Source organism: Anarhichas minor, unplaced genomic scaffold (assembly GCF_050575085.1).
Source record: "Anarhichas minor isolate MPS153535 unplaced genomic scaffold, ASM5057508v1 ptg000033l, whole genome shotgun sequence".
In the NCBI taxonomy this organism is placed as follows: domain Eukaryota; kingdom Metazoa; phylum Chordata; class Actinopteri; order Perciformes; family Anarhichadidae; genus Anarhichas; species Anarhichas minor.
The window spans coordinates 3687475-3951460 of NW_027466479.1; the positions used below are offsets into that span (position 1 = coordinate 3687475).

The 263986-nt window shown below is 41.4% G+C and overlaps 7 protein-coding genes, 1 long non-coding RNA gene and 1 pseudogene across 13 annotated transcripts; 5 read left to right on the forward strand and 4 right to left on the reverse strand.

The window, feature by feature from the left end:
• The first annotated feature begins 26224 nt into the window (after positions 1 to 26224).
• On the forward strand, positions 26225 to 65044 carry LOC142965036 (semaphorin-4A-like; annotated as a pseudogene).
• Positions 65045 to 69017: 3973 nt separating this feature from the next.
• LOC142965025 (uncharacterized) lies at positions 69018 to 82728 on the forward strand. The gene is made up of 9 exons (XM_076105705.1): positions 69018 to 69123; positions 70756 to 70855; positions 71410 to 71523; positions 71606 to 71662; positions 72322 to 72459; positions 75742 to 75789; positions 76026 to 76139; positions 79519 to 79608; positions 81931 to 82728. Exons 2-9 carry the CDS (start codon positions 70760 to 70762, stop codon positions 82036 to 82038), a joined length of 765 nt encoding a protein of 254 aa, XP_075961820.1. The 5' UTR covers positions 69018 to 69123; positions 70756 to 70759; the 3' UTR covers positions 82039 to 82728.
• A 7385-nt stretch (positions 82729 to 90113) lies between these two features.
• Positions 90114 to 111309, reverse strand: glcci1a (glucocorticoid induced 1a). Of its 5 annotated transcripts, none has more exons than XM_076105700.1 (8): positions 110602 to 111303; positions 103358 to 103494; positions 99835 to 99924; positions 94838 to 94990; positions 94415 to 94564; positions 94086 to 94296; positions 92527 to 92647; positions 91989 to 92436 (listed from the first exon to the last, which is right to left on the reverse strand). In XM_076105700.1, exons 1-8 carry the CDS (start codon positions 110945 to 110947, stop codon positions 92130 to 92132), a joined length of 1515 nt encoding a protein of 504 aa, XP_075961815.1. In that variant the 5' UTR covers positions 110948 to 111303; the 3' UTR covers positions 91989 to 92129. The 5 variants fall into 5 exon arrangements, with proteins under 5 accessions (XP_075961812.1, XP_075961810.1, XP_075961811.1 ...); XM_076105699.1 differs by having other exon boundaries at positions 94415 to 94567; positions 94838 to 94993; positions 110602 to 111302; XM_076105697.1 differs by lacking the exon at positions 92527 to 92647 and having other exon boundaries at positions 90114 to 92436; positions 94838 to 94993; positions 110602 to 111309.
• A 3330-nt stretch (positions 111310 to 114639) lies between these two features.
• Positions 114640 to 124887, reverse strand: umad1 (UBAP1-MVB12-associated (UMA) domain containing 1). Its single transcript, XM_076105714.1, has 4 exons — positions 124563 to 124887; positions 124123 to 124209; positions 119461 to 119546; positions 114640 to 116194 (listed from the first exon to the last, which is right to left on the reverse strand). Exons 2-4 carry the CDS (start codon positions 124199 to 124201, stop codon positions 115943 to 115945), a joined length of 417 nt encoding a protein of 138 aa, XP_075961829.1. The 5' UTR covers positions 124202 to 124209; positions 124563 to 124887; the 3' UTR covers positions 114640 to 115942.
• A 1-nt stretch (position 124888) lies between these two features.
• On the forward strand, positions 124889 to 126521 carry rpa3 (replication protein A3). The gene is made up of 4 exons (XM_076105716.1): positions 124889 to 125198; positions 125305 to 125379; positions 126095 to 126206; positions 126299 to 126521. The coding sequence occupies exons 1-4, from the start codon at positions 125100 to 125102 to the stop codon at positions 126379 to 126381; spliced, it is 369 nt and encodes a 122-aa protein (XP_075961831.1). The 5' UTR covers positions 124889 to 125099; the 3' UTR covers positions 126382 to 126521.
• A 10740-nt stretch (positions 126522 to 137261) lies between these two features.
• On the forward strand, positions 137262 to 174110 carry col28a1a (collagen, type XXVIII, alpha 1a). The gene is made up of 33 exons (XM_076105693.1): positions 137262 to 137388; positions 147384 to 147949; positions 149668 to 149688; positions 149972 to 150031; positions 151855 to 151908; positions 152007 to 152051; positions 152688 to 152714; positions 153064 to 153108; positions 153196 to 153240; positions 156592 to 156645; positions 156747 to 156815; positions 156911 to 156979; positions 158128 to 158196; positions 158472 to 158540; positions 158647 to 158715; positions 158804 to 158872; positions 159940 to 160008; positions 160099 to 160170; positions 161854 to 161922; positions 162302 to 162373; positions 163559 to 163627; positions 165102 to 165170; positions 165393 to 165461; positions 165876 to 165944; positions 166389 to 166457; positions 166594 to 166662; positions 166949 to 167017; positions 167185 to 167265; positions 168770 to 168805; positions 168899 to 168935; positions 170703 to 170851; positions 172256 to 172535; positions 173938 to 174110. Exons 1-33 carry the CDS (start codon positions 137262 to 137264, stop codon positions 174108 to 174110), a joined length of 2979 nt encoding a protein of 992 aa, XP_075961808.1.
• A 4486-nt stretch (positions 174111 to 178596) lies between these two features.
• Positions 178597 to 188599, reverse strand: c1galt1a (core 1 synthase, glycoprotein-N-acetylgalactosamine 3-beta-galactosyltransferase 1a). Its single transcript, XM_076106290.1, has 3 exons — positions 188449 to 188599; positions 183896 to 184560; positions 178597 to 178770 (listed from the first exon to the last, which is right to left on the reverse strand). Exons 1-3 carry the CDS (start codon positions 188597 to 188599, stop codon positions 178606 to 178608), a joined length of 981 nt encoding a protein of 326 aa, XP_075962405.1. The 3' UTR covers positions 178597 to 178605.
• A 364-nt stretch (positions 188600 to 188963) lies between these two features.
• Positions 188964 to 200296, reverse strand: LOC142965492 (uncharacterized). 2 transcript variants are annotated; one of them, XR_012957679.1, is made up of 5 exons: positions 199951 to 200296; positions 193436 to 193552; positions 190863 to 191456; positions 190667 to 190761; positions 188964 to 190338 (listed from the first exon to the last, which is right to left on the reverse strand). It is a non-coding gene; the product is annotated as an uncharacterized LOC142965492 (long non-coding RNA). The 2 variants fall into 2 exon arrangements; XR_012957680.1 differs by lacking the exons at positions 193436 to 193552; positions 199951 to 200296 and adding an exon at positions 198571 to 198934.
• A 7192-nt stretch (positions 200297 to 207488) lies between these two features.
• Positions 207489 to 217510, forward strand: sdhaf3 (succinate dehydrogenase complex assembly factor 3). Its single transcript, XM_076105770.1, has 2 exons — positions 207489 to 207817; positions 215809 to 217510. Exons 1-2 carry the CDS (start codon positions 207641 to 207643, stop codon positions 216001 to 216003), a joined length of 372 nt encoding a protein of 123 aa, XP_075961885.1. The 5' UTR covers positions 207489 to 207640; the 3' UTR covers positions 216004 to 217510.
• Positions 217511 to 263986: the final 46476 nt, after the last annotated feature.

Sequence of the window (263986 nt, forward strand, 5' to 3'; positions counted from 1 at the left end):
TCAAATGTGTCATGACCGAAAGTTAAACTGTCTGCCTGAGTCGAATAAACTGGGAAAGCCTCCTTAATGAGACAAGTACTTCCAACACAAGCAGGTACTGTCTGATTACTGGAACACAGTACATGAAAAACAGGATTCCAGCAGTCAGTGATAATTTGACACAATTGAGACAAAATCAGAGATTCTCTAAACCACAAATCTACTCTTGTGTTGATTATACTCGTTAGTTTTGACTTGGTATTTCTGTCACTATAAGTTGGCCACTTTCCAGGGTCTCCAGGATCAGGGTGTAGTAGGTCAGACCTTGGTGGAATTCTCCAAAGATATGCCCTGGAAATAGATAAATGATATAGGTGTATTACAAGCCAGTGGATCAAATCAATGCATTCGCTTAAATTAGTAGGAATTGTAATATGTCCTCTGATAAGCACATTTGTGCAGTTTGATAGTGGTGATTTTTCAGAGACAATGATTTTGGAGTTTATAGTGTTAATGAGACAATTTGTAGAACTTCACGGTGAGGGTTTGTTGGCATTAGGCCTGTAAAAAAGAGCTTCTTCCAGGTCCCATCACAGCTTTTCCTTCCCCCCAATGCAATGTTCACATTATGAGCGTCAAAGCAACAGGCTACACCTACAAGGAGTGTTCAATGGAAGCCATGGACATGTAGCTACAAATTGACACTTGTCGCTGCTTGATGGTTACAAATTAATGTTGAGCTGGCCTCAACCTTTTTCAGCATCATGTTTTTGTTTCACCATTTGTCGTTACCTTCTCTCGCCCCACAATTCCTGTTCTGTTACCTTTAAAAATAGAAGAAAACGTATTCTTGCAGTGAGCTAGTGCCAGTGCTATTTAACAAAATAACTACGATAACGAGCGCTTCAGCAATACTTTGATGGAAACTTGGTGACAATGTAGCTGGCCACTTTGCCTTTGCTTTGTCGCTCGTAATTGATACACATCAATCAATGATATGAGTCACTGATTCTACCTGTTCACATGTAATCCTTTTCATTTAGTTGTAGTTCATCCTTATTCATTGAACTGTTTATCATATTCATTAATGCACTCATTTTGTTTATTTTATCGTTTATTCATTTATTTTCTGTTTTAGTTATGTAGTTAGTCAAATAAATATTTAATTTATAAAGAACTTGATCATTTGATTTGTGTGTATATGAAATAATAGGTCCCTGTATACCTTGAGAAGAACTCCGTATCAACCCTGAGATTAAGATTTAATTGGTTAATATCAAATCTTGAAGTTTTCCCTATTTTCCCAAGATTGGATGGCGTCCAAAATGGAATCTTCCGTTAAATTCTGTTAGTTAAACTAATGGTGGATTATGGCATAAGCTGTGTGCCATCATTCTTTTGTACTACTCATAATTGAATTAGTTATAATTGTTACATATCTTGATAATAATTAGATTATTATTTATTAAATCTGCTACCAGCAAGAACGCTACATTCACTATCTTGCCATTCTGTTTTCAAAAGTAGTTTTATTGAACAAATGTAAGTCATAGTATCATCAAAAGCTGTGGGGGACATGAATGTACCAAATTTCATGGCAATAGTTGGTGAGATATTTTTATCAGCATACTACTCTGGAACAGTTAAATAATATACAAAGGACAGAGCCCTGATATGTGCCTGATATGATTTTAGAAAGGTATATCGTCCGTCCCTGTAACTCTGATGTTGACTGATAGAATAGTTTTAGTACAGATATGTATTAGTACAAATAGTACTGTAGAGTAGAGCAAAGACATTAACTCAATGTTATATTATGCAGCTGTTTCCCCTCAGAGATAATGTGAATAGTCATGTCAGGTCTATCACAAAAAAGCAGCAGTCTGCTGCATCATGTGATGTCTCACCTGTTTCCTAGATTAGAGCCGAATGGAGTCCTCTGAACACTCCAATCTGTAATGACAAAAAAGCTAATAGATAAAAGCTATTGTCTGATTCTCGTTCCACTGGTTTTCAGGCAGTTAGTGTAAAATGCTGCTTGGTGATGATAAGAGTAATCAATAGTTCTGCCCGAATATGCTCATGCATTGTAGGTCAAAACAGCCCAATGAAAAACTTGGTATGTCGATAGCTCACTAAATATGGACATTATAAATGTGAGTCATTTGGTTTTCCTGAGACTTCACCAAAATGCCACATACAAGGACAGGAATTAAAACAGCAACACTTCATTATCTACTTTCAAACTAAAGCTTATGAAAAAGTGTAATTATCTTACCAACATTCATTCCTGCTGCCAAAGAAAGCTGAACGATAATAACACTAAATCCACAGGGCTTCAGCATGGTTTCTCTGCAGAGCAGCTGAAGTGAAGATCACTGAATTCACCAGGCAGAGGAGCTTCAGGTCTAACCTTCAGGTCTTATCTAACCAAATCCACATTTGGTTAGATAAAAATGAAAATGAGAAGATAATGTTTACAACTGTACACTTCATCAGTTAAACATTACAAAACTGCATGATGTGAACATCTTTGTCTGACTGCTCCACTTACGGTTTACTTCACTGTGTAAAACATGTACATTAGCATGGTTTATTTCTATTTTGATTGTGAATTATTATTGTTAACAGTTTAACTGAATATGTAGCTTAAAGAAAATTGTGCAGATGTGTCACTGAATACTAAAATGACAGATCCAGCTAACTGCTCCAATTTGCAGAACGGTTAACTAAGTGCATTCGTACAGGCTAATACAATTTAATATACAGTATGTATAAGAAGGACTGATACTGACCTCAGACATCCACATAATTGAATCAAGACTGCTCTGACAGAATCAACAAAAAGTTAACATTATGAGCTTCATAAGAGGAGAATATATTTCATGAGGTTTTGATATGGGGTCAGAGCAGTCTCAATATTAATGAATGCACACAGAGACAACATGTATTTTGTGATTTATATATAAATAACTCTCTCCACAAAAATATTTTTTAATGCTCACAAAAATAGTTATCATTCTATATAAATTAGTGCTGGGCAAGTTAACGCGCTATTATCGCGTTAACGCATTAATTAATTAACGCCGACAATTATATTATCGCGCGTTAACGCAGTATTTTTTATTTATTATTAAGCTGACATTTTTAACACAAAAACGGGCAGCGAGCGGTGACCAGCTGCGTTTGTGTGGTGTCACTTCCTTCTGCTGCCGCTCTCCCCCCCACCGGGTAACATGCCAGATCCGGAACCGTCGGTCCCTCCAGTCGTTTCGTCACAGGATCAAACGTGACAATATCAAAACACATATTCTCGTGTTTTTAAATGAACATATAAGCACGTGAGAACAAACTGCTCTTTACTGCAACTCTTTATTAGCATAACTTCCACATGATGCAGGTTACTGCCACGGTACAGACTACAGGTCTGCTTCACCTACATTCCCCTGGGTCCTAAGTCCCTCCATGTACAGCTTCTTATCACCCTGTATGTACCAACGTACATTTATAACAAATAAATGTAACAAATAAATGATTACGGTAATCAGCGTTGCATATGTGTCTGACCAAAATACCAAAAATACCAAAAAAGAAATGATTCATTTAAATTATTTTTTTCGAGTTTTTAAAGTTTTTAAATGTTTTGTTTGGAATATGTATAATAAGCATATCATTTAGTTATCGCTACTGAGAATTTAACAAACAAACACATGACGTAGATAGGTTTGCAGTTTTCAAAGTGTATATTTCAAATTGCATCTATTACACACACGAAAATAAAGTTGTGAACACCGGCTGAACATCTATTATCAGAATCATAACTACATTCTAACTGCTACTGTGTAAAGGGAATACTGCTGTTAAAAAGCACCTTATTTGTTTAAAGTGTTTGCAAACCAAATGTTATTGCACTTTTGTTCATATAGCAGTACTTTTAAAATAAAAGTGCACAATACACTACTTTTGAATTCATTATTGAACTTTGCACATAACATTGCGATTAATTGCAATTAATCGCAAAAAAATCATGCGATTAATCGCGATTAAACATTGTAATTGTTGCCCAGCCCTAATATAAATGTACATTCTAATAGAATGTAAAGAAGCTACATTGTATCAGAATGTAACTTCTTTACATTCTAATAGAATGTAAAGAAGCTACAGTGTATAGAATGATTCTATTGAAGTTATTCCTTTTTAAAATGTTTTAGACGAGTCACTAATCACTTTAAAATAGTGATTATAGCTGATTTAACTTACAGACATGAGATTGATCTTCTCATGTCACTCTTTATACAATGATATAAATTCATCCCCGTTTTATCTACAAGGCTACTTGTATTGTTTAAAATAATGTCAGCAGGGACTGATGGCCCTTGGGCATTTTCACATTTTCACATTATCAAATCTTTGAAAAAAGTTTGGACACCCCTGCTCTAAGGGGAGATAGCTCAGCCCCTGCAGTAAGCTGCAGCACGCTCACACCACGGCACATGCCATCTCACCCACACACAGTCACATGCATTCTTAAAGTAGGAGAGACCAGGGGACACCTCACTCCGAGCCGGTCACAAATGACCGTGAGTTGGAAAGAGATTTAAACCTGTGGATCTCAGAGCAGGGATATAAAAACTATCCTTTTTAAACAAATTGCTATACTATACTAGAATGTAGGTATAGACCAGGGGTCGGCAACCTTTACTATCCAAAGAGCCATTTTGCTCTATTTTCCACCAAATAAAATTTGTCTGGAGTTGCAAAAGCTATTTGATATCAGTTTATAAAGTTTTAAATATAGTTATATTATATATACAAAAACTATAGTTTGTTGTATTTATGAAATTATAGAACAAGAATAAAGACAATTCTTGACATTTTATTGCTATTTTCAGTGACAGTATCACCTCAAACTCCAAGATAAGAGGTGTTCCCTTTGAAAGATTGTCCACTGTGCAAAAAAATAACCGTCATTATTTCCATGTTATTTTTTGTCAAAGCCTCAGGCCATGTCCACACTACTACGTTTCCGTTTGAAAATGCATACTACGCTGGAGTTTTCAAAAAAACGAAAACGGATACGTTTGAAAACGCTCCCGAGGATAGATTTTGAAAACTCTGGAGTTGCTTTGTCGTGTGGACGGCGTAAACGCATACATTTGGAAACGATCACGTGTTCACAACTTGATTGGTTCTTAGCAGTCATGACGTGTCCTTCCCTGATTCGTCACGCCCCTATCACGTGACCCTTACCCGGAAGATCACAAACAACGACATTGATTACCGATCGACTACCAGGTTAATTTAACATGGACAACTGATTACAGCTGTTGCTGACCTTGTTGTCTTTACTAGCAGCTGTTGTCCAGTTAAAGTCTGCATTATTACGGAGGAAGCAGCTGTTATTGGAGCGATTAGTGAGCGGCGTGACCAGCGGCGTCATCAGACCTACGGAGTGGACGTCTGAAGTCATGGTTTTTAGTGACTTTCCTTTTCTTATTATTGTTTATTCTTATTATTTCTTAACTATTGTGAAGTCCTCACATAAACTATAAAGGAACAAAACATGGATTGCTCTCCAGTAGACAGAGACTTCAGACACCAGCAGAGCTACGAGTGAGAACAGAAACAATGAAAATGATGGAACGCGTGAGAGATGTGTGTTGACCACATTTATGGACCCATAATCTAGTAAACCTTTATGTGTAAGTGTTGTTTTTAAAGTAAATTTGATGTGTGAGAGAGATAGAGCAAGACCCGCAGCGCTGTAACTAAGTCTGAAAAATAAAACTTCTAAAACTTTCCAGGAAATGTGTCTGTTTGAGTTTATAGAGGAAGATTTTAGAGAAGATCTTAAGTATCAAACATGACCGTTCATTCTTAAAGACTACTTTATTACTCGTATTTTTTTAACTAAGCAACCAATCTACTTCCTGTTTACACCGGCACCGACCTGATGTACCGGCCAGCAAAAAAAAGTATTTTCTTTGGGAAAGTGTACGTGAATAGTCACGTGATATTCGTTTTAGTCTGGACGGAGATCATCTCGAAAACTATGCTGAAACGCCGTGTGGACGGAGATCGTTTTTGTTTGTTAAAACGAAAACGTATTAGTGTTGATGTAGACTCAGGGAGCCGCAACAGAGGGGCTGAAGAGCCGCATGCGGTTGCCGACCCCTGGTATAGGGAGTGAAGGGAAAATTAAGATAAAATGAAGATCCATTTTTGCGGTCAAGAAAATTTAAATGAATGAACGACTGATCGTGTTGTTGTTAGTCATATATTACTGTTTGGTATCAGTGGCGGGCCGTCAGGGCCTGCAAGGCCTTCTCTGCTGGCCTAAACAGAATCACAAAGCTATATCTATTTTATAATTTAATATTTTTTCTTAAATACACTACATGTATTATAATTTATAAAAATATTTTTCCCATCATCTTATTTTCTCATTGCACAGCTACTGTCTTCCTCAGTTGCTCTGCTTCCAGTGCAGCTTGTTTTAAGTAGAGCTTTTATCCAATCAGATCTCACCTCTGTGTCTCTAGGTAAGAAGAGAGGCCCGAGGCCTGCAGAGTCTCACCTGCAGCCAGTGCAGATTAAAGTAAATGGAGACGATATTGTTGATTGTCATAGTGTTCAACCAATCAGATCTTTAGTTTGACATGTTGGGCGTATTCTTTGACTATCAGAGCCTGCGCGCCGGCCTATAATGACGTCAGCATTACATGCCGCTCAGTGTCCGTGTGTAGCTTTGCCGCGAGGTGCAGAGTGTGCTGTGATTGGTCAGTGGGCGAGCACGTGACTATCGTGAAACGAAACTTAACAGCCAGCAGAGGCTGTTGGGTAGTGAATCACATCACGTGATGCAGCTCAGCCAATCAAATATGGGCATTCTGACTGAGTGAGATGCACCATGACAGGAGACTGAGAAGAGGAAAGACATTGCAGAGCACTATGTTCAACGTTCAAGTTGTGAAAGTAAAATCCTATGATCTCTTCGGGTCGCGGCTTGTCATTAAGGAATGACGGTGGATCCCACAGCCAGACCAGCTGAGAACATTATATTTTCCTGAATTTGGGCTTTTGCATTTTCTAAATGCTCTAGCATTATTCAAACGACTCGTACCGAACGGTTTAATACGAAGATGTACATAGTTACAGCCTTAAAAATGAATAATAGCTGTGGCACCATCATGTGGTTATAAGGTGGTGTTTCAGCTGCAGGACAGCAGTGAAGGCCCAGATATAAAATGCACGTCCCGCCACTGTTTGGTATAAATGACCACCAGTACAAGTTTCTCTCTTTAAAAGTTTTTTTTAGAACGTGCAGGAGCACTGCGCGTGACAGGTGAACTGGAAACACAATCTGTCTGTAAACTTTCTATGAAACTGACACAAAAGGCAATAATGGATAAACTGGACAAGCTACAAAAGGCTAGGAAGGCCAAACTAAACAAAGCATCGAACCTTAAAAGGACAATTCAAGGCCTAATGTATGACAGAGAATATGAAACAGAGGTGCAATGCACTTTTGATATATACTCTTTGCATTGAAGCAAAGGAACAACATCAATCTCTGTCACAAATCTTATCTCATGAAGAAAGGGAGAAACATGAGATATGGTTCAAAGCAAAAATGTTGAGTGTTAATTTATTTAGGAGTGGTTGACTAATGCAGACATTTCCAAACCTGGGGGAAATGGTGATGCTAATGAGAGTGAATTTAAACACAGTGACAGCATTTCCAATGTGGAAATAAATGTTTCTAGTGAGAAATCGAGCAGGAAAAGTCACACCAGCTCAACAACCAGCAAATCTTCTTCTTCATCTGCACGGATTCAGATAGAGGCAGAGAGAGCAGCACTCAAAGCTCACACTGCAACCTTAATGGAGAAGCACGAGCTGGAGGAGCAAGCTGAGTTGCTGAGAAAGGAAAGGCTGGAGGTTTATACAGAAATGGCAGCCTTTGCTGCTAAATTAGCAGTATTTAAGGCCTCCAGTCACCACTCTCAGCCAACATGCTAAAGCATATCAACCGACACCTGTGGACTCACAACAACAACAACCATCTATAAAACAACAATATGCATAGGAATGCAACACAAGACAACAGTCAGGTCTGTCAACTGAATAAAACACTAAAACAGAAAAATACGTCAAGCAAACCTCTCTTGGATCACCCTCACGTGCAGCTAACAAATCCAGACGTCATCCAGTCTCAACTCTCTCGCAAAGGAAATGATGAAACATCAGCTCTCTGCAACCTACTGCAAAGGCAAAATTAAATAACAATGCTTATCCAACAACAAGCCTCTCATTTACTACAAGAGAAATTCAATTTTTTGATGGGGATCCTCTGCAGTACAGAACATTTATCAGCGCCTTTGAACATTGTGTGTAGAGTAAAGCAAGCAACAGAGGAGACATTCTGTATTTTTGGGATAAATACACAAGAGGTCAACCAAAAGAGCTAGTGCGATACTGTCAGCATATGGCTCCAGACACAGACTATGCTACGGCTAAGGATCTGCTACAGGAACACTTTGGGAATGAATATAAAGTTACTGCAGCATATATGGAGAAAGCCCTCTGCTGGCCAGTAGTAAAGCCTGAGGATGTCAAATCTCTCCATGCCTATACCCTCTTTTTGCGTGAGTGTTGTAATGCAATGGAGGACATAGGGTACATCCCAAGTCTCTTAATTGCATCCCCGTTTCCCTCACTTGCGTCCTTTCCTTGCGTCTTAGTCCCACCCACCAGGGATGCATGGAGGAAACCTAGCGAGGAGAGAGGAAACGAGGAATTATGTTTTAAGAGACATGAGACGTCCTTTTCTCAGTTGCGTCACGTGAAGCGACGTCTCTTTCTGATGACGGCGGCACAGCTGGAGCTACTGACAGCAGGCTATCTGCCAGAAAGGGTGTTATTTCAGCTCAAAGCAAGCAGGTTTGTAGCTCTAACCCGTGGAGACTTCTAGCAGAAATCCCTGAATGACTGACTGCTACATTCACACACAAGCAATAGCCTCCACCACCTGCCAAAGTTACTTTGATTATATTTCCATAATTTATTACAGACCGAAATAAAGTGTATAGATGAATAGTTCATTAGCACAAACAGTAAAAAGCCATCCTTAAAATGAACAATGCAACACCCGTTTGAATAATATTGCCATATTAATAATAAAGTAATATGAAATAAATAAAGACAAAAAAACGTTATTTCTTGAACAAAAGTGACCTTATATCAACTGGCCAAGACGACATTAATAAATATTTCCTGGATTGCAGACGATAAACTCTTTACGAAAAGCAATACTAACAGATATGTGTTCATGCTAGTTAACCCTTCACATGTAATACAGTTCACTCACTGCCATTCTGCAGCTGGATGTAAGACATCATTAGGTGTGTTGATACACCAGCTGTAACTCATGAAGTTAATGAAAGAAGAAGGTACGAGGCCTATGTAAGTGTCAGACAAAAGATTTTCACCATACAGCAAAGATGTCTCTGAACTTGGTGCTATGTGCGACAGCCACATTCAATATGCTCCTGGAAGAGCAGGAGCGTTCACGGCGCAGAAGAGCCCAAATACAGCGTGCCATCATGCATTTAATGGTAAGCATCATACTTGCTTCAATTGTAATGCTTTATGAGTGGTTGCACAAATAAGAATAATTAAATGTAAACTAACTTCATATCACATTTTAGAAAAGCTAGGTGTGGGAAGTAACTATTTCCTGTATTTTGTAGATGGAGATGGACCAAGAGCCCGTACGTGCTCTTTTAAATCCTCATGTGCCAGCCCTTGCTGTGTTCTTTGATGGTCAGACAGACCTCATACGTGATTGTAGGCTGGGGCGCCAGTCCATGGAGGCCCTTTTGACAATTCTGCCATCAAAGAACACTCAGGGCTGGTCACATGAGGTACATGTACTGATCACTGTTTACTGGTTGGCACACGGCCTATCATACAGTGTGGTGTCCCGGGCCTTTAATGTCCCCAAGTCTACAGTCTGCAGACTGGTGCACAGTGGAGTGGAGCAAATAGCTGCTGAGGATTACCTCAACAGAAAGCTCTTCCCATCCATACAATTGCAAGCAGTATGTGATGGGAAGGGCCTCTTCATTAACACCTTTGTGGGGTATCCTGGCTCTGTCCATGACACCAGAGTCTTGAAGAACAGCAGTATCTACCGAGAGGCTCTGTATCCTCCCTCAGGTAAGTCAAATTCAAGTTTTTAATACATCAATACCATCAATTACTGAAAGAAATAGTAATTACTTTCACATTCTCTACAGGATACTTTATTTTGGGTGATGGTGGCTACCCCTGCATGAATAGACCTGTCGCCATCATCACCCCATATAAAGAACCGCTGCAAGGGAGGGTGCAGAGCCGCTTCAACCAGCATCATGTAAAGGCCCGTTGCATCATAGAGCGGGCCTTTGGGATGTTGAAGACTCGGTGGAGGTCGCTGTTCTTCAGGTCGACCACACCTTTGTCCCCCAAGTCATCACTGCCTGTGCAGTGGCAGTGCTACACAACATCTGCCTCACAGCGGGGGGACATCCTTGAGCCAACTGAGGATGTCGGGGACATTGGTGTGGTTCCACCACGTCCAGTGAGGGGGGAACGAGGCGGACATGGCCAGCGAGACCAACTGGCAGGGCAGCTCTCTGCACCACTTGTGCAGCGTGTGGAGTTGCAGGACCACGATTATTTGTAGACTTGGGGAAATGAAGGCCTGGGACACCACACTTTATGATAAGCCGTGTGCCTTTGAAGCACCTCTTTTAGTTAGTTATGGATATTTCTAAGTTGCCTTTAAGTTTGTGTTGTGTTGTGCATTTGTCTTCTAAAATATATTAAAGTAATTTGTGTACTGTATACAAATTCTCATTATTGCTGTTTGTTCCCAACATCTCCTTACCTGTTTAGGAAAGTCTGCATTTTTATTACAATTTCACTCAACACATCTTTTACAGTTTGTGCTGATAAATGTAAAGGTGTATAAATATATACATGAAATGATAAACTGTCCTTTTGAGAACTCTGGAAAAGGAATGTTTAAAGACACCTTTGACTTATGGAACTACCATCATTGACCCGGGACTTGACACCAAAGCGAAATGTTTTTACACAACTCAAAATTTATTTAGAAGTCTTAAAAAAAAAATTAAACACAAAACTGGCCACCACATGACAAAATAAATAAATCCTCAATATAAAAAGTTAATTTTTTTTAACCAACTCCTCAAATAAATTTAAAACTCTTGCAGTGTTTGCCTGAGTCGCTTGGAAACGCTCCTTCTGGGCCTCCTCTTTCAAAAAGGCCATCAGGTCCCCCCGAGTGGCCCCGTCTTTTTCTGGCAGGGAGAGGTGGATGGCTCATCGCCCTGCTCGGTGGTGGTACAGCTACTTGTGCCAGGCTGTGCAGAATCCTCTTCCTCACATGCCTGGCCAGAAGTAGCTGCCCCAGCTCCAGAGGATGATGAGCCACGACCACTGGGGGCCACATCAGCCACAGGTTCTTGTTTTCCCCCCACACATGAGTCCATCAGGACTGGGGGCACCATAGAGGGCCGCCTCCCGATGGCCTCATGCATGATGGAAAACCATGTCCAAGTAGCTGCCGTGGCCTCCCCTCCATCTGTCCCCGTCCCAGTGGGAGGATTCTTCAGCTCCTGTAAAATATAAAAGGGGATTTATCAGTGTCAAAGCACTGGGAAGGGATGCATTACGTCACTAGTGCTTTACATGGAAGTGAACTGAACTCTACAATATCTTACCTTATATTTCCTTTTTAAATTGTCCCACTTTTTTGACACTTGTGTGGCAGTCAGTTGACCCTCAACTTCAAGCATCTTTATGATCTCTCTGTAGAGTACAACAAAACATGTAAAGTTACGGCATTCCTAGTATGATCCCAGACACATCATATTGCTGTTTCATAGAAGGGCATCTGTTAATTGGCTGACAGATACAAGATCTTATTCACCTGTGAAACTGTAATTCAAAGTCTATGTTATGAGCAATATGTTTATTATCACATACAGTATACCATTTGATTCAGGCCAGTCTCACATGCAAAGTGAGAGGAAGAGCCTGAGTGTGGTGACTAACAATAAGTTACATACATGATTACAGCACACAGAGTAGGCCCGTGGACAATGGTGAAAGCCTGACATTGCATTGTTTATTGATGCAGACACCGCATAGTCTAAACTAATGTAGGTTTGTTATCTCACCCCCAGGCCTTCTTGGCTGTATGCCTCTTCCCCGTGAAGAGGTGATCATTTTCGGATCTGCATTGGATCAGTCATTTTGTAGATTCTTCTGTCCCTGTTGAATGGCAGACATTTCATGTCAGTACACAGGCACACATTATTTCACTCACATATACAGAACTACGAATACATTAGTATGAATTCTGATACATACGTTTTGCTGTAAAACGCACTCGTCAAGAAAGTGCTGTTATGACACAATTGAACGGGTTGCGGATAAAATAAACGTAAGTCCGTGCTGCATTATATTTGAAAACCACATCAGATAACTGGTACTTACACTTGTGTTGCTTCTCCGCCATCTCGTTTGAATTTCCCAGATGTCAATAGGAGGCGGCGTCAGCGGACCACGCCGGCTTTTTAAGCTTCACGACTTCCGGGAAGTCTGTTCTCGTGGGTCCTCGGTCATGGCTCCTCCGAGGTCCCTCCTCGATCCTCCGAGCTACTTTAGAGCTTTGGGACGGCCGTCAATATGGCGGCGCAGAAACAACTTCCGGTTCAAGCGAGGAAATGACAATTAAGAGACTTGGGATGTACCCATAGAGTACATGAAAGAACTGGATATGCCAGCGAATATGAGAATGGTGATTCTGAAGCTTCCATACAAGATAAGACAAAAATGGAGAATCTCTGCATGAGCTACTGGAAAAACTCAATAGCAGAGCACAGTTCATTGATATTGTCACATTCATCAAGCGTGAAGTCAAAATAGTGTCTGACCCAATCTTTGGGGACATTCAGAATACACAACTTTGTACAGTAAACAAAAATGTGAACAGGATGAAATCAGAATTGACACCAAGTTTCAAAAGAAACAGTTTTGCAACTTCTGTCACCGTTGAAACCCGGGCCATTGAAGAATCAAGAAGGTTTAATCATGATAAACAACAAAGTAGTTAATCTGCAAAGAACTCCAGCTTTTGTTTGTGTTGCTCTCGAGCTCACACACTGGAGATGTGTCCACGACGTGGAGTTGTCGATAGGTACCAACGCCTCCAAAATGCTTGAGCCCTGGGGAGGCGTTGAGCCTTGGGGAGTGGTCAACAGCCACTCCCCAAACGGACCGTATGCCATTAAGTGTCAGGGTTTAGGCAAAAAAAATAAAAAATTACGGAGACTGGGATTCTGGATTGGCGGCAGCAGGGACCAGAGAAAGCTGGGGCCCAGCGGGAACGGGAACAGGAACAGGAGATCTCTCCAGCCCAGCAGGAACAGGAACAGCAGTTGGATGGACCGCCGACAGTACACGTGGAGCTGGAGTCGGCCGGACCGCCGGCAGGACACGTGGAGCTGGAGTCGGCCGGACCGCCGGCAGGACACGTGGAGCTGGAGTCGGCCGGACCGCCGGCAGGACACGTGGAGCTGGAGTCGGCCGGACCGCCGGCAGGACACGTGGAGCTGGAGTCGGCCGGACCGCCGGCAGGACACGTGGAGCTCGAGTCGGCCGGACCGCCGGCAGGACACGTGGAGCTCGAGTCGGCCGGACACAGGAACCGGAGGTTACTGCTTCTCTGCGGCAGTCAGCGGTGTTCAGGAATTCCCTAGCCCAGTCAGACAAAGAACCCACCAGCCATGGCATTGATGATGCCTCCCTACGTGTCAACCTCAGCGCAGCCTCTTCTATTTCCCTAAAAGGAGCTCTCCACTCCCCATAAAAACATAGGAGGGTATGACTTAAATGTTTAATGCTCCTCTTTAAATAATCCATCTGCTGGGTCCATTTTGAGGTCAGTTCATCTGTCAGGGTTTAGGCAAAAATGGTAGCAGGGAATCGACCGAAACTTAGAGAAACAGAGGGATGTTTGACGGTGATTTTAATTATCAAGAAAATGTTATAAACAAAACTTGCAGAGCAGGGGAATAAAAAAAATGTGCAACGAAAAACATACAAGGAAAACCACAACAGGTAAAACACAAAAACAGGATAAGGTAATTTAGACAAAAAACATGAGGGTAACATACATGATACAGGGAACACAGCAGGGAACATGCAGGGAACATACCGGGAAGCATAGCAGGACAGAGCAGGTAACAAAACAGACGAACCGACACTGAGACAGGGGACACACAGGGTTTAAATACACTGGGGAGGTGCAGGTGATTAGACACAAGAGGATTCAATCAGGGGTGGGGCAGACAATCACACAGGCGGGAAAACATATAAAGGCAGGAAGTGAAGTGAACAAGGGACACAAGTGGCAGAGGAATTCAAAATAAAACAGGAAACCAACTAAACTAAAACCCAAGACCGTGAGATTAAGACCCTATTGGGGTGGGTTATTAATGGTCGCCTTCAAGGATGCAGTGATAAGCGGTGTGAGAGTCGCTACCCTGCTGCTACTGTTAACAGGATTTCCATACACAACTTGGAGGAGTTGCAGAATAATCAGTACAACCGTTATTTTGGCTTCTAATGAAAGGACATTAGAAGACAAAATAGAGATGTCAAGAGATGATGTGAAATTCATGGAAATTATGAAATATTTACTCAAGCTTTATGATGGGCACTTGAACCTTCCCTTCAAGAAAGAAGAGGTCTCTCAGCCAAACAATTAACGTGTTGCCAAGCAGCACATTCTTGGATTAAAGAGAAGATTTGAGAGAAAGGATAAGTTCTAAATGGAATACATCAACTTTCTTAATGATGTCATTAGTAAGGGGAATGCTGAACGTTAGCCTGAACATCTGTCCAGATGGGCCCAGGCTTGATGAGGAGCTGTTCAAGGCAGGCGTCTATCTTCAGTCCCATCCTCAGTTTAAAAAGGCAGAAGTATTTGTTCCGATCTAATGGAAAGGTATGGTACATTTCACTCCATGGAGTGTACCATCCTAAGAAAGGAACCAACTTTATTGGTGCTGAAAGGAAGCTTAGAACATGTGTCCGAACAAGTTTTCCAGTTCGCCCCCCGGTGGCTTAGATATAAAATTAGATATTTGTTAAAGTCACTACATCCATTATGCATTTGCATTGTTCACAGCTGATGATATGTCACAGAAAGTGCTGTTGTAGTAGTTGTGCAATACTTGATTGTATTGGTATCAGTGGAGGGCCGTGCATTTTATACCTGGGCCTTCTGTGCAGATACATGAATCCGTGCATGACGGGACGCTGCGTCATTAACGGACAATGCATAGTCAAATCAACGTAATTAACACAATGACAACCACAAAGTCATAAGAACCAGCCACATATATTCATATGACAACAAAGCATGACACATCAATCCAGCAAACCTGCAGCGGATCCACACATTCCACCACACAAGAGCACGAGCCATTCAAATATTATTCATAAAAACGACACGATAGAGAAATGAACAGTAGTAACGTTACTGCAGATGTAAAAAAACAAAAAAACAAGTTTGTCACTTACCGAATGCTGTTCAAACCTCTTTCTACCAAGATCCCCCTTTAAAGGGGCCTAGAGGGGGGCTAGAGGGGGGCGACAGAGTACACACATGTAGTACAATTCACTTTTGCGAAACGAATAAAATTATATTTTATGACATATCATATACCTATGTAACGAAGATATTCTGGGCGAAACAACCATGGGAGCCATTTTACTCACTCAAAACAGTTATACACAAACTAATTCAATAAACTAGAAGATTTACCACAATATCACGTATTTTTCGCCAGGACATGGCGAACTACGCATTCCGTTTGCAGATCCCAACACAAAGCTGGCCGCTATCATGGCCGATGCATAGATCAGAAAGCACGAGGATTCGACCGCGAATCCACCCATATCTTCCACATTCCTCTCCGTGAAACCATTAAAAAGTTACAGCCAGAAAGCCAACGAACAACAAACCTCTCCACAGCAAACAAATTTAAACGCATCGTACCTTGAGGTGAATTTCTTGAAGAAAAACACTGGAAATTGATGGTAATCCGTTTCAGACGTGTTCTCCCCGTTTCTTTGTGTGTCTGTGAGAAAATGGCGCTTCTGGGTGCAAGTATGACGAAATGGTCGTCGTTTTACTGTTGGGCGAATCATTTTACGCTCGGGGGTGGCACGGCACGGTTTTGAATTTTTAGTGGCTAAAAAGTCTGTCAATCTACTCAAGAACCCGCCTACTGCTTTCCTGAGTCTCTTCCGCATTGAACAAGGTGTCACATGCTGAAATCCGCCAATCATAGGCTTAGAAAGGGCTCCATAGACACAGACAGAGACGAGAAACTTCCATGGAGAGATATGAGCACCCCCAGAGAGCTCAAAATGGCTCAAAATGATGCCAAACTGCTGTATTAGATGTATTGAACACTAATAGTGATAAAACAAGTGAAATATATAGTTATATAGTATATAAAATTAGAATAGCACAGCGCAACAGCTGGTTCCAAAAATGAGAATTTGGCTTGACCCTGCCTGACCTCTCCATACTCAAACCTCTATAACCTTGGCCTGCTTCACTCAATCTAAGTAGTTGTGGAGACTTCAGACATCTTGTGGCATATTTTTAGGCTTGGATCTGCATTATTTCAAATAAATAATATCAATAAAATTGTTTTTTTTGTTTCAGGCGAACCTGAAAATGTTCAATTTGAGCTGTGTTCCATCTTCATTTAGTATTAACCAGTAACATATAATAATGGTAACACTTGTGAGATTTGCTCAGATGTGTAAATATCAGTGTATAACATCAAAATTATTCAAATAGACCTTGTAGTTAGAGATCTACACTCACTTTAGTATGGGTATGCAATTTTTGAGCAGAGGCCTAAAATTAGGGCTAGGTTTTATTAAAGACAAAGTCCATCCTCCTTTCTTTGTTGACAAAGAGTTTACCTCGTTTCAGTTCCAGTAAGAAGTCCTTCTCGATTCATGGACGCCAGTGACAGTCGAGCCTCCCCAGTTGTATTTCGCCGGTCTGCGGCGGCCGGTTCACAGCGGGGCCCGGATCCCACCTCCGCTGGCGGTTGTGGAGCTCCGTTTCCCTGCGAACGTGTTCGTTGATCTGTAGATCCACTCGGGTTTCTCCAAAAGTTTTCAAAATCACCATAGTGTCCTGCCGTGCTATGGCGTCCTCAGGTTAGTATAGCATAGCTCCAAACACCAAGACGCTCAGTTAAAATGAAACACATTCCCAGCCATAAAATGTTTGGGCTGTCAGCCAGGAACACCGTTCATAAAAATAAATAAACTACACCAAGCAAAACCCTAACATTTTTATAATTTCTTCCATATCTTTCAATTTTAACTCTTACTACTCCAACTAACTTCTGCCAGCTTCCTTAAATTTCACATTACTCACGTGCTGGCCCACTGACCAATCACGGCGCACGTTAATGCAGACGTACTTAGAAGGCTACCTCGGTGCCACTGGCACATCAAAGAATACGCCCAACATGTCAAACTAAAGATCTGATTGGTTGAAGACTATGACAATCAACAATATCGTCCACATTTACTTTAATCTGCAAAGTCTACCTAGAGGGCATCGGGCCTCTCTCTTTACCTAGAGACATAGAGGTGAAATCTGATTGGATGAAAGCTCTCCTTAAAACAAGCTGCACTGGAAGCAGCGCTGCAGGCTGGAAGCAGAGCAACAGAGGAAGACAGTAGCTGTGCAATGAGAAAATAAGCTAATGGGAAAAAAGTTATAATACATGTAGTGTATTTGTGAAAAATTCTTAAATTATAAAATAGCTATAACTTTGTGATTCTGTTTAGGCCAGCAGAGAAGGCTTAGCTGGCCCTGACGGCCCACCACTGATTGGTATTGTGTTTGGTTGGTTCAGCTTTCTTGTTGACCATTTTCGTATGTTGTCACTTTTTTCCCCAAAAGACTACAGAGCCAACTGATATTCGGACTTGTGCTCAGAGGGCTTCCTATTATGCTCGGTGACAATCCCACAGACTTCTACAAACCGGCCTTTGTAAGTAACCTCTTACTTTCTCAAAGAGTATTTAAAAGGACAATGACGGTATTGTTTAGAACTGTGACCATTATTTGATGACCCCTGCGAGCATAGTTTTTTTACAATTAAAAAATACCACTTTGTTCCTTATAACTAGTACAATCTGTCCATTCAGTCAGTTTCTATGTGATCTGGTGAGGTTTCATGTCAACCAGGATCTCCCCTGTCTCTTACTACCCCAATAGAATGATGCTGGATGGGTGCTCTTTTGTGGAGCTCAAACCATTTAAGAATTACACTAGGAAACTTTATAGCAAGCAACAGCTCTTTCCAACCGCTTTGGGTGATCTGTCAGCAGTCATAACCAGTTCAAACCGTCCCTCATGTGTCCGATTCTCCTGTAACTAAGCTACAATGCTTAACATTATTGACAGTTATTTAATGAGAAATGTCATAATTGTGTTCTTATGTTGTTATAATTTTTTAAGGACTCGGATGATGATGACTCATTCCGCCACATTGACATTGGGATCCACCTCATTGAGAATAAAGGTGCTGTGCTCTCATCTTCCCTACATCCCAGTCCGGCCTGAGATCATTGTTAAAGGACAAGTTGTGATGGACAACATTAAAGACCTGCCAAAAGCTATGTGCCTTCTGTTTGGACTTGCATATGCACTGCATCTGATCTAACCTAGTCTATGAAGCTCACGTTCCAGTTCATTCAACAGGTACTTCTCATGTTGGGTCGCAGTGGAACCAGCGGAACCTTGAGGAACCAGCTTGCAATGTAAAGAACTTATATCAAGTCTACTGTGAAGAGCCATGGCTGCTTGCAGCCATGCAGTTGCAGCCAGGAAGTAGGTGGTGTCAAAGGAAGCCACACACACACACACACTCAAAATACATAAGATGCTGCCATTTAAAAATGATTGAGCAGTGCCTCTTTTTTTCTACCTGTCTGAGTGCAAATATTTACATTCCAGTGCGTGTGTATTATGAGGATTGTAGTTCGGTAGCGTACATATGTTATTTTTGTACTAATGTTTAGGTCTTACTTGCAGAGACACCTCAACCTTATATGGGTATTATTGAAAGACAAACGCTCACATGGGCACTTGTGACGGCTCTACTGCTGTCAGCTATCTACATAGCTATGATGACATGTCAACATCTCACCGGTCAACACTGAGGCAGGGAACATTATATTATTGTCCCCACGTTGACCCTAATAGCCCCTCCAAAACTTAACGAGTCTTAAAATACAACAAAAAAGCCTCACATGGTTTCATTCCCCTTTGTTTGACATGTCTGGTTTAGATGGTCCCAAGAGACTTTTTTAAAACTCTACATGTGCCTACCAAATTTCATACATCTAAGTGAAACATAGCGCTCGGGCTGCTTTTTTGAATATTTGTAGGGGGCGCTATTGAGGCAATTTTTGACGGCAAAGGCCAAAACCTATATTAAACATTTCTTTTCATCACCTTCCATGAGGGCCATGAGTTTTTGAGCATCCCAAGCCACAGAAAAAGCAGCTTCCTTTTTCATGGTGAATACTGCTTTGCCACGGCAACAGCGTTAAATGAAAACTCACAATATTCATGATGAAGTATCGGAAATGTCTTCAGGCTTCCCTTACAAAATTTGAGGTTGATCTGGTCAACTGGCTAGCAAGAGTACAACAAAGTACAAAACGTGTTATTTCCTTATGCCAGTAGTTGGCGCTTTGACTATGTAACATTTTTGGCATGGAAATGTGCTCAGGCCTGGACCAACATCATGCGTAAGAATTTTTGGGCAGATTGCATAAAATACCTTGGAGTTACAACAACTTCCTGTTTCATGACAAATGGCGCAAAATGGGCGCCACGCCACGTAAAGCTCCTTCCATGAAAACTCACCATTTTTATAACTTTTCATCATAAAGGTCTTTTGATCATCCTGACCAAATTTGAAGTTGATCGCATAAATTGTAGGAGAAGTTCGTTAAAGTTTATAATACATAATTCCGACACCCGTATCAGACTTCAATGGTCTAGTACAGCCACCATTTAGCAGATGATAGACAGCTATTTGTAATGACGTACTCCTTGCCCAGCAGCTTCATGTTTGACACTGGGAGGTGTACAGACTGTTACCACATGGTTGTTTCCAGGTCACTGCTAATCCTCTCCAATCTTCTTTTCTCCTCATTAGCCATCTTAACCACTCCTTTTCCTGCTGCGCTCACAATGAAGCCTATCTTTGACCAATTCTGTAGAAGTCAAATTTTACACGCCGTAGTTTGAACCTAAATTTGGTACAGGAATTACTGCTGAATTCTAATATGTAGTGGTGTGACACATAAAACAGCCATTTTGATCAACAGAGGAACTCGAAGCTGAAGCTGGATGCAGAATAAATAGAAGTGGCTTTGAGAACAGCCAAGAATGGACCATTTCAAGGAGCAAAATCCTCAGTGTGCAAGTTACTGTGCATGGCAATATGGTTTCCTAATTCTGCAGCAATAGCGTTTTTCTATGTGACGGAGACTGAGCAGGTGAGATAACCTGGTTGGAGACTGTGGAGCCAAACATCAGAAGATTCTTCAGCAAAATATCAAGACGGAAATCAAGTAAACAACATCTCTGACAGGTACATACACAGATTACTCACTGAAGACTTGCAACTACCCTTTTCTCTTTAAAAGCATTTTCTTTGCTGCATGATAGTATTACATATACAAAATATACCTCATTGTAGCTATTTTTAGAGTGAGTGAAAAATTCAATCTAATTTTTTTGATGTTTTGTTCAGCTGACATGAAATCTTGTGAAGTCGGGTTTGTGCTCACTCAAAATGTATTTGTAATAACGTGGGGTTGAAGAGATATATATTAGAGAACAAAACTGCAGGGTTTTTTTGTACTACAGAATGGTCAAAATCAGGGCAGTGATTTAATAAAGGTGTGTATGGCCTTAGTGGAAGGTGCAGGAGTCATGAAGCAGACCGAGAGTCCAAAGATCAGGTTCAAAACTGGCAGGTACCAAATAACAGATATCAGTTATCAGGCAGCACATAACTGAATACAGAAGCTAGAAAGCAAAAGCAAAAAGCACATTGCAACTTTTATGACCTGGCAGGAAATTATTAGAACTGGCTCAGTATATGAACTGGAGTGGGGACAGGTCGGTGGAGCAGTCAGGTGATGGGGGACATCTGAGGGATCTGGTGGAAAATGGCTGAAGGATTGTGTGGAATAGGGAATGTGGCTGAAGAGGAACAAGAGAGAGAGAGAGACACTTTCATTAGACCCCTCACGCGCACCAAACTCCATTTTGCCAGAATGTAATGCAGGCTTTCTGTTGTGAAAAAACACTATGTATTTGTATATATACATATATATATATATATATATATACATATATATATATATATATATATATATATATACATATATATATATATATATATACATATATATATATGTATATATATATATATATATATATGTGTATATATATGTGTATACATATGTGTATACATATATATATATATATATATATACATATATATATATATATATATACATATATACATATATATATATATATACATATATATATATATATATATGTGTATATATATGTGTATATATATATATGTGTATATATATATATGTATATATATATGTATGTATATATATGTGTATGTATATATATATATATATATATGTATATATGTATATATATATGTATATGTATGTGTATATATGTATATGTATATATGTATATGTATATGTATATATATGTATATGTATATATGTATGTATATACACAGTAGGTATGGTGTTCTTTGGATGCAACTCGGCATTCTTTCTCCTCCAACACGACGAGTTGAGTTTTTACCAAAAAGTTCTATTTTGGTTTCATCTGACCATATGACATTCTCCCAATCCTCTTCTGGATCATCCAAATGCTCTCTAGCAAACTTCAGACGGGCCTGGACATGTACTGGCTTAAGCAGGGGGACACGTCTGGCACTGCAGGATTTGAGTCCCTGGCGGCGTAGTGTGTTACTGATGGTAGCCTTTGTTACTTTGGTCCCAGCTCTCTGCAGGTCATTCACTAGGTCCCCCCGTGTGGTTCTGGGATTTTTGTTCACCGTTCTTGTGATAATTTTGACCCCACGGGGTGAGATCTTGCGTGGAGCCCCAGATCGAGGGAGACTATCAGTGGTCTTGTATGTCTTCCATTTTCTAATAATTGCTCCCACAGTTGATTTCTTCACACCAAGCTGCTTACCTATTGCAGATTCAGTCTTCCCAGCCTGGTGCAGGTCTACAATTTTGTTTCTGGTGTCCTTTGACAGCTCTTTGGTCTTGGCCATAGTGGAGTTTGGAGTGTGACTGTTTGAGGTTGTGGACAGGTGTCTTTTATACTGATAACGAGTTCAAACAGGTGCCATTAATACAGGTAACGAGTGGAGGACAGAGGAGCCTCTTAAAGAAGAAGTTACAGGTCTGTGAGAGCCAGAAATCTTGCTTGTTTGTAGCTGACCAAATACTTATTTTACCGAGGAATTTACCAATTAATTCATTAAAAATCCTACAATGTGATTTCCTGGATTCTTTCCCCCCATTCTGTCTCTCATAGTTGAAGTGTACCTATGATGAAAATTACAGGCATCTCTCATCTTTTTAAGTGGGAGAACTTGCACAATTGGTGGCTGACTAAATACTTTTTTCCCCCACTGTATGTATATATATATATATATATATATGTATACAGTGTATATATATCAGTGGTGGGTTGTCAGGGCCTGCAAGGTCTTCTCTGCTGGCCTAAACAGAATCACAAAGTTATAGCTATTTTATAATTTAAGAATTTTTCACAAATACACTACATGTATTATAATCCCATTCCCCATTATCTTATTTTCTCATTGCACAGCTCCTGTCTTCCTCTGTTGCTCTGCTTCCAGCCTGCAGCGCTGTTTCCAGTGCAGCTTGTTATAAGGAGAGCTTTCATCCAATCAGATTCAGCCTCTATGTCTCTATGTAAGGAGAGGCCCGATGCCCTCTAGAGAGCCTTTGCAGTTTAAGTAAATGGGGACGATATTGTTGATTGTCATAGTCTTCAACCAATCAGATCTTTAGTTTGACAATATGGGTGTATTCTTTGACGTGCCAGTGGTACCCAGGTAGCCTCCTAAGTACGTCTGCATTAACGTGCACCGTGATTGGTCAGTGGGCCAGCGTGACTTTTGTCAAACAGAAAGCTAGCTAACAGATGTTAGTATTTAGTAAGAGTTCAGGTTGAAACATATGTAAGAGAAGTTATGACATTTTTAGCATTTTGCTTGGTGTAGATTATTTTATTTTTTTACCTTGCTTTGTTTTTTTAACACTCAATGGCTGAAGGAGGAGAAACGGATTTCTCCTTTCTTGTTAACAAAGAAAGGAGGATGGACTTTGTCTTTAAGTGAACAGCAGCTTTGGTAAGTGAACTGCTTTTGTTTTTTTACATCTGCAGTAGCGTTACTACTGTGTTCATTTGTCTATCGTGTCGTTTTTATGAATAATATGAATGGCTCGTGCTCTACGCTGCAGTGTTGCTGGATTGATTTGTCATGCTTTGTTGTCTTATAAATATATGTGACTGGTTCTTGTGAGTTTGTTCTTGTCATTGTGTTAATTACATTGATTCTGACTTGTCCGTAAATGACGAAGCGTCCCGTCATCGCAGGGTTATTTCGGACATTTGATTCTCTGTTTGAATCAGTAGGGAACAGCTAACTGCTGTTGTTTCCCCGTTTAGCTTAGCCTCCCTGAACACACGCGGGGCCTCAGCTGTTTTTTGTTATTGTTCCGGGTTCAAAAGGTTTCACACCCGTTGTCTGTTACATGAGCGCAGTCCACTGAAAACATTATATTTCCCACAATTTAAGCTTCTGCATTTTCCAAATGTACTAGTATTATTGAAACGTATTGTTCGGTTCGTAAGCCTCGTACCGAACGGTTTAATATGAATACGTGTATTGTTACACCCAGCGGCGGGCCGTGCATTTTATACCTGGGCCTTCACTTCTGTCCTGCAGCTGAAACATCTCCTAATAACCTCATGATAGCGCTACAGCTTAAATTGTAGGAAATATAATGTTTTCTGTGCTCACGTAGGAGACCGGTCTGTGTGACCTCTAAACCGAAACAAAAAAAACAAAAACAAAAAACAGCTGAGGGACCGTACGAGGCTACGCTAAACTAGCTTAACGGGAAAACAGCAGCAGCAACACGCATTCTGCTACACACTCGAGGGCCATTCAGATATTAGATGTAAAAAAACAAATGCAGTCTTCAGTGGCAGAATCCTATAGCTGCCAGGAGAGGGCACTAATAGACCAAATACTTAACTCACAGCACAGCATAGTTTAAGATATAGTATTTAATAATAAATGCACATACATGTACCAATATATGCATGGACCAACCACCGTGCGCTTGACATTTATTATTATTTCAGATGAGTCTGCAAAATATTAAACTGACGGTGCTGAACACTTGGACCTTCACGCAATCCCAAGTTTTTTAACAAATACACTATTGGTTAACAGATTTCCCACTGACAGATTGTTGTATATCTTTAAATCTGTACATATTAGTTTTAATTGTTACCTTGTCCAGCTATGTTGTTCATGTTTGAAGCTGTCAGGGTATGTCTATTTCTGTGCATATTGAGAGTAACAAAAATGTGTATGTGCATACACTTACTTGGCCAAACTGTTATAGTTTTGATGGAGCTAATGACTACATTTAATGTGTCAAAATTATGCACTGTCATCGTCTTTTAAGAGGACGAACTATGTAGGCTAAACTAACAATCATAGCTGCACAGAGTGGTATGCCATTCATATCAGTGGTATATGCCGTTGTATATCAGAGTGGTATGCTGTCCGTATCAGTTTCTTATACTGCTGGATCAGAGTGGTGTGCCATATAGCTATAAATAAGTAGATAGGGGCCAGGGGCCCATTTTCTCATAATCCGCCCATGGACATGCAGAGAACAGACTGAATGATCAGTGTAGAACAGTGCTGTACAGTATGGTGATAGGAGACAGTGTTGGGGGGCCCATTCTGAAGTCTACTGTTATCTCCGCAGCCTTGAGAGTTCAGCTGGTTGTTCTGACCACCTGTTCAACCCGCCTTACATTACATTACATTACAGTCATTTAGCAGACGCTTTTATCCAAAGTGACTTACAATAAGTGTATTCAACATCGGTATTCAAGAGAACAACTAGTCACCAGAAGTCAGAAGTGCATCTCCTTTTTTAAACAAGCATCTAAGAGCATAAACCAGAGCCACTGCACAGTGCAGAAACAAACTAATGTAATAAGTGCAACAAACTAATACGAATACAATAAGTGCATCAAACTAATACGAATACAATAAGTGCTGAGTGGAAGGCTCAGGGTAGGCCTTCTTGAAGAGGTGAGTCTTCAGCCTGATGAAAGATGGGCAGCGACTCTGCCGTCCTGACGTCAGTGGGGAGTTCATTCCACCACTGTGGGGCCAGGACAGAAAACAGCCACGACCGGGTCGATCGGCCGTAGGGACCTCTGAGCGACGGGGCAACCGATCGCCCCGAGGCAGCAGAGCGGAGAGGTCGGGGGGGGGTAGGGCTTGACCATGGCCTGGAGATAGGAAGGAGCTGTTCCTTTCACTGCCCTGTAGGCTAGCACCAGAGTCTTAAACTGGATGCGAGATGTTACAGGGAGCCAGTGTAGAGAACGGAGAAGGGAAGTTGTGTGGGAGAACTTGGGGCGATTGAACACCAGGCGAGCTGCAGCTTTCTGGACAAGCTCCAGAGGTCTGATGGCCGGGGCTCTGGCAAGTAGTGAGTTGCAGTAGTCCTGGTGGGAGATGACAAGAGATTGTCTCTCAGTGAGGAAGGGGCGAATCCTCCTGATGTAGAGCAGGAATCTTGCTGTTTAGATGGCTGTAATGTGTGTGGCTGCCCTGTAGGTGGAGACTGGAGCCTGCTGGACCTTGAGATGGGAGGAGGCTCTGAGGCTTTGTTGTTAAAGGCTCAACCGCGGTCAGCGTATTCCCTGACCGGGTCACGCTTCTTCGGTTCAGCTTTCAGCGGTGCAAAGACAGTTAGTTGGGCAGAAAATTGCGGATTTTCTTTTTAGAGTTTCAAGAAAAGAACGGAGAGAAGGCGACGGAAACCAACCACAGAGAAGTAAGATCACCTATAACTCTGTTACATTTTCTACATCAGTTAGATGAGTGCAGTGGTTTAGTTGTACGGCGTCCTGTTGCACAAAGGATATAGGACTCCTTCCATCAAGGTGAAGCAACGGCAGCGAACATTTACAGCACGAAGCATCACCCCAATAACGGAGGGGATTGTGTTGTGATAGTGTTCGCAGCCTGACTTGACTGAGCTGAACTTTGGCCGGGGACTTTACCACAGGTCATTGCTAACTGCCTCTGTGTTTAGCCGAAATGAAACTATCTTAGTTGCGGTCTGCTACGCACGTATGTAGACTGGCTCCATTGTAGCCTCACAGTGTGCCTGCACACATATAAATGACAGCTAAGTCAACAAAGCCGAAGCTAAGATGGATAACATGATTACACCACCCACACGTCTGTTTTGTTGCTGATGTGGTAGTGGAGCTGGTTTACTGGACTGTAATTGAAAGGTGTTTCAAATATCTACCTCCCTCATGTACGTAAGTAACGTTAGTGTGGACAACACATGGGACTAGTGGCAGATGTTGTCCCTTTTTAAATTGTACCTGTGTCTGTCAACATCCGTGACTTATTGCTTATAAGCATGCATGTGAAGTTGACATTTGCCATACAGAGTTCCTGCAGCAGAAGAGCTGCATACCAATAGTCAGCTGTTAAACATGACAGTGAAAAAGTGTGTGTGAAGAAACATACTCAAGTTAGTTTAATTATGTTTAGAATGTAGTGCACGGGAAGAACTGATTGATAAGGCAAATGAAAAGTCTGAGTGCATTCCAGTACCCATACTACCATAGTATTTAGTTTGGTCGCATTTTGCAGAATGCAAGCCAACATGCTTTTCTGGCCATTCTGACCCACAATCCTCTGTGCAGCGGAATATATCACAAGAGAGCACAAACGCATGACAGTTCATTGACAGCTCACTGATGGACTGCAACAGATATGTGAGCAAGAGGGTCAACCTTCAAGGTACAATGTTATGGAAAATTAGTATACCAAATTGTATGTATTCTGCATGAAATAGTAGGTACTTTGTAAGGGCATTCAGTGTACTTAAGGTAAAAAGAGAAAGTATGCAATTTGGAACACAAACAAAGAAAATTGAATCCATTTGGGGCGTCCTGGTAGCTGAAGGGTGAAAGCACACCAGCCTGGGACCTTAAACCTTTCGCATTTCCCAGTTTGTACATTATTGAATCCTTTCCTCGCATCTTAGTCCTGTCCACAAGAGACCAGAGCTGAGGAGGCAAGGAAGAGACGCAAGGAGAGAGGAGACGAGGCAACAAGCAATTAACAAATGCTTGTAACAAATGAGACATTGTTGCCTCGGAGCTGTCCTTTTACAGCAATCTCAATTGAATATGACGTGTGTCACAGCTGCATCAGCTGTCCTTTGTTTTGTCACATCGCAGTATTTTATGATCTCTGTCAGATGAGCATAACAGTGTTCATGACAAGTTATACATTTACTATTAATTCATGTCATAAAGTGGCATGATGTGACAAGAATGTACGGATGTCACACATACAACAAACAGCGATGTTTCAGCCAGGAGACCGCTGTTCGTTCCCCGTGTGAAACGAGAAGTCAATGTTGATGTTTTTGTCATATAACTTGCGTATTTCAGTAAAGGCACTTCCGAGGTTATTTGAACCCAAACGACAATATTTTCCTAAACCTAACCAAGTCACTTTGTTGCCTAAACCTAATTGAGTTGCTTCCTGGGAAAAGACATGAAAAATGCTGAGTCATTTTTCGTAAGATATCATATGCACCGTTGTATGAGGATACATTGCACGATTATAGTATAGCGTTCCGTCAAAATTTTATAATTCTCCATTATCAATGGGTTGTAGGTCCAGGGTCCAGTTACAACGGCGGCTGGGCCCGGGGCCTATTAGTGAGCCCTGTAGTGCCTCGTAAGGGACTGTTCTAACCTTGTTATCCCTTATGTTTTTATTGTGTACTTCAATTCAGCCATTATAATCGAGCAATGTATCCTCATACAACGTTGCATATGACAGGACCCTACTTGTATGAATTCATGTCCCATTAATGCTCATTACTAACTGCTTCTTCCCCGGAGTCTTTGTGCTTTCTCTCCTCACAGGTTTCCATAGATCGTGGGTTTACCTGGACCCTGGTCCTGCCTGACACCCACTGCTATTAGTAGTAGTCATATTGCTATTACTATTACCGATACCATTACTGCTTTTGCTATCATTGTTATTCTACTATATCCACTTCTGCTGTTTTTATTAGTAGTCGTAATTTCTCCATCATTATTCTCCTTATTACTCTCACTATATGAATCATGTATGTCATATGCATTGAATGAGTTGTAACTGTTATGTTGTTCATTCTGTACACGTGACATCTATCACACCTGATAGAGGATCCTCCTCTGTTGCTCTCTCTAAGGTCTCTTCCCTTTTTTTCTCCCCGTTAAAGGGTTTTTTGGGGGAGTTTTTCCTGCTCCGATGTGAGGGTCCTGGGACTGAGGATGTCTCATGTGTACAACCTGTAAAGCCCTCTGAGGCTAATTTGTAATTTGTGATGTTAGGCTATACAAACTAAATTCAATTCAATTCAATTAGTCTACAAGATGCGCTAGAGCAATGCACAGCAGTAGGATCAGGAATAAGAATCCACAAAAGAAGCACATGAAATATACAGAATCTATGCTGTATATAATGAATTCTAAGTTCCACTATTTAAACATGTCTACTACAAATCATTATGCAGAGTGTGAGAATTGAAACAGTCTGTCTGTTGAACACCTATGTGCTCTCAAATCATCGGCTTTAATGCTTCATTTTATCAACATCAATGACATCATAAGTGATTTAGGCTCTGAATAGTAAGGTAAGTATATGTGTGTACAAATGTGGCTCAGTGGAGAGCAGGGTCCTTCAATCAAAGGATCGTCGGATCCCGGGCATGTCGATGTGTCCTTGGGCAAGACACTTAACCCCAAAAATTGCTGACTAGGTGTGTGTGTGAATGTTAGTTAGTCCTGATGGGACTAACTATCAGTACAGTCCATTTAATCACCACTGAGCAGTTGATGCAGTTATGATGGTAACACTGGGAACACTGTAACATGTGACAATATTCTTGCATACATAACTCACCTGAGGGTCTGTCTGTCTCTCTCTCTGTGTGCTTATCTTAGATCCAGTGATGATCAGCTTTAGAAAGCAAAGTTTGTGGCTTCAGCTACAATCTACACCCCTCCTAACAAGTCTTTGACACTGGATGAACATTAGACCCCGTGCTTGCTCTCTGACCTTAGATGTAATTAAGATCAGACTCAGATCCTCATTCCTGCTGTAATGGAGAATCCCAGCCTGCTGTCCCTCACTGTGGCCTTGCTGGGTTTTCTGAGCCCATGTCTGACAAAACTGACACCCAGAGTCTCCTTTCCTATGGGTGAGTAAAGTTTATCCTGTTTAACCTACTTAAAAGTAGTATTGTTAACAGTGCAGGTTTAGACAATTGAACAGGGCAGTGCAAATGTTTTATTAAGTAGTACATTGTGTTTTGTCATTTTTAGACTGATAGCACCATGTTGGTGTGGCCATGGTAGTTAGGGTACAGGTGAGAAGATGAAAAACAAATCAGCAAGTCCAGTTAGAAGGCTTATGAGACATGGATACACTGCACAACAGTTTTTACACCTATGAAGAAATATTTCTTAACTCTGGAATTGGTGCTAGCAATAATCAAAATCATAACACTTGACAGTTAAAGAGCAGAATCACTACGCTGTCATGATGTGCATACAAGGTATTACACCTAGTAAATGCACTTGCATATATTTTATTTAAAAAGATAATACTGTGTCAGTGTTATTGATCATTGACTGATAATGATTCACCAGAGTATATGAACAAACATTACTTAAATTAGATATTCAGGGATGTTTGACATGTGGACAATGGATTTTCTGTGCAAATATGTCACGATTTATGTTTTGATTTAGTTATTTATTCTGTTTTATTGAGATGTTCTGTGTCTTGCACTTTATTTCCTGCCTTTGTCTGTCTTACCCCTGTGAGGGTCTGCACTTCCCCTAATTAGACACTGCTGCGTTCAATCACCTGCACCTCCTCAGTCTGCTTCACTTCACTTTCTGCCCCTGTCTGTTCCTCTCGTGATCGTCTGCCCCGCCCTTAATTGAAACCTGCTGTGTCTAATCACCTGCACCTTCCCTGTGTATTTAAACCCTGTGTGTCCCTTGGCTCAGTGTTCGTTCGTCTTTGGTGTAACCTGGTCCGTCTTTCATCTGCCTGCCATTTCCTCCCGGTACGTTTAGTGTCTGCTCCCCGTTGCCGTGTTCCCTGTTTCTTTGGATGTTTTATTTTCATGGACTTGTGATTCACACGTTTTTGTGTTGAATACTTTTTTGTTACAATTAAACCCACAATTGTCCAATCCTCCGTTTCCAGAGTCTCCCTGCATTTGGGTCCAGCCCTTTATTTTCTGCTAAAACCTTACAAAATAAGCAGATTGCTTACAGCCTGCTTACATGTGGATTATTCTAATTGTCTGGGGTTTTGAATTGAATGAAATGACCTAATTTCAGTGTTAACTGCTGTGAAACAATAGGTATGCCTGGGAGACATCTCACCCGCTTCAGTAGCCATGACGTCGGCAACACCACCACACTGCTGCTCAGTGAAGATGGAGACATGCTGTATGTAGGAGCCCGGGATGCTGTGTTAGCACTGGATGTTAGCTACAAGGACGCCATCATACTGAGGAGTAAGGTGGGGAGCGACCACTGATAAGCTAAATTTAGAAAGTCATCAGTGCTTGCGTTACTAATCACTTTTCCAAAATCTTGGAATTTATGGAGCCCAATGCTATATTATTTGACACAAAGAAAGAAGATGAAAGCAGCTGAACTGTCAGCTAAAGAGTACAGCACTGAAAGGGAAGAAGTGAAAGCAGTTATAGGTCATTTAAAGAGAAGGAGAAGTGGAAGTGCTGTAGAGTGTAATACTGTGTTCCTACCAAATGCGTATTCAATTTTTGACTTAAATCTTTGACTATTTTTTCCGTGGGATCATTTGTGTAACAGTTCAGAGCAGTTTTGATACCAACGTTTCTTTCTACCATTTCTTTCTGTCATCAGCCATGGCTGAAATAAACACTATTGCTGCTTTGTACCTGTTGGGGAAGTCCTAGATACATCGGAAAACTAAACAAAGTTATGTCTGGTTTCATAACATCATCTGGAGGCTTTTCACCGAACCTGTATTCACTGTATCTAGCTTGTAAATCACATGTCGGCTGAGTTAATCTGGTTTATCACAGCGATATACAACCAATGATTGTATGTTTTAATTGCATTGAACGGATCAAAACGACGACATCATGACACTGATTTGAAAGTCTGAATTCAAGCTTTGTCAGGTCTGTCTGCAAGACGACATGCTAAAACAAATATTAAATGCTGCTTTTCTGAATGGAGTTTGCGTCCTTCAGTGCTAGGCTATGCTAACATTGCAACTTCTCCATCAACACCCAAAATAATGTCATCTAGGCATTAATACCGCAGCGACAATATTGTTTGTACCATACAGTCTGTGGTTTATACGTAGAAATTTATACACAGTATAATATATTATAGAGTTTCATCCGATTTACAAATTATTGTAGTCATCTCTGGGTGCCCACAGATGACTACAATAATATTTTCCTTCATTTCTGATTCACCAATGTCAACTGTTCTATCAGTGACAACAGGAGAATCTCAACGCCGATAGACTTTCGTGACACAGCGTCACAGGAATTTCTCGCTCGTTTTGAAAAATTGTCCATTAGTGTCTTTGCATCGGTTTTGTATGTAATAATGTAGTGTGACACTGGCGGTGGTACCCACACGGAGTGCAGATGAATAGAAAGAGACAGATTCTTATCCTGGTTGCTCTTAGTGGTTGTAAATTGAATTTGCGGTCCTAATTCCATTTCCCGATCGTAATAAATCCACAGACAGAAGGGAAAGAACAGGGAAGCGAAGGGACAGTCAATGGGAGAAAGAGACGCAAGCCTCAAACGGCTGTTATAGTGCCTCAAACATCTGTTTCTACGTGCCTCCACAAGCTGATTTTAGCTAATTGTTCATACATTTAAAATACATCTCTGATAGTGTTATGCATTTATGTGAGTGCTCTGATTAATAACGGTAGGTCTGGTCTTTGATTTTGAAATAGCCATGTTATTTATGAATGATTGCTCCTTTGTTTCATTACCCTATTTTCTTGTCACTTCGACAACTCAACTGTAAGATTGGCAGTCAAATCAGGCTTCTTAGATCGAATTCTCGAATATTCTACATTTCGTGGTCACCCATAGTAGTTTGACTTGACTTTGACTTGACTTGAAAAAGTTCACGTGTCTGTTTATATGTAATAGTTGAAAGCAGTTGAAGTGTAATTTAATGAGGCTGTTGAATAGCTCTCCTGTTACTGAGGAAACATTTGTATTCCCAAGCACTAATTGTGTATGAAGTTTGAAAATTCTGGACAAAAATGTGTTTGCTCATTCTACACAATACACACTGTTAAAAACTGAAAAAGAGCACTCTTTAACTGCAAACTATATTCCCAAGTGTAGTTGGATAATTCTACCAGTTGTATTAGTTAGGATTACGCATCACTTTTGTTTGAGTCACTGCAGTTTTAGAAGAAACACTTTTCTCAAACATGTATGTTAGTTGCCAAAATCAGAATCAGATAAGAAGATGGATATCAAATTCTCTGCTTGTCACAATTCAATTTGTTTTCCATGTTTGGTGTTTAGCTTTACTTCAGCAGTCTTCATGAGGAGCAGAGCAGAATGTGTCGATTTTTTTTTAACTGAAATTATTCTGAAACATGTTTCAAATGACTTCTGCCTCGAAAAGAAATTATGTAAATGATAAGAAAAAGTGTGTAGCATCCGTTTCGATATTCACAGCTATTTCAAAAATAGACTAACAAAATCCAGACCTGCCACATGTATATGTATGTTCTACTACCCCCACCCCTGAATAATAACTATAGCTTTGTAATGGAAAATGTGATGTAATGTGTCATTGTTGGTTAAGATGGATGTAAATCTCAGCTGCTCTTCATCTTTCAGCTGGACTGGAGCCCTTCAGAGAAAGACATTGAGCAATGTTCCATGAAAGGCAAGAAAATGGCAAGTAGTTGCTTTGTAGTGATCCTATGCACTAATTACACTCCAAGGATCAAAATATCTCCTATTAACTTAGGGTACCAACCTAACAAGTCAAGGCTGTCAGTAACATACAGCTACAAATTGCATTTCCTTTAATGAGCAGAGTAAGCACAGGGAGTTGCTGTTTATATTTGATGAGCAACATGTCATCATTTTTTTCTTAGTACGAAGCATACTTTGACAAGAGATTTACTCAATCCAATCATTGCTGTACTTTCCAAAACATCTAAATTGATGTCCTTGTGTTTTTTTTCTAGATCGACTGCCCCAATTTCATTCGTGTGCTGCAGTTCTTGAACACCACCCACATCTATGCCTGTGGAACATTTGCCTTCAGTCCGCGCTGCACCTACATTGTAAGTTTGTTTCCACAGACATTTATACCGGTTGATGTGTTTAACAGTGACAGTATGACAATGCTCGCTGTTTCAGGATTTCAACAATTTACATAGCAAAATACCCCATTTTCTGTAAAAGCAGTGGGTTGCATTTGATGTGATTTGATTTGTAAGTACATCTTTGTTAAGTACAATATCAGCTTGACTTCTTCCTCTTTTCTGTCCAGAACTCAGAGACGTTGACAATGAGCCTCAAGGCTGATGAAGGAAGAGGTCGCTGCCCCTATGACCCCTACCAACGCAACACTGCTATCATCGTCGGTAGGTAATGCAGTGGTGCCACATCTGCTAGAATACAATGTTAACTTTGGCAAGTTGGAAGGAAAATGTAGCGGTGTTAGCACGTATATGCAGGTTTTCTAAACGTGGGAAAACACACTAAAATAGGCAATAGACTCCTTTCGCATATCCAGCAGACTAGTATGCCTTTGGGTTTTTTTTTCTGGTGTGTCAGGTTCAATGCCAAAAGCGCACAATAATATAAGTACCCACTGTAACAAAATGTTACAGTGGGTACTTCTTTTTTTTATATACGTATGTTACTTCTTCAGTCTCTCTCTCTTTCAAACACTCAATCCAGAGTTGATGGTTTTGGAACAGTGGAAAGACTAACAAAGGTGGTTTTGATGAGTTTTATTTAGTTTCTGTGAAGTTTGAATGAAAAGAGTTTGACAATGATCAGCGAGGTAAAATCACTGTTTCTGTCAGTGGAGGCTGTGGGATTTGAGGAGTGCATATAACGACAAATAATTTGGATATGATTTTCTTTTCGTAGCTTTGTCGATAGTGTATTAATTGTTTGTTTTGCACTTTGATCAGTTATAGTGAGTTTTCAAATTCCTGTTTTTATTCTTATATAAAACTAATGGTTATAATTCACAGCAAGATCAAATAAGAATTAGCAGATAAAATAATTAAGAAAAAAACTAACTAAAAGTGAGTCTTGAGAGATGATTTAAAAGACGGCATTGAGTTTTCTAGCCTTAGTTCCGAAAGTAGGCTATTCGAAGGGGTTGTGGCACTTCAAATCCCCTTTCACCCTTGGTCTTCAGCCTTGACCGTGGAATAGGTAACAGTGCCTTGTCAAAGGACCTCAGGCTACGGGTTGTTGAGTAATAATTCAGAAGGTCAGCCAGGTAGCTCGATGCCATACTACGCAGGGCCTTAAAAGTCAACATTAAAATTTTTAAATCAATTCTAAAATGGACAGGAAGCCAGTGAAGGGAAGCTAAAATTGGGGTGAAATGATCACGTGAGTGTGGCAGCTGCGTTTTGGACAGCCTGAAGACTTGTAATCATGTTTAAGGCATGTAAACACAGCATAACAATAATCAAGATGTAATGAAATCATGAATAAATTACATTATGAATGAATTTGAAGATCATTAAATGTAAGAAACGTCACCTCGCTAGCGGGGAAAGAGCCAGTGGAGTTCTCCCCGGAGAGCGAGAGGGTCGCCTCCATGCGCCTACGGGTTGCGGGGAGCAAGGCTCTGACTGTGGTTCGTGCTTATGCACCAAACAGCAGTTCGGAGTATCCGGCCTTCTTGGAGTCGGTGGGAGGGGTCCTGGAAAGGGCGGCGCCTACCGACTCCATAGTTCTCCTGGGGGACTTCAACGCTCACGTGGGCAATGACGGAGAAACCTGGCGGGGGGTGATTGGGAGGAACGGCTTGCCCGATCTGAACCCGAATGGTGTTTCGTTATTGGATTTCTGTGCTTGCCACGGTTTGGCCATAATGAACACTATGTTCGAACATAAGGTGGCTCATAAGTGTACCTGGTACCAGAACACCTTAGGTCGGAGATCAATGATCGACTTTGTAATCGTATCATCTGATTTGCGGCCATATGTCTTGGACACTCGGGTGAAGAGAGGAGCAGAGCTGTCAACTGATCACCACCTGGTGGTGAGTTGGATCAGATGGCAGGGGAACCGGTTGGAAAGACCCGGCAAACCCAAACGTGTAGTGAGGGTAAACTGGGAACGTCTGGCAGAGGACCCTGTCCGGGAGGTCTTTAACTCCCACCTCCAGAAGAACTTCTCACACATCCCGAGGGAGGTTGGGGACACGGAATCCGAGTGGACCATGTTCAAAGCCTCTATTGTGGACGCGGCCGCTAGGAGCTGTGGCCAGAAGGTCATCGGTGCCTGTCGTGGCGGCAACCCGAGAACCCGGTGGTGGACACCGGAGGTGAGGGAAGCCGTCAAGCTATGGCTAAGGCCATGGAGAAGAACTTTCGGTTGGCCTCAAGGAGGTTCTGGCAAACCATCCGACGGCTCAGGAAGGGAAAGCAGGGCTTACCCCAGGCTGTTCTCAGCAGGGGGGGGGGGGGGGGGAAACTGCTAACCCGTACGGAGGACATCGTCGGGCGGAAAGAGCACTTTGAGGAACTCCTAAACCCGACCAACATGTCCTCTGCAGAGGAGGCAGTGCCTGAGGACCTAGGGGGAGGCTCACCCATATCCCTGGCAGAGGTCGCTGAGGTAGTTAAAAAGCTCCTTGGTGGCAAGGCGCCGGGGGTGGATGAGATCCGCCCTGAGATGCTGAAGGCGCTGGACATAGTTGGGCTGTCCTGGCTGACACGCCTCTTCAATATCGCATGGGAGTCGGGATCAGTGCCCATGGAATGGCAGACCGGGGTGGTGGTTCCCATCTTCAAAAGGGGGGACCGGAGAGTGTGCTCGAATTACCGGGGTATCACACTACTCAGCCTCCCGGGGAAGGCTTATGCCAGGGTGCTGGAAAGGAGGCTCCGACCGCTTGTCGAACCTCAGATTCAAGAGGAGCAGTGCGGATTCCGTCCCGGCCGTGGAACAGTGGACCAGCTCTTTACCCTCGCAAGACTACTGGAGGGGCTCTGGGAGTTTGCCCAACCAGTCTACATGTGCTTTGTGGACTTGGAGAAGGCTTTCGACCGGGTCCCTCGGGGGGTCTTGTGGGGGGTGCTGCGGGAGTATGGGGTCCCGGACCCGTTACAACGGGCGATCCGGTCTCTGTACGACTGCAGTAGGAGCTGTGTCCGCATTCTCGGCAATAAGTCAGACATGTTCCCGGTGGGTGTTGGCCTCCGCCAGGGCTGCCCTTTGTCACCGGTCCTGTTCATGATTTTCATGGTCAGGATATCTAGGCGCAGCCTGGGGGCGGAGAACGTCAGTTTCGGGGGTCTCGGGATCGCCTCTCTGCTATTTGCAGATGATGTGGTCCTGTTGGCCTCCTCGGATCATGACCTCCAGTATTCACTGGGGCGGTTTGCAGCCGAGTGTGAAGCGGCGGGGATGAGAGTTAGCACCTCCAAATCTGAGGCCATGGTGCTCTGCCGGAAACCGGTGGATTGCTCCCTCCAGGTGGGGACGGAGTGCCTACCTCAAGCGAAGGAGTTCAAGTATCTCGGGGTCTTGTTCACGAGTGAGGGTAAGATGGAGCGGGAGATCGACAGGCGGATCGGTGCGGCTGCAGCAGTAAAGCAGGCGCTGCACCGGACCGTCTTGGTGAAGAGGGAGCTGAGCCGGAAGGCAAAGCTCTCAATTTACCACTCGGTCTACGTTCCTACCCTCACCTATGGTCACGAACTCTGGGTCGTGACCGAAAGGACAAGGTCGCGGCTACAAGCGGCCGAAATGAGATTCCTCCGTAGGGTGGCCGGGCTCAGCCTTAGAGATAGGGTAAGGAGCTCGGTCATCAGGAGGGAACTTGGAGTCGAGCCGCTACTCCTTCGCGTCGAAAGGAGTCAGCTGAGGTGGTTCGGGCATCTAATTAGGATGCCTGCTGGACGCCTCCCACTGGAGGTTTTCCAGGCACGTCCAACTGGGAAGAGACCCCGGGGAAGACCCAGAACACGCTGGAGAGATTACATCTCCCAGCTGGCCTGGGAACGCCTCGGGATCCCCCAGAATGAGCTGGAACATGTTGCCGGTGAGAGGGAGGTCTGGGTCGGCCTGCTTGGCCTGCTGCCACCGCGACCCGATCCCGGATAAGCGGAGGAAAATGGATGGATGGATAAATGTAAGAAATGCCAAGAAAAGAAAAGGCAGCCCGGTACTGTTAGTCAGCCACCAGGCTGTCTGAGAGTATAACATCATGGACATGACATCATGGACCACCTGCCTGTTTTAGAATGCAGCACTTGTAATATTATTTCCTGCAGGAAACCAATAATTGTTCATGTTAAAGGGGCATGGCTTATACTTTGTTGTCATACTCAGTGTTTCTCTTCAGTATTGTGCCAAGTGATCTTCTGTTTCTCAGATGGAGAGCTTTATACGGGGACGGTGGCAGACTACAGGGGGAACCGGCCAGTCATCTCCCGGCACCTCAGTGAGGGCCGGCGTGTTGACCTGAAGTTGGATGATACATTAGGATGGCTGGAGGGTGAGTGTGTTGTTGGTCAAAATAAAATGTATGGTAGTCATAGCAGTTGGGAAGAGAATTGTATTGATGTATTAATGAACGTGTTTGGACTGCAGTTATTTTGACAGTTGCTGAGTACTTGATAATTGCTTAGTTCTTCATTTGAGGTAGCATGTGAGGGATATGAACTTTCAAAACTGAGAATAAAAAGATAGAAACTAAAACAACAAAAGAGCACAAGACTTGTGTGGGCCATGGTTAGAGACCTGAATATACCCAGTTGGCCAAGTCAACACCCCAGCACTTGTCAATCCTGTCAATGTTTTGAAATGGCTTAAACATTGACCACAGTTGTTTATGAAAGTAGTATCATGATTTAAATTATGGACGACTCAATTATTGTGCCCTTGTTCCCAATCAGTCATTTAATATTGAATATCTTCTAATACCAAGTCCCGATCAGATACTTCAAGTCCATTTAAGCTATTGAAATCAATCTAATTGCAGTATGAAAAGTTACCTGTATCCAAGCTGGTCCCGAATGTTTTTATTTAATTAATAATTTATACAAAATCAAAAGTATGATAAAACAAACCCTCTCTGTAATTGTTTTGGCCTTGTCGCTGTCTCGAAGGAATTCTCTCTCCCTTAAAAGTGTTTCTCTGAGTTACTTGAATGAACTGGATTCTGTTGAGTGTTTATTTTCGTTGTCTGCAGATCTTTTGCACATATTACAGTAATGAATTACTCTTTTTGGCTTTTTGCTCGCAGTGCTTTTGTTGAACCAATAGTGGCGTGGGGAGTTTGGTGGTCATCGGCTCTCCACCGATCTGTGTCTGTGCTGTCTGCGGTGAAACACCATGCACCATAGATTAGTCACTCCAGACTATCTGAAATCAAGTGCACAGAAATTAGGTAAATAACATCACTAAATGGTCTCGTACTGCATTTTGCAGTTTATGGTGTGTAGTGTTTCGTCGCTGGTCAGGGCGGAGTGCAGCGCAGTGGAGGAGAGATGGACAAGGGAGAGTTGACGATTTGACGACAGCTACACTTGTTGCGTTGCTGTGCATAAAGGCTTCAGAAGTAAAAACAACTGTGTGACAGCTGACGTAAAAAGGAGGATCGGATCGGGCTCAATAGAGCAGATACCGATCATTAAAAAATGCCTTGAATACATTCCCTATTTACTGTAGGTGTTATGGCAACTTTGAAATGTCCTCTACATCATTAAAAAGACTGTTGGCCAACAGGGGGGTTTATGCATGGACTCAATGTATCCCAGACACAAATTTAGGGATAAGCTGTAACATATTGTTTTATATGAATGATTTGACATATTTCCACAAACTTACATCTTGGGAATACTTTTCCATCTATTTGCTGTAGATCCAACCTTCATCAGATCCAGTTTCATTCCTGATGAGGAGAAAATCTACTTCTTCTTCAGTGAAGTGGGCAGAGAATATGACTTCATCGACAAATTTATTGTTTCTCGTGTCTCTCAGATCTGCATGGTAAGGGTAAAAGAATGGGCCTCATGCAAGAACCACTCGTACATGCACATTTGTTTTTAAGTGGCACATACAAGTGACATTTTTCTTGTAATTAAAATGACTAAATTCAGGAGTGGTCCAGACCTGTCCTACAGGTAGTCTGTGAGCCAAAGTACATGAATACGTTCTATTCTCATGTCCCAATGTTTTCATTCTTATATGTATTCACTCTTACTTGTTCATGCTCATACACTTAACTCACACAATCATACATTCTTCAAATGCATTCATGCATATAATGTATTAATTTAATATTATAAAGTATATACACTCTGTCAGGGTTCAACACTAATGTTTTTTTTTACACTTGCCCAATCGGGCAAAAGAAAGTGAAAAAAAGGCTAGTTTGTCAGAGGTATCCAGGTGGGGGGGGGAGACCAAACTCTGACATACTGCTGTGTCTGAAATGCAGTGTAGGTTACAACAACAGCAGGTTGCAGTGCTGTGGTGCACTTGATGCCTTCTTCTCTTCTCGTGTGTCAGAGTGATGTTGGAGGTCAGCGGACCCTGCAGCGACGCTGGACCACATTTGCCAAAGCTCAGCTGTTGTGCCAGGCTGACAATGAGCTGCCCTACAATGTGATCCAGGACATAGACACCCTCCCACCAGCAGAGGGGGCCCCTGCAGATGACACACTCTTTTATGGCATCTTCACTTCCCAGTGGTCAGTTAACTAAAGGGCAATAACCCATACAGCAACTAATGTACAATCCCTGAAGCTATGGTGGCCTGTATCAGCTGTGACTTGTGAAAGTCCTGGGGTCTCATTTATAACACTCAAAACGGGGCCTTTAAGGGGTGTACGCCACTTCCCAAGCAAAAGTTGTGATCTACAAAATACAACTTGACAGGAGAATGTGCGCACCTGTACGCAAAATCTGACCCATGTGTACAAACATTTTGGAGACACTGGGAAATTGGCAACGCAGATGGCGAGGTGGTGAATTGAAGCCAGAAATGTGAGAGGCATCATTACAGGTATAATGATGCCTCTCACATTTAATTTCACTTCATAGCACACGTTACTTTGCACTTATTGATCCTCTTCATCATGAACAGTCAAACCAGCAGTGTTATTTGTGTTTGTACTAGTGAGCCATAACTGTAAGCACATTTCAATTAAAAAATATATGAACCAACTCAAACCTCACATTCAATATCGACGGCTGTCGTACGATCACTCCATATCACATTATCAGCAGCTCATTTCTATGCATCAACATTGATAAGGTGCTTTGCATTGACCATTTATGGTTGAATGTGGGCGTGTAGAGGGCGGGATATGAGGCTGAACCAGCTGTGCACATTTACAGGTTGATTTGGGATCTATAAAAGGAACTTGCGCACTGGCAGGCGTAAAAGGTTTTAAAAATCTGAATTTTTTTTTTGGCGTAGGTGCATATACTCTTTTCAACATACGCAAACATTAAGTGTGGATCCCACGCACTGATTTATAAATGAGACCCCTGTTCATGCCGAGTGCTGCTTAAAGCAATGGTTCCCAAAGTGGCAAAACTTTAAATAGTTTGTCATCACATAAAAAAACGAGGCCACTTTTACATTAACTACATTTTTACAAAACGTTATTAAACATATAAGTGAAGAATACACTGGATTTATCATTTGGAAAATCCTTGTTAAATATGCTGTTATGGTTAAGACTTTTCATAGTAAAACAACACGGCACCCAAGATTGTTTTATGAGCACAGCTGTAAGAAAGATTTGTCACTGTTTATGGAGATGGTGAAACAAGGTAGGAAAAACAATGGTGCCAAATAAGGGTAGGAGACATTGAATGGTGGAGGGGTGCGTGGAGCAAAAAAGAACCTCGAAATGATGTGGTCTGAAAAGAATAGTTCAGCATGTTAAATATGCTCTCACATACAGGATCTTGTGTGTGGTAGAAACTCTGGGAGAACACACTATAGGAAGATACAGGGGTGCTCTTGCACTACTACTAACAGAGAATATTCTATTGAGGACAACGTACAAGTCAAGTTGGAGCAGGTAGTGCATCAACAGGAGGCTTTGTCACTGTATCTTCTGACTGAGCTGTCGTTCTTATTTATCGACACATGTATTACTCTGTGTGCACCATTAGCTCTCATTCATATCGTCTTTTCTTTCCATTAACTAGGTCTGTCAATTCTGGACGGTCAGCAGTGTGTTCATTTCGCCTGACTGACATCAAATCAGTTTTCTCTGGTAACTACAAAGTCCTAAACCGGGACACATTACAATGGAGCACACGGGTTCAAGAAAAGGTTGCAAATCCAGGAGAGGTAAATGGTCCCCTCAAATTGATATGGGAATGGAACTCTAAGATGAGATTGGACTTTATCCTGAGTGAAGTTGACGTGCAACAGTTATAGCAATATAAAGCTAAAAAGTGTTGAACAAATGCAAAAGCCACAATACAAATGCAAAAGCCGGAAGTGAGCAACAATGGATGTTGATAATGAAACAGGCCTACAATTACACTCGTTGTAGGTTGTATGAGCCAGGCCTGAATCGATCGCAGAATTGATCACCGGCAATAGGTACATAATGCATGCCGGTCAGATGTGTGACTGACTTGATCCCAACTTACTCTAACGTCATGCACACTATGGGCAATGATAACTTCATGAGGTCGCTGCAGTTCTTAGCGCCAGGCACTTCAGCTGCTTTCCACCAACTTTGCAGTGGGTGTACTGATAGTTCCGTTAGCTATTAAACAGAAACAATGGTGCTCACTTGCTCATTCACACAACTGAACACATACTCTCCCTGGGTTTATGCCTGTAGTCGGTTAATTGCAACAAGACTGCTCGTTTTTATTAAGTTAAACGTGCAGTCTTTAGGATTGTATTACTACAAGGAGCTACTCTTATCAATTCTTTGCTTTTCTACATGACTAAATAATTGCTCTTAAAAACATATATAGAATTTTAAAAACAAATTCTGAACAGTATTAGAATTTATATTTAACATATATCTAAATATTGTTTATAGAACAGCAACAGTAATATTTACAATAAAGTCACTACATAAAGTCAATAATATCTCACTAGAAACAAATGTACAATTTTAACAAAATGAATTTGACATTTCTGAGTGAAATTGATAAAGAATCAAGAACACAGACATCAGTCACTATCAGTCATTCCTCCTGTCCTCTGTCATTCTCTCCTCTGTCCTCTGGTCCTCCTGCCCTCCTGTCCTCTGTCCTCCTGCCCTCCTGTCCTTCTGTCCTCTGTTCTCCTCTGTCCTCTGCCCTCCTGTCCTTTGTCCTCTGCCCTCCTGTCCTCTGCCCTCCTCTCCTCTGTCCTCATGTCCTTTACATGTTCACAGATGTATTGATAAAGTATTGGTGTTTTACTCACAAATATTTTATTGCAGGTCCAGTAACAAGTGTAGTTGCCGTCAACTTGAGTATCCTTCACTTCACCTGTTTCTCTTCACCACCAGCAGAGAAAATGCGTGCTGCGGTGTGAAAATAAATGACACCAAAACATAAAAAAATACTAATAAAAACACCAGTGACGTAGGGGCTTATAAATACTACGGTCTTTAATTATTTAGCACCGGTGACCGAAAGCGACCGTACCTTCAGATAACGTAAAACGCAAAAGTCTAGAGCCTGTGTCCGTTCTGAGCTGCTGGATGTTGGACTCCGTGGAAGACGACCAGCTCGCTATGTAGATATAAATGGCTTTTAAGTTAAGGAAAACATAACGATTCTTAGTGTCAGGTGATTAGACAGTGATTAAAACATAGTTATGAATATTGTATTCCATTGCTGCCAATTAATCCCCCTAATTGTTACACTGTAAGACCGTAAATCAATGAGACACAGGCTTACTGGCTTTATCTCCAACAAGCTCAGTTCACATTCCAATGAATTTGAGGAAGTTTTGATTTGAGATAGTTAATTAGCCTAAGACCTGAGCTTATTATAACAATACAGTAACTCTGTGAATAGCTTAGATCTAGGAAAATGGTGACGTCACTGAAAGAATTCAGATGCGTCAAGAGGGAAACAAACCTCCAGTTCGGATAACCTATTTAGAAAAATACGGTGGAATGTAAAATGATTATCCAAACTGTCTGTTGTAAACATTCATCACAGTTTACAGAACAACTTCCTGCCTGCTTTTTGGCCTCCTGTATAATTATTGAAGAATCGATGGCTAACTGCTGATTTGCTTGCAGATTTTTGGACGTTTCATTTATTGTGGAATACGTCAAAATATTTATTTAAAACTACTACTAGTCAATTTGCAGTGGTAAATACTTTAAAACGGCTTAATAAATATGTATTTATATTTAGAACTAGCTGTCACTCAGCTCTGTTAGCTTGATGTTTGTGAAGGGAATGAAATATGAAAATTCACTTCTTGATCTATTTTAGTTGAATGAATGAATGTAGGTGCCTTATATGTAATATTAGTCTGATCCAAGATCTAAGTTGTATTGAATGATGTAATCAAATTGGTTCAATTAACCTTAAGGTATCATTTTGATCCAATATAATTGTGTTCAAATTACTGTGTTACTGTCAAACTACTTTTTTGTGTGGTAGTGTGGACTGCACAACGCATCTGACAACGCCCTGCGCTTTGTCAAAGAAAACTTCCTAGCAGATGACAGTGTGCGACCAGTTGGAAGAAGTCTGACTATGTTATCTGCTGAGCACAACTACAGCCATCTGACTGTCCAGAGAGTCCTGGCTGCCAACAACAGAGACTACACTGTCCTGTTTCTGCTTACAGGTAGGACATGTGGGAAGCATTTCAAAATGTTTATTGTCACTTCGTTTATACAAGTATAATCTTGTAAAATGCTTTTGCTGGGAGGCTCCGTAAAAGGTAGAAAATAAATAATAAATATATAAAGATGTATAATATATAATATAATACAATACATTTAATAACAATATAGAAGCAATACAAATATCCAGCTAAGAATACAACAATAAAAAGGCTGCATGTTGCGCAGAGTTTTGGGTGCACTCTGTGTGTATGTAAGTTTGTGTGTGTGTTATTTATTTAGTTGTCTTATGGCCTGTGGAAAAGCTGTTCCTCAGTACGATACGATATACGTAATTGTATCCATCGGGAAATTAGTCTTGGACTCAAATGCTGCACGCATGATTTGACAGGTGAAGTAAATAAAGAAACAGAAAAATAAAGCAATATGTACATTATGACACGTTACACACATTGCACATATTACACAACCACTGATAAGAACAAGCAACGTATTGCATGACCCCTCGTCATACCACCAAGCTATTTCACAACCCCTGCAGCCTCAAGCAACATTTATTTAAATTCTTATTGAGGTAGGCATACTTTTTTTTTTTTTTTTAAACGGTTAAGTTTACATCAGGGTACTCTATACCTCCTATCAGAGTGTAAGAGCTTGCACTCGATGTGGCAAATAAGGGATGGATCAGACAAGTGCTTGTCTGAGAACAGACTGCTCATACATTGACTGGAGACTGTTGTTCATTCTTCACCATAACCTTCATGGCAGTCTATGCCAGACAAGCAAACTTCGATTTTAACTGCACAGAGATTGCCATTCCATTATGACATATCGACTATGCTTTCTGGTACAGCCTGGTAGAATAAGAACATAATCCTCTGATACACCCCTTACACCCAGAGTCTGCGTAAAATGTATAGTCTCTGCTGTATAGAAGAACACAAGCTTTCAACATGGCCCTACTAGCTAACTGTTGTCCAAGTGAATGCCAAAGCACTTATAGGAGCAGACCTGATTGATTGGTTTGTCATGTATGACCACTGGACTATGATCCCCCACTGACCTAGGGTCCAGTACCATCTCCTCATTTATAATGAGATAGAAATTCTCTTTTTCAGTGCAATAAACTGAAAGACTTGTCTCTTTGTGCAATAGGCTGAGGATAGCAATGTCGTCTGAAAATTTGAATATGTAGTTCAGGTAGCTCAGATGGGGCTGAGGTGTATTAAAAGCAGAGCTAAAATCAACAAAGGCCTTGGGATCTTCCAAGCGCTTAGTGGTCAAATAGGAGATACTATCCATCCATCATTCGTAACCGCTTATCCTTTACAGGGTCGTAGGGGGCTGGAGATGATCCCAGCTGATATTTGCCAAAGTCTGGGTGTACCCAAAAAACATGACTATAAAAAATTTGTTACCATAATTACTATGAAAATTAGTATTTTCTCCCAATAACAGTCAGATCCGCTGGGCTGAGACCACACTACTCCGCTACGTTTACACTGAGCGTTCGCCGGAGTATTCGAGCACCGAAAACGGATACGGTTGAAAACGCTCCCGAGGACGGATACGAAAGTTGCCTCTTTGTGTGGATGGTCGAAAACGGATACGTTTGGAAACGATGAGGCCCACACCTGTGTTCGCTACTTGATTGGTTCTCATCAGTCACGACATGTCCTTCCCTGATTCGTCACGCCCCTATCACATGACCATTTCCCGGAAAATCTTAAACAGTCTTGATTACCGATCGACTACCAGGTTAATTTAACATGGACAACTGATTACAGGCGTTGCTGACCTTGTTGTCTTTACTAGCAGCTGTTCAGTTAAATTCTGCAATTTTGCGGAGGAAGCAGCTGTTATTGGAGCGATTAGTGAGCGGCGTTGTCAGCGCTACGGACGACGGACACAAAACAGAGGACTTTGTTTCTTATTAATGCTTATTTTGTTCTACACAACTATTGTGAAGTCCAGACACAAACTATAAAGGAACAAAACATGAATTGCTCTCCAGTAGACAGAGACAGACAACAACGAAACAGAGGAAACGAGTGAGAGACGTGTGTTGACCACATTTATGGACCCATAATCTAGTAAACCTTTATGTGTAAGTGTTGATTTAAAGTCAATTTGATGTGAGAGAGAGAGAGAGCAAGACCCGCAGCGCTGTAACTAAATCGGAAAAATAAACTTCTAAAACTTTCCACGAAATGTGTCTGTTTGAGTTTATAGAGGAAGATTTTAGAGAAGATCTTAAGTATCAAGCACGACCTTTCAATATTAAAGACTACTTTATTACTCTGTTGTATTTCTTTTAACTAAGCAACCAATCTGCTGCCTGTTTACATCGGCACCCACCCACGTGCACAGTGTACGTGAATAGTCACGCGATACTCGTTTTCAGGCGTTTTATTCTGGACGGAGATCATTTCAAAAACAATGCTGAAACGCCGTGTGGACGGAGATCGTTTTTGTTTTAGAACGAAAACGTATTAGTGTGGATGTAGCCTGGAGACGTAGAGACAGATAACACTCACATTCACACCTACGGGCAATTTAGAGTCAGCAATTATCATAAGTTGCATGTTTTTGGACACCAGAGAACCCGGAGGGAACCCACACTGACACTGGGAGAACATTCAAACTCCACACAGAAGGGCCATGCAGCCCGGGATCGAACCCAGGTCCCTCTTTTTGTATATTATATATAGCTATACTAACTTACAGGTGTCATGTGTACCCCGCCCTTACCTGTAAGTAAATTGGAAAAGATCCAGACCAGAACTGACATCTGCTTTGTGTACAGACATCATGTAATTTTCAAAGCATTTCATCACAATCAAAGTCTGAGCCACAAGTCTACAATCATTAGTCTCAAATGGACAATTTTTTGGGGAACTGGAATAGTGATGGATTTTTTCCAAAGGGTAGGGTAAGAGCCTACAGGCCGCTGGAAAACAGAGCACCATGCTCTGGTGAGCTCTACTGCGCAGGTCTTTCAGAGAAGAGCAGAAATGCCATCTGGGCCTGTGGATTTCTTTGTGCATACATGTCTAAAAAGTAACTGAATCTTGTGTGGGTCAACCAACAGCCTGAAGCTTGAATCAGTAGTGAGAATAGTCTCCAGCACATTATTACAATCCAAAGAGAAGTCCTGCGTTTCAACCCTCAAATATAATACTGGCTATATTGGCTTTGAGCAGATCATCATTAGTGATGATGCACTTCCTATTTGTGTTCATAATGGTTATAATCATGGAGTCCCATACTTCAATCTGCTCTATCCTCATTTCTGAAAGCTTTTTTCTGGTTGAAGCAGTCCTTTACCTTCTCAGTTGTATAAGGCTTCTTGTTGGGGTACACTATAATGTCTTTTTTGATGACACCATCCACACAAAATTGTATGTAGTCCATTATTATTTCAATTGCATTGAAGTCTAATAATTTGGAGTCTCTGCCATAAATTTCTTCTTGGTCAGACAGTTCAGGGATTGCAGTTTAAGAGTTAGGACTCCTTGGTGAACACATTATGTGAAATGTGTGTGTGTAGTGTCGAAAACGTGAGCATAGGTGCAGGTTAGAAAACTGGTACTGTTTGCTGTCCTCCAGAAATGTTTGCTCTCAATTAACATGAGTGCCTATGGGGCAGTTACTTGAATTTCTGGTAAATTATTAAAGTACAGCATTGATTGATGAGAGTGAATAACCTCTTTGTATGTACAACTCACTCATTGATTAGTGTCCATTGCAGTAAAAATAATAATAATAATAAATAATAAAGTGTTGTCCTGAAAGCTTCGGGGTCTAAGACCTGTGACTGCAAGGTTACTTGAGTTAATCATATAGTCTATAATTTGAATCCAGTTCAGGAACCCTAGTATGTGTGCAACCTCATCTTTCTACTCTGTTGTGAACTCTGTTCTCACACATGATGACTTGTATTTCAAAAGTAGCTTAATGCATATATGTCAAACAATGTGCTTTGGCCCCTGCTTATTTCAGTTTGCAGCTACATTTGTTGTTACATTGATATTGTGTTGGTATCAGTGGTGGGCCGTCAGGGCCTGCAAGGCCTTCTCTGCTGGCCTAAACAGAATCACAAAGTTATATCTATTTTATAATTTAATAATTTTTCTTAAATACACTACATGTATTATAATTTATAAAAATATTTTCCCCATTATCTTATTTTCTCATTGCACAGCTACTGTCTTCCTCAGTTGCTCTGCTTCCAGTGCAGCTTGTTTTAAGTAGAGCTTTTATCCAATCAGATTTCACCTCTGTGTCTCTAGGTAAGAAGAGAGGCCCGAGGCCTTTTTTGTTATGGTTAAGGTTAGTTTTTCTCAAATCAGAGCTGTGTTAGAACGCAGAATTTATTTCTATTTACTGATACCACAACTGTGGAAGGGGTTGTCTTGGTTGTTTACTTATCAGACTGTGGCTCAGTGGTAGAGCTCAATCAAAGGATCGGTGGTTCGATCCCCGGCTCCGCTAGTCCATGTTGATGTGTCCTTGGATGGTTGAATGATTAAAAAGTCAGGTGGGCAGGTGGTACCTTGCATGGTGGCCCCTGTCATCAGTGTATGAATGATTGTGAATGGGTGAATCACATGTTCCTTGGTTAAATTTGTAGGAGTTTAAATCCCAGAGTCCAGTTTGAATTTGTCACTAATCTGTTGGAATGAGCCGAGCTGTAGGTTTGGGGATTTGGGCTGAATAATTGGACTGGACTGAAAAACCACCCACAGATACTGAACCGCCATCTGTTCACACACCTAATCATAGCTAATGTTTGAGAAGCTGTTTTGCTTTGATGTTGTTTTAAAGGATCTCGATGGAGTCTTCTTGTAAACAACCATTAAGTGCTTCTCACCAAAACACATTTGCCCCAAAAGAAGAAGAATGAAATTATCAAATTTCCATTTAGTCGATACCCCTACAGTGTTACATTGCAGTGGAGAATACTGTTGAACTTAGATGTTGAATTTGTTTTCCAGTCCAGAAAAGCATCAGTGACCCTTGATCTGTATTAGATCACAAGTTAGTCCGTTTTTCTTTGCACTCACTGCAGTCTACTCACATAGAAGCTTGAAGAGGTTTACACTGTGAATTGTTCAGCTGATATTACAAGTTTGCAAACTCTAGACTAATCTTATATTTCTATTGTGAAGTTTGAAGTATAGCTTTGCTTAAACAACACATTGCATGATAATTCCTGCTTGTTATAGTCTGCATTATTGTGAAACACTTGACACTTAAACAGGAAGCTGTTCCTATTTAAATCTGCACACATTTTGATGATATACTTCGATTGTCTTTGACCATTGACTGGTGATTTCTTCTATTCTTATTCAACGGTTCTTGAGAGGTATCTTTGTCTTTCTGTCCTTTCATTTGTCAGTCTGGTTGAACCAATATACAGCATTTTGTTCTCTATGTACAAAACAAAGCTTTATGTAAAGAGGAATTTATTACAACCTAAAAGTACACTGCTCAAAAAAATAAAGGGAACACTTAAAAAACACAATGTAACTCCAAGTCAATCACACTTCTGTGAAATCAAACTGCCCACTTAGGAAGCAACACTGACAATCAATTTCACATGCTGTTGTGCAAATGGAATAGACAACAGGTTAAATGGAATAGACAACAGGTTATAGACAAATTATAGGCAATTAGTAAGACAGACACCCCCAATAAAGGAGTGGTTCTGCAGGTGGTGACCACAGACCACTTCTCAGTTCCTATGCTTTCTGGCTGAAGTTTTGGTCACTTTTGAATGCTGGCGGTGCTTTCACTCTAGTGGTAGCATGAGACGGAGTCTACAACCCACACAAGTGGCTCAGGTAGTGCAGCTCATCCAGGATGGCACATCAATGCGAGCTGTGGCAAGAAGGTTTGCGGTGTCTGTCAGCGTAGTGTCCAGAGCATGGAGGCGCTACCAGGAGACAGGCCAGTACATCAGGAGACGTGGAGGAGGCCGTAGGAGGGCAACAACCCAGCAGCAGGACCGCTACCTCCACCTTTGTGCAAGGAGGAACAGCAGGAGCACTGCCAGAGCCCTGCAAAATGACCTCCAGCAGGCCACAAATGTGCATGTGTCTGCTCAAACGGTCAGAAACAGACTCCATGAGGGTGGTATGAGGGCCCGACGTCCACAGGTGGGGGTTGTGCTTACAGCCCAACACCGGGCAGGACGTTTGGCATTTGCCAGAGAACACCAAGATTGGCAACTTCGCCACTGGCGCCCTGTGCACTTCACAGATGAAAGCAGGTTCACACTGAGCACATGTGACAGACGTGACAGAGTCTGGAGACGCCGTGGAGAACGTTCTGCTGCCTGCAACATCCTCCAGCATGACCGGTTTGGCGGTGGGTCAGTAATGGTGTGGGGTGGCATTTCTTTGGAGGGCCGCACAGCTAAATGTGCTCGCCAGAGGTAGCCTGACTGCCATTAGGTACCGAGATGAGATCCTCAGACCCCTTGTGAGACCATATGCCGGTGCGGTTGGCCCTGGGTTCCTCCTAATGCAAGACAATGCTAGACCTCATGTGGCTGGAGTGTGTCAGCAGTTCCTGCAAGACGAAGGCATTGATGCTATGGACTGGCCCGCCCGTTCCCCAGACCTGAATCCAATTGAGCACATCTGGGACATCATGTCTCACTCCATCCACCAACGCCACGTTGCACCACAGACTGTCCAGGAGTTGGCGGATGTTTTAGTCCAGGTCTGGGAGGAGATCCCTCAGGAGACCATCCGCCACCTCATCAGGAGCATACCCAGGCGTTGTAGGGAGGTCATACAGGCACGTGGAGGCCACACACACTACTGAGCCTCATTTGGACTTGTTTTAAGGACATTACATCAAAGTTGGATCAGCCTGTAGTGTGTTTTTCCACTTCAATTTTGAGTGTGACTCCAAATCCAGACCTCCATGGGTTAATAAATTTCATTTTCATTGATCATTTTTGTGTGATTTTGTTGTCAGCACATTCAACTATGTAAAGAACAAAGTATTTAATAAGACTATTTCATTCATTCAGATCTAGGATGTGTTGCTTAAGTGTTAAGCAATTCCATGAGTGCTGGTCATTAAGGAAGTCTATCTGTTGTAAAAATGTGACCTGTGTTTTCTCACTAACTTTGTTTCAGAGTCTGGTTACCTACACAAAGCTGTCCTGCTACAGAGTGGGGCCCACATCATAGAGGAGGTCCAGGTTTTTGAGCAGCCTCAACCTGTCAAGAGCCTGAAGCTCTCCATACCAAAGGTACACATTTCATTATGACATTTTGGACTAGATATCTTGAAGATACCAATCCAAAGCATGATGTTGTTAAGGCAGAAGCCACCACTGAGGCAAGCACTCAAAAGCACAACTCAATACCAGGACAGTTCCAAAAAACCCTGGCAGAGGTTTGGTACACAGGTAGGCAGTCAGTAAACAAATCCAAAACGAGTGAGGCGATCAGCTGGTGATCCAGCAGCCACTGTAGGACCTAACGGCCATGCTGGATGTGAGATTCCTCATCCAGGTAGAAGATGAGTATATCATCCAGGTTTACAAACACAAACTGAGGGCCTGAAATACAGCTGGGGCATTGGACAGTCCAAAAGGCATGATCAGATATTCATAGTATCCACTGGGAGTGTTAAAAGGCTGTGCTCAGCAAGGAATGAGTCTATGTATTTCTGCATTGCCTCCCTCTCTGGAGCTGACAGCGAAGTAGAGTGTTCCCTTGGGAGGGAAATGCCAGGAAGAAGGTCAATGCAGCAGTCGTATGGTTGGTGCAGAGGGATAGAAGTGGCTCTGGCTTTATTGAAAACGTCTTTTAAGTCCATGTAGCAGGAAGGGACTCCAGACAGGTCGGGGAACTCGCCCTGGGCACCAGGTTCAGGTTACTTTTATTTCTACACGTATGTAGACTTGGTTTGCAATAGAAGGCGAGGCATCCATCTCGACACACATTACAATCAACACAGACAACAAGACAAACATGATAAAAGTACACAAGGCTACGCATCAGTCAATCACTAAATAAAATAAATAAACAAGACATTTAGCTGCCTGTTGAAGACAGACAGCAGTTGTTTTGTCTATGCACTGGTATGATGGTGTGTGAAGAATCCATATCATACGGGATTCATACAGGTCTCAACAGACCTGCAGCTTTCTGGGACTTATATAAAGTGTTTAGTCTCTCCAGCTCTCTCTGACTTTAATTGTATCCATAATAAAAGTTATTGAGGGAAATATCAGATCATGGAAAGACAAATCTTTCTAACAAATGAAGAAAGTTGTTTGTGGTCCTTTTGTTGTTCAGTCTACAATGAACATTTATTTAAACTAGATGGTGAATCAGAAAACTAATCAAATATAAAGCTTGAGTTTAATCTGCGATCTGTCTTCACTGTTTACATGTTGAAAAAAATCGTATCAGTCCGATCGGCTGCAGCGTCCAATCAGATATCTGATGAACAATGAGGGGGCGTGTCGGCCGTAAAACACTTCCTGGAAGGCTGTTCTCGTGGGTCCTCGCTCATGGTTCCTTGGAGATCCCTCCTCTCTCCTCGCTCCTCCGAGCTAAATGAGAGCTTTGGGACGGCCTTCAATATGGCGGTGGAGAACAACTTCCGGTTCAAGCGAGGAGCGACAATTAAGAGACTTGGGATGTACCCTCTATGTCGGAGCCAGGTATGGCCTGTGCCATTTTGTACATCCTTTTTTGTCACTTCCGGTAATTGAGTCACATGATGTTGGGGAAAGCAATGGGGATATCAGCTGTTCAGTAGTTAGTTGAATGAATGGAAGGGGAGGGGGTGAGAGAGGGAGCCTTATTTTTTGTTGACCGATATTTACACGCTATTCACACAACTATTGTCAGTGTTTGACGCTTTGCACACCAACGAGAAAGCGAGTTTGAACACTTATGACTGCTATCCAGCCCCAAAGTTTGTTTGTTGTCCACAAAATAAACTCACAAAAATAATTTACTGACAGCGCGTCTGCAGGGTAGTCTCCCCTTCTTAGCCTCTCGGTGACTAATTTTAAGTTGCTGATAGTCGCCTACATTTGTCAACCAAAAACGGGTACAAGGAAGCCTACGGAGCCACGCCACTTTCGGCGTTGACGAGCCAGACGCGGAGGATTGCGATCCCCGTGTTGAGCCTTCACGTTGCTCCCGACAAGATCGCGAGCCGAACGGCGGTATGTAACCTGTGTTTTCTACTGTGTGTGGCTTGTTTAGAACACAGTTTGAATTGGTTACTGCAGCACGTCGAAGTGGTGTGTTGTTGTCCTTGCGACGTGGTTTTGCCACTTCGTGGATTGCGTTTGGAGCCTTGAAACAGACTGTTTTGTGGTGTGGACTCGGTGTGTTGGAGGTTAATATGGCGCCTTCATTCCAGTGTTACAGCTGTTGAGGTTGCTGGCTTTAAATTTAAATTTCCTTCTTCGTTTGAAATGAGTGCCTCAAGGACTGGTTCAATGGTTGGCACATCGGAAATGGAGAAAGGGACAACATCTTTAACTGAAAAGGCTCTGGCAAGCAACATTGAGACAATACAGAAGAAACGTAAAAAGGAAGTTGACAGAATAAAAGGCCAGATAGTCTCTCAAGGAGCTCATGAGAGATGATGAAAATGCTTCACAAGTTAAATCACAAGTTGATGTTCTGACGCAATCATTTCAAAATGCCACTGCCTTGCACACATCTCTGATGCCTTTAATTCCATCTGATGAACAAGAAAAACAAAATGCATGGTTCACAAGCATGAATGCAACCACATGTGTTTTTTTACAGTGTATTGGCATTAGTCATTTTTTATTGTGTGATAAGCCGCTCAGAGCTAGTGTTAAATGGGTCATCATTCCCTCTCTAATATCTTTTTTTATATTGCTGTGAAAAAATCCCTGTATTTATTCAAATGTATTGCCAAAAAAATGTTGAACAAAGCCTTGATGCAAAGAATTTGCAGTGGTGTTCAGGAGGCGGTTCGTGTAAAAATCATCTTCGGATACTCTTCTAATTGTTTTGATCTCATTTTGTCCCAATGCAGGGTATGATATATGTTGGCACGTCAGAGGGTGTGGTGAGTGTTCCAACAGCCAACTGCTCCTTCTACTGGACCTGTCCTCAGTGTGTTCTTGCCCGAGATCCCTTCTGTGGTTGGGACCCTGCCAGCAGGGCCTGTGTGGAGGCCTCCAACACCCATGCCAGTCTGTGAGTACCACAAGATCATGTTAAAAATGACTCGTGTTATGTTTGCAGTTTAGGGGGTTATGATGATATATGATACTACTGTTAAAATAAAAAGCATCATTAGGCTACAAAATAAAACACATTAAAGGTCAATGTACACGCTCGTGAAACAACCCCACACCACAGAGCCGTTATGTTCAAACCAATCATTAAATCCCTTTCTAATGACTGCACTTGGCAGCCTGTGCACAATTAGGACTCGAGCAGTATTTTAATTCTAATGATTATTATTATGAAGGCCCGAGCACCAACCAGCGGTTGGGCCAGCAAGCAAGAGATGACAACCGGCATCCCTCCACTACCCCCGACGTCTCCATTCTTGGGCGTACTTCTCAGATCACCTTCAACTTCGGTCATTAAAATAGTAAGACCTTCACAATGCCTAAAACCAAAGCTCTTGTGGTTTTATCCAAACAAATGAAAATGTGGTATATCATATGGTTTTTGTGCGTGGCTATGGAAAGAGTGCAACAAGGCAGCTCTCCCAGTACATTTCATCGAGATGACCGACATTTGGTAGGCATATATATCGCATGTGGACGTTAAAAAACGCAACAGTAAGTGGGCCATTTTGAATTCTGTGTGAATTTTTTGTGATTTCCAGGCTCTGTACTTGAACCTCCTGGAGATGTAACCCGATAGACTTTAAATTTGGTCACTATAATCTTTGGACCTTTGCAATTAAAATGTATCAAAAATTTTAGCTTTAATGAAACTGCATTGCCGTGGTGTGGTGGATAATTTATATGATTCTCAAACAAAATACTGTTGTTACTCAAGTGTACTTGATCAATTCTTCCCCAAACTTGACATGCTTCATAAGAGTGGTGGCCTGAAGAGCTGTGGCCTGAGGACATACACATGCCAATATTAAGTCACCTGAAGCTCATCAGCAGTTGGCAAGTGGAAGTAGGCTTTGTGATACACAACATTCAATTTTCAATTTATGTTGTGTGGTCCACCCTTACATACAGCAACACAATGCATGTTTAGTGCATGTTCTCCAGTGCCTGTTGTGGTCATAGAAAGTCATACAAAAGTTGCAATACATAATTTCAAGCACCACGCACTTCATACAGAAAATAATGTCTAATTGTGCAGGCAGTGTTCGATACCCAGTACCCTGAGGTGCACGAAAGTGCAAGGGCCTTTAATCATCAATTATAATACTAGAACAAACCGTAAAAGAGAGTCAGTCAATCAAACTAAATTGAGAGGTTGGATGGCACATAGAAGCACACCAGCCAGAAGTGAGTTTTCATAGTGGCACGAGATGACAAGAGCCGGGACCAGAACCTGCGCTGCCTCCTGGAAGGAAGAGCAGCTCAGTCTTGGTTGAGCTTCAGGTGGCATGCGGACATAGCCTGTAATGGCCAGACCAAATCACAAGTACAACTTTGTCTGGAACCTCTCAGTTCATTTTCAATTTCCAACGGTCGTTAACAGGCATAAACCAAAATGCCTCTGGTTGCATTTAGATAGACTTACAACCATTAGAGTAACAAAATATATGACATAGAGCCGAGCAAGGGAAAAATATAAACCGATTACGGTGTAGAGATGAGCTGTGTTGGAGCAGCAATATAGCTGTGGACGAGTGATACCGTGTTACCGTAAGTTGTTTTACTTTGCCAGGGAACCAGACAAATATGTGGGCTTGGTTGTTGTGGAAAGGAAAAACTGACAAACTTGGTACATCAGGTGGCCTGTGCTCCCTAGAGAAGCCAAAGTCTAGTTATTGTTAATTCTCCTGTTCACCGTACCCAATTAGGCTAATGTGATTTATGGGTATGTGTGTGCTTTACCAGTTTTTTATCCCAGCTGTCGCCATTACAGCACCAACTAATTTGACCTCTTCACCAACAGGTGAAGTGGATGTTTTCTGAAGTAGGGGGCGACCGATTAAGGGGTTTAGCAGATTAATTGGCGACGAAAGGACGTTTTACAAAATGAACGCTATTGGCAGACATGATCAAAACAACTATTAAAGACCCCATGAAATGGCAATCGTGCTTCGAGGCCGTGCGAGGTGGGGGAACTACAAATGCGCTCCAGCCACAAATGCATGATTTATTATTTAGATTCTTTGAGATATTTTTTCAGAACGTAAATCTCCACTCCATGAAAAAACCTCCACGGCACTATTATCAATGCAATGCGGTTAGAAAATGTGGGCTGAAACGTAGCCGTCCAAAGACATATCTGACCCGTTACCAGTTTATTTCTCCCACAAAAGTTCTCCCTCAACACTATCACCTCTTGATATGTCAATCAGACGATTAATCGGCTTTTTCTAGATCTAACGGCAAATCATTTACCAGTACTACCTCTGCCGGGATGTCATATTGTCATTACACCACATGTTAATATAGGCCATTAGGCTTATACTCTCGATAAAGTCTGTTGTAATCTTTAAACCTTTTGAATTATTAAGCTTTTTGCAATTTTTTTTAATTGGATATCTATTTTCAGCAATGTTTTTGCAATTCATTTCAACTTTCAGCATTCCAACGCATTTTCTAGTTGTCTTTGCTATTTTCTTTAATAGTTTGATCTTTGATAGAGTAATGTGGGTTTCTTAACCCTAAATTAAAAGGATTTAAGTTATAACAGAAATGTGCTTATATATTTTTACATTTATATAACTGCATGTCCAATATTTTCACACTTGAATAAACAATAATCAAATGCAGAGAGTTATTTACCAATATGTTAGGAGTAGTTACATTTACACCTTCTTACATTAACAACCGGCCCTTTGTGGGCGACCGTGATGCTGATGTGGCCCAGAGTGAAAATGAGTTTGAGACCCCTGAATTAGACAGTTGTACCAGCCTTCTCTGCTGACTGTAGTTCTCCCTCCTCAGATGCCAGGACATAGACGGAGGAAATGTTGAAGAGGCATGCAACACTGTTTCATTTACACACAGAGCCAGATTTGGTCCAAACAAACTGCCTGCAGGTAAGCGTCACTTATCTCAGTTGCTGGTTACATACTTGCATACATACATAAAATACATTTTGACATTTACAGGATTAAAGCTATATTTTCTTCATAGCAAAATTTATCTCATGATGAACTTGTTTTTTAAACAATCACAACAGCTGGCCTGAATACTTTGTGTATACAAATTTTGGTTCAGAATCCCTTGATTATTTATTATTGTTAAGAGTTTGACTAAGTGGAACATTTTAAAGTGTAAAATAAACTTGTCAGTGGACAAACTGACTGAGTTTGGAAAGGATCTCAAATCGAACATTGACATTTCTCTTCTGACATGGTGATTTATCAGCGAAAATCTGCGCTTATACGATGTATGCGATAAGCCTATATTGGCCGATTTATCAGTTGGGCTCTAGTTACTGTATTATTAAACTCACAGCAGAAATAGCAACTGCAAGTTTCTCCAAGAATGGAGGGATGGACAGAGCGGCAGCAAATTTTTGCCATTGCAGCGGCTAACTTCCGTGTAAACCAAGTTGCGGCAAATCGCGGACTCATTCATGCCATAACATGAGCGTCTGCGTCTAGTGTGTCTGTGTGTAGTCCCATCGAGCTGGCTGTCCTTTTTATATCCATGTAAGAAAGTATGATGGCCATAACATATATCGATGCTTTTGGACAGGAGCAACACACTTAACGGCCCAGTGACGTGCATTGACAATATTGATAAGCATATCATTTAGTTATTGCTACTGAGAATTTATCAAACATAAAAAAAAGAAGTAGATAGGTTTGGTGTATATTTCAAATTGCATCTATTACACACATGGAAATAAAGTTGTGAACACCGGCTGAATATCTATTATCAGAATCATAACTGTATAACTGCTACTGTGTAAAGGGAATACTGCTGTTAAAAAGAACCGTATCTGTTAAAAGTGTTTGCAAACCAAATGTTATTGCCCTTTTGTTCATATAGCAGCACTTTAAAATAAAAGTGCGCAATACACTACTTTTGAATTAATTATTGAACTTTGCGCATAACAATGCGATTAATCGCAAAAAAATCATGCGATTAAATATTTTAATCGTTGCCCAGCACTAAAATGTAATACATGGAATAAAATAGTTATTCATGTCATAGTTATCAACCATTTGGTCACTTTAACCTATTATTGATTGCACAAAATGAATGTTTTACTTGGTTCCACCACCTGACATTTAGCAGTTCTGCCACCTGATAACATTAAAAATAACACGATTTATGCTGAATAATTCAAACATCTAATCATGTTCAGTAAATGGCAACTAGAAGTGGCTACAGTGCAATATATTGATTAGATGGACATGTAATGGATTGTGATTGAGCAACAATGAAGTCTTATTTTGATATATTCATAAAGTAACACCAGCTCAAGACAATTGAAAAAACTAATTTAAAAATATCCAAATGCATTCATCAAATATATTAATGTTACATTAAATTAAATGCATAGCAACTGAAATGCAATACTACTACATACTAAATACAAATGGATTGTGATTCAAAAATATGTTTGAATATGATTTAAAAAACATTTGAATTACTTCGGAACTTGTGACAAAATATTTGAAAACATTTCAGGTGTATTAAAGCAGTCCCAGTGTGCATGAGTGAGCCGTGTGTCGTGAATTAAAAGGCTCTGAGATCACATGGAACACCTCAGTTGTGTCATACGAAATTCATTATTTACAAACCTGAAAGGTCTGACAACTGTATAAAAGTAAGAACTGAAAAAAACCTATAAATAAATAACTTAAGAGAAAATGTAGTTTATCAAGATGTATTATTCAATTAAATTAAATTTATTTTTGTATAGCCCAAAATCACAAATTTGCCTCAGAGGGCTTTACAATCTGTCCCGGAACCCTCACATCATCTCTCTTATCTCTCTTTTCTTTTGGCAAGATATGCTTCTCTTGAAGCCAAATCATTGTTAATGCGCTCCCTGTGTCATGTTGTTTCGCTTTACTTAACAATGGCGTCTAAAATAATTATAAAATATTATCATGAAAAACGTTTGAAAGTATATTGTAACTTTAAAGGCAGGGTTGGTTATCATCTTCAAAAACATTATACATTTTTTTTTTATTCTCTTTACATCCTCACAATTAACGCGCTGACAAAAAAAAGAATAATCTGTTATCTGTGTCTGTCTCAGGACTGTAAGAAGCTCGTTCGATCATTTCATTCAGCTCGTATATATTATAATGATTAGACGGCTACCTGACCTGTTCCTGCCTGCCTCCGTGTACTCATTGATCGTCACTCAGTCTTCCACAAGCTGCTAGCTTGACAGCTGTGAGTACGAATAGCAGCCATGTTGGTTGCAGTGGTGGGCCGTCAGGGCCTGCTAAGCCTTCTCTGCTGGCCTAAACAGAATCACAAAGTTATAGCTATTTTATAATTTAATAGTTTTTCACAAATACACTACATGTATTATAATTTATTTTCCCATTAGCTTATTTTCTCATTGCACAGCTCCTGTCTTCCTCTGTTGCTCTGCTTCCAGCTGCTACCAGCTTGTTTTAAGGAGAGATTTTATTCAATCAGATACAGCCTTTGCAGTTTAAGTAAATGGGGACGATATTGTTGATTGTCATAGTCTTCAACCAATCAGATCTTTAGTTTGACATGTTGGGTGTATTCTTTGACGTGCCAGTGGTACCCAGGTAGCCTGCTAAGTACGTCTGCATTAACGTGCACCGTGATTGGTCAGTGGGTGATTGGTCAGTGCTTTTGTTTTTTTTACATCTGCAGTAGCGTTACTACTGTGTTCATTTGTCTATCGTGTCGTTTTTATGAATACGAATGGCTCGTGCTCTAGCGCTGCAGCATTGCTGGATTGATTTGTCATGCTTTGTTGTCTTATAAATATATGTGACTGGTTCTTGTGAGTTTGTTCTTGTCATTGTTAATTACATTGATTTGGACTATATGCATTGTCCGTTAATTACAAAGCATCCCGTCATGCGCGGGGTTATTGTCCGGACAATTGAATCCGTTCGGGCTGTTTTCTTTTTACAAAGCAAGAATTATGGTCTGGAGAAATGGGGATTATGTGGCGATTGCTTTAGCCCTGTCTGAATCAGTAGGGAACAGCTAAACGCTGCGGGGAGAGTTCGTAGATTGCGTGCTGCTGTTGTTCTCCCGCTAAGCTAGTTTAGCTTAGCCTCCCTGAAGACACGTGCGGGGCCTCAGCTGTTTTTTGTTATTGTTCCGGGTTCAAAAGGTCACACAGCCCGTTGTCTATTACGTGAGCACAGTCCACCGAAAACATTATATTTCCCACAATTTAAGCTTCTGCATTTTCCAAACGCACTAGTATTATTCAAACGTATTGTTCGGTTCGTAAGCCTCGTACCGAACGGTTTAATATGAATACGTGTATTGTTACACCCCTAGAAACAAATAACCGTAGCTGTGGCGTCATAATGAGGTTATTAGGAGCTGGCTCAAGTGTAGTAGGACAGCACAGAAGGCCCAGGTATAAAATGCACGGCCCACCACTGGTTGGTTGGTTATGTTTATAATGATAGTTTTGGGGGAGTGGCTTTGGAGGGAGGCCTGAAGGGACAGACTGTCAGTGTTGAAGACTTGGAGACTTTCTTGCTCAATTTAGCATCTTTTGGATCTAGTGCTGCTAGCTAGTTTTACTGGAGAAGAGTTAGCAACACTGGGCCATTTTTTTGGTTGGATAACTTTTCAAATCTAGCATACTATTGCTAGTTTCTCATCATCACCTAGCCTGCCTTTAACTTAAAACTATTAAACGATTAAAACATTTTGTAAATATTTTTAGAGCGTTAAATAAAATATCATAAAGTGACATTCCTTGCAGTTGCGCCAGACTTAGTGGTTGCACCACCTTACTTTTGCAAATAATTTCAAATTAATCAGGCATCTTCTTGGACTCCTGTATTATTTTTTTGTTCTTGTTTGCAAATTCATACACATCATATTTAAATACAATATAGACTTATATGATGAAAAAAAATGTTCTAGTTTTACATTGGTTGTACCGCCTGACAATGGAAAGTGTACCAGCCTACCTATGAGTTAAAAGTAGCTATTTTTATCAATATTTAAAAAACATCTAAAAATATTTTCCCTCTGCCATAAAGGTCAGTAGGGGTCCTCTTAATGATGCAATATCCTGTTTACTGTTCTGCACTTTAATTTTATAATAAAAGTCCCATCTTTACAGTTGTGCCACCCTGACATTTGAGAACACTCAAATTACTGGACAAAAGATTTACAATGATCTCAATTGCTTTAAACTATAGGTATTTGTAAAATTGTGTTTATTTAATATCATGCCATTGTATTAATCTTGAATTTATTATCATTAAAATAAAAATATTTGATAGTTTTCTTAGTCTGTTCATTTGCTCAGATGGTGGCACCGCCAGACATTTACAGGGTTTGAGATGCTAAAACATAAAATAATTAATATTATTTGAATGTATTCAAACTCAATAGCTTTTATTGAATGAAATGATATATGTCATGAATTGATAAAATTATACACACACACACACACACACACACACATAAGTGTTTTCTACCGTAAGATTAGTAGTAAGGAATAACTTGTCACTTACCTGTCTCAGGAGATGATTTGAGTTACCTGCAGTCATGGTACGGACTAGACATGGTGCACCCTGTTCCACATTAGCCTCACTTCCCCTGCCTGCATTAATGGGTTGTAATCCCACATTGGGCTCAAGGACTGGTGTATGCTTTGTTATGTAAACTCAGAATTAGCACATCCCACATACCTGTGTTAGAGTAGGTACACTTTGGCGTGGAGTATGCAATGAGCAAGTGGAGATAATAAGGTTGCTTGCAGTTTTTTGCTTTAATAATGTCAGACATGCTCATGTAACATCTATGCATTTATTTCCTGGTCAGCACATTCTTTGGCAGGTTTCGATTGCTGTCTGCAGCTTTCTTGATATTTCATGATGCTGGGTAGAGGGGTATGGAGGGTTTTGGTGAGTAATCTGTATTTCAGCCTCATGTCCTGCAGGAGAACTGGTGTCAGTGTCTCTGAATGAAGTGGTGCGGCTGCAGTGTCCCGCAGCGTCGCAGCTCTCCCAGCAGCTGTGGGAGCGTCCAAACAGCCGGCTGTCTTCAGACTTGTACCTACACCTGAAGGATGGGAGTTTGAGCTTTGTGGCATCCCCCGCCACACTGGGTCACTACCTTTGCCTGTCCACTGAGAATGGCTACCAACAAACTATGGCCATCTTTCATGTCAAACAGAAGAGCAGCACCATGACTCAAATTCCAACCAGGTACACCTGGCCTGAGGCACACCACATACCGACAACAAAGAGTGTGGCCAGGCCTTTGCCTGGACTGCATACCTCTTTGGGGACTTGGCCTAAAACAACAGAAACAAGACAAGGAGAGACACTGTCCAACAGGGACACTGAAGTCACCACCAGACAGCGGGGCAGAAACGTGACCCTGTGGACAGAGGAATCTGGGCAGAAAGAGGCAGAGTTCCGGGATGGGGAGCCCCTGCTGTCGGCCCGAGCCCGCTGCTACCTTAAGGAGCTGGTGGTTGTGTCAGTTCTGCTGGTGCTCTGCCTCAGTCTGCTAATCACCATGCTTCTGTACGTCATCAGACAGCGCTGTCGCAGCCGAACGGCCCCGCAGGCAGTAACTCCAACTAGAGAATCTGACAGAAGGACCCCTGTGGAGCAGGAGGCTCTCAAGGGGAACAGGTTTCTGAGCAAATGCAATGAACAGGCTAGTGGGCTAGTTTGTAATGGGGCACTCACAGGCTCTAATGGGCATTTGCCTAACACCCCCATCTGAACAGTCTCTGAGATCAGAGGGGAGGAAAGGCCATTCCAGGTACCAGAATTACCATGGTGACAGTCAGTCAGCTCAGTGGGAGGTTCTGTTTGCACAGCCAATGAGACAGTACAAACACTGTGGACTCTGATCCTGATGGGTAAGATTTGGATCTAATAGGATGAAAGACAATCTTTCCATCGTACTTAAATGCAGACACAACTGATGGGATGAGACTTTTTGTTGTTGCTAGACACTGAAACATGTCCACTGTCCTAAATGTTTTCACTTACTAGACAGTAACACTTGAGACCAAAAGGTACAAGCTGATCCAATACAGCTGGTTCTTTAAACATTTTTATAGACTAACGAGTGTTTGATGCAAAGCCAGTGACCGCCAAAGATATGCATCTTTTTTTATTGGACCATTGCATTTTCAAGAGTTCATTCAAAACATACATGAACAAAATGTTGGCTTTTGAAGGGATTGTTCAGATGTTTTCAACTGGGGTTGTATTAGTTACCTCTCCATAGTCAGTATATGGAGTTTGAAGAAACAGACGGCAGTACCAGCAAGGGAGCAAAGCAATGCACTGCTGCAAGGGGGCAGCAGCAAAACATATTTTAGACACCTAAAAATAATATGTTGTGACGGGGAACTGAACTGAAAGAGAAACGTGTATATATATATATATACTATCTTGGTCTTGTGGCTTTGAAGAAAGTATAGATTTCTCTTCAGTTCCCCTCCAACAATATTCTGAATATAGCATACACTGAAACTGATATTACATTTTTTGGTGTCTAAAATATGTTTCGCTGTTGCCCCTGTCCACAACAGTACATTGCTTTGTACTCCTGTCTGTTTCTCCAAATTCCATCTACTTGAAGGTAATACACTGACTATGGAGAAGTAGCTCATACAACCTCCCTTCAAAACATCACAACTATCGCTTTAAATTGTCCTCTCGTTCCAAACAGGGAGGTGGGTCCCTGCTCATCATTTGCTTTGGCAATTAATATACATTTTATACAAACTGATTTTGCAGGAAAGATAATTAACTGGTCGGAAAGGGCCACAGAGCTCAGACCAGTAGGCTTGTTTATCTTTTGTTTGTGCGATGGTATTACACACATAATGGGAACATGCTTTGGCTATAGTTGACATGATGCTTATCACTTATTTCCTGTGCATCATACACAATGGGCCATTTGGACACATCAGTAAACCTGTAGCCATAACCTCTTTTGTGATGACACAGTGCTGTCACTCAGTGTTTTTACATGCACTTCAATAAAGAGGTTACTGTCAGCTTTCTGCCGTTACTGTCAGCTTTCTGGGGCGTTTCTCATCTGCCTTATTTCATGTCTCTTCACTCCTCGGGTGACCTAGAAATTGGTCTGGTTTGCCATCCTGAAGTACATCTCAAATCCCCCTTCACTCCGATCAGCTGCAGCTCTGATACCACAGCTTTATACTGGTGCATATAAAATTCCACCACCAAGTTCAGATTTTATTTGTGTTCTGAAGCCTAAAACAACTTAATTTTCTCATTTAAACCTGTATGATGGATGCAATTATAGTCAGGGAAAAGGAGTATGTTATCTTTCAGCAGTAAACGCATCTGCATTAAATATTGGTTCATATGAGGCTGAACATCCCTGTGTGTTGGGCAGAATATAAATTTGATGTGAGATATATTTACATAATGTCCACTCACTTTAAAACACATGCACTTCTAAATTATTTCTTCAAATTTAAAGACATTCTCATTATAACCTTGATTATTACATGATGATTCATCAGCACCTGCATTTATTGATATTCATTAAATGTTGCTGGTAGCCCCTGTCATCAGTGTGTGAATGGGTGAATGACATGTAGTGTTAAAGCGCTTTGAGTGGCCGGAAGACTAGAAAGGCGCTATACAATACAAGTCCATTTACCATTACCACGTGCAGAACTACATGTAGAGATGTATCCTCATCTTCATAATGATAAGATAAAGTCTGTTCGTCAGAGTGACTGCCTGCTGGAAGGAACTATCCGTGTGTCCGGTTATTTTGGCGTATAGTGTTCTGTAGCTCCTACGAGTCGGAACAGGATGTGTCCAGAGTGTGATAGGTCTTCAGTGATGTTGCAACCCCCAAGATTTTGGACTGATATTTTTCTTTTGCTGAAATATTTCTGTGTATCTTTAACAATTTACTATCCATGTAAAGATTTATATTTCACCTGGGCAGCTCTATTATTTCATTGAGAAATGGATGCAAGAGTACTGTAAAAGAGGTACAAGGATATGAAGTGATGATATCTCCAAAATGGGGTTGTTGGGACTTCACCATGTGGTTGGAACAAAGGGAGTTGGGCCTAGTTGGGCCTACATGGTTCAACAGCCTGATTTGGGTTAAAATCACACCAAGCCCCACGAGACGTTAAATCTCACCTACGTGTGATTTTTGGTCCAAACTCAATACTAAGGTCTCATTGGACGAGTGCCATAGGCACCACAGGGGGCTCCCTGTGTTACGACCCATCTCCCAACAGGGTGGAGAATGCCACATCTATCTAGTGTTGGCCTTATTGGAATGTGATATTATTAAACGTGGACAGACTCCCACCAGCTGCAGCTTCAAAGTTGTGAACTGTGAAAAAAGCATTTCCTTGTTCTACAACATGACACTGAACACAGCTGTCACAACAAGACAAAAGAAGCGCCGGCTGCTGGGTTAATAAGAGAGGTTAACGTAAATGTTTCCAAACACTTTTTGTGCCACATCGACACATACATGTAAGGAATTAGGAATACCCTTAACAATGACTTCGACCAAGGCACTGCAGCTTCCCATAGTGTTTAGTGAAGTGATGAAGACTTGAAATGTTTCAATATTCTGTTAAAATGTTAGTTTGCACTAGCAGCTCCCCACGTAGTTTAATGTTAGAGAGAGTAGTAGTAGCCTGATCTGCCAGATAGTTCTTTCCATAGAACCTTTCTCTTGCACGATCCTGTAACATTGTGAGAATACAGCTGCCGTAAGGTATTATTTGTGTATGTAGGTCAGGCGGAATGCTCCGGGTCTGAGTGAAGTGAAGCCAATGCGGAAGTTACTTAAACTCTTGTTACAGGATACAACGTTCAGTACCTGCAGACAGCTAAAATGTTATAGTATATCCACAGTATATATAAGTATTTAAGGTATTCCATTGTATGTCTTCGTTTAGCGTTCTGAGTTGTGAAGCTACTGGTACTGAGTCTAGCACTCCACACTACTGCTAGACCCATGCTGTGGCTTCACACACCAACTAAAGACAAGCAGGGTTTCTGTGGTTATGTAATCATAGCCATAGAAAACCTGCTTGTCTTTTGGCGCCACCTCATGGCTTAAATCTATTTCATCTTGAATCCGAAACTTAAGTTAAGGTTTAATAACCCTTAACTGTCATGGGGTGCCATACAGATCTGCGCTGGCCACTGTTAAATATAGTGACCACACATGAGCTATTGGTCGGATGATGTCTCGGGATGAATGGCATTGAACTACTAGCAGTCCACTCGTAAAATATCCTAGTTACCTGAAGCACCCTTCGCATGGTTTCAGCAGCCTGTCAGGTTCCCTCAAGCGGTTGACATGATTGACATGAAGCACCATGTTAAGTAAAGATTTTGTAGTAACAAGATCATTCACTTCATCACGTCACCGCCCACAAACATTCACACAAGCAATCATGGCGTTCAGATGAGCAAGTCGGTAATCTTGGCATATCTTTGTCGCCCCAAAGCTGAGTACTTTTAGTCAGAAAATATTGAGGTCCGGTCAGTGATGTCAATGGGGGACAACCATGGTGAGGATGGAGGAGCCAAAGCGTCCAAATGAGAAATCCTTGGTTCGATAGAGTCAGTCTTAAGAGAAGTCGGTTGCTTCGAACTGTGTGCTACATGTAGTAGCACACAGTAGTAGCTCTCTAGTAGTGAGATGTATGATATACCCACCCATTTTGAATGTTATCTGTCGAATAAATTTGTGTTATCAGTGGTTACCCTACCATTACACTACCATTCTAATGCTTCAAACGGGCAGAGCTGCAAGTGAAACCTAACAATGTGAATTGAAATGAAACAACTTTAAGTTTAGCTAACAAAAGTAGGTTTAGGAAAAGTATGTTTGAGTTAAAATAAGGATGTTTGTTATGTAACTTATGTAGACTATATATGGTTACAAAAAAGTAATTGTAAAATAAGTCAGTAATATTGATTTTTGGTTTGACACAGGACACAAATAGGAGTCTCCTTTGTGAAAGTCCTGTCTTTCCACCACCACCCCATGCAGACTTTGTCACTCTACCAAGTTACCTAACTTCCAACTTTACTCCTGGCGTAATTACTAGAAGTTGAATGTGTCTTCTTGTATTCATATCTGTGATCTAACCCATTTCTATGAGGATGATAACTGCTGATAACTCTCACTCAATCAGCTGATAACAGAATTCTTATTGTGAGTTTTTAGTTCCATCTAGCTAATTGATTTAATCGTCTTTGAACTGTGGGAGTACGCTGGAGTATCTGGAGGAAACTCACGCTGACACAGGGATGGCGTCACATTTTTGTTCCCCCACTTGCAGGTGTTTTGGTAATAAAGTATTAACGTCTAAGCCAGGTATTACGGTAATGGATCGTTGGCGATAATGTCGAAGATGTTGACCTTTATCCAATCATACAACCATTTTGTCCTCAAGGGTCTGCGGTGACGAAGGCAAGACCTGTCTTAAACACCAACACTACCATGCTCTGTGGGTGTGACTTTGTGTGTCATCTCTATACAACCTCTGTTCAGAATGAAATTGTTCACTAGATCTTAAAGTTCTTAATAGATGTAGCCTCTTAATTTCGTTGTGAAAGTGCAGCAGATCGATGCATTTAATTCAAAACGTCCACAATGTCATTCCAGGGAGCAGACCCTCAGACCCTCCACCCACCACAGTCATTTGTAACACACACAATTCATAAGTCATTATGGCACCGCTGCAGTATTAAGGTCCCAAAAACCGCCCCGCCATTTCCTGCTGTGTCCTCTTACTGTACTGAGACTCTTCTAGAAAGAAAATTGTATTGATAGAGCATCATCTCAACATTAGTAAGTGTTAGCGTGTTATACTTTTTTGGAAGGTTTGCGTAATATAGAAGCACAGCCTGCTGGCTCCTGTCTGCAGTCGTGCATGTGAACTGCAGCACGTCTGCAGAAGTCGCAGCATCATCGTTACTGCAGTGAAATCCAGCTCCTGAACACACCCTGCTGCAGCCTGCAGAGCAGCCAACAACACGGACAGCACCACGGCTGTAGGCTGCACGTTTACCGCGCAGATACGAAGAGACGGCGAGCTGCTGGAACACAGCTGAGGTAAGATCGTCTGCTCACTGCTTTTTGTCCTGCAGGAGAAACTAGGACATGTAACGTTAACGTGGGACAGGTAACGTTAACGTGGGACAGGTAACGTTAACGTGGGACAGGTAACGTTAACGTGGGACAGGAAGAAGTGTCATTGACAACAACGCCGAGGAAGCGAAACGTCAGCTTTCATGTGTCATTCATCACAGTAGTTTGCATAGACACAGTTCTAAGGAAAGCATGGCGTTAGTCTTCTAAGGAGGTCCTGTACAGATACATATCCAGGACTTCTGCACAGAACGGCTCGACCTGCGTTAGGGCTGCTCCTCCTGGAGCTGTGCCAAGTCCCACTGCGATCCCGCCAGCGCCCTGGTGTCTACTGCGGACCACCGGAATGTTCTCTATGTTGGCGTTCGTGTTCGGCCACATGAAGCACTGAATGTCATTCTCTATTTGGTTGCACAGAGTTCGTTAAAATGGCTGTTCAAAAACATAGTGTTTTAGCCGTCACATCTACATGCGCCGCCATTCCAATGGAGATGAGATGAATTGTCTATGGAGCAGTTCCAGGCTTTATATTTGACCTCACAGATGAGAGTTTTGGCATTCTAGTTTTTCGATTTGGGAGAGAGTCATGTTTATAAATATTTTGGACTGTCTATTCCCCTTTAGTGTTCAACCTTTGGTCTGGACATCCCATTTGTTCAGTGGACTGTATCAGCACATGAATGTCTACCTGGAGCGATAGTAGGGGCCAGTGGGGCATCTGGTCACAATGTTTGTCACTCACAGTGAAGATTGCTGTTAGTTAATCCATGAACACAAAATATTAATTAGTTTACTATGGATTTATACACATTTTTGACAAGTCAGCAGATTGGATGCGACTATATGGTGAAATTGTCATTGCACTTTTGAACACATCAGAACATTTTGACAAGGTAATCTCAACTCAACGATTAACTTTTTATTTTTCCTGAGCTTTCAACTGCATGTCACAGTCTTCATCAGTGAATGAAGCTCTGAGTGCCCAGTCTGAAAACATGTAAAAGTCACTCACAGTGAAGATGGTGGATGACATTTTGAAAACATTTTGAGTCTTCAGCATCACTTGGTGTCAGAAAATTTTAAAAGAGCATTAACATAATTGTCGAACATAAGTCTAAATCAAATAAAGAAATGCTTATATCAGAAAAGTTAATTAATAAAAAAAACATGTTAATAGATTCTTCAGACTGTAGGGTGACTTCATCACAGTGGCCCTGTGGATTCCCTGTCGCTATACAGTATTGTTTTAAAGAGCATGGACACAAGTACGCCGTGAGCTCATCACATATTCTAATGATGCTAGGGAATGCACCAGGAACAGGAACATTTTGGAGCCTGCATTGTTTAGCAGTTTTCATCTTCTCTGCCTGTTGGTGGCGTATGCTGTCTTAACAGATCGGATAGATAGAATGAAGGTAAACCACGGGACATCATCAGATATACATAGACAGTCTCTGAGGTAAATCGTGTCACCAACATCCTTGTGCATATTTTACAGTATATTAACTTCATTTCTTTCAACAATCCTCTCCATTCTTTAGCTGTACTCCCTTTCTTTGACTGAATCATTTTGTAAATACTGTTTTCTTTCTCCAGCAGGATGGCTCTTAATGACAAAGATCCAATGGCTGCAGTGGGGACCCTCTCCCCGGGCCAACTGCAGTCCCACCTCAAGATGGAGCCAAAGACTCTAGGGGTGAGCGCACATGACAAACGACTGACGTTTACTTTTAGTTTCGTACTGGACACAGAACAGCGGTAATCTGGACGAAAGTCTGGTGTTTGTTTGACCCAACCACCCCCACTCCCATCTGCTCCATCTCGCACTTTGTACTACATCAGTTGCTCTGAGCATACGCTCATTATACAATGAGGACTAGATATCAATTTTTAAAGGCCGATATAATAATGATAGTGATGTGAATGGACAATCTTTGACTCTATTACAGACTGTACTAACTGGATCACTGTTGAAATGAACATCAATCTTAAAGTAAAAATACCCAAATAAATAAATCAAAATGAATGAGCATCAAACAGAAACTAATAACTACCTAAATAAATAGCCAAAATACATCTGATAAATCTGGAACACCTTGTTGGGACACTCAAAAAGCGGGACAATCCCAGACAAACCGTCTGGTCACTGTACAATAGAGAGCTCTGAAATTCTGACAAATATTGCCATATTTTGCTGGTCACCTAGGCTAACTGCTCCTAACCCCCCCCCCCCCCCCCCCTCTCTCTCAGGCAATCCAGATCGTTATTGGGGCTTTGATTCTCTGTCTGAGTGCCTCTGTGCTCCAGATCCATGAGGTCCACTTTACAGGAGATGTGGCCCTCTTCCTGGTTGTTGTCATACAGGTTAGTTTTGTCATGTTGTCAGACTTTCATGTTTCCCGCAGCAGAAAATACTGTCTAAGTAAGTTGTATTGTAACCCACCAGGTGACCTTGTCTGGTTCAGTGTTGGTCCACAGTGGGAGGAAACCTACTCTGTTTTGGGTGAGTATCATGATACAGGTCGCTTTTGTACACACACAATCAGCTAGATTCATTCAGTAAAAGCCATTCACCCTACAAAACACGAGTACACTTAGGCCTCTAGTTTCAAAATGCTAAACTATTATACTGATGCCAGACAATTAAATAACTCACTGTTAAATGGCTACAACTAAAGTTCATTTCTATGACAAAAATGCACCATCATTTATTGTAAGAATATTTGAACATTTTATAGTGTTCAGTGGTGCCATTTGGGAACACTAAGAGCTCAAATGGCCCCTTCAGCCCCCTTGCCATTTTCAAACTCGACCTTCATTTTGATCTCAACTACACAATTGCACGCTTGTGAAGCTGTCGTGGTGAAAAAACCTGTCCACAGACAAACATACATAAACACTTGGCACTGTGGTATTTCCTGCAGTAGATGACTCAAGGACCAAATTGTACCATTATGACACAGACACAGACTCACAAGGTGAAAACAATACCAGCGTCACAGACGTAACTGGTAACAAAAGGCCAATGAAAGCCTTTTCACAGGCAAATGTGAAGGATGCTGCAGAGTAGTGCATACATTGTAAAACACTGCTTTTCTATGCTGGGGTTAGGTTTTGAGTAATTACCTTATTGTAAATGAGCACTTCTGTTGTCATTTGCAGGTGAAATGTGTCCTGGTGCTGCACCTCATCAGTGCTGCATTTGCCACTGCTGCTTTGGGTCTGATGTCCAAACACCTGCCTTACCGTCAGGACTCTTACCACTGTGAACACTGCCGCAGACTGGAGCTACATGCCGTGGTATTGTCTTGAAGACCTGCACACAGAGGCCAGAGCACTATATGAAATTCAATAGATTTAAGGTTTTATTGATCATAAAACAATCTGTGGCAAAAAAGAATAGCAACTACTGAAACAAAGCTGTGAACATGTAGTCAAGCCATGTTATAGTCTGATTAAGACTAACACCCACAGCACACGACTGAATGATGAATATTGTTATTAAAATGAAGTAGCCTGTGATCTGTTTAGGGCTGCTCTCTGCGTCTATCTTTGGAAGACGTGAGTCTTGCCTGGTGCAAGACTGAAACAATGTTTGCAGGACAGACTTATATTCCTGAACAAAAGTACCCCTCTCAGGTTATACTGTCATACTTTGTTTCAATCATATTCAAACATATTCCACAGTTACAACAGTCACTTTGTAAATATAGAAAATACATTTACAGTCCAGAAGTAGCTACGGTTGAGTCCTCGGTGTGTCAGTCCTTACTTATATTATACAGTGGGTACGGAAAGTATTCAGACCCCTTTACATTTTTCACTCTTTGTTTCATTGCAGCCATTTGCTAAAATCAAAAAAGTTCATTTTATTTCTCATTAATCATTAATTAAACTCAGCACCCCATCTTGACAGAAAAAACAGAAATGTAGAAATCTTTGCAAATTTATTAAAAAAGAAAAACTGAAATATCACATGGTCATAAGTATTCAGACCCTTTGCTGTGACACTCATATTTAACTCACATGCTGTCCATTTCTTCTGATCCTTGAGATGGTGCTACTCCTTCATTGGAGTCCAGCTGTGTTTAATTAAACTGATTGGACTTGATTAGGAAAGGCACACACCTGTCTATATAAGACCTTACAGCTCACAGTGCATGTCAGAGCAAATGAGAATCATGAGGTCGAAGGAACTGCCCAAGGAGCTCAGAGACAGAATTGTGGCAAGGCACAGATCTGGCCAAGGTTACAAAAGAATTTCTGCAGCACTCAAGGTTCCTAAGAGCACAGTGGCCTCCATAATCCTTAAACGGAAGAAGTTTGGGACGACCAGAACTCTTCCTAGACCTGGCCGTCCAGCCAAACTGAGCAATCGTGGAAGAAGAGCCTTGGTGAGAGAGGTAAAGAAGAACCCAAAGATCACTGTGGCTGAGCTCCAGAGATGCAGTAGGGAGATGGGAGAAAGTTCCACAAAGTCAACTATCACTGCAGCCCTCCACCAGTCGGGGCTTTATGGCAGAGTGGCCCGACGGAAGCCTCTCCTCAGTGCAAGACATATGAAAGCCCGCATAGAGTTTGCCAAAAAACACATGAAGGACTCCCAGACTATGAGAAATAAGATTCTCTGGTCTGATGAGACCAAGATTGAACTTTTTGGCGTTAATTCTAAGCGGTATGTGTGGAGAAAACCAGGCACTGCTCATCACCTGCCCAATACAATCCCAACAGTGAAACATGGTGGTGGCAGCATCATGCTATGGGGGTGTTTTTCAGCTGCAGGGACAGGACGACTGGTTGCAATTGAAGGAAAGATGAATGCGGCCAAGTACAGAGATATCCTGGAAGAAAACCTCTTCCACAGTGCTCTGGACCTCAGACTGGGCCGAAGGTTCACCTTCCAACAAGACAATGACCCTAAGCACACAGCTAAAACAACAAAGGAGTGGCTTCGGAACAACTCTGTGACCATTCTTGACTGGCCCAGCCAGAGCCCTGATCTAAACCCAATTGAGCATCTCTGGAGAGACCTGCAAATGGCTGTCCACCAACGTTCACCATCCAACCTGACGGAACTGGAGAGGATCTGCAAGGAAGAATGGCAGAGGATCCCCAAATCCAGGTGTGAAAAACTTGTTGCATCATTCCCAAGAAGACTCATGGCTGTACTAGCTCAAAAGGGTGTTTCTACTCAATACTGAGCAAAGGGTCTGAATACTTATGACCATGTGATATTTCAGTTTTTCTTTTTTAATAAATTTGCAAAAATTTCTACATTTCTGTTTTTTTCTGTCAAGATGGGGTGCTGAGTGTACATTAATGAGAAATAAAATGAACTTTTTTTGATTTTAGCAAATGGCTGCAATGAAACAAAGAGTGAAAAATTTAAAGGGGTCTGACTACTTTCCGTACCCACTGTATATATATATATATATATATATATAATATATGCAGTCACCAGATGTGAAAAGCTAAAGTTAGGCTATAAATGAACTACAACACAGTTGCATGACTTCACGTCACCACCACTGAGCAAAAGGCGGATAAGTGTTCGGCGTGGTGATGTTTAGTAGTCCCACATAGGCACTATTTAGCAAAGCTTCAAAATTCACAAGTGGGATTATTTACCGACATATTTTATATTGCAGAACCAAACGTTAAAATGTCTTAACCTTGTGTTAACTTAATTCAGGCATCTAACCAAAAAGTATTCACAAAACCCATTGACTTTGAGACAGAGTAACCAGAAGTGCAAAAATGCTTAGTCATTTCTGGGTTTCACGTCTCATTCCTTCAGCTTTCTATAGAATATATAATGAGGTATGGCCTGTATGTAGCCTGAGAGATGAAAACCAGGGCAATAGAGTCCACTAATGAGTCCCTACCAGACAATCTATGGTCCCCACAGCAGCCGCTGCTCTGCCATTTCTTATCTTTCCCCTGCTGTTGCTTGTGTCACTCAGCGCTGATTTGGAACACTCTAATTAACAAAGACATGCTCAGGATCAGTCAGCTGATTGGAAATGGCTCCATTTTGGTAACGTTTGACAGTGAAGGAATTAAGAAGTGATCCAATAACACCAGAAACGCTCTGCTACTTCTCCACTGAGGAAAACTCATTCATGCAGCTCAGTCAGAGACACTTGTATGAAGGAATCCACTCTCCAGAAGAATCAGAGGACTCTGCTTGGAGGACTAATCCACCCTGAACAAACGCATACATGAGCATTAATTCCTCAGTTAAATCAAGGGAAACAAGTTGCCCATAAGGAGGTGGGGAGTGTGATAGAGGGAGCTGCAGCAGCATGAAGATATGATATGATGGCCGCCGTGTAAACTTGCATGATTGGACGTGAATGAATGAGCTACCGAACTAATATAAACTACAACGAATAAATACATATAGCTGAATTCATGGCCATGTGGGGGATCCCACATGCATGATTTTTTTGTCAATCAGTAGATGAGGCAATCCACAGAGCAATCACTGATCCCTTCCTAGAATCACATGAATTCATAGTTAACACTACATGTTGTGGAAAAAAAGACTCCATGTTTCTTTGTCTTTACTGTCCACTGCAGCAACATTGTTTCAGGAAATGCACCGGGCTGATCGAGCAAAAGTGTAAAGTAAGTGATTGAATACTGTTACAACTAATACTTAGGTCAGATAGGCTATGCAGTCTTGTCTTGTAGAGTGCATGGAGTTGACACATATGTCTTTAAGTGATAGACAAGATATTCTGAGTGTTTTACACTTCTATTTGTTTATGTTATCATCAGTGTCACAGTAGGAAAAACTTTGTTTTATTATACATACTCTTCCTGTTTTCTCACCTTATATGCTATTGGGTTTCTCTGGCTAGCTGTTGATTGACGGGATCCTGGGGACGCTGGTGATTTTCCTGGTGCTGGAACTGTTGATTTGCATCACAGCCATGCTGTTTGGACTCACTGTCCTAGCTGCTGGTGGAACCCAGGTGAACTCTCATAAAAAGTATCCAAATAATGCAGGGCTAAAGAGATGATGTAAGATAGTGGTAAATGGGGTGGCTCAGCAGATATTTAGTTGTAACATGACAGGTAAATTCAATAAGGGGTTTGGATACATGGTAAACTAGATTAAACAGTTTGCAATAAGTAAAATGTGGTTGAATGGAAAGGACTGTATAATTCTACTGGTTCATAAAACGTGTGGCCACCAGGGGGCATTGATTAGAATGCACTCCAGACAGCATGTTCCTTTGAGAGGTTTATTGACAGTAGAAAATACTGGAACACACTGGAACAGATATGAATGAAAATAATTAGTAAAATCTATATATAAATATTGTAACAGGTTGTTTTACTTTACAGGTCTACAGTGCAACATATACTTTACATTTCAGCATAGTGTTATTGTAGATAACTAAGCTACAGAATGGCATGAACTAACTAGCAAACACCAGATTCTGCACTCTATGCATCCATAAATATTGGCAATCTTACACAGATTTAAACATTGCCTACATTTTGCAGAGAACAAGGAACTAATAATTGCCTAAATTAGGCACTTACGGCTTGAAGGCAAAACCACCATACAGCGGTAGTTTTATATTAAAACATACAGGGACAGAATAGAGGTAGTAATAAACGTTTTTGGGGAATACTACACTCACCATAAAACAACACCGAACGAGTGGCAATATATTGGACTAAATTGCCGTGCAGACTAACAACAATTTGATGAAATATAACAAACAAGCGATATCAGGCTTACTTACTGCATGTTTGCATGCACACAGTCTTGGAAAGGAAAGCCCAGAACAGGGCACATATAACAATATTAATATATTTACAGACACAGTAGTCCTTTTGCGCGAGCACTCTCTTCAAAACCTATTCACCAACCTCAATGACAAAACCACCATTAATATACAGCTGTCCTATTCTGTAAGTGGATGTCTGCTGTCCTTCACGAGCAAGGGAGCATTGTGCGGTTCCTGCTCGGCTGCTTCTCACAAAAGGTGAACCTCAGAACCAGGAGGAGCAATGCTGATTCTGTCCTGGCTGTGGAATAGTGGACCAGCTCTTTACCCATGCAGGTCTGTTGCAGGGGTCATGGGAGTTTGCCCATCCAGTCAACATGTGTTTTTTGGACTTCTACCATGTCCTTTGGGGAGTCCTGTTGGGGGTTCAGAGGAAATACGATGCAACAAGCCATCCGGTCCTTGGGAGAGCCTTGTCCGTATACATGGCATTAAGTTTAACACGTTTCTAGTTCATGTTGGCCTCTGCCAGGGTTGTCCCTTGTCACCATTCCTGTTAGGAGGACCTCAGAATAGCATCTCTGCTCTTTGCAGATGATGTGGTCCGGTTGGCTCCTTCAGAATGTGACCTTCAGCACGTACTGGGTGGTTTGCAACCAAGTGTGAAGTGGTTGGGATGAAAGTCAGTCCACGGCCATGGTTCTTTGCCAGAAAACGGTTGATTGCATCATCCGGGTTGGGAGTGAGTCACTGCCCCAAGCGAAGGAGTTCAAGTATCTTGGGGTCTTGCTCACTAGTGAGGGTAAAATGATGCGTGAGATGGACAGGAGGTTCAGTGCGGTCTCTGCAGTGCTGCGGCCGTTGTACTGGTCCGTTGTGGTGAAGAGGGAGCTGAGCCAAAGGCAAAGCTCTCGATTTACCAGTCCATCTACGTTTCGACCCTCACCTTTTCTCATGAGCTTTGGGTAGTGACCGAAATACGAAGTGAGATTCCTTCTTAGGGTGGCTGGGCTGAAGTGGTTCGGGCATCTGACTGAACGATGGAAAGATTAGATTGTCCTGATGGGCGGGTGGCACCTTGCATAGCCCCTGCCATCAGTGTATGAATGGGTGTGAATAGGTAAATGACATATAATGTAAAAAGCGCTTTGAGTCTAAAAAGACTAGAAAAGCACTATACCATTTACCATTAGGATGCCTCCTGGAAGGCTCTCTTTAGAGATTTTCATGACTAGTTAGAGGTAGATCCACAACACGCTTGAGAGATTATATATCTTGTCTGGCCTGGGAATGCCTCAGGGCTCCCCAGGAAGAGCTGGAAAGAGTTGCTGGGGAGAGTGAAATTATGGAGATAGAGATATATAGATAGAGATAGATTCATATGCATTCATTAATTGATGCCGACAATTATTTTATAGCACGTTAACGCATTTTTTTATTTTGAAAGTCCATGGAGGAAGTATAGATAAACAAAAGCAAGACAAGCTAACAAATCCACAGAGAAGTGGATACAAACTGCAGCCGGTTAGAATACACGGCGTTACAACGTGCACCAGCTGTTGCTCCCTGGAGACGACTGGACATCTCTGCGGTCAACTCAGCAGACACTTACATGTTAGTGCACCTATATGCTGAAATTCACGGTAAACGCATTCAAATGGCACAGGTCGGGAAAGTTAGCAGAAAGATTAACGTGAGACAGCATCCGGTTTCTTCAGATGAACATCCGGTTTTCAGAATAAGATGCCAACAAAGTATGAATTATATTCACATTAAGTATAAAACATGCTGCATCTCGTGAGTTAAAGGGAAAATACACCTAAATTGTGGGTAAAGTGTCTTTATTCTTTGATCGCTGGGTAACCATAATTACTTTGGAGTTACAGCATTATATTAATGAACAGTAGAGCTGCATTCACATGCTCTGACTGTCATGAAGAGACATTTTCGCTGAAACGTGCTGAAACATTTTATTCCTGTTGCACAGCAGTGGAACGTTTCACACACTGAGCACAGATAGAACTGCTACTGTGTAAAGGGAATACTGCTGTTAAAAAGAACCTTATCTGTTTAAAGTGTTTGCAAACCAAATGTTATTGCCCTTTTAGTCATATAGCAGTACTTTTAAAATAAAAGTGCGCAATACACTACTTTTGAATTAATTATTGAACTTTTCCATAACAATGCAAAAAATCCATGCGATTAATCGCGATTAAATATTTTAATGGCGATTAAATATTCTAATGGCGATTAAATATTCTAATGGCGATTAAATATTTTAATGGCCATTAAATATTTTAATGGCCATTAAATATTTTAATGGCCATTAAATATTTTAATGGCCATTAAATATTTTAATGGCCATTAAATATTTTAATCGTTGCCCAGCACTAATATATAAATAATACTTGACCGTAGAAGTTATTATAAAATGCTTTATAATGTATCATGATTATTTTTATAAAGAATTATGAATAATTGTTAGTGCTTGTAACTATAATAATACAGTTCATTATAAATGTTTATAATGCATTATAAACATTATTATATGACATATACGAAACTACAGTACTTCGAAGAGCTGTAAAATATGTTTGCGTGTGTCCTGCAGGCTGCCACCCAGAGACCTGTCTATCCACAGACGCGCCCCCCACCTGTTCCAGCTACGCAGGCTGCTCCAGCTGCAGCCGAGTCATCTCAGGTAACAAACACTTTAAGATCCTATTTTTGTTATGTGTGTGTGTGTGCGTCTATATACAATTTTGTTTAATGTCACGGGGCATGGTGGTGGACTCAAACGCAGACCAGAAGTTGAGTGAAATAGAATTTAATAAACACTTAACTTAGAACGTGAACACTACAAGAACACACAGGGAATCCAGGGGCGAGACAAGAGACGAGGGGGCAAATCCAGCAGGACGAGACAGGGCAGGCAGACATGGTAAAACCGGGAGCAGGACAAACAGGCGGGTAACACAAACAATGATGACTGGGAGGCAGGGGTTTAAATAGTGGCTAGAACAGGTGAGGAGAGTTGTGCTGATGAGGGAGTGTTTGATTAGTGATCAGGGGCAGGTGAAGGGAGTTAGACTGGTGCTGAGGGAGTGGCTGATAGGTAGAGTGAGGAGCTACAGAAAGAAACACACAAAGACACAGAAGGCAAAGCCTGATCGTGACATTTAATTAAATTAAAATATTTAATATTAAATGACACCTACTCTGTCATATGTTTATGAAGTGTCCTCCACGCCATACTGCACATAGTTCCATAGCCAAGGCTGCTGTCAATGGCTTGCTAGAAAAGTATGGTGCACCTTTTCGAAAGTAGTTCTAAAGCCATAGATTGTATATTTTAACAAACCTGCGTTTGACATAAGAAGGGGTGCAAAATCTGAATTAAATCACATGTTTTCTGATCTAGGCAGCACACAAAAAACTAACTGGGTTGTCTTATTTCACAGTTTGTGGATTGGTAGGCACCAGTGGCGGCTGGTGACTGGACTAATTGGGGAGGACAGGAGAAAATAAACAACCCACAGTGTCATGTTATTTTACACTATTTGGCTAATTGTCTCTACTACATTGTAGGTGACTATGAGCAACTTTCCAGTAGTCACCGAGAGGCTAAGCAGGAGGCTGTAACGTAAATGACTTCCGGAATCCACTGGATGACTTTCGAGTGTTTATTTGTGGGCAACAAATAAACGTTGATTATAGATGGCATACAATCATAACTCAATAATTTGTCGATAAGAATGTGAATAACGTGTAAAAATAGCGTGAAATAGCAGTCAACAAAAAATAAGGCTCCCTCTCTCACCCCCTCTCCTTCCAATCCTTCCCCTCGTCTAACTCTACTGACAGCTGATAAACCCATTGTGGCCATTCCCAGCACCACGTGACTCAATCACCAGAAGTGACGAAAAAGAGCATACAAAATGACACAGGCCACACCTGGCTCCTACATACATTTTACCAACATCATTATCGAATCTATAATTCTAAAAAGGTTTTTGAGAGTTGATAATTGAGAACAATTTATTTCAACAAATTACTGTTTTATATTTTTTATTTGCCTCTCAAAAATATATATTTTCTATTCTGATACCAGATACCCGAAAAATACACTTTTTCGGGTATCTGAAAAAATGAGCATGGAATCAGGGGTATCTGCTATTTTGCGTTTTCTTGTCCTGCTGTTAGTTATATGTTTTGATTGTCTTTTTTTATATATGATGTAGTAGAGGTGAAATGCTGCCCGGCATCTTTTTAGGGCTTGTGGCTGATGTGGTGGAAAAAAACTATTCAATAGTACCGAGTGAGTCCTATAATACTGAATACTGAAACAAGAAACATTGAGGAAAGAAGTTTGTCTTTAAAGTATTTATTCTCTGGCCAGAAAAGGCTTTCATCGTCATACAGACTGCAGAGGAATCAGCAAAGAACCCAGTGTCTCTCTTGCTTATAAGCATCTCAGCACACAGGGTGGGGGGAATATCAGGTATTTACATTATCACAATTGATCAGCAGTTTCAAGCTCCTCCAGTCATCCTCTTCTGAACCTTGTCACACAAAGACATCTGTCTTTATTACCCTTGATTACCCCTGGCAACATTCTCTGGTTAAACTGCACCCCCATTTGAGTTACTCCCTCTTATCAAAGCAAAGGCCCGAGATAACCCATATGGTCCTGTTACCACTCTCCACAATCATATGTCACATATATAGTTTTGTTAGTGAGTAAGGCACATAAACTAAGTCACAGTAGAAATGTACTAGCGCAGGGAAAATTCTCTATCACACTGGACATTATAGTACCTTTAAGAGTGGTTGGGCCATTTTATGTTGAACCACAGCAGAGTTTGCATGGACTCTGAGGTATCCACAGTAGGATTTGACCAGCAGTGTTTTCACACAGCAAACACAATGCCGCACCAATGACCACACCCTTAAATTACCATTCAACATTTTTATATAATCTGCAAGTCATGTTTACATTTTACTGCTATCTGTGTGTCAACAGGTGGCTGTAGTTGTGACTGAACCAGATTCAGAGCAGATGGAGGACATCTCCACCCCACCTACTGAACCCCAGGTGGAGCCGATAGAATCTCTGACAACACAGCCGTGAACTCAGCACACACTGCTCCCTGTGGTGTTATGTCATGTCAGAGTGTAAATACGGATGTCACCTGAGAAAAACTATTCCTGTCAGACTGATGCAGGTCATTAACATTTGGACCATTATAACATGACAACACATCTGCTGGTGGTAGTAGTCAGAGGCAAGAATATAATAACAATTATGGAAACAATAAATGTGAGTGTCCCAACAAGTTGTCAAAGGTAGTCATCCTGTCCTTTTACTTCTGGCAAGACATGAACACAGAATTAGTATAAGCACTGCACCTACAGTACAGTATGTTGTGTATATGATATGGATCAGTGTCACAATGTTAATGTATTCTTCAAATACTAAATATCAATAAAATAAGTATAGCGAAATATAAGTGTAGAGAAATAAAAATAACAGACAGCCAGACTTTCAGCTTGGAAAGCAGGGGGAAGGCTAAGATCTTGGTCAGCAAGAGTATGTAGTAGGATATATTCACAAATCTAAGAGTCTATGCACATTTTGTGTTAATTTGAGTGAAGGCAGATTTACTTTGAAGGCAGATTTAACTTTGAACTATTTAGCTTTTCTTGCTTCAAACATATTTGACTGTTGAAATATGATTGTTATAAAACTAACCTTGTATTGTGTTTATGCTATTAAAACTGGTCTTAATGCCATTCCAAAATGAATGGATGTATTACAGCAGCCAATCTACTGTATAATGTCTATTTATGTTCTAATATTTTAGAGCTATTCTGATTCAAACTCAAAGGAGTATTCCATTGATTTAGTACTTTCTACAAGTGGGGGACTCAAAAGAGGCAGTAAGGGATGAAATATTAGGAGTTTTAGTTCCTAGTAGAGTTGTCCTCCATAAACACTGTATCCTACATTTCCCATAATGCTAATAAACCTTCCCAGCCCTGTAATTAACCACTTTTTTAACTTCAATCACCCTCTTTGTGGCATAATACACATTTTGTGGAAACAATAAAATGCATCTCTCTATCTGTCATACGTTTCTAGTCTTCAAGCCCAAACCACAATAACCCTGATGACATCACAATCTATTCCAGTGCTCACATATGTTTATGAGAGTTTGGTAACAACTGAGAGAATAAAAACAGTGGAAAAGTTGTCCTTCACATTGAAGAGATGTGGGTTAGGGTGAAATCATATTCCCATAGGGTTATTGTTAATTGAATGCCACGAGGGGACACATGCACACAGGGACCATATGTCTAAAATACTCTTAACCTGTAAAACCCTATCCCTATTTTTAGGCCTCTGCTTGAAAATTGCATACCCATACTAAAAAGAGTGTATTTCTCTAATTACAAGGTCTACTTTAATATGAAGATGGCACACAGCTCAAATTGAAAAGTTTCAGGTTCGCCTGAAAAAAAAGCCCTTTTATTGTTATTCTTTCTTTGAAATGAGGCAGTGGTAAGCCTAAAACATCTCCCAAATCATAGCACAACATGTGAACAGTCTCTGCAAATTTTGACTTTGATTAAGTGAAGCGAACAAAGGTTTTAGTACAGAGAGGTAAGGCGAGGTCAAGCTAAATTGTCATTTTGGAACCAGCTGTTCCATTGTAATTTTATATACTATATAACTATATATTTCACTTGTTTTATCACTAATAGTGTTCAATCTATCCAAATACAGCAGTTTGGCATCATTTTGAGAGCCTGAATCCTCTCTGAGCCTGTGAACCATGGACATGAGTGGGTGTAACGTGGGCTTGACACTTGAATACCCCTGTGCTAGAGCATAAAACGCTGAGAATGTACCTTAAACCAGTAAAAGTGTGTAAGCATCAGATTATAATGAAAACACCATGAAACTGAAATCAACTGTCCTGAGCTACTTTTTTTGAAGAAAGTCTTTGAAACTATGTTTACTTTCACAAAATTCACTTTTTTGAAGAAAATCTTTGAAACTGTTTACTTTAACAAAATCCACTTTTTTGAAGAAAATCTTTGAAACTATGTTCATTTTCACAAAATCCACTTTTGGCCTCTTCCAGGCCTGAAACGTCTTTTGAGAACATAAAAGGCAGAGAATGTACCTTAAACCAGTAAAAGTGTGTAAGCATCAGATTCTAATGAAAACATCATGAAACGGTGAAATCAACTGTCCTGAGCCACTTTTTTGAAGAAAATCTATGAAACTATGTTTACTTTCACAAAATCCACTTTTGGCCTCTTCCCAGCCTGAAACTTATTTTAAGAGCATAAAAAGTGAAAAGTGCTGAAAGCTGCAGATATTCATGAAAAAGACATAAAAGACATACAACTGTGAAATCAACTGTCCTGAGGCACATGTAGTGTGTGCAGTCCAGCAGTGCCCGGCCAAACTCTTCGCCCCGTGCTGCAGCGCTCGGAGCTCCCCGCACACTTGCCGGCTGATGGGTGGGGAGCTGCGGTGCGGAGCGAACGTCTGCACACACTGTGATGACGCAGAGCTGGTTGGATATCGGCAAAGATTAATTTAAGTGAGTTAGATCTCTTAAAATAGTTTGCCAACTGTCTAACATTAGCGGACCCAAAAGAATGAAAAGTCGCGTCGTGACTCTGACAAAGGACCACGACGAAGCTCTCAAATCATTGGCGCATCGTCAAAGTGTGCTGATGAGTCAGAAATCTATGAAGGTACGAGACGTTACAGACTCACCACAGAAAGAAAACAGAACAGATGAGCAGAAACACAGAGAGGAGAACAGATTGAAATAAAACAAATGAAAACTTACAAGAAGTTTTTCAACAGGACCTAAATGTGACATGGTTGATGTAGTTTCACTTCATTTAGAGGCAACAGTGTTTGTACTCTAGATGGCTTACAGACAATGTTAAATGTTCACAGAAGACACATTTTCAAAACTACATATAGATAATAAAATGAACAAATGTGATTCATATCTTTTATATATATGTGTATATATATATATATATATATTCCAAATAACTTTTTCACATTTTTTGCCCTTACAGTGAAGGTTTCCTGAGCTAAAGAAAAATTCAAATTCACTGATATAATTATTTCGTATTGTTTCATGAAGATATTTTAGCATCATCCAGACTAAATTCAATTATTTTTATTTACTTGATAATTCATGAGACATTTTCTGAGAGATAGGTGAGATTATGTTACAAAAACATATTTTTTACCAGCCAACCAGGGCTTTAAGACATTTTTCTCCACCGTCAACAATCACAGTTAATAAATAGTTATTATGCCCTCAAAGAAAAATTCCCTGGCTCTACAATCAAATTCACAAATATTCTTTATTTTATTTGGTTGGTATTTTTGTGTCACTTGAAAAAATCAAATCGAATTTGATCACATTTATTTAAGAATTGTTTAGTTGTACTAATCGAGACTCATAAACTACTTCTACATGTAGTGAAGATACTTGAGTACAGCACAGCTCTCTTCAGGTGACTCTTGTGTTATGTGCCTCGTTTGTTGCTTGGTAGGGTGAACATGCAGAGAATCTTCTGGACAGAAATATTTCAGCAGCTCAGCAGGAGAACAAACGTCTGAGAGAGTCTCTGCAGGAAGCCCAAGAGAAGCGTCTGGAGTTACAAAAACAGCGGCAAGACATGTCTCAGGCCAAGGTCAAGCATAGGGTGCGTTCACTTCACACCCGTTCAAAAAGCATCAATACACATTGAACATCACTATCCTAACTTGGGTACAAATATACTGAATGAAAAGCTCACGTTGGTATTTTAAGTTGATGAAATCGTCTGGGATATTTGTTTATTTTCTGAGATTTTCAGGGTTTTTTTGTGCATTAGTGTTCATTACTACCTGAGCTTAAAGGCAAAAAACTACATTATTTTAAGTTTATTTTAATACATTTGTCAATCTTTCACATTAGTTTCAACTAACAACTTAAATGTAAGGTCACACGAGCATGGTGGACACTGTTGGACAGGGGGCGTGGCCTTTTTTCACCTCACCACTAGGGGTCACCATAGTCCGAATGTTTTAATCCTACATAAACAGCTTTTATGTCTCTTTTATGTGCTTCATTGGTGCTGCTATGAAACTAAATGTGTTGAGGTTCGATAATCAACCTCACATTTAAACTTTTGTAAGGCACCCGACGACGGCCGGTGTACCGAGAAATAACTATTCAATACTAATAATGACCCTAAATATTGATATTAAGTTCCATTCTTTGAATCTAAACTTTCCTTTATGCATTTTCCTTACATCTACAATACCTGGGTCCGCTTTCACCTGCCACTTACTGTTGTTGTCTCTGGCTATTTTATAGTTAAATGAATTATTTATTCAGCAGAAAGGAAAGTGAGAACAGATGAGTAGAATGTTATAACTGACTAAACTAAGAACATAATACCCCGAAAATCATACACATTTTCCTTGAAATTGCTGCTAATGTGTCTGAAAGTTGGCGACTGAAGCTCGAGTGAAGCTCCGTGCTAAGGAGGCGAGGGACATGTCGATGGGCTGTTTGCTGCAGGAGCAGGCCATTGAGAAGGTAAACTCTCACATTGCACTGTTTACCTTCATTCGGCTCGACGGGTATTCATATTGTTGCTTTCGCCAGGTTCAGCAGGAGCGCGATGAGATGTCGAAGAAACAGACGGAGGCCATCTGTGACATACAGCAGAAGAGCGGAATGAAGCACTTGTTGCTGGGCAGGAAAGTGTCGGCGCTGACCAACACTTTGGAGAAGGAGGCCCAGCTCTACGCCGTACTCTCGGCCTCTAACATCGACCAAACTGCAGGCAGCAAACTCCAGGTATGTTTTTTCTTTTTCTTTATCCTCCTTTCATTTGCACCAAATTAATCTTTGCACAACTTTACAAAATGTGCATTCAAACACTTGTGCAGGTAAGAGCACATTTGTCGAACAGAAGAAAGGCTCAAAACAACCAGCCTTTTAATAGCCATGGGGGCACCACAGGGTTCTATGCTCGGTCCGTTATTATTTACCATCTACATGAACAATATCATCACTCCAACTCCGACCAATATCATGTTTTTATACAGAGGACAAACACTCCTGTATGCAACTCAACCCATGTCTAGATTACAGTCTACTGAATGTGTTTAATCCTCAAGAACATTGTTGTGCATTCACATACAGCAACATCCCTGACTTTGACGTTGTTCAATCTTATAAATATCTCGGAATTTAGTTAGACAGCAGTCTTCCTTTGAAACCTCACGTGGAACAACTGGTGCAGACTCTTAAGATAAAAATGAATCTAGCATGTTTAAAGCATGTTCTTCCTCAAAACATTGTGCAATCTACCTGTGTATCATTACAGAGTACACATAGTCTACTTGTGCTGTACTAAGTATATCACATCTGTTCTGGAACTGACGAGGACCCTGTTCACACCTGGCTTTAACATACGTTAAGCTTTTGATAACTGAACTGCCTCCCGCTACTTAACGCTATAGAAAGAATTACAAAGGACTGTTGTTCTTCTGGCCAATATATATATATATATATAATATTATATATATATATATATATATATATATATATATTATATATAATATATATATATATATATATAATATATATATATATTATATATAATATATATATATATATATATATATATATATATATATACACACACACACACACATTACCTTCAGTAAAAGTGACTTTATTGTAAAAAAGGTATCTGTGTGAAATTTCCGCCTATGAAAATTACACCTATTGTATTTAAAAGTGTCTCGGCTGTAGTTTCATAATAAACACATATTTTGATATTCATGCTTTGAGGTGTAGGGCTGATATCATTTCCCAACACCATCTCCAGGGTGGTTTTGTTCTGCACTTCTCCTCTAATGGGATGAGTCCATTCATTGATCAATTTCAGCACTTTTTGCTGTATTCAATATTTTTGTTACGACCATCATCATCAAATGTATGAGTCAACATGGCCATGTTTTGTTCTGCCTCGAGTAGAGGTATCTAAAAAACGAAACTTCTTCTTGAAATAGTCATTTTAAACATTACCCTATAACTCTAATCTAGCATCTAAGGGAAACATTAACCTGCCCACTAGAATCTGAAATAAAGTTTTGTGGTGAATCAGTTTGATTGTGCACGCCACCAGTCAGGTAAGGCGTTATTAACACCAGTGGCCACTAGAGGGCACATTCCACTCAAGTAGCCCAAATAATGATTGTGATTCCAGATCAACATACATTTTCAGAAAACTTGAAATATATATTTTTTTATTAAAGCAAGTAATCCACTGGGGAAGTTTTGTTATCTATTAGTTACATGTTAACCCCATTCTCCTGGGTACCTACAGCACAAACTTGTACGGCCTCATTCCTTAACTTACCATCTCTTGTACCATCATGTACTCTACTGGTAAGCCGTTAGTACAAAGAAAGTTCAACAATTGTGAAAAATTGCTGTGCATTGTGGGCCGTATTCTAAGGCGTTTCCAAGGCTTTTAAAAAAATTGAAAACAGTCTACTTGAGTGCCTGGGATTATATATTTTATGCTATTAACATATAGAGATGTCTATATGACTAAAGCAATTCTTTGTACGGTACAGTCGTCAATATGTACAAAGACCTTGTACAGGAGATATTTTTACATCAGTAGTGATTCTCACGTCACACACACCAAAACGTAGACAAAACCAATGTTTTTTTGTTGTTGTTATTTATTGCCATTGTGCATGAACTTTGACACTGCAGGTTACACAAGGAGAATCATGTGGTGAGCCGATGAACACTCTGACCTGCCAGTGATGTGCTCTGGTGGCTCTCAGTGCTGGCTTTGTATCAGTTGATGGCTTCACTACTTCCCGATCAAGCTTCAAAAACCGAAGGAATGCGAGATGAGACACTTGTGTTGAAGAACGGACACGTTGCTTTTTGTAACCCTATTATTGCACACATCTAGTTTGCCAATGCCAGGTATACGTGGGACACTGAGAAAGCCGTAGCTCTTGGTAAGGTGCAGAAACAAACGCCTTGAGAAACCACAACATCGCAGTGGGCCTCTTTAAAAGCCACATATATACAAAATATGAACGGGCCGTCAATGCCGGAGACTCCACGAGCACAACAGATACCGAAATAAACGTGAAAGTCGTGGATCATTTACACTCGGACACGGTGACGTTCGGGTTTCGCTGCTTGGTGCTGGCATCGAGATGCCTACAACACTGTGATTACAGACAGACAGTGAGAGGGAGGCAGGCCAGTGGGATCCTTTGATCTGAGACTGTATCTGCAGCCACACGTCTCTCAGAACAGTAGCTCGCCTCATACAGCGATCAGAAAAGGCTGAGATATTTTAGGAATGGATCAACATGAGTCTATTTATGTCTCGGATGCTGAAAATCTCACGGAATGCATTTTAATGGAATATAAATGATCTGGATTATCGAAACAGTTTGTATATGCAGATTGGAGTTAAGAGTTGTGCAAATTCTATCTTGTATGGCTTTATTGATTTTAGTTTGTGCAAACCGTGCGGCTACATCTACTGTCCTCCTGAATGGGTATCCATCCTTTACTGGCACTGACTGAAAAGTGCTACTGTGTCTGTAGAACTAAGTATTTTAAACTGTACAGAAACATTCCTACTAATCAGACTTGTAATTCTTTTATTAGCGGTGTCTGATTTAAAGCTGTATTTATCGATCTTTTGACCGGTTTCTCAAACAATTACTTGGCAGAAGCAGAGCAACATTAGCATTCATCTGGTGTCAGGTTTGTTTGTACCTAAAGAATGTAAGTCCACTATTCACTCTCCCGTTACGCTCTGGTTTGGTCACCACCAACTCCTGAAGATATTGGACCTTTTAGCTGCTAAATGATCCACTTTCTTTGCCAGCTAGACACTGATTTAGTCTGTGTACGGATTGGTTGGCGGATGGTATACCAAGAGAGTTGATGGGCCATAAAACCGAAACAATTGATCTAAAAGGGGCTGAAAAAAGCTCCATAGCTCTGAGGAGCGCTCCAGAGTTGGGTGAAAGTGACCCCTTTCATCTCATCCATTTCGGATATAAGAAATATTGATTAGTGCAGCTTTAAATCATTATTTTGCCAGTTAAGGTTAGGCTGTATTTTTTAATTTTATCATTTCAGAACTTCAGCTTTTGTCAAAAAAAAAAAAAAAAAAAAAGATATTCAAAGTAAGGTGCTCAATAAAGCATAGTTTTGTTACTGGTACTCAAACTTAGATTTCTTAAATAATTCCAAACGCAGTCCTGCTGTCACATTTTAGTACGAAAAATGTCCCTTCCAGTGTGTGTGGAGGCAGTGCACATTCTGAGAATTAGATAAGCGGGCTGTGGTTGAAGTGCATGTAGGTTCTCGTTCATTCCCATTCTTCCTCTTACAATCACAAATTTTAATAAATTAAGACACTCTTAGTCAATTTAAAACCCTAAGAGATGTTACTGCTACAGCCCTGCGTCGGCTGGTGTGACCCGTAGCTCATGGTGGCTACTATAGAGTCAGTCTGCTGATTGTACGACTCTCTCTCTACTTGTGCTGCTTGTGTTACTTTATATTTACGCATTTACTGTTACTTGTGCCAAAAATGGCTGTTGTCCAGTAAGTTAGATACACTCACGGAGAATCTGATCACGTCCGATGTATTTTGGCCTCAATAACCGGTTGTCTGTTCTATTTTTATAGTAACAGCCCTTATGCATCTTCCGCTCAAATTCCATCAGCTGATATTTAATTGCATCGGAAGAAGGGTTTGCTGATAGACCATTAGAGAGATGTTTCAGATGGGAAACATCCTGCTCAGTACTTATCTTGGTCAGAATTCTTTAATTATCATTATTATTATTATTTTCAACAGATTCTCATCAAAAAATATGTTAAAAAACAAATGTTGGTCAATATGTATTGTTGCTGCTTTTCAAACTCATATCCTGATTTCAGCCTCAGGAAACCAGTATCGCTCCGGGTCTAGTCTCGATTAAGTCGGGTTGAGTTGCACAATAAAATGGCTTCTTTGGCTAAGAAAACTGAGGTTTAACTCATCGAATAAACATTCGTACAACTAAACCTCCAATCTGCACCTCTAAAGAACCAACTGCTTCAGTTTGATTGTATCTTCGTGTGACGGTACGACGGACTCGTCCACTTCTGGTTAACAGGTTCAGGAGAGCCAATCACACAGTCCACAGGCTTAATTATCAGACAACTGCTGTATGTCATCCAAGTCTCTGTCAACACACACACACCATCAGTCACAGTGTGTGTGTGGTCCGTACAGTATCTCACCACCAGTCACTACTTCAGCCTCTACCTGCTGCAGTCAGCTATCACGAGTCAAGTGTCAGACTAGACTCTGGACCAGAGAGCAATGATTTGTCTGGGATTGAGAGAAGAAGAAAAAACTGAATTAAATGGCGGTCAATCTGTTCTGCTTCGTCAGGCTGCAGATATTGGTATGGACATACATTCCAAATTACCTGAGTATAGACTTGTGAAATACCTGAAGCGTGGCCGGATGCAGACACTGTGCAACCAATGTGAGGCCATTTTCTTTTCTTTGCCCAAATTATTTTCTCATTGCATTTTTTTTAGACAGGGTGACCTGGATAGTGTAAACATAATCCTGAATAGTACAGCTGTTATATTTCCTGTTGGGTACATAAACACAGCAATACACCGTTTGGGATTTTTTTTTTTTTTAAACAAGCATTTTACTTAGAGATATATGTGTATATAGTATATGTTTAGAGAGCTTATTCATACTGTGAATGTTGAAACAGAACACAACACATAATTTAATTAAGAAATATACTACCAGTTTAAAATGCATGCCCCCCCCCAATCCATCGTGCTCCGTTTCTTCCCTCCGATGCCTGCAGACCATCAGCTCCTTTCACAGCTCAGACACGATGCAGTAAGGTGGCGGGTCTTCGGGGTGGTGGTGGTTGTTTATTCGGGACATTGTTGCTACGTCATGCAGATATAGAGGGGGGGGTGGAGGGGGGTCAGCACAGAGAGACGGAGGGGGAGGTGTTGGTGGGTGGGACAGTCAGTGGTGACGGATGGTGGTCGTGGTGGGTGGATCCCGGAGGGCAGAGGCCAGCTCCGCTCCGGTCTAGCTGATAGCCGGGCTGTCTGTCTGGGGGTCTGCAGTCTCTGAGGGCGACCCGGGCTCCTCCGGGGAATCGTCTGTGCTGGTGCTAGTGGAGACCTGAGTGGGGGCTGCGTGGAGCGAGGCGGCCCCCCGGGGCTCCGAGCCGACGATTGCCTCGTCCTGCTCCTCGGGCTCCGAGGCCGGCATGAGGTGCAGGGAGCCGGGGAGTTTGACGGGGCAGAACGCCGAGCCCGTCGAGATGAAGTTGACCTTGTTTTTGTCGGGGCAGGAGAAGAGGGGGACCGAAGCTGATGTGGACTGCCTGGAGCTGCGGAGGTACACAGGAAGTTAAGTCAGGTGGGTGGGGGGGGGTCACACATTCCTGAGGCAGCAGGGAGGTGTTTCAGTTTGTCTGTACCTCATCTCCTCAAAAGCTTTAATCTTCTCACAGCCCTCTGGCGGCTCCCGCTTGAACATGTAACTGTTGTTAGGTTTGGGAGAGGAGGTGAACTTGGGCAGTGGGGAGCTGCTTCCGCTGTCTGTGAGCACAGAGACACAGCGTAGAAGCACAGTCCACACTTCCAACACTCGCATGTAACAACCCACAATGATTCCAACACATCTTTGTATTTAAAGAGTCGGAGTCTATTTTTCTTTTTCTCCAAAGTCGAGTCGTACTTTGTGAAGAATCTCCACAGGCTGTCCTTCAAATGACATAAATCTACTGTCTACATAGTGCTAATTTACCAATTTATAGCAAAAAGGCCCACAGTGTCACTGTGAGCTTTCTGGCTTCACACATTGCTCCTCATTAGAGGCAGTCCATATTTTAAGCAGCCAAAAGTAACATGGTAGCTCAACTCAGCCCCTCTTCAGTGCTGAAGTAGGAAACACACCTTCTTCAAAGTTGAAATGTATTTAACAATGCTTCCCCTACTTATAGAATATAGGCTGTAAAAGTATTTAAGTAACTAAAGGCCCGATTCATACGATGCTCCTACGGCTCACTGCAGGACATTTAAAATGACAAAACCACAGAAACAGCAGTATTTAAAAAAGGTCGCGATTTAGGCAACGTCTATTCTATTACAGATAATCCATCTTTTAACTTGATCTAATTAATGTAGGTCCTGGTGGATAATATTACATTATTGATGTGATATTGATGGAGGTTTAACTAGATAGAAGACATATCCCTCTGTTGGAGTTGTTGGGACTACAGAAACAGTAACAGAGTGAAGCTTCTCCTACCTCATAAACAATCTTTGGCCGAGTATAGACACGGTCCAGCAGAGAGCATACAATGCGACCACAGATCAGTTCTATTTTGAGTGTATGATGGTATGACGTTTGTCATTTAAACCAGTGACAGTATAATTATTATTATTAATTAATTAATTCATTTCTTTGATCAAATATCATCCTCTGACGCTCCGAAATTGAAAAGAAAGGTCTGAGTAGAAACGGACATTTAAAACAACAGATGTACTTTCAGTGCGTTTGGGTCTTTGGGCAGTGGAGATCACTGCTGGATATAAAACAGTAGGGCTGCTTATCTTCTGGTTCGATACCCTCTCTGTCCTTGGCTGCTGATTTCATATGTATTGCAGTTTGTAAATATTGCAATTTGATATTATGATTTATATTATTTTTTGTTTACTTTTTGAACTCAAAGAGAAACAGATATTTCCCTCGTAATTTGGAGGTACTTCTGGTGACTATAATCCAGTTAATCCTATTTCCATGTATGTATTTTGTATATAACCTTTAACACCTATAAAAATTAAAAACGTAACTGTCTACCTCAGCATAGACTCAAATGAAGCAATATTATTGATTCAGGCTTTAAACCCCTGGAGAACAGTAGACAAACGTACATATGCCTATTCAGTCTGCCCTTGATTTATGTCGATGCTTACCTTTCTAGGATCCGCCCTTCATTTCACCGATTCAACAGCACTTTTTAATGTTCTTTACCTTTGTCCCGGTCATACAGCAGATCCTCTGTGGAGTAAGGACTGCCGTCGTGTGACCCAGGCAGGCAGGCAGGCGAGAGGCAGGGCGACAGGCTGGAGCAGCTGCTGGACCGGCCGGGGGCCGAGGGGGTCTGGGTGTCCACGCTGCGGGTGCTGCTGCTGCGCTGCTGGGGAGGGAAGGGCGCCCGCCGCCCATCGGGAACCTCCAGGGACTGCAGAGTCCGATGGGAGACAGACAGCAGGGAGGAGGAACAGAATACCAATTAGAGCGGAGTCCAGTTAAGAGTTACTCTGGGTTGTGCATGCATTGAAAATGAACCAGAGCCCCACCTTGAGCTCCTCCTTCTCTCCATTATCTTTGATGAAGACCTTCTCCAGCTCATGGTTGATGCCCTCCATGCTGCTGGGCACCCTGGAGATGGAAGGCTTTGGCACTGTGATGTTGGACAGCGGCATCTGGACCGACTTCGACATGGAAAACTGCTGCAGAACACACACACAGAGAGACAGATTGTTGGATAATGCCCACCACCTCTCCGGTAAACACTGTTAGCTATGTTGCTGTTGTTTGCACTGTTAGCACAATTAGCTGCTAGCTACCAGCTAGAATTTACTTTTTTATTAGTTACTGTGGGCAACATTTCTGTCAGTGAATCCTATCACTTGACAATAACTGTGATTTCAAACACAAACCAGACTCCCTAAAAGTGATGCTACTTTCTACAGACAGACCAAACTCTTGAATAACACTACCTGAGCGTGGCCGGCTGTGTAGGTATGGTTGGTAGTGCTGGTGAGGGCGTTGTAGGTGTAGGTGCTGCACTGCAGGGGGGACAGTCGGTCCTTGTCTTTACTGTGGCGTCCTCCTTGTTTACTGCGTTGGAGCTGCTGCCGGAGCTTTGCGATCTGCTGGAATCAAACAGGAGAGCAGGAGAAGACAGAGACAGAAACATTTAGCAAGGAGGTGGACCAGAACGTTATTATTACTATAATTTTAAATATTATACAAGTCCATACATAGCTCTATAATAAAATGTCTCAGCAACTGGGATAGGAGCTGCTGCTCCAGGTATAAAGATCATTAGCCAACCGGCTCTTTTCATGCTGAGAATCAATAAGGCTTGGGACCTCTGAGACCTTTTCATATTTTTGTGGAAAACTAGTGCTTTTCATCATGCAGACAAACAGCTGAGCTACAGCTGGTCGCTGCGCACCGCTACAGTGTAAATACGCAAAGAGAGGGCCAGTCAGCCAGCCCACTGTTATTTTCGGTTCATTATAAAATTGTGGCGGTACAAAACAGACTCTGGCAGGCAGCCAGTCTAAGTAATTAATGGGACAAACTAAAAGCTTAGCCTTCTGCTAGCCTCCTCAGCCACAGCGGTTGATGCACCACAGCGGGCTAAGTTATTAAAGAGATGGAGGTAAATGTCGCTAATTAGCTAAACTATCAAAGAGGCCCGCTGTTGGACTTATTTACTGTAGCCAGTGTGGCAACAAAGCATGGTGGCTTTTATGCAACACTGGTTACAGAAAATGATCCAATCAAAGTTGTCACTTTCTTGACAATAGCCATGTGCTTTCCTACACTGTGATAAAAGTGTGCGGATAAAGCATTACGTTCTTAAATGTTACTAACTTAGTGGCTGGCTGGTTAGCTAGCTACTTTGCTAATTCCACCACCATGCTTTCATGCTTCCCCGGTTACAGAAAATGAGCCCAACAGTGGGCTGGAGCCAGCGCTGGATCCAACGGTCCCTCTGCCTCACTCAAGGCGAGACTACTTTGCCGGGAGGAGAGCAGGCGGGAGCTCCGCACACTAGCCAGCTCACTGGCTAGCTCTGGAGATGGTCAAGCTAGCCTGCTAACTAGTCAGCCGTCTCACTGGTTAATGTTCACTTTCTCAAGCAACACTCGCAGTCCTTAGCCTCTACTAAACCTGGTTACAGTGTTTATCTGAATTAGCCTGTTGTGTGTGTCTGTCAGAGACATGAAGGAATTCCCAGCCTTCCACTGTGCACCAGTAAGCCGACTCCAGGACATGTCTAAACATGTTCCCTCACACAGCTCTGACACTGGCCCTCTTTACTGTAGAAACACAACACACGCAGTACTTCAATCAATGCGGGCTCTGTCTGAAATGGCTGTTATGTGATCCCTTTGTGTGGGCCACTGAACCAGTTACACAGTGCAGTCCTGCAAGTTCTTGTTCCCCTCTTAGCCTTCACTCGAGTCCTGCTCTTCTCAGGTTTTCTGCAACAGACAGTGGATCGCGAGTGTGTATAACACACAGTTAGAGCTGACATTAAACAGCAGTGTGTACAGTCTCAGCTCAATATTTTACACAGCAACACTATTTTTAATTTAAACACAAATAGTTTTCAGGTTGGATACTTTACCATTGATACATGATGATGCATCAGTATGTATGCTGCTACTAAATGCAAAAACCACCACGGCCCTACTCCCGCATTTGTAGTGGCTGCAAAAGTGTTGTCCTCAATACACATGGTGTGTAGCTGTTGACAGGAAGTAAAATGCCTTTGGGACTCTGAAGATTAGTATGTGGTTGCCAACAGGTTTATTTATACGAAGAAAGGATGAAACTACAGAGAAAACAATGACGTAAAAGGTGTATAAAGTAAAGTGCTTTAACCTTCCTGACCTTTATCCACGCATTTGTGTATCCGTACCAAAAACAGTCACATGTGCTTTAAATATAAACCTTCACAGATATGCCAAAATGTGCTGATTTAGAAATTCAGAGAAATATCTGTTGTCTCCACAAGGCTCTCAACATGATGATGGTTGAGCTGGAGGCTAGTAGCTAATGGAGCTAACAGTGATGACAGAGATCATGTTGTCCGGGACCGGAGGGCGCTACACCGCAAGTTGTATGATGCTATATTAATTATATTAATGCTCCGAGTATCAAATTTAGCACCTTTAATTGAGAATGAGTATGCAGTAATGAGTAATGAGTCAGCAGGGTGGAGCTCAGAGGGGCTGTGTCTGTCGCTGCTGTAAACCTTCAGCACCGCAAAGACACATAGACCAAACAGGAGATTATACAGATTATACAGGTGTTTCATCACCTCTGCCACATAGAAAACTGGGAGATCTGATCGTTCTTAAAGAATTCACTATGTCATAATCAACAATGTCACCAAGAGATGAGATCGTGGATAAAAAAACCATACTCTAAGACTTCCGCATGCAGAGCCCTGATGAAAGTTTAACTGAGACTTTCAATAAGAATAAAGGCAAAAAAAAAACTTAGTTTATACTTTGTTAAATTGCCACCATCTAAAGTATGCAGAATTAGCTTAGCAACTCCTGTTTGCAATGTACTCATGGATGTACAGACAACTATCACTGGATTACTTTGACACTGAAGCAAACTTAAAAATGTGATGATTCTCAGTTAAGTTCTGGAGTTGCTATAAATGTCTTTTTTTCAATGATTTATAAGCGGATTTTACGAACATTTTATTCCTGATTTGACTGAGTTAAGAGTACGAGGAGTGTGATTTTTGCTCCAGCTGCTGACAGTGTTGCTGAGCGAGCCAAACTACGATAACTTTTTAAAAGACCAGCATGCACCTGTCCCTTTCACCTCAAACAGTATCTATGCCTCACCTCTCTCCCTCCCTTCCTTCCTTCAGCTCCTGCGTCTCCCTGAGGAGGCCCGCCTCTCAGTTCAACCTCTACTTTTAAGAAAACAGAAGAAATAGGCCATCCATCCTGGTGGAACAACCTTTTTTTGCAGGCTGCAGGATAGCAGCACAGCCATACCTTAACCATAGACTGTATATAAGAAGTGGAGGTAGTCATGGTGACGTCACCCATTGGTTTGTGGACTGACGTTTTGAAGCCTCAGGTTCAGCGATTTTTCCTTCGCCATCTTCTATTATGGACGTCGCCATGTTGTTTTCTTTGCCACAGATAAACGAAAGTTACCAAATTTGGAATGCGGAGGATTGACGTAGAGACGTCGTATATGGCTCTGGTAGCTGCAGCGACCTGTCAATCACAGTAGCCCCGCCCTAAAGCATACCCTGCTTTATGGTCTATTTTACCGTCTAAATGGACCATCATTTACTAAATGAACATCATGCTGTATTGAAGAAGAGTTTGAGACCATAAACTCATGTTTACAATGTTTACTGATGTAATAAATCAAGAGAGAAGTAGAGTCATTTTCTCATTGACTTGAATACAACCAGAGGAGTCGCCCCCTGATGGACATTATAGAGAATGCAGCTTTAAGACACTTCGACATTGGCTTCACATAGCAGAACTGGAGGTTGCTGCCTGTTTGCACCAACAAGTATTCATTTAATCTAAGATTAGTTCTAATCGGAGTTTAGCACTAGGTTTAAAATTAGACAGCGCTTTCTTGGACAATTAAAAATAACTTTTCTTTTAGTAAATCCAAGTTTAAACCAAAATGAAATAGAGTTTAATCCATATGGAGATGCTTGCTTACCCAACATAAAATAAATACATTTGTATGCTTACTTAGTAAGTAGGCTGTAAAACATAGGGCTGCTCTGTATTCCTTAACCAAACGTGACATTGTTTGCTTGCTAAAAAGTCAGTTAGTGAGCTTAACGTTATTCATTGTGACTCAGCAGAGAAGCTCTAATTCCTCCTCTTTTGAGAAAAACATGTTGGCAAAATGAATGGAGCAATACGACCAAATATTAGGAGATAAAATAATGGACAGTAAGGATCAACTTTTTTTCACAGTAAGGGAAAAAGAGACTGAACCGGTATCTTGAGAGGAATTCAGCAGCAGCAACGTAAAACTTTTTATCAGGAACTGATTATTTTGCTTAATCCATCTCAAAAAGGCAGACATTTTAACAGTGTGAGTTTAAAGTTGATACTGGATCACATTTTAAACTGCAGTTTTTTGGTGCAACAGAAATAAATTGAATCTAGGTTTAGAGTCAAAACTAAACAGCTATTTAAAAAGCTTTCTTCATTTTATTATTTTGTCAAGACAGCAGCAAGACACCACCATCTTATTTACTTTTGGTCCGTACCAAAGCACAATATACACGGATTGAGTTCCTGTTAGTAGTATTAGTCACTAAAAATTGATTGTCTAAATGTTTCTCTATCGCTCCCCATGTTCAAAGTCATTACTGCACCGCTGCTGTTATGGTAACGTAATGTTACACCATGCATGATTGGTGTTATTCCACCGCTTTACTTTAACGGAGATACTAACTAATGTTACCAACTGTTGTTACAGTCTGACTGCTGTTATAATCTGTCAATCATTTCCCCTTCCCCACACTGACGCAAAAATACATTTGATTATCTTAACTGCTTATTTACTCCAGTGATGAAATCAATCCATGTCATAACCAGTTCAAGTTTAAAGTAAAGTTCTTCAGAAGAAATGCTGTTTGTCCATTTGAGGGAAAGGGTTGTGATGTACGGTGGTTAAATTCATCTATGTGTCACAGCAATCCTTTGAATTTGAGGTCCAGTGTTTTCCTGATCAGGTATCTGATCTATTGCCTTGTTACATTTGAATTAAATACTGAAATATTTATTGGTAAATGAATTATATTAATCAGGTAATTCAAAAATAATCTTTAGGTACATGTTTCTACAAAAAATTGTTTGATGTATAAGACTGTTGGAGTTCCCCTTTAAACTGTCGAATGAAGTCATTGTTGTGACGCACAGCCATGTGCGGTAAACATCAGTGTGTGTCTGTGTTAGTGCCGTGCCTCTTTGAGCTGGTCGGCGCTGCCCCAGGACGCAGAGCGCTGGTGGGTACTCCTCTTCTCTCTCGTCTCCTCACTCCAACATCCAAGAGTCTGAAAAGAACATCACAGCTACTCATTACTACCAATAGCAAACCTGGACAAAATTGTACCCACTGAAGTCTGTCATTGAGATGAAAACCTTTGAGTATTCCAGCAATGGATTATCAGTGTGACAAATGCGCGCACACACACACACACACACACACACACACACACACACACACACACACACACACACACACACACACACACACACACACACACACACACACACACACACACACACACACACACACACACACACACACACACACACCAGTGAAAGCTGAGCTGGGCTCTGCAACACAGTGTGAGAGTGTGACTTACTAAAGTGAACTCCGTCTCATCCAAGCATACACTCACACATTCAATACAACCTCCCCATCCAACACCCAGAGGACACTTGACTGCTGTCCTGCTCATCTTAAGGTGTCCACTCAAAGGGCTGTTTGTTACTACAGCATGTCCCCTCACTCTGTCTGCTTCCTGTCTGTCTTGGATAAAGAGAGATGAGGCCCCCCTGAGCTGATGAGACACTCTTCATATGGTCCCTGGCTGATTCTGCACTGTATTTTTTACTATAATTAAGTTATTTTTGGACTTAAATGTTCCGTAAGCACACATTCAGTATAATGTAACAACGTTGCTGTAAGAGCCATATGAGACTTTTCTTCTTCTTTTAGCATATATTTCTTTTGGTAGACTTTTTCTATGCAAATTCTGAACCTTAAAAGTTACTAGTAATTATAACTGTGAAATAAATGTATTACTATAAAATGTATGTGCCTCTGAAATGTAAAAGAGTATCAGAAGAACGTAGCATGATTCAGGCTCGTGTTTGATGATTGTCACGGTTGAGACACTGGTTTACTGCCGTAGGAGGACTGAACATGGAGGAGTCTGTCCATTCTTAGTTAAAGGCGCTGGTCTCGCTGTCCACATTCCTCTCCCGTGTGTGTATCTCATTCAAGCCGCGATGCGTATCAGAATACACACATTTGAGTAGCATCACTTGATATGATTTACAACAACAATTGGTTGTTGTGTTTCCTGGACCGCTGAACCGCTGCTGTTAAAATAGAAGCACTCTGTCAAAATTAAAAAATTCCCAATTACCTATCGGCTGTAGGTCCAGGTCCGGATAAAACGGCGTCATAAATATTCTTGCCGGCTGACCGATTAACAGCTAACCGTTGACGTCCGTACTAAGAACATATTCAAATAATCTCATTTCAGAGAATGCAAACAGTGATTTTACTGTTTAAAATTACTGTTTAAAACATAATTTAATTGATCATCAAAATAATTGTCATATTCTCACCTTAGCTCAACAATGTTGCTTTTTATCTGAATCTGAATCTTGAAGAGTCAAATGTAATTGAAATAAATGGAAACTTATCAGGTGATCAGTGCCAATATCCAGTATTTTGTAGCATTAGAGCTTCCTAGTGTAATAAATAAGCAATGTACAAAATGAATACTACATTCACTAAAACGTATCATGTCAGAGGTAAAGGCTTATGGACTGGCCTATATCATATATAGGACATCATACATCATATATCACCAAATAATAGTGTAAATTATGAAAGTATTAGTGATCAAGCTAGCTATCAGGCTGGCTGGCTTGGTCATTTGTGTGCAAGATTACTTAGACACGAGTGTTTTTGTGGTCTGCGGATGAAATGAGATGGGCCGAATCCTTCTCTGTAATTATGACACATAAAAATATAGTCATGTACTAATCTGTTATTGCCTTTTTCATGACATTTGTTATGTTGAGTCAGGTTGGACTATGAAAGTAAGCAGGCAGGAGAAAAGCTTAGTTTACACTCTACATAGGTAAGCCAGCAGGTGTGCGCGACAGAAAATTATGTAATTATGTTGCACGCTTGGTAGTTTCTTCAATACAGCATGGTGTTCATTTAGTAAATGATTGTGCCTTTTAGAGTAAAAAAGACGTTAAAGCGGAGTATGCTTTAGGGCGGAATTTCTGTGATTGACAGGTTGTTACAGCTACCAGAGCCGTATACAGCGTCTCTACGTCACTCCTCCACATTCCAAATATGGTCACTTCTGTTCATTGGTTGCAAAAAAGCAAAGACGGCGACGGCCGTATTCCAAGATGCCGACGCCAAAATCGCCAAACATCAGTCCACAAACCAATGACAGACGTCACCATGACTGCGTCCACTTCTTCTACAGTCTGGTATAAACATCTTTGTGGTGCTCGTAGCTCGCGTGCCGTCTGCGGAGGCTTGTGCTACCGTGCCACATACAAGTCTAACAAACCTTAGTAGGGGAAGACATCCATGCAATACAAACATCCGTCAGACAGCAGCACCACACATACAGACTCTCAGAATCATGCCTTTGTATCACTTCAATAGTTAATAATAAACTGGAAGCTTCATCCGGCGTTTGAAGCTCCACAGATGTGTAGGTGGCAAATGTCACACAGCCTGGGAGAAACAGGAAGTATAGACCAGCGTGTGTGGAGACCTCTTGGTCTACCCAGCGTGAGAAGATCACGGGGCAGGAAGGTGTGGGCACAGATTAAGATCAAGAATGGATAAACGGATATCTTTACTGTCCTCAAAAACATTCTAAATCCTGCAGAGTCCAGACATGTGACCTATAAAGACTGGTAGTGGTGGTGACAAATGCAGTCCTCACTCATCAAGAGGATGATGAAGATCACCCCCAAGGGGTGCAGCTCTCCAGTCTTCACAAAGGTCTTATGCAAGTAAAGAAGTAGAACGGACTTGTACTGGATTTCTAGTCTTCCGACCACTCAAAGCACTTTAACGCTACATGTTTTTCACCCATTCACACACTGATGGCACAGCCTTCGGGAGCACTTTAGGGTTAGGTCCCTCAGAAGTCATGTGTGTTGTTTGCATGTTCCTGTTCAAATCAATTTCAAATAAAACAAGAAGATTAAAGCAGATCACGAACCGCTCGCCGGCTGCACATTCCGGCTCTGAGCTGCATCAGCAGAACTCATGGAAGGTAACAACGTGGCTCTAATTACCAAACAAATGTACAGATAAAATTAGATTCGTCATCTTTTCTGAATCTGTCTAAGCATCTGCAAACACACATTCCACCAAAGAGCATGTGTTAAAGTTCAACTAACGCTCATAGAAGTTTGTCAAATTATCGTTGAGTTGATTTTAAGTCTCTGTGCAGACGATATATGAAATGTCCCCTCATCAGTACAAGAGACCAGGACAAGTATCAGAACCCAGACAGCCAGCTTTTGCAACATCACAGGCCGTTCATACCATCAACTCTTAATGATTAATAAGCTGGTATTATTATTGTATTGGGAGTGTAGATACTGCATCAACTGCCCAACTCAGAACTGTAATAAATAAATACCTCTGGCTTCTCTTTTCTCTTCATCTCTGTAGGGAAGACGGGTGTGGGGTGTGTGTCTCACCTGTGTGGATTTATCTTTCATACACGATGGGTCACGAGGCCACTGCCCAGTGAGGTAGGGTCCAGTAATAGTGCCCAGGGAGGAAGTTCGCCAAATGGTCCCCGAGCTCTGCACCTGCTGGGATTTTGTCCTTTCGACTGCACAGACCAAAAGACAAGAGACAAGATAAGAGACAGAGCAACATTAGCTCTATGAAATAGGAATACGAGTAGTGACAGAGAATCAGCACCTACAACTGAGGCTCTACGCAGCTTTTTGCTTCTTATGGCTCACTGTTTTGGTTTTGGGGTACGCTTTAAACTGGTAAAAAGCTCCCTGTACTAATAAATAAAGCTCCTGTACAACAGCTGCCCAGCACCACACAGCAGACACAGAGTCAGGTTGAGCTTCCTTTGAATGAAATAGACCTCAGCAGCCACATTGTTGAGAAAATAAAACCCCAAAAAACACATCTCATCCTGTCTCTTTCTATTTTGCCCTGTCAGCGACTATGATCCACGGTGAAGTGCCGTGTTATGTGACCGGTGTGGCTCGCAAGTGTCCCTCAGCCTCCTTTGATCATCAAACATTCAAATCCGTTTGACAGAGGAGGAATCACAAACGGTTTGCTGCCAAGTATGTTTGCACAGACAAGAAATGTGGCTTGGTGCATGACAATAAATAGTGCAATAGTATAAGACATCAAAAAAATATATATAAAAATGTACAATGGAATATGACAAAACAAACAATATAAGAGTACGTTGGTATAAAAAAGTCAACTGGATTTTTGTTATTTCACTGGCTCCAACAATTGCCAAAATAAAAAGGAGTGCAGTCGTCATCGTCCTGAGAAAGACTTTTATAAACGCCACATCGTCACGTTGTGAGAGCAAAAGAAGGATGCATGCTCACACATGGTGTGAGCATGCATCCTTCCTCTGTAGTAACCTGGTGTCTTAGCTTCTGGTAGGACACTTGCTATAAATCCACAGGCTTACAGGTAAGCTAAGGGGACTAAATTAGACTTGGCCATGATCTTCCAAATATGTTAAGTAGCTCAACAAAGGTAGCGCCTCTTCAGAAGGACCTTTCTAGACCAATACTGCAGTGAATCTAGTCGGCCTATAACGACCTAGCACAGAGCCCCCAGGCCTCCACAGTAGGAATCAACTAATTATCTGCCAGCTCAATTATCGGCTGCGATATTCAGCATTTTTACAATTATCTGAATTGGTATTTTTACATTTTAAAATAAATAATACATTTAAAGAAACTGAATTTATTGTGAAAAGTAATGCACGCATCATTCTCCAACGAGGCAGTAAAACCACTTCCAGAGAGGCCGCTCGAGGCTGGAGCTGCAGCCGGGACGAGCCTCCGGAATCTCCAGAATCACCACCTGGTGTGTTTGCTCAAACTGCCCTCTGATGCCAACTGAAACCGAATCACTGCTGCAATGAATGTCAGCCAGTGGTGTGAAGGACCGTAGTTTATCCGTGATCCGTACCAACCCCACACCCCCAACGGTTCAGCAGGGGAACCACAGAGTAATAGTGCAATACAAAGTTTTACTGCCAATTGTTATCGGCCGATATTTAATAACAATAAGGAGATCCCTGATAATGCTACAGTGTGAACAACATGTCAGTGTAGAAAGAGCTAGCAACGTTGGCAGCACCAGAGCTAACAGCTGACATACGGAGGTCCCATTCATTTACATCATGATGCATTCAGGCTCTGTTCATTCTAAATGTTTTGGACAAAGGTAAATTATAATGTTATCATCACCGTGTTCGCAAATCTCAGCAACTACCTTGGTTAGCAAATTGTTGTTATACGCATAGCCATAATGACAAAGTTGCTATAAACAAGAACTACTTTTTAATGAAAATGTATTTTTTATAAATACCAGCTTTAAAGCTAATGAAGGTATTGGTCAGACATTATCAGTAAGGCTGCACTGTGTGAACTATATGGACATTTGGGTTAGCCAGCTACTGTTTTCCACAATCTGCCCAACTAAACCAACCACAACTATACTGCAACAACAGCTTGTCAGCAGTACACACCAAATATGGACTGATCTGATGACTAATCCTGCTGCAAATCACATTTATTTTAAAATGAACCATTGTGAACCACGTTGGTTCAGATAAGTAGCTCAAAGTGCAACAGGCCTACTACTTCCTGTCATTTGATGTGTGCTTACACGACCACAGTGTGCAGCTACCATCACACCACTGAAGAAAAACGGCTCTGGAGTGTTGTTTTTAGTAGATGCTAAATATCTGTATCTGAATGGAGGTCAGTGTTCCAGGGACATAATAACTACCTATGTTGAAAGGATATTCTGAGCCTTAGTACTGCAAACATGTACATGATAAGAGTTTTGGCACTACAGTTTCCATCCTGCTTTGGGTGATGTTTTTAGGATATTGGTGTCATGGACACGGGTTAGCTGTATGTCACGTTATATCACAGTTATTGTTATTACAAGTGATAGGGCTGCATGGTGGCAATAACAAGTGACAATTGATGATGTTAGCTCATATTAGCTATCTTAGCTTAGTCCGCACAATCCAAACAAAATAAACAACTGCCAACAGCCATTGTCCTTCCAACCATAACATATGCATTGTCACGGGTTAGATTGTAAAATGAGAACAATGAATTTGTATTTAAATTGACAATGACAGCATTACTAACGGCTAACAAACGAAGGTTCCGTTCGGTTACATTATGATGTGTTCAGGCTCTGTTCAGTGAGTATTGGGTAAAAGGTAAATTATAACGTTATGATGTGTTTAATTGTAATATTGAAAAATGGAGTGTTGGTGAGAAACTTGAATAAACCCAGTAGTTTGAAGGAGATGTTTTCACAGCAACATAAATAGATATTAGAGATGAATTATGACCCGTTTACACTAGCTCTAAACAGCTTATACTACATCATCAAAACTACTAATGACAAGATTTGATTTACTTATTATTTGAATTGTTTGTTTTTATGGAGAAAAATAATCCTACATATGACTATTAAAAAGTATAAGGATAACATTTAGAATGTTTGATGGTTTACACTGACTTCAGAGAATTTTGGGACGGTGGCAAAAAAATAAATAATAATCAGACAACAATATGGATCATTAATGATCAGCAATTAGTATCGGCGGCAACAAAACGTGATCAGGGATCTCTAAAAGCTATATTTGCTCCCTGATCTGATCCGTGGGTTGTATGTTCCGTTGCTCCACTGATCTACATGCATTGTGAATGGGACCTTGGGTTGCAGCCCACTGAGCTGCAGAGATGTAAAAGCCCCCAGCTGCATTACAACGAACACAGCTTCCCAACGCAACCATACGTTTCTAGAGTCACATTATACTCTTAGCAACTTTCAGTGACATTTCAATAGAGCTTTGAGGTTTCAGAAATCACGTTTGGACTTCCTGTGTAGTTGGTTGACAGAGACACAAGCCCATGACAAACATTAGAACAGAGTGTGCTGATTACAGAACATTTCCGTATTTCTGAAGAATCAGTGGAGCCAAAGGCCTTGTGTGATTTATGCGCTAGCTAAAGCTGATCAGAGCCCATCTGGACTCTGGGAGTTCATTCCCACATTTGGTTGATGCTGAATACATTTGTGGGATAACAAGGTCATCCAGCATGACTTTGAGTCATCCAACCATCTCAAACCGCAGAGACACAACCCCACCAGGGGCTCATACATTATTCAGAGGGCTCTATTGAAAGGACCAGTTCACAGGTTTCCATTTATACAATGTGTCACTGTATGTCACACAGTATTACACTGTCGCTCTCTGGTTTTCTCACTCCTACACAATGAATGGCAGCAGAAAGTTTAAAGTAGGGCGGGTTGAGTAAAATGAAATGATGCACCGCCTCACAGATAATAATACTGTGAAGGTTATAGGGGTGGGAATCACCACAGATCCCGCGGTACGATATTATCACGATACTGCGATATTATCACGATACTGCGATACTGCCTATATTGTGATTTATTATTTTTTTCAACTTCAAATTATGTCCCCAAAGGAAAACTGTGTCAACATGTTTTATCTAATAAGATAAAGTTTTCAGTCTGTTCATCTCACTTCAATCATTTTTATTGCAGCAAAATAGGATTGTCAAGCAGACAGACTGACCAACAATGTCATAAATGTTGCATGAACCTGACAAACTGAATTGTTTGTATTACTACATAGTCCAACTTAACTAAATGCAAACGTGTGGACTCAGTATATGAACTATAACTTATATAAGTAGGATATAAGAGTTATATAACTCAGTATAACTTGCGATGCGTGGACGTCGAGGGCAGAGAGACAGTTATGCGCTGCACTCTCCCCATGAGCCTGGCTACTGTTGGCAGATTTAACCCCGTTGTGAGGCCAGATGTCTCTCTTTGTTTTGACCAACTTCCTACCAATCACGCTGACCCGGGACCTTTGCTGACCTCACCAGAAAACAACTCAGCACCATCTAGTGGACTGAAAAACTAATTGATTTGATTTTTTAAATAGTTTATATAATTAAAGATCGATACTTGGCGTCCGTGTATCGATACAATATCGCCACGCAAAATATCGCGATACTATGCTGTATCGATTTTTTCCCCCACCCCTAGAAGGTTATAGCTTCTGTATTACAGTATCATGACAGTGAAACACTTTAGCATTAGCCAAGATAAAGTCTGGTCATACCAGCATTTTAAAATTACACGTCAAAATAAATTCCAGCAATATCAGATTTACTCACAGATGCAAATTAAATTAACACGACTCTTTCACATCCAGTTCAAATGTTGTACATTTAGAAACATAATGTTTGAAATATGGCTAATGAATATTCTGCTGATCATTTTGTAGATTAGTCATTTAGTCTATAAAATGTGAAAAACATTGTGAAAAATGTCCATCAGAGGTTCCAAGGGTGACTTCTTGAAATGATTTGTTTCGTCTGACCTACAGTCCAAAAAATGGCAGTATACAATCGGGAAATCCTGCAAATATTACTGATTGAGAAGCTGGAACCCATTCTTTTTTTTGCAATTTTTGCTTTAAAGAAATTTGTAACAATCAATTATCAGTTATCTCTAAACTGAGTGTAAATACAATCTGTGGCCAACCGGCCAGCGAGCGGTGAACAGCTGTTTGTGTGGCGTGTCTTCCGTTCCGTCACTTCCTGTTTCCTTCACCTACATTCCCCTGGGTCCTAAGCCCCTCCAAGTACAGCTTCTTATCACCCTCTATGTACCAACGTACATTTATAACAAATACCACACATATTACACGGTAATCAGCGTTGCATATGTGTCTGACCAAAATACCTTTTGTTGTTCAGTCTTTGTTCATCCTGCATCGCTCTTTTCTGTTCTTTATGTAACGTTACTGGAGCGACAGAGCCTCTCCCAGCTGTTAGCAGACTGTTGTTAGCGAGCTGTACCCAGCATGCAGTTCGGCAGTGAAATTTTATAAATGTACAATTTACAATGTACAACCCCTCTAGAGGGCCCCAGGTCCACTCACCACAGTCTCACAAAATCCTGTGGGAGACACTGTATGAATATGTTGTTTATTGCAACTATACATTTTGTATCGACCTGTTTAAAATGCCTAAAGTGACTAATGACCACAAGGATATCGCAATAGACTAAAATGTCCAGTAGCATGAACGGGACAATGAAATGAGGAAATGATGTGAACTCATCTATCTGTGTAATATGTCCGACAGTGATGGCACTAGCAGCCTTCCATACTCCCTCCCTGTGTGTGCTGGTTGTTGACAGGTGTCCAAAACACCATGCTCAGTGGCAGCCTGGCGTACATCCATGCCCCACCTTGGCCACCCCCGATCACATTGCCCTAAACACGCCACTGCTACCGGCCATGACATAAGAGTGCAAAGATGCAAAGTGAAGCGCATAGAATAACACTATGTAACATCTCCATCCAGATCAAATGTAACACATTAGAGCTAACAGCTCGTCACAAATGTGTGTAGTGACGATGTAGTACAACATATGCAACAACATTGCTTTCCTTTTTGTAGACAGCAATATATTCTCATTTGTTCATGTTTGGCAAATAGTATTTGTACATACATGCATGTAGTAGCAGAGGCTGGCCTGTGTTTATGTCTCACAGACTGCTAGGCCCCAATGTTGCCATAGAGCTACCAGCTGACGACATTTCTTTTCCGTTTCAATGATGGTAAACAACCTAAATGTAAAGGCTTACTGAGAAGCTTTCGGTGCTCACATTAGATTTTGTAAACCTGGCCAATCATGCCTATAATGTAGACCAGTGAGCTGTTTATCTTGGACAGAGTAGCTGCATCATCAGCCACACAGGCATCCACATCCTGACGTGTTTACCTCATCGCGGGAGGGTAATGACAGTGTAATGCATGAACTACAACGTTCATTTATACCCTTATAATCGCAATTAGAACACACTGGAATAATAACGTGCACCAAAAACAGCCTCACATCTGTAATGTGCTAAAAATATTACCGATATTATGATCGCCATTGGAACATGGTTGCGGGAGCTATTGTGGAAATATAAGTTATGTTTTCCGAGACTATTGTGCAGCTTCTAGATGTGTTAACGCTTCAGCGTCAATGATCACATCCCGGATGTATTATGACCCATTTAGAAAGCTAGCCAACCAGCCGAACACCTCGCCCCGGTGAGGAGAGTAACGTCGTAGTAACAGAGAGCCGCTCTCCTAACTTGCTAAGGAAAACACGACATTTATAGGTGGTCGGGCTTATTAGGAATGTTATGCAAGTAAAACACATGTCATAGCCTCTGTGTGAATAATGACTGTCCGCGTTACAATTCGGTTCATATTTAATTTACAAAGTGCGCTCATTTGAATAAAAATTGAATATTGTTGAGCTGCTTCGCCACTAACTTCTCTCACCAAAACACAACGTGGCGCCTAATGGCGAATGGTGGGGGGAATAGTTAAAGATGACATTTTATTTAAATGTAATGTTAGATAGTGAACTACGCATAGGCCGAACATAAGAGTGGCGTGTGTTTGTTTGAATCCACTCTTGGTTCAGGTTTTTAAACTCAAGGATCGTGTTGATTAATCGCCGAAACCTCCAAATGTCATATTTTTCAAGCTAGTTTGGCGTGACGGATAAGTTAGCACCGAGCTATCTGAACGATGACGGTTACAATACAAGATACATTTAGATGTACTTTGAAGGACGGACTTACCTTTGGAAACAGGTGAGTGGGGAGAGCTTCTTCTGTCCGGTGGTGAAAGGCTCTGCCTGGGGACCAGCCTGCCGTCCGATCCGCTTCCACCCGGGTTGGCGGGACTGGAGCAACGGGACGTCGTCGGTCCTGTGTTGCTCCCGGCTACTGACAAGGAGCAGGAAGCGGAGCGGGTTGGGATGTGCTGACTTCCACGGAAAAGCTGGTACGGAACCGTGGCGCGGATAGGTGGCTGCAACCGGACCGCGGAGGAGTTGTTGCTACAGGACGAGCTGGAGGTTGTTGGGGAGCCGCTGTGTTTAAGTCGCTGCTGGGATGAGCTGGCTGCTGCTGGGGATGCTGACATGATAAGCCGTTCAGTGGACACAGTAAATGTATTGTTAAACAGCTCAGAAACTAACTTTACGGTAATGTTTTCCAGCACACGACCTATAAGTTATCCAATTGACTAACTTCGCCAGCTACTTAAGCTTCTGAAGTTAATTCATGTTGTCCAGTTCAAAACAGTCTCCACTTTACATGTCTGCAATGTTAGCGACGAGAACTAACGTAAGTTAATACTTATTTTTCCGTGTTTGAGATCAAACACAAACCTCCCGCCTGTCCTGGTAACAAACATTATGCAGAAACATTGTTTTTACCGCGTTACTTAGTCAACGTGGTCAATTTCGCAACTCAGGACTCCTCTAACACAAGTTAAACGGCAGCAGTCAGTTGACACAACTAAACCCAAGAGGTTGGACCATGGGTGCGCCCAAATCATTACGACTCTCTGATTGGTGCTGGACTACTTCCTGGATATGTCAATCGGTTGTTCATTGGATGTATGGAAGCTTTAACAAATGTAAATGAGCGTCAGGTTGACTTCATGGTCTGCTATTGGTTGGTGACCACTGCCATAAGGTCATAAGGTGAAAATGTATTATGTGCATACCCTCAATGGGCATTTAAACAGGATATAACATGTTATCCATGTTCAAAGACAACATATGAAGTGAATGGCCTTTTTTCATTACAGCAAAACATAAACACAATTTCTATACATTTTCTGCTCCTTCTTCATTCAAAATAAAGAAAAAAGTTATTAAATTTAAAGTAAGCCCAAGTCAAGAACATGTCCCAAGTCAACACCAACAAGTCCCAAGTCAAAATAAACAAACCTTAAGTCAAGCCTAACAAGTCCCAATTCAAAGCCAAACAGTCCCAAGTCAAGACAGGTAAATCCCAAGAGAGGAACAAATGTCATAAGTCAAGTCTCACATTAAGACGATAAAGTCAGAAATCAAGGCTAGCACGTCCCAAGTCAAGGCCAAAAAGTCTCACATTAAGACCATCAAGTCTCAAATTACGGCTAAAAAGTCTCAGAGTTTTACTGACTTTATCTCTTGTTGCACTTTGCTGCTGTAATCCTGCAACACTGTGGGACTAATAAAGGGTTATCTTATTTGATCAAGACAGGTAAGTCCCAAATCTAATCCTGTATCAAGAACAAGCAGACCCAAGTCAAGTCTCAAATCAAGGTAGCTGGTTCAGAGGGGGTCATCCTTCAATCAGAGGATCGGCGGTGCAATCCCCAGGTTCTCCGGTCCATGTCGATGTGTCCTTGGGCAAGACACTAATCCCCAAATTGCTTTTTAAGGAAATTTACAAATATAGTAAATTCATTTATTACTTTTAAAAGAAATGTTAAAAAATAAACGGTTCCAGTGCGCCATAGTATGTTATCCCTGTAAATGTTTTGCATGCTGACGTTTTTAAACACAGCCACAGGTCACCCTTAAGCCTAATTTCTACTTCTACTGAAAAGCTTGGGCAGAGCTCACGCAAGGCCACAGAGATGGTTTGTGACACGACGTGCACCTTCTGACAAATGGGACTGCACGCCAGGCACCACAGATGGAAGTTTGATTGGACATCAGAGCCGGGAGAAGGGTTTTGCAGACAATTGTTGTCACAGATCCGCCCCAGTACTATGTACAGTGGGGCAAAAAAGTATTTAGTCAGCCACCAATTGTGCAAGTTCTCCCACTTAAAAAGATGAGAGATGCCTGTAATTTTCATCATAGGTACACTTCAACTATGAGAGACAGAATGGGGGGAAAGAATCCAGGAAATCACATTGTAGGATTTTTAATGAATTAATTGGTAAATTCCTCGGTAAAATAAGTATTTGGTCAGCTACAAACAAGCAAGATTTCTGGCTCTCACAGACCTGTAACTTCTTCTTTAAGAGGCTCCTCTGTCCTCCACTCGTTACCTGTATTAATGGCACCTGTTTGAACTCGTTATCAGTATAAAAGACACCTGTCCACAACCTCAAACAGTCACACTCCAAACTCCACTATGGCCAAGACCAAAGAGCTGTCAAAGGACACCAGAAACAAAATTGTAGACCGCTTGGTGTGAAGAAATCAACTGTGGGAGCAATTATTAGAAAATGGAAGACATACAAGACCACTGATAGTCTCCCTCGATCTGGGGCTCCACGCAAGATCTCACCCCGTGGGGTCAAAATTATCACAAGAACGCTGAACAAAAATCCCAGAACCACACGGGGGGACCTAGTGAATGACCTGCAGAGAGCTGGGACCAAAGTAACAAAGGCTACCATCAGTAACACACTACGCCGCCAGGGACTCAAATCCTGCAGTGCCACACGTGTCCCCCTGCTTAAGCCAGTACATGTCCAGGCCCGTCTGAAGTTTGCTAGAGAGCATTTGGATGATCCAGAAGAGGATTGGGAGAATGTCATATGGTCAGATGAAACCAAAATAGAACTTTTTAAGAAGCATTTCAAGGTCCTGGAGTGGCCTAGCCAGTCTCCAGATCTCAACCCCATAGAAAATCTGTGGAGGGAGTTGAAAGTCCGTGTTGCCCAGCGACAGCCCCAAAACATCACTGCTCTAGAGGAGATCTGCATGGAGGAATGGGTCAAAATACCAGCAACAGTGTGTGAAAAGCTTGTGAAGACTTACAGAAAACGTTTGACCTCTCTCATTGCCAACAAAGGGTATATAACAAAGTATTGAGATGAACTTTTGTTATTGACCAAATACTTATTTTCCACCATAATTTGCAAATAAATTCTTTAAAAATCAGACAGTGATTTTCTGGATTTTTTTTTTTCTCATTTTGTCTCTCATAGTTGAAGTGTACCTATGATGAAAATTACAGGCCTCTCATCTTTTTAAGTGGGAGAACTTGCACAATTGGTGGCTGACTAAATACTTTTTTCCCCCACTGTATGTCTGGCGTAGGCCAGAGGTACACATCTATGTCATCCGATTCATGACGAGTCTGACTTGAGTCCAAGTCATGTGACTCAAAACCATACCTGTACAATACATGTTCGTTACAATAACACTAAGTTGTATGAGGTCCAAAAAAAAATACATCAACCTTGTATTACTGGGTACATTTTATTTATCATATATACACACATTTATATATATATACACACATCCTTTTTTATTAAGATACAATTAAATGATACATATTGAATGTGATATAATCGATTATAAAACGTTTCTCTCATATGCAGAGAGTCACAAAAGACAAAACTGGGTAAAATCGTGACTATGTAAATTAATTTCCTCTTCTCTTCGTTCACTTCAAGAGCTCATATTTACAGTAACTCAAAAGAAGCCTGGTGAAGAGGTGAATCGAGCCAACATCAAGTTATCTGTCGAGAACAGGATTCAAATCAGGATGCACACATCAATCTAGTCAACAACCCCTCTGTTTACCGTGTTTACCTGCAAGAAAACACAAGAAAGTTTACCTGGTTTATGCAAGTACGTGACCTTCCTAGATTAAAAATGATATTCGGGTAACGGCTGAGACTCAAATAAGAACAAAAGCAGGCCGTCGATTACACAGCCTGGCTGAAAAAGAATTAACTAGACTCATCACTCTGCTGCTCTGAGTTTTAACATACATTATAGTTTCTTACAATCATTTTCAATCGCTTCCACTCAGCCGGTTTTTCACAATAAAAGCCTACCAGGAAGGGGAAGACATTAAATGTGAAATAACAGAGAAGGTAATATTGACTTTTATTGACGGTAACATAAGGTTTTAAAAAAGAGCAAAGGAGGACAGACTGTACTTTGTATGTGAATGCAAACATTGTTTTTTCTGTTAGAAACTCAGAGCCACAGAGAGGAGAGTATGACACAAAGGAGAACCACAACACTCTTCAGCATCATTTAAACACTCCTCAATGTTTGAATGTAACAATGAATCATACAGCTTCATCTCTTAGGTATAGACAGAGTACAGTACATGCTGTCATGGCAGACAGAATGAATAATACAATAAATAAAAAGCTGGCACAAGATTCTGCTGGATCAGAAGGAGGGCCAAATTCAGGGAGCTAAATGAAAACATGTGAGATTAGGAGGGAAGAACTGTTGTAAAAGAGTCAAAGCATTAGTTACAGGTAGTGCTTTATATAATGTCTAGTATATAAATCACATTGTATCAAATTATTACACAAGAGCTGTAGTTAGTAAAAATAGTGTTACTATTGTGCAATCAAATATAACCATCACATAAAGGACATTTCAGTTTGAGAGAACCTGGTTTCTGTAGTCCTGGCAACACTCCATGTCTGTAATAAACAGACGGCACTCTCAAAGATGATATCCGAGATCTGGCAAAATTGAGGCATCGCTAAAAAAAGTGTGACGGGGCAAGAAACAGCAGTCAGTGGACGTAAAACTGAGACCTGAACCTGGCACGTACCCGGGTCTGCAAGACCCGGGTACGCTCTACCTATGCTCGCAAATAAAGACACGCAGAACCCAGAAGAATGGCACAGTTAGAGAGAGAAATGTCTAAAACATTTGAAAACCAAACATGAATCCAACCCAGGCCTGAGGCCTAAAACCTGATCCCCTTGGACCTGGGCCCATGATCAGATGGGTTGTAACCAAGGTTACCAGGTAAGCCAACATATTTGAAAGAGACAACAAAGGTGAGCGGTAATATTATTACCCAAACTTTGTCAAACATCAGGTCTTTCAATGTTTTCCCCGTCATCAGTTGTACAGCCAGTGAAATGACGACGCTTCCTTTCCAAGTTCAGTCTTTGGAGTTCAATGCCACTGCATTGAAAATGGATAAGAGTTAATAACAGAAACGTTATGTTTTGCAGTTCCACCACTTATTTTATGTTTCATCTAATCTTGTAAGCTTCTACTTGTTCATAATGCTACAGAATCACATGTACTTGTTCAGTGTGCTGCAGGGCAGGAACCCCTCAAATACCCAACAATCAGACGAAGTTCCCCAGAGCGTGAAATCCCGGTGCCGGTGCCGATACCAGAACCCTAACCGACTAGGCGCTGTGAAGCACCGAGTTTTCTAAAGTGAAGTCGTACTGAAAGTTAACCAGGTTGTAGTTCATGTCCCGGGACAGCAGCACATCGGGGATGAGGGGGAGCCCCGCCTGCACGGCCAGGACATGGGGGGCCAGAGTGAAAGGGACGTCCCCGAGGAGATCCGAGAGAGCCGAGGCCTCCACCGCCGAAGTCCCTGCTGCTGTGGCTGTGAGAGGAAACGCTGCGGGAGCCGGAGCCGGACAGGAAGACTGTGAGGAAACGGAGACACACAGTTAATGTCAGTGTGCAGAGCTCAGCGGTTCTTTTCAGTGGCTCTTCTTTTTCGAAAAATCAAATATCACAATATTTTTGACCAAATACGTATACGATATTTAAGGTGCTTTCACAAAATATTTACACAATGAGATTTTTAACAATAGTCCAACAGGTTTTGTATTTTTGGGGTATAAAGACAGGGCAGTCTCTCGGGGTAGTTTTGTTCCATTCAGTTATGACTGTACAAGCTTTCTTTGGAATATGATATTCCCTCCTCAGTCATGTTTTAGATGTATTTTGCGTACAGTGCTGCACTAAGATGCACATTCCAACATGCTGTTCCTAATTAGTGCAGTTTGCTGAACAACAAAGCTTCAGTGCCGTCATGAAATGAAAGACTGTTGGTAAATGACAGTAAATTCCCATTCTGTGATACATTGTGGCTGTAAAGAAGCACATGGAAGCAGTTTCCCATGAGTAGACTTTATGTGACATCGTGTTTATCCCACTATTGACTTTGAAGCAGGTGGGCATTGTACTGTGTGTGGAGGAGTCAGCGCTAAGGTGTGGTCCATACCCCTGCTGCCGTGATCGAGACCGCTAACCCTCTGCTGCCTTCCCCTCATCCAAATGACCAGAGGCTGAGAGTTAGCGTGCAGCAATGAGTAAAGACTTAGTCCCCACCGTGGTGTACTGTGGTAGTGGATGTGGTTACAGCGCATGCATTAAACCGCAATGTCCCAGGTTCAGCTTCTGGCCTTTGTTGCATCCCCCCTTCCATTTCTACACTATCCTTTGTGAAAGGCATAAATACAGCGAGAATCTGAAAGAAGCGTACTGAACATGGACCTACACAACATGTCTTCAAAGACACAGCAGCAGGGACTTTAACCCTCTGAACCCTGAAACCCGCTGGCAGGGTGGAAAATCATATTTTCTTTAAACAATCGCTAATACTACACCGTTCATCACAGCCCAAAGCGGTCAAAACGTTCATAATAGTCAGATTTCCATCTTTCCGATGCTCCTCAAACCCATCATGTGTGACGAACGCTTCTGTCCGAAAAACAAACAGAAACTAACCTTAAAATTGTAATATTTCATCAGAAACATTTTATTCTACATGTCATTTAAAAACTCGCCCCGAATTAACCGTTTGAAGTAAACAGATTCTGTAAAAAACATAAAATGATGAGCTGCTCAGCGTAACTAGGGAGCCATGACTGACTCAGCTGAGACCAACAGTCATGTGACAACAATTCAGTGAATCTTTGACTGAACTGCAGGCTGCTGAACACAGAGCAGAGCAGAGAGGAGAGGCTGGAAGTAGTACAATATACATAGTAACTTGCATTATTTTTGCATCTGAGTTCTCTCTACTTCTAGTCATGCTTGTGCTGTTTCCATAGAGGTGCATGACTTTTATATTGCAGTGAAAATCAAAGCTACAGAGGGAAAGGTATGACAGGAGAGGAAAATAACCTGAATCTGCTTGTGTTCAGAGGGAGAGACAATGCTGTAACAGTGAGGGTGGATATGCAAAAAAAAAACTCATGAAGTCTTCTAAATGTTGGGGGTTGCTTGATGAGTTGGACTAATGTGGGGGAAGCTTACACATTCATTCCACTAAATCTTTTCTCGTAGCTTCAGAGAAGAGCGGACCTGAATGTGAAAGACATCCAGAGAGGGAGATTTGAGACGTTGTTTTTGTGCTTTGGCATGTAATTAGAGGCAAATGTGAGACTAAATACAGAGAAGATGTTGTTACAGGAAATGATTATTCCTCTGCAATTAAGTGCCAGAGGTTTCCTTTGGGACTGGAGCACAGAGCGGGTGGAAGGACAGGGTCCCAGATCTAGTTTCTGTAATGATCTGTTTCTATGAAACAAAGCACAAAATAAAGATGCTGCACCTGGAAATGATTCTGATGTTAGCAGTGAGCACACAGTAACTATGTAAACAGCAATCATTCTGTCATAGTTTCCTGCATATCTTTATGAGAGTAAGTAAAAAAACCTTCCATTCCCCTCATTGGTTTAATGTTATTATGTTAAATCCACATCTAGGTGAATGTAAAGACATTTTGCAGGACGATCCAATTAGAAGTCAGAGCTACCCCCATTGTGGTAACCGCCCTGCAGAGCAGCGACTAGGGGTTATTTACTTTACACACTAATGTATTAAATCTTTATTTTCTCTATTAACTGATTAATCATTTTGTCTATAAAAATATAAATAAATAATGAAAAAATGCCCAAAGTGACATTTTCAAATGTCCAACCAACTGTCTAAAACTAAAATACATTAAGTTTCCCCACATTTACCATGAAACCAGCAAAAGCATTTTAGCTCCAAAAAATAACTGAAACGATTAACGATTAACCCAATAACAAAGGAGTCAGTTACTCTTCTGTCGAATGACAGCTCTTTGATTCTTTGAATCAAGTGCTCCATCCATCATGTGATGGTGCCTTTATGTACCGTTCTACCAAGGTGATTGTAACAAACAGGCAGGCAGAACACGGAGAACTGAGGCCGTACAGTGGAGCGTGTTGTGGAACGGGTAACATGTTATCAGGTTAGTGTTCACGCTTCAGAGTCAGCAAGCTTTACACATGAGTTGTTCATATTTGTAATGAGCAGATGAATTCGAATTTTGAAGCATTTTAATATAATTCAAATGAAGTTATGCGGCAGTAACTGATGAATGATTCTATTATGTACCGTCTGTCCTAACGGACTGTGTCCCAGCCGTGCAATACTCATCCTGCTGATTTAATAGCAGGGAGTGGGTGTAAAGAAAGGTGCAGAAGACAGCGTCCTGAACTCAACAATGGGATTCACGAGTGACCATTAGGCCGCCGCGATATGAGGATAATCGTCGACGTGCAGAAACATTGTTCAGTATTGCGATGACCCAAGGTGTGCACATAATCTAAATGAATATAGAGGAAACACCGCACAGCAGCTGTGAAGAACACTTGTTTTATCTGTGTGGGTGTTTTGACCGTGTACGCATTGGAGTGAGGTTCTCAGGGCTTCCTGTTGTACCATGTGATTAAAAGCTAGAGGGATGAGCCACTCACTAACTGTGTGACATCATTGCAGGATGCCATATGGACTGAATGTGTGCACGTGTACACGCACGCAAGGCCAGCTGGTGATGCTCACAGCTACAGGCTTAAAGCTGAATCACTCAGTATACGAAGATGAAAGCTCTGATTCATGAGCTCCACCATGGAGACCTCAACACGCTCACCCTATATGGCTGCACGATGACGTTTGTCGACGGCTGTGCGATGATCATGGTCTGCATCTTGCTCCTCTGCTCCTCAACTGTCTCTCCTGCAGGAGGAATGTGGAAGAAAGTAGGTTATTAACAAGTTATTAACAATACCTATTAAAGGTGCAATGTGTAATTATAAAGAAAAAGGGGGCAGCATTTCCCCTCCACTACCGAGTCCACACAATCTAAATGTACATTCATAGAGACATGAAAAGAAAGCACTTACTAACAGCAGCAGGGCAAGAATACACAACATTCAACCAAACTGAAACTCTGAGAAGATCAATATAACACTGCTATCTTCTACGTTAGCCATCGGTGTGTTTACTGTCACACTACCCAGGGCTGTACGGTCTGTGTCCACTTTGCTAGTTTGTTTATTGGATTAAATCCAAAGTGGCAGAAACAAGAAAAAATGACTCATGTTGTCGTTTCGTCCTCCTTGTCACCAGGAGACAGAGCTGTGGGACATACATTTTCAATTAGCAGAAGTGGACATAGTCACAAGGTAGCCCCGCCCTAAAGCATGCTCCTCTTTATGGTCTATTTGACTCTAAATGGAGCATCATTTACTAAATGAACATCATGCTGTATTGAGGAAGACTTGAAACCATAAACTCATGTTTACAATGTTTACTGAGGTAATAAATCAAGAGAGAAGTAGTAATTTTCTAATAGACTTGCATAGAATGCAGCTTTAAGGCACTTTAGTATTGGCTTCACTTTTCAGAGTTAAAGGTTACCGCCTGGTTAGCAGCTGTAGCAAGTCTCACTAGCACAGCCGGTGAAAACCGGTGACCCAGCTCTCCACCAGACAGCTGTGACTCCCAGCTCAGGGTCCAACCTGTGGAATGGTAGCAACAGACAGTCTGCCGATCTTGTGGCGAGTCAGGGCAGTCCTCTGGTATCAGACCCCAGGGCTGGGGGTTTGCACTGGCTGGATCTGAATTGCTATAGCTAACTGAAGGTCTACCGCTAACTGAATTGATTTACAGTATGTTTTTTCTTAAACACAAAGCAGGTGAATGAGGGGGGTTATTTGTGCTGCTGTACAAAAGCTTTTCCTGATCACAACAATGGAATAAAAATTAGGACTGCTGAGAATGAGCAAACACAAGTACCCTGAGGTGGAGTCTGTGCCTCCAAATCTGAGCAGCTTTTATCCTGTGATTAGGAACTGAGGTTAGCTGCACATTGAGCTGCTGTCACTGAGACGATTAATTAGATCTTCAAGAGGCTGAAACGCTGAGTGAGTGGAGGCACAAAGTAAAAAGGGAACGCTGTGATCCTTCCCTCCCTCTCAAAGGCCAAACTGACTTTGTGCACAGAGTGAAATCCTCCACACTGATGTCATTGTCTCAGCTCCGTGTGCAGCTTCCAGATGGAAGGACGGTGCTTTCCTCAGGGATTCAACGAGCCTCTTTGTGTGCGCATAGATGCCATCTTCAACCATCTGATCTGATCCCACATCAGCAGAGATCGTGTTTCTCACAAACTTCTCTGCAATGTTTACTTATTATCGCTGCATGTTTGGGGTTTTATTCTAACATGAAAACAATGTGTTCACTTCTGTATTTGGTGTACTGTATTACAGTGAAATATTTATTTATTTTTTACCCTGGGTTTATGAATAAATCAATTTATATACAATGCACGTCATGTGGACGTTAATACTTTAACGAATTAAATCTAAAAATCTGCAAATGAATAACCTCATTGTCATTATTTCATCTCAAATCCAATGTGCTGTAATACAAAGACAACACAAGACTTTCCTCTTAAAAGGACCAGTGTGAAGCATTTGGGGGAATTAATTGGAGGAAATGCAATATAATATGAATAACTATGTTTCCTTAAGTGTTTCATCACCTGAAAATAAGAATCGTTGTGTTTTTGGGAGCTTAGAAGGAGCCGTTTATGTCTACATACCTGTCCTCTTCATGGAGTCCACCATGTTTCTACAAAAGCCCAGAAGGGACAAACTAGCTCTAGAGTCTTTCACGTTTTTTTTACTTGAAGGTCAAAATGTGGTAACGTGAGCCACCACGAGATGACACTAAATCCTACACACTGTCCCTTTAAAAGGGAGAGTTGTTGTTGTTTTTTGAAGTTGTATGAGGTACTTCTCCATAGTCATTGTATTAGTACAGTAGATGGAGATTGGAGAAACAGACAGGAGCAAAGCAATGAACTGCTGTGTATGTTAAGTGTACGCTATATTTAGAATGTTTTTGACGGGTAACTGAAATGAAAGTAAAATGTATTTATGCTCTCTAAGAAGCTGCCAGACTCTGTTGATAAGAGTATGGATAAGTTTCATTTACAGTTCAGTTCCCCGTCAGAAGACATTCTAAATATAGCGTACACTTGGTATGATAATTGTTTTTTTTAGGTGTCTAAAATAAATCCACAGCAGTACAATGCTTTGCTCCTGTCTGTTTCTCCAAAGACGATGGAGAAGAACGTCATACAAACACACTAACTATCCTTTAATGGTCCTGGAACATCACGTGGCCACCCGACTGCTTTAAGAGAGACTTGGAAAAAAGCCTGAGCATGTCCTTTAAGTCAAAACAGCAGAAAATCCAATTTAGCAACAACATTCCTATTAACAACTGAAATAATGTTTTACAGAGCAAACAATAAATGATTTTACATATAATAGACCAAACCAATAATCGATTCATTGAGAAATGTCAGCATTCATTTCAAATGAAAATAAGTTATTCGCAGCAGTGCTTTCCATTAGAAGTGCTTTCCATATCATATTAGAACGCCTGACTCTTAATATTCGTAAATCATGTTTGAAGATATATTCGTGTAAACCTTCAAGCTCTATAGGAGCGACTCTTGTCTGACACCACAGATTGTGTTGTTGTTAAGCCTTCAGACTGGTCTCTGTCTGGTAGCACTGACCACCAGCCTCATCCTGCTGGGACTTCCCACAGCTTCGGCTGCCTAACTTAGTGCTGCACCGGTTGTTGAGTCCTGTGTGGGACCGTCAGCTCAGCTTTGGAGAGGATCTCTTCTGCTCAGTTGAAATCCACCAGATAACACAGAAGTGAAGAAAACTTTACATTCAAGGGAAAAAAAGCACACTTGAACACTTTCCCTCCAACTCTGAAGAAACCTCAGCCATTCACCAGGACGCTGCTGGTTGTGAGGCCGTCTATGCTACGAGGAGGTGACTAAATGTTAAGCGGAGCGTGACCTCAGTTGGTTGCATCGATGTGAAACAAACAGCCTGGCTCTGACACTTGTTCTCTGCCAAAAATAACAGGCAGCTCCTGACCATCTGTGTCGGCTCCTCCAGTCAAAGTGACGGCTAGTTAACGGCAAATAACACTGCGTGCTTCTGTGGACTGTTGTGATTTTAGGTAAGAACAGTTAGGAGAATGTAGAATCAGTTTTAACTAACAGGAACTACAAGCTAAATATTATAATAGAAATGATTCTGTACACATTCACTTTCATTGTTACACCATAAAGGCTATTCTGAACAACAGAATAACCGAACTGCCAATCAAATGTTATTTCAGAGGTTGTAATGGTAAAGTCTTATGATAAGTTGTTGTCATGTGACCCAAGCATTGACTTCCTGTCCTCTGATGACAGGTGGGCATGTGATGTAATCTTAAGATCTCCGTACCTTGATGATGAGGACCATGAGATGCATGTAAGGGGACCTTGAGTTAAGATTCTGAAGTCAAACCAGAGACATTTCAGAAAGGAGACGGCCCACTGAGAGTCACGGAGACGTTAGGACACTAGAGCGGCAGGACCAGAGTCTGTTAACTCCAACAGGAGACGTAAACGTGAGCACAGATTATGACATATTCTATCGCTCCATAGTCACCAAAGTAAATATTGGACCCATTTTTTCACAAGCCACTTATCTTCCCAACATTCTGACACTAAAATGCCAACACAAATTTCGGGAGAAAATTAACTTTGTTCCAGACCAGTCTGTCTCAGCCACACACAGTCACACTACTGTCTCCAAGGTCAAGAAAGACGTTCATGCTGAAGAAACATGATTGTAAACAAAGTCACACGCTGAGGAAACAGAGACGATCATGAGATGTGGAGCACAGCAGTGAACCACCACAAACTTCCTGTGCTAATGTTTCCTTTTGTATTCTTCATCTGTAAAGCTCAGCATCTCCACGAGCTCCTAAAACTGTGAATAGAACTGTAGTGTACTACCACATGAAAGTTGACCATCTGAATGATGGTTTATCTCATCTATGAAGCATCACACCTGCAACATTTGATTCAAAACAACTGGAAAAATACATTAGCTGAGCTACATTCACCTTTTCCCAGTGACATAGTTGAAAATAACGTTTGCATCATTAAAGATCTTTGAAGTGACCAGTCACACAGTACATGCTTCCTGGGGAGCAATGAAGAGAATATCAAACTGAACTCCATTCAAAATGATGTCACTTTAACAATGCCCTGGGCAATACATTTCCAGATCATTAGGAGACACTCTTTGAGCAGTAATACATCAAGACACCACTCCTGCTGAGCCAGTGTGGTGCTTTAGATGTATAGCAAATGTTAAGAGACAAATATAATGTTCCATGAACAAACTGTCAATTTGATAGGATATTAGATTGCGTTTCTCACCTATGATAACAAAGCCTCCATCCGCTTCCTTCTCTGTTGACTTCTTTGAGTCTTTCCGGAGTCCAAGGAAGCTGAACATGACTCCCTCTGTTCAAAGGAGACACTAGAGGTTAGACATCGCGATACGTGAGCCGACAGTGTTTGTGTGACCAACACGAAGAGCCATTTTGATTGTTGGGAAGAGATTAGCTAGCTACACTCAAAGCTCAACTGTCGCTGTGATACTACTTTAGTTATAGGTTCTCAACGCCGACATTAAACATTCAGCTAACACTTCCTGGTATATGTTTAGCTGATATATATCGACAACTAACGTTACAGCAAAGGACAGTAATAACGTATTAATTCAAAAACATTAACATAGGTGCGCTGTTTCCATCAACTCAATTAACTGCACGCTAAAGGTTTCCTTTAACAAAACGTGATAGTGACGGTCTTACTGTCGTTGTGTCTTGTTGTCCTCGGGTTCAGAGACGGCAATACATTCAGTTCATGGTTCGCTCGTGTTTTAGTTAGTTCGGTTTACTTCAGCCCGTATCAGCTTAGCATGGCCCCGCTAACTATAGCAAACCACACGCTATAACCTAAGTTAATGAATCTTCCGTCGGTACTGTAACCGTATTATGTTATGACGCTGACGTCACTGACCATAATATGGTCCGTGTTCGTGTATAAACTATAACACTACCTACAGTTCCTACACAAATCATGTTACCGGAAACATGTAGCAGAAGTATTGATCGTTGTTTACGGAAGGAAATGTCAGAGCACACCGGATATGTCGTAATAAATGTTGGAGGCGTTGGATTTCTCTTCCTGCGTTTGCCGTAATTACAAACCCGGCTGCTTTTAAATGTGAATGTAGAAACACCGCCCGCGAGAGCTTCTTTGTGATATAAAGTGTAGAACTAAATATTTCCCGCGCGATACTGCTTTGTACGGAGTTTAGTAACGCCACAAACAGCAAACCCGTAAAGATGGCAGGTATACTGGATGTCCCAAAGCCAAGAATAACGTGCTCTTTGCTGTCGCAGTACATAAGCAGACCGGTCTGCTTCGTTGGGCGCGTGGAAAAGGTCAGTGTTGCTTTAGTGAGGTTTAGTAATAATGTTATTTTAACAGTTGCTGGCATGGATAACGTGGCACGGCTAAATATGAAGCTCTTCTCTCCTGCTGCGCCAGGTTCACCCAACGGGAAAAACGTTCACTGTCGCGGATGGAGAAGGAAAGATCGCAACAGTTGAACTTAACGATCCTGTGAGTAACAACACTTTCTGAATCCGTTCACTGCAATTCATCAAATTTAAGTTATTTGTCTTTGATTCCTTTTCCGCCTAAACTTCTGAACCTTCAACTGATTTTCCAATAACTTAACCCAGACGTCAGAGGCCACATCTGTGATGTCATGGGTCCTCCATGTCCTTCCTTTCTGCCTCATAGTGTGTTAGCAACGATGGAGTGACTGTTGATACGCTGGGTTGTTCATTTAAAAGATTAACTCGTCTAACTAAAGAGGAAATGACGTGATCCAGCTTGTTTTCAATAGACTCTTTAATGGAGCTGGCTCAGGCCAAAAGCTCGATGGATGATGATGCTGGACTTACAGATGTACTTCAACTCCACTTCTTTTCAGTTGTGTGCAGTCGTATGTGTCTAATGTGTAAAACGGAGGAAAATGAGAATAACATGGAAAAGTTTACAGAAAATGGTTCAAATTATTTCCACTTCAACTATCTCCAACATCAGTTTGTGTTAATACGAATAATGAGTACTTTTCCTTCACCATTACTCAAGTTACTTTTTTATCTTTTCCAAATAGAGAAAGTTGTTTTTTTCCCCCAAAATATTTCTTCCACCACTGTATCCTAAAATAATATGCCATTAATACATTACTCTATCCAAAAGGCTAGCTTTATTTTCACTCAACATGGTGTCAATAATGGTATTCTAATCAGTTGTGTTGTTTCCCCAGCTTGAGGAAGGGCTGAGCGGTATTGTGGAGGTCATTGGCATGGTGTCCAACAAAGGAGTTCTGATGGCCAGCACATACAACCTGCTGCGAGAGGACAAGGGCATTCCTTTTGGTAGGTCTGCTTTATTATTTTTACATACGGTGAATAACAGCAGCAGTCATCGGCGGAGGTTTGAAACTGTGTTCTGTCCGCTCATCCCGCAGACTTGGAACTCTACACTGAAGCCCTGAAAGTCATCCATGACTTCCCGCAGCACTACCCTTTTGAAGTGGCTGCAAGTGGATGAGGCTCATCTGAGAGGGTTAGGTCTCTAGAGACCGATGTTTGGTTCATGTGCCCAGTGTTTGTTTTCAGTAGAAATAGATTTGTACAAAGGAGTCCGTAATGTCACGTTCTGTCAATAAATTAAAACCTGTAAAGACCAAATGAAGTGGAAAGTTTTTTTTTTTTTTTTTTTTCAGCATGAAATTCTAAACAAGACACTTGAAATTATCAAAATTTAAAAGATTTAAGTCTCCCTTAAAACAAAAGCAAAGTGCCAAATGAAGACTTCCTGGAATAGTTCCTCCGGTCCACACTGACCATCATGAGATCTGTTAACGTGATGTCGGCGTGCACGTATACATTCTAAAGTTTATCTGAAGCGAGCGTGACTTTTCACAAGATAAACAAATGGAGCAGCTATCTTCCACAGTTGGTCTCTTTCTGTACGTCGATTCCTCTTCGTGCTACTGTTCCTCTGTCATAATACTAATACTACAGTCATAAATACTATATTTGTCGAGCTAAAAAAATCTGTCGGAAGTGTTGAGTTAATAGTTGAGTTTCATTTATTTGTTAGGTGTTAGAGTTTAAATTGTGAAATGCAGTTACTTTCAAAAGTTCAATTCCTTGTCTTGTGAAGACTAATAGGACATTTGTTTCTTTGCAGCTCTTCAAACACGTGTAAATAGAACATGTGAAATAAGAGAAGTGAAAACAATCATCACAATTCTACATTCAGACATGCATACTGTTATAAAGTCCTTAATGGAGTTGTGCTGCTCAGCCCCCCCCCCCCCAAAAAAACCAAAACGGATCACAGCATCATCCTTTTGGTTGTAGCACACTCTGCTGGTTCTGAATGGTCCACACATACAGACCTGCACATTCGTCTTAAAAAGTTCCACTGAAGTGATTTGGTGTTTTACTTACTTAAGTTGGGGGACTTTAGAGAGAGACAGATTTCAAATAAAAGAGTTCAGAATTGATGCTGCAGAGGCCGAGCCCCGCCCTTAAGCATCCCCTGCTTTATGGTCTGTTTGACTCTAAATGGACCATAATGTACTAAATGAACATCATGCTGTATTGAAGACTTGAAACTGGAGATTGAGACCATAAACTCATGTTTACAATGTTTACTGAGGTAATAAATCAAGAGAGAAGTAGTCATTTTCTCATAGACTTGGATACAATCGGAGGAGTCACCCCCTGCTGGCCATTAGAGAGAATGCAGGTGTAAGACACTTCCGTGTTGGCTTCACTTTTCAGAACCGGAGGTTGACTTCTGGTGGTATGTGACCCCACCATTCTCACATGATCTTGTGACATTGCGAGAGTTCAGCTAACGTGCAAGGTCATTTCCAACCCTGACGTTTACAAAATTCAAATTCAGCTGTTATGTTGTAAATTGAATAAAGTAAATTCAACAGAACTACTTGGTTAGGTTTAGTAAAACATCAACATTTGCTTATAATATTACGATTGTTCTGTTAAGTTACAGATGTATTTTTAAATAAAATAAGTGCATTTGTAACATAACGTAAAAATAGAGCAGAGAAAGAAACTACAACTCCCATGAAAACTACAAGGGTGGCAAAGCGGGCACTTTCATCTTTGTAACTTTTCTCTCTATCGCAAAAAGAACATCGTCTGATGTCTTTTTTCCATTTTTTTCTGTACTCCGTTGTATAAAAACCATTAGAGCCTTCGCTCCTCTCTGTCCTCCTGTCATTAGACGGTCTGAGCCGCAACTTCTTCACTCACTCTGGAATCACCGCGTCTTTAAAGCTGCCAACGCAGGCTTTCTGTTCCAAATGTTTAGCCTCATGCCCAAACTGAGATAACCCTAAAGGTTCTTTTAAACTTTAGACGGATCCTTTTGAACTACAGAGTAGGTTATGCAACTGTCAAACAATTCTTCAATGAAACGTTTCTCTTACTGTTGATTATGTATTATCAAATCGGTAATGGCCAAATATGATCTGATCCAGTCAGTGTTGTCTGTATGTTGATACAGTTTGATTCCCTGGAATCCTGTTAAATTTAGAGAAGATAGTTGTGAAAGGTTATGAGATGATTCATGTATCTGCTACACTAATGTTGTTTTTAAATGAATCTTTCTGTAATATTTTCTCAATTAAAACTCAATTACGACTCAACTTGTGACTGGGATTGTGGGTAGACGTCCAATTAAAGGGTCACAAGCCAAAAGATTGGGAACCAATAACCAATAGCTTTAGACTGCTATTTGTGGCTGTTACTAACTTTATCACTATCATGAAACTGCCTGTCAAAATTCCATAACTGTAAAAGTCCATCATTCAAAATTTGAATGAAATACATTTTTTGGCAGGAATACTCTTATTTGCGTTCTTGCCGAGAGTAAGACAAGACTTATGAGAAGATTCAAAGACAAAAAGTTGAAGAAAATAAATTAAATTAAAGGCATAGTAATATCAAGCTACTGTTTGCGTCATATTTTATACACTAATCATAGATTTGTTAATATGAATGTGCAAAATAACTTATGACAGCTGAAGGATAAATGTAGTGTAGAATATTTGCTTCTGAAATATATTGAAAAAGAAACAAATAAGCATAAAACTCAATTTATTTTAGAATTATACTTGATTAAATGTTTTTAGTTATTTTTCCACCACAGTAATTGTGAATTCATTAGGACTGAAACATGTTCCGAACACAATAAAGACCTTTTCATTCATTGATTTGACTCTTAAAGTTGTTGACTAATGGTTGGGGTTTCCTTTGCAATATCTAATTTCGCAATAACTGAACAAATATGTAATGTATGTAATGCCTGCACAAGATGTCAGACAGGACAATCTTACAGATTCATTGGAGCTTGTAATGAATCAGTGTTTATTCTTTCCAGAGCCCTGGGTTTAATGTACCTTGACAGGAGTTTAAATTGTAAGTGTCATCCTTCAGCGGGATGATGAATGCCAACCACTTTGAATTGTGACATAAAATGTGATCAAGGAGGAAACGATCTCTGTGTAATATATATTTATAGCAAACCGATGTATGGATGTGTATATCATTAGCAAAGAGGCGGGGCATCATTCAGCCTGCTGATGGGTGGGAGGGCAGTAGCCTGGAGGAAGCCAGCTGCCACGTTCCAGCAAGTCCAGACACTGCTGGTAATGTTGCATCTGCTCCATCTGCCTCCGTCCACGGACACTATCGCTTCCATCTCGCACACTTTGTCATGGAAACGTCTTCATTTTCTGCCATATCCCTGTCAAACCCTGCACACACATTCATTCGTTAATTTAAAAAAAAAAATTTTTCTTGGTTTACTTTGACTCTAGAAACCTAAAGCGTGTGATCATGATCTGATTCATTTGATAGTGTTTGAGCCTGCATTATATCCAGGTACAAACTATGGTGATAAAAAACTCTAGTGCTGAAACATTCAGTCAATTAAGTGATTAGTCAATCAACAAAAAAACAATTGTCAGTTCAGTTTGCATCACATATACAAATGCCAAACATTTGCTTCTTGCATGTGAGGATTTGCTGTTTTTCTGCCTTTTATATCCTTGTAAAAACGAATTTATTTTAGTTTTACTTAGTTTTCAGAGTGCGTTTGCAAGTTTAGGTTTAGTTTCACAAAACACAGTTGGAGAACTGTGGAGTGGCCACAATGTTTCATGTTTAATCTTCGTACTTTAGTGTCCGATGTGAAGCGATGGCATCTCCTGGATGTCTAGTCCCTTCAATTTCTGTTGTTCAACATCATGGGAGTTGATGGAAATTCATGCTGTCTACTTTATTTTAGTTGTGATGTAAAGTTGCTTTAAAAAAGAAAAAACAAAACTGAAATCAATTTACTTTCATTTTTATTATTTTAAAGGAAATGATTTTTATTAAGTTTCAGTTTATTACAAAATGTTTCACTGCTTTTAGTTTCAGTTTTCAGTTTACTTTACAGCCCTGACTCACCTATGGGCAAATTAGAGTCACCAATGAACCGATTTAACCTGCCGTGCATGTTGTTGGACCCACGGTGACACAGGAAGAACATGCTCCACACAGAAGGGCCCAGAACCTTACAGAACTTTACTGTGAGGCCATGGTGCTTCTCAGTTAAATATATAAAACACTGATTAGCGCAGCTTGAAGTTAGTTAACATTTTTTTTAATTAACCATTTTTATGCAAATGATTTTTCAAAACTGACAAGTATTCATTGTTTTGATTCAGAACTTTGGGCAAGCTTTGGATTTAGTTCTCGGTGGGAAACTAAGCTAAAGTGAAATTCTTTAAATGAGTTAAGAGCTCCTTTGGCAGAATGAGGCACGTTTCATTGCAGGTTTTACAGACTGACACCCCTGACACTGTCAAATAAAATGATCCTCTTGATCCTGTTGGTGGGTCGCCGCTGACTGGACACAGTGCTGACCTTAAGAAATCTATTATGTACCCAATCCATCATCACACTCATATATCAGTGTAGGGCTGAGTCTGTTCGCTTTTGTCCCGCAGTGTCAGTCATCATCATGATAATGTCGACTCCCCTAAAGGTTTGTCACATAAGGCTTTTTTTTTGGAGGGCTTGATGTTTATGGTGTCATTCTGTTCTGCTTGTTAACCGTGACATGACCACAATAACTGTTGGACTGAGCGGTGGATCTTGTAAAACTCACTGCGTTTAACCCATTACCATACTTCCAGAGATTATTAGTTCATATTCTGCATTCCAAGGTGGACACCGTGATTCTTTTTATTCAGTAGTTGCCCCCTGAATGCAGTCCAATGTGAGCCAACATGTCTGAGACAACCTCTGCATATCTATCACATGCCTATCAGGGCCCCTGAGCGGGGCTCCTGGGCCGACCGTATGAACCTGTCAGGCCTGCCAAAGTGCCACAGGGAGCTTTAACAAATGATCCGAAAATGGCAAGTTCATGAAGACTCCATACCTGCAAGCTCCTCATGTAAGCACTCATAGGCTCTAAAACTGTCTTTGTGGCCTGGTGCAGTAGATATATAGCACTGTGTGACTCTTTGAAGTTACATTTAAACAATGCTGCTTTAATCAACCAAAGTCTGTTTAAATTTGTGCCTCAAGAGCAGTGGCTTTTAGCAAGTCTGAGAACTGTGTACTGATCAAACGGCGAGACATTTTATCTCATGAAAGACACAAAACTTGCATATCCAAAAGTAGTTAGCATGTGCCTCATGCAATCCCATTGTTTTTGGGAAGAAAACACATCAAAAGTTCCACTAGTTGATAATCAGCCCAGTCACTAGGAGGCCTTTCTGCAAACCGGGGATGCGTTTAATGTCAGCGTTTCTGCATTCAGTCAGAGCAAGTGACTCTGTTCAACGAGTGACGCATGATTAAAGGGACAGAGAACATCGAGCGACCAGTATTGAAAGTTTAGTGGTATAATAACGAGTAGTGGATGGGTCAAACAAAGACAGGACTGTTACCCAGGAGACCACTGCGTGTGTCCCGTGTGAAACCAAAAGTAAACACTAACTTTACGCTTCTTGTTTGTTATGAAAAGTTACGTAAGGGAGTCCGCTAGGAGCGGTTGTTTTTTATTTATGCTAGTTGCGTTGCTTCTGCTGAGTGAAGCCAATGCGGAAGTGCCTTAAACTTGCATTTTCTCTACTGACCAGCAGGGGGTGACTCCTCCGGTTGCAAAAGGAAGTTGTATAGAAGTCTATGAGAAAATGGTGATGGAAATGAGAAATTGATTGAATATATATTGTAAACATGAGTTTATAGTCAAGTCTTCTTCAATACAGCATGATGGTCGTTTTGTAAATTATGGTCCATTTAGAGTCAAATAGACCATAAAGCGGAGAATGCATTTAGTGCAGAGTTACATTTTCACATAGAAAATAGGACAGATAATAGTCCTACAAACAGAAGTGTGTCACAACACAACCACATCAGCAAGACAAACCAAAAGCAAGATATGTATACAAAGAAAAACTAAGTCTAAACTAAGTCTTGCCTATTTTGTCATGTTTGAATCACATTCAACATGATTTGCCGGAGCCCCCAGCAGGAAGAAATAAGCATAAACAGTTAAATCTGTGACCAGAAGATGATACGCAATGGTTACAAGTTGTCAAAAAATCCCATTTTCCAATTTTATTTTTATTATTTTGAAAAAATAAATTTAAAAAGCTCATCTCATTGCCTCCATCAGGCTGTGAAATGTTGCTCCCATGGTCAGTTTCAGATAATTCTGGCAAATGCCAAGTGGGCCGGGCCACAAGGTCACCACCAGTAGAAATTATGGGAATAAGAATGTACCTACCGGCGGTGGCCCACTTTATGATGGAACAGCCCATCTGATTCACACGGGACACAAAATTGTCAAATTGCCAGGGACGAATTTGGTTCCCACTCTGGCTGCATTCCACAGGGCCATGCTTGTGTCCAGAAAGCGTCTGGCCGTGCAGCCGTGTGCTGTAAAAAGCCTGTTGGTCTTATCAAAATATGTTGAACTGCAGCAGGAAGCTCCTTCTAAACTCCCAGCGGTATTGGTGTTGTTGCCGCCCGGCTGTGTTGTCTTAACGCAGAGCTGTCTGCAGACAGTGTGCCACAGCCAGCGTCACCGGCAGTCTCTTCCCATACAGCCGGCAGCATCGGGCGCCGGACCTGCTTTCTTCACACACATCCACATCCACTGCCTCACACAAATGTTACACACATTTAACACGCGTTTTAAAACATTTTATTTTTTTAATCTACCCTTCTGTGTGATATCTAGAAGATTTCATTTGAGATAAGAACTCTGACACTATGATTTTACATTTGTCACAGTGGTGGATTCAGGGCCTTTTTGGCTTTATGGCATTAGGAATGGGGTGTGTTTGAATAAAAAAACAAACATCATATAAGGCTGTGATTATCCTTGGAAGCTGAACTTAAAAGCCATCCATTTTTTTTTACATTTACAGTTCCATGATCTTCTGATGAAGGAGAGAGGAACGAGGAAATGACAAATAAGACACTTGGGATGTACCCACAGAGTCACTGCAGAAGGTGACTCCCTGTGAGTGTCAACTACACAGAGTTAAACGCCACTTCTGCTTCACACATGCACACGCTCGAAGCTTCCCTTTGCCATCCTGGTTAATTCAGGTTCTCAAGAACACCACTGGATCAAATTTGTCCAAAAGGGGGTCCATTTAGATCCACAAACAGACGTGAAGACAGCCGCGCATCGTGCAACCTGATTTTACCATCTTAAATGACAGATCGGCGACGCCTTGGCAGATATATATATATATATATACACCAGACTCTGCACTCCCTCTCAGCATCTTTAGCTCATTGTCTTGGTTTCACTACCAGGAATTTGTCATCAACCTTGTTTCCAACAACAGAAAGCAGCTGTGAATCTTGACGAAAACACAAAATATCATCTTAAATGTATTGCTTACTTCCAGTATCCAGTTCTTTGCCTTAATCAAAATATGTCAGGATTTTCTTGTGAAGGTTTTGCCTAGATATCCTGAATGTAACCTCACCTTAGCCTACCAACCTTTGATGACTTGTTATGCAAACAGGTGGGTAAGTGTGTATGAGTTCAGTTCAGAGCACAGTTTATTCTAAGCAGTAGCAAATCAATATGATATGAAAGAAGAGGATCTGTGGAGGAATGTTTTCTCCGAGGTTCCAGTTAACATTCATTGAATGATTGGTAACTTTGCAGCGAGAGCAGTGGCAGGTCACAGACATATCCATGATTTATGTCAGGAATTGGGCATGAGGCCTAATCTGAGCCTGTCTGTATGAATTATGGGAGCAGCTAATGGAGGTTTCTCATACCGACATCCTCCAGGTACAGTCTCTCACAGACGCTCAACCTTCTAAGGTTGCCACTCGGCATACGACTCCATAAAGATTAGGGTTAAACATCTCAAATATCCCTTTTTCTCTCCCCCATCATGAGAGAACCATATTTCAGTCCAACCCCAGACTCCATGTTCTGTCTTCCTCACCCTATAAATAATTGTTAGTATACACTTTTATTGTTTTTGACTGAGTCTCATGCTATGTCGATTTTCTTCGCATTGAAAGATGGTTGATAGATGCAATAACCTTTACATGGATCAACACCATGAACTCACAGTTTTACAGTGTGTAGCTGAGAGCATTTTGTGTTAGGTGACTTCTGACACTTTTTAAGTTGCAATTAAAAATAAAAAAAAATAAAAAAAACATTTTAAAAGTGGTGGAAAGAAACTTAGCCAAGTATTTAAAGCTACTCTAGTCAATAATTCTATAACAACATAAGGATTAAATAGTTAAAAGATAAATCATCACTCATCAACCGTGAGTGATGATTTATCTTTTAACCTTTCTAACAAGGCAGATGTTTTCACGAAAAGAAACAGCTCTGATAAACTTACAACTGCAACATAGTGGAGCATTTAGCAGCTAAAGAGCCAGATGTTTTTTTCCTCAGGAGTTGGGGGAGACCAAAGCAGAGCAAATATGAATATTAGAATATCATGTTGTCAGAAACCATGTTTCAATTCACCACGTTTATCACGTGTTTACAACTGCAAACATAGGCTGGGAGAAATTGTGTTTCCCCTCGACACGTAATAGATAATGCAGTTTTGTTGTATGGGTATGCGATTTTGTAAGAGACAGGGTGGCCTCGTCTACTGGATGTGTAATTAGACAACTGTTTGCTCACATGTTCGCTGTAATAACTTTTTTTAAATTTGATGTTGCTTTCTGGAAATATTGTATTTTTTACCCATCTAAATTAATTTGACAGCTAGTTGCTTTTCAGATAAAACATTTCATCTATCTCTACTGAACTTTGTCTCTACAGCACATTACACTCAACACAGTGGAGCCAAATTGCTTTACAGCACACAAAGAGGAAACAATAAAAAGAAAGGAGACAAAACACAATCGAAGAAAAAGAAAAGATACATTAAAAAAAAAAGAGAGGGAGATAATATAAAGGCACAGTGAACGAGATGTATTTTAAATTGATTCTTGTCAATATAGAGGGAGGGAGCTGTGGGGCAGCTGTAGAGAAGGGCCTGACACTAGTCCTGGATCTCTGGATGCAGAACAATCTCCAGAGACATATCAGACTAAAACGCGGCCTTAACAAGCTACAACAATATGCTTCTTACACATTAATGATTCACAGATACTAATTGGAATAATATGCATTGTTCAATAATAGAATAATAGTACATCTTGTTTTCCTTTACAGTTAGCTGATCATTCTTCTGTGCACTGTGACTGCAGGGCTTTTACTTCTAAATGAGTAACATTTTAAAATGTACTTGCACTAGTGCTTTTCAATGTGTAAAGGTTCCCGCTGCGATTGTTGCATTGCCAGTCACTTCATCAGAATTTGTGATTAGTGAAAAGTGGCTGCAGCCGCGTCAGTTTGCCAGAATAATTAGCCTTCAAAATAAAAGCATGCAGGAAGTTACGAACAGCATTTCGAAATATACTCCTAATTGCATGTTGAAATCATGACATTAATATGATACGTACAACTCTAGGGGTAAACCACTTTAAAAAATGACAACAATTTGCTTCGTTTCTCAAGTATAGTTTTATTGTAAAGGGGACTAACAGGAAGTCTTAGATGTTGTAATGTGGGTGACTTGTCACCGGTGTGCTGTGACCATCAGAAGGGCTGCAGGTTGGACTCCAGAGCTCGAACCCGCCTGGAAAGGCAGCACTGCAGCGCCTGTTGGTCTCACTGATGGATTAACCCGGAGCTCCTATTCTACTAACACACAGGTACGGCTCCCGTTGTGGTTTAGAAACTCTATTCAAACTGACATCCACATGATAATATAGACACGTGCTTTTTCTTTCTTTCATTATTATTATTATTATTATCATTACAGAACATTATGTATGGAGTAGTGGTTGTAATGGTAATGGCAGTATGGTTGTGGCACCAGTAACAGCAGCAAAGTTTATTTGTGTAGCACATTTCATAAACAGGTATGATTCAAAATACAAATACCACACTGGTACAATCATCAGAATAAGCAGCGATAGGTCATGGTAATTAGCTGTAGTGGAAGTATTTCAGTGGCAGCAGCAGAGCAGTAGTCATACTACAATAGTTATAAACAATAATAGCACTAGTAGGCTATTAGTAATTATAATAGTCATTTCTGGAAGTAGAAGACAATAGCATAATGATATCTGTAGTAATTGTAGTAGTGGTGTTAATAGTAAGGATGGGTGATATGAATAAAATCCTGTATTGCATCATGTATGTTTTGCATGAAATCAATTGAGATATTTTAGATGTCTGGCTAACCGCACAGGAATTTCTGACTACGCAAAAATCCTATAGAATAAAATAGTGACACAAATCTGTCCTTCCCTTTGCCTATTGACCTCACACAAGCAGAACTATTAAAGGAATAGTTACCAGAGTATAAAAAAAGCTTTCCAAAATAAATGTATATTGTCTCACATTATGTACCGTCCTATTGTCCAACCCTACTAGATGCTACTATAGCAGCAGCGGTATTAGTATCATTACAAGCAGCACTGGGATGTAGTTTTGGCAGTAGATGTGTGAGAAGCATTCATAATACCAACACTAGTATTAGCAGTAGTACATAGTGGTAAGTGCGGCAGTAGTAGTGGTTGGTAAAAGCAGATGTAGCCGTAGAGGTAATAGTGATGATGTCAAACAGCAGCTGGGACTTCAGCTGTGACAGGGAGCAGATAGGATGAGGGAATTCACCTGAGGCCGGTCCTGTCTCCCTCTTGTGTCCATGTGAAATCACTGCCGATACTGCAAAAGACTGGTGCTGTCCATTAAGTCTCAGAGTAGCATCATATAGCACTAATGCTGCTGTAATCGTCTCTACGTTTTTCCAGGCTGAGCAGCTGGACTGAACAATGACTCCGTGGTGGCTCCCAAAGGTTCTGATCCTTACTTTGGCCCTGTCAAGTCCAACCACATGTCAAAGCAGAAAGAGGAAAGGACAGATAGATGATAACCAGGTCATCATCAATGAGGCCAAAAGTAAGTGTTTTGAATAGCAATAAAATGTTTCAATGCATCACCTTGTCCAAAGATACAGTACATAGGTTATCCTAGAGCAGGGGTGTCCAAACTTTTTTCAAAGAGGGCCAGATTTGATAATGTGAAAATGCCCAAGGGGCAACAGTCCCTGCTGACATTATTTTAAACAATACAAGTAGCCTATACATACATTGTTATTTAATCATTTTATTTTCAATGACAGCAAATAGCAATGTAACCAAATGTAAGCAGCTATAATCACTATTTTAAAGTGGTTAGTGACTCATCTAAAACATTTAAAAAAGGAATAACTTCAATAGAATCATTATATACAATGTAGCTTCTTTACATTCTATTAGAATGTAAAGAAGCTACATTCTGATACAATGTAACTTCTTTACATTCTATTAGAATGTAAAGAAGTTACATTGTTTCCTTTTCTTTTCTTCCCACAAGAACGTAATTTTGTCAGGTTGATAAAAAAATGTCGCTTTACTTCCTGACATTGTTATTTTACCACAGGGGTGTCCAAACTTTTTTCAAAGAGGGCCAGATTTGATAATGTGAAAATGCCCAAGGGCCAACAGTCCCTGCTGACATTATTTTAAACAATACAAGTAGCCTATACATACATTGTTATTTAATCATTTTATTTTCAATGACAGCAAATAGCAATGTAACCAAATGTAAGCATTCATGTGTGACCACATCTCAACAACTATTCTGCCTTTCTTTCACATCTTGAAAGTCAGATAACACAAAGAACAAGCCATCTAAAAGCTAATTACATAGAAACCGATCAATATTCTCACCTCAAGACAATCTTAAATATGACTTAGTGAGGGTAATGAAAAGTTGTCTCACATTTAAGTTCAACACACATGAAACAGGCCAACGAAACAAATCAAGTTGTCTCTTAGTATGTGATGATAGCTCTTCAGTGTTACGAGCCAGGCAAACATTAGCAAACTCGGTCTTCTTCTCGGGGCAATTATGCTTTCTGCTATTTTCATAACACAGTCTTTGATAAACGTTGTCATGTTTGTCATGTTTAGCAATTACCATGGCCACTTGGTAGCTTACTTTGATGATGTTTTCATGTGAAAAGGACCGCTGCTGTGAGGCCAAGTTATCTTGGAGTTGCTTCACTTTTCTAGCACGGTCGCTCTGATAGCTTGTTGTAGCATTAGCATGTTTGGTCTCGTAGTGTCTCTTTACATTATATTCCTTAAACAAGGCAACAGTCTCATGACTAATTAGGCAGACACAGTTGTTTCGGTTTTCGGTGAAAAAAATATTGCGATCTCCACCTCTCCTGGAAGCCGCGGCCCTCATTATCGACTTTCCTTTTTTTACTTGTCGTAACATGACAGGTCAAGGGTCAGAGCCCATTTCAAACAGCCAGACAGTTACAGAGTGGTGCTGCCACCATGAGGTAAAAAGAGGAATTGCATGTTGAATTTGTATGATTTATTCATTCCGTTTTGACTGTGCTGGCGGGCCATAAATAATGCATTTTAAGACAGAAGGTGCGGTCCATATAAAATCTGACCTCGGGCCGTGATTGGCCCGCGGGCCGGACTTTGGACATGCCTGTTCTAGAGTCACTGATGACGTCTGGGGAAAAAAGTTATTATTGCAATATCTACATTATCTGAACACAAAGTGTTGTGACTGAATACACATACGTGTGTTAAAGGACTCAAAGGGGACTTGGCATGATTGTTTTCAGGTGCATACTTGTATTTTGGGGTTTCTACTAGAACATGTTTACATACTTTAATGTTCAAAAACCATATTATTGTTTTCACACTGTCTATCTGAATATAACTGTATTTTCAAATGAGCCTGCATGTGACATATGTAGGGCCACAGTTTGTTGGTTGGTAAGCACTGAAAAAGGGAGTTTTTCATTATGTCACCTTTAAAAGCAATAAATAGACATAATTTCTTTCAGAATAAAATTGCAGAAAAATGTCAATCAAATAAAAATGTTGATCTCTACGGTGGATTTAAAGTAGTATGCGTTAGAATATACCATAACGCTATGATTTAGAGCAGAATCGACACTGATTAAATGTCACACCCCGGCCCTTATGGCAGTTTCCTGATTATCGTGCCTAATGTAAAGCACTGTTTGCAAGCTTCACAGTGAGATACAATTTAGAGCAATAACAACCCTGACACTACGAGCAGTCAGCTGTGGCTCTAATGCCTATCTATCCTGGCTGTTGTGCATTGAACTGTTGATTTGCATCCTCTGGGGACCATAATCATTGTTGAAAATTAGAGCCCTTCCAATGCTGGCTTTTTAAGGCCATACCTGTATCGATGTTTAAAGGTCCTACGTTGTAGAACGTGATATTTCCGTGTCTTGTATAATTATAAAGCAGGTCAACATGTCGACGGCCAACCGGCGGCTTATAGCTAACGGTGCTAACTAACAAAGTGCAAACTGCAGCGGAAATGCTGACAGAGCTAACAGTGTTTACTCGAACCTTTGGAACCGGAGAGTGGGCGCCAAGCCTTTGGGAAGATGCTGTCAGAAGCCTAATAACGTGTGTAATAAGAATTCTAAAGTTATTAAATAATGGTCCGATAAAACAGGGTTCTGTGGAAAGACCATAGACTGTAGATAGCAAGTAGACGCAGTGATCGTGACTTCAGCCATTGGTTTGTGGACTGCCATTTTTAGGGTCATTTTCTTATAGACTTCCATGCAAGTACATGCAAGGAGTCGCCCCCTGCTGGTCAGTAGAGAGGATGCAAGTTTTAAGACACTTCCTTATTGCTTCACTCGGCAGAACCGGAGGTTGCTGCCTGGGAAAGACTATTAATGTTGGGGATTTGACCTCTGAGTTGCTGATTTAAAGATGATTATTGACCACTACAGGGTTCCGGTCAGAGAACACGCAGACATCTGTTTGATCCATACGTTTCTGTATTCAGTCTTATAGTTTGATGACAGATTTACAGATGAAGAATGAGTTTGAACAATAGATGACCGATTTTATCGTCAATGACTCGATCTGATTCGACCGTTGGTCCTACATAGTATCTACCGTTAGCGCAACCGGAAGCGGAAACAGTCCGCAACGTCCAATACAATTTCAGAATAAAAGCTCCGTAACTTTATCGTCTCTGTCTGTGAAGAATTCACAACAGTCGCACCCACATTTGAGCAGCAAATGTGTAATAACAGGAATTCTTCATGCATCATCCCTGAGCTCAGGGAGCTGGATCAGACGAGCAACTGGTCTTGTGTAGACTTTACCGTTCACCAGGACCTCTGCGGTCCTGATACATCCGTCTTGACTAGGGACTGTCTTACATACTTTCCCAATGGGCCACTGAGCCCTGGGAAGCGATGGATCAACAATCAGAACGACTGAGTCCACAGCAATGTTATCAGCGGCCTTCTGCCACTTCTGCCGTGTCTGAAGAGTGGGCAAATAGTTCTGGGTGAACTGGATCCAAAACTGGTCCACAAGCGTCTGTGGGGGCATAGACCACTTGAGGCAACGATGCATCCCGCCGCCCCATGAGGAGGATGTTAGGAGTGATGGGGTCAGGGTCAGTGACATCAGCTGACACATACCCTAGTGGTTTTGAGTTTAGGATGCCTTTGACCTCCACTAAAGTTGCGTAGAGGACGTCTTCAGAGACTGATTGGCTCCCAACTGCGACTTGAAGGCCGGCCTTTATGGAACGAACCTCTCTCTCCCATACTCCTCCGAAGTGAGGAGCGCTCGGCGGGTTGAACTTGAAGTCGATCTGGTATTCCATCAGCTGTTCCTTCAGCTGTGGTTCCATAGCTGCAAAAGTCTCACGGAGTTCCCGCTCAGCGCCACGGAAGTTGTACCGCAGTCTGATAGTATCTCCTTCGGTCTGCCTCGCCTCACGATGAACCGACGAAGAGCAAGGAGGAAGGCATCTACATCCAGAGAGTTCAGGAGTTCAACGTGGATGCCGTGGGTCGTGAGACACTTAAAGATGGCACCCCAGCGCTTTTCGGTCCTCCTGCCTATCTTGACCAGGTAAGGGCCAAAACAGTCGACACCTGTTGAATAGAAAGGTGGACAGAGAAGCCGGAGGCACTGTGGTGGCAAGTCCGCCATCTGTGGGACCTTGGGCAGAGCTCGCCAGCGTTGGCAGGATGGACACTTGAGCTGGTGGTGTCTGACAGCTTGTCGTCCTCGCAAGTTCCAATACTGCCTTCGCAGTTCTGCATACACCCGCTCCGTACCTGGATGAAGCAGACATTCGTCCATGTGTTTGATGAGGAGCTTTGTTGCTGGGTGCTTTGGATCGAGCACAATCGGATGGATCTCTCCTAGGTCTGTGTTCTGCAGCCTTCGCAGCCTCCCTCCTACTCGGACTAAGCAGGTTGAGGGGTCCCATTCTGGGGCGAGGCTGACCAAGCGGCTGTGGTTTGGCACCGGTTTCTGTGCTTTGAGAGCGGTGACCTCCTCTGGGAAGCTCCGGATCCTTCTTGAGCCGTTTCTCTGTGGCTCGCAGATGTGCTATGACTGAATGAGTCAAACTGTTCAGTTGAGGGGCTCCTCTCCTCAGGAGAGGGGTTGCATAGCGTTGAACACCTTCAGAGTTGACCCTCTGCGTGCGTCTTTGTCTCTAAGAGGTTCATGGCTTCTTGGTCCTCACGGGAACGAACTACCAATTTCTTGTTCCGAAAAGGGAGAACGTCAAGTTGCCATAACTTTTCCACGTTTCGGCACAAGAGGTCATTTGGAGGAACGACTGTGGTGAAAAGACATTGCTGCACTGCAGTTGGCTGGGATCCACACATTTCGGCACCTTGTAAAGCCCATCCGAGGGCAGTGTGGCTGGCAACAGGTCCACTGTTAGCTCCTCTACGTACCGGCTTAGTGGCAGTAATCAGATGTACGTGATCTGATCCAAGCAACACCATTGGACGGGCGTTAAAGAAAGACTTCAATGGGATCCCGCGCAGGTGAGTGTGTCGTCTTTGGAGTGTTTGCACTGGGTAGGTCTGCTCTACTAGGTCTAGGCCTTCAGCTGTGAATGCTCCCTGCACTTTGTAGTGCTTCTGTGGGTTATATCTGGATGGTAGTCCTCTGTGCGCCATCATCCAGGATAGCAAAGGTCTCTATAGACTTGGACTTGTTGTGCAGCAGGATGGGGACTACTTTCAGCAGTACTTTGCTTGATGTAATGCTGGGTGTCAGGTAGACTCTGCTTTCTGTGGCCCCTGACTGTGAGTTGATGGTTCGATGCTGTGCTACACCGTGGAGGACTTGGAGGTGAATACCATTGCAGTCACTACAGGGTTTCTTGAGGTTGCACGACTCAGGCGCATGAGTACGTGCACATTTCCAGCAGCGCCTTCCCTCTGTTATCCACTTATCCAGATCAACTGCTGACTGCTCTGTGATACTGCGACGGCGACTGATATAATGTTCTTTGCTGTCACAGAAGAGGCATTGTATTTTGAATGGTTTCTTGGTTTGTGTGTGGTTACTGGAGGGACTCTGGGGCCCTGTACTGTGATATACAGAGACACCTTGACCTTTGCCTTTTGACGTGATCTTCTCCCTTCCATTTACTTGGGGTTGTCCTGTTTGGTAGCGCTGCACCAATCTGCTGGACAGGCGCTGCTGTTGAGCTTTACCTTGAAGCCATCCATTGAGATCTTGTAGGTTGTAGGGGTTGAGACTTGTGCTATTCAGCTTTCCCTGCACTTGTAAATACTCAATAAACCCATCTCTATGGTACTTTGGTAGCTTACTAAGTAAGCGATCGACATGAGAGCAACAGTTTAGCTCCATACCCTTGGATCCCTCTAGGGAGAGCAGCATACTCACTAGGAGGTGGACTCGTAGGGCGAAACTCTGGAAGATGTGGGCATCACCAGGCTTCACACCTGGGGTGGTCAGAATGGCTACTATCTCGCTTTGTGTCAGCTGGTGTGGCTGACCATACTGTAACTGCAAGGCTTGCATAGTTGCTGAGTATGGGTTTGGATGGTGGCGGCAAGACTGACCAATCATCTGCGCCTCGGGCAGCTTAAGATGTTCGAGTAGCACGTGATATTTATACTTCTCGGACAGTTCTGTATGAGGCTCGAGCAGATTGTCTACAGCCAGCTTCAGGTTAGCGAACTCCCTTTCGCAGTCAGTGGAGAAGTCTGGGATTTTGGGTGTTGGCACACCATATGCAGGGCGGTGTGGCAGACCAGAGCTGTATGGGGTCACAGTCTGACCTGATGGCAGCTGCATCTGATGAGCTGGAGATGAATTACCTCTGGGCACAGATAGAGTCTGCTGAAGTGTGAGTGTGTGTATCGCACTACTCAGCCTCCCGGGGAAGGCTTATGCCAGGGTGCTGGAAAGGAGGCTCCGACCGCTTGTCGAACCTCAGATTCAAGAGGAGCAGTGCGGATTCCGTCCCGGCCGTGGAAGAGTGGACCAGCTCTTTACCCTCGCAAGACTACTGGAGGGACTGGGAGTTTGCCCAACCAGTCTACATGTGCTTTGTGGACTTGGAGAAGGCTTTCGACCGGGTCCCTCGGGGGGTCTTGTGGGGGGTGCTGCGGGAGTATGGGGTGCCGGACCCATTACAACGGGCGATCCGGTCTCTGTACGACTGCAGTAGGAGCTGTGTCCGCATTCTCGGCAATAAGTCAGACACGTTCCCGGTGGGTGTTGGCCTCCGCCAGGGCTGCCCTTTGTCACCGGTCCTGTTTGTGATTTTCATGGACAGGATATCTAGGCGCAGCCTGGGGGCGGAGAATGTCAGTTTCGGGGGTCTCGGGATCGCCTCTCTGCTATTTGCAGATGATGTGGTCCTGTTAGCCTCCTCGGATCATGACCTCCAGCATTCACTGGGGTGGTTTGCAGCCGAGTGTGAAGCAGCAGGGATGAGAGTTAGCACCTCCAAATCTGAGGCCATGGTTCTCTGCCAGAAACCGGTGGATTGCTCCCTCCAGGTGGGGATGGAGTGCCTACCTCAAACGAAGGAGTTTAAGTATCTCAGGGTCTTGTTCACGAGTGAGGGTAAGATGGAGCGGGAGATCGACAGGCGGATCGGTGCGGCTGCAGCAGTAAAGCAGGCGCTGCACCGGACCGTCTTGGTGAAGAGGGAGCTGAGCCGGAAGGCAAAGCTCTCGATTTACCACTCGGTCTACGTTCCTACCCTCACCTATGGTCACGAACTCTGGGTCGTGACCGAAAGGACAAGGTCGCGGCTACAAGCGGCCGAAATCAGTTTCCTCTGTAGGGTGGCCGGGCTCAGCCTTAGGGATAGGGTAAGGAGCTCGGTCATCAGGAGGGAACTTGGAGTCGAGCAGCTACTCCTTCGCGTCTTAAGGAGTCAGCTGAGGTGGTTCGGGCATCTAATTAGGATGCCTCCTGGACGCCTCCCACTGGAGGTTTTCCAGGCATGTCCAACTGGGAAGAGACCCCGGGGAAGACCCAGAACACGCTGGAGAGATTACATCTCCCAGCTGGCCTGGGAACACCTCGGGATCCCCCAGAATGAGCTGGAACATGTTGCCGGTGAGAGGGAGGTCTGGGTCGGCCTGCTGCCACCGCGACCCGACCCCGGATAAGCGGTGGAAAATGGATGGATGGATGGCACACCATATGCAGGGCGGTGTGGCAGACCAGAGCTGTATGGGGTCACAGTCTGACCTGATGGCAGCTGCAGATGAATTACCTCTGGGCACAGATGGAGTCTGCTGAAGTGGTGGTAGTGATGAAGGCACTGTAGCATAGTGAGGCGGGCCATGGCTGAAAAGGCCATGAGGCATCACTTGTGGTGAGTGGTAATGCTGTGTGGCTGGATAGCTGTAAGAGACTGCTATAGGCTCATGGACCGGAGCAGTAGCAATCAACTGTCCACGCGCTTGTCCTGCATCACCACAGTGGCGAGGCAGCCCTGAGGTATGAGGCTGCAGTGGATCTGACCTAGTAGGGTACTGCTGGACCGGAGTAGGTATCATCATGCCTGATGAAACTACAGAACACAAGGAGCCCAACCGCTCACGATGAGGCTGGAAGCACTGGGGTAAATGCAGAATTTAGTCTCTGGTCTCCTGCTATAGGAGTGTAGGCTCTAACTTCAGTCTCAACCTCTGGTCTCCCAGACATGTGTCCTGTTATATGTCCACCAGCCTGAGGCTCCGTGTCCTTAGCCTGCTCCTCTGTCGATAAAAGCAAGTGGCTTGGGGAGAAGAGGGACATCTGGGGGTGAGGCACGGGAGATGAAGGTATTGATGGGGGTGTGGCACTCTTCCTGGTGTCATGACCCTTGTCTATCTCTTCTTCCATCATGAAGGAAGAGATGTGTTCCAACAGCTCCTGACGACGACGACGTCTGGTTTCATACTGCTGGAGTTTGTGTGTTAGTTGCACCACTTCAGCGTCCTCTTCCTTCTCGTTCCTAGAGATGGATTCGATGAGTTGTTTAAGTGAAGTGCTGTTCAGCAGGTCATCGGAGCTGGGGCTGTGTGAGGCTGCGCGTCTGCCCAGATAAGAGGCTGCATCCGCTCGGCTACGCTCTGCTGCGGCCGCTACTCCTCTCTGCTCCTCTGTAGAATGGGAGGAAAGGGCAGGTCGCTGTGGATTGTAGGCAAGGACATAGTCCTCAAGATGTTTGGGGACGTAATGATGTCTCGCATGACGCTGCTGATCTTCGAAATGAGGCTGATGGGTAGATCTATCTTCAGATGTCATCTTCTGTCAATTAATCCGGACTCGAAGGACCATTTGTTGGGGATTCGACCCCTGAGTTGCTGATTTAAAGATGATTATTGACCACTACAGGGTTCTGGTCAGAGAACACGCAGACATCTGTTTGATCCATATGTTTCTGTATTCAGTCTTATAGTTTGATGACAGATTTACAGATGAAGAATGAGTTTGAACAATAGATGACCGATTTTATCGTCAATGACTCGATCTGATTCGACCGTTGGTCCTACGTAGTATCTACCGTTAGCGCAACAGGAAGCGGAAACAGTCCGCAACATCCAATACAATTTCAGAATAAAAGCTCCGTAACTTTATCGTCTCTGTCTGTGAAGAATTCACAACAATTACATTTTCTATTTCAATGCCGTATGCCAGAACAATGCAGAACAAATGCAGAAATTATTTCTGTACTCTCTGACAGAAGCCAATTAAATCTAGTAATGAGATAAATGCAGTACTAAGGCTATCATTTGTATGTCCACATGCATATTATAATCACAGACAATAATTACTTTAACTGTTTTAAGGACTGAACTTGATAATTCAGATATTATTGAGAATACAGACCTTGGTCGCGATACACAATAACAAATATAATTGGCTATATTGTTTTCCAGACAAAATAAATCAATATGATTATCTGATATTAAATCATTTATTAATACAGCTTTAGATGACAGAGATCTGACATTTAAGAGTCCAACTTTATTATCCCATTTTGTTGTACTGTTGCATTAGTATTAACTTGGATTAGGTTATTTTGTTTAAGTCCTCAACTGTTTACTTTTAATTTAATTAATTGAAGTGGCCGTGGGGCAGACACAGTCTCTGTGGGGTTATGGGTGGGTAACTGTTCTAATGGAAGCGCAGAGAAGTGTGTAAGAACTGGTCTGAACTCTGGGTTCTCATGGATACAAGTATGAACCTGAAATTGAATATGTCCCTTTTGAGAGTAAAAACTAAATGTGATCAGATAATATTGGCCAATGTATTGGTGGAGAGGTTCTATTGAAAAAAATCCACTCATTAGTTTTAGAGATGTCTCATCATTGGCAGAAAGGGTTTGTTCAGGAAAAAATTATTCTGAAGTGTTGGATGGGTAAAGGTACCATTGCTGGTGGAACAATAGGGCCTACTGCTCTCTGAAACATGCAGGTAGAAGTTAATTGTAGAAGTTTTAATGTGTCACTGCACCGGCTGCTTGACACTTCTCTAACTGGTTGAATTAGAATGTAATCCGGCTGTGTTTTGGCTCCTACCTAGCCATGATCTGCCCGGTGGAGATCATGTTCATCGTGGACAGTTCAGAGAGAGCCAAATCTCTGCTGTTTGAGCGACAGAAAGACTTCGTCCTGCGCTTCAGCACTAAGCTCCTGCAACTGCAGTCGGCCGGCTGGCGTCTGCGTCTGCGCTTGGCCGCCTTGCAGTACAGCAGCACTGTGTCAGTGGAGCACAACTTCAGGGACTGGCAGGACCTGGACGTCTTCCAGAGCCGCGTGGCCTCCATGACCTTCATCGGCCACGGCACCTACTCCGCCTACGCCATCACCAACTCCACCCAGTTGTTCGGCCGTGAGACGTCCTCCAGCAGCCTGAGGGTGGCACTGTTGATGACGGACGGAGCAGACCACCCACGCAGCCCAAGCGCTGTGACAGCGGCCTCTGAGGCCAAACGGCACAACATCAGGGTGTTTGCCATCAGGCTGTCGGGCCCGCCAAGGGACGGCTCCATGGGTGCGAGACTAAGATCCATCGCCAGCGCCCCCCCGCAGCAGCACGTCCTCAGCCTCACTGACAGCCAGCTGGATGACAGACTCTTCAATGAACTGGTCAGTCATGTCTGTGTCAGGGTTGTAGCGGGGTTATTGGTCTTCAGTGTAGTCTGAAGTTTCACTGATGATGTCGTTGCACTCGCAAATCTACTACATATGGAGAAAACAGAGTGCAGACAGAAGGCCATGAAATAAGCAATTACAACCGCTGACATATAGATAAACAATATATATAGATCAATTATGAAAGCAAAGATGAATAATGTAGGATTATACACTATTGCAGTGCTGTTTGAAAATATGCTTGTTCAGGACAGGCCGAATGCTTGGCTTCACACTCAACACTGCGCTTCCTTTTGTACCTCAGCAGAACACCAGCCATGACATAGTTGTGTCACACACCCAAGTTGCAGCCACTCAGAAACTCCGGTGAAATACACTGGTTCACAGGATGAAAAAAAACGGACTTTACCAATAGGCAAGGTAGACAACCTGGGCCTGGGTGCTTCCAAATAAAAGGGCCCCTAACAGCTATTTTTATTATGCTGTTTGGTTATGAAAAATATTTAATCATACCACTATTCTAATTGATTGTACCCCAATATAACTGAGTTATGAGTGAATTGTACTTTTACTGAGCGGTACTAATAGTTTTACAATAATAGTTAATAGGTTTAAATGGTAAATGGACTGTACTTTTATAGCGCTTTTCTAGTCTTTCCGACCACTCAAAGCGCTTGAACACTACATGTCATCATTCACCCATTCACATCCATTCATACACTGATGAGGAGCTACCATGCAAGGTGCCACCTGCCTATCAGGACTATCTAACATTCATACTACATTCACACACCGTAGACACAGCTATGGGAGCAATTTTGGGGTTAAGTGTCTTGCCCAAGGACACATCGACATGCGACTAGCGAAGCCGGGGATCGAACCGCCGATCCTCTGATTGAAGAATGACCCTCTCCACAGGGTCGCCCACACTTTAGTTTACTTTAGTAAAAAAAGTTTTGAGTAGGCTTACTTTTTCTACCACGGCCAATACCAACATTCCCAGTTAGAGAAAGGGTTAAAAAGTAAAGTCCGAGGTTATTTGCAGTGAGAGACATCGGTGAAATTCCCTTAGTGGAGGTAATTTCCAAATAGGCGTATTAGTGGTTTGCTTTGACATAACTACCGCAGTTATAAAGTAAAGTATGGTTTTAATTAGCGAAAGCATTTTGCTGGTGGTAATGCTATTAATGTTATAAGTTAGTATCAAGTCATACATTGGGGAATTACAGTCTTACTCAAAAACAAACCCAAGTTTCGGCTTACTCACAGTCATGCCAGTGAAATATACTCTGGTTCGATTCTCGTGTTGACTCCAGGGAAGTGAAGAAGGGTTGTAAAGTGAAGTGCAGTCAATGAGCCGGGGTATGTGAAAAGTATGGATTCAAGGTTAGGGCGCATTCAGGCCAATTCAATTGCACTAAAGCAAAAGAAAAGGCACCCTCCTCATTCATTTAAAAGATGTGTGGCGCAGCAGGGCCCACTGAGGTAGACGGCTGGGGAAAAGCATGCTAGGTAGTTTCAAAACATTAAGTAAGACTGTTATATGACGTGAAAAAAAACAAACATCTTTTGTTGACAGTCAAATCTCAGGCTACCTTTAAATATAATTAATGTGACACATACGTACCTCTAATGTGCGATGTTACCTTGGTCCAAGTTTATGATTTCTATAGGATTGGACTGTGAGTAACTGTTGTTGTTTTTTCTTTCAGAACACAATTGTCAAAATTGGGGTAAGTACTGTGAGGTGTTTAACTAATATAACCCCAGTGATTATTCACTCACATAATCATTTTCGGTAGTATTGCAGTTTAAAACAGTGTTGTCCTGTGCATGAAACTAATTCAAGATGAGATGAACAGTAAAAAAAAACATTAGCCTTGACAAAAATGACGAAAACTGTCTAATTATTTCACCTTTTTTCTTTTTTTTCTTTGTGTCTAAAGCACATTGTTGATTTAGTTTATATTTTAAACTGTATAATTATATATTGTTCTCCCCATGTCTTTATTTCAGTGCCCGCAGCCAAAGAGCTGTCCGTGTGAGCGGGGGGAGAGGGGTCACCCTGGAAGCACGGTGAGTGTATTACAGTATGCTCCTTTGCTGTAAATCATCGTCCTTATGTGCTTACACCAACATGTATAGCAATTCTTAATACATATTTATAGCTACAACAACCAATGAGATATAACTGTAAGTTTGGTCAACCAATCTGTAACTGGTCGTAATGTAATTTAACAGGACAAACAACGAGATGTGAGCCACTATAAAAAAGGAAATGCACATAATTATAACAAGACAACATAAATCTGATCATTTGTCTGAGCTTAGAAATGTATTTGTGACCTTGGAAACAGCAATTTCACAAACAATCGCAACCAAAGTTCACCCACTAGCTTTTCCATGAGCCTTCAAAACATTTTTCACAAAACAAAAATAGGGCCAGGTAATGTAATGTATAATCTATATCATCACAGTTTTACAAACCAATCCCAACTCAAAGTCCACTAACTAGCCTTGTCTGGATCTCAACCACATATGGCATGGTCTTCATGACTGAATGGAGATGGGGCTGTTGATATGTGAGCGTAGTAGCTCTTATGACTACATACTGTACTTGTTGAGTTGGGATTGTTTAGTCCAACTATGTCATATTGCCCAGCCCTAGTATCATCCTCAATGGATCCTGAATATCTGGACTGAATTTTATTGAAGATCTTTTAAGTAGTTGTTTTGTATCGGAGTGTTCGACCGGATGGACAGACCAACTGTCCAGTCTCCCCACCTGAGCCGTGCCACTAGCTGATCTAGCTAATCCATTCACCCGGAAAAAATGTTGGCATCGTACATTTCTGCAAACCACAAATATGTTGAATGTTTACTTTTTGCATGCAGTCAGAGTAAGCGACCGCTATTGAAAGTTACGTGGAATAATAATCAGTAGGCTACAACAAGTCAAGAAGTCCACTAAGGGCGTGTGGGAGGGTCAAACAAACACAGGACTTTCACCCAGGAGACCGCTCTACGTGTCCCGTGTGAAACCAAAAGTAAATGTTGACTTTGCGCTTGTTACGTAAAGTTGGTAAGTAAAGTTGTTACGTGACGATACGTAAGTCGCTAAGGCCGTTTATCTATTTACGCTAGTTACATTGTTAAGTTATTATTTAAACACAAACCATGATCTTTTTTCTAACCTTCACAGAGTCATTCACACCAGTAACCATGTGACATTGTGCATTTCTGGTGAAACCTGGCGATACAAGGTTGACATCGAAACATATTTCTGGTTCAGAAGTGCTAAGCTCCACATATCCCGTTTTTTTTTTTTTAGAAAAGCACAATGCCAATGTGTAGCCTGGGTTGCTATTTCTCTACCAGTATACTGCCCAGCTGTGGTAGTGTCTGCTGGCTTCAGGTTGACAGTCGCTTCCACACAGAGCCCAGTAAGCCTCACACAGTGGCTTGTTGACCCTGGATAGCGAAGGAGGGGATTCTCCCAGCCTCAGCACCTGGGGCTGGGGGGCCTCGAAACAGCAGGTGCGTCTGGCCGGCATTCAAAGCACTAGAAGGAAAAGATGTGAAAGAGCAGGAAATGTTTCCCACAATGTAAGTGTAGCAGGTGGTGCAGGGGCCTGGTGCAGGGGCTGTTTTCCCTGGTAGAGAGGCCCTTGGAAAGAAGCAAAGGTCAATGATGGAAGATTAAACGTGAGCAAACACACCAGGCTGAGAAGATCTGAGAACCTGCTGCACTGAGGTGGAGGTTTATGTTAGGCAGGGGTTACAGACAGGTCACACTGAGTATGCCCCGTCTCACCTTTGCTTATACATACACGAGTCCAAACTAAAAAGGGGCCCAAATATTCTCATTCGGCACAATCTCTCCCTTTTCTTTCATCTAGGGGAAACCAGGCGAGCCGGGGTTTGATGGAGCTTCGGGTCCAAAGGGATCTCGTGTAAGTCCCTATTGTCTCCCATAATCCAGCGCTGGTAACAGAGAAAGTCCATGAAATGTTGTTTGATGTGTTGTTTTGTCTGGGCTCGGTCACTGCAGGGGAAACCTGGCATTAACGGACGTCCAGGAATGGAGGGCCTTGAGGTAATCATTACATATCTTTCTCGACCTTCTCCGGCCTGGGTCAGCCTGTAGATCTGAGTATGGTATTTTGTTCTTTTGAGAGGCATGGAGGGAGCTCCCAATGGATTTTTATCGATCTTTTCTTCAGTGTTTTACCATAAGAAATAAGAAATAATGGACCAATTTACGAGGCAAAAGTAATTCTGACTGATTTGACCTCCTCTTTGATTTTAGGTTATTTCTGTTAGTGTAAGACTTTGGGAAAAACACCCCTTCATTCTACACACATAGAAAATATACTCAAATATTCATATTACAACAGAATAAAATGTACTTCTGTGCAGTATCTCCGGCTACAGTCAGTCTGAACAGGTTAATGGTAACTCATAGCTCTCTGCTGTGACGACCTCATTGTGATGACAAGACTTTGAAAAGTTACTGGACCCAGCTGTTTTCACCCAAGAAATTCATTTTTGGACAGCTCCCCCGTATTTCCAGTCTTTATGCTAAGCTAGGCTAATCGCGGCCTGATCATTTCTATCTCACTCTCTATAAGAATAGGTGTATTTCCTGAAACTTTCTATAACAGAAGCATGATGGCTGATGGACAGATATTGGTGTCTGATATATAAGTGAAATTAAATCTTCCTTTTCTAGGGTCGACCTGGCAGCAAAGGGGAAAAGGTATGTATTATTGTTATTTTTGATATCATTTTTAAAATACAATTTTTATTCACAAGGATTCACCACTTACCAATCCGGGTTAAAAAAAGTATATCTTAACTATTTGACATCCATGTTTAAAGGGCTCTGTGATTTGGCCATCCCATACATTGACAGTTGTCATAGTTTCACACGACAAAGCCGGCAGACCTTATGTACAGTGTCAGACACTTTATATATATATGTGTGTGTGTATATATATATATATATATATATATATATATATGTATATTTATATATATATATATATATATATATATATATTATAGAAGGCTACACTTACCTGTTTCTTTACTGCTTGTATTTTTAGGGAGTACAGGGGGAATGTGGTGTCGCTGGTAAAAAGGGAGAACAAGTAGGTTTCAATATGTATTTACTTTTAATCAATACTTTCTTATTTGGTATGTACACATAGTGATACTGAACTGATGTCTCTCCTCAGGGTACAGATGGACCTCTTGGCACCACAGGCCCCAGAGGAGAGCAGGTGAAGTTATTTTTGTTGTACTTTTTATCCCATTACCAATACTCTTTGCATTTATGAATGGCTACATTGGTGTCCCATTATACACAGAGTCTCAGTTAATGGTTTCACATTATAACAGATTGTCTCTTAGTTCAGATGTCTTCCCTCACATTGGACAAAAGTCTGAGGCTCTGTGATCATTGTGAAGTCCAAAAACATTCAAGCAGTCTATTTTGGTAACCAATTTCATTAACACACAATGTTTCACAAATATGGATCCGAAGTCCAAAAATATTATGGAATGTCATTTAATTAAGTAAATGTTGAAAAAAATCTAAATATATTTCATTTTATTTCATTTCATATAAAGATATATAGATATATCTATATATGAAATATATATGAAATATATTTATATATTTTTATTGTTACTTTATTGTCCGACCATGCTGTAACTCCATACCGGTATCATGCAGTAGGTTGGTTGCATATTTAAAAGATATGACTACTACATGCAGTACACCCAACTGAGACGTGTTTTAATTTAAAAAGTGAAGTGAACTCGATGCCTATGAGCCCTCATCCTCATACCTCAATGGCTGTGTGGTCAAATTGAAAGATTCCTGTGCCCCCCCCCCACCCCCCCCCGCGCTGAAACAGTCTGCGCTGCAGTGAAAGCCACACACTGCGGGTCCATCTCCTGCTCTGCACTTGTGGAATGTGAGCTGTGGATTAGGTCTCATCCCCCTCCTAATGTAGCCTTTCCAAAGCGGGGAATCCAAGCTTGCAATGTTTGGTTGCAGTCTTTGAGCAGACGTTGTCCCAGAGGATTAGGATTTGGGCACATGTTATCCATTCCCTCTCTCCTTAAATGCTTGTTGCCCCCTTCAGCGTTGGTAGAACAACAGCAGCCAATCGTCAGAGTGCCATTAGGTTTTACGTCCTTCTGGTTCCCATGGAATCTACCTCCACACACTGTCAGAAGTGTATTCATAAACCTAGAGCACCAAAGCATACACCGTCACAGTATCAGTATCCACCAGTGCTCCAGCAGCTTGAAAAGTCAGTTTACGACGACATTATCTCAATTTAATAAAGGACCAGCTGGTGTTTTTGCATGTTTTGGCCCATTTTACTTCTAATCACATCTCTTTTACATTCCACTTTCCAAAGCATGCTTCTGCATGGAGCTGTGTTCAGCCCCTCAGAACAGTACAGGATTTTAATAGAAATGGTGCAGTTTGAAGAGTCCTGTGGCTAACAGTTATACTTCACGGAGTCTAGACTTCACTGTTACTGGTGCAAATCCCTTCGGCGTTGCTCTGCAGAGATTTTGATCTGAGAAGGACAGATGATGAAGCAGCATCTCCATGACGATACAAATGCCACCTCCAGCTCCTACACAAATGAAGTGATGGGAGTGTTATCTTAGTTTACCCTAACTTTAAGACTGACCATCCGACATTTTACCAATGATTACATTTTACTGTGACCAAAAACCCTCAAACATGTAAGAGATGAAAAACTCTGTTATTTGACCGAAGTAAATATAAGTGGACAAACTCAAAATACACAAAAGTAGATTGTATTAAATTAGAATATATAACATTAATTAAAATAAAAAAGTGGGAAAAGTGAGGAGAATAATGAGACACACCTGTGAGCTGGGGGGAGGGGCGAATCAACTAACAGAAGCAGCATGGAGGAGATCAGTGAGAGGAGCTAAAGGAGGAGATCATTTGAGGTTTAATTCAGTTTCTGGACGACTTTGCTCTAAAAAGCAAACAGTTGATGTATTTAAATATAAACAGAGCACCAAGTGATCCAAGAACCTGTTTTCCTGAACGTTCTTGGACGATAAGGCCTTGGTGGAGGTGTGCTGAAGCCGAGAGCAAGCGTGGTGAATGGAATCTTGGAAGCGCGTGCACTCACACCACATCTCTTTCACAAAAAAGATTGACATTTCTCTAGAGTCCTCATTTAATTGATTGACATTTCTCTAGAGTCCTCATTTAATTTAATTAATTATGGGACATTTGGTTTATATATCTCCATTTAGAATTGTGTTTCTCTTGATTTAATGGACATTTTGTGTGTAAGACACTTATTTGATTACTAATACTTGGGTTGAATACAACAAGACCTAGTTGATGAAAATGCCCTGATGGTTTGGGTTGTGCTTATCTTGTGCATGTTGTAGCGGGGTAGCAGGATATCATTTTCTTAAAGCCCAACTCTTACTTTGGATATTTGGAGATAAAACCTACGGACAGTATTACTAGCTTGAGTCAGGTAATCTATCACAGTCAGCATGCAGGTTTGTTGACTTTTCCTCTGAAGACAGAAGTTCACACGTGTTGCTGGCTTGCGTAGGAAAACTCACAAAAAAAAATACTTTTTATAAGATATCATATGAACCGTTGTGAGGATATATTGCATGATGATGCATTTGAAAGCTCTGATTGTTTTTAAAACATCAACAATATTTAAACTTTGAATTATGAAATCACAAAATATCGACAATGTATGATAAATACTTGTCTTAAAGATCTTTGACCATCTGATAAAAGTCCCGCCAATTTGATATTTGTGTGACATGATTTATCGGCATGCTTTAGTTGAATTTGTTTACTTTTTCATGATATCGTGTTGAACTTTTGTAGATTTTTATCATTTGAGGACAGACTTGTGTGTCAGAGAGCTTCATGTGGAGCAGACGTCCATATAGTCCAGTCACACTGCTCGTAGTCTCCAGCAGAGGGCAGTCACACACAGGCCAGTGCCACACACTCTGTTCCCAATGTCTTACAGGTTGAATATATCTGACATGTATGATTAAAAGTTACATTTAAACATTCTCTGCCTTAGTCTAAACCAGCGTCAGGGTCAGTTGAAGTTGAAGACTACAGATTTGAAAATGAAAACAATCTGGGGTTGTGGAGTTAGAAAGAAATGAGTTCACCGGGCCTCTGTAGAGCCTTCAGGTTCCAACTGTAGAGCCTTCAGGCTCCAACTGTTACCAAGTTGGATTGTGGGTGATGTAGGATCCAGGTTTTCCTAGGGAAAGGAAAATGTGTGGAACAAAGAAGATATCTGGTAATCCTGCATGTGGTGCAGTCGAAGATGCTCTCAGGGACCTGGGCTCAATGGAGCCGTGAATCCGAGTAGACACATACTTCCCAGAGAGTTGGCGGTGACAGGACTGCGGAACTGAAAAATTAAAATACAAAAATAAAAACAACCATTGTTGTATTTCCGTTATTTTAACTCTAAACTAAAATGGTAGTTTAGTTTTTCTATATTAAATTGCTTTAATGTTATTTATGGTTTGTATATATTGAATTGCCCCTTACTGTTTTGTTCCTGTCTCAGGGAGCCAGGGGAGGACCTGGAGACCAGGGTCCAGAAGGGACATCTGGATCTAAAGTAAGAACACTGGCAGTCAAATTTCAAATATTGCAAATGAATCAGTTTGTTCACAGGTTGAAGCTACGGGCACATTTGTTAATTCCTCCCTCCCCTAACAGGGTGAGCGAGGACTGAGGGGTGCATCTGGACCTCCAGGAGATAAAGGCATTGGGTTCCCTGGTCCCAAGGTAAATTTGGGTTTGGTTTGGAATTTGATTGAATAAGGAACATTGTCCTACTTCCATCTGCAGTTTATCTCCATTCTGTAAACTTAATTTTTCAGGGTGACAAGGGGAACCATGGAAGACCAGGTCCTTCTGGACCAATGGGTATGGGTGAACCAGGAACACCGGTGAGTTCACAACACTAAGTGAAACTACAGAAATATACTGTCATGGCTGTGATATTTTAGATATTGTCACTGAATATTCTATCAATACATGCATTGGAGATTAGTTTTTTGGGACAGAGACATGTTAGCCTCCGCGCTACCCAGCTACAAATGCTAAAGCAGGTGTGCCATAAATAACATTATCAACCTCAAACTAAAGCCCTTATAACGGACATGATATTTGATCAGCTAACACATCTACATGTGTCTGTTGTTTTAAATAAATGAATGTTTATCACAATCTGGGTTGAATAATAACTGACCCTATGATAAATACTTTACTTTGGAAACCATTAATGTTTTTTTCCCCTATTTTAAATTCCGGTCTTTACAATGTCGAGGTTGTTTTAAGTGGTGCAATTGAAAAAGCTTCCAGTGAATTCCAGTGTCCACGGTCAATTCCATCTGAGCTTTATTTCTTGAATCATCCGACAGAACGTGACCTGATAGGACGGAGGTCTGATAGATTCCATTCAGGCTTGATTGCTCATTCTCGGTAGCGGTGGAGTCTGAATTGAATCCGACTTAAAGAAAGATTTAGGACCTGAATTAAGTATTTAGATCTAAATTTGACAAACTCGTTTTGAGCAACTTGAATGTTTATTTTATTTTTTTTCTTTGTAATTGTGAACCCTTGAAAATTTGAAAGGAAGTTTTCGACATCTGAATTTCTATAATTACATTTATAAAATTCAGACTTGATTTTCAAAGTTCAATATTTAACTGATATTAACTGATATTACAACAGGTATTCAAATTTAAACATTTAGTAGTCGGTAGTGGTCACATTTCAATTGCCTATAAAATTCAAATTATTATGGCCTGCCTTTGCTTCCATAGTAATTATATTTAAAGGGCCAGCCCACTCAAATTTTAGAAAATAATTTTGTCACAAACTAAAAGGGATCATTCCAAGCATATCGTTTTGTTTTTATCTGCTGAGATACACTAAAGGATACTATTATATGTTATTATTGGCAGTACAGCTGCTTTTCTAGCAACTGGCCTTGTATAATTGTTGCATGAATATTATAGTGCTTCCAGTACGATCGGTAATATATTGAAATATCTGTTCATTCAGTATTTATTCAGTTACTATATTTGTTTAGGGTCCAGCAGGGCCACCAGGGATGCAAGGATCGTCAGGGTTTCCAGGTGAGGGTCTTCCAGGGTCCAAGGTAAGTTCCAGAACAAGCTGGTTCACGACAACTAGTATGTGTCATTTTATTGATCCTTTATTTAAGACAATGGACAGCGAGAAACATTTCCAAAAACAATGCGTTTTCAAATATGATTGGTGTTTTAAAACCATAGAGGGAAGAAAGACCGGTTTTAAAGTTTTGTTTTATTCATGAATTGCACATGGTTGTATGATTTGAATCTTAAGATAAAACCAAGGTTTGATGTGTTATTCTTCCTGTTCTCCTGACCCTCCCACTGTGTTTTCCTGCAGGGTGAAAGGGGGTATGAGGGTCCCAAGGGCGGCCGTGGACCTCCAGGAGTCGGGTACAAAGGTGATAAGGTACGGGTTAACTGTTAAACATGGTTTGGATTGCACACATGTCTACTGAAAACCTGCGATGCTGTAAAGGACGACCTGTCTGACCTCTCACCTTTCTAACCCTCAGGGAAACACAGGAGCCCCCGGGCTGCCAGGCTTGGTGGGGTTTCCTGGGGCAGGCATGCAAGGAGAAAAGGCAAGGCCAATGAAAATGTTTCCTCCACCTGTTTATCATTTATTTGTGTAGCTACACTTTAAATTCTGATGTTTCCCTTTGGCCGTAGGGGGACCTAGGGCCAGATGGGCCTTCTGGTCCCAGAGGACCTCCTGGACTGGGTATAGTTGGACCAAAGGTCAGTAGCAGTTATGGGTAAAGAGTTGACACTGTGGCGTTTAAATTATTTAGAAGAATGAATAAAGTTAAACAAACATTAAGTAAGTTATCCATGTATTTGATTCATTATGAAAGAAAATAAACACTATAACACATGGCTTTGAAGCAAGATTGGGCAAGCACTTAAATAGATATACTTAGTTCTTTTACTATTTTGTGGCAACTAGGATAGAGCGGGATCCCGACCCCGCTAGTCCATGTCGATGTGTCCTTGGGCAAGACACTTAACCCCAAATTGCTCCCGTAAGCTGTTCCTGCGGTGTGTGAATGGGTATGAAGGGCTAGTTAGAGTCCTGAGGTGGTGCCTTGCTCGGTAGCCCCTGCCATCAGTGTATGAATGTGTGTAAATGGGTGAATGATCACATGTAGTGTTAAAGCGCTTTGAGTAGTCTCATATAGAAAAGCGCTATACAAGTACAAGTCTATCATTCATTCCCGATATAAAAACAGTCAATGATTTACTTCCTCGTGAGAAAGTAAATTGGGATTTCAGACACAGAAAGCCTGATATAAAAGGCTTCTTCAGTTTAAGAGGTTACTGTACAAAATACAGTTATCATAATTCTGTGCTTTCGAGTGACATCACTAAAAATAGATCCAATGTGCAAAAAAAAGCAGTCATTTGATCGAACAGGTTAGAGGCTACACAAACCTGCAGCCAGTTTATCTGAATCACTTCATTTTGAGGTGAAACTGAAACCATAAGTGCACCCAAGACGTCTGTTTTAGTCTCTCATTGCACCCTGAATCTGTCCGTTCCCTCGACTGAGTGTATGGAAGGTTTAAACCAGGCAGACAGTCTGCAAACTGTGATGGATGTGGACAGCATAGAATTCGAGTAGCCTAATAGTTTGGAATGATATTTTACACCAGCTTTGTACCTGGATTTTCTCACAGTGGTTATTTTAATTTCCACGAAAGTTGTAAAAGTATGAGATTTACCTGACACCAACCATGGAGCGCTAAAAACACCTTTTTGAATCTTTCCGTTGCTGGTCGTCTGATGTGATTTGTGTTGTTTCCCAGGGCGACCAGGGTTTCCCCGGAGAGTCCGGACCTCAGGGAGAGAGGGGTGTAGGTGAACCAGGAGCGAAGGTAAGACAACCAAAGTCCCCATTAAACAAAACATGTTCAGTAGTTCAGCCGGGTGGCACCCAGAAGTGTTGAGTTTGTGTGTTGTTCCAGGGGGAGCTAGGGCTTGATGGGGCTGCCGGGATACCTGGCATTCCTGGTGAGGACGGAGCTGGTGGGCCTAAGGTGAGTCACGGTCACATTTCTTAAAATTCAATCTGAATTGAGTCACGATCAGATGTTGAACCAATTACCAAACAGTTAGGTAATTGCTATATTTTGAAATGGGTAGTCATCAAAATACATAACAGAACTATCACTTGAAGACAGTGAAGCTATGACATGGGCATTACTGTGCAACAAGATGAGTATTTGAAATGATATTGTTAATAAGATATGTATTATTTATTACATAGTTGTGTGAACACGTATGAATCAGCTTCCAGACTAACGAAGCAAAAGTCACCATAATTCGAAAACCTGCATCATTGTACCGAGAAGTTATCCTCTATAGCTCTTGATATATTTCACCATAGAAGCATCAAGCTGATGTGCTGCTTGTTGTAAGCTAGCTAACCCCTTAGGAATCCTTCCTCTGGTGGTATCTTTAACACAAGCTAGAGATTTTTTTTCGACCACATAAAATACATCAGTAAATAAAAATGTCAGTTGGTAACAAGTATCTAAATGAGATGACTAAACGTCATCACTTCAACACTTGTCCGCCTTTAGCTTAGTGGTGGTGACGTAAAGTCGTGACCATGGTGTAGTTTTAGCGTTAGCTTTTTACTTCTGGTGTTTGCATTTACACTTCAAAAATCATAAAAGTGGTGTTCATCTGTGAAGATTATCTTGCCAAACAAAAGCTGTAAGTATCATAAGTGTTTGTTTGCCACAGAAGTTATTTTCTGCAATCATCCAAAATCCAATGGAAAAATCCCATTGGGATTTTGTGGGGAACCAGTGTGATGCTAACTTCTGGGTTGGCCTACAAAAATACATCATCCCTGCAGCTCTCTGTAGCAGCTTGAAGTTAGGAGAGAAAACAGCAAATGTAACCGACCACATTAATTGGTGACCTTATTATGCACTACAAAGAAGGACTGGGTATGGTTTAAAAAACTACGATGCCAACATCAATACTAGTACCCTTGAAGTGATACAGATACCAATAGAGTGTACAGTACTTCATGTTAACTGCGTGTCCCACTGGTTAGCAAATCACTGCCACTGCACAGCACTCATCCAGCGCTCATCCAGCACTTAATGCTGATAGCGAAGTCCACGTACGTACATTCACCACAGAAACGTAGCGCCTATCCTCCGGTTCCCCCCCTCCCAGGTCAAACTGTTACCTCTGTCAGCACTGTTGCTGTTGTTAGCTCTGTTAACACCATTAACTGCGAACACCATTATCTGCTAACCGCCACCTCAGATATCTCTGTGTTCAGAGCTGTATGGGTTGAAGCAGCTGCGATAGTGGGCCAATCACACGTGGCATTAAATCAAAGAATGATTGCAGTGATTGGCTGCACTCAACACCATGCAAACAGTATTTCTTTTTCCAGTTCTTTCTAGTACAAACAGGATAGATTGCAGGTATTGTTTGACTGGAGAAGTGTGGATACTACTTGATACTGGGTTATCTCAGGTGATATTAAAGGTATTGCAAACTGATACCCAGCCCTATCGGAGTGAACATAAATTAACCCCTCTTTGCATTACGTGTCCACCTCAGCATCTTGTTTCAACAGGAATGACTATATCAAGGAAGTAAAGAAGCAATTTCATGGTGTCTCTAAAGAGTAACTACACCACTCACAAGCGTCACATGCTAGAAATGTTTGTTTGATCTGCTATTTGATCTAGGGAGAGATGGGGTTGCCAGGTCTGCGAGGCCTAGAGGGAGCACCGGGGAAAGGCATCCCTGGAGAAAAGGTAATCAGCCACAGTGCAGCTGCTCCCCAAGTAAACTTCCAATCTCTTAGAGGATATCCCAATTTCCAAGTTTGTTCAGCATTTCTGTTTAATCAGCCCTTGCATGTGGGTTCTTTCAAACGTGACAGTTGTAAAAACTAGGACACGTGCGTAAATAGCAACTAAGAATACAAAGTGGTTGTTGTACATATTTACATACCTGTACTGTCAAAGTCTTCATTCACTCAGTCATATACATGCATATTTGACAATCTGGATTATTGTATTAAGTTGTATTTAACTTGCAGAGATGCTTTTTGAATTCAGCACAATACACCTTCCTGCTACGGTACCAGAGGGGCTGAAATGTAACACGTCATGTGTATGCGTTTCTCCTCAGGGAGACAGAGGTGACCGTGGACCTAGGGGACTTTCAGGGTCATCAGGCCCTGTTGGACCTGCTGGAGCTAAGGTATGTTGAATAGGTTACCCCTAGGTACTATAAGAAGAAGGTTCCCTTTAAGGGAAATTAAATTCTTTCACTCCAAGTTCTTATTTTACACATACACATACCAGCCGTGGTCTGCCCACCGAGCAGTTAGGGGTTTGGTATGTTGCTCAAGGAAATGGAACTGGCTACTAGTGAACACTTTGTTCTTGGTCCGTGCTGGACTTGTACTGGCCACCCTCCAGTTCCCAAGCCAAGTCCCAACAGACTGAGGTACGGCCGCCACAGGTTCATTTGTTCACACAACTGCTCTTGTACGTAGGTGAGAAATCCAACACTGGAGAGGTTAAGCTCTCACAGCTTTTCCAGAAACAGAGCAGTTAAAGATCAGGATGTGTTTAATGGTTGGATGGTTAATTTAGGGTCTTGGTTCAAGAGGTTTGGAACTCTAAAGAGTAATTTAAGGGTAGTCCCACATGACAGATGGAAACTTCCACAATCAAGTTGAAGTGCATAGACTAAGTGTGGCCAAACCTTTTTGATTGAGGGCTATATACAGAAAAATCGAAGGGGTCATGGGCCAAATAGTACATGCATAGTTTTCAACCAGTTGCAAGAAAAAAGATTTGCCATAAAACCCCATATGCCATAAAAAATGAATTCAATGTCATAATCAACTATGCGACACTACTTAACAGTTTAAGGTTTCACATTACAGTAGTTTATTGGTGTGCCCATATATTACAAAAAGTACTTCTGTTTCTGCTCTGTTTAAATTCCATTACAATGAATTCAATACTTTTAAACTCTAATACCCAAGTGCCCCTTAAAATATGATTATGTTATGTTTAAATCTGTAACTAAGTTATGTTAAAAGAGCAGTCATTGAAAAATATTGTTTTTGTTAATGGTCTAAGGGCCCGCTTAAAATATTACGATGCAAATGTGTTATATGAATCAATAAGTCTAATGTTAAGATGTAACAGGAAGAACAGAATTTTAATAATGAACTCTGGCCAAAATGTGCACCTGTTAGCAGTTGCATATGCAAAATATTGCTGAAGTGAAGTTAAACTGTACTGATAAGGAAGCATCCTTATTTAAGCTCTAGAGAGCGACGTGACAAATATTTGCTTTGCTTTCATGGTCTTCTTGACACAAGCTTATGTGCTGGCAGCTTAACGTCATCTCACTGACATTTTCGTTCAGGGAGAGCCGGGGAGTCCGGGACTGGTGGGCCTACCTGGAACTGCTGGGCATGGCTTACCAGGATCAAAGGTAATGACACCTAGTTAATCAGTAAACGCGAACACACACATACATGAAACAGACACCCTGACTAAAGAGTTTAGTTCAGTGATGTTGAGTGACGATTGACATTAGAACGAGTCCGACAAGGCAAGAAACCCCAGCCGTCAGACAGTGAAGAGCAAATAGATCTATAACCAAACTCATTTGGAAGAGAAGTGAGCACAAATGTAAAATGATTACTCCCTCGGTCTACTGTAAATGTCTATTTACACAGCACACAGCACACTGCACCCACTTCCTGTTCCACCTTGAGTGCTCACTGTCATTGTGTGTACACCCTTTTGCTATAAAATGAAGGATTATAAACAACGTTTTGGATGTGCTCCAAATTAATGGAAAGTAACGTTCCTGCCCTTACTTTGTTGAGCAATGTCAACGATTATGTTGCCAAGAAAAAAGTAATCAATACTGCAACTACAATAAGAACTATATGGTTAAAAAAAACAAAAAAAACATGGCATGTACACAGTTAAACATGCATGGTGCACCTGTACAATGGTGGACTATGTTGCAGACTGATGACCAAGGTTGTCTGGGTCATCTCTGTGCACAACTGTTGCAGCAAAGTTACAACTTTTTTTTACCTGCTTAATCTCACCTTTGAATTTCATGTTTACCTATTACACTCAAGGCAATGTTAACCCTCAATGTATTCAGCAGGAGACAGGTGTATTAAGGTATTTTTGGTAAAAACAAATCTAGAAAATGCATAATAGGGTGCTGCAGGAATGAATTCTAAAACTCGGGAAATGAGTCGGCACGTTTGTGCTCTGGTTCCTTTGTTTCAAATTCACATTTTTCTTTTTTTGGTTAGATGCCTGAAATGTGGTCTGTGGTTAACACAAGCTGAACAGATTTAAACTTTTTGTTCTACGATAGATAATACATCAGTAAATACCCCTCTGGTGAATTTTGAATCTTTGACATGTCTTTACAAAGGCGGTTGCTAAAAAGTGTAACATGAAGTCATGTGACCGTGTTGTAGTTTGTTCATAGCCTAATGTTAGCATTTTACTACTGGAGATTAAATTAACACTTCAAAAATCATAACAGTGATGATCATTTATGACGATTATCTTACTGAACAAAATATGTCAGTATCATAAACGTTTGTTGCCACGGAGCTCTGCAATAATCCCAAATCCAATGGAAAAATCCCATTGGCTTTTTGTCGAGGGAACTAAAGCCATATATATAATGTTTTTTTCCATTTCAAAAAGACCACCATATATATTGTGTGTGTAGAATAACAATCTGTAAAACTAGCAGCTATAGAAGTAAAGTAAATGTAACATAACCTATTTACATCAATGTCTTATCCGTTTACCACAACTTTGTTTGTTTTTCTTCTGGTACATCTGTAGGGGGTCTATACAGTAAATGTATAAATTGTATTGCGTACATATTATGAGCTTTAATTGTGAATTTGTCCAAATAACAGGGAGATCCTGGTTCCGTAGGACCAGCTGGACATGTTGGAGAACCTGGAGTAGGAATTATTGGGCCGAAGGTAACACTAGCACACGATATGTTCACCCTATCAATATATCACACCACACTGCTTTACCCAATCACTTTGAGAAAGTGGTGTGTGAAGTCTTCACATTACAGTTTGTCTGCAATAAAAACACCTCCAGTTCAATCGTTTTTTTAATGCAAATTTTTAGATACAACAGTATTTCCTAACTGGTTGTTACTCTCAGTATCTGCTGTTCTCCTGTTCCTCTATCAGGGTAACAAAGGAAATACTGGACCAGTCGGACCACCAGGAATGAAGGGAGATGGCTTCCCAGGACCACAGGTGAGAGGAAAAGTCATCCAAAATGAGGAGAATTATGCCCATATGTAATGCAAGAAATCAGGCTGTTCTCATTCACTGTTTGTATTAAAAACAGTGCACTGTAACTCGTGCAGGGTTGCCCTTTAAGGAAGTTAGCTTGCGTAGTACAAAGAGCGACACATCAGCGCAGCGAGGTGAAGAAGTGGATGGGTCAAAAAAACACAGGAGAGCGCTGGTCAAACTAAAACATAGTTGCGTGTTTAGTAACTTATGTATGTGATATTAGTTAATACTCGCTTGTGCTGCTTGATATTCATATTGGAACTCACAACAAATGCAAAATAACTTTACGTAAGATATCATAAGAACTGTTGTATTAGGATATGTAAAAGAGAGACAGGTTTGTAAATGAACATTTTTTTCCATGACCATTAGGGGCTGCTTGGCTTACCAGGAGTGCAAGGAGAGATGGGACATGAAGGGAAAGGACTACCTGGACCTAAGGTGAAGCACAAGCATTACTTCATGAATTCATGAAATGGCGGAGAGTCGTTAGAGGGACATTTGCTGAGGCTCATGGGAATTGTAGTGTCATTAAACATACCAGAGGGAGAAAATAGTTCACAAATAATTTTGAAGCATTTCTACACTTTAACCGTAGCATTCTATAATCCTGAAGATGATTAATGTAGATTTTCACTGCTGAATATCAGCTTCAACATCAAACAAGCAAAAATCCTCATGAATGTGGATATGGTTGTGAAATATATAGCAGTCCATGTGGTTTTCAATTGGAACAGAGACTGTTGACCTGTGTTTAGTGTTGGTGATATGGAAAAGGACAATGGAGTGGACCTGGAACAAACAAAATGGCGTATAAGATGCTGTATAAGATGGATAGGCAGTGGAAAGTGTTTTTAGTCCAAGTTTGTTTTGTCTGTGTGTCAGGGTGACAGAGGCTTGTCGGGTGTGCCGGGGCCATCAGGTCCTCCCGGGATTGGACTTTATGGACCAAAGGTCAGTGTGTGTGTATCTACAGTATAAAGGGGGAGTTAAACAAGTCAATTTCTATTGTTCTTATAAACCATTTCCTCTATATATCATAATATTAGCCTAATAACTTGACAAATGCTGTGATGCATTGTATTCCCAGGGCTCTACAGGGCAGCCTGGTCCACCAGGCGTGCTAGGGCCTCCTGGAGAGGGCATCCAGGGACCGAAGGTAGGCAATAAAAACACTTGACTGGTATGCTGTACTTCAAGAAAATGGGATCACAAATGTGCTCCAACTGTATCATGTTGTTCCCCAAGAATAGGATGGAGCTGAGCATGTCTGTCCATTATCTTGTCTTGCAAGGATGACCATTGTCTCATCTTGAGTCGTAAGCCTGTGTCACATCAAATAAATCCATCTGTGGTGTTTCACTCAATGGACAGGGCTTCAAGATACGTCTATATGCTGATGATACTCTTGTGGTGCTTACCAATTCATCCATCTTTATTCTTAGGGAGAACCTGGGTTTCAGGGGCCAATGGGCCCTCGGGGACCACCAGGGGATGGCCTTCCAGGAGGGAAGGTACTTACAATATAGCCACTTCATGTGCCAGTGGTTGCATTACCTGTGACATATTGCCTCTGATTACCAGTGCTTCAAATTTGCTGTAATAAAGAGTGCATTCACACACACACTCACTCACTCACTCACTCACTCACTCACTCACTCACTCACTCACTCACACACAGGGTGACAGAGGCAATCCTGGAGACCGGGGAAAGAAAGGAGACGGTGGAGACTATGGAGGACCTGGATCTACTGGACTGATGGTAACACAGCATGTCCCATCTTGCTTCATGGTTTAATAACAATCTCATAAGTTGTTCCTCAAAAGGTCTGTGATGATCCCAGTTCAATGTGAATGTTTTGTTTTCCAGCTATAATTTGTTCTGGGTCACAGTTTCTTTTCCTTCTCGTAGGCAATGCTGTCCTCTTTATTTAATGTAAAATAGAACCTATAAAGGAAGGTCCTGGTAGCAATTTTTGTTGTTGTTAATTTCCATGTTGGGAAACATGTATCAAACATAAGCTCCAATGAGCGTTTTCAGGCTGATGCCATCATCAATTTATCATCATAAGGATCGACTGGTCCTAAACTGATTGTCAATTAGGTCCTGTTCTTAAAATCCCTGTTTGTAGGATTTGAACATTTCTGACCTTTGCAACACCTCGTGGTAGTATGCAAAAGGCAGAAAGTAACAAATGCTGCTAAAAAGGAGATCAAATCAGTTACTGTTATAATTGTCCTGTACTTATGTTACATGGAAAACATTGTATTTCCAGAGATTGGGTTTCCATCTTACAAATACTGTAACATTCTTATTGTAAATACAAATAACAATCCCATATTTCCGGAAACTCCAACGTAGCTGGTTTGGCTAAAAGCCCCAAAATAACTCTGGTGTTGTATACATCTAGTGTCTCAGAGTAAGACATTGGTCCTAACAGGCCAAGATATATTTAGTCTACATGTTAATATTATATATAAAAGTATTATATTATAATCCATACAAATGGCTTGCCAGTGTTTGCAAATGCCAGCTGAATGCAAATGGTTTATTGGTAAATATCACTGATTTATGCCATTTATTAATTTTAGCATCATATTATTGCATAGAAATATGACCATTTGCCCTTGGATTTATATAAATCAATCAACTTGACTTGTCAAGACATAAATGATTGACTGGATACCTCAGGTACCTTTTTTTTTACTCCTTGTAAATACGTTTCTATGCTTGGCTGAAGTGGAAACGTTTGTGTAAAGTGTGTCTTAAGGAAGTAAAAATGCACACACACACCGTTATGTTGTTATTGTACGTGGGCTTTGGCAGGCCGCTGCTGTCCCCTCTTCCCTGTACAGGCACTGAATCTTTTATTGGTATGGAGTACTCGAGTACCTACTTTCACTCCTGAATTACAGGAGAAGTCCACGTAGAAAAGATGTCATGATGGTGGATTGGTCAAACAAACACACACAGGACTTACACCTATGAGTTCAGGTCCTGTGTGAAACAAAAAGTAGCCTTTGACTTATTTTAATGGTAAATAATTTACTGGTCAATAATGTAACAAACATATCGATTTGAAGCCACGATGATGTTTTACTAAACCTAACCAAGTATTGTTTTTGCCTAAACAAAAGCAAGTAGTTTAGTTGTGTTTTGATTTAGCCTACAATGTTAAACACGTTTAACACTGCGACTGTAATGCGTAAGAAAATGTTTCCCTTGACAATGCAGTTTACTTCCTCATGTGTGGTTAATTTTACAGGGGAGAACTGGAGAAAAGGGAGAACCAGGACTCACAGTGAGTAAAGTGACTGGCACAAACGACAGTTTTATATCTTGACATTAAAATGTAAAGCCTATTTTTTTTTTCACATTTGTTTTCTGTACACAGAGAGAAGAGGTCATCAGGATTATAAGAGAAATATGTGGTAAATTACACATTTTATCATGTTTTTCATCAGTTTAATCCTCAGTCAATCTTTTCATCTTGCTTAGTTGGGTGCTATTTTGTCTCCTAAATGTGTGTGTAGGATTTAGTGGCATCTAGCGGGGAATACTTTGCCTACAATGCATAAACGTAAAGGCTCTCTCTAGAGCCAGTATTTCGTTTGTCCAGTCTGGGCTTCTGTAAAAACTTGGCGGTGCAACACACAGTGGACTTTTGTTCCATCAGGTAAGAGTAGAGGCTGCACAGAGATAGTATGCAAAGTTTTTATTTTGCAATGGTTCATGTTTTTGTATCCACAATGCAGTTTTTTTGGTATTCTAACTTATCTTTGACATTTGGTGCCCAGGCTGTGGTCTCAAATGCAGAGAAAGCCCTCTGGAGCTGGTGTTTGTGATAGACAGCTCTGAGAGTGTGGGACCAGAAAACTTTGAGTTGGTGAAGGACTTTGTGAACGCTCTTATCGACCGCGTGACGGTGAGCCGAGAAGCCAGTCGGATTGGCGTGGTGCTCTACAGCCATGTGGACATGGTGGTAGTCAGTTTGCAGCAGCAGTCCAGCCAGGACGACGTCAAGGCTGCCGTCCGGAAGATGCCTTACCTCGGTGAGGGTACCTTCACGGGCAGCGCCATCCATCGAGCCAACCAGCTTTTCCGGGCCTCGCGGCCCGGTGTGAGGAAGGTGGCCGTGGTTTTGACAGATGGGCAGGCCGACCCCCGTGACGTCATGCAGTTTGAAGAAACGGCTACGGACGCCCACGCGGAGGGGATCGAGATGTTTGTAATAGGAGTCGTGAACAAGACCGACCCTCTATATGAAGAGTTCCAGGCTCAGATGGATGTTATGGCCTCCGATCCTGATGAAGAGCATGTCTACCTCATAGATGATTTCAATGCACTTCCCAGTAAGCAATCAATGTCGTCTCAAACAACAATCGCACTGTTTACGATTGGCAAAATTGGCATGCTGACACATTGATCAAAGAATTCATCCATACAGCATTGGTTTTCTATAACATGCTGTTAACCCCCTTAAACCTAATCGAGGTTTGCACCCCTTCTCAGACTTAGAACACGCAGACATCACCCACATGGCTGTAATCTGCAATGTAGTCTTTCTAGTGCTTTTAGTTACCTCAAAACTTTAGATTTTGCATTGTTTTCTTCAAATTCAAATGAAATTGTTTCTAGCAGTAATCCAGTGATAGTGTATCCTGTGCAAACAATTTTGCTTGCAGCTAATGGAGCATGAGTTTCAAAGCAGGGATATGGTAAGATAACTGCTGTCTCACTCACAGGAAAGTATGATAGAAACGATAGTACCAAAAACTCAGAAAATGTTAAATGCCAGACAGAACAAAAAAGAAGGAATGACAAACTCCTTGTCAATCCCAGGTTTTGCTAGTCCATGTCGATGTGTCCTTGGGCAAGACACTGAAGCCCATATTGCTGTGCCTGGTGGTGGTTAGATTGTCTTGATGGCCAGGTGGCATGGTAGCTATCAGTGTATGAATTTGTATAAATGGGTAAATGACATGTAGTGCAAAGCACTGCACAAGTACAAGTCCATTTGTCCATTATGTTTAGTGTGCATAGTATGCATATATAATGTGCATATATAATATGCATGTGAATGGTAAATAAAGTGCTTTTACACTACATGTCAGTCACCCAGTAACACCCATCATATCCTGTGATAAGTACAACCTGTAACGGTTAATTTTGAAATTGCATTGTTTGTTTTGGTACAGCTCTGGAAGGCAAAATACTGAATCGGATTTGTGAGCAGGATGACAGAATGACATTTCTACCAAACTCCATCTTTCCACTTGTGGAAATCCACCCAGAGGCTCCAGTAGACGGCCGCTTCAAAGAGTTCCCAGTTGAGGAAAACATCCAAGTAATGCTGCTTTTATCTTGTTTGGAAAAATGATACTTGAAAATACTGTTGACCTCAGTCATAACAGAAGTTATCTCGAGACACTTTCCATGCAAAGCAGTCTACACTGTACTCTGGCTTTTGGGTGGCAACCATCTGCTACCGGTTGGCTTGAGAGAGAGACAGGGAGACAGGAACAACAATGATAGCACAACAGCTATAATAATAATATAAATAAGACTAATCCATATAATAGTAGTGGTGACTATTATAAAAATTATAATTATTATTAATTATATTGTTAAATCCATTTCACATCATAATGGTCTCAGTCAACTTTATAATAATCTACACATCTTAACATCTTGCCCTCAGTTCAGATTCTAGTCGGTATGTTTGCTCAAAAGATGTTTGGTCTCGTCGTGGCGTTTGACATCGGCGCTTTTAATAATGGCCACGGTATCTGAACATATGAGAGGTTTTGTGGCGCTAGCAGGAAGAATGAACAAATAAGAGTCCGTCCATTCTTTGTTAAAAGCTCTGTTTTCGCGGTCTACATTTTTCTTTTTAGAGCACGCCGTAATAAACTGCTTCTCTGACTTACTTCTCCCACTTCTCTCTCTCTCTCGCCCCGTCTCTCCCGTGTCTGTGTGCAAATCTCACTCGGCTCTCGGCGTTTCAGAATACACATTCGATTGGCTGAGTAGCATCACGTGAGATGATTTACAACGCATGTAATTGGTCGGTGTATTTCCTGGACTGCTGACCGAGTGCCGTAAAAAAGCTGCACAGGTTAAAATAGAAGCGCTGTATAATTCTCAATTATCCATCAGTTGGGTCGCCTGGGTCCAGATCCGGACCGGGGTCCGCCTATTAGTGACCCCTGGCCTAGTTCTGACAGAGGTTGATGCCCAGAAACATCCCAAACGCCGATCGATCAGTGCATCTCGGCTCCACCAATGCATGTGTACAACATCGTTTGGCTTTTTTGCATTTATAATTCAGGCTTTTATTTATTGAAATATGATGTTAGACTCCAAAAGTTATCTCTGCCCCTCACCTCTGCGGTCAATAATGATACTCACGGTCTCGGATGAGGCAAGTAATGGCAAAGAGGAGGGGGCATGTTCACCCAGATGCTTTTATAGTTGCGAGGCAAGCCCACCAAGGTCAGTCACATGACTCTGTGGATATAAAATCTTGAGGATCGGTAGAAGGATGGCATCATTCAAGGTACAGAGCGTGAGTGAATGATTTTTCCAAGCATTCACCAAAAATGTCACAGCAATTGAGCCATTCTGTCTTTCAAACAAGTCTCTGCAAGTTGCTTTTTATTGTTTTCCACTAGTGGCTGCATGGAAGACTGCATTGAATATAACTCTGTCATGTAAAAGTATGTCTGATCTGAGATTCTCTACTTCCCAGCTTGAACTCCCAGTGGAGACAGTAACCGCCCTGACTCCACAGTCCCATGAGTCAGGTAGGGTCGACAAGAACCTGGTTGATACCAAACTGTTGGTGGAGCCCTGGGACGAGCTGCCCGACATCACGTTCGCCTCTCCCGGTGGCAGAGGGCAGCAGGGCCCTGGGCTGACCTCCGTGGTGGGTCCTCAGACTCCGACTGGCCAGCTACATGAGGCTGAGATCAAACAGGCTCCGGTCAGCCCTCCTCCTCCTCCACCCCTGACGGACTCATCGCTGCCAGGTAAACAAGCAGAGTGGCGACGGATACAGCCTTTGATACGTGTCTATTATATTATTTCTGATAAGTTTATTGCCTACTAAAGACACATGACAAAAAAGATGGTGTCATCAGAAATGAAATCTTGAGTTGTGCAACACATCATGAGGGTGCTTATCACATGGACCTCCCTGTCTCTTATGAGTTCCTTTGGTTGTTGTTTGGTTAGATGAACAGTAACAATAATGAGACCAAACTTACAGGGCCATGCTAGAGGAGGCCTTTTTTTCTCTTTTTTCATGTTATTGTGTTTAGGTTTTAGGGATACCATGTCTGTATAGTCTTGTATAATTATTTGTAAATTATGAGAACAGATTCATTCAGTGGTGGAATATACCAAGTTCAATGTTTTGATATTTGTATTTTCTTGGAGTATTATATGCTTCTTTATACTTCTATTCCACTAGATTTTAGAGGGATATTTTGTAACTTTTACTCCACTACACACATTTCATAATTCGGTTTAAATGACTAGTTATTTTGTTTATTTAGATTTAACACACAAAGATAAACTTCATCAATTTAAAAATGTGTTTTTATAGATAGAACTACAATTTGTGAAGAAATTATGAGTTCATCTAAATTAGGAACAAATGTAAAATATCCTTACACATCAATAATAATTATAGAATATATAATATAAAATATCGCTCAAGGGAGTACTTCTACTTTTGGAATGGAAAGGGAATGAAGTAACAAGTAAAGAGTCCACTCAGATTCATACAGGTTAAAACCAGGTTGTTTGAATTTTATCTCAGGCCCTAATCAGACCTGACATGAACATTTGCTTGGGTGATTAAATTACAAGTGGAGAGTTCAGGAAAGTACAGGTGTGCCTTTGTATTCTATGAGAAACCACAGTATTAATGTTAACATATAAATCAGACAATGCACAGGCACTTCGGTCTTGACCGGTCTTCCTCAAGACTGAACTGCAGAGTAAAAATGCGGTCGATTCCGATATGAGGCCGAGACCTTCAAAAAGACCGATCTCGATGACTACAACGCTGGTCTGTCCCCTCAAAGCAAACTAATACATTGGCAAAATTGGAAGTGTGCGTTTAGCACGACAGACTTCCCGAACACAGTTGGGCACTTTGATTTGCATTGCTGCCTTCTGCCCGTTGCAAACAACGATTTGGTCTTTGCAGAGCGGGGAAGTGAGATCCGAACACAAGTGGTCACTGGAGATGCATTCTATTGCCAGGTCCACTTGTGGTCGGATCACCCAAGACGCCAATGAATGCCAGGTCTAAACAGGGCCTCAGTCGGGATGTGTCATGTAGCAGTTTATTCTGATGACCTGCTACATGTATGTTGAAACTGTAACATGCAGTGAGTTATTGCACCCTTCTTATCTTTTCAGTTGAGGGGTGCAGTCAGCCTCTGGACCCAGGTCCCTGTCGACAGTACGTGATCAAGTGGTACTACGACCCCGAGGCCAATGCCTGCGCTCAGTTCTGGTTCGGAAGTTGTCAGGGCAACGCGAACAACTTTGAGACTGAAGCCAGCTGCAGGAGTTCCTGCGTCTACACGTAACAAGCTGTGCTCGGAGAAAAGGGTGCATGCAAAGCGAACATGCTCCATCACCGTCGCCGAGGGACGGAACAGACTGGTGCTTTGTGGACTGCTGCAGGTCAAGGACGTCATGGAGATCAGGCTTGGACCTCCTTACTGTCTCTCAGGCTACGTTCACACTGCAGGTGCTCCTGCTCAATTTTTAACTGCTGCACATGTACTAGCCGTCTGGTCATTTTGGAAAACTACATATATCTGCTCTGGGATTTATACCCAAATATAAAACTACAAACCAATATGCGCTGACAGGGGAATCAACAAGACTGGGCTCAACACGCCATCCCTGATGCAAATCATTTTATTGTGCCTTTCTTTCGGTTCTTGTCTATACACTCAGACAGCGATCCTGTGTCAACCGGTTCAGTTTTTCAGCTCTGAACATGTTCACTTGAAAGTTCTTAATCGCAAGCCACTACCCTCAAGTCCTTCAGTACCATGATTAAAACTTGATATAATATGAAATAAAACACAAGGCGAGTTACACAAAATACTGTAATCACACATTACATTACAGTCATTTAGCAGACGATTTTATCCAAAGCGACTTACAATTCAGATTCTATCACACCGTAGGCACCGCTACGGGAGCTAGTTAGTTAAAAAAAATCCTAGGTAATGAAACAAACCATTCAGCTATGTATCATATAATGGGGGCAATGAACATTTTCTGTGCATTAACATTTTTAGAATATGTTGTGCATCAGAGGGTTAAACAGCATCTCTGAAAGTGCAGCTCATTCAAAGTGTTGTTGTGCTTGTCCTTACCGGTGTGACCAGGATTTTAAGTTAAACAAGGAAACAGGTGGGGGAAGGAGAGAGAGAGTTCAGCTAAAGAATAGCAGAGCCTCAACTGACAACAGGGTTTCACATCTCAGTGAGTGTACAACGAATGCAAAACCATTTATTCAAACTCTGCATCCCAATCAGCACATCCCATCTATTCCATGCAGCTTGGCAGGACTCACAGCTGTGGACAAACAGACTAAAGCTGTTTCTGTCGGTAACAGTTGTTGTGGAATATTTCTTATGACTAGTCGGGAGAAGAAAGTTGAGGTTTTCTATCAATATAAAGTAAAACAGAGTTTTGATGAACGATCAAGGTTTGTAAAGTCAATTTATTTGCTTGCAAGCAAAGAGAACAGTCTCACAGACACATCGCAGTCATCTGGGAGAGTGCTCTGCCTAACACTCACAATGCATGGACATTTATGCTCAGACAGCTTCCTGTTATCTGCTTAGCTAACAAGAATACACAAAGAACACAATAAAAGGCAGGTCATCCTTCGAGCCTTAGTATACTTCATTTAAGACAGTCAGGAAGATGCTTTATCTCCTGTTTGCAAATCCCTTTGTTCACAGTTTGCCTTACAATAATCAGTTTAAACTCACAACAGATGCTTCCTTTGAAGTCACTGTGACATTGTAAAAATGACCATTGCAGAGACAGAACAGACATTCTTTACCCTCACACATCTTATCTGCATGCAAAGGTTTACGCCTTTACAACTTCAGATAACGCGTCACAAAGGAAGTCAAAAGTATTTCAAACAGAGGATCTCTGTTAATCAAGGCCTCTCTGTGTCTCTGTCTTACGAAGAAGAAAGAAACAGTGCACAAGATAACAGATAACAAGACACCTGGATACTAAACTAATTAAAGTCATCTACTGAAACTACAGTTTGGTGTCTGCTCTTTTAGGACTTACATTCCTTAAACCTTCACATTAGACTATGACATATTTTCCCATTACACTATGGCAAATTATTTCTCAGTTATTGACAGTTGTGTCTAAATCTGGTTAGTTAAATTATATGTGCCAGTAGGATTTATGTCATGACAATATGACTATGAACAGAGCACAGGGCAGAACATCAGAATTGAGGAACTTTCACCTGCAATGTGAATATAGTTACCATGTATATTGTTGTTACAGATGTAGTTTATGGACCTGACGGGTATAAAACACTTTCTATTTCCTTTTAGGGTATTTCATTCTGGGATTCGTCTTGCTATTGTTTTTGTGGGTCACTGTTTTCAGGTGTTTCTTTAAGAGTTGTCTACAAAACAGCAGTGCCTTTAAGGGCATGTTGATACCTAAGCACACTGTGTATTCTTAAAGGGATGGATTGGGTGTTTTTAAGTGGGCTCGTATGAGGTACTTATCCATAATCGATGTATTACCTACAGTAGAGGGACATCGGCACGCCCCCATTTTGGAGAAACGGAAAGGATGGGATGCAAAGCAATATACTGGTGTGGACGAGGCCAGCAAAATGCTCACCGAATAAAAACCTTAATATCAGTTCATGTATACATATGCTCTATTAAAAATATTTTCACTGCTTTTTTTCCTTTCGGATGGGCAACTGAACTGAAAGAGAAAGTTATCTATGCTCTTTTCAAAGCTAAGTTTCACTTTGAGTTCAGTTCCCCATCTGGTATTTAAAATATAGCGCATACTTAAACTGATATTGATTTTGGTGATCCTTTCTTTTAGGTATACAAAATACATTCCACACCAGTATATTGCTTTGCTCCTCTGCCAGTATTCCTGTCCAATTCTCCATTCTGGGGGCATGGCGACACTGACTATGGATAAGTACCTCATACAACCCCACTTAAAAACACCCAAACTATCCCTTTAACAATTAAGGTATACTCACATGTTGCAGCTACTTCAATATTGCTTTCTCAAGCTGTAGTTGTTTTAGTTCATCTTAAGAAAACTCTTTTAACCTCTATTAGGATGAATATTTTATGGACAGATACATTTGACTGTAAAATATACTGTTTTATTGTTTAACACTGTTAAAATGCCAGAAGGAATAGTAAAGTTAGAACACGGTAGTTCAACAAAATAAACCTTTTTTTCAATAAATAAAATATAATTTCTTAAAGATTGTCCATTTTTATAACCCTTTCAAAAGTGCACACAGCAACACACATATATGGCATTTGACATTGAGTACACAACAGAGATGCTCACAAGTCATTTTTTGGAAGTCCAAGTCATGACTCAAGTCTTTGTTGAGCAAGATTCCAAATCGGGTCTCAAATCTTTGGTCCAGAGTCAAAGTCTCAGGACTAAAAGCTAGAGTCCAAGTGAAGTCTCTCAGCTGGTTGCTTCATATTTATTGTACAAGCCAGTATGCACCAATAGTGTATTTAATAATCGGACAAATACTTTGTAGCTTTGTCGAGATTGTCAGGTTTTCAGCCCTGCCAGATGGTACCAGTGAGATGAGATCAGAACTGTTTACTACTGATATATGTTGTAGCGTCACGGGTTGTCCCTAGGGTGGGGCAGTGCAAAAGAGAGCGTAAAACAGGCACAATCAGACAGTATAAGCAAAAATAAAGGTTTATTGGTCCGTCCCACTGGCAGTTCCTTTAACTCAAAAATCACAAATCAAACAAAAAAAAGTCCATGAAATAAACATAAAGTGTCCCGGAGGAGAAAGTGGTTTCTTCACCAAAAAGTAATCCAACCCTGCCAACTCCTTGGTATCTGTTCCTCCATGTAGGCGTCCTCTCTCCTACTCCGGGCCCAACTCTTCTCTCGTGGTGCTCTCCCCTTTATTCAGTTTCCCAGCCCTGCATCAATTAGGGGCCTTAAGCACCTGCAGCTGGGTGCCTGATGAGGCAGTCTGGGAGGTGTAGTCTCTAGCCCGGTGGCCATTTTGGGTTGTGGGCACTGATCCTGGGTGAGGATGTAGCGCCCCTCCACAACCTGTCCCCTTGTGATGCCACAATGTGCATTTGACAGCAAATTATTTTGGTGGCCAGTATACACAAAACTACTGCTTTGTATGCAGAAGCATACCATAGCACCATTTTAATGATCAATTTCCATTGGCATTTATCCCATCTTTTCTTTATCAATACAACTTGTTTTTTTTTAATGTCAGCTATTTAGATCAGTAGGTATTTTCACTGCATGGCTAGATATACCCCACACCCCATCTGTCACAAAGTTGATGTGGTTTACCCTTGTTGCTGCCAAACTTCACAACAAGCTTCTTTTTAGCAACTTCAGTACATAATATACACAGATGTTTTCCCAGAGAAAGGCAAGCTTCTAGAAAAACGGTACAAGTTTGTAGCACGGTCATAAAAGACAAATACAAGGAAGACAGATTGAAGGCCCGCATCATGTTAAAATTAGATTCTTCCTTACATTTCTTATTAAATACAAAGTAACAGCTAAGTAAAACAGACCCACTCACACCCCCTAACATCATCAACACTGTTTTCACAGATTCAGACCATCATCAGGAATACTTGGAGGTGCAGGTGGAGGGAATCAACTATAAACCTGAAAAGTCTTGAATTAAAAAGTTATGGTTAGGGAGATCTTAATATATAATGGTGAGTAAATTAAGTTTGTCTCTGAAACCTGCTGAGACCCTCAAGTCCTTCTATAATTAGTGCAGATGTTGTTGTGCACATTAACATTTCATGTGGAGTTAGTTGTGGTCTTGAATTCAGTTTTTTCATCCGGATTAAATCTGTATTTGTATCCATACGGCCGCAGATGGTGCGTCAGGTACTCCAAAACATACATCTCGACAGCGTGAATGTAGTGAAAGGACACGACAAAATCTGAGCAGCAGCCTGGACCCTGGAGAGAAAAAGAGAGAGAACCACAATAGAGTTTAGCACAGTTACGATGCAGACTGTGTGCTTAAACAGCAGGAAGCCAAAGACGGCAGGCAAGGAGGGCGTTAATCCCAGAGGCAACAAAGAGAACAAAGGTAAGCCTGAAGGAGCTGGAGCGCTCTACAGAGGACATTGGAATATCTGTCTATAGGACCATTTCAAGCCGTACACTGCACAGAGCTGGGCTTTATGGAGGAGTGGCCAGAAGAAAAGACGTTGCTTAAAAAAAAAAAATAAAAATAACTCCCATTGCACCCCATAGTATTGTCTCGTCACATGATCAAACAGCAAGTTGACATTCAACAACTTCAAAATACATTACCCAGCAATCACCACTGCAAATCTGTACGTGATGAGAATACCAAAGGAAATAAGAAATTATTTATTTTTTAAATAGTTTTATTTTTTATAGTTTATGTGGAATAAGCATATCCTTTTGTTAACCCTACTGACTATTTTACAATAAAAAAAAAAATAAAAAATGAACCTTGATGGTGATGGTTTTGCTTTTTTGAGAGAATATAGCAAATGACAGCACTATCATTTTAATTTTTTTGTTTTTTGAACAGGCATATTTCCTTGGTGGCAATCTGAATCGCCACAAGAAACTGCCCTAATGCAAGCAAACTGCCTGCACTGTCTAAATGTACGCCCCTGCTCACGAAACATAGCCCTACCAACAATTGAGGTCACAACGGTCCGTACTCCTGTATTTTCTGACTACAAATAACTCGACTTTGTACAGCGATGATCTTGTCGTTACTACGAAATCTTGACTCAACACGGTGGTCATGTGATTATATCAACAACTTGAGGAAACCAGGCCGGCAGCTGAATCCATGCGAAGCCCGATTCAGAGGAACCGATTTCATTAATGGAATGCCATTCGTCCCCAGACATCATGTGACCAATCACTCCTGTGTAACTCAAAGCTCAGCTTTGGGAGGAGAAGAGATATACGGGACAAGGTGAGGAGAAAGAAAGAGAGAAGGTGATTGAGATGAGAGAAGAAGAGTAGGTACTGTACTGATGCCAGAATAGGATAAGCATTATGTTAAAAACTCACCTGATCCAATTCAAACTATGTCATTACCACAGAAATATATTTGGTTTATACAGTGGAACCTACAGGCTCAATATAACAACATAAACACCTAGCATAACTAAAGTGTAATGATAGCATTATATTCATATTGTTGTAAAACACATTTTGCTTACATTTATGTGGTTTAAGACATATTTCTATCGATCAACTCCAAAATTATGCAAACTCAATCAGAAAGATGAAGTAAAGAAGGTGTATATCATTTTAGTAAATGATTTTCAAAGCATTTTGTCAGGAGAGAAGTCAGGAGTCACAGAGAATGGTACAGGCAGTAGATATGGAGGGTGAGAGAGAACAGCAGTGGGAATTTGCAGTTTAGTTAAACACTGTAAACATTCATTATCAGATCATTGCAATATTCAACCAGATTATCATACTGTGTTCAAACTTTGGCTCAGTAAGGCTAGAAAGCTCAGTTTTTGGACCTCATTTCTCAAACCCTTCAACTTCCTCAAGCTCTCTTTAAGGCATCTGACCACACCAAGCTCTGGCAGTCAACTACAGTCTGACAACCAACCATTAACTCTGGCTGTTCCAGTCCAGGTGAGCTTGTGCACATGAAAGAGGCAGGATTCTAACAGCCAATCACATGCAACATCCAAAAACCCAGGGCAGCAGACCTTTAAGACGATGATCTCCACTTGGAAATTTGGTAACTGCAGCATCAAAAAGTTAAAACAGCCCATTAAAACAAGATAAATGTAGCAATATACTGTATATAACATGTGGCTGACAATGCGTAAATAGCAGTGGTGGGCCTGTCAGGGCCAGCAAAGCTTTCTCTGCTGGCCTAAACAGAATCACAAAATTATAGCTATTTTATAATTTAATAATTTTTCACAAATACACTACATGTATTCAAAAGCACCGTAGCTTGTGAGTGTCCTGTCGTGCTATGGTGTCGTGTTGCTGCCTTGGTTAGCTCCAAACTCCAAGATGCTCAGTTGCAAATAAAACGCATTCTTAGCCATAAAATGTGCAACGCTTCTCTGACGCTGTCAGCCAGAAATACCGTTCATAACAATCCTTTTCCTGGCTGGGTCAGGGCTGCTAGCTGTGGGGTTGGCCGGCCCTTTCTTACGATCCAGTTTTTCTGGAAATGTCCTTGAGAAATCCGTTTATCCTCCTTCAGCCATTGAGTGTTAAAAAAACAAAGCTAAAAAAAAAAAGAATCTACACCAAGCAAAACGCTAAATATGTCATGTCAATGTCATAACTTCTTACATATCTTTCAACTTGAATCGTTACTAATAACGTCTGCTAGCTAGCTGTGTGAATTGTTTGTAATAAAATACGTTTGGGTGAACCATAACTGATTAAAAAGATGGTGTTGTGTGTTGAGGAGGACCCGCGAGTAGCACGGAGTCGGCTACAATGGGTTTAACATGTCATACATTGTCCTGGAGGGCAAAGTCTTTTACCTGGTTGCTAAGATGTCACTACATTCTGTGTTATTTGTCAGTCTAACCCAGAGGTAGCCAACACGGTGCCCACGGGCACCTGGTCGCCCACAGGGACCACATGAGTCGCCCGCAAGTGATGTTCTAAAAATAGCACTAATATGAAGGCAAATCACTGTCAAAATCCAAGAGCGCAAATAAGATCCACGCGCGCGCGCAAATTAAACAGCAGCGTGCGTATATTACTTTGACGAGTGCTTTCACATCACTCCGCGCAGAATAGCTCTGCTCGCGCGAGCAAAATTGCAGCCTGGTAGGAGAAATACGGCCATCGCCATGTTCATTATTTCGCAAACCAATGAACAGAAGTTGCCATATTTGGAATGCGAAGGAGTGACTTAGTGACGCAATATACGGCTCTGGTAGAGCCCTGTCAATCACAAAGTAGCCCCGCCCTAAACCATACTCTGCTTTCTGTTCTATTTGACTCTAAATGGAGCATCATTTACTAAATGAACATCATGCTGTATTGAAGAAGACTTGAAACTAGAGATTGAGACCATAAACTCATGTTTACAATGTTTACTGAGGTAATAAATCAAGAGAGAAGTAGAGTCATTTTCTCATAGACTTCTATACAACCGGATTTATTTTTGCTTCCGGAGGACTGCTTGGTCAGCAGAGAGAATGCAAGTTTTAAGACACTTTCGCATCGGCTTCAATCAGGAGAACTGGAGGTTTCCGCCTGCTGCAACCCAAATGACGTGTGACATTTCCTCTTTTAATTCTCCTCGGCGTGCAACTGGATGCTCCGTGTGCAAAGACGCATTGGCAGCATGGGGGTTTGACTCCGACACGTGTGTGTGTGTGTGTGTGTGTGCGTTTGTGTGTGTGTGTGTGTGTGAGTTTGTGTGTGTGTGTGCGTGTGTGAGTTTGTGTGTGTGTGCGTGTGCGTGTGTGTGTGTGTGTGTGTGTGAGTGAGTGTGTGTTTTATGTGTGAGGGCAATGAACTATCAAAACAAAACCTGCTCTGTGAGTGTTTGGTTAACGACATTAACTGGCTAATCCTGCTCTGTGAGACAGGCTCATGGTGCTTTTGTGAGGGACACCTGCGCTGACGTCTTTAGGTATCAAGCATTGTCTTGTGAATGAGTTAAAGTTGTGTCTCATGGTTGACTTCCACGCCGCTATTCAAGAAGATAACACCTTGGCCTGTCGGAATTTGCTTGTTCTGTACCCTTTGCTGAAATTACATTTTTTTTCCATGCATGGAACACTTGATACAATCCTATCACTATCCTATCAATACCCTAAATATAAGATGAATCTTAAAAAAAAAGAGTAAATGACAGGCCACTGGCTCTAGAGATGGCAATGTTGGTGTGTTGGTCTTTGTTGGACTTTTTATTTATCCAGTGAAATATCAAACATCTATCGATTTATCAGAAGGATTTTGAACAGACATTTATGGTTCCAGATAATGTATCTTATTGACTTTGGTGATCCCCTGAACTACTGGATGGAGTGCCATGACATTTGGTGCAAACATCCATGTCTTTTCATACATGAACATATGGAAAAATATTTTAAAACTACACTAGGCTAACGTTAATAAAAATGTTGTTTTGTTTTTTATTTCCAGAAATTCCCATGATGCTTCACAATGCTTTCCTGAGGCCCATGCTGCGTCCAAATTTAAATCATGAAGGAAAAAGAAATGTATTTTCTGTCAATGAAAAACGAATGAGGTTTAAGTCACCCCTCTCCAGGGGATTGATAATGCCTGGTCATGTAATGCCCCCCAAAGTGAAAAGGCACATGCAGACGAACGGCACCCGCCTCCATCCATGACACTCAGCGGGTGAGCAAGGATACCTGAGAAAGGGGTGTCATTCATCTGCATGCACCACCCACGCTGCAGTGAACCAGACCTAGCCAAAAACCGGCAAAGCCTCACCCCAAGCGAGCCCTTGGTGAGGGAAAAGGCAAATGATTTGGCGAAGCTGTCATTACTTTATCTAATAATCATCCTCTTATAGTAATCAATCTGATCCGGACAGACCTGTTCACTATAAGAGGATTCCATTGTAGTGTTGATTAGCAAAGCTTTCTAACACACACAATTAAGATGGTCAACACGGTAAACCTACTAAACATCAGCATGCTAAAATGTAGCATGTTAGCATGCTGATGTCAGCATTTAGCGCAAAGCATCACCATGCCCCCAAACAAGAGCAATAATTTTGGACAATTCTCCAAAAGCCCAGATTCCGTTCATCTGCAATGTCTTTGTACGTTCAATGTCAACATTAAATTCTTCCCACAATATCTGTGCTACCTTCTACCTTGGTTTGTTCATGAAAAGATTGTGCTTAAAAAAGCACACCCTGGCCTCCACACCTTTACTTTCCACCTCTCGACACAAAAGCCACACTACTTCTGACATAGACTCTGGATGTAAATTGTGACGTCCAGAATCTTGAATGTTAAATGAATTCCCACTCAGAAATAGTTGGTGTCTTATTGGCATTTTTAGTATAAATCAAGATTCTCAACAGGAACTTGTGTATTGTGTTGCATACCTCTACCGGGGGATAGTGTTCGTAAAGCAGATACCAAGGCCTCGGTCTTGGGGGCTGCCTGACGAGGTAGTGGTCTGGAGGAAAAGGATGAAACGTTTGTCTCCCCTTAACGTCCCTGGAGTCCGCTGGCTCCACCTTCATCGTCTCCATACATTTACCCAGAGCCATGTCCTCTATGTTGGAGAAGTGGGTACATTTCCCAGTATTGAACCCTTCGACAAATCTCCTCAGTGCTTCCTTACTGAGGACATAACCTGCTCCTCCACTCATGTAGCCTTGACTGATGAAGGGGGTAAACCTTCTACCCAGGTACAACGGCTTTTCAGGATCATATGTGGACAAGGTGTAGCGTAGATTCTCTATGACCACGAACGTGTCGTCGTCTGCTTTTAGGAACCAGTCCGCTTCATCCAGGTGGTGCTGGTGGATGTACTGAAAGGCTCGGATGGTCTTCCAGTACAGGTTTTCCCTCCCCTCACTCACGTTCAGCTTCACAGTGGGGAAGTCCGTCTCGACAGAGCTCATGTACAGCACTTTGTTGCAGCGCTTGGCCCACGTTTCCCTGATGTGCTTGGTCCGGGATTCCAAGTTCTTGGGCCCCGTCATGATCCAGCACAAGATCCGCGGTGTTCTAGGGGAATTAGCCGCTGAGCTCTTGTTCTCAACTGGAGGAAATGAAGAACAAAGTATCAAAAATGTGTTGCGTGGACATTTTAGACCTGAAGGTTTCAGACCTACAGTTAATCAGAACAGTACACTTGGACTGTTGTCAAGACTATAACTGAATTAATGAGTAGAGATAAGCCGGTATACCAGTTCCACTACTGTGATCAAACATTCTAAACAATACTGTCCTTGGTATCTGCTTTTATCACAATACTGTGATTATCATGGCAGGGTTCGATAATAACCATGGCTCAATGGCCCGTGGCTACAAAAGGTAACTCTGTCACCCCAAAATATCCCCAAGAGGTGGCCCCATGTGGCCCCATGTGGCAACCAAGTTTTGTCAGGTGTCCCTAACAAAATCAGTTTGATTGCATGGTTTTCTATTGGAATATCCTCACTAGCATGGCGCACCACTTCGGGCTAAACTTTTGTCAGGCGCCATGTCTCTATTCATTCCTGTCGCTTGCTTTGAAAGCACTGCAATGAACTGCTGATTCGTCAAGTTGAAATGACAAGTTATCTGTACGATACCACCTCATTTTATTACGAAAACCTCAGTAAAAAGTTGGCAGCTGGCTGGCGTAGCCTTATCTAGGTAAATGACCTTGCTGTTGGCTATATTTTATTGCTGTTTGAGAAGTAGAATCATAGGTTACGCCTTCAGTCTGATGTCGAGCACACAGCTGATAGGTACGGGGTTTGTTTACATGCCACACCAGAAATGCATATTTAACAGATTCAGTGCTGACAGAGAGAATCCCAAAATGAGACGCAATATTCGGACTTTTGCATGTTGTTAGGACACGGTGGCTAGAATATGACACATATAACGACGTAATGTACATAGACATGACTAGGGATGCTCCACGATACCCAGTTCTAAACAGGAACCAATAAGACAGTAGTAAATACCCAGAGTATGGATAAGGTCCGGAGTTAACGGTTCTGCTATCAGTACTTTAGAAGTTACGGAATGAGATCTCCGTGGAAAAAAAAACAGCCTCTCTCTGTGTCTGTCTTTGCATGTAGGGCCGAGTCGTGCTTTACTCTGACACACACCAACTCCGACTCAGTACAGCATGAGACATACATAATGGCAGAGAGAAGAAAAAGATCCAAAGTGTGGCTATATTTTACTCCAGTAGATGCTGAGAACTCTCGTTATATAAAATGCAATAAGTAGTAGTAAGTAGTAAGTAAGTAAGGGAGGAAACACCAGCAGTCTATCAAAACATTGGGCGAACACGCGGAAAATAAATGTACAGAAATGCAGTTTACGTTTTGTAGATTGTCGGGCTGAGGCTGCAGCCATGACCCGGCCCACTCCTTCACACAGGAGAGGGTGAACAAGTGTCATAGGGCTGTTACACAGTTTATTGTTAAAGGCCTGCCCATTGTCAACAGATGAGTCAAAGGGTAACAACTAATAAGTCTGTCAATGTATATTGAGTTGTTTGATACATAGTTACTATTAACTTATAAGTTATTTTGAATAATAGTTTATGACAACAACATTAGTAAATTATTATTATTAAACATCCCTGCTGTTGCCGTTCAAGAAATACTATTTGTTTAAATATGAATAACAGAGCAATGTTGATTATTTTTATTTTTATTAATTGTCATTTTTTTCTCAAAAATAATTGATAAGAGTATCGATAAGGAACCGGACCAATAAGCAGTATCGCTACTAGTATCGATAAAATCCTAATGATACCCGTCCCTAGACATGACTGGTCAAGGCACAATGCTGGGACGGAGGGAGGAAGCAAAACAGAGCTTGTATGTGTTTGGCTAAGCCCCCTACAAAGCACTGCCTTTTTAAAAGGTGATAAAAACCTGCATGGTCTAAATAAATGTCCCCTTCACTTCTGTGGTTGGCAGTCTGTAAAAAAGATGTGCGCGTTCTTGTTTAAGAAGAACCAGCTGCCCATGTTTTTTAAGATGACAGGTTTTCAGTTGATAAGCATTCCGCTTCAAAGGTTTGGACCCGACCTTAGACATAAACAACATGCTGCGTGCTGGAAACGGTGCCAATTATTCACAATCACTTTGTTTGCTCCATTTATAATAAACACTGTACATGCCAGTTCACCGATTGTGTTTTAAGACCGGTATTTAATAATCCAGGTTAAGATAAGTGTTTCATAACTGTAACCGTAGTCTAAATAGTTTCTGCAAAACAGTGACTGACATGATTAAATGGAAATGCAGGACTTTCACTCAGGAGACCGCCGTTTGTGTCCTGTGTGAAACCAAAAGTCAACATTGACTTATTTTACGTTAAGGGAAACGTTACGTATTAAATATACTTCGTTTAAAGCCAAACTGGGATGTTTTACTAAACTTAACCAAGTAGTCTTGTTGCATTTTAGTTTTGTTTCAATTCAAAATGTTAACCACTTATTTAAAACTGCGACCATCAGCCAGGAGGAAACTTGTTTTGGTTTAGTTGTATGGGAACATAATGAAAATCCCCAGTTTGACAACCACAAGTTTGATAAAATAGTTAGAATTAGCTCCGCCTTGACCTGCTACAACAGTCAAATACTGCTTGCACATTCAATAACGTTACATACAAAATCGTCATGGGGGCTCAGTATTTGTGATACTCTAAGTACATTTTACTGATAATAGTGCTGTACCTTTAGACTCTTGAATGCATGATTTTGACTTGTGACAGTTTTATATTGCATTGGTTTACTACAATTAAGATATATAGGAATACCACTGTTAAAGCACAAGAAAAGCTGAAACTTTATATTTATTTGATTTAGGATGAAATGTATTAAATGTAACTCCTAACAATGAATTCTGAGTCACATTTTTCCCCATCCTGACTAAACTGCTTCATAGTAGTCGTTGTAGTTGCCTTGTGACTGCTTGCTGTCATAATGAGTTATGCCTTATTGAGGAAACAAATACATTAGGCCTATTACAGATCTATAAAGCTGCTAAATTCTGTTTTATCAGAACTCCCACATCTAGCCTTAACCTCCATCCTACCAACCAAACAAATTGAACAATCAAGGACTACTGAAAAGAATAACCTACTATAAAGACAAACAGCATAGCAAAATGTTAACTTTTCTTGTCAAAACATTAGTTATGTAATTAATGTAATCTGAAGAAAACTAATTATTAATATTTTGGGAAATGTACAGTTATTTTGCATAATGAGTAAAACGAAAAAATAGACAGAGCACACGAGGAAATGATTGTCAGTGTCTCCGTCAAACCGACTGACAGACGAGTTCCACTCCCCTGGTAGAGAGTGATCGTTTAAATGAGGAACCATGGCAAGCACGAACTCAATAAACGAAACAAACAAATTGATTGACAAAGTTAAAAAAATTGTAATGATAGGATAAATAAAACAAAACCGTATACTAACTGGGTCGGCCGGGACCCCAGTCGGTAAGATGAGGGTTTAACAACTGTTGGCACTTCGGTACTTGTGGCAGCTCTACCAATCATTAGATCCGTCAGCATTTTCACCGATTGTGTTCTGTGTTGCATCCAACACCACCGGAATTACGCGCGACCAATTACGCATGGCTGTGGTTTAGATCTCATGGAGGCTACCTGTTACAGTCGCCGTAGTATTATCATTATTATTATAATTATTATCATTATAAAACACCAGGAGAATAATGAATGATTTATTAGCGCTCGTGTTGAAACTGACTTTGGTGCTTCACAATTCAGGATAAATGAAAAGATCATGAACAGATGGCTTGAATGCAAATAAAATAATGATGCAATTCATCACTCATAAATAAAGTAAAATGAAGGTTCTAGATGCACCCACTACATTGTGGTGCATCAGCCATAAAACGTGCATAAAAAGACACGATTAAATAAAGTATGGATAAAATCATCACCTGTGTGCAGCTGTTTGACTTCGTGCATAACATTCCTCGTGAAGTAAATGGCTTGTTCTGTTGCAAAGTTCGAGTCCAACAGAATGCGAGAGGAGAGAAATCCCATCATGACTCCAATGGTGAAGATTAAATGAGACTTAATGAGCCTCATCCTCCTGATTGACCTGCCGGGAACAAGTGGCCAAGTCACTCACTGCTCGATGCGCACGAGATACTTCTCCGGTCACTTGCTCTAAAAATGAAGAGATAAATAAGGAAATAAGGATGAGCCTAGAGCGGCAGTTCTCTCTCTGTTTTTCCAGACGCAGCGCGCACGCAGTCACCCGCTCTCACGCGCGGCGGTTTCCAGTGTGAATCCGGTAAGGCGGAGCTCAATTGAACACTTCCTGACGTCACCAAACCCTGAACACACAGAATCTTCCTTTCATGAACAGTGACTCTTATACTGTTGCTTGGTGTGGTTAATGAGATTAATTTCCCTGTGAGAAATAAACGTGATGTGAACGCTCTTAAATGTCTTTGAGTATTTTATTAAACAGACACTTAGAATAATTCAGCTGAATGGATAGAGCTCAAAGTCAAAGGTTTTACGGAGTAATATATGCTTCACACGACCTGAAATCAAAAGAAAGATATAAACCTATCAAGACTAAGTTGTTTGGAGCGCCTTGATATCATAATTACAACCCATGCCACAAAGCCTCAGCATCCCCAGTTTGATTCCACCCCTGGGACCCCCCCCCACCAGAATAGAAATCTGAACCAGGTTAAAGATAACGTTTTTTTTTTCCCAAAGGGAATTTGGGATGCATATTTGTATCACTATACATCTGAAAATACTGTCAACAGCCATAAAAAAATAAATTCTCTGTTTTTAAGGGAAAAACCCTCCATAAATCATGCTATAAAGGAGGTATGAACAAACGCCTGTTTAAAAACCTTCAGCATATAGAAAGGAATGAAAACGGGAAGTTCAGTGTCTGAAAAAAATAATAATTTTGAGGAAACAGCCTTTTAATTAAGATATAAAATATATAAACATGAAACTACATCAACTAAGTTAAGACTCTTATTTTTTGTACTACAAGTTTTTAGTCTAAAATTAATTAGACTTAAATGAGACTTAATGTGCCTCATCCTCCTGATTGACCTGCCGGGAACAATAAGTGACCAAGTCACTCACTGCTCGATGCGCACGAGATACTTCTCCGGTCACTTGCTCTAAAAATGAAGAGATAAATAAGGAAATAAGTTTAAAAATGCAAATGGTGAATTATCTAATGCTTAGTTTTTTGGAAATTTAGGAGAAATCTACAGATGCGCTCAATTGCAAAACTGATTTCAATAATCATTATATTAATAATGTGTTTACATTTATAATTGCAGTTTAGTAACAAGCTTTTGCTGATGGCTTATTGGAAATTGAGAAACTGAAGATCCTATGTTAATGACCTACGGACATTTCTAACATCAGATATGATGATTTTTAATAAACTGAGAGGCACTCAAGCATTTTTAAGCAATTCATTAATTGATATTAACCCTTCATAAAGGGTGAATTATCAAAACATTATAAGTAAGTAAAGGTGTCTGCTGGCAAACTGAAATAAAAAAAAAAACTTTTTTATTTCAGTTAAGTGTGAGGAGAAATTATAGAGCTTGGTTGGACGGTCTCTGCTTTCAGATCTCCATTAACTTGCTTGTGGAGAAACTGGTGGTGGGGAACAGAGATGGGGAGGGGCGTTCTCCGTTTGGAGGAGGAGCAGGAGTTGGTGGTGAATGTGGAGGAGGAATAAGCATCTCTGGAACACGGCTCTTGTCGTAGAAAGATTTGTCCTGGCGGCCCCGATCAGCTCCTGGTAGATATGGACGTGTGAAGTCCAACAGAGTCTGGAGAAAACCACAAAGAACACGTGTTGTATTAAAACACCATGCATCACCAAATCTACATTAAAAACTAAAAAGAAAAATCAGTATTTAGATTCAGAACATAACTAGACTTTGTAACATTTGAGGTCTTTCCTTTCATTAAGAATTTCCACTTAAGATATTATTCAAAATATGTCCAATTACTCAGATAAATAAAATTCCTTCTTTCAATAATGACTTCTGCAGGCTTGATCATTTCAAACATAGATTCAAAAAGCATATAAATACATTGCTAGACACTGAGACACTAATCCATCATACTGCTATACATCAGCCTCATCAACATTACCTTGAGTTCAGACTAGTGGGAGGAAGAAGAGCTCTCTCTGGTTGATGGAGTTCAGCATCACAGTCAGTAAGCGAATGGAAATACTTCTGAGACACCTGTCAGAATGTGAACAGAAAGACAGCTTTAATTCATCAGTCCAGAGATGTGATTATTACACAGCTATGTTGTTGCATGTTATCTAAAAGGTTATATTTACCAGTGTATCTCTGGTCCCTGCTGTTCCACTCTTATGTCTTCACATGGCAACAGGAGGCAGCATGCAGGTTGATGGAGGAGGCTGGAGGTGGAGCTACAGTTGTCTGGCAGATCCTTCAGGCAGAGTTGGATGTGCAGGGTGAAGTCTGTAGGTGAAGGTTAAGGCTACATCTGTCTTCAAGGATCTTCAGGCGCAGTTGGAGGTGCACGGTGATGTCTGTAGGTGCAGGTTAAGGCTACAGCCTTCTGCTAGAATCTGCAGGTGGAGGGGGCAGCTGTAGGTTCTGGCAGAAGCTGTAGTTGGAGGTTTGAAAGGCAGCTGTCTGCCAGAGTCTGCAGGTGGAGGCGGCAGCTGCAGGTTCTGGCAGAGGCTTTAGGTGGAGGCTGGCAGAGGTTGCAGGTGGTGGAGCAGGTTGAATGCTGGTCAATGGAAGTTGTTGATGCAGCTTGTCTGGAGCACGACACTTCAGAGACTGTAGGTGGAGATCAATCTCTAGCTACCTTCCAGGATCTGCTGTTGGAGTATGGGGCAGCAGTTGGGTGGTAAAAGCTGCTGGCAGAGGGTGGAGGCAGCAGAAGGCTATTGAGTTTGGATCTGCAGCAGGGTGACAGAGGCCGGAAGTGGAGAGGAGTCTATTTGCAGGTGGATGTTTGGCTGGCAGATGGATATATATACAGTATATATACAGTATCATACCTGATATGAATGACATACCACTCTGATTCAACGGCATATACCACTAATATGAACTTTCAAGCGGCACTTGCCTTCAGGAAACAGTGTGCTGTTGGAAAAGTACTGGCATACAAGGATAGGTACCTCACCCTGAACAACTAGCATACCACTCCAGGGATAGATACATACCACTGAACAACATACCACTCCAAGGATAGGTACTGTAGAAATATGCTAATGGAATTTACAGGCATTAAACGTATAAGTATTATGTGTGTGCTCATTTGCAATAGTGTTGCGTGTGTCATAGAGCAAAGGTTTGAATCTCCGGGTGAGGCACTCGCTCCCTGTACAAAGATGAAGCTCTGACACACAGGTGGTTAGTTTAAACTCGTAACTAGATGTGTTGTGAAACGGATAACTCCGTGGGATATTGTGTAGCAACCTGCAGGAACAGCATCTTCTCTGTCCAGAGAACTGGAGGTCTCCCACATACACAGGGGCCCCAACCCTGACGTGTGTGTGTGTGTGAAGATAACGCGTCCCTGTGCAGGACACGGTCAACTCCTCATGAGAATGAATAAAGAAACAGGGCAATGATAGGACAGGACTCACAAACACGGAGAGGAGAGATGGATATGCCGAGCCCTGACTTTGTGTCTGATGCTAGGGATATTTAATCAATTCTTGTGTTGTGTGAAACCATAGATCTATGCATTATGCTTTGATGCTTGACTTAATAAATTGTTAATACTTATAGATCGTCTACCGTCTTCTGTTCATCGAATGTAATTCCAATCAAACGATCTGCACGGGGTCCTTCTGAAGATGTAGTCTTTTGGAGTCAGATTATACGGTGGGCTTTTTGCCCGAGGGTAAATCCCCAACAGCTTGGTGACCCCGACGTGATTGGTTATCGATGAACAACTGAGTTTTTGTTTTTGAGGTAACGATCTTTTCGACCCACGGCTCTGGGACCAGCGGCTTCGTTCGTAACATCTGGTGCACACCATCTACAACTGAAAGGTAAGCAGAACCTGTTGTCACATGACCAAATACTGCTGATTGAAAACACAAAATTTGGTGCGGTAGTTGGAACTTTGTTTTTGCCAATACAGGAAAGGACTGGGGTTATCGCCCATTCGAAGTGAGTGAAGGGTTAAACCCGCTAAAAGAACGGTTAAGCATCATCAAGGCCAGCCCACCACTCGATTGTAAAAATGAGAAAAAGAACTGTAACCCTCTGGTAATCACCATAAAAAAGCCTCGAGCATCTGATATGGGAAAATACGTATTAGGTTCCCATGACTCAGGAAAAGATCGGTTGGGACAACTCTTATTCGAAGTTATTGATCCACCCACCACGACTACTCCCATGGGAGAACCGGAGATAGAGCCCGGTTCTCCAGCTAAAAAGCTACCAACGCTAACTCAGAAACAACAATTGACTATGGAAACAGGGTTCAGCAATTCTAATTGGTGGTTGTCTTGGCTTAGATACACAGTAAAAACACAAAACAGATCAGATTGTGTAGTGTGGTCCTCCGCTCGACCCCACATGTATACAGTACCAGGTCCACTGTATCCTCAAACAGATCCGACAGGTTTTCATTGCATATTGGCCCTGCACATGAATACGACAATTCCTGTAAATTGTTCCGCGTTCAGAGAAGCGCTCCCTGTGGCAGCCAATACAACCGCGCCTACTTTTGTACCTAGACTAAAAGACAATTATGTTTGCATAAAGAGGACTGCGACTTCCGGTACTCAAGTAGGACAGATAGCAAACTGCAACATGACGATCGACGTATCAACCTGGACTAACATGACTCAATTGTTTTGGCCAGTGGCCGACCTCTGGTGGTGGTGCGGTGACAAGACATTGTACTCGACTTTACCGTCAGATTGGACAGGTGTTTGCACCGTGGTGAGTCTGATCCTCCCCTTCACCGTGTTAGATGTGTCAGCAACCAATTTGGCACAGGCTTCAACCCGCGTTCCATGGAGCCACAGATCTAAAAGAGAAGTATTCGATTTAAATGTGTACAAAGAATATGGCGTCTACATGGATGCCATAGGTCAAGCTCGAAACATACCTAATGAGTTCAAATTAGTGGACGAAATTGCAACAGGCTTTGAATCTTTCTTTCCATGGATAACTGTGAATACAAATGTGAACCGAATTAATCTGCTCCATTTCAATGCTCAGCGTATGGTTAATTACACCCGTGACGCGGTTCAAGGCCTTGCACAGCAGTTAGAAGCCGACTCTCTGATGACCTATCAGAATCGTATGGCTCTAGACATGATTTTGGCAGAAAGAGGAGGTGTGTGCGCTATGTTTGGTGATCAGTGCTGCACCTTCATCCCAAACAATACTGCACCAGATGGCTCCGTAACAAAGGCGCTTAACGGCCTCAGGACTTTAGCCCAGGAGATGCGCGAACAAAACGGAGGCCTGCATGACTGGACTAACTGGTTAGACAACCTACTGGGTAAATGGAAAACACTTTTCCTCTCCGCGTCCACCTCATTGGTCTCTGTAATAGCATTATTGGCTTTGTGTGGTTGTTTCTGTGTTCCCTGTATGCGTACACTCGCAGAAAGGTGCATCACCACTGCACTGACAAAAGAGGGATCCGTTCCCAGACAAATGCTCCTCACTCAGTGCCAACAACTGTATCAACCTCTGACCCAACAAGACCCAGACCGATACCTCGACTTACACTCTGACGATGACTATCAGGACACTGAAGGGGGTGAATGCCATCCCCTCCAGCCACTAAACTACGACGATGTTGCTGTTATAACCACTTCCAAATAACTCTGCATTAAGAACGCGCATTTAAACTGTTTAACCATTTCCACATGTGTCAAATTAATTGTACTATGTGCTCCTTTGCTCTGTTCACACGCTTATATTGCAGATTACCTACTGATATAGCCATTTATATTCACACTGTTAAACAGTGTGAAAAGAGGGATTGTAGAAATATGCTAACGGTATTTACAGGCATTAAACGTATAAGTATTATGTGTGTGCTCATTTGCAATAGTGTTGCGTGTGTCATAGAGCAAAGGTTTGAATCTCCGGGTGAGGCACTCGCTCCCTGTACAAAGATCAAGCTCTGACACAAAGGTGGTTAGTTTAAACTCGTAACTAGATGTGTTGTGAAACGGATAACTCCGTGGGATATTGTGTAGCAACCTGCAGGAACAGCATCTTCTCTGTCCAGAGAACTGGAGGTCTCCCACATACACAGGGGCCCCAACCCTGACGTGTGTGTGTGTGAAGATAACGCGTCCCTGTGCAGGACAAGGTCAACTCCTCATGAGAATGAATAAAGAAACAGGGCAATGATAGGACAGGGCTCACAAACACGGAGAGGAGAGATGGATATGCCGAGCCCTGACTTTGTGTCTGATGCTAGGGATATTTAATCAATTCTTGTGTTGTGTGAAACCATAGATCTATGCATTATGCTTTGATGCTTGACTTAATAAATTGTTAATACTTATAGATCGTCTACCGTCTTCTGTTCATCGAATGTAATTCCAATCAAACGATCTGCGCGGGGTCCTTCTGAAGGTGTAGTCTTTTGGAGTCAGATTATACGGTGGGCTTTTTGCCCGAGGGTAAATCCCCAACAGTACCTAACCCTGAACAGTAGCATTGCACACCAGGGATAGTCGTCGAGCTATTTGGGTTGTTAGCTAATGCTAATTTGCAGCAAGATGCCTCCCTTCTCCACGGACGACTACCACAAACTCCTGCAGAAGATTGCAGTCTTGGAAACAAAAATCCACCGACTAGAAGTAAACGTGGAGGTAAATGGACTGTGTGGGAATGATACCACTTTACCATGGACTCAAAACATTGGACAAACACAAGCTAAGACACAGCTAACTAGCACCACCAGGCCTACCAAGAAACAGTAGGCTTCCACTTGCTACTTCCACCCCCCAGACTCCATCCTGGTCCCCCTCCTCTCTACTCACACTCTACCCATCCTCCCCCCACCTGGAGTTCACTGGCCACATGAAAGAGCTGGTCACTCCCCGCCACACTCACATTTTCTCCCCTATAATCCCTCTTCGACATACAGTTCCACCTCCGCATCCAGCCCCACCTCCTCCACTGGCTCTAAGTCCTCAGCCAGTTTTGACACAATCGAGGAGGTTAGAGTGCCCTGCCCCTCCCCCACTTCCACCACGGCTCCACAACCATAAAGGCAATAATTGATATCTTCTGGGTCAAGGCTACAAGGCTAATGACCCCAATGATTCTCTCCAGGAAAAGTCGGGGCCCTGTATGCAGCTTGCCTTCTCAATTCCTGTCCTGATAGTTTATAGAAAAAGAAAGGTGAGGCTGCGAAGAAACAATAGTGAATCTGTGATTTTAATATCCTTGTTGATAATCCCCAGGACAGAGGATCTATAGAACTATGTGGTGTCCTTGATAACTATGATCTGACTCAGCATATGACAGGACCCACCCACAACAGGGGGCACACTCTGGACCTAATCATCACCAAAGGTGTAAACATTTCCAAGGTTGCTGTGACTGATGTTGCACTCTCTGATCATTTCTGTGTTGTCTTTGAGAGTGCAATCTCCTTGCACACAAATATCCAAACCGAGGTTGTGACAAAGCGTTACATCTCTGAAAACACCAGTGAACTACTGTATGTATTCAGAAATTCTCCTCCACACCAGCCCTCTCTTGCATCTCAGTCAATGAGCTTGTAGATAGCTTCAATCCTAAAGTAAAAAATATTATTGATGCCATTGCACCCACTAAAGTGAAGGTTGTCTCGGGTAAGCAAAGATCTCCTTGGAGAAATGCTACGCTGGTCAGAATAGAGAAACGAGAGTGTCGGAAAGCTGAGCGCAGGTATCGAAAAACAAATCTCCAGGTTCACTGTGACATCTAAATAGAGACTTCGCAATTATAATTTGGAACTTAGAAATGCAAGGCAGTCCTTCTTCTCTGACATCATAACCAAAAACAACAACAATACATGAGCCTTATTTGTTACCGTCGACAGGCGTCAACAAACCCTCCAGTGTCAGTAGCTGCTGAGCTCCAATCCACCTGGGCATGCAATCAATTTGCCTCCTTTTTACTGACAAAATTCAGAAAATTAGACAAGCAGTCAGTGCCCCCACACCAACCACAGGATGTGTGTTGCCCCCATCTCTGAATAACATCCATTCAAATATCACGACACAATTTCATTCAATCGACATTAGAAGCCTAGAAGATATTATACAACATCTGAAGTCATCCTCCTGCTGCTTGGATATTCTACCAACACACTTTTTCAAAAATATTTCAAACTGCATGACCACTGATCTTTTACAAATTGTAAACACATCCTTTCTCTCAGGTGTCTTCCCACAAGCCCTAAAAACTGCAGTTATTAAACCACTCCTAAAGAAGGCTAATTTAGACTCCGCAACAATGAAAAATTGTAGGCCAATATCAAACCTCCCATTTTTAAGTAAAATAATTGAAAAAGCGTTTTTTCAACAGCTGAACAACTTCTTGGCCGTAAATAACTGTTTTGATGTCTTCCAGTCAGGCTTTCGACAGCACCACAGTACTGAAACTGCTCTTGTTAAGGTTTTCAACAACATCCACTTAAACACAGACAGTGGCAGAATTTCAGTCTTAGTATTACTGGATCTCAGTGCTGCATTCGACACGGTCAACCATTACATACTACTAGACAGATTAATAAATCTGGGTGGGACTCTCTGGCACAGCACTTAACTGGTTTGAATCGTACTTGAAGGACCGAGAATACTTTGTGTCTGTAGATAATTACACATCAGAGCTGACTAAAATGACATGTGGTGTCCCCCAATGTTCAACACTGGGGCCTCTTCTGTTCAACATCTACATGCTTCCACTAGCTCAGATTATGGAAAACAACAAAGTGTGTTATCATAATCATGCAGACGACACACAAATCTACATAACTATGTCACCAGGGGACTATAATCCCATACAAGGGCTGGGTGAATGCATTGAACAAATCAACAACTGGATGTGCCAGAATTTTCTTCAATTCAACAAAGATAAAACAGAAGTAATTGTTTTTGGTACCAAGGACGAACGATTGAAAGTCAGCGCTCAGCTTCAATCACTGATGTTAAAAACCACAAACCAAGCCAGAAATCTAGGTGTAGTTATGGATTCAGACCTCAACCTGAACAGCCATATCAAGACAATTACATAATCAGCCTACGATCACCTGAAGAATATATCAAGGATTAGAGGATTTATGTCTCAACAGGATTTGGAAAAACTTGTCCATGCATTTATCTTCAGTAGACTGGACTACTGTAACGGTGTGTTTATAGGTCTCTGTAAAAAGTCAATCAGAACGCTGCAGCGCGAGTCCTCACTAAGACCAAGAAAGTGGATCACATCACTCCAGTTCTGAGGTCTTTGCACTGGCTTCCTGTCCAACAAAGAATTGACTTTAAAATCCTGCTGTTGGTTTATAAAGCACTGAATGGTACATCTCTGATGTGCTGCTACCTTATGAACCATCCCGACCCCTTAGGTCGTCTGGGACTGGTCTACTTTCTGTTCCCAGAGTCAGAACTAAACATGGAGAAGCAGCGTTCAGTTTTTCTGCTCCACATATCTGGAACAAAGTCCCAGAAAGCTGCAGGTCTGCTGAGACCCTCAGCTCCTTTAAATCAAGGTTGAAGACTTTTCTGTTTGCTGCTGCCTTTAATTGAACCAGATTCAAGGATATTAATCAATTTCTGCATTTTACTACTACTGTATTTTATTTCTTACACTGCTTTTTAGTGTTTTAATGACTGTTTTTAATGTTTCAATGAATGTTCTTAATTATTTTTAAATCTCCTTTACTTTTCCCTTATGTTTTGATGCTTTTAATGGTTTTATGTGAAGCACTTTGAATTGCCTTGTTGTTGAAATGTGCTGTACAAATAAACTTGCCTTGCCTTTGGCTTCGTTGGTGTAAATGATAAGATGTTGTTGAGCACGCACCTTTAAATGTTCACAATCACGTCGAACCGGTTCGTAGAGGCGGGGCACTTGAGTATCATTTCTTCTATTGTCTTTTTGAAACGCTCCTTGACGAGTTCCAGGAATTGAAGCCTACAGCCACGACTCATGAATCTAAAACATGACTCATCAAATGTGGTGATTATTTTTTCTCTTGAGAAAATGTTGAGTTAGAAACAGTTTTTTACTTCTTCTTACAGAACATGATGCCACACTGGGGGAAATATTCACTTCCAAGATATCACATTGTTATGGCTGCACCTTCACATCGAATGGTAATATCAACGTGTTGTGAAACCTTTGAACGCATCTGTATGTTTTGTGACCTGTCTTCGTCTTCACTTTCATCTGATTAAACTGAAACATAACTCATCAACTATGGTCACTCAATTTTCTCTGATGAGTTTTGCGTTACTGTTTTGTAATTACAAAAAAAGAACTCATACTTATGACAAAAGATCTCGTGATTACGAGATCCGGATTTCATAATTATGAGAAAAGTTAAGGTAGCCTAGTTCGGTAAAGTCGGAAAGATATTCGGATTCGGACTTCTCTCTATGATTAAAGCCAGACTGAAAGTTGAGGCTCGCTCACAGTATGTGCAGTGCAGAGTAGGGCCGTATACAGGAATGGTACCAGCTGATATTTACCTTCAGTGCTGACAGGTATCTCCTCCTTTTGGAAATATTATTCTCAAAAGCACCTTCATCTTGTCTAATGCACCGGTTTGATTTTGTACCTCGAGAAACTCATTCATAGATAAAATATTCCCGCACTGCTTAAGGATTTAATCCGGGTCACCTGAAAGCCACTTACACTTTATAATAACTACACACTATGAAACATTAGTTAAGTATGAGTAAAAGCTTAATTCATTATTTATAAAGCATTGTTCTTACATTAACACTCATTAGCATGTAATTCATAACAACGGTTATAAATGTTTTATTCTTGATTAATAAGCTCGTCTATGATGTGTTTCATTATTGTGTTTTCATACTTTATAAATGATGGATTCCCTATTTGTAAATGAAGTATTATATATGTTACAAACCAATTATTAAGGACTTGTAGATGATTAATAAAGTAAGTAAATGATTAAGAACTTATGTAGATGTACATTCATGCATTTATATATATACGCTGGCGCACGCTGGCAGCCGCTCCTCTTGACACTTTGTTACCGCTTGTGTGATTTATGTGATTTTTACAGCTATTCTATTCAACCCCGTTTTTTTACGTATTTTGATTGCTCCCTGAGTTGGAATACGGTCGGGATTAATTCATTTGAGAGCCTAGCCTACCTCCCGTGTTGGAATACAACAGGAATACGGCGGACATTTGGTCAAACTGAGAGCGTACCTGCTCTACTGGAGTCCTTGTTCTGTGATGACTATTGGTTTTTGAACTGTTGGCATCTGCCGGCCGGCCTGTGGTCGTTGCCAGACGGCGCGGCTTGTTTACTGTTCTGTTTTTGACATCGGTGCTGGAAATGATTTCATACACCGCCCTGCAGCTACGGCGTTTGCGCAGCTTCATGGTTCCATCTGACAAGGGGTTTATAGCCCGTAGTCAAGAGTGTGGGATTTTGAAAAACAGACCTCACTACATCCATAGAGGTTCGCGCCGCGGTTTCAACGTGGAATCAGGAAACAAAACAAACCCAGGAGTCATCATCGGAAACATCGCGAGACTATCCAATACTAGGCAAAATGGGAAACATGGAGTGGATCACAGTGTATTACGGAGCTTGCAGAGACTTCCACCCTCAGCTCTGACTCCTACCACCATGGAGCTGCTAAACACACAATCCCTCACTAATAAATCCCTCCTCATATACGACCATATTCTGGACAAAGGGCTTGACTTCATGTGCCTAACAGAAACCTGGCATAAACCAGGGGACTACTCCGTGCTTAATGAAGCATGCCCCCCGGCTATAACTACATGGAGAAAGCCCGCAGCTCTGGTCGTGGTGGTGGACTAGCCATCATGCACCGGGCTGAACTAAAACTGTCTCCTCTGCCAATGCCTGATCTTTCCTCTATGGAATGCCTGGCCTTCAAATGCAAACCTCCATACTCCATGACAGTGCTTCTCATATACCGTCCTCCGAAACCAAATCCACCTTTTCTACCTGAGATAAGTGATCTGCTTAACTCACTCTGCACTATGTCAACTAACATTGTCATTGTTGGTGATTTAAATATCCATGTCGACAACCCCTCCTGTCAAATTGCAGGAGATTTCCTGAGTGTGCTTGAGTGTCTTGGCCTGCAGCAGCATGTTGAGGTTCCCACTCACACCAAGGGGCACACTCTGGATCTGGTTATCACTGACTCTGCTTCCATCAGTAACCTACAGGTTTATGATCTCGGTGTGTCCGACCACAAGGTGGTCTCAATGGCCTTGACTTTTGTGCTGCCTACTATTAGACCTAAACGTCAAATGTCTTTCCGGAACTGGAAAAGCATTGACTCAGCCACAATGACCACGGATCTCCAGCTCATCACCTGCCCAGCCTCTGCATCAATGGATGAATTAGTGGAACTCTATAATACATCCCTGAGCAGTGTTTTTGATCTCCATGCCCCTGTCAAGTCACGTGAGGTCATTTTCTCACGCTCCGCTCCCTGGTTCACACATGAGCTGCGGAAAATAAAAACAGCTGGGCGTGTTCTGGAACGACGCTGCAGACACTCTGGGCTCACTGTCCATAAACAGGCTTTTTACGTGAGCATCAAAGGGCCTACTCCAACTCCCTTAAAGATGCCCGCTCACAGTACTATTCCAGCTTAATCAATAAAATCCCTGGCAACTCTAAACAGCTTTTTTCAACCATAAACCATCTCCTGAAGCCACAACCATCCTCTTCAACTGAGGCTACAGAGGAGCAATGCAACAGCTTCATTGACTTTTTCAGATCCAAGGTCAACAACATTCGCTCTCTGATGTCCAGCTCTCCATCTATGCGTCCCTCTGACACCAACACCTTATCTGCGAGTGTGCTGTCTCCTCTACATCTCGCTGAGGTTCAGGAGAGCCATGTTGAGGAAATCCTCAGAAAAATGAAACCCTGTACCTGTACCCATGGACCCCATTCCTACTGCTCTGCTCAAATCACATATCCCCACTCTCAGTCCTTTGATCACCAAAGTTGTTAACCTTTCCCTGCAGTCTGGCTGTGTCCCACCTGCACTCAAGGTTGCTGTCATCCGTCCCCTTCTCAAGAAGCCCACCCTGGACCCGGAGGTTCTAGCCAACTACAGGCCTATCTCCAACCTCGCCTTCTTGTCCAACGTTTTAGAGAAGGTAGTTGCTTCTCAACTTCAGGACCACCTCAAACACAACAACTTGTTTGAAAAATTTCAGTCAGGATTTCGTTCAGCCCACAGCACTGAAACAGCTTTGCTCAGGGTGACGAATGACCTGCTGATGACAGCCGATGCGGGATCACCCTCACTCCTCATCCTCCTGGACCTGACTGCTGCATTTGACACAGTGGATCACACTATCCTCCTAGAGCACCTCCACACCACCATTGGACTATCAGACTCTGCACTCAAGTGGTTTCAGTCCTACCTTTCAGGCAGAACTGAATATGTCTCACTGGGAAGATGCAAGTCCAGACTGCTCCCTGTCTCCTGTGGTGTTCCGCAAGGGTCGGTCCTCGGACCCATCCTCTTCATTATTTACATGCTCCCCCTCGGTCGTGTCATCAGCAGACATAGGATGTCTTTCCACTGTTATGCCACGATACACAGCTCTACATCAAAGCTGCCCCAAGCCCCTCTGCAGCCATGTCATGTCTCACTGCCTGTCTTGGGGAGATAAAGGCGTGGATGAGCAACAACTTTCTCCTGTTAAACAGAAGCAAAACCGAAGCCCTCCTTGTTGGCACTCCACACCAGGTTCAGTCATCCTCCATAACTCATCTCACCTTCGACGGTCAGGTCATCCCCCTCTCCTCCACAGTCACTAATCTGGGAGTTAGGTTTGACCCACACCTGACCTTTAATGACCATATAAAACACCTGTGCAAAACCTTGTTTTATCATCTCAAAAACATCTCCAAACTCCGCCCCACTTTAACCCTGTCAGATGCAGAGAAGCTCGTCCACGCCTTTGTCTCCTCAAGACTGGACTACTGTAACTCACTCTTCACTGGGATCACTGCCAAGAACATCCAGAAGCTCCAATACATTCAAAACAGCGCTGCCAGGATCCTGATGAGAGTTCAGAAGTATGAGCACATAACACCCATTCTGCACTCACTACACTGGCTCCCTGTCTCATTCCGGATTGACTACAAAGTCCTACTACTCACACATAAATGCATAAATGGACACGCACCTCCCTACCTACAAGAACTCATCCCCAAAACTTCACCCGCACCCTCAGATCTTCAAACAACTCGCTCCTCCGGGTCCCCAACACCAAGCTCCGCACCATGGGCGACCGGGCCTTTGGCTCGGCAGCTCCACGCCTATGGAACAGTCTCCCTGACCACCTAAGGGCAACACAGACACTGGTCTCTTTTAAAACTGGCCTAAAAACCTTTCTATTTAGGAAGGCGTTTCTGACCTAAATCACTATCCGTTATTTCTTTTGTGTTTCTGTTCATTCAGTGTTTTTTTTATGCCTACTAGTTCTTCTATTATAGTTTGTTTTAACTATGTTTTAACTATGTTTTAACTATGTTTTTTTTTTTACTATGTACTGGCTCTGTGGCACTCTGAGATTTTTTTTAATGAAAAGTGCGTTACAAATAAAATGCATTATTATTATTATTATTATTAATTCATGATTAATTCAGGTAGTTACTCGTCATTAGTAAAGTATTTTGCGTGACCTCATCTAAAGTGAGGATCTATGCCTTACAAAGCATTTATTAATGACATTGAAAGGCCATCAGTGCCTCAAAACCCACAAAAGTCTCAGTTATCTTCTCAACAGAAAAGTCAAATAGACAAAACACAAAGTGATCAAGAACATATCAATATTTATGACAAGATGCAAACAATGTACTCGTAAATACATGACGGTGGGCCGGCAACCTGGATCACCTGGCCAACGTCCATAAGTGGACACCGGGATGCCTGCACCTCCACACTCCTGCCCCGATGCTGGCCTTTTTAACATGGTGTCGTGGAAAAGAAGTTCAGACCGGGCCTACTCGAACTCTATTCTTATTCTATACTTAATACCTGGTGTCCTGATCTTTGAAGAATGCACTGGAATCAGACAGAGTTCAATACGATAGAGTTTATTCTTCAAGCAATGAACACAACCCGAGTCATTCTCTGGAAAGCTTTGATCCTTACTTAGGCAAACAGGCTGTATGTTGACCCATTGAGACCACACTATATTCACACTAGTTCTCAATATGTGGATGTCATATATGTGAGTTTCAAACATTTAGATATATTCAAACAAATAGATATAGTAGATGGTGCTATTATGACAAATCAAACTCCAACAATGACAGCTAGAAGCAGTGACAACAACCCACCACAGTAATCTGACTAAGATACTAAAATAGAGTTCAACAAATAATCTCTTGCAGGTGGAGAAAGAAAAGGCCCCTGTGTTCCAGAACATCACAGACAGCACCAGAGCACAGAACCCCCACCCATACTTTTTACAATTTAGAAAGGCAAAGCTTGATTCTTGCAGAATTGTGTCAATATTTAAACATATATAATTTTCCAGCTGAAAGGCAGACTGTTCTTGACTTTCTGTTCTCTGAAAAATGATCAGTGTGATAAAATAATATATATTCCATCCTAAAGCAGTGTTAGGATTTAGCAGGTGTCACAAAGTCACACAGTCAGACGCTTTGTATCACATGCAAATAAGATTTAAAAAAGACACACGACTTGTATAAAGACAATAGTAAACATACTCACAAATGTTTGTTGTAAAGACAAGCAAATGAAGTAGATGAGGTCATTTGGGTCTGTTTGTTTGTTTCCAGTATATCTCAAAAACAACAGACTTTAATGACATTTGGTGAAATGTTTGACCATTTTTCTATGGGACAGCACCACCATGTGGCCATTTATAAAGTACTTTATATTTCGTATGTAAACTCCTGAAGCATGAGGTCTAAAATCAAACGGGATTCTTTGGTAAATAATAATTCTTCCCAAACAGAGTTTCTGTCATTTTATATGGTGAATTTTGTACAGCATTTTGTGTACCACTTTTTGACAACAGAGTCATCCTTAATAAGCATTCATCAAATGCCGGTAATGACTCATTTACTTTTTCTAAACACTATAGGTGAATGAGGTGGAAAAGAAGAACTAATAGAAATGAGGCATTATCTTATTAAATATGTGCTTGCATACATTTCCAGAACAGATATCTGAATTCTGGTTGAAGCCAGGCTCAAAATTATTGTTTCCTTTTGTTGACATATTAGAGTCACGGTCTTTTTTTACAAAGGGAATTTGAGATTTAAACTTGTATCACTTTATATATCAGAAAATACCATCAACAGTCATAAAAAAAGACTGATTTTAGGAGTAAAATGTTCTATAAATCAGGCTATGGATGATATATGAACAACACCCCCTCTGTAAAAAAGTTCAGATTTCTGACTCACATCTGAGAATTTTTTTTTGGAGAAAACAACCCTTGGAGATATGTTCGTGAAATTCAATACATTTGAAGACAATACAGGTGAAAAGTGAAAAAAATATATAACTAATAGATGTCACCATGAAACTTCCAGTTGATTACTTAAGAAGACACATGTTTGTTTGTTTTCACGTCAAAGAAAGATGGGGCTGCGGGGCGTCGCAAAACAATATTAATATTAATTATGTGTTTACATTTATAATTGCAGTTGACTGACAACTTTTGCTGATGGCGTATAAGAAATTGAGAAACTCAAGACTCTTTACTAACGACTTAACATTTCTAACATCAGACATGATGACTTTTTTATAATGAGAGAAACACAAGCATTTTTAAGCTACCATATAGTTCATATTAACCCTTCATAAAGGGTGACTTATAGAAACATTAAAAGTAAGCAAAGGTGTCTGCTGGCAAACTAAAATAAAAAATATGATTTAAAAAAAAAAATGACGAGAAAATTTCATTCAAAGTTACACAAACTCAACAGGATCTCTAATATGAATGCATCTGTTTCATGTGAATTCCTGTGGACACAAACAAGACTGATCTGATGACTGCAGACAATGATGGAATTTAATGAATAATCAGTGCAAAGGCTTACAGGTACACAGTAACAGAGCAAATTATTTAGGGAGCTTGGTTGGACGGTCTCTGCTTTCAGATCTCCATTAACTTGCTTGTGGAGAAACTGGTGGTGGGGAACAGAGATGGGGAGGGGCGTTCTCCGTTTGGAGGAAGAGCAGGAGTTGGTGGTGAATGTGGAGGAGGAATAAGCATCTCTGGAACACGGCTCTTGTCGTAGAAGGATTTGTCCTGGCGGCCCCGATCAGCTCCTGGTAGATATGGACGTGTGAAGTCCAACAGAGTCTGGAGAAAACCACAAAGAACACGTGTTGTATTAAAACACCATGCATCACCAAATCTACATTGAAAACTAAATAGAAAAATCAGTATTTAGATTCAGAACATAACTAGACTTTGTAACATTTGAGGTCTTTCCTTTCATTAAGAATTTCCACTTAAGATATTGTTCAAAATATGTCCAATTACTCAGATAAATAAAATTAATTCTTTCACTTCATGACTTCTGCAGGCTTGATCATTTCAAACATAGATTCAAAAAGCATATAAATACATTGCTAGACACTGAGACACTAATCCATCATACTGCTATACATCAGCCTCATCAACATTACCTTGAGTTCAGACTATTGGGAGGAAGAAGAGCTCTCTCTGGTTGATGGAGTTCAGCATCACAGTCAGTCAGCGAATGGAAATACTTCTGAGACACCTGTCAGAATGTGAACAGAAAGACAGCTGCACTTTATCAGTCCAGAGATGTGATTAATTCACAGCTATGTTTCATCTTGACCTGAGCTGCGGACAGATTCTCCCGAGCTAGTTCTCCAGCTGTGTAAAGCCTGTGTCGAAAACTGTTAATGTACTCAATCAAGTTTTTAGGAGGCTCTGCTTCTTTCCAGTTACCAGACAATGTAGGTAAGGGACCGCATACGGTGTGCGCAAACAGCAGTTCATTTGGGCTAAACCCAGTGCTCTCTTGTGTTACCTCTCTAGCTGCAAGCATTAACCAGGACACACCGTCTTCCCAGTCTCATACCAACTCAATGCAGAAAGCGTGCAGGAGGGACTTTAAAGTTTGATGGAAGCTATGAAGGTAAATCAAAATCCACGAGCACAAATGAGATCTATAGTACGTGCGTATCACTCCACTAAACGCCACTAAACACTACATCTCAGAGGTAAATATTTGTCTGACAGCTTTTGTTAACTTCTCAGACTGTAGAGGCTGTAACAAAGTAGTAATGGCGTTTTGTAAATAAATTGGAGTCCCAGAGATTGATTTAAATTCACTCCGCCATTCTATTACATACAATGTGGGTTTTATGTTCAAACCTCTTGTGAAAAACAACTCAAAGAAACTCTTTGATCTTCATCGATTAAAACACAATGTGATCATATTTAATCATGCTGTTGTGTTTACAGAAGTGAGCAGATATAATGTAGTTAATATCAGCAGCAATTTTGACCCAGTCAAGGATCTGGAGCCACGGTTAGGAACCACTGTTCGTATATTAACTGTTTGCCAAGTGCATATAAATATATATTTATGTGGAAATGTGCATTGTATCCTTTGTTCTTTTTATGTGTCCCTGTGACTGCTCCAGCCCAGTAGGTGTCGCTAATGTGCCCGTTCGCTAGCCTGCTAACCAGAAGAACACACTTCCGGGATAAACAAGGACATGTGTGTTAAATAACTATCCTCGTTAATGTCGTTTTCTGTCGCTCTCCTTTAACTCCGTTGGGTCAGTCACTCAAATACATGAATACTATTAGAAGTGTTATTGAAACAGACACCGTTAGTTAGCGTCCCTCGACTTTATTTATGGCTGCCTCGGGTCATGTCTCCAAAGTCCGGTCTTTGTACAAGAGGATTCTGGTCCTGCATCGGTTCCTGCCGATAGATTTAAGAGCCCTCGGCGACCAGTATGTGAAAGACGAGTTCAGAAGACACAAAGGTGCTGCAGCTGAGGAGGCGAAGGGCTTCATGGCAGAGTGGGAGGTAAAACCATTGCATCTCATACGGCACCAACCAAACCCCGTTCATTAATCTCTCAATCTAAAAACAGGGTTCCATGATTGCTGCTGGGGGAACCCTCAGACCTCACTCACAACATGCCCTCCGTCTTACAATTCATTTATTCCAACAGAGTGTACAGCTTCATTAGGTCTGAAATCAGATATAATAATAGATATAGATATGTGGACTGAGCTATTAAAGTGCTGCTTTGTTGATTTATCCCGAATTAACCACAATACATTCATTTTTTTAAATGTAGCAAAACTAAAACTCAAACTGAACTCAGTTTCCTGTGTCCGGTAACGTTGCAGATTGCGTAGTTATTTCCAGGAAATGTCATCTACATTCATAGGATATTATGGACTTGTAAAATAAAGCATTATTGTTTTGTTTCCCAAAATAGAAGTCTACATGCTGTTTCAAAGCACGCTGTTGAGAATAGTTCTGAAATGTTGTGGTGGAGAAATAATGAATGAAATATTATTTTTAAGCCTGAAAGGGGTCATATTGAGTCTGGCAAAACGTGAATCAGCCTGTAGGACCCACCGTGAGGCATCAGTTGTAGAATGTTAAAGAACCAGATTTCCCTGTAAAATGACTACGGACATGACCTCAGTGTTGTAAATGCTGTCTGCACCCAAGGTCCTCTTTGACTTGACCTGTCCTCAGTAATGTCGTCTCTGCTGGCCGATGCATTGCCGTGTGATGTCAGTCCGTCACCACATGATGGCAGAGCAGTGTCAGGAACCAGGAGGCCAACATGGAGGGACAGTTGGAGGTGATAGTAGACTGAGTATTTATGGTTGGCTCATAGTTCTAACTCACACCGTCACAATGTAAATATTGTAAGTATTGAACACGTGTTATTGTTGGACCCAGGGGACTTTATTATTTGGAATCACAAGACAGTCAGTGAAGGTCTGTGGGAAAGTTAAACTCTGTTTTTCACACTGTGAGACTCACAGCTGTCACTGCCGGCTAAACAGAATGTAGTGCCGAGCCCACCCCGGTATGGAATCATATATACATTATTATATAAAATGTATTCCATACACCATCTGATCATGTTGGCCAATCTATCCGACTATGGGAACAGGGAAATGTTGAGCTTGAAGGTTCATTATTGTTGGAAATGGTAGTTTGACAAAACAAATCTTAGTACGAGGCCCTTTGATTTGGTATTTTTCAGTCTCATTAGAATATCATGATTTGATTGGTTGAAGTATTGTATACACAATCAACACTCACTTCATAATTGACCAATATATTAAAATAAGTTGTATAACAAACATTGTTCTTGTATCAGCAGATATGCATCTTCTTCACCAGTATACCAGTGGTCTAGTCTAGTAGTGTGTGTTGCCTTGTGTTTGTTTTGGAATAATTATGATAATAAAACAAAAATTATCCAAATTGTGTTTCCTTCCGGAGAAATATAGCTACAGTAAGGCTGCACAATTAATCGAATATTAATAATAAAATGAACATGAGCGATTGTGATTTTGATGTTTGTGCTGCGTGGTCCGTTCATTGTAAACTCCGCTGCTGATGCCCATGGATGAGTTAAGAGGCCTGGACACAGCGGTGAAGGCTGGGACACGTTCGTTGCGATGAAAGTGGCTCATGAAGCAAAAAAGGTTTAACTTCCAAGTCTTTCGCATCAGTGGGCCCGTAGAGCAAGCACCCTGGCGCCTCCCAGCCCTCGGTCCAGTCTTGTTCTCGGCCTCATCCACATGAAGGAGGAAGGGAAATAATTCTGGCTTCAACTTTTAGTGCATTTTATAACTTTTAGGACATAATGATTTAAATAAGGGCTAGTTAATTGTTCATACTGGGAAGTTGATTCACCTCACAAAAAAGAATCCGTCGAGTTACAGATGTCTCTAAGTCTATGGTGAAAAGTCTTTTTTGGGGTGCCATGACATCATGTGACGGACCCTAAATTGTAATTGCACCATTTGTCCTCTAGGCTTGGTCATGGTGCTGTGCTTGCACCCTACAGCATCAGCCTGTGAAAAAGGTCCCTGAACGTTGCAGCTGTAGTCCAGAGTAGAGTAATATACTGAATACTTGGTTTGCCATCTGCTCTGTTTTATTACAGAGTCAAATGCACTGAAGATGAAGAACCTTATTTTAAGTCATATTTTGATGCAAAGACTTGCAAATTAGCAGGAATTTAGCACAAAAATATCCATTTTAATTTTATTATTTTCATTGCATATGATTTTATTTTAGTATATTAATTAACGCAGGCCTAATGTGATCTGATGCTAAAGTCTGGGAGAAACCTCAGTGGAGTTGGAGTTAGACCTGGATTCATGTGCTGATGGGGGATCAGTATATTTGCAATTTGTCCTCTAGTTCCCAAAATAATCACGAGATTGCGCCAGGTCTTTTTTTATGTCACTACGGGGGAGAGCTAATGTTTTCTAGCACAATTATGCACTGCTGGGGGATGGTAAATCACCCATCTGCAGCCAATTTATCTAATGAAGTAGATGGTGATTGCAGATGGATTCCTGAGAGCTCCTTCTGTCATTGCCATAGCTGTGAAGCCACCGGGGAGGAAGTCACTTTCATTATGCCTCACTGTATCAGTATGCATTGTTGTCAAACCCAGAAGCCATTTGCATTGGTTCCAATTAGGGGACGAGTGGCTTTTGTCATATTTACACTCTTCTTTGGCTGTATGTCAAATGGAAACATTTCTAGGCAAAACTTAGTTTGAGTAATTGAATAATTGAATAATTGTCCACGATAAGTTGGTGAGAAAAACACCTGAGCTGCACTGTTGGCCCCATGTGGACACACAAAGAGCAGAACATGATGCTGACATCGCCCTAGCCAATGAGGACTTCTGGATTTCATCTTCAGTTCGCTGCCACTGTTTGTACGTGAGCGTAATGAACTGGCAGTCAAGCGATGGATGAATCAAGTAGCATATCAGAAAATAAATAATAATGTTTTAAACACAAACAAATACTTCCACCCCGTCGCATCCGTCTGGCCCCCACCTTCCACCGCCTTCTTTTCCAGGAATAGCGGCTGGGTTCAACAGCTGCTGTGGTTCTCTCCTGATGCTGTATTCAATTTCATTTTTTAAAATCCAAAGCTTGCATTGAGGTTCTCGGATGAATCTTTGAACGTCTGTGGTGCTGTCATGCTAGACTGCCCCATCAATAAAGGAGCGTGCGGGAGAAAGAACGCAGTGAAAGTCATGTTTGAAAGGCTAAACGCAAATATGGATTGAATCTGAATATCTTGTTGTATTCCCCTATGTAAATCAGTCACTGCGATATGTGTTATGTTTATTCATGCAAACATCCAACACCCATAGGTGCAACAACACTATCGTTGGTCCTTGTTGCAAACGCAACACAGGCGACCCTTCCGCCAACTTTTCCCTTAACCCGTGTCCTGCGCTCCCTTTGGCTGTGGCTCCCCGACAGATCCAGATATTTAGCATGCTAGATATCTCTAACCGCATTAAATAATAGCTAATAACACCAGAGCTCATTCACTCTTCTGTCATTGTCAAGTCCAGAGGCCAGGATGGACATTCGTTTTGTTTAATTTAGATGCAAATAAAATAATTTCATTTAGCAGGATGCCCATTAGCTTCAACAAGCTAATGGGCATCCCCACAATCACACGGTGTGTGATTGTGGGGTCCAATCACACACCGTATTAGTAAACAACACACATGTAATTCCCACACGCCTTTCCCATTTGCACCAATTGCTGTATTTGATAGCTGCCGAGAACACACCACATTGTGTTATGTAATGAGTATAGCAAAGCCCGAATAACACAAACTCTGCCCTGACTGTCTCCCTAGTCCTGTTCTCCTCTCCGTCCATTCTGTCAAACGGAGGTGAATTGTCTCTGTATCTCGGCTTCCTCAGAAAAATACAGACGAGTCGGAACAGACGCGGAGCAAGACTCAATGAGATTACAAGCACTGAGTGTTCAGCGTGTAATCCATTTATTTCAGAGGCACCCATGGGAGTTCTCCGCTAGTAATAAATCTGCTCCGTTGGGACGAACAAGCGTTCCCCAAAGAGACGGAGAGAAATGTGTTTGTAGGAAGCAAAGGAAAAAATGAGGGAGTATTGTAAAGAGGAAACGAAGAGATATTGACATGATTGCAGAAAAACACCTGCTGTGACAGTTTGACTTACTGTGTTCTATTTCTTTCATCTGTATTATTTAGTTAGGGGTGCCTGCCAGGTCTCTTTAGGGTGCTCAGTCAGTTTTTGTTTCATTTGTAGTTTTCCTTTTTTTAATGGTTTTATCAAATCTAATAAGGATAGCACACCAATCTAATGTACACCGTACACATCGATACTCAACCCAACAACAATACAAAACCAAAATATTCTTATGTTTCACAAAAACACCCCAAATCCCGAAGTTCACAAAAAAATAATAATCCCACTCAAATTTTGACTCTGGGTTTTCTTTGACACTGTTTTTAGTCAATTCCGTTAGCCAAAGAGGAAAATTCAGTTTTGTTCGCCATGGAGTCCACACTGTCACTAACTTTACTCCCTGAATAAATATTATCACAGTTTTATTTTTTTTTTAAAAAGTGATTGTGGACAGAAGGGTCTACAATATGTGTTTGAAGGATCTCTCCAGGAAGTCAAACTGAATCAGCTGTGAAAACGTTGAAGATAGAAGCTAAAGTGTAAGCTCTTGGTCCAGCCTCGTTCTCATTCACATGAATGGGGGAAGTAAAATGTACTAATAGCTGAATGCAGAGTTACTTTCAACTCTGGATTCAGCTATTTTACAGCTTGTTGGACCTAATTTAGATAATTACTATTCATGTGTCGTTGATGGTGATTCACATCAAAAAAAGTCATCTGCTGAGTTACAGGCGTCTGTTTTCAAATTGAAGTCTATGGGGAAAAAGTACTTTTGGGCCCCATGGCATCAAGTGATGGACCCGCTAATTCCACTGTTCAGCAACTTTGTAATTATCTTCCTGGGGGCATGGTATACATTTAGTATACCTTTGGTAGCTAGCGTAGCATATACATGCTAACGCTTGGTAATGATGTGCCGACAGACTACCAATGTTAGGACCGGCTGAGTGATACAAGTAAACGTGAAACATTGGGGCTTAGCTGGCTGTTGGAGGGGAGCCTCTACCAGGAATGTGTTTGATGGAAACCAAGCCTCACATTGATTTCCATTTGCGGGCCCAATTTAAACATAATTGGTGGCGCCGGCACGTGAGTGTATTGATCAGGCTGCTGATTAAACAATTATGAGCACATCGGGCCCTGCGCAATGAGGGGACTGAAGTGTGGGTGAGATGTATTTCTGCACCCTCTGTTTAAGCTTTACATATCAATAGAAAAAAAGCCAAATTGTAGGCCGAAACGTGAGGTGACAACATCGCCTACCTGTTGTGTGGAGACCATGGACAGCACTGTTTATGTCACTGTGCAGAGTGCTGAAGGTGGGGATTGACAGCGTTCTTAGACTTAAATGAGTGTGTGGTTCAAACCAAAGAACAGAATGACCCTTTAAAACAAACACTGGCCTGACATGACTGTGAGTGTGACGGCTGCATGACTCAGGTGACATTCCCAGAAAAGACTTTTTAGGATTCATCAGATTTGCTTTTAATAAAACCAAAGTGATGATGTCACCAGAAGCCTTCACGCAGACCCCTGCTAATGTTACGGATCCATTCATTTACTCACCTAGACTTTCCTAGTTAAGGCCTTGAATGATACAGTCATAAAGGACAAGCATGAGTGTGTCAAACTGTTGGCGTGTTCCTTTAAGCTGCCTCGGGGAGGATATTTCCTCTTTGGCAAATGTTCAACATAATTACATTATGTGCAGGAAGAAGCCTCTCAGATGAACGGCTTCTTATCGCTCAGCAGTGAATGTGTTCTGAACGCCCAAGATGCTCTCTGGAGGGGCAAACATCAGACATTCACTGTGTGCTCTCTGTTCAAACGACAGACCGCTATTCAGAAGTGAAAGAGATGGAGGCGGGTCGTGGTTCTGCTCGGGATGATTCATACGCAGCGCCGACAGCTTTGGCTCGTCGCACACAGGCTATTAGGCTAACTAGCCGGTTCACCCCGTAAGGAGAGGACATCTATGTGTACAGATCGGCCACGAGCGATGTCAATACTGTAAATTAGAGAACATAACCTTGAGTTTACTATATATTAATAAACATGAATCTTTTTCCCATTCAAGGAGGACTAATTGTGATGGACTAGTGGAGAATTAGAAATGTGCTGTTATTTCTCGCTGGAGGATCTATGACACTGTCACTATCGGAGCTCTGTCACTGAGCCACATCAGTCAGAGTCAACCATCACTTTGCTTTTATTCTAAGAACATCTGTCTGATCTTACAGAGACAACTTCAGTTAGAGGTTTAGTGTAAAGCCAGACATTATGGGGTCCTGTACTTGTAATAATTGTGGTCACATTTTTATATTTTTGGCTCTGGTTATTTTAATGTTTATGTTTTCAAGATAAGGAATATGCTTGAATTTGAATATACTCCCTCAGAAATGCTTGACATCCAACATAACCTGGTGTTTCACCTACACAATCACTCACGTAAACCATTGTATCATATCATGATCGCAACATACAATCAAAGTTAATAGGAGCTATTCATCAATTCATGATCAAAGCATGAAAACATAATCCAAGCTAAAGTGGAATTAATGTCAAAAACACACCGGTCGATGCACCTGAATGCATCAGTTTGATGTTCAACAGCATTCATTTGGGAGTTAGCCCCCCACTACACTGCACAAATAGGACATGTAGACAAACAGACTGGCTGGAGTTATGCCATGTATGTGAGCTGTCATCTCTACAGAGCTGCTCCATAAGGAAAGGACGCAATGTGTTGAACATGTTAAAAGTACTCACGCGATGACGTGTCATGTACGGCTGAAGTTTTCCTTCTCTTGTCAACAAATGCCATAAAAAGACCAAAACCAACAATGTGATAGTCAGTCTGTCAACACTTTAGACTTCCCTAACCTGTCTGTCCCACTCAAGTCCATTGGTCCATCGTTTCATTTAAAAAAAAATGCTCAGTAATATAAACCTTACACAAATAAGTGTTTTGGGGACTACTTCCAGCAGCGGATTAATCCACATTTGGTACTCTAGTGCAGGGTTTCTGAAACGTGTTGTCTGGGGACCCACTTTTTTAGAAATGACAAACCATCGCGACCCAATTCTCAGTCGGCCTCGTCTATCAATCATGAGAAGAGTGAATGGACGTTCCTGACCATCTTTACTGCACCTTCTCTATCACCTTATAGTATCTTGAATAAGTAAAGCAGCCATTTAGAAGATGCATATTATATATATTTGTTTAATGCATGCGTTTTATGAAAACATGCATACATACATGTTACATACATGTCCTTCTCTGTTGCTGCTTCTAAGCTCTGGAACAACCTTCCCCTTCATGTTAGGTTTGTCATCCACCTTACCTTAGAAACCTATTTCTTTTCCCTGGCCTATCACCTTTGATCTTAACTTGGCACTTTTGTGTGATTCGTGTCAGTTTGTCTTGATTTTAACGTCACTTACTTTTATTAATCCAGTCTTTTCGATTGAATGACTGCTTATCTATGTGCAGCACTTTGGGCAACCTTTGTTGTATTCTAAAATGTGCTATACCAATACATTTTGATTGATTGATTGATATAGTAGAATGCATAATATTATACTGCAATGGCCGTAAGATAAAAAATAATAATAATTGGGGTTTCAATTGGGACATTTTTGTCCTTAAGGGTCTAAGTCTCAGTATTTCGGCTACACAGTTTATTATAGACTTATTATATGAGCTACGGTTGAAATATGTTTGTATGTTTAAAAACTCCCACTTGCCATTTAGACTAACACGGAAGACCAGGTGCTAAACACTGCTGCTATTCCTCTCTGTGCCCCCCCCCCCTCCTCCAGAACTACAAGGCCACCATGCAGACTCAGGTACTGGAGTCAGCGGGGGAACAAAACAGCTCGGTCAAGTTCGGAGCCAACCTGCCGGAGGGGAAACTGGGCAGCTTCCAGGAAGACCAGATAGGCCAACTGTACGAACTCATGCTGGAGTCCACCAAATCCACCAGACAGTTTGACATCCAGGAGGACAGCAAGTGAAGCAGCAGGGCACAGAAACGGGCCCGGGACAGCAACAAAACAAAAACCAGATGGTTCTATGATGGATTCAGATCATTAATATATTACCTCTGAATGCTTCAGATGAGAAGTGGTACTCAAAGGCCGAGTAGAGGCATTTAAGAATATTTGATTATATTAAAGTCCTGTGTAATAGCTCCGTCTTCCTGTGCTTGTCTGTAAAAGCGGTGCCTCGTGCTCCTCCACGGGTGCATTAAGGTGGCACTAATTAGTTTCCTTTGTTATTTTATTTTTTTTGCATGAATATAAATGTGTTTGTTTCTCGTGAAGGAAAGGCACCGAGACGCGAATGCACCCAGAGCTCACATAAGCGATGCTTCTTTCAGCCTCAGTGCCGTTGTTGGGGTGAAGCCCTCTTTATCCATGTGGAAATATGAGCACATGAATCCATGAGCTGTGTGTGTTGAGGGGGGGATGTTAGCGCTGTGATAAAAGCCAACATGGTAGCTGACGCACCGAGTTCAGACATCACAATGATGCAATGAGTCTTTGTCCTGCATCTGTTCCAAATATAAGGCTGCTCTGAACCTTCTTCTCTCTTCTCATAGACACTGTTTTGGTTGTCAATTCAAATATCTGGAGAAGAACTCATGTTTGATATTTAGAAAGGCCTGACCATTTATTGGTCTCTCACTTAACTTCACATTTTGGAACCCCCACCTCTTTTATAATGCTCTCGTACAGCCAGGCGGCAACCTCTGCTTCTGACAAGTGAAGCCAGTATGGAAGTTTCTCTCTGGATGCAAAAATAAGTCTGGTTGTATAGAAGTCTATGAGAAAATGACTCTACTTCTCTCTTGATTTATTACCTCAGTAAACATTGTAAACATGAGTTTATGTTCTCAATCTCTAGTTTCAAGTCTTCTTCAATACAGCATGATGTTCATTTAGTACATTATGGTCCATTTAGAGTCAAATAGACCATAAAGCAGAGTATGCTTTAGGGCGGGGCTACACACTGATTGACAGGTCGCTATCAGAGCTATATACGGTGTCTCTAAGTCACTCCTCCTCAGTCCAAATATGGTCACTTCTGCTCACTGCTTGCAAAAAGCCAAGATAGTGACGGCCAAAAACACAAAACTTGAGACTTCAAACCGTTGCGTCACGATGAATACGTCCACTTCAGTCTAAGCCATGGACGATGGATGTCAGTCAGAGTGGGGGGGGCTGAGAGAAAGTCTATGTAATGACGTCATATATTAAATGCTGCTAAATGACGTTCATGCTTTTATGCTTCTTTTTGAAGGGCCAGAATCATTTATATTTATTAGTTATTAACATTTATTTAACACTTCGGATCGGGGTTCTTTCCCGAGAAAGGTTGAAGGTTTTTTACTTAAAACTATTCAATAATTTTTTAATTTATTATAACTACATAAACATCGAACAAAAAGTTCGGAAATTAGTGTTTGGTAGATTATTTCTCTGTTGTAACAATGCTTCTTGGCAATAAATGTTATACCGTTGGAAAGCCTTTTTATTTCCCTTTTAAATGGTGCCCCATTTGTAAGGAACATGCATTTGTGGGATGAGCAGCACAGCTGAGTATGTGGGTTGCGCCCATGAAAAATTTGCCAAATCTTCTCTGTCGATGCCAAACAGCTTATTCTGCTGTTGCTATTGTTAGGTTCATGGAACCTCTAGACTGTGTGGAAACCGCATGTAATCCAGCCTCTTACACAAAGAGAACCGGTTTCAATTATAAACAAAGCATTTAATACCTCTCATGCTAAAACAATTGCATAGTGGAGTACATCATTTACAGTTACACCGAATATGACCTGCTCACCCCAAAAGTCGTTACCACCCACCCAGTGGTACAGGAGCAAGAGGCCGGACTTTCTTTCTTCCCCGCCTTACATAGTTCAAAAAACATCCCCTCGTGTCCGTAGTTCCTATTGGCTAAATCCAGCTGGCTCCTCCTCCTCGCAGGACCCTCGCACGGGTATGACCTGTAATTGCCTGTCTAGAAATCTATCTGTCCCTTACTCCCAACATACTATTCTTTACAGTTTAAAACATTCAATGACTGTATTTTATGGCTTAACACTTCTATGGTAAACATTCTATATAAAGATAAGGATTTGCAACTTTTGGCAAAAACCTTCACAAGTTTCACAAGCAAATATAAAGGTGCTACTAAGATACACTTCTAAAACTACAAATCCTAAAACACTTCTACAATTATGAATCTTCTAATTATGTATTCCAAGACACTTCTAATTATGATTTCTTAATTATGAATTATTAAACACTATTATAATTTCTTAAAGCACAGTTCTAAACCCAAATTTCCTACAACTCCCCCCTACTCCGCTGTTCACAGCGGATTAAATAATACCCTGGAAACACAACCCCCTCAAGCAATCAGAGGATGAGTTCCCCTATCTAAACAATAGCAAACAACAATTCAAGTATTTTTTTCTTTCATCCCTATCTGATCACCCTACGCTTGCCTCTCTACACACAATAACAGTCGATTCCGGTTGAAGTCCTCTGGTGTCCAGGTGGTGGGGCTGTAGATGATGGAGGTGGGAATGGTCCTGCATCGAGTCCAGGCTCCATCCTGAGGGCTAGAGAAAAATTTCTGAGAAGCCTTGTCTGCTCTTTCTTACACTTGACAAAATTACATTTCTTAATTATTGCACCCTGAAATCCCATTATAACCCAATAAAACAAAAACAATCCTCAAAATAATCAAACAAAACAATCAGTCTATTTTCCAAATTTCCAGTATCTCACCGGATGTGTTTAGAAGTCCATCTGGGCCTAATCAGGTCCTTCAGGATCTCAGTGAAGATGTTCAGGAGCTGCTTGTGAAGTCCTGCTATGGCATCGATGGTGGCCTCAACTAAACAGTGGCCATCAGAAGTTCAAATTCTTCCTCATCGTCGACACATAACTGATTGCCCCTCCTACCAGTCGGTGACTGGATTATCGACACCAGAGTCCTCTGCTAGCTCTTGGCTGAGCGTCGTCAATCCGGCCAGCGCCTTGGTCACCGATCCATCAGAAACTGTGTTATTTGGAACGAAAGTACCACAGGCGGATCCAAACTCCGCCCCTCTCAGCTAAAATCATATCTAATGCTATTCTGCAAGGTCATTAAACTAGTCTTCGCTAGCTGTGCATGCAGTCCTGATATGGCGTCCCTGGTGAAGTTTACAAAACGCTGTTGATTATAGTAAATGTAATTGATCCAATTGACATTTTTATTGAATGACACCCTTCGAGAGAAAACAGATTCTAAACCTGCAGCTATTTGATTGCTGGCTTTAAATTCATTAGACACCCCCCTTGGTACCCCTATGTCATCTATGTATCTTGGCTATAAAATGAACCTCCCATGGTCCAGTCCCCCCTATTGGTCAGTACCACTTACACCTGTGGACCCCATCCACAGCCAGCTGCCTGGTGATACAATAGGCAACTGCTTTCTCCTGTCAGCGGATGCCTCTGTGTTCTCCACCTGTGAAAACAAAACTTGACTCATGTTAGTTGGCGCCCTTGTATATTCTATTGGTCGGCACCGCCCCATGGTCCTGGTGGCAGCATGGGCATCTGTCGCTGTGGGGGTCTCATGAAGGGAGGTGGTCCTGCCAGGCCTGGTCTTGAGTACTGCTGATGTTGTGGTGGGAATGGAGCCCATTGTGGTGGTGTTCTGGACTGTCTTCCTCCTCTTTTATGTGGGCAATCTCTCACCCAATGACCTTCTCTCCCGCATACGTAGCACTTCCCTCTACCTACAGGTCTTTCGTACCCCCCTCTGTAGTTACCTCTCCCTCTGGTGACTGCACGTGCACGTCCTCTGCCTCTGTAATGTGGTAGAGGTTGGTAGTACACCACTGTGGGGGCCGGTTCTGCTGGATTTGGTTGGTATGAGGTCGGGGGTGCAGCTGGATATTGGGGCTGTTGAGAGGCCTGAGCCTTGGCTACGGCCATCTGTTTCTTGGCCTGATGTTTTCTACTTATTTCTCTGTCCGCCTCCGCTATTTGAAGTTTCAGCAGGCGCAGCTTCATTCTCTTCAGATCTTCCTGTCCACTTGTCTCCTCAGTTTGATGTCTCTGGTTGTGGTGAGTGAGGTGTTCCCTCCACATGGCATCTCCCATGTTGCTCAAGCCTACTACTCCTTCCAGCACTGTTTGTACTGGTAGGGGCAGGCCCTTCTGCACAGTGTGTCGCCATACTGCAGTGGTGGCTTCATTGCCGTCATGTCTCCCCCCTGTGGCCTCATGCCACTCCACTTCTGCTCTTTTTAGATACTGATGCATCTCTTCTTCTGGTTTTATCTTCAATCCACTGAGGGAAGTCATGTTTGGTTTCGTGGGCCAGATGCTTCTCATCGTTTCCCAGTAGATTCCTCGGAAGTTGTCGAATGGGGTCTGGTCCACTCTGCGGGCCGTTCCTGTTCCTGCTTCTAGGGCATTTAACTTTATTGTCCCCTCTGTGCGGATAATCATGGCCCGTATGTCTCCCAGTGCCAATTTATCCGCTGCCGTGAGTTTTTCAAAGAGACGGATCCAAGAGCTAGCTCCTCCTCCCAGCGGTGGCAGTGCCTTCTCAAGTGTGTCCATGTCTCGATGTCCCCATGGCACATACTCAGCTTGTCCATTGGATTTCACCAGCAAGGGGTACTGTTGGGTCAGGGCTAATGGTGGCATCTCACCTTTTACAGGATAAAAATGTTCTCGATAGCGTTCTGGTGCCTTCCTTTTCCTGCTGAACCGTCTGGGAAGTAGACAACCTCCGGCTGCTCCACTTACCTCTTCTCTTCTGTCCTCATCAGTGTCGTCAAGGGTGTTATCATCACTTGTGGCGGCTCTCTGTCTGTTTCTGGGTTTTAGGAACAAATAACCGTCTGTCTTATACTCACCACTCCCCATCTTCCACTCCTGTTTTATCTTTTTTCCCTCTTCTTCTTCTCTGCACCCCATTCGCCCTGCTTCGTCCCGGCAGCTCCCTGGAGTCTCCACGTCCATATCCAATGTTTTCCCCCTTTACTCTGTAACGGGTGCCTGGATTGAGGGTTTTAACAGAGGGATAGATTATTCTGCACTCCTTCCTTCCATACGTCAGGGGAGGTGAGGGAAGCTCCGTCTGCCCGTGTGCTTCTGTCAGCACTGATGGGTATACTGGTGTGTAGACAGGGTTGTCAGGTCTGGGAGTGGTGATGGGTTTGAAGTCTGTCTCTTTCAGGACCTCAGGTAGTCCCACAGTACTAAAAAATAAAAAATGTGAGTAGCACCTATACGAAAACTGTTTTAAATGTGGATCTATCTCAACAACAAAATTGCACACTACATATCCCCCCCTTTGCCACGCTATCTCTGCTGTAAGAGATCACGTGGCAATTGCGTAGGTGCATCCATACATCATTTTTTAATAATTGAATCCCCTTGTTACTGTACAGATTACCAGGACCCTCGGTGTGTCTAGTCAGTGAAGAGTCCGAGTTGCTGTCAGTCAGACATGTCCTTTCACACCATTCCTGGGCCTCGTACCAGAACTCATGTGGCATCTCCCCCCTTGACAACTTCAGATTTTGTGGGGACAGAAACAGCAGCAGTATATTTTGACCAATAAACTCTAAATGTGAAGTGAATCAGCCTGCATGTGACATTCTAAACATTTTTACCAGCAGTAAATGTTAGAATACATCTTCGCTAATCTGTAGTTGGGTATAAAGTTTTCTCATGTAGGGATAAAATGCAAAACTTTACAATCCAATTCTTAGATGTGTGTGTGTGCGACTCACCTCTGCATCAATTAATTTTCCTCTGCTCCAAACACACTCCAAGTTAATCACATTTATTCATAAGCAAAAATTGCCCCTTTCAAAGAACCCTAATTTAGTTCACCCTTAAATCCCATGTTGACAAAATAATACCATTTCCGGTAGCTAACCATCAGCATGCTAACGACAAAACGACTCTTAAAAAGCCTATTTCCCCCCACACGTGTCACCAAAATCACACACTTCATTTCCACTAGAACGTGCTTTGACCCCTCTAACAATCCACCGGTTATTTCCTTTACAATCACCCCCGTGTGTACTCACAATTGTATCTCCCCACAACGCTATCGCCAACACGGTAACAACGCTCATGACAAAACACAACTGCTACCGGACTTATTTCTCATTTACCCACCCCAAAAGTCCGTTAATATCTCGCATTCAAGCTCTCAAATGCTACCGAAGCTGTCCTGGCTCACCAGACCCTTCTTGTTCGTCTCTTTATCCCGTTTTGAACCACACCATTCAAAATCTCAATCTCTAGGCAAGGCCGGCGAGGTAGTCCGCGTACATCGGGCTCCTTTAGTGCAGGAATCCCCGACCCCCGACGGTCTAACTCCGCCGGTCCTACCTATACCGAGCAGTTTTGGTTCACCACACCCGAGAATACCCCGATCGGGACCTGAAGGGCCGCCACCCTTCGACGCTTACCGATTACGTACTCTCAGTCCGCGTAGCTTACCAAACGCTCTGAATCTCAGTATTCTCAACACTTACTCTCAGTATTCCCAATACTTACTCTCATTCTCTTTACTCATAATATTCCCCCTTATTGTCAGTACCCGTAAATATGTTTGCAAACGCTTCACATAGCATAGCATAAATACACGCTACTCAGCTTCATGCGACTCACCACGTGTTCAGCTTCTGGTCGCAGACCACGGACATTTCTGGCTAAGATTCCTATATCTACCTACACAGATTTTATTGAAACGGTTCTGCGTACCTCTCGTTCGTGGCCACTCCAAAAATGTCCGTGATTCATGACCGTAAGCCTGCACAAAACCAGTCGAAGAGGCCACTCATCTGGGGTGCCAAATTGTTAGGTTCATGGAACCTCTAGACTGTGTGGAAACCGCATGTAATCCAGCCTCTTACACAAAGAGAACCGGTTTCAATTATAAACAAAGCATTTAATACCTCTCATGCTAAAACAATTGCCTAGTGGAGTACATCATTTACAGTTACACCGAATATGACCTGCTCACCCCAAAAGTCGTTACCACCCACCCAGTGGTACAGGAGCAAGAGGCCGGACTTTCTTTCTTCCCCGCCTTACATAGTTCAAAAAACATCCCCTCGTGTCCGTAGTTCCTATTGGCTAAATCCAGCTGGCTCCTCCTCCTCGCAGGACCCTCGCACGGGTATGACCTGTAATTGCCTGTCTAGAAATCTATCTGTCCCTTACTCCCAACATACTATTCTTTACAGTTTAAAACATTCAATGACTGTATTTTATGGCTTAACACTTCTATGGTAAACATTCTATATAAAGATAAGGATTTGCAACTTTTGGCAAAAACCTTCACAAGTTTCACAAGCAAATATAAAGGTGCTACTAAGATACACTTCTAAAACTACAAATCCTAAAACACTTCTACAATTATGAATCTTCTAATTATGTATTCCAAGACACTTCTAATTATGATTTCTTAATTATGAATTATTAAACACTATTATAATTTCTTAAAGCACAGTTCTAAACCCAAATTTCCTACACTATCGACTCTTGTTTGGTGGATTGGATGATTGAAGTCTATCAGTTACAAGGAAGAAACAAGACATATTGGCAATTTTACAATTTATTCATTTAACAAACAGGAGCCTCAGTAGCATGTGGAAGAACCATACACAGCCACAACAGCCTGGCACCTCCTCATGCTAGTCACCAGCCTGCTCACACACTGCTGTGGGATGGTATTCCACTCCTCAAGCAGTATTTGTCGCAAGTCAGCCAACGTGGTTGTGTTGGTCACTCTGGCACGAACAGCTGGTCCCACAAGTGTTCACTTGGGTTGAGGTCAGGACTGCTGGCAGGCCATTCCATCCTCTACTCCCAAATTCTGGAGGTAGTCTCTGAAAAACCCCGCTCTGTGGGGGCGAGCGTTGTCATCTTAGAGGATAGAGTTCGGTCCCAGACTGTAGAGAAATGGGATTGCCACTGGTTGCAGAATCTCATCTGGATATCTCTCTGCATTGAGATTGCCTCCAATGAAGACGAGCCTCGTTTTTCCAGTGATGCCACCCCACACCATCACACTGCCTCCACCAAAAGGTGTTACTCTATCGGTGCAGCAATCAGCATAGCGTTCTCCCCATCTTCTCCACACTTTGACCCTACGATCCGAACTTCCTTAGGCAGAATCTGGACTCATCACTGAACATAACGTTCCTCCACATGTTCAGGTTCCAGTGCAGGTGTTGCAGACACCAGCGCAAACGGGCCTGACGGTCAATAGCAACAGCAGAATAAGCTGTTTGGCATTGGCAGAGAAGATTTGGCAAATTTTCATGGGCGCAACCCACATACTCAGCTGTGCTGCTCATCTCAGAAATATATGTTCCTAACAAATGGGGCAACGTTTGAAAGGTAACTAAACAGGCTTTCCAATGGTATAAAATTCATTGCCAAGAAGCATAGTTACAACAGAGAAATAATCTACCAAACACTAATTTCCGAACTTTTTGTTCGATGTTTATAACGGTAGTTGAATAATTATTTTATTTACACATATCACAATATATATATATATATATATATATATATATATATATATATATATATATATATATATATATATATATATATATATATATATATATATATATATATATATTACAGTGGCCTCCTTGTCACGCCCCTCCAGAGCCCCGTCCTGTGTGTCGGCTCGTCCGTTTGCTTTCCACGTTTTTATGCAGGAAAACGCATCAACATACTGTCGGCCGAAGCAGCCACAGCATGAGAGCTGATGCTTGAGAGGAGGAGGGAGTGAGGCAGCGGATGGATGACCAACACGTTACTATAGTTCATTGGATTGCAGGACAGCAACGATACAGACATTTCATGAGGGAGGATCTACTGATGTGCATGCACCCTGCAGAGGTTCATTTGAGACGGCATGAACACATTTGAGTAATGTATATATATTAATGTATATATTTTTAATTTCCATTGCAGTTAATCAATAGTACTACGAAAGAAAACAGGGCATGCTGCATTAACTCCACTTCCTGAGCTGATGTTTTTCTCTGTTGCAGTTTTTTATTTTATTTTTTTTATCATTTAGCCGTTTCCCCCCCCACCCCTTTCAGACATGCATCTTGTTACATAAATATGATGGCAGTTTTACATGTCGGTCTCTCGTCTGAATGCACCAGTGACCCTCTTTAAAAGTCTGAAGAAACAACATCTTACTGGGTCACACTGAGTAACATTTCCGTAACAATTTCTCGTCTGAATTGAATGCCGTCCGGTTAACTTTTACTGTAGGTTCAACATGCACAGGGACACGTTTACGATCAGTAGTTTGATGTTGACAATGGATCACATGACTGCTTGTATGTGAACGATGTCACTACAGGTGATCAGTTGAGATCGCCATGATACGCTCCCTCTCGTGCACCGTAACTAACGTTTACATAACAGACACCTTCTGTAGATTTGAATGTCAGAAAGCCATGAGCTAATCAAACCGGTAACATCACGCGTACAGCTGATTGGTGCGTCTTTGGACTGTGGGAGAAATTCTACATCAAAGTGTTCCGATTAGAGCATTCCTACACGGTACGATTCCCTTCTAACAATCACTGAGTACGCCCAGTCCAATCTCGAAATTAAGTCAGCAATTATACTCTCTGCTGTGAAAGGCCCCGGCTGTAATTGATTGAGCGATAATAAGCGAGGTGGTTGCTTTCAGTAATTGTTTAACATGACCTCTATCACTTCCACCTGGCACTTGGTAATGAGCAGATCCATATGTCACCAAGTGTCTACGTAGAGTGTGAGAGCGGGGGAAGACAAAGGCACAAGAGGAGGGAAGTGGTGATGAGTTACATTTATTACGCCACATGTACTCAACTTTTTGGAGTAAATTGTACTTGACCGAGTAGCTGTAATGTAGCATATTTTTACTCTAACTTTTTGTGTAGTTTTGTAAAAAAATCATTACCCTTTCTTTACTTTGGACGCATTCATAGCGCTGTGTTTATTTCATTATCGCTCTGTTATCCTGCCGCAGCCACGCCTCCACGTAACTCTGTTAGTGTTCACGTTAGCAGCTAATATTTACAGATGAACGAACAGAGCGCAGTGCAGCGGGCCAGTTGTGAACGCTGGTCTGAAGTCAGTACAGCAGAGAACCGCGCTGACAACGTCGGTGTTGTTAATGCTTACACCAGGCGGCAACCTCCGGTTCTGCCGAGTGAAGCCGATGCGGAAGTGTCTTTAAACTTGCATTCTCTCTACTATACAGCAGGGGGCGACTCCTCTGGTTGCAAAAAGAAGTTTGGTTGAAGTCTATGAGAAAATGACTCTACTTCTCTCTTGATTTATTACCTCAGTAAACATTGTAAACATGAGTTTATGGTCTCAATCTCTTGTTTCAAATCTTCTTCAATACAGCATGATGTTCATTTACGTTAACTAACGTTAAAATAACGTTAGGTTTACGTTACTCCTCCGTATTCCAAAAATAGTAACTTCCGTTTAACGGTTGCAAAAAAGCCAAGATGGAGACGAACTCAAGGCTTCATAACAGCAGTCCACAAATGAATGGGTGACGTCCCGATAACTATGTCCACTTCTTATATACAGTCTATGGCTAATACATTTAATAACGTGTGCACGCCACACAGTATATCATTCTTCAAAACTACTACAATTCCTGCTTTCTGTTGTAATGTTAATATTGAAACGGTGTGGATTCAACCTGTGAATTGTGTAGGCTGATGAGAGAAATAAAATAGACTAAATTACGAGAAAAAATATAAACTTGTTTTATTTCATATGGACTTGATTCATATATTGTTTCAATCATAGATGGTCTTCCTCAGGTCAAAGTGAAGAAGGGAACACCTCTGAATGAATCATCTGATATTAGACATTTTCAGAAAGATAGGAGACTGATTTTTTGATTGAGACTGACACGGCCTATTATGCACACAATTTGCTAATTAAGTATTAGCTTATTAAGTATTTTACAGTTCTGTTAAGTACAGGTTTTAAACTGAAATGACCACACCTTTGATGTCACAGCCAGTAATCTTACAACTTCTACAAGAGACTAAACACACAACTTCAAAGAGCAATGCCCTTAAATGAGACCGAGCAGCACACAAACGGTCGATACGCACCCAGACAAAAGCTCATCAGCCCGACAGGAGAGAAGAAAACGTGAGTTTCCAAAGGGACAAGCGTGGGGCTCTGTAGTGGGAGCGGCTCAGTTACCATCGGTACTCCTTCACCATACAACACGGTTGTGTCTAGAAGTGTGCTCGACATGAGGGGGAAAAAATCAATACTCCACAACAGCTTCATTTACAGCATTATGTGAGCTGAATTCACTTCGAGGAATAATCCCAAAGCGATGCTAATCAATTGGAATCAATTACAGAGGTCTTGTTGACCGAAGTGAACAAACAGTGGTGGTGCTGAGAGGCAGAAGTGGAGGAAACCCGGGGTCGAGGTCAGAATTACGCAAAGTTGACTGAAGGTAATTTGGATGACTGAACGTGCACCAGAAGTGCATGCACCAGAATTCACGCTGTGCCGATGAAGTGATAGCACCATAGACTGTATACAAGAAGTGGATGTAGTCATCGGGATGTCACCCATTGGTTTGTGGACTGCCATTTTGAAGCCTTGAGTTCACCATCTTGGTTTTTTTTTGCAACCAAAAAATGAAAGTTGCCATATTTGGAATGCAGAGAAGTGACATAAAGACGTTGTATAAGTCTCTGGTAGCAACCTGTCAATCACAGTAAGCCCGCCCTAAAGTATACTCCTCTTTATGGTCTATCATAACTCATGTTTTCAATGTTTACTGAGGTGATAATTCATGTGAGAAGTAGGATCATTTTCTCATAGACTTCTATACAACTTCTTTTTGCAACCAGAGGAGTCGCCCCCTGATGGTCAGTAGAGAGAATGCAAGTTTTAAGTCACTTCTGCATTGGCTTCACTCTGCAGAACCGGAGGTTGATCACGCAAGACTCGCGGATTCACATACCACACAAGAATCCATCAGGCATCGAGCAATGCATTTGTGTCCAGCAAGCCAAGAGCACAGACCAATCAGCGTCCTGTGAGGAGCTACTTGCGGCTACTCGTGGCTAAGGGCGTGGCAGGGGAGTGTTGGGATCTGGTAGGAGCGTGTTTGTAAGCAAGTATGACAACTATTGACATCAATGACATTATTAATGTCAATAAGATTACTAACAAACAATAATAACGGGGCAGCAGGGACCAACCAAAATATAAATGAAGTTTTAAAATGAGTGTTTTATTACTGAACAATTACGAGCCTACTACCGAAAATCAACAAACAATCACGTGCTGAGGGTGTGTGTGTGTGTGTGTGTGTGTGTGTGTGTGTGTGTGTGTGTGTGTGTGTGTGGGTGGGTGTGTGTGGGTTAGTTAAACAATAAGGAAAAGGAAAACCCTCAAAACAAGTCAGATCCTCACCGCCGCAGTAAAATACAGCAACTGTTACTCTATCACACAGAAACCCAAATGGTGAACTCAGATTCGGCAGCCGTGGCACTGGTCTGTTAACTGAATTTTCTTCCTCACGATTGGCAAATGTTGACTTGAATAGGAAGAGAATGGGGCACATAAGTTATCCTTCTCTTCCTCTGAAGATTCTGGGAGTTCTGTGAATCTTCCTTCTGCAGGCTAAAGTTGGCGGATCCTTCGGATCCAAAACAGTCAGTGTTTGACCAGCGAATGTCGAACTATTTCTAGGTTTTCTTAAAAGCAAACAACGTATGAATGGAATCGCGTGGGATGGCTCAGAGCTGTAGGGACAACTGATGTTTATAGTCTAGATAATTCTGTGAGTTCATGGAAATTGACCCTTTCATAATAAGCATATTCATTTGAACCCCTTATTCATATAAACATATTCATTACTGCAGCTTTAATGTAAAACACACATTTTTTGTTTCTTAAGAAAAGACTACTTTGGAATAAAAAACCCACAGGAACGTTATTAAATATTAAGAATTGTAACTTTTATCACCTTGCCTTGTGTCGAATGGTCAATTGCATTGTATGAGTCATACAAATATTGAAATTAAAACAGCGTATCATATAGCCAGCAGGTTTATCTACAGAGGACCAGATCCACAGCTGGCAGCTACTGGTGAATCAATTATTATTGGAAAACACTGTGTGTTATTAGTGTGAAATTAGTGTTGGAGAACAACACTGCTGACGACAGTCAATAATGGGACAGGACAAAGGGAATTATTGAATTATGTGCAACAGCAATCAAAGCAAAGAGCTTCTGTCTGAGAACAGACAGCAGGTCAAACAAGCTATGTGACTTCTGTGTGCATCTTTACTTCCTTTTAACACACACACTGCCAGCAAACCGCTCAACTGTTGTCTAAACATCATAAAAATAAAGGATTTAAGATAATTATAATGCTCTTCTGCCTCAACGAGTACATTTTTATAACTGCTGATTTATTAAATCGCAATTCTACTGAGTGAAACATGACGCCAAACAAAGAACTCACTAATATATCTGTTTTGTCAGATAATAAAAATGTTCAGTGTCTGAACCACTTATGATATATGATATGAAAGAAGTTCGGTAAGTCAGAAACAGATTTTCAGCCTAGATGACTACACACATAATTCAAGATATCCTTCCCTATCACTAATCATCTTTACAGCCAGGAAAAATATACTGAAGCAAAATATATAAGAGATACATGAAACTACCTGAGAAATTCATGACTAAAATTAAAAGTGATTTCCACCGACTACATCTTTACTAAAACAAAATAAAAGGACTAAAATGTGACTTTAAACTTCAGTATGAGACTGAGTCGATAGAACAGAAAGTTGGCTCATGGTTTGGTTCTTGTTCTGGTTTATGTCTAGTTAATAACTCAGACATCTTAGATATGTCTCTGTTTATTGTTCACAATACTTTCAATAAAACGATTTGTCCAAACTAGCATTGGCTTACTTATAAACTTAGTTTATTAATATTTTGTATCAATATATATTATTATAGTTTTAGCCACCCGGCATTATGTTGAATGAAGTCGTCACAATTAGCTCGATCTTTACCAGCTGCAACATTAAAGTGATGAACACATAAATGCATCAATAATTATAATGCAATAATATAATTCATATGATTCTGAAATGGGCCATTCTCTATCATGAATACTTCTACTTTTGGAACTTGTAGTATATTTTTATGTTAATACTTTCATATGCTTACTTAAATAAGATTTTGATTGCAGGGCTTTCACTTGGAACAGAGCATTTCGACACTAAAGTATTGCTAAGCCTATTTTTAATCAAGTAAAAGATCCTCTTCCACCCCTGCTGAAGATATTGTTAATGTCTCACTTCCTCTCTCCCGTTCTGAAACTGTCTATGAGTCTGTCAGATTTATGACATGTTAACATTTATTGGTTTGCTTTATTAAAAATCTGTAGGCCTATTCACGTGGTGCTCATAACATCCCTGTGTCTTCTCAGGGACATAAAACAGCATCTTGCACTCAGAGGGGGTAGGGAGCCCTGTGAGTGACACATCGATGGCCCACTGAGTGCGAACAAAAAGGACCCTGTAATGCTAATTACAGCGTTTAGGCTCAGTGACAATCAGAGATCGGTGTGACAGCCCCGTTCTTGAGAATCACTGAGAATCTCACCTGTCCAAATCTAAAAAGGAAAGGCTTCAGCAGAGAAATATGATCATGATATGATGATAATCATTATGGACAAACTCCCTCATACACATCAAATACAATAACAACAGCTGATTTCCAGGATTATCCTGGTAGAGGCGATGATCCAAATCAAATAGCCTGATGATGCTGCAACTTCTCTGATTTACTTTTCCCAAAATAGTGTCTGTCCATGGTTCCCTCAAAGAGGACCAAAGGACCTGCCCTGTGTCATCATCACTCTAATCACCACTAACCTATTCAATCAAGCTGATCACCTGAAGAGAAGTTGAAGGTGTACCGTTTGAATAGAGAGGCAAATTGGACTTGTGTGATAAATTGCTCAGTAATTAAATAATATTGCAGCCAGCAACCCTTTACTTTGCATGTGCAAAATATGTTTCACACAGTCTCTTTCAGCAAGGGCTGTAGGCCTACCGAATAGTTCATTGACATTCAAATTAGTACTATTAATAACTTATTGCGTGCAGTAGTCCAACTTCTCTTCCCCTCCCTTTGAAACACACACACACGCACAAGTTTCAAAATGTCTTGAAAAGACAACATGCTTGTTGGCATTAAGCCTTTCAAAAACATTTTCACTGCGATCAAATACTGTTTGCTCTCCCACTTGCCGCACACAGGCAACGCAGCGCAGCCTCAATAGAAGTTTTGAAAAAATGAATGAAAAGAGTGTTACAGCCATAAATCAATGCAAATAGCGAGTACAGCCTAGTCAATCCATCTACCGCCACCAGCAAGCTGAAACCCAACCAGTTACAGGCAGGCAAACACAGGACTTCAACCATCAGACAGCTGTCCGTGGCCCACGTGAAACCAAACATTATATACTTATTTAAACCCAAACGTTAGCTTTTACTCAACTTAACCAAGTAGTTTTCTTGCCTAAACCTAAACGGAGTTGAGAATGCAGTTTTGAAACGGCAGAAGCACCACAAGTGGTTCAATCACTGTGATATACATGTATGTAGAAATGTTGGTATGAAACTTATTTTTGATTCAGAAATGTCGACATTCAATGTATCTGTGGTTTGCAGAAATGTACAATGCCAACATTTTCTCCTCGAGAATTATAATTAAGCTAAAATGAATTTCAAATGTACAGCAAAGTGGGAGAAGTTGTTAGAAAATTCTGTGGAACGATGTGACGGCTTTAATGGTCTGACAGCCTCCTCTCAGACCTGTGTTGATTCAAGGTTCTTCACACCACTCTGAAAAGCCAACGTTGAACAAATCGAGTGTTCCAATTACCTGTAGTAGCTGGCCCATTACTCTGTAGCACACACCAATACTATTTGTGATGCACTCCGTGTTGACTTGCAGGATCACAGGTGCATATGGTCAGCAGTGACTCACTCTGCCTTCCTGTTCACAAAAACAAGACTGATGTCACAGCCGCGCTGTGTGTGTGTGTGTGTGTGTGTGTGTGTGTGTGTGTGTGTGTGTGTGTGTGTTTCACCTCCCCTTCAACAAACCTACGACTCAGCCCACAGTCTTCAGTACTGTACATTTTGTCTGAGTGCTGGTGCGCTGACTGCGTGGTATTTTCCTCTACTGCATCGGCATATCAAAATGAATATTATCAACCTGCTGGACCTTTTGATAGGTTACATATATTACACGTAGTACTTAATAACTATAAGCTTGATTTTTACTGCAAAAAAGTGCTATAAATTACTGGTTTTGAAATCTGGAGTGAGAGCTGCATTTAACCTATCTTTGGGGATTTTAGCAGCTATGTGAGAATAAAATCATAATGTTACTAGAAAAATGTAATATTTTAATTACATAAAGCCGAAATATTTTGAGAGAATAAATTATAATATTTAGGGTTTAAAAAGAGAATATGACCATAGGGGATATGAGACGCTTTAAGAACAAAATGGTTACGTTATGCATAGATAAGGTTGATTTGATTAAGTGTGCTCACATTTCCTGACAGTCTGTGGCCAACAGTTACAATTTCTGGTGTTTGCTGCCAACCCTTCTTTCTAGATAGAGTTTGTCTTTTATAACGGCCAAATTGTTTCATTTAATTTGATTAGAAATGTAATTTATATTTATAATCGACAGAAAAAATGTTAAGAAGCATAATTCATAAATAAAAATATAAGACTTGGATTAACAAATGATTGGATTGGATGATAGGAAGCATGATGAATCGTCTCACCCTGCCAAGGACCCCGTCACATCGGACAAAAACGTCTCAGAAATTTCCAAACAGACATTATTTGGTTAAACTTACCACATATTGGGTCTCTGAACGGTTACGTAGTTGCCTGACAACAAAGTTAAATTAAGTGACATGTTAACAGCTTTTAGCCTGACTCAAATTGTTATTCAAGATAACATCATCCGGTATTAATCCTCAAACTGCTCTCAGAAATGTTCTTGATGAGAATAAACAGGATTATTATAGCCTGATAACAGCATGTTAGCCAAGGACCAGGCTGCTTTTCCATTGAGAAGCTCAGGACAGAGGTTCAACAGAGGTGGAAAAGTTGTGTGTACAATGAGCCACACAAGATTTATGCCTTATCTAAGTCTTGTGAACACATTTAGGTTCTCCAAGACACTGTGTTGGTCTAGGGCTGATTGGTGAAACCTTTAACTTGTCAGGTCATCCATCACAATTTGGCAATAACAGACCGTTCTCACCTGTTCACTGCAAATGCGTATTAAAAGCTTGCTTTTCTTGAAATATTAAAACTTTTTTCTTAAAACCTTTTGATTCTACTCTCAATTACAGGGGCCCTAAACCTCCTTAGAAAATGAGATACAGTGAAGACATATATATATGTATATATATATATGTTGAGAATATTAAATAGATGTGAACTGGAATTACCGCCATGCAGTTGTCTGCCTCCACAAACCTGTCCATTTTGCAGTTTACATCCATGTCTGTCCAAAATGTCATCACTTTTCGTAAAAGACATTTGTGTGAAATTGTCATAATTGACGAGTGAATTCTTGAGTTATAGCCAAAAATGGGTTTTGTGAAGTCACAGTGGCTGTTGACCAACAAATTCAAAAGTGGACATTTGTGCCAGATGTAATGACATTCCTTCTAGGCGTTCCTGAGATATCGTGTTCACAAGAATGGGATGGACGTGAGGTCACAGTGAGCACCAAAATCATAGACAATATTCCACATTAATTCATAAAGAAGGTAAAGAATTAACAGATTGTGCTTCATATGGCCCTTCATTAAATGTAGATCATAAATGTCTCACCTCAATTCTTGAAAATTGACAAAAAATGATTATTCCTAATAATAAGTTCATCATTAAGTCCAAGTGGACGTTTGTGCCAAAATTGAAGAAATTCCCTGAAGGCGTTTCAGAGACATCAAGTTTGCGAGAAAAACGGCCGGACGTGAGGTCGCAGTGACCTTTGACCACCAAACTCTGATCGGGTCATCCTCCAGTTGGACGTTTGTACCACATTCCTGAGATATCATGTTAAGAATGAGACGTAAGACAGAAAACTCAAAGATATAATGCTTCTGGCCACGGCTGTCAAAGAATGAAAATATTTTTGTGCCAAATCATAGACTTTCCCCCTGATATTCATTATTATTCATAGCATCAACATATACTGTACATACAGCATTTCCCCAAGTTTGGAATATAAAACATTGCCAGTCCAAGCACATATGGAAACAACGTTTTTGTTTCTTCTTGAAGCTGTATACATTATTCACGAAAGGTAAATTCTGTTATATTTTGTTGTGAACAACCTTGAGGAAAGCAGTGATGGTACTATTTTGTCTCCTGAAGGTACAATGACAGACTATTATCAGCACTCAGAAACTCCTTCGATGGATCGTTTGCCAAGTTGGAAATAAATGAACAGAAGGAGAACATGGGCAGATTTCCAAATTTTGGGGAATACATTCTGAGTGAGAGTGAGATAAAAGAAGAAAAAGCTATAACAATAATGGACCTGCAAGTTTTTAAATGTCCACTGAAAAGAAAGCTCTGTGAACTTCATCAACAGAGTAAGGATTCAAATAAAAGGGCTGGCCATAAAAAGGCTAGGCCTACACTGTGATGTCACCAGTGATGTCAGAGGACGGTTCAGTGTTTAAAGGCGGGGACTGTTTGAACAGGGAACCAGAGTCGATGAAGGGCTCATTAAAACATTCCAGCATAGCTGTGGAGTCCTAAAGAAGCAATGTACAACATCCATAGCATTAATATAGAAACAAACTACTCCACATGAAGATATTGTGGAGTGATGTCTACCTGAGCAGAGAATGAAGTCGCTGTCCCTCAGTGTGTGTTGTCATCCCAGCTTTTTATTAGTTGGTGTTCCCCACTCGTCAGCTCACAGCCGCCACTCTGCACTGCTCTCATATGGCAGTTACAGCTGAAAACACCCATCCCGACAGACAGCGTCGCTCCCCCTCAGGTAAACAATGTTAGCATGTTTGCTGTAGTTCGTACTGTTAACCCTGTTAACACCGTTAGCTCCGAGCTGCCGACTCAGCTCAATCTCCTATCAATTATTTTTAATTTGTATAGCCCAAAATCACAAATAAGAAATTTGCCTCAGAGGGCTTTACAATCTGTACACATGCAACATCCTCTGTCCCAGGACCCTCACATCAGAACATGAAAAACTCCCCAAAAAACCCCTTAACAGGGAGAAAAACAGGAAGAAACCTTAGGAAGAGCAACAGAGGAGGGATCCCTCTATCAGGATGGACAGAAGTGTGATAGATGTCATGTGTACAGAATAAACAACATAATGTCTCGCTCAACATTGTCCACAGTGGAAACGTAAGTACCGGCCGTGCAGTTTGTTGTGTTGGAATACAGAAATCAAAGCTTTGACACACCTCTAGAGATCTAGGTCCTGTTTTATTTTGTTACTTACCTCTCCTCTTTTTTCAGATGTTCCACTTCCTGCTCCAGTGTTTTTCCCGCTAATGTGTAATGTCTGCCCTGCCCCTAAATAGTTCCACCTGTGTCTCATCAGGCCCTGTTCCCGGTGTATTTAAACCCTGTGTATTCTGCTTCTCGTTGCCAGTTCGTCTATGTACTTCTGTCTACCGTCTCAGCCTTTATACATTGTGTTTGTTTACCCAGTGCTTTTGAAACTTTGCCTGTTTTCCTCGGATCCGATTTTTGCCTGACCCCTTTTGGATTTGTTTGCTTCGCTGACTGATCTCCTGTGAACCAAAACCAGCTTTTCAAGTTTTAACTAAACAGATCCAGTGTGTGTGGAGTCGTGCTCTCGAGTTCTGTTTGTGCCACCACTCATTACACCAGTAATCTAAAAGATTTTTCAATATTTAGCTGATTCCGACAATATGGATGAGGTCTTTGTATTCGATCGTTGCCCCGCATTTATTTGGGCCAAGGTAACCGGATGAAGAGCTCCTACAAACTGAAATACGATCGAGGAGAGAGAGTGAGAGGAGGTTGAAAGACCTGCTGCGTGGCCGAGAAACTAGAGAGACTCAGAATCAGCTTTATTGGCCAAGTATGCGTGCACATACAAGGAATATGAATTTTTTTTTGCATCTCTCTCAATGAACTTACACAGAAATAGAAATGTTCTGTTGCGCCTCCCAGAGGGGAGAAGTTCAGACCGGTCGTGTCCAAGTTGTGAAGGAATTGCACACAGTGATGTTTCCTGTCTGTTTCCTGAATCTGGAGGTGTATAAGACCCCCGAGCACAGGGCTGTTACAGGGTGAGCTCAACCCTCCCTACGTGCTCCCAACAGTCGTTTGTTGGTCAAGTTGACTTCTGAGACTTTGGAGGGGGGGTTGGAATAGACAGTGGTGGATGTCTCCTTTGATTGCCCTGCCGTGGCGACCACAGTGCTAGACCACGTCCCACACTGGTCACCGCTCAAGTTCAAGCTTATAAATTGCAAACGGATACATTTAGATCAAAGATGAACAAAAACACGTTCAATTAACACGCTCGTGATTTTCATTTAAGCCCATTGTAGTGTGTTCCCGTCCTGTTTGGTGGCTGATCCGAACCACACAGTGATGGACGTGCAGAGAACAGACTGGATTATTGCAGTGTATAACTGGATTGAGTTTCCTGAGCTGGAGCAGGAAGTACTTCCTCTGCTGGGCCTTTTCCCCCATGGTGTCTATGTTGGAAGTACTTGAGGTCTTGGAGATGGCGGATCTCAGAAACCTGAAGGTTCTCCACAGTAGACAGGGTGTCGTTCAGTACGGTGATGGTGGGCAGTGTAGTGGGGCTCATCCTGAAGTCCACTGTCATTTCCACAGTTTTAAGAGCGCTCAGCTCCAGGTTGTTCTGACCACACCAGTGGGCCATCTGTTTAACCGCCCGTCTTGTATGCAGACGCGTCACCATCCCAGATGAGGCTGCCTACCGATGTGTCGTCTGCAAACCGGGTGCTGTGACCCTAAGTCCACAGATACGGAATGCTGTAAGAAGTGGGACCTGTTGCCCTGCTCAGATTTCACAATGAGACTTCTCCTTGAGCGAGAAGTCTTGTCCTTGGACAAAATAACAAAGAGATCGGTTCAAGCAATAGGTAAAGGGAAAGTTTTATTTCTCTTCAGCGTCCTTTCTATGCAACCCATCCTTAGACACGAAAAAATGGGAAAATAGGTACTAAGTAAACAGATGAGCGTCTCGAAGAGAGACTGTCGTTACCCCATCAGCTCTTATTATAATCGGTCAATCAAAGTGAACTGCTTAAATCCTGAGACTGTGCTGAAGGCTTACATAAGTGCATTTCAAATTCACTAAACATATAGTATGTGTTAAAGAAAATCATCTTCCTGTGCAGAGAACAGTCAAGAACATCAGCTCTCATTATAATCAGTCTAACAAAAGGAAGTGCGTCAATGTCGGTGTGTTTCTTCTCACATTTTCCAGATCTACTACTTAAACCCTGAAACTGTGCTGATGACTTGCAGAAGTACATTTAACATTCACTAAACATATAGTATGTGTTAAAGAAAAGCAATCGACAATCAGCTCTCGTTATAATCAGTCCAACAACACGAAGTCGGTCAGTATCAGTGTTTTTCCTCTTTCTCAAAATGAACTGCCTAAAATGCACAAAATAAAAAATTAATAAAAGTAACGGTGTGAATGCATCTAAATGTAACAGAGTAAAAGTAATGATTTCACTCTTTAAATGTACCCAAGTAAGAATAAAAAGTATGCTGCATTAAAACTAATCAGACAAGTACAACTTAAGAAAGACACTTTATGTACCACCTAACCGCTGACACAGCTAGCACATGAAACCAAGTCAACATTAGACCCCTGCTCCTCTAGCACAACTTCTCCCCATGATTAAGATTCTTGTTGACTAAACTAAATGGTACCTTCTATTTTCCATTTGGCAATCGCTGGATGATTTCAGGCATTTCTCTTCAGTGGCGTGTTTTCTGTCAAATACGACACAATGAAATGCTGTTTTGATGACGTCCACTGCCTCTACTTACGATCTACTTTCCCCCCCTTTAGTCTAGAGAACAATTACCACTTCCTGTCATCATGGTTTTAAAATAAATGATAAGGTATATTCTACTTTACCTTTTCGAGCAGCTCTGCCACCAACGCCTGGAAGTTTAATACATTCGGCAGTCATCATAATCACCGTCTTGCTACTTCCGTAGAGCGAACAGTGATAAAACCGTCCATTGCCCCTAATGTCTTACCTCCTGAACATTCCCCTCAGCCATCATGAAAATAAATAGGGGGCCGGGGAGAGCATCAATTATTCAAAGTCAATTACTCAGCAGGGTTTTTTTCTTCTTCTATAGGACACAGTGGATGTTTCTGCCGCCTGCTTCAAAGGTATTTTTAAGATGTCATTATGCTGGATATCTGTGCCTTATGAAAATCACATGGAAAACAATAAAAAAAACATTTAAATATTCAGCTTTGATCTATTATAAAACACCTGCTTTCTTTGCCATGTCTACATGCTGTCACTTATTTCTGAATTCATAATGAATCAACAGGACACATTTGAAGTATTTTATCCTTTAACAATCCTTGTGGATTAATATTACATGCTGTGTGAGACAATAAACCTTTGGTTTGTGTTAAAAAGCACTTTGTACTTGGTCTTTAGTCTTCATTTAAAGTAAAACTTGGTCTTTACAGCAGAGCCTTCAGTAGCATCTGGCAAGAGAAGTACCAAAGTCTCTAAAAGCTCCCATCTCAGCTTTGATGTTTGACGCCTCAAGGACGGGAATCATTTTTTATCAGAGATGACATCTGTTCAGTGAAAAATTCACATTTTCAAACTAAGATTTTTATTATTTTGACATCGGGAAATGTCTCCTGCATATCCCTCCAGGCACACATTCGTACATCCGAGTTACAGTTAAATGGAAGAATCAGAGACACACTTACTCTGAAGTATGTGATGCTTGTAAACAGAGGGTGTCAAACCTCAAATATGTCTTCCCGATGTAAACTCTGAAATATGCCTATTTGTGCCAGTTCTAATAGTAAGTGTGACGATGGATCAGCTTTGGCTTGCCAGTTCAAAGTTGTATGCTATTCTAATTAGCATTACATTTGTTGTATGGATCCACAAACCCCAAAACATAATTCCTCTAGATTTGTATCCATCGGGGTGGATTGGTGGTCTATTAACTGATAATGTTAATGTTAATTAAAAACGCTGTTAATGTCCCGTGTGAAACCCAGAAGTCCACGTTGACTTATTCTAACTATTCTCTACACAATATTTAGAGCATTAATATAACAGTAAACAACTATTTGCTTTGTAAAGATAGAGTGTAGTGATATCTATCTGAGCAGAGAATGAAGTCACTCTTCCTCTCGAGCACGTTATTGCACGTGAGCGTGCCGCACTGGTTAGTTCACGGCCGCCGCTCTGCACTGCGGTTATATCTGATAACGCCGTCTGGGATGATGGTGATGCCGCTTAAACGTAGCGCCCACCCTCCTGTTCCCCCTCAGGTAGCACTTTTATGTAACGCCACTTCCATATTACTTTATCCCAAACCTAACACATAACAATAACAAACTAACTTTTCGTAAGATATGATACCACTCCAGGATACTTTTACCAGGTATTTCTATATGACTAACCCTTTTTCAATGACAAGGCATCTTTAATCTTATTTCCATTACATCTAATCCCCAGAGGATAAACCTTAATGTTTTTGATGGCTCCCTGATCTTTCAGAAATTTGTACACAAGAAATGAAAGGGTAACTGCTATTACTCACAGCATATTTAAACAATGCAGCAGAGGGGTGAGGGAGCAACAACTGTAGGAGGCGTGGCCTTGTGGCTACATAGTGTGTGACGTAGGAGGTCAGGGGACACCGGGGATCCTGACTTACCCCTGTTTGTCCCACGTCATGACGTAGAGCTGGTAGTCAGAGATAACCAGCCAGACCCTCCTCTTCTCTGCTGGAAATCAGGGAGTCTGATGGAAAGGCTCAAAGTAGACAGTTATGGTCCTGCTGTTTATGACGTTTAAAGTTGCTGTTCATCTTGATAAGCTCTACACATAGTTACCGCCTGTGTTGTGTTTACTGCCACTGCAGGGAAATACACATGCATCATGTATGATACAAGATCATGTGTAACAAATTGCCTGTGTTGATATTATATTTCACCAGAAATCTATGTGATTATGTTTAAAGTACAAAAAAATAATGTCGTGCAGAGTTACTCCGTGTAGCCTTTAAACTCCTCTGTACAATGTTTGACTGATGCTGTCTAAGTAATAGAAAGCTGATCAACCTACAGCAGATTCACTGAAAGTGAATGTTATGATGCTCCAATAACATGGAAATGTAAAAATGTAAGCTAAATTTCACCTCACATGGTATTCTATCTTATGCATACAAGGTTCATTTCTTATTTTTAAGATGACAGTGCTCTGTGTAGCGGCATGATTAGGTCTTATCTATACGACGCTGATGGAATCTCTTTGCAATAACTTTATGATCAGCCATGATTGAGGTGACAGCCCCTACAGTTCATTGTTATTTAAGCAGCCCCATCTTTTTGTCCGTTACCACCAGCCTCACCAGCACCTCTGAGTCAGCAACCATCTGTGCTGCCGTCAAACCAGAGGCCTCAGTTACAAATTGACCAGGTGATAAAAATCAGTCCGTCCCATTTGTAAAAAAAAATTGGACATTTGCATGTTACTAAGACTGGAAGTCTCACCGCTGTTGATTGATAGTGAGGTTATATGTGTTTCTCACATGCACAGAGATTGTGTGGCATGGTGGGTGTGGGGGGTTATTAATCAGGAGCCTAATGCGAAGAGGCAGCGGAGAGAATAGAGTCAGTCCTCTGAGTGACACCTTCTTGAAAAGGCTTGACATTTCATCTGGGCATGTGTCCGCCAGCTTACCACGGCGACGCGCTGCAGCAGAGCGCCCTGGCAGCGACACGCTCGATACCAGCTCACATACTCACACGCACACACCGCCATCACACCACGCTCCAAAGCTTTGGAGCCACAAAATGATGTGACATAACGTGTTAGTTTGGGCTTTTTTATCCTCTCCTTCCAGTTAGAGCGATGGCTCTGGTTTGGTGTTTTCACACATCTCTTACTCACTCACACCATTCGGCGGTCAGAGCTTGGAACGAGTGCGGAGAGTTTCATAACAAAGTATCACCGGAAGGATCTTCAAGAGATCATGTTGTCACACAGCAAACATTAGAGACTGAGGACATCTAACTTTAGTCACTTTGGTCTTTGTAAAAGTACAGCATCATGTTTTTTAGCGTGCTATTCGTGTGATTACACTTCTCTTGGAGTTTCTGATATTGTAGACAGATATGGAAACATTAAAACCCCAAATACATACGATGAAACTGTATGAGAATGACAGACGTTGGGAGGGGGATGAATCGTATATTTTCTTGGATAAGAAAGCACCCTTTGGAACGTCCCCTTCACTTTACCAAACATCAAGATGGATACCATTTTTGTGATGTTACAATTCCATCTTTATTACACTTTTTATTTTTTAACAATACATTGCAAAAGAGAAGATTGCCCTCCCTCCCGGAAAAATAATAAAAAGGAACCCCTCCCTCTTCTCTGACCTCCTCTCAACCCCCAATCATTTTTCCCAGTCCCTAAAACTCTTCAATAAATTCACAGCATGAACTCGTGGTCAGGTGGATTGTACTGTGGTTCTTGTTTGTACCAGTGGTAGCTTGGTCCCCGTTCTAATCCCTCTCAGGTGGTCTCGGCTCACCTAACATCAGTTTGGAGTGGCACCTCCGCTCCTCCTTGTTGAAAGGAGCCAGTTGAAGTGGTCGGGGAGGCCCCGAGCTATTCTGGGTGCATGCAGCTGGGAGGACCCATGACACACTGGAGGGATTATATGCACATCAGTGATCCGGAACACCTTAAGATCCCCGTGAAAAGATGGAGCTGCCTGGTGGCTGTAGAGCCACAAGTGACAATTACAGGACAATGGTAAGTGCTAAAATGAAGTCTAGTCGGTAACTGAATTAATAATGTAAGTTATACAACAGTATCTATTTAACTAATGTTTGCTACAGCCTTTCTTTGTAATACCAGACCAAATGAGGCTGTAGAAAGTAAACAGTACTGAGCAAGAGTGTGTTTTCATTGTTTATGATTTCATCTTTTTTTTTTCATTTGTAAGGAGGATTTTCTTCACCATGCGGGACTGAATTATACACACATCACGTAGGAGCACAGAACAGCGTTAAAAAGGTAACTCCATGCCACAATTTATTTTTAATAAATGACTACATTTCGATCCCAGTTGGATCTTTGTCAGGTCAGAATGTTTGAAAAGTGGAAACCATACCTATGAAACCACACCTGTGTAATGGCAGGTGTGGTTCACGCACAAAACATTAAACACATGTTATTTAAGTTATAAATTATTCATCATCACATAAAAAGACAGATGTATTCCTCAAGGGCTGGTAGAGACCAAAACAGAGCTAAAAGAGGAAGTCTATTGGACTTTAAATTTGAGCCAAAATCACGATTCCAAATGAACGATAATGTGTTTCTGTCACTGCTGTAGTGTTTGCCACAAGCAATATCATCAACTTTAATGGTGATAATATTTCAGCGTTGTGTTTCCGTTTCCCCAAGTGGCCAAAAAATCAGTTATCAGCATATGCAGATTTAACATCCCTAGTCTATATTTTAAACAAGATATCCAGAAACAACTGAACATTTCTTAATCCCATGCAGTTACTGGTGGTTATCAGGTGCATTTTATTCCCACCAACAGCAGTGGCCTGAGGATGACAATGGTTTGGTCAGTCTGTCTTTAGCTCCAACTACTGGCCAGACTGTCATTAAATCTAGTCCACAGAGGATGAATTATATTACTTATTGTGACCTCTTGACTCATGACACCTTCAGGACAAAATTTCCATTTGTACTCAAGAGATATTAAGATCTAATGGGCAGATTGGAGAGCCTACATTTGATTGTACTCACAAGAAAAAGAGGGAGGAATTTTTAACACCGGAAACCTGTTTGTTTCCTGTTTTGTATACTATCAGTCAATGTTTTCTTTTAACTATGCCCGCATTCTTTCCCTAACTTTGACCTGTTTTTAGCCATTCTAACAACATGGCTCTAGGCATAGCATTGTCAGCCGGTTGATCCAGACTGAAACATATCAAGAACGACAGAATAGATTGCTATTATATTTTGTAAAGACATTCAGGCTCCCCAGAGGATGTATGCTTTCTGAACTTCATCTCTAGCGTCATGTCTGTCTAATTGCTTTGGTTTATGACCAAAGAGAGTGTAAGCAGACTAGTGTTTGGCATGATAAAGTTAAGAACATATTTTATGTTGTTGAACAAAAAACGTCACTTAAGCTTGTGTCAACCACAGACCTTTTTCAGGCATCTAACCAAAACCCCATTCAAAAAACCCACCTACTCTGAGAGGAGGGAACTGGAAGTGCAAAAATGCTGACTCATTTTTGGGTTTTAGGACTCATTCATGCAGCACTCTATACCCTCAAAGCTGACATGTACTTTTCATGTACTTTTAGTTTACTTCTAATTGGCTAATGTTAGCAGGCTAACCCACCAAAAGAATTGTAAACATGATAAACATTAAATCTGCTAAACATCAGCATGTTAGCATGTTCATTGTAAAGATAGTCGCATGCAGATGTTATCATTTAGTTCAAAGCACCAGTGTACCCAAATACTGGCTCACAGACTCACTAGCATGACTGTAGACTCTTCTTGTTGTTCCCAAACCTTAACCATAGCAGTGTCACATCAAAATATTATCATATGTATAATTTTTGTTCTGGTCATTTGTTTTGGGAGGCAACTACTTATTTTGCCATGTAGTTCAAAGGACTTGGTTATAGGTTTGTGCTCCCCAGAAAATAAACGCTCTTCACAATAAATGCTTCATGTTTTTTTCTCCAGCACCATCTTCTGGCCACAATGTCAACTTTTTTAATTGGTAGATTGTCATGACATTTGCAAAGTACATTCATGCTCCCCGGAGGATGAACCATTTTAATGATCCTGTGGACTTTCCTCTAATGTAACAGGAATGGGACAAACGTTTCATGCTTAAATCTACTACTAGTAAGGCTCTAAGAACAGCAAAATGTTCTGTATTTTCCATGTACCATTCAACACTTTCACACTTTTATGAGGTGTAATGACCTTTAGTTTGATTTTCATGGCACTGCTAATATACCTGGAATTTAAACTTGCATAAAACACAATGTAAAAAGAAAACACTATTTCCTACCGAAATGGACAATGACAGATAACAGCATGCTTTGAAGAATAATTGTACCAGCTAATGTAGACTGAAGCCGAGTCAAAGGTCAGGTCTCAGTAGGATCTAAGCCCGTCAAAGGGGCTCGCCTGGTATCTGAACAGCCACTGAAAACCCGTGGAGACTAATTAACTCATAGACACCGGGAAGCTTTCTGATCCTCTATAGTCTGACAGATGCCATGGGAGTAACCCATGCCTGCCACAGGTATATTACAGTATATGAATAAGTGAAACGTGCAGTACCATGTGATAACTGATCCTGAGGAGAGATCTTGCATAAGAGATCACAGTCACATAAGGAGGTACAGTACATGTCCATCACTGCATTGTCATCGTTGGCATACTCAGAATAAACTCTAAAGCGGAGTCCAGAAATAACCAACATCTTATCTGCACAGTGGGACTCACTGTGGCATTATTCTGTACTCGAAGGAGCTGATTATCATCAGTGAAGTGATGGCTTTTTATTCAATCTATTTGATTAATGAGAAAGTCAGGGGGGGGGCAGACTCCAGACACGAGCAGCGCCCACTCATCGTTGCGAAAAAATTGAGTGGCAAAAGCATTCCTGATGGCCTTCAGTCAAGTTGACAGGCGGCATGTCAAACAGCAGCTTGTTGCTCTAAGATGATACAAAGCTCTGTTGCATTTGGAAGATTTGATTGAAAATTTAAACCTGAGTGAATGAAAATGTGACGAGAGAATAAAATGTGACCGTCTGCAGTTTGAGGAGCACAGTGCCTGCTGTCAGCTAAGAGGGGGGTTAGAACTCCTCCACCAAATGCTGTCATGACTGTACGTCAGGACAATACTTGGTGGAGTTTCGAAATAAAATAATGAAAGAACTTTGAAGAAGTTTGAAAGAACATTTGGTGTTTGCACAGCTGTTGTTTGCACATCAAAATATGTTCTTTTCACTCCTCTTGGACATACTGTACCACAGCATCTCTTTGTTCCAAGAACAGCTGCAAGTCAGGGCTAGTTTTAGAAATGATTAAAAGACAGTCAAGTTAACTTGTCATCTCCAATTAATATTACATTTGATGTGTATTGATGTTGATATTGATGTACAGAAATGTCCTCATTAGAATACATTGGCAGCCTCCAATACTTTGTGGGCCTACTTGCGTCTTGATTTTAATTTGACTAATGCAGACTGTTGAAGCCTCATATCAACTTTAACTGAACTTTAGAATGTTTTACAGAACAAGGCCTGTGAATTTTGTCCACCATCACATACAGTGGAAGGTCCTTTGGAATGGATTTATTGACGGCCATATGAACAAGAGGAATAATTACAGTGAGCAAAAACTTTTCCAATATACGTATAAGAAGCGCCCCCGTGTAACATCAGCCTTCCCTCCCAGACACTAGTGCGAGAGAGGCAGGGACGTTAAACCTTTCAGAGTTTTAGTCTCCACCGTGGTGGGTGGACCTCGGACCCTTTAGGAGGTTCTGCGACAAGTTCTCCCGAAACAACATGTTTTACATGGTGCACTTTGAGAGTGAAATTAAGAGGTGGTGTAGTGTAACTTAGGCTACCACAGTACTGTACTTAAATACAATGTTGAGGTACTTGAACTTAACTTAAGTATTTCCATTTTGTGTCATTATAAACTATGATTTATTTTTTTCATTATTGAGTAGTCTATAACAATATAGTATATGAAATATTTGAAAGCTCCACCTTTACCAGCTGCAACATTAAAGTGATGAACACATGAATACACCAATACTTATAATCCAATAATATAATAGAAATGATTATGAAATGCACCATTCTGCAGTATTCTCTCTGGTATTACCTTTACTTGAGAATACAGGCAATGAAAACAAAAGTGGTAAATGAGGCAATTTCTCACTGAAACTACATAATGCATTGATTGATCGTTGATTATGCATTATAACAACAATGTATTCCACAGTAGATGAAACCACACACACATTAAATGAATACAGGCAGGTACTATGTGATCGCATTCACCATTTCACACTGTGTGTGTGAATGAGGTAATATATAACCTTTATTTAACTAGGAAGTCACATTGAGATTAAAACTTATTTTACAAATGAAACATAGCCAAGACACGGTCAAACAGCAGCATCATTTTTAAATATTTGAAGCAACTGCAGCTAGCAGTGACCACTTATATTATTCTACGTACGCAGACAGCTTGGTGAGATTGTATGAAGTGTATTATACAACAATTTCAAGCCGATTGCTTGTTTTTGAGATGTTTTTTAAGTTTGAATGGGTTTGAATGAAATGTGTTGGTTGGTTGCGTACATCAGCTGTTAGCTGGCTCACTTCTATTGTTTTGTACTGTGTGTTTGGATCACGATCCAGCATCGGTCGCTGCAGAAACACCTGGCAGAGATCTGCATTCTACTGAGTGCACCTTTCTAGTTATTAATGAATTGTACTGAATATTTGTATCATGCCAGTTTTCTTGAGAGACCAACATCTGAGACTGGCTGGAGAGCAAACGCAAAGGATTTCATGAGAAGTGAGCGGGTGACTGAGTAAGTCAATCATATTCCCCCATCTCCAAACATACGTAAGTAGTGCAGAGCCAGTTCATAATCTTATGACATGTCTTGTCATACAATTTGGCCCAATGCCACAGCTCGTTGGCCTTCATTGTCATTAAATAATAATCATCTGATCAAATGTTATGAATAGCCATGCAGATTGATAACCTGCTATTAAAAACAACTGTCTATACAGTATTCAATCACAGACGTCTTGGTCACAAATAATAAGTTATTGTGACCAATTAGCTGGTGATTATCATTAAATGACAACCTTTGCCATTAGGCCGTGGCATTGAGCCATATTGTATGGCAGAACACATATTGAGTATATGAGTTACTGAGCCAGTTATCATAACTCACCTCCAATCCCTTTTGTAGGACGGACAGACCTTGCTTTTCCCGTCTCTCTACTCGGGTTGTGTCCACATTCTGCAGTCTTCTCTTTTTCTCTGTTTTTTCAGAATAAACCGCTGCACACAGGGCAGCTGTGGCCAAAACTCCTGCTTCTGTCTCTGCTCCATTTTTTAAAAGTTTTTCCTCTTTTGATAACATTGAAAATTATTTTGCTAATTTATTTATTTTAGTTTGGACAGTGGATTGGACCTTGGATTGTGATACACAAAAAACACAATGTCAGCACTAACCACAATACCACATCTTACATCTTGGGTATCTTCTTAATGGGAGACACCACCTAAATAAAAATTCCAGGATGTTATTTCCACAGCCCGGGAAAGTTCAATCAATATGAGGTACTCTCGGTCAAAGCCAGAAACCAGAGAAGTATGTCTCAAACTTATGATGTCAGCAAGTATAAAGTCTGGAGCTGCTCCATAGACATGGGTGACTGATTTTCTGGACCCACAGAATGTTTGTTGTCTTTTATAAAATGGATAGTTCCAGTCCTTGATTATGATTGGCTGACCCGTGTTCAAACCTGTTGTAAAATACAACTAATTCTGAAAAACATTTTTGGAATTGAAAATGTTTTTTTCTTGCAACTGAAAACCTTTGAGCAAATCATCTTTATGCGTTCACAAACTAGAAATTATTCGTACAAATTGTTTGTTTGTTTACAAAATGTCATGCAGCGTTTCAAATTTCCTTTCAGATTCAAAAATATTCCATGTCAACTTTCAAACATTGGATTGCATTTTTCACATTTCTTTTTCACATTCACATGTATTCATAGAAAATGTATATACAAAATGTTCTATATAATACAAACTGCCAAACACATTTTTATAAAATATTGTTGTCAATTTTGATTGACTGTGTGGTCTAAGCTGGATACGTGTTTTGAAGAGATGGACAGGATAGAGGGGGAAGATAAAAAAAGAAGGAAACACGCAGACATTACTGAGAGAAATAGAAGTTTTGGAAAAGTCAAGAGACAAAACCAGGACCGGGAACAGACAGTTCGCTGTTTTCAGACCAGATCCGCAGCCTGGACAGGAACTGATGTTGTCATTGCCACTGTAAGAAAAATGATATTGCTGGCAAGTGACAGCTAGGGGAAAGTGAGCGTAAGAGTTGCTAATGGCAGATACAATTTGGTTATAATGTAAATGCAACATGATAAACATTTTTTTAAATCTTTCTCCTAACGTTAGATCTATCTAGATCTGTTGTTTTCTCTTTTCTGCTTTACATAAAGAAAATGTACTATAAAATAATGGTGAAATGTGAAAAGCATTTTTTTAACGTTAGAGGCTATTGTGCGAGACTTGTGTCGAGAAATATATATGTGCATGGTAGGCTATCGTGCTTGAAATCCCCTATTTTTATCAACTATCGGTAATCTGATTATGTTAAGGTTAGGGGCGACTGAACATCGGCGGTTTGACCTTGTCCATGTCGATGTTTTCTTGGGGCAAGACACTTAACCCCAAATTGCTCCCGTAGGCTGTGCATGATGTCTGAATGAGTATGAGTCCTAGTTAGTCTGATGTATGGTAGTCCCTATGGGTGAATGACATGTGGTGTTAAAGGGTTTAGAGTGGTCAGAAGACTAGAAAAGCGCTAGCGCAGGTCCATTTACCATTATGTTTCATAATAAAGCCGTTCCTTCTGTGACTCCCCAATCCTGCCAACAGGTAATTCCTGAGCCTGAACAACCCCAACAAACACATACATCTTAAGAATACACAAAATATCCTAGTGTGTGTCCAATTTTATTTTAATATTATTTATGCAAGGTTACGTTTATCACTATGCATTGTTCAAAGCCAGGGCCCCCAGTTTCAGGTTGCAATTGCTGGCTGTAGTCAAAACAACTTGTGGCCCTTTTCTATAAGCTAGAATAGGTACGGTCTTCAAAATGTTCCTTCAAAGTCTTCCTTTTTCTATGTTTGATTTGGAATGAAATCCAATACAGGATTCAAAGCAGCAAATCCTCATTGATCCCTTGTGTTCCATATTTTAGCAGAGTTAACACATTCAGACCTGTGACAGGGAGGAGACCTGCTTGCCATTGCAATGATAATTGCTCAATTCCCACAGGCACTGTTTTTTCACACTATGGATTAGCACAAGATGCTGGATGAGATCAATGCAAAGGTCAATTTCGATCCTCTATCCCACAAGGCACCAAAAAAGGCTTGAAATGTAGATAAAAGCCTCCGTGAAACTGCTCTGGATCTCCCATGAAGATGTTTTAATTTGGATCGTGTGTCAGTGATATGTGTGTGTATCTGTGTGGCCAGAGATTAGACAGAGAGATGTGGCTGCTTACACTGATCTACAGCCCCAACGGTACAATAACAGATAATGGGCTCAGACTAATTCTAGGTTTGGGTGAGAGAATACGTTTATCACAGCAAATAGAACAAGATTTTATTTGGTAAGGCAAGCTAACAATATTTACTTATTCTATTGTCAACTTAAATCAAGTCATATAATAGATGAGTATTTCTAAAGTGGGTGACATGAGGATGGTTGTAAGGGTGCTGCAAGATTCACAACGATATTGTTCCTTTTTTAATAATAGTTCTCCACATAAAAACTAAAAAATTATGGAATTTACAGTTGCTATGTTTTATGTTACATGAAGAAAAAAAAAAAGCAATAAATATTAAAAACATTCTTGCGTCAAAACACAACACTCTAACCGGCTCAACACTACTCAGCTAAACTCGGCCGAACTAATTGTCGGTTATCCGTCTCTGTCTGACAGCACATTCGCTGTGGTGCTGTGTGTTCCACACATACAGTATATATCTCTCATCACCGGTACACATGAAAACAAGTAAAACACCTGTCAGAGGACTCTCTGCCCACATCAAGAGAAGCCTCACATCTACCATTAAAATCCCTGTAACCTTATGTTTAGTTTGTCCTTGTACACCTCAAATAGAAGTTGATTTTAATTCTGAAGTAATACGTATCAGCATATTTAACAGTATTCACTGTTTATCTCAAGTTACAGAATGATCTGTAAATCTGAAGAGAACCTGTTGACTTTCATTCTGAGTAGCTGAAAATGAGCCTATATTATCTAACTTCATATTAATATATAGACACATTCTTATTCCCAACTCGGCACGTACAGATACTTGGTCAGGACCCCTTGGCGTCACTTACGTTTAGGAAGCAAAACTACTTGGTTAGGTTTAGTGAAAGATCGGGTTTTGGGTTAAAATGACTGACATAAAAGTCCTGTGATAGTTTCACCTACCCCATCCTTCTCTCTACTCAAATATTGTTGCTCTTTATACTATGGGTAGGCATATAAACAGCATGACTTTCCTTCTCCACCCGTTTCGTGATCACTTTACTTCCTGCCTTGTGTCTTCCCACCAGTTTGGATTGTCGGCCCCTCCCTGATTAGCTTCACCTGTCCCTCGTTAGTCCTCCTGCTCACCTGTATCCACTTCCCCATTAATCACTCACTATTTAAACGAGTCCGGTTCCTTTGTTAGTCATCGGTTTGTTGGTGGGTGCTGAATGCAGTTTTGGTTTCCTGTTATCTGCCTTTATTCCTAGTATCTAGTGGTCCTGCCCTTGCTCTTATTGTTTTAGTTCGGTTTCCATTGTTCCTAGTTTGTGTTTGGATTGCCTTCTGTCACTTGCCTGTTTTGGGACTCATGCTGTAAATCACCTTCACCATTAAAACCCTTGAAGCTCTTCCTGCTGCCTCATCGCTTCGTCTGCGTTTGGGTCTAAACCTGCTATCCCCAGAACTCTGACGACACATGAACACGGTTCATGGGACGCAAGGTTGAATCGGACATCAGGAGTTAGAAGTTTTTCATCTCAAAGCACTTGACCTAAAGGTACCAGACTCGGCCGATCTTCCAATTTCCACTTGCAGTTAAAGTGATTAAGGCCCTTTGATTGCACAGAGCTCTTTTAGAAAGATGATTTGTGCCCTCTGATTTTTATTACATTCTTAATAGATTAGGAGACAGAAATTCTGTACTCTGCAACTGAGAAGCAAGAGATTGAGATGCCTCTGAGAGCCGATCTGAGCAAATCTGGACCCTGCTGTTCTGAGATACCATCATGCATTCCCACTGTGTTTTCACTATTTCTGTTTCTGACTATTAAACCCGTCTGCGCAGGCATTTTAGAAATGTCCGGGAATAGCTTCTACTTGTTCTTTGGCTCATTTCAGCCTCTCAACAGACTGAGCTAAGCTAAGAGCTGTTGAAGGATGGATGATGATTAGTTCCAGCATCAAAGCAGGGGATCGGGATTCTCCGGTATTCTCACAGCACCTTTCGCTGGCTCAATTATTTTCAGCAGGGAGCAAGCTGAATGCACACTCTCACACACGGGAAAGCAAAACTTTCTAAGCATTTGCCCACACAGTGCTATTAAGCTGCAATTATACTGTCACCTTCTCAGTGGAATACAATGTTACTAAACAGCAGAGCGAGCATCCTGTGTTTCAAAGAGTCTTGAGTCTAACGATGTCCTCAGACCGGAGAAATGCAAAACAACAAGGGTGTTTTTGAATGATGCTGAAGAGAGAACAACCTCCAGGATTCACCTCGGACTATATGCAGAGTGATATTTTTGATAGTTGACTTGAGTTTATCATCTTACATTTTCCTGTGCAGATGTTGACATGTGAGATTTATGCCTTGGTCTCAGATTTGAAAAAGGATCAGAAAACTAGTTACATGAGGCCAGCGCTGCAAACACAACATGGACATATTACCACCTTCTAGTTGTGGAGACACAGAGAAACATTATCATTCATTTGGAGCTGTGTCCATCTGATGAAGTCCAGTTTTCACTCCGGACCCAGACTTCCTTTTCAGTGTGCTGCTTGTTTACACTCCGATTAGCAACTTGAGATTCTGGACTGGAGATGAAGTCGTGTATCATTGGATTACACGACCCAGTTTACAAGCTAATTTGAAACCAACAAAAAGTTAAATCATATTCAGAAGATAGCCGGTGGGTTCAGCGATTGCATTTTCATCAATGTGCTCTGCATCTTTTGCTCTCCTCTCTTGTTTATCTGCATTCAACCAAAGCCTGCTTGAACTTGATTTGCAAATACTAGTCAGACTACAAATGGAAACCAGAACCTTGTCCCGTTGTCATGGCCGTACCCACCATTGAGGTCACCGAAGTCCGAGACCTCTGTATTTTCTTTGATTATTTCAAAGACTTGAGGAAACCAGACAGGTAGCTGAGTCCATGCGAAGTCTGATTGAGGTATCCAGTTTCACTAGTGGACTGCTTGTAGTTCAATGCCATTCGTCCCCAGACAGACATCATCTGACCAATGACTCCTGTGTCAAACAGGCTACGTTAAACAGTGGCCAGCGATGTCCGCTAGATAGTTTCCCTTTTAGTCGACATGTGTTTACTTTCTTCACTGAGTCAGACAACAGTGAAACGACTGTCAATCAAAGCTCAGCTTTAGCAAGAGAAGAGATACGGGACAAAATGAGGAGACAGGCAGAAAAAGAAAGAGAGAAGGTGATGGAGATGAGAGAAGAAGAGTAGGTACTTCCCACTGATCCCAGGATTGGATTAGCATTACGTTAACACCTCACCTGATCCAATTCAATGTCATTACCACAGAAATATTCATGTTGCAGACATACAGAAGCAGAAAGTAGGAATTTCTCTTGAAGCATCATGAGAAAGTAGTCATCATTGATTTGTTTTCAACTTTAGAGCTATTTGCAGTGCAGCCAAAAACAACTGGTCGATCAATGATAATCAGAACACAACAGCTGGACACATCAGTTCATTTGAACTATCATGGCCTGCGCTAACCACAGTGTCTAATACATTGTGTTTTCACAAGACAGACACTGTGTTTCGCGCTTGTAATGTGAAGCAGCAGCTGTATGATGAGTTGGCATTAACTTCATACACTTCTGACACAGATGTAAGAGATTGTGTGCATGTAGGTAATCTGAATCCGGCACGGGATTGGCGGACCCTGCCGCTAAACTGCTATATTGAGAGGGAATTACTGAATGTAAATACATTGAATCGTGAATATTGCTGGACCATGAATAGTAGCAGAAATCTGATGGATTAAGTTGTATTTTTAGATTTGGGCTTAAAAACTCAACCATGGCTTCTCATATGTATTCTAATTCAAATTCTGTGCAAACGTTCTATCTTTAAAAAAAAATCTTCTATGATGGTTTCTAGAGATAGAAAACGTTTGTCTTTTAGACTATTTCCCCTCTCTATTCTTTGATGCTTGAGTTGATACTAGATGAATCTCAATAAACCACGCTTTAGTTCTCTTGGAGGTTAAGTATCAAATGAAGCTGTGAACAGATCAATTAAAATACTGTTCAAAAACTATAAAAGTCATTCAGTCTGCTCTTAAATCAAGAGCTTTCTGTGATGCTGTCTCACTGTTATGTTCTCACTGGGATTCTATAAAGGACTTGACCCATTCTGCTTTATATCTTCATGTCATGAAGTGAACAAAAATTCACAACACTGTAGAATGGTCCCTTTCTTTAAAAGGGTTATATCATGCTCATTTTCAAGTTCATACTGTTTTTTTGCAGGGTTTCTACAAGAACATGTTTCTTATAATGTTCCAAGAAAATGTTTTGTCATACTGTCCGAATTTATCTGTGTTCCCCCTGTGTCTGAGACACTGTTTTAGAGCCGGCATCCTTAAGCCCCCCTCCCGGAAAAAGCCCTGTCTGCTCTGTTTGGCTTGCTAGAAAAATATGGTGCACCTTTGCAAAGGTAGTTCTCAATCCATAGGCTGTATATACTCATGAGCCTGTATGTGATTGAATGGGAGTCAAATCTGTATCACGTGTTCTGATCCAGACAGACATAAAAAAACAAAAACTGACTGTTTTCACAGTTTGTGTGTTGGTAGGGACTCCAGATACCAAAATGTATGTAGACAAGCACTGAAACAGTGTCCCCTTTAATTCATTGAGAAAGAGCACAACATTCTCAGCCCGGGACGGCTCCTCATCAGGTACAGAGGCATCAAGCTAACTCTAACCCTATGGGTGTGGCTACAACAGAATTGACCCTTACTAAGCCCCGTCCCGCTCTGCTACTCCATCAAGCTGTCAGAGCTACGTTACCATGGAGCGCACACTGTCACGAACTGCACTACCTGAATAAATATTATCAAATAAAAAAAAAAAATGTCAGAGAGGAGCAGACAGACAGACAATATGCGATAAATCCAGACTGTCAATCTGACTCAGCAATGAAAAAAAGAGTTAAAAGATAAAGATAGAAGCTAAAGCTACAGATCACAGTGTGAGGTGAACCACCACATCTGGAGATGGAGACAGAAGAGCATGAAGTTAAGGAACAACACTGCTCCTGTACAGCCGGGTAGATCTTTAGTCACAGTTACAATCATTAACAAGCTAAAGCAGCATGTGTAGACATTCAGAATGTAGGCTGAAGCCAGAGGTTTAAAAAAAAAAAAGGACTGTTATTTGTCTATGCAACTTCCTGCATTCATATATTTCAATCTAGCAAATAACATATTATGGAATCTCATGGGCTTTCAAAATTAATTATTGTCTTATTTTAAAATCAGTGCATGTAAATTGTTATGCACCACTTTAAAGTGTTCCTTACCTCATGCTTTATGATGGATAAATATTGTATGTCATCCACTGTGTTCTTTGAATGATTTTCAATAGTGTCTTTTTAGGACTATAAATAGTAACATATACATTCAGTTCTATGTTTATGTATTACAGAGGAGTTCGCTGTGTTTTTACAGCTCTGGGTGGTGAAGGGCACATCTCAGGCTGCAGGTATGACCTCCGACTAGCTCAACAGAAAACACAAATAGGCAACATACTGTAGAAGAAGAAGAAAAATGACCCAATGTGTCATCAGTTTGTTTGCCAGTCCTTGAGTTTATGTCAAGTGTGACACTAAAAAAGCCATCTCACCCATCTTCATCTTTACGGCTTGAAATGGTAAAGCTTTCAACAACAATTAGAGGTACATGCCTCATCAGATAACAGTATCTGATGAGGGCCTTTTCTTTTCTTTTTTACACTTCTGAATATTCCCAGTGGATTACTGTCACCTCAAAATGCAAATTTCAATGAAGTTTTGGTTCTGTCAAGTTTGAAATTCTACAAATAATAAGTACTTTTAAATTAAATTAGAATTTATAAATGTTGCCTTTTCATATTTAATACATCAGTTGTCAAGAAAATGTAAAAAGACAAGCCTTACATTTTTAATCCGAGGTCTTCAGTTTTGAATTCTTTAGGGAAGAGGTGTCCACCGAAGATACTTCAAGCTTGACGGTGACTCTCCTTTGCTTTTTAATCAGAGCACATGAATTCAAACTGAATTGCAATATAATGGGTACACTCTGTCCTCACAAGCTGCCTATTCCCATCACTTGACTTTTTAATGTGGAGTTGTTTATAGAAAAGTAACTTTGTCCCATACAAGTCGAGTTTATTGTGTTATGTCCTATTTCTCTTACTAGGCTGAAGTAACAGACCTTTGCTTGTGTCACCTTGATTTGGCCTGTAACTGTAATTTGTAATACATTGTAAAGCAGTGTGGGGATGCTTTGCTTTGGTCCACCAAATGCAGTGGCGGGCCGTGCATGTTATACCTGGGCCTTCACTGCTGTCCTGCAGCTGAAACACAGCTACGGTTATTATTTGTTTCGTGTAAAAATGAAGCCAACACCTATAGATAGAATGCGTCTCCTCTCTGCTCTGACTGCAGCTGGGACTGCAGCGCGAGGCTTCTGTGGGCGGCGGCGGAGGTGCTCACGGCAGCACCCGCTGCTCGTTCACGACAGTGCAGAACGTACGAGCTTTAACGTCAAAACACCAGAAAAGTCTCCAATAACACCAGAACAAGTCGCTAGATGTCACTAGTAGCTTTTGACAACGAAAAGTCGCCATGAGGGTTTAGAAAGTCACCAGATTTAGCGAGAAAGTCGCCAAGTTGCCAACACTGGCACCGGCTAAATATGTCCCCAGAGCAACATTGGACGTAACAATGGTTCCTATCACATATAAAACCAAACAAAAATCTTCATAAAAACACGTTGTACAAATAATAATATATAAACAAGCATATTAAAGCTACTGCAGATGTAAAAACAAACGCATTTAACTTACCAGAGCTGCTGTTCACTATTTAGCTGCTGTTCCTCCTTTCTTTGTTAATAAAGAGTTTAATCTCACGGTTGTTCAGTACATCCGTGTGTTTTAGTTCCAGTAAGAAGTCCTTCTCGATTCATGGATGCCAGTGAAGACAGTGGAGCCTCCCCAGTTGTATTTCTTGAATAGGTTTTAATGCGTTTGAGGGCTAAAAATGTCCGCTCCACAGAGGCAGCAGATATTGGGATTGTCACCGCCCAACATGTCAGGCTAGCCCACTGACCAATCACGTACTTGTAGGCCAGCTAGCAGGCTGGCCTACTTCATGTCATTCACCCATTCATACCCATTCATAAAATGGTAGCACCTTGTAGCAGTTCAAAAGCAGAGGAAATTAGTGGAAGAGGGTACCTGTTTTTAACAATGATGTTATTGAGTCCTCTGTAGTGGACGCAAGGGTGCAGAGATTTGTCCTTCTTACTCACAAAGAGAAACCCTGCTCCAGCCGCAGATGAAAAATGGTCGAATGATCCCAGCTGCCAAGTAGTCATCATTATACTTCTCCATAGCCTTAGTCTCAGGAGCAGATATGGGGAAAAAACGTCCTCTGGGAAGAGACGTACATGAGAGGACAATAGCACAGTCATACGGGCAATGTGATGGCAACAAGGTGGCTCAAGCTTTGATGTTCTCAAAGACGGCTTTCGATACGAATGGAGAGAGCAACCAGCTCATCCAAACCAGCATGAAGATCTCTCGCCAACTTGTCTTTCATGCGGTCTGAGAGGCAGACAGGAGGTAAGCGTGCATCCGATGCTGGAGGAGTGTGAACCGGAGGGCTGGGAGCAGCAGTAGTATCTGGACCCCGAGCTGTAGTGGAGAAATTCAGCAGATGATCAGAGACGTCATGCTGCGCTAGTGACGGAGGACCAACACCTGCATAGGCTCTGCTATGAAGGTAAGCTGCTGCTCATGGCATTGTAACATGCTGGCTTGAGTCTTGGGTGGTGTTCATGTTGAGTGTACTGTAATGGTCACTAGTACATGCAAACTGGATCTGTGACACAAACACAGATACGACCAAAAGACAGAACATATACTTTAATACTGATGTATAAAACATTTGTAAAATCTGAAAGTTTAAAACGGTTAAGTTTCCGTAAACAAATAAACAAACATATATTCAATTATATTTGATGCTTGATAAAGATACTGTAAATACGAATATAAATCTGCTTGTATACCGAAGTGTCGTGTTTACAGGCATCAGAATAAAGCAGAGCACTAAGAAGTTGGAAGAGGGGGCTGACATTACAGCTAAAATGCTCCATAAATGCTTCCAGCACATCAGCAGTTACAATGCATGGCAATGACTCCACTCTGATCCTCACACTAGTAGGCATTTGCCGACACGGTGCCATGGAAAATGGATTGTAATTGAACATTTCTCAACTTTATTAAGAACTAATAGCTTTTCTTCTGGCAGGTGAGTCCCTCGCACCATCTCCATTTAAATATCTCAACATTGTGAGCGCACGGCCAAGGCTGTGCGCCTTCCAGAAGCGTAACCTTGTAGCATGTTCCACTTCCACACTTCCATTGTCAACCCCTCACACTCCTTGAATAACGGACCCCACGCTGGCGTTTCACAACCACACAGCCTTGATCCTTGCTTTGGCAAATGGCAAAGGGTTGGTGTGTAAGGAACAAAAAAGACATTCATCCAGAGGCGCTTTTCTCAGGGCTCGCCGCATGTTTTCAATCAAAAATGAATTAGATTCTGTTGGTACATGCAGAAATAAGCTTTAGTAATGCGACAAGCGTTTGGTAAAAAGTTAACAAAAGGAGTAAAATCAACTCATGGTCAAACACAAACCTTGTGCACTGGAAATAGCTATTCATATATTGAAAAAAGAATAAATGAACGCAAATTTAAATTTATTATATATTCACATCCGAAGATCATCATTCACATCCACTTTCCCACACCTCAAAATGTATGCACAGTGCCAACATCCACGGCCAATGTAGGAAGTCACACACCAATCACTGTTCTTTTTACAAGTTGTAACAACAATCTTTACCCAACCTTGAAGGGAACATTGGATACCTTGTACTGGAATGCCCAATAAGTGTTGATGGCAAATGAAGACAATTGAAACAATAAATTCCTCAGTGCGTGCTTTATTGACATTTGGATGATCGAAAGACCTACAGGCTGTTATTTCAGCTTGGATTTCTAGTATTCCCATCGGTAGTCAGAGCTTCTTTGTACTCTTCGCTTGTATTGCAAAACAAGCTACATCTCCCCAGAGCAGGTGAGGTGTGCAGCATAAATTATCGTGGCAATCTAGCCAGATTAAAACTAGAAACTACACAACTAGAAAGTGGAACATGTTGTTCTCTGAAAATTGTGACCCATAAACAGTCAGTGACAAATAGTGCCTCATAATTATCAATAGTCCAAAGTATGACAATATTTAAATTCCGGTGTTGTGTGAGCTGTATCACTACACACTTGATATTATGTCTGTGACATTCCTTTCATTAAGTAAACCAGTCGATTTACCTTTTCCTTTAATCAAGAATGGAGACATTTCTAATGTATTTTATTATATTTAATTTGTTACTTATTTTGTTGTGTTTAAGTTCTGTCATTTCATTCTATTCTATGAATCAACTTTTTTTTCACACTGCTCTACCCCTGTTATTATATCTTTTAATTCAGTTTTATTACATTTTTATGATTTTATTACGCATTGGTCAAATTGTCAAATTGCTGAATTGCTTTTGTCTTTTCTGTTGTTTTCACAGTCCACGCTAACTTCTTTTCCGCTTATCAGACGTCTGTATAATTACAGGAATCAATAATCTTGCGAAATAAAATTGAAAACGTTTTTTTGCTGCTGGTTCACGTATCAGTTTGATACATGATTAGACCTTGTAATATCCCTTCGAATGTATTTTGTAGACAAAATGACCAAAAATAGTTCTATCAGGAGAGACAAGTCAGGTGAAGAAAAGATAATTGTTTATTATTAACAGATGATATGTGATGATAAAGTCTTCACAGTCTTTGGCGCTTGGACTCTAGGTAGATTTGTAATGGAGGGGCGTCTGCCTTGAGCAGCAGTAAGATAAACCCCTCGTGGAGTCCAGACACTGGTGGTGGTGGCTGATGACGCTGATAGAATGATGAGTTGATGAAGCTGATGAATCTGTGAAGACTGGGCGGAGATGAGGAGGTGGAGGGGTGCGTAACAGCAGCATGATCATATTTAAAAGAGACAGCAGCAAGATGATAGGCTAACGATGTAATTGTTTTGTTGTGCTATTGGATAAAGGATGATAAAGCTGTTCTAAACAGCTGGTATCATGATTGACAGCCCCGAACAATGACAGCAAGGAAATAATGAGTGAGCATGCGTGAGGAGTGAATGGGAGATGTATGAAAAATAAACTACAAGCCTAAGCATACAAGAGTAGAGTCTTCCTCACTGAACTTACCCTAGAGCTTCATTAGGGTAGTCCCGTATGTTTTCTAGTCACAGTAATTAACATGTTGAGGAGAGAGCGTGGCTCCGAACAGCTCTTTTACTGTCAGTGCATTATGTTCCTCTCTATAAAGGCTTTAATTGTAATACATTTAGGGGAGTCTAACAGCAGAAATTACAGCATCTATGCTGTGAATGTTACCTCAAAGACAAGAACACAATGATGCAAATGACCTGTTTGTCTTTTTAATAGCTGTGAAAACCTGTTCAAAGATCATTTTTTTCATTTCTTTAGAAAGGGTCTCATATTTTCATGTGATTTGCCTCTCAGTATGTGACCTGAATGAAACGCATGATGGAATGGATAAAAGCTCCTTTTGTCAGAAAGTACAACAGAGACGGAGGTGCACTTCAGAGACCAGTGAGTCATTTGGCCTGGGTGCATTAAGTAATGAACACTCAAGCTCGCTCGCCCAAATGGCAGGGATTATGGGATCCCACATGGCAGTCGTGATTTACATGGTCAGCATTGGTTTCTGATGTAATGTGGATGGTTTGAATGTAAAAATGTTTTCAAAGGTAAGGGGGATCTAATGGAAAATGGGCCTCAAACAGGATTAGAGGTGGTGGGACTTATTGGCTATGTGAATAATTTACTACAAGGGCTCAAATTACATTAATAAGATAAAAAATGTTCAGCATTCAATGGAGATATCTGTTGAGAAACACCCTTGGTATACATTTAATCAGGCTATTGGTTCCCATCAGGGTCCATGCCTCTCTGTAGTCATTGAGTCACTGTCCACATAGTTGTATTCCCATATACGTATTGTAGCACCACTTCTCTCTACAGCAGGGAAAAGGTTCTCCAAAGTAAGAACGAATTCATTTAAGGTGTTTGCCGCTGACATTAACCATTGTTCCATCTCCTCTCTCATGCTGTATGAATCTACTCTTTGTCTTTGCTAGTGATTCTGAATATATAAACAGGGTTCATCAATTTAATCCTGCAGACGGGTGATATCTAAGGAGCTTTAAAGAACAGAAATCCATCAGAGAGACGCTTGTGCCTTTCATTAGTGAGTAGTGAGAAGAGGCCACATCCAGATCATGATCAACAGCATTTGTTTGACATGATACTGACCTGCTGATATGATGAATATTCATGCAATGTGACTAGATTTTACTCCCCAAAGCTCACAAGATCAATGACATTTCCAGAGGTTCCATTTCTCTGGCTGTTGAGTACTTTATTTTATCTCTTTTTGTGACCATCTACATGCACAGAGTAAATCACTGGCCAATATTTCACCTACTGAATCCAAGCTTAGATGGGAGCATGAGCACTTAAGATGACACTGTAAATATTTTTTTCCTGACACCACTTACGTGAGCGGCGGTTGGTATTACTTCATGAAAACAAGAAGAAGCTGTTTCTAATGCTGAGCCGTGAGCCTTAGTGGATATTGTGACGTCTACCTAAACAGGTAGGTTTGTTTGTCTTGTTTCTGGTTCCTCTATCATCCATGGATGCTCCATCTAAAATCCATAAGGACCCACCAAAGGATAAATACATAATTAAACAAGGACATTAATTTCCGTTGTGATACAAACCTTTATGGGTAACAGAATTCCTCATTATGGTCACAAGTCTACATCAGCCCTCACTCCCTTCATCTCTCATGGAAATCATTTTGCATGTTCCACACTAAACTATAAACTCAGACAGCTGTATTTGGTTAGTAGACCTGTGCTGCTACCTTCTGCTCCCAGTCATCATCCAACCAGGAAATGAACTTTCTTTTTTACAATATGTCAACATACAGGTGGAAATAGCCCAAGAGCCCACAGCCGAGCAGACTGTATCTCTGGGTATAAACTTGACAATCAATAAACTTACTGAAAACTCATTTCCCATTGAAACTATACAACGGACAGCTCAGTTCTCGAGTCATCCGGTCAAACACATGATTATAAATGATGTGATTGCTCTCCAGAAACAAGCAACACATACAGTGTATCCATAAATAACATAATAATCCCTGCAAATTAAATAGGCTTTGGTTTTCATACATTTAAAGTTGAATGATGCTAGTTCATTTAAAGGTATAATATGCAACAATTTCCTATATTAATATATGGACTGATGAAAGAAAACAATTCCTCTCAATCATCACTTATGACCCACTAGAAGTGTTTGGGGATGTCTGTATCTGCAGAGACCTCGCTCTCTGCCTGTATTTTCTCTCATCCCCATATCTTGCTGCATGGGCCCGGGACACTTCTGAGTTTCAGCAAAGAGCATTTGGGTCCCATGTGAGGGTGTAACCCTCAGCCAATAAGCAGGGTGTGCAGCCCGTTCTCATTTCCAGGTGAAACACAGCCGCTTCGTCAATCCCCTCGGTGTACCGACGCTCACAGACCTGCCAGAGACAGAGAGAGCAAACAGGCCACAGCAGGATGATGTGCCTCGGGCTGCATTCATTCAAAATTTGGCACCTTCCCGCAGGTTTGGTGAGGAAGTGTGGATGTGTTTATGTGTGCTTTAGACTGAAATCGCCACAAAAACAATCACAAAATGATGTTCATTTATTTGGCAGTCTTATGTTGGCTTCATTTCTGCCACTTGGGACATACACAGAGGTGCACATTCACTCTCTATGATAATCCTGGTGGTGATACAAATGGCAATGGATAGGGAACAATATATTAGCATTAGTAATATAATATAGCCAATGGAATGCAACCTATAGTCATGGCAGCCTTTAGCAGGTGGTATTTTTCTTTGAATTTGAACATGAGGGCTTGACAGAAAACCAGATTCTGGAGCCAGAGACTGGCAATATTTTTAATAAGTTATTTGACAGAAATCTCTCCTCCATTCAAGGCAAATCACTTCAGATGGGAACCTTTCCCTGTGCACACATGAAGAAAGGGCTGATTTGAAGATGGAACATATCCTGCTGCAAGGGAAAATAGAAAACCAAATCGTACTGGTAGTGATGGGTGGGTGGATGTCATTGAAGAGCAAGGGCAGCAGGATATAAATGGATTTGTGCTGCATGCAGTGTGCATAATTCTGATTAGGTACAGTCTAATAATTTGTAATTTGTTCAGAATTAATAAAGATACCACGTATTGATCTCGTTAGCACCAAGGAAACAGAGATTTTTACACTTAAAAATGTATTTTCCTACACGTGAAATCTGAAATGTCCAATTTTTAGTTTTCAGAACATTTGAATGTCCTTCAGCTCATAAGAGGATAAACGATAAGGAGGTTTAGGTCATTATAGTGATACAACGAAATTCCGTTTGTTTTGGTTTTCCGCCCATAACTTTTCAGTTCAGTCATATGGCTCTCATCAACCTCATGTCCAGCAGCAGGTAGCTATTTTCTGTAAAAAATAAAGAAACCCAGTGTACACGACCTGCCCAACACCAAACAGCACAAACAGTTGTGTTGAAAACGTTTCCAAAAATGTGATGTCATAGACCTCAATGCACCAATCAGCACCAATCAGCAGTTTTCCTACAGAATAATAACGAACGGTGTTTTTGCTACGTTTGCTTGCGGCTCTATGGATGGCAATGTCAGTCAACTACTTTGGTCCCCTATAGAGCCACCTACAGTTCAAAGTCTTCACTTACTCTGTGAGATATCTCAGCAACCATTGGATGTTTTGGCACAACATTTTGTACACAGTCACAGTTGCCAAACAATGCATCCATTGACCTCTCCTTTAGTGCCAACATGAAATTGACATTTGCGACTCTGAGTGAAATGTCCCAATATCTTTGGGATGGATTGCCATGAAATTTGGTATAATACTTAAG

Bases quoted from the DNA above. Each gene is read 5' to 3' on its own strand.
- sdhaf3 (XM_076105770.1), top strand. From the start codon at position 207,641: ATGGCTGCCTCGGGTCATGTCTCCAAAGTCCGGTCTTTGTACAAGAGG. The intron at 207,818-215,808 runs GTAAAACCATTG...CCCCTCCTCCAG, and splicing joins GCTTCATGGCAGAGTGGGAG to AACTACAAGGCCACCATGCA.
- c1galt1a (XM_076106290.1), bottom strand. From the start codon at position 188,599: ATGAGGCTCATTAAGTCTCATTTAATCTTCACCATTGGAGTCATGATG. The intron at 184,561-188,448 runs GTGATGATTTTA...CATTTCCTCCAG, and splicing joins AGTCAAACAGCTGCACACAG to TTGAGAACAAGAGCTCAGCG. The intron at 178,771-183,895 runs GTATGCAACACA...TTTTCTCTCCAG, and splicing joins AACACTATCCCCCGGTAGAG to GGTCCAGGCTGCTGCTCAGA.
- umad1 (XM_076105714.1), bottom strand. From the start codon at position 124,201: ATGTTCAGCTTCCTTGGACTCCGGAAAGACTCAAAGAAGTCAACAGAG. The intron at 119,547-124,122 runs GTGAGAAACGCA...TTCCTCCTGCAG, and splicing joins TGGAGGCTTTGTTATCATAG to GAGAGACAGTTGAGGAGCAG. The intron at 116,195-119,460 runs GTGAGCGTGTTG...GTTTCCTCACAG, and splicing joins TCATCGTGCAGCCATATAGG to TCTTCCTGTCCGGCTCCGGC.
- col28a1a (XM_076105693.1), top strand. From the start codon at position 137,262: ATGACTCCGTGGTGGCTCCCAAAGGTTCTGATCCTTACTTTGGCCCTG. The intron at 160,009-160,098 runs GTAAGACAACCA...GTGTTGTTCCAG, and splicing joins TAGGTGAACCAGGAGCGAAG to GGGGAGCTAGGGCTTGATGG. The intron at 167,018-167,184 runs GTACTTACAATA...ACTCACACACAG, and splicing joins ATGGCCTTCCAGGAGGGAAG to GGTGACAGAGGCAATCCTGG.
- LOC142965025 (XM_076105705.1), top strand. From the start codon at position 70,760: ATGGCTCTTAATGACAAAGATCCAATGGCTGCAGTGGGGACCCTCTCC. The intron at 71,524-71,605 runs GTTAGTTTTGTC...GTAACCCACCAG, and splicing joins TCCTGGTTGTTGTCATACAG to GTGACCTTGTCTGGTTCAGT. The intron at 71,663-72,321 runs GTGAGTATCATG...TGTCATTTGCAG, and splicing joins GGAAACCTACTCTGTTTTGG to GTGAAATGTGTCCTGGTGCT.
- glcci1a (XM_076105695.1), bottom strand. From the start codon at position 110,947: ATGTCAGCATCCCCAGCAGCAGCCAGCTCATCCCAGCAGCGACTTAAA. The intron at 94,994-99,834 runs GCACGGCACTAA...GTTTGATTCCAG, and splicing joins GCGCCGACCAGCTCAAAGAG to CAGATCGCAAAGCTCCGGCA. The intron at 94,297-94,414 runs GTGGGGCTCTGG...CGGACTCTGCAG, and splicing joins GAGAGAAGGAGGAGCTCAAG to TCCCTGGAGGTTCCCGATGG.
- rpa3 (XM_076105716.1), top strand. From the start codon at position 125,100: ATGGCAGGTATACTGGATGTCCCAAAGCCAAGAATAACGTGCTCTTTG. The intron at 125,199-125,304 runs GTCAGTGTTGCT...CTGCTGCGCCAG, and splicing joins TCGTTGGGCGCGTGGAAAAG to GTTCACCCAACGGGAAAAAC. The intron at 125,380-126,094 runs GTGAGTAACAAC...TTGTTTCCCCAG, and splicing joins CAGTTGAACTTAACGATCCT to CTTGAGGAAGGGCTGAGCGG.